At 39.6% G+C, this 250476-nt stretch overlaps 3 protein-coding genes across 5 annotated transcripts; 2 read left to right on the forward strand and 1 right to left on the reverse strand.

Annotated features, from left to right (window-relative positions):
• The first annotated feature begins 26291 nt into the window (after positions 1-26291).
• Positions 26292-196891, forward strand: LOC120718747 (netrin receptor UNC5D-like). 3 transcript variants are annotated; one of them, XM_040007422.1, is made up of 20 exons: positions 26292-27014; positions 109512-109547; positions 121396-121602; positions 143504-143647; positions 143858-143961; positions 162121-162301; positions 163705-163872; positions 165543-165707; positions 166017-166049; positions 168992-169177; positions 173872-173919; positions 174009-174158; positions 175053-175271; positions 176049-176133; positions 182098-182269; positions 185060-185290; positions 189334-189483; positions 190723-190887; positions 191119-191297; positions 193750-196891. In XM_040007422.1, the coding sequence occupies exons 1-20, from the start codon at positions 26930-26932 to the stop codon at positions 193946-193948; spliced, it is 2907 nt and encodes a 968-aa protein (XP_039863356.1). In that variant the 5' UTR covers positions 26292-26929; the 3' UTR covers positions 193949-196891. The 3 variants fall into 3 exon arrangements, with proteins under 3 accessions (XP_039863356.1, XP_039863357.1, XP_039863358.1); XM_040007423.1 differs by lacking the exon at positions 109512-109547 and having other exon boundaries at positions 26296-27014; positions 193750-196890; XM_040007424.1 differs by lacking the exon at positions 173872-173919 and having other exon boundaries at positions 26298-27014; positions 193750-196890.
• A 15234-nt stretch (positions 196892-212125) lies between these two features.
• Positions 212126-234794, forward strand: LOC120718750 (tumor necrosis factor receptor superfamily member 10A-like). Its single transcript, XM_040007427.1, has 10 exons — positions 212126-212431; positions 223154-223337; positions 224817-224948; positions 229838-229949; positions 230077-230207; positions 230312-230410; positions 230499-230545; positions 231416-231691; positions 231786-231822; positions 232449-234794. Exons 1-10 carry the CDS (start codon positions 212399-212401, stop codon positions 232748-232750), a joined length of 1353 nt encoding a protein of 450 aa, XP_039863361.1. The 5' UTR covers positions 212126-212398; the 3' UTR covers positions 232751-234794.
• Positions 234795-235877: 1083 nt separating this feature from the next.
• On the reverse strand, positions 235878-243847 carry LOC120718749. Its single transcript, XM_040007425.1, has 3 exons — positions 243154-243847; positions 239405-241180; positions 235878-238093 (listed from the first exon to the last, which is right to left on the reverse strand). Exons 1-3 carry the CDS (start codon positions 243478-243480, stop codon positions 237749-237751), a joined length of 2448 nt encoding a protein of 815 aa, XP_039863359.1. The 5' UTR covers positions 243481-243847; the 3' UTR covers positions 235878-237748.
• Positions 243848-250476: the final 6629 nt, after the last annotated feature.

Raw genomic sequence — 250476 nt, forward strand, 5'->3', positions numbered from 1 at the left:
TGTATAACCAACTGCAGTCGAAAAAATAAAAGACTTTTGAGACATCTAGAAGACTCAATGAATTAAACATACAGGTGCTCAGCTGGAAGCATGTGGATCAAGCCAAGTGTGTTTATGAGCAGAAATTTATGTTAATTACTCCTTAGACATGTGACAATTTGGCGAGAAAATTAAAGGAGCTTCATTATCACAGTACAGTATGTCAAGTAAAAGATAATAGACGTCTTGGTTTTATTCTCTTTACTCCTTAATTCCTTTTTTTCCTGTTTTTCAACAAGCACACACAGAAGACTACTGTGCTGCTCATCATTACAGAAAGGAAGTGAATCATTATGATTCAGTGTTATTTGCACACAGAGCCACATGTCCCATGGCCATCGAGAGTCAAAGAGATTAACACTGGTTGGGAAAATCTGGAAATGTGCAAACAAACAACTGTGAGCCCTAGATCCACAAGATATGTTGCATCTGGGCCCACTCCCAATGTCCACACGCGTAGCTTCAAGGACTTTGATGAGCATTCCTGCTGAGACACTGTGATGGCTTAATCTTGTCCTTATGTCAAATTGTGAAGTGCACAGCTTGCTGACAGACTTTTTGAGGCACGCTTTGCATGTGCATTTCTGTAGACTTTGCCTGAGGAAATTACCCACATTGGAGAGCAGTGTTAAACAAAGGGTTACAAGCATGCGACCAACAGCATTTACAACTTCTTTTTGTTGTTTTAAACCTACCCAAATAAGCATGGAGGGAGCAACCAGCCCTGAGGTAACAGAAAAAAAGATATTTGCAAGAAATAGAAAAGGCTTTATTAAACACATCTTATCCTTGAACGTATAGACTGAGAGACTCAACTAGCACAAAGCCTGTTTTGATGCCATCAACATTCTTTCCCATTCATAGTCATACCATTTCAGGCCATAGCACAGTAAATGCCCCTTTTAGGTGATGTCTGTTAAGCCTGTGGACGTTTAGTCATTAGGGCTAAAGGTGCCTACAGAGTGACTCATTATAAAAGCAGGAGGACACATCATAAAAACAAGGCCTCTGCTTACACAACTCAGCTAGATATTTCCTTTTTGATGGAATCTCAAACACATTGTTTGGCATGTTTTTACCGCCACCTTTCTTTTGCCCTTATTCACAGAAGCATAATTGTTGCTTAGGTAAGTAAACATTTCACTCTGCATTCAGTTTGTAGATGTATAGTCTGTCAGTAGTCACACCACATTCGGATATGGCTTTAAATTTGACACAGTCAGAAATTTTTCCCTGGGTGTATTTAGCCAACTGCATGCTGCAGTGGCTAGCGCTGACCTCTATGGGACATTGGACCATGATCAAAGGTATCTCCACAGTCACAACCCGCCATGATAACACTGGTCTATTGCCCGCTGTTATACAGTGTATCTGCCTCCAGGGTGGGTACTGGTTTGGGGCCCTCATACTAGTCTAGATATTTTCCTCAATTCTCATTTGCTTTCGAGCAGACCACAGGACTGCATGTGATTCTAATTTTCTGAAAACGAAACTTTTGTTTCATAAACCTATCAGGGAATTGCTGATCATCATCTGAAGAGTAATTTGTACCTTCAACCAAGAAGGTGTGTTTCATATCCATCCAGGTAGTCGCTATGTTGCAATTACAGCTGTGCAAACCTTAATCACATGCATACAGTTGGAGAATACTTATGCGTTTTTGCTCCTAGATAAAACTACTTACACTCAGTTGAAAAAAAACCAACTAAAGTAATTAAAGTGGCAAACCTGTTTCAGCTAATTAAGTGTCTTTGAAATGTAATACATTTAAGAGTGCTAAAGCCTAGCTTTTATTCTGCAATTTGTTTTTGGCCTTTCTTTACCCAGCTATGGATGTTGATCATTTGCATTACTATATTGTTGAAAGAAATACAAATACAATATGAATGATCTCTGTGCAGGCAAAGGTAAGAAAGTCTCTACTGTGGTCTAATACATAAGTGACTCCAAAGGACATGAGCGATTAGATTAAATAGAAAAAATAATAATTTCCAGGCTGTAAAATCAAGACAAAAGACTTAAAGGCAAAACGAGAAATTTGTGCCTTTAAATTTGCACGTGTTATTGGTGATTTTTATTATACAGGTGAAAAAAAAACCCTGTAGGTTATGTGTAATAACCACCAGTCTTATTACCATTGGCTTTATATTCATATTAATAGTAAAAGCTGCTGCATCACTGTGGCTGTGACATGTGGCTTTAAAAGAGTACAGACCACACTTGAACATCACTGCTGTGCTGATATATTCTTGTTCAGTCTTAAATTGCCACCTTCATCTCTGCATTACTGAATACTTCTTTGTAAAACCTATCACCCACTGTCATTGTTGGCCAACATAACCATAACTTCAAATCTCAACTTGTGCTCAAAACAAATGGCCCTCCATTTATCTCTCCAGGGATAGTGCGTCTAACAAGGGCAGAGGCTTTTTGTTACTCTCTGGTATTTTCACCCAGATCAGCTTCTCTTGTCATACACTGACACCTGTGTTTTACCGCAGCATGTTTTCAAGCAGAATTTTGCCCTTCTTTTAAGTGAGAACGGCTGACTGATTGAGTAGGACAGATGACTATTCAAGTTTAGGCTAGAGCCAATCCCAATCCTTCCTCTGGTTTTCCACTCAAGGTCGATGGTGGAACAAGGGTAAAGGGTGTCATTCGGCCTCCCAGAGGTACAATTCACAGTGGCAGACAAGCAAAACACCTGAGCTGTCAAGCACCAATTTAAGACCTTGCAATATACTTGCCTTACTTTTTCACAACTTTTCACAACTCAGGAATGATTGTTACAAACTGCCGGTTGGAAAGCCATTTTTTAAATTATGACTCGTTGACATCAACAAAAAATGGCAAAGACAAGAAGTATGCATACTTCAGTGATTCACTCAGTGATTTTGAAGAGTCAGAGGCTCTTTGTGAATAGCACGTTCTTTGTTGTAAGTGCCGATGGTAGAAATGTTAAGTCAACAAGCTATACAGTCACATGTTCATCTGACTTTAAGGGAGTGAAGCATACCATGATGAATATTTTGTTCTTTGATCATTTACTGCCACCATTTATAGATTTTCCATTTCAAAAACAGAATCTTACATGCTGACACACATATTAAATCATAACCGCACACAATTTATTGTGCTTGTTTTGAAATGAGAGGAAATTTAAAGCTTTGTGGTTAAGAAGGAGAAACAGATAATTGGTCTCAGAGGATGTGATACATAATCTGAACTTTGTTCTGAGTATCATTATGCTGTTTCAACATTTACACTGCCAGTAGCACAGTTGGCAGTTTTCCCAGATTTTTTAAACTACTTTAATAGCACTTCAGCTAACAAAGTTAAACTTAAAACTACCCAAATCTAACAATGTGCATCAAAGTACATCAGTGTTCAAAGTACATCAATGTACAAAGAACATCATAAACATATTAAAAAATAGCAGTTTTAGATGCAAGTTTTGCCATATACATGCACATGTGTACTTCCATTATTACATTATTATCTTAAACAAACTAAAGTCGTTTAAAATAGCCTTTCATTGCTGAGATGTATTTGAACTCAGTGAGCACAGGTATATACAAGTATTTAATTAAGGTCCCAACTTTAATACCACTTGAAAGAAAACACATGTATTGCACAATATTAAATATAAATATAAAGTACTATGTTTCACTTACTGCATTATAGCCTTACATTAACCTGTATTATCACTATCCAGCCACAGGGTGGGACACAAGTGTACTCCTAGCACTATTCCCAAGTCCAGATAAATCGGAAGGGTTTCGCCAGGAAAGACATTCTTCAAAAAGTCTGTGCAAATCACATACGAGGATCATCAAGAATGAGATTTCCATATCAGTTCAGTGGAGCCCCTGGGTTAACAATGACTGGGCCAGTGCTGTTAACCAGCAGGGTGCTGGTGGAAACTATGCTGATGTTGGGTAGAGACAAATGAGTTAACATTCTTGTATGTAGTGAAGGACGACATGCAGTGTGTGGCAAAAGAGGATAGGAACAGTGTGAGATGGAGGCAGATGATTCACTGTAGCGACTCCTCAAAGAAATGGTCAAACAGACCTGCATTAATAACCACACATTTTTTAATATTTGTACTTATATGGATAGACTATATTGATATATTTTGTAAGACTGCTCCTAAGGACAGAAAATCATTGATTATAAGATTTGGACATGATTCACGTTCTGGTTTAAACCTCTTCTATTTACTCTTCTCTTGCTTCCTGTGAACCTTGACAGACACTTGACAGAGAAAAAAAAATCTGGCTCTGGAGCCTACCTATATTTCAAGCATGCTGATTGGCTGTAGCTCTAAACCCTGGGGCAATATTGCACCAATCACCAAAGACAGTTTGTCTTCACCTTTGCATGAATGTCAGAAGCTTCAGGGCAAGATTACTGGAGGGGCTTTGCGGGAATTCAGTTAGTCAATTTGATTTCCATAAAACATAAGAAGCAACATATCTCTGCAGTCTGACTTGAATAGATTTTTTTTCCCAATCACATCCTAGTGTGAGAAGCATTACTCTGTTGAGAGAACGTGGTTTTTCTCTCACAGTGGGCTTGATATACTGTGCACTTTGAATTTTCTGAATGCCGACTTTTAAGGCAAATAGAAATTAAGCTATATTCGTCTTATTTAGAGGTGATCTTACAGTGATACAAACTAAGAGATTATGTACATTTTTCAGGCATCGTAGCTTTTGGAATTTCAACATGTTTGTGGCTGAATTGCGTATTCATGACTAATTTCAATCTTTATTAATTCAGTATTTTTTATAGGATATCTGCGTCAAAATGATAGGGTGCTTTGATCTATAAGGTAATTTGCACGATTAATGAAAAACAGACTTAGCTGTTTTTCATGACTAGTATTCAAATAATTTTTTCAAAAATCACATCTAATTCAATAATATATTAATAATAATACAATATGATATAAAATCAAGATTAAATATCCCCAGTTTATTCTGACAAATTCGTCTACAAAACGGACAAATTACATTTCAGCAGTACTAAATGTGTCAACATCAGGGTTTGGTTCATGTAAACCAGCGCTACCAGGGTCATTACTTTGTTATGAAATTATATGGGAGTGCGGTGGTCTATATATTGATAAATATTAAATATGATATCCAGCATGTACTTGATTACCCTTGTTGCATTTCTTTCTTTTCTTTCTATTAGACCTACATTCATAAAATGCTAAGCCTCATTCCAGAAGCAGTTTATGGCAATATATTAGCATATATACTCTATAATGATGTACTGCTTCACTCGACACTCAAATATAGTTGAAAAGCAAGGAAGAGAAAGACCTTGAAATCGACTATATCACTGTGCCCTTCTGTGTCAAGAATCTCTAAGTATCAACAGTAGAAATTGTTGCTTGAGAGCACGGTGCAATCCCAATCTCCACCCTAAGGTCTAATCGCTGAACCCTCACAGACTTAATGGAAGTCACAGCTGTGTGACTTCACAAAGGCTCAAAATTGTATAACAAAGGGAGGAATGGGACATAATATTGTCATATCACAATACACATTACTTGGAAACGGCGAATTACCATTAGGAAAAGAAAGAAAGAAAAAAAATAGCTATAGAGACACAACACCAGAATGTTTTAGAGTCACTGCCAAAACTATCATGTCAGGAGAGAAATAAACATTTACAAGAATGCTAAGCTAATGGTTAAACTCGCCATAAATAACCACATATTATAAATAACCACGTCAGCAAATAGCCACATACTGTCATGTACAGATACATTTCTCAACAGTTTTATTCCCTAACCTATTCTTGTGCATACATTATACATTATGGGTCAGTATAGAAGGCTGGTAATTTTATTATGAACAAGTCCCTAAGGATGAGAATGTCTGCAGATATGCAGACCTAGAAATTGAGTGAAAAAAAAAGTTTGGAAAGGCCTTTTTATGCCTTTGTGCCATCAGCCCTGACATGTTTAGCTGGAACACGCCCCTCAAAGTCCATGTCTCAGGAGCCTGGGTCTTTTTGTATAGTTGTGCAATTTCTGAGCACAAACACTGAATAAAGACAATTTCTAGATTTTTTTTTTTTTAGTAATGTCTTTCCTGGACATAGCAGGCACTTACAGTTGTGCACGTTCTGTAAGTATTTGACATAGGTTTGTAATTTTGCATTTGTACATCACAACAGTGTATCCTAAATTAAGTATTCAAGAAGTTATTGGAGAGAAGCTTTTCAACTTCAATTCAAGGTTTAACAAAAGGAGTGCATTAAGTGTTTTAGTATTATGGCTATTTTTATACATAGTCCCCCATTTTCAATTGACTGAAAATCAGTTTCATGGTTGAGTGAGACGTGTTTCCTCATTATTCTGTGAAAAATTAAGCAGATAAAAGATCTGGAATTGATTCCAAGTGGCGAATTTGCATTTGGCAGCTTTTCACTACAATATCTTAAAAAAAGAGGGTTAAAGAGATGTTAATGTAACTAAAGGAGGTCACCAAAGACTGAAACACTGAAATAAATCATCACTTTAGATGATTCTTGAAAAGAAACCCTATGCAATGCCCAGATCAACAACACCAGAAAGCCCAGAAAACCGTGGAAGACAGTGAAGTAGATAATTGCTCTTAGGGAGGTGGGGATATCATTGTTAAAATCTACAATCAAATCAATGCCTTTGTGTTTACAACAAGAAGCAAACCTTTATACTAAAAAAACAGGAAGACTAAGACAAACTACTAGAAATGATCTAAAAGAGTCTGCACAATTTCGGAAAAAGTATCTCGAAACTAAGGTCAACTTGTACCAGAATTAAGTGATGACAGCTCATAATATGAACCATAGCATATCAACATATCATCTGTCAGATATGGTGGAGGTAATGTTATGGCATATTCATGTCTTCAGCAGTAAGTATACAGGGCTAAACGCTCTGCTCAGATTCAGCCAAATGCTGCTTTACTGTTTCATACTGCCAAAGGATAGTCACTAAAAGCAAACTGGAAAAGCAACTCAGTAGCTTCTCAAGGCAAAGAAATGGGATATTCTCCAATCTTTAAGTCAGTCGCCTGATCTCAAACCAACAGAGCATGTTTTTTATTTACTGAAGACAAAACCGGCAGAGAAACCCAGAATCACTGAAGGAGACTGCACTAAAGGCCTAGTAGACCATCTCAAGGGAGGAAACATAGTACTTGGTGATGTCCATGGGTTCTAGACTTCAGGCAGCCATTGGCTGCAAAGGATTTTCATCCCGTTATTAGCCATGTACAAAAAAAGCTGGGAAATCTTGCAATACTTTTGTTAACCCCATTATGTCATCATTCAAAAACGTAGGCGCCTAACTGTGTCTGGATTTCATACAGTTGCATGTTGCATTTGATAACGCACTGAATTCACAGAAGTTACTGGCAATAAAAATCCAGTTTTAGTCAGATTCTCACATACACCAATTAATTAATTCAGCCCTGTCCTGGACCTAAGATCCAGCCAAAGGTGAATGATTAGCAGGGGGAGGAAGAGACCTTCAGTCATATCCCTCTTTGTCCTTTTGCACAGAGAATCTCCAAGTATCAACAACAAAAAATTGTTGCCTGAGAGTTTGTCCCAGGGGTCTGATTAGCTCCATGGGCCCCTGGTACTGCCACTGGAATGGCTCTCTAAAGTTTGAGCCCACAGCTTGAGGGCAGTGACTCTTTGTTGTCTCTGGTGTGTCCTGCTTCATTTACCACACACAACCACAAACACAGACACTCATGCACACAGAAGACTCGAGTCTGCTCCTTGTGCACATGAATCCTGCCTCTTAGTAAGTGGCATGTACCTACTTGTTTATGCTTAAAAGGAGAACAAAGGTTTGTACCTCTAAACTCAGTGGAAGAACACAATCTTTATTTTTATTTGACTCGTTTTCTAAACAAGACCTGAATGGCCACATATACTGTCTATCCCATAATACCTACAGGACTGATTCCTAAACTACCATCCTACCATTTACAGGAAATAGGTTCAGGGAGACATCAGCATCAAAAAGAGTGTGAAAGTGAAATAAACATTGTCATAAACTCATAAGCCAAATGCGTTTTTGTTTTTTTTTCCTTCTGATTACTGCACGTCCTCTTGATGTTCAATGCATTGAAGTGAAGGTTTTTTGTCTTGCCAAAAAAAAACCAAACAGGCAGCTGAACTGGTCCACTGTGGAGAGTTTATTTTACATACAAATATTTCCACGTTTGTATATAATATTGTGTATGAAAAGGAAGAGCTACACAGTGATGAGAAATACCGTGCACATATCCATCTTCAGGAAGCTGATTGTCACAGTGTGCTGTTTGCTGTTGAGGAAGAAAAATCCTTGACATCTTAATGACCTTTGTGAAGTTACACTACATCCAATTAAGTATGACACATGCATACTGTATGAAATCCCAATATATCTAAACAGACCACCAGAAGTCTTCATGATTTAAATTAGAGTTTAAAAAGAAATGTGCGCAACTGTAACTGCAGCAATTGTTACTTCACTTCCTCTATTGCCATGGTGATAATTGCTATAGCCATGAAAGGACCGCTGCAACAGTTAACATTAACCAGTCTGGCACATGGCCTGCACAGTGACCTAAATAATAAACCTAAAATAGAGTTATTCTCTTTATCACACCAAGTGCCTTATAGCAAATGGGTTTATAAATATATATTCACTTTTGAAAAAGTAACTTTTGTTATGTATTTTCATAATACTGTTGGTATTTTACAAAGTGCAGACCAGCTGCTTCATATATGTATATTTATAGTATGCCAGCCTCTTCAGTTAACAGTAGCTCTCTGTTTGGCCTTGATAGCTTGCCACATAGCTGGTACACTATGTTGCATCTTATTGTGAAGGGTTTTGACTAGATGTTCTAGCAGTTTAGCATCATCCAGCACTTAGGTCACATTCAGCTATGGGCAGAGGCAAAAAAAGTTTGAGTTTTTGTTCTTCCAATGAACAATGTTTGATTTTTGTCTTTGTCTCAACTGTGATGTAGGGGTAGGCAACACACACACACACACACACACACACACACACACACACACACACTCATTTTCACATGTTAGTGAAGACATTAAATTGACATAATACTTCGTAGCCCCTTACCCTGACTTAAACCATTACCCTGAACCTAACTATAAGCTAATTGTAACCCTAACCTGAAAACCACATTTTGAGCCTCAAAAATGGCTTCAGATTTGTGAGGACTGGGCATTTGGTCCCTACAAGTATAGTGGCATGCCAATTATTTGGTCCTCACAAAGATGTTTAAACAACACACACACAAACACGGTCCCAAGCGTACAACTCGAAGAACAGACCCGAGATACTAGACCCGAGATACTTGACTCCTCCACTTGGGGGCAGGAACTCATCCCCGACCCGGAGTGGGCACTCCACCCTTTTCCGGCTGAGAACCATGGCCTCAGATTTGGAGGTGCTGATCCTCATTCCCGCTGCTTCACACTCGGCTGCGAACCGTTCCAGTGCGAGCTGGAGGCCCTCACCCGATGAAGCCAACAGAACCACATCATCTGCAAAAATCAGAGATGAGATTCTGAGGCCACCAAAGCGAAAGCCCTCCGCCACTTGGCTGCGCCTAGAAATCCTGTCCATAAAAATTATGAACAGAACCGGAGACAAAGGGCAGCCCTGGCGGAGCCCATCACCCACCGGGAACGAGTCCGACTTATTGCCGGCAATGCGAACCAAGCTCTTGCAACGGTTATATAGGGATCGAATGGCCCGTAGCAATGGGCCAGACACCCCATATTCCCGCAACACCTCCCACAGGACACCCCGAGGGACACGGTCGAATGCCTTCTCCAAGTCCACAAAACACATGTAGACTGGTTGGGCAAACTCCCATGCACCCTCAAGTATCCTGGAGAGGATAAAGAGCTGGTCCAGTGTTCCGCGACCAGGACGAAAACCGCATTGTTCCTCCTGTATCCGAGGTTCGACTAACGGACGAACTCTCCTTTCCAGCACCCTGGCATAGACTTTCCCAGGGAGGCTGAGGAGTGTGATCCCCCTGTAGTTGGAACACACCCTCCGGTCCCCTTTCTTAAAGATGGGGACCACCACCCCGGTCTGCCAGTCCACAGGTACTGCCCCTGATCTCCACGCAACATTGCAGAGGCGTGTCAACCAGGACAGCCCTACAACGTCCAGAGCCTTCAGGAACTCGGGGCGGACCTCATCAACACCAGGGGCTCTGCCACCAAGGAGTTGTTTAACTGCCTCAGTGACCTCGCCCCCGGAAATTGGTGGGTCATTCCCCTCATCCCCAGACTCTGCTTCCTCCTCGGAAGACGTGTCAGTGGGATTAAGGAGGTCCTCGAAGTATTCCTTCCACCGCCTGACAATTTTCTCAGTCAATGTCAGCAGCGCTCCGCCAGCACTATACACGGTGCAGGTAGAGCACCGCTTTCCCCTCCTGAGACGTCTGACGGTTTGCCAGAATCTCTTCGAGGCAGTCCGAAAGTCTTTTTCCATGGCCTCTCCGAACTCCTCCCACACCCGAGTTTTTGCTTCAGCCACCTGTCGGCTGCCTCCGGAGTCCCACAGGCTAACCAAGCCTGATAGGACTCCTTCTTCAGCCTGGTGGCTCCCTTCACCTCTGGTGTCCACCATCTGGTTCGGGGATTACCACCACGGCAGGCACCAACCACCTTGCGGCCGCAGCTCAATGCAGCAGCTTCGGCAATGGAGACGCTGAACATGGTCCATTCGGACTCAATGTCCCCAGTCTCCCTCGGAATGCTGTTGAAGCTCTGCCGGAGGTGTGCGTTGAAGATCTCGCGGACTGGGGCCTCTGCTAGACGTTCCCAGCACACCCTCACTACGCGTTTAGGTGCACCAGGTCTGTCCAGCGTCCTCCCCCGCCACCTGATCCAACTCACCACCAGGTGGTGATCAGTTGACAGCTCACCCCCTCTCTTTACCCGAGTGTCCAGAACATATGGTCGCAGGTCTGCTGATACGATTACAAAATCGATCATCGACCTACGGCCTAGAGCGTCCTGGTGCCACGTGCACTTATGGACACTCTTATGTTCGAACAGGGTGTTCGTTATGGCCAAACTGTGATTAGCACAGAAGTCCAATAACAAAGCACCGCTCGGGTTCAGATCAGGGAGGCCGTTCCTCCCAATCACGCCCCTCCAGGTCTCGCTGTCGTTACCCACATGAGCATTGAAGTCTCCCAGCAGGACAACAGAGTCTCCAGGTGGAGCACCCTCCAGCACCCAGCCCCCCCCCCCCCCCCAGGGACTCTAAGAAGGCTGGGTACTCTGAACTGCCACTCGGCGCATAAGCGCAGATGACAGTCAGGACTATATATTCTATATATTGTTTTTGTTATTGTCATTCTCTAAATCCCTGTATAGCTCTGGTTCACCTGTAATGTGTGCTCTCACTTGGTTAACCTAAATATAGATCAGTGCTAATTGCATGACTTGTTTTTGAAAAAAAAAATAGAAAAAAAACGAAGGTTGTTACCTGTGTTAAATCCATTGATTCCATATGGTTGTGGTTTACACATTCGGCTAACATGCAAAAGATCCCTTTTTCAGTTCTGGGTGGAGGCTCAAAGCCCTTGGGGGTTGCATCAGGAAGGGCATCCATGGTAAAATCTGCCAAATCAAACATGTGGACCTGCTGTGAATAAGGTGGCAGCTGAAAAGAGCTTTTTTAACTGTGTTACATCCATCCTGCCTCCTCCTTGCCATTAATTTCAAAGCTTTGCTTTTTGGTTGCCAAGGTGATGAGTTTCAAGTGCTGTTGAAAAAAAAGTTCCTATTGAAATATATTATCTGCAAACTGGTCATAAAATAATGTGAATTCTTCTCCCAGTAGACGTGAACAAACATATTGCTTTTATCACAGCATTTCACATTTCTTTGCAGGCTGTCCTACAGGTGCTGCATATGGACTGGGACAAATTTGTTATCGGTGTTTGTTTGTTTTACTTTTGTCGAGTTGTGCTTAGTTTTGGATAATATATTAAAAAGCCACCTTAGAGAGAAGCGATGCCAGTATCTTGACAGGGATTTGATTCAGCAACCAGCAGCTTACCACACAGCAAAATCTCCAGTGTTAAATTAACACTAGAGAGTGTCTATATGGGTCCACACCTCTGAGTGTTAAATACAACACTGTTGAGTGTTAAATTAACACTTTTGACAGTGTTATATGTTTAAAAGTAACCTAGTCAGTTTTGAAGATTAACAATGGCTAACACTGAGCAGTGCTGATTTTCTAACACTGGAATATTTCTAACATTTTGAGTTATTTTCCAGTGTTAGAAAACCAGCACTGCTCAGTGTTAGCCATTGTTAATCTTCAAAACTGACTAGGTTACTTTTAAACATATAACACTGTCAAAAGTGTTAATTTAACACTCAACAGTGTTGTATTTAACACTCAGAGGTGTGGACCCATATAGACACTCTCTAGTGTTAATTTAATGCAAGGTTAAAACCAGCCTCACCAAGCAACTTTTATTCCATCCAAGCTTTAAATTAGTCTCAAGAATATTGCAAATAGAAAGATAACCACTTTTAATCATCATGTTTCTGTCATTTACATTTATATAGCATGGGTGTAAAGAGCCTTACTATCTAACCCAAAATGGCAATAGTTTCCTCAAACTTGGGGACCCTTTTTTAATAAAATAACAGTTGACATAGCTGATGTAAATATTTGTCACTAATAAAATAACCCAGACATTTCTTTTTTGTCCTGAAGGGTGAGAATAGGGATAGAAATTTGTTTTAATGAGACAGCAAACGCCAAATGCGCAGCAGGTTAATGTGACCGCCGTGTCCTTCGAAACACAACGTGATTATGAAGAAGACACGATAGAAACATTTAACCAATACGTTCTTGCTTCTTTTTGCAGCACTGGCCTTCAGGCAAAAAAAAAACTTGAAAAATAAAACAAACTACACAAAGCCACTGAGTGGGAGGATTAACTTTAAGAAAGTTTTGTTCTCTAAGCTGTAGGTGCAAAGAGTGTCGGCTATGCAACACTAATGCAGACTTTACAAGTTATATTTTTCAAAACTTAATGTGGATAGAACAGAACAGAACTGTTTACCAGACTGATAAAAATAATATAAATAATAATAGTTTTTATTGTTCTCTGCGTTCATATATTCGGACACTCACTGAGCACTTTATTAGCAACATATGTGAAATATAATGTAAAGAACGAAGCTTGTTTTTTTTTATTAATATACAAATAAAATAATGTTGTGATTGCTGTGAAGGGCTACACTTTGGGCTAAACACTTTATGTTGACCACTAAATTTTTATATCTGCCTTTTTGAGACATGTGAGATACTTTAATATTTCTTCATTATGTTAAGAAAAAACAAGCATCAGCTAGATTATTTTATTCGTAGTATACTACTTGTTGTTGTTTTTTTAATTTTTGTGTTTTTTTAACAAATAAACATGCTGGCCATGTTGGTCTTCTACATTTTACATTCTGTGGCACATAGGACAGAAAAAGAAGGCTCATTTTAGCCTTGCTGTGCCACAGGAGATGAAACGGACTGAGTTCTGCAGGAAATTTACATCATAGCTTATGAAGTAACTAAAAACCTTCCACATAGCCGGACATGCACCTCCCGAGAAAATTACATGTCAGGTCAATGCAATGAAAGTTAAAGTGTAGGGATCAAGAGGGGTTATGGTTACGTTAGGACAAACAAGTCTAAATCAAGCTTTAGCAATGATATCTTAGGTGTTAGAAACCTTATTAAGCCTAATCTTTCTCTAGTTTCAAAAAGACTAATTATGACGCCGTAATCCTCTAATGCAAATGGCATCTACACACTTTTGCTGTGTGTGGCTGTGTTGTCAACTCATTAGTCAAGTCAGGAAAAATCAACATGGTATAATAATACAGATGAATGATAACCCTGAATTTCTCTTAGCCTAGCTTCTGAAAAGGCTTCATAGTTTTTAAACTGGCTTCTTGAGCATAATGATGATTTAATTAATCGACACAAACATTAGTCTACAGATTTGGCACTAGGCTGTAATCTATGAGCCTATGAACTGATCCATAGCTTAAAAAGTGGAAAAACCTTAAACTGCAAATTTGTCATAACAAACATAACGTATCAGTTATTTTGAGAACAAAAAAACATACTTCTAGTGAAAGAAATTCACACATCACTGCCACATATCAAGGGTACTTTGATTATGCAAAAATGTCTTCTTGATTCCTTCACTTGCGTCTCTTCCTTTTTTTTTGCATCTCTTCCAATCAATAACATCATGTAGACGTTCAAACTAACAGACGTTTTTTCTATACGCTTATTGTTGGGATTTTTACCATCATTTAACATTTCTTGTGAATGTTCTAATTTATATAAGGATTAATGTTATGTGTCATGATTTTCTGGGCACATAGTAAACCACCACATAGTTCTGAAAAAAATGAGAACTAACACTGACTTGACTTAATAAGCTCCTGCAGAAGGCTCCTCTCTTCTTGCTCCGGGTCTCCTCAAAGTGTAATTAAGGAACTGGAAAATCCTACATAGCACAGAGGGAACAATTTCCGGGTCGCAGGAGGAGAGAAGACGAGAGGAAGCATCAGTTAGACTAATGAAAAGCACCCAGAGTCTTTCAGTTAGTCGAGTGATTAAAGTGGTAGGTTCAATTTTAAATGCCCTAAAAAATGTCAATGCAGCCTCAGTTATATGGCACTCCAACATGTTTGGAGTAGCATACATTTTGGGAATATATTCACATTGAAGAACATGATTTATCCACCATAAGGTCGTCTCAATTCTTTTTTCCATACCATCATGTCCTGTTGAAAATCATACTGTTGTTATGAGGGGAGGCCAGATTTTCTTGGTCATCTTCCTACAACATATATAGCAGTAATGTATACCTTTTTACACAACTTCACTGAGTGTGTTCATCCCTTGCATCTTCTCACAAAATTAATAACAGCTTCTTTACGCTGCCCAAACAGGGCTTTATGAGCATGCACTGAGACTGTATCCGGATATAAGGCGATCTGTTACCTGTCTAATCTTCTGATATTGTACATGTCTGCTTCTCTCTCACGAATGAGGGGAAACCATAAGAAAATCCCTTAAAAAACAAAACTGAGTTGTTTTGGCTTAGACATTAGATTTGCATTATTTAGCATTTATATTTGCAATATGCCACTGATATATATTGTTCAGTATATGGATAAGTAATTCACCTTAACATGCAACTTGCTTTTTCCAATCAAATGAAATATTCAATAATTCTGTCTTTGATTGAGCAAAATGCTGTATAAATATTTAGCACTAAACGAAAAAGGACAAAATGTATTTAGTGTAACCATTCACCATATGAGTGATTTGTTCAATAAATAATGCTATGCTTTTATCTCGGCTTTTCCATTATAGACCGCAGTGACTGATTTATGAATACTAAGCACTTTTCTGTTGAATTGGATAGAAAAACAGACCAAATACTTTGGTTTTCTCCCTTTGCTTTTGTAACATAATTGAACCTTTTAGCCATCCACGTCCTTATAGCCTCTAAACAACAAAAGGCAGTGGTGAATTGAAAAGTCAAGGCTATTATTTCAGTATTGGCTCACACATTGTACAGCGTGGTTCAAGCAGAGCTGTTGAGCTTCAGGAATGTCGGACATGTAGGGTTATGACTGAAGGTTGAAAGCATTTCTCTACAGACACTCCTGCTCAAAGACTGAACAAAGCATCTTCAACCATCTCTTACAGTGGTATACCTCTGGAGAAGTGAGGAAGAAATGCCCCATCAAGAAAACAATGTGATTCTAATATACAGGTCTTCCATGAAAACAAATATTCCACTCAGTGAGCGGATGTGCTTAAAGGCTATAAATGCTCTGACCAGAACACCCAGGCAAAACACAGTGAGGGGTTTCTTAATACAAACTGAATTTAATATGCAGAAGACCTAGTTATGACCTTATGGATGTTTATCTCTTATTGTTTTTGCAGGATGGTGCAACAACCTCTCACATAACCCAAATGGAAAAGAACACTTTCCATTTAAGTTACAGTACATTTTCTCTAAACATTATCTTATTTTTTATAGGTACTTTAAGACTAGTGTCACGATCTGGTTATAGGGACTCAAACGCAGAGCGGTTAGATGTCTCCAAAATGCAGTTTATTTACAGTTCCAGTGCACAATATATATACAGTGAAGGGAATCCAAAACTCCAGGGAATCACAGGGTAGCTCTCTCACACTCCTTGGTGCTCCTCGAGTGTCTTAGAAAAGATCAGGATGTCATCTAAGTACACAAACACACAACGGTTAACAAAATCACGAAGGACATCATTAACCATCGCCTGAAACACTGCGGGGGCGTTGGTCAGCCCAAACGGCATCACGAGATACTCAAAGTGGCCCCGATGCGTATTGAACGCGGTCTTCCACTCATCCCCCTCTCTGATGCGCACCAGGTGGTAAGCGTTGCGCAGATCCAGCTTGGTAAAGATGGTCATGCCCTGAAGCAGTTCAAAGGCCGAGGAAAGCAACGGCAAAGGGTACTTGTTCTTAATAGTGATCTGGTTAAGGCCCCGAAAGTCAATACACGGCCGCAGCGAACCATCCTTCTTATCCACGAAAAAAAACCCCAGCTGCGACAGGGGAAGAGGAGGGGCGAATCAACCCTGCCGCCAGCGACTCCGTGATGTAGCGCTCCATAGCATCCCTCTCAGGCCGGGAGAGGCTGTACAGGCGGCTAGACGGCAGCGGAGGTCCAGGAAGAAGATCGACGGCACAATTGTACGGGCGGTGCGGGGGAAGGGACCACGCACGATCCTTACAAAAACCATCCCGCAGATCATGATAAACCCGCGGAACCATCGAGAGGTCCGGGGCGTCCGACGGCGAGGCCGTGGGCGGGAGCGGAACGGGGGAAGCTGCAGCCCAGAGGCAGTTCATGTGGCAGGCCACACTCCAACCCAGTACGGCACCCTTCTCCCAGTCAATATGCGGGTTGTGGAGAACAAGCCAGGGGTGACCCAGAACCAGCGGAGTGAGAGGAGCCTTAAACGAAAAAAAACAAATCCTTTCTGTGTGATTGCCCAAGAGAGATAATGAAAGGAATTCAGAGACATGAGTGATGTCAGGCAGGTGCTGACCCGATAGTGCGTGAACGCAGAGAGGGCGTGACAGAGGCTCCAAGGCGATGTTCAGTTTGGCGGCGAGTGAGGTGTCAATAAAGTTCTGCTCAGCCCCAGAGTCAATGAGAATGGAGAGAGAGTGAGAAACAGTCCGAACACGCAGTGTAGCCGGCAAAGGAAGTCTGGGGAGAGGGCTTTCACTCGACAGATCGCCCACCAGCACCCTCACGATCACTGGTGAGTGCGCCCTTTTGCCAGTGTTGGGCAGGAGGAGACAGAGTGGCCTTTACGGCTGCAATAAACGCACTCACCGGAGGCAAGGCGGCGCTGGCGCTCCGCGGGCGACAGCCGTGAGCGCCCAAGCTGCATGGGTTCCTCCCCATCCCCGGTGTCGGCGTCACACGGCCCACGGGCTGCAGTAGAGGTCCCACAAAAATCCAGCGGGGCATGCCCCGAACGTGCGCGTGCGCTCCGATGTGCGCGCACCTGGTCGTCCACCCGAATACACAAAGCCAAAAGCGCATCTAGGGAGGAAGGCAGTTCACGAAGTATCAGTTCATTCCTTATTTCCTCATTAACATTAGTGAGTAATGCACTCTTAAGGGCCTCTTCCCCCCATTTCGTCTGTTCGGCCAAGGTAGAAAAATCAATAGAAAAATCAGCCATGCTGCGTTTACCTTGTTTGAGCGCAAGCAAGCGCTGGCCGGCGGTGGCAGTTGTGGCTTTCCTGTCAAACACACCTTTAAACTTAACAAGAAAGTCAGAAAAGGTGATGTCCGGCTCCGCCTGAAGCGCAGCTTGAGCCCAGGTCAGAGCACGATCCTGGAGTAACTGGACGATATAAGCAATTTTCGCACCATCAGTAGAAAAAGCTTGCGGTTGCTGGCGAAACTGAAGGGCACATTGAGTAAGGAAACCAGCACATTTATCAATCTCTCCCGTGAAAGCCCTTGAAGTAGGAAGAAATCTGTCAAAGTGAACAGGTGAGGGAGCAGGTGGCGTGGCACTTACTGCTGGAACTGGCGCCTCCGGCGGAGGAGCGGCGACCGGTGGAGCGGCCCGTAGTGGTGTTAACTGGGCCACGGCCTGTGTGAGGTTTGCGAGCTCTGCTCGAAGGTGAACAAACATTTGCTCATGGCGCGCCAGCATCGCGGACAAAGTGGCGAGGGTGGGAGTCGAGACTGCTGGGTCTGCTGAATCCATTTTCTTGGCTGGATGATTCTGTCACAATCTGGTTATAGGGACTCAAACGCAGAGCGGTTAGATGTCTCCAAAATGCAGTTTATTTACAGTTCCAGTGCACAATATATATACAGTGAAGGGAATCCAAAACTCCAGGGAATCACAGGGTAGCTCTCTCACACTCGCTCATGTCTTCTTGCCCACACTCACACACGTTCACACGGCAGGGAGGTCGCAGGTCCGGGGGGGAAGGTCTGAAGCAGAAGAGAAGGGAAGTCACAAACTAATCACGAAGCACAAGTCCACAGGAGCTGTGAGAACACTAACGTCAGTAGTACAATCATCCAGCGACGAGAGGATCTGTGTTCCAGCCTCAAATAGTGCTCCCGGTGATGACAGGTGATTGTTGTCAGGTGTGTGGGCCAAGGGCGGGAGCCCACAGTGAGCTCCGCCCAGGCAGAGAGGGAGAGAACCGAAACAGCAAACGTAGCCTTGTGGGGCCGGCCGGGCAGGCACGGAGACCATGACAACTAGGCAGTTTGCTTATGAAAGTGTTCACTTTGCATTTTCTTATATAATTTAAGAAGACTTAGAGAGCACAACTCTAAATGGCTACTCTAAAACTTTGATGTTTCATGGTGTCAGCATTGGTAATATTGGCATCCCCAATAATGACATCTGTATTGTTTTCATAGATCATTTGTGCTGATGTCAGCATTGGTAATATGGAAATCTAGTGTAGTATAATAATCTTTTTGTGTCTTTGTGAAGTCATATAATTTTTACTGAAGAAAATAAGGTTAACTCAGACAAAGAAACTGTGTCTCCCCCATGACGAATATATTGGTTTAAAGTTTGTAAATAATCCAATGAAAACAAAAGCCTTTTCCTCATTCTTATAACCTTAACCTTTGACCTATGACCTTTAAGCATTACATACTAAAATGCTGTATTTTTTTGTCTTTACCCAAATGACTGGAGCAGAACTGGCAGAAATCTTTGGTTTCTATAAGTTGTAAAAACTTGAGATTTTAAATATATTCATGCAGTGTGTGATTTTGCTAAATTGTGTGGTATCACTGTGATGCCATAGGGTGTTGCATTGGGGGAAAAAAAGAGTATGTTCTACAGCTCTCTCCATACTCTTTCATTTGATATATTACTCATTATGGTTTCTTAAAAAAATGTTTCAAGTTCAAAATTGACCTTGGACCCACAAGGCCTGACCCAGTATTGTTGTGTAGTTTGAACCAATCCATAAAAAAAAAAAAATTGGGGCAGTATAGTTTTTACTGATTTACACATTTGCCATGGACCTTGACCCTCACCCAATTTTCACCAAAAATAAATCAGCTCGAGCTGTTATTGGTATCAGACAAAATTTTAAAATTATATCTTGAAAACTGTGGATGCTGTGTAACAAACAGACAGACATACTGTCTACCCTCAGGGGGAGGGTAGACAGTACTTGATTTATAGTAAGCTCTTGTAATTCTGTAATAATTACTAATTGTAACAATAATGTTGCATAATTGGGTCATTTTCACATTAACAGAGGCATTTTATATGACTTTACAAGTTAACAATATAAGTAAAGCATATGTCTTATTTTCCTTTTTCTGTCAGAACAAAACTGGAATGTTTTGGTAAAAAATTATGTACTTTATTTTATTTTTGTAACACACTTTGAAGCAGGGTAACAGATTCCTTAATTGCAAAGTGCAAATCAAACAGTGCCAAATTGTAACTAACCCAAGGACAACTGTTTGAATGTGCCCGATTTGTACACTGAATTTTTTTTTTTTTAAGAAAGTTAAAACAGCATCTTTTCATCATGGAAGACAGTTTGATTTATTGAGTTTTTTTAATTACTTTGTTATGAGCTATTAACTGTTTTTGATAGTGGGACACGTATCTGTCACGGCTGCCGAGGCGAGCCGTGTGGTATTGACGGGAGAAAGGACCCAAATCGCAGGCAGTAGATGATAATGCTGGTGATGTTTTAATTACACAGTGGTGAGATGACAAAACAGGCAAGAGGGAAGACAAAACTAAAGACCTAAACTGGGAAAGCTAAATGACAAACCTGAGAGGGTACCAGAATGGGGTGAGAGGCAGAGAGACACGGACAAGGGACAGGACACCGTAGGACACAGACTGACACGGAGTAACACAGACGAACCGGCAACAGGCAGGAGAACACACAGGGCTTAAATACACACACCAGTAATCAGGGGATGAGACACAGGAGGGCAACACAGCTGGGAGAAATCAGAGCTGACGGGACAGGGGAAATGTAAACTGAACACACTCACATCAGACAGAGACCTTCACAATAAAACAGGAAACTCAGACACGGGGAACCAAACAAGACACAGATCTAAACAGACAGCTTCACAAACAGATGGGGTGACACCATAGACAGACAGAGACACAGACTCAAAGGCAGACCGAATATAACACATAGAACTCAAACAATAATAATCATCATCATCATCATCATCATCATCATCATCATCATCATCATCATCATCATAATAAACTAGAAAATGATAATAAACTAAAAGCGCTGGGTCACCGACCCAGGACCATGACAGTACCCCCCCCCCCCCCCAGGGCTGGCACCAGACAGCCCAGCAGAAACACAAAAACCGACCAAAACAAAACAGAAAACGACCTGACCAGGGCGGGCGGAGGGGGCCCAGGACGGAGGGACAGAGTCCAAAAAGGCCCAGATGGTCAAGTTCAGGGGGCCGACCCAGAGGGCGACAGCGCAGGAGGCCAAAACAGTTCAGTTCCGGAGGCCGACCATGCGAATGGCAGCGGCAGCGGGGCAGGTCCGGGGGCCGGCCACGCAGTAGGCAGTGGTGCAGAAACAGTTCTGGGGGCCGACCGTGTGGACGGCAATGGCGGCGGCAATTCAAGTCCGGAGGCCGGCCACGCGGAAGGCAGTGGCGGCGTTCAGGAGGGCGTTCAGGAGGGCGTCCACAGTGGCGAAGATGCCCAACAAGCGGCCTGGCAGATGACCGACGATGTGGAGGTGGTAGTAGGGGACCTGAAGGCTGCGTGGCCCCTGCAGCACCAGGCAAAGCGGAGGTTGGACCAGATGAGGCAGAGGCTGAAGCCGAAGCTGGGCCAGGCGACGCTGAAGCGAATGCGGAGGCCACTGCAGGCGATGCGGGAGCTGGACCAGACGAGGATGAAGACGCGGAGGCCGGGCCAGGCGAGGATGAAGACGCGGAGGCCGGACCAGACGAGGATGAAGACGCGGAGGCCGGACCAGACGAGGATGAAGACGCGGAGGCCGAGCCAGGCGAGGATGAAGACGCGGAGGCCGGGCCAGGCGAGGATGAAGACGCGGAGGCCGGGCCAGGCGAGGATGAAGACGCGGAGGCCGGGCCAGGCGAGGATGAAGACGCGGAGGCCGGGCCAGGCGAGGATGAAGACGCGGAGGCCGGGCCAGGCGAGGATGAAGACGCGGAGGCCGGGCCAGGCGAGGATGAAGACGCGGAGGCCGGGCCAGGCGAGGATGCAGCGGAGGCCGGGCCAGGCGATGGCGTGGGTGGAGACACGGAGGCTGCAGCTGACGAGGATGAAGACACGGAGGCTGCAGCTGGCGGCAGCGTGGAAGCTGGAGACGGAGGCGCTGCAGCAGGCGGCAGCATGGATGAGGCTGCTGGTGGAGCAGCTGGTGGCTGGACGGGCTCCTCGGGCCCCCCAGCTGACGAGGAAGGAGGCTGGACGGGCCCTCGGGCCCCCCAGCTGACGAGGAAGGAGGCTGGTTGGGCTCCTCGGGCCCCCCAGCTGACGAGGAAGGAGGCTGGACGGGCCCCCCGGCCCCCCAGCTGACGAGGAAGGAGGCTGGTTGGGCTCCTCGGGCCCCCCAGCTGACGAGGAAGGAGGCTGGACGGGCCCCCCGGCCCCCCAGCTGACGAGGAAGGAGGCTGGTTGGGCTCCTCGGGCCCCCCAGCTGACGAGGAAGGAGGCTGGACGGGCTCCTCGGGCCCTCCAGCTGACGATGCAAAAGGCTGGACGGGCTCCTCGGCCCTCCAGCTGACGATGCAAAAGGCTGGACAAGCTCCTCGGGCCCTCCAGCGAGAACAGTCTCAGGACCAGTGGGCACAGGGGCCCCTGGAACGCACAGGACAAAACCAGCAGGTGCGGGGACCTCTGGCAGGAACAGATCAGAACCAGCAGGCACACGGGCCTCTGGCAGGTACAGATCAGAACCAGCAGGCACACGGGTCTCTGGCAAACACATAGCAGACTGCAGCTGCGCAGAGCATTGACCCTGCTCAGGCAGCGACAGCCGGGTGCAGTCCTCAGCTGGCTTCTTAACCTCCAGGGATCCAGAGTCTGCTGGGGGCTGAAACCCAGCCTCTGGGGAGGCCCTGGAGTGCATCTCAGTCTCAGAACTGGCCCGCTCTTGAGGAAAGTTTGCAGGATTGTTTGGTTTGTCTCTCTGCCTGGAACAAATGGGTGAACAATAGTTTCTTTCGGATTGAATTGGCCTAGCTGGTTGTACAGGAGGAGTTGGTGAAGATGATGGCTGAACAGGTGGCTGAGCTGAGGGCGACTGAAGTAAAGGTTGAGACAATAATGGTGGGGAAGTTGGAGACTGAACGGAGGATAAGGCTAATGATTCTTCTGCCAACTGGGCTATTGACTGGGCTATGGATTGTAACATGGTTTGTAATAAGTCTGGCTGTGACTGTAATTGAGCTATGGATTGTGAGGCTGAATGTGGTGGAGGTGGCGACTGGGCTTCTGGCCGGGCGGCTAACTGGGCTTCTGGCCGGGCGGCTAACTGGGCTTCTGGCCGGGCGGCTAACTGGGCTTCTGGCCGGGCGGCTAACTGGGCTTGAGGCGATAAACAGTCTTTGTCCTGTGCCGTATAGAACATTACCCCTGAGTAAACAGTCCCACAGTTCAGACCAATAATATTGTCCTGTCCACTCACCACAGCCGGCCGCTCAGAAATCCCCAGGCCCGGGCAGAACATCCTCTGTCGGACCGGGCAGTGAAGCATGAGTTGCAGGGTGGGTGGTAGCAGCCGGGGGGTGAAGACGGAGCTCGTTCAGAATGAAATTCTGTGCGAGTGGGTGAAGTGAGCTGAGCAGCCAGGGGAGACCAGAAACCAAGCGCTGGAGCCGATTAGCCATGGCTTGGCGAAATTCTCTCCCATCGTGCTCCAGCCACACGTTAATTAATTTGTCCACAGAGTAAACAATATCCTCCCGGAGCTCCTTGGGCGGGTTGAATGCTGCTGGGTCCATAGTGGCCGGTTCGTACTGTCACGGCTGCCGAGGCGAGCAGTGTGGTATTGACGGGAGAAAGGACCCAAATCGCAGGCAGTAGATGATAATGCTGGTGATGTTTTAATTACACAGTGGTGAGATGACAAAACAGGCAAGAGGGAAGAAAACTAAAGACCTAAACTGGGAAAGCTAAATGACAAACCTGAGAGGGTACCAGAATGGGGTGAGAGGCAGAGGGACACCACCGTAGGACACCACCGTAGGACACCACCGTAGGACACCACCGTAGGACACCACCGTAGGACACCACCGTAGGACACCACCGTAGGACACCACCGTAGGACACCACCGTAGGACACCACCGTAGGACACCACCGTAGGACACAGACTGACACGGCGTAACACAGACGAACCAGCAACAGGCAGGAGAACACACAGGGCTTAAATACACACACCAGTAATCAGGGGATGAGACACAGGAGGGCAACACAGCTGGGAGAAATCAGAGCTGACGGGACAGGGGAAATGTAAACTGAACACACTCACATCAGACAGAGACCTTCACAATAAAACAGGAAACTCAGACACGGGGAACCAAACAAGACACAGATCTAAACAGACAGCTTCACAAACAGATGGGGTGACACCATAGACAGAGACACAGACGCAGACTCAAAGGCAGACCGAATATAACACATAGAACTCAAACAATAATAATCATTATCATCATCATCATAATAAACTAGAAAATGATAATAAACTAAAAGCGCTGGGTCACCGACCCAGGACCATAACAGTATCTGTACTACACAGAAACTGTCCATATCTATAGCTTCTGGATATCTCTTAGTTCGCAATAGACAAACGCTGTTGTTTTAGTAGTCACAAAATGCCACCCAAAATAATATTACCCACAAAGAGCATTGAGCATTCTTTATTTCCTATGAACACTTTAGGGACAATATAGCACAGTTCAAAGCCTGATAGAGCTGTCAAGGGACATCCAGTTATGTTATTATTTTATTGTCAATCACCAACAAGCTTCTCAGGACATGTAGACATATCAGTTATGAGTGTAGTAAAAGGATCTTAGCACTTCTGTCATCTCTCAGTGAGTAATTACAACAACATATTATATGGAAGCGTTACAGTGCAGCAAGTCAGTGTGTCATTTTACAACAGCTGTTTTCAAAACTGTAAACCAGACATATCCATTCAGTTAGAGCATTTCTATTGTCTATGTTTTCTTTTTTCTGTTTCTTTTTTTTTTCTTGGGCTTTCTGATTACTCAGTACTCTTAAAGCCACATCAAATATTTAATGCACAGTTTACAGCTCTTTATATTATCAAGTAGTTAACCTTGCTTGACTGGCTGACCTCTGGCTATGACTTGGGGAAATTAGCCACTGCATTTAGGTTCAATAGGGTAACAGCCGAGGTCAACCTGTGGTGATTTAAATAAAAACAGATACACAGTTTGAATGAGAGATCCCAGTATTTGCTCCAAACTGAAACTGATATTGCGAAACAGAATATTTTAGACTTTTTTTAAGTGATTAGAAGGCTGCCATCATCTCGTGACATTTCAAATGCAGCTTACAATAGACAGGCTCGTCACCATATTCTCACAGTATTCTCAGTAAACGCCAGCAGTAGTTTACGAATGTGGGTTTTTATATAATCCTGTATTTAGACACAAATTTAAGGCAACTTAATAAATGAATATTAACTTTTGATTACTTTATACTTCTACTTCAGTACTTTTCTTATGGATTTATTGCACTTTAGTATACTCTTATGCCATTAAATTAATCTTACATACAACTTCAAGACATACTTCTCAGTTAAATATTCTTTGAAGATGTATCAAATCATTATGGACTGATATCAGTTAAACTACCCAACTGCATATAATGTAGAGTGATGAAAAGTAGCTATGCATATTAGAGAATTGTAATTGAGAAGTTCTGAGGCACTTTACTGTTTTAATTTCATGCTACTTTATACTTCTGCAGAACCATTTCAATGAGAAATTGCCTACATTGTTCTCCACTACATTTATCTGACAGCTATAATGACTTACTTTACAAATTCAAATTTCAAAAACCTTTAATGAGAATATCTATCCAATAGCAAGAATTATTTTCACCTCGGCCAACTATACCATTAAAATCCTATTTAAATGCTAATGTTTCTGTAATTGTATAACACAAAATAATACAACTCTGACAAAAGCCAATTAGTCGGTACTTCTATATTTATTGTAGAATTTACTGATGATATGCACTTTCACTTAAGTAGTGTTTAATTCAAGATCCACAGTTGGAGTATTTTCTTAGAGAACAGCACTACTTTTGCTTACAAATGGATCAGAGTATTTCCATTACAACCATATCCCAGCTGAATGGCTACTTACAGTATGGATGAAGGCTTCAGTAATAGTGCAATATCAAAAGCAATGCTTTGCAAGTGTTCTCTGAAAATTAGAGCGGGTATATTATTTACATTACTTAAATATTTCGCGCCCCATTCCACATGTCATTTTGAAAAGTGAGAACTATCACTCCAATAGAACTTGGGTGGAATGAGAGTAAAGTGAGAAAACGCCCACTTAATTGACACCAATTGTAAGCCATATGGTCATATGTTAACGGCAGCAATTAGAAAATCATAATTTTCCAGACAATGCCATTGGCAAGAGATGCAACACACCGGTGTCGATTTTAATGACCACACTGTCGTCCAGAACTACAGGTTCGAATGCCTCTGGAAACGTCAGAAACAGGACAGAGGTAATTGGTCATTACATCTGGTCAATACAGGCGCGAGCACAAACAACTGTCTGTGTGCACGTGCACACACGCACACGTTTTGTCAAGCCCTAACAGGTCCACCGGGGTTTCAACAAGACCTCGTACTCACTTTTTTTTTTTTTTATCTCCCTCTCTCTCTCTCTCTCGCCCTCTCTCGCGCTCTGAAACAGCGAAAGCTGTTGGCTCGCGCGCGCTCAGTCTAATTATTCCACTCTCGCGCAGCTGAGTGGCGAGTGCTGAAAGCTCCGCACCGCTTTCCATCTCTTCCTTCCGCACTGCGATTCCGTTAGGAGACGGTCCTCTTTGGCGGACACGTACTAGCCCACCTGGACAGAGGTTTTCATCAGGACACGGAAACGTGTTAAAAGGAGGCTCGTGCAAACGACAAATGCACGCGACCCGAGGCCGGTGCCCCCAGACCCGACGGGGAGGGAGACAAGCAGAGCAGTGATGGGACAGTTCTCGGGAGGATGCTACCTGAGTTTTTTCATCTTTGTGCTTCTTGGTTCGCAGGCGCCGACCACATTAGCGAGAGGTAAGCTCAACACCGAGACACTTTTTGAAGAGCTCAGTGCTTTTGGGGGCGTCTCAGTCCTCCTGAATAAACTCAATAAAAAGGTGTATGCCCCGACAGACTGTGTTTCTGACGCTGACTCTACTTGTTTAGGATTTTTTTAAAGTAATCTTTTTTCATGTCCAGGTAGTGTTAGCAATTTATGTTTGCTTGACAAACAAACAAACAATAAAGCTTCAGACACCTTTATAAATCACATAAATTCAAATTAAATTAGGACAAGTTTTTTCTTCTTTTTTTGTCGTGCGCAACAGACTGGCTAAGATTTGTTTATAAATGCTGCTTTAATAGGTTTAACGTCAGTTTCTTCTAGTGCAACAAAATGCTTATTACTAATCTAAATTTGCTTGCTTAAGGATATTCTCTCCGGAGTACAGTTAAAATGACTGGGTTCTGGTTGACTTTGATTTCACTCAAGAAATGTTTGAGAGTCTCGTCGTGTTTTTTGTTTATTTTATTTATAAGATAACATAACCTTTATTAGTTCCACGCGTGGGAAATTTGTTATATTTTCAATGTTAAACCCATCTCATTTAGACAAAGTCAGTATTGTGATGGACCAGTTATAAGTGGTTTAATAGCAATTAATAACAATGTCTTAATTCAATGGCAGTGACTTTTACCTCAAGAACACCGACTCATATCCTTTAGCACGCCATAGCCCTGTCCTGTCACTCATTTTCTTACTGCTCTCATCTTACTTTTCTTCTTCTGAGGCTTCTCAAAAAAGCTTACCATTCATTCATGCTTTCTGTTGCTCATGATGACACTCACTGTGAATGAAAGCAGACTGTAATAAAACTGCTCACACTTTAAATACTGATTATATCGTCTATAATATACAAACGTGCTGTTTAGTGACTAAATTATGCACAAGGTATGGTATAAATGACACATTATTCACATTTCAAGTGGGCTTTCTAGCAATTATATGCTTTTGAATATATTAACATTGGTGCCCATGTGCATCATTGTTGGTTGCTGGATGATTGTATGGTAATGGAGCAAACTAGTGAAACATGCTTTGAATGTAGTTTTCCACTCCTATGCTTTGTCGTACTGAAATTGAGAGCCAGGACGATGTTTAACATTATTTGTTAAATCATGGCATTTTGTTTAATTATGATTGCTGGTGAGGTGGGGGGGGGGGTGCAAATTGTGATGCTATGTTGATAGCATACTGGTAAAACTAGAGATGCTGATAGCTTGGTGGCCTTCCTCATTTTTCTTGCTTTACTTTAAACAATAAAATACCCCCCCTTCGCCAAATATGCACGCACATGCATATCTTCTGACAGTAGCTGCTTTTTGTTCGAATGTTGACAGGCATGCAAAAAAAAAAAGGCTAAAAGACTCATTATTTGTGCGCATACAATGTAACTGGGAAAAAGTACTGTACTTCAAAAACCCAATTTGGGGCTTGCTCTAGCCATTTTTATGTCCACTCCTCTGCAACTGGATGATCAGAGGGTTGGGGTTTTTTTTTAACCTTATGAGGTTGCAAGTAGACTCCTGCAAAAAGCTGTAAACAACAGATGCAGCTTCAGCTCCTTTGAACATTTTGTCAAATCTAGATTACATGTGTTTTTGGTGTTTCCCCTACATAAGACAGGCCTGTCTTTTATGACATTATATCACATGAAAGTAAACATCTGAATTTATCAGTTATGTGTCACTACCAGATTCAGAATGTCTGATCATCAGTAATCTGGTTACTCATGATGTGACATGTTCTATTTAGCCAGCAGATTTGAATGTTCATTGACTTAATGATAATACAGAAAACTGTTTTACTTAACTGACAACACTAATGAAACCTGTGGTTATGCACATGTTATATGCTGTCTTTTGTCAGAGAATAGATAATCAGAGAATCTTTTTTGCTTCCGCCAAATCCATCCTGACCTATTGACATCCATTTATCTCATATGGTAGCGTAACAAAGGTGCATTTGCAAGTCAATTAGTTAACTAGCCCCGAGGTTTTTATTTTTGCATCCCAAGTTTTGAAATCAGCTTCAACTTGGAAATTTACATAGCATAAATATTATATTAAGCCAAAGTATCTTAAGGGCAACTTTGCATGTAAGGATCAGGGGGTTTTACCGATCTTTTAAAGAAAAGTAGGTTTAAACTAAGGCAGAAATGTGTTTGAGATAACCTTTCAAGACTGACCGTAAATTGTATTTATAGAACCAGCTACCATGGCTACATTTCCATGTGAAGCGTTACATGATTTTTTCAAAGGCTTGACCTAATATGCTTGGATAGAAAAACAATAATAATGTTAGTGCATGAAAGGAAAATGTGCTTGTCTGCCCTACACATTTTTTAAAGGCTGCATGGACGTATTTTGTAATATATCTTTCGGATTTGAAATGGCTTTCACTTGGGCTTTAAAAATATTTATAACATACAATAATATTGATGTCTGCAGTCAGATACTTTATTCAGACATGAAATTAAGTGCTATGGAAAGGCAGTCTCCATACACACACACACACACACACACACACACACACACACACACACACACACACACACACACACACACACAACTGGTTAAATAATGTAAAAGCAAGATTACTTTGCACAAGATAAAATATAAATGACACGTTACTCACACGTGTTGACACTAAATTTCACTTCCATAGCCACATACATGTAGAGAGTCCCCTATAAGTAGATATTATTTATCAGTTAGATGCCAAGTTAAAACACGGTCATCCAAATGCATTCATTGATGGGATAAATCACTTGTGTTCAACAAGCAATTTTATTCTTAACGTGCCGAGAACACCAAGTGACAACAAAAAAAAGACCTTAACCCAAAAGAGGAACCTTGCAGTCAGTGCCTGCAGGGGGATTCAGCGAGGAAATGCTGCTGATAAAATGTTGAGCAGCACCAGTGAACATTACAGACATGTTCAGTGTTTCTCCTAGGTTGACTGCTTTGGGGGACAGGTAGGCTGTGGGAGTGATAACCCCCACAAAGCTTCTTTAACCTTATCAAGTCTAATTGAGGAAAACACTTCTGACAGCTAGTAAGGAAGACAAAGGGTGAGCTGAGCAGGGTCGCACAAAGATACTATCAAAAACAATTCCAGCAGTGCCAAACAACACCACTTGAACAAGAGGTTCAGTGGTCAAGTGCCAAGGAAGACTGGTTCTGTGGCTTGATATCCACCTCCACTGATGATCAGATGGATTTCAGGTGTGGGTGATTCAGGCGCTCAGAGAGGGGCGTAGCAGACAGGCGTGAAATATAATAAGAGAGAGATCTCTTTTAAAAAGAGACCAGAAGAAAGTTAGTGGCCATAACAAGCTTATTCCCCTGTGAATAAGAGCTCTATTGTTGTCTAAGAAGAATTAATATCATATCTGTGCGACATGGCTGCAGTGGGTTGGAGTGGGTTCTTCATTATGATGAACATGGGCACTCTACATATATATTTCTGTACTCTAGATGCATCGAATATATTTGCGGCTGAAAATTGCTCCCCAACAAAAACAGCATCAATTTGTTAAAGAAAAATCATGTAAATATGACAGATTTACAGAGCACAAAGTGGACAACATACAATAGCATATAAATGCATACAAATAGTATAACAATGACACATACTATGGCATATAAAAGCATTAAATAAAGCATAGAAAACCACCTAAACACAGCCAATTAGCAAACCATTGGTATAGCAATTACTTTAGGCTATAGCATAATGCACTTTATGTATAGCTATTAATAATGAAGTAGCCTAGTTTTAAATAACGGGTTCACGATTGTCAAATCTTTATGCATAACATCTGAATTAGTGGTTTTGGATTTTTTTTACTGTCACACCAGTGGGCGAGTCAAAATTTCAAGGTGTATTTATTGCACATGATGTTCCACCAGTTCCTCCATAATAATCCATAATCATGACTTTTAAGTCATAGCATTTATTTTTGTATGTGTTTTTAGCTGTTTTCTTATGCATAGAATAACATCAGCAGGCTAATAAAATATTAAGTTGCACTAGCTAGGCTAATGATTTTAGCTTTTGTATTTAAAACCTGGCTTACAGTACATGGGTGAAAAAGGCCAGTCCTACTTCTGCTTTAGCTTGCTGCCCACTATATTAGCAGTGGTCAACTTCTCCTGACAGGTGATTTACTCAGGTGCAGCTGAAGTCATAAGACAGGTAGCTTTAGCAGCACTGTCTACTGACAGCCTTTCCCCTCCTTTTTTCTGTGGTCAGTCATGTGGTGTGATGGGTATGTATGGTTTGTTATACAAATGAAACTGATCCATTTCCTCCCTTGTTAACCTCTTTGCTGTCAATCAAATTGCTTTAATCTGTAATGCTCTACAAATACACTGGTTTTCTCTGTGACAGAAGTTCTTTAAATTATTATTTTAGGGCACCCATACATACAGTAAAACAGTCTATTCATAGCTTTTTGTGTAGGTGTATAGCTTACAGTTTGCAATAAAAACGTATCCCTGTCTGGACTTGCCTCACAGCCCATCAGTAGGTACACCGTTTGGCAACAACTAATTTCAGTTTTTCAGAAGAAAAGTTTCTGTTAGTCTTAATTTTGAGTCAAAATTCCCATGTTACTGTAAACGTATTATTTAGGCTAACATTCAAATATTAAATCAATAATTGGTAATGGCACCTCTACTTTTTTACTAATACTGCTAGTATTGTGATTTTGGCTTCTCAAAATTAAACGAACATGATTGAAAGATATTGAAAATGCATTTTCTGCCAGTAGAACACAAAGCAATCAAGTGCTCCCTAAAATCACTGCCTAATAACCATGTCTACATGTGCCAATCACAGCTGTTCCCTGCACCACTCAGCGAGAACTTTCCTGAGTGCACTTGACCGCACTGATACACTACAGACCATCAAAACAAAAATCAGCTGTCTGTCACAGGGGAAGGCAAAGAGCTTGTCTCTTGAAGCAGATCATCATCAGTTCTTTAGAGAGACTTCAAATTTAGGGAAGTGATGTTCACCAAGAACAACTCATATGCAAAGAATGCTGTAGAGCTGTGTGCACTGTAAACCATCACAACAAACTTATTCAGCTATCTGAAAATACACCACAACTTGCAATATGATGATTGCATGAAAGCAAAGAAGAACAATACAGTGGTTGCTAACATAAATTGTATAACTGAGAATGAGCCTGTAAAGCAGGTGAGTGTATTCATCCAGCTCACAAAGGCACACTGAAATCACCACAGGAATCACATTCAATTTGGCTAAATATATTTGTTCAAATAACATACTGGACAAAAGATGTGCTATGCTCTCGTGGATATTTTTTTCCACTGTGACAAAACCTGTGCTTTATGCAAAACGCAGGGAAAGTAGAGAGGGATCTCACAGCTGTTGGGACTCTGCAATAAAATGTTGATGTCACCAAAATCAATTATGTATCAGTGACAAATGATTGTGATCTCAGTAATTGTGATAGCCCTTTTGGGCATATTCATGCACCCCTAACCCCTGTGTATTATTTTTAAAATTCAGTCAGTATTTTTATTTCAGGAATATTATTTAGTTTGTCATTTAACATCTGTTTTCAGTGAAGTATTAATTTTATATATTGAGATTGCCGCCAAAAACAGCAACAATAAATAGCAATTACTGCATCTCTGGAAAATAAATATCATTTTATGTAACTTCTACTTAATGTATTTCTTAAAAAAAGACTACATAAACAATTGTTGATAACACTGATGATGATAAGTATTGTATCAAAGCTGTAAAACACCACTATCTTGATGCCACTATTAGTTCAATCAGTTTGTATTTGCATTTAAAGTCTTTCAATTCTCTTAGTCTCTTAACAAAGCAGAAGAACAGAGAGAGATACCAGCCTAGCTGAGCTTGTGAATTCATATGACTGCATACGGTGAGAGAAGACCATCATTTGCATGGCAGTACTGTCCATAGATTTTTGCTGAAGGCCTGTGAAAAGTGGCTACATCTAGTAACAGAGTCGTTTAGTTGGCAACAGTGATGGGATCTGAAGCGTGATGATGGATTCTGTGGGGGAGAGGGATGTTAGGTGTACAAGCTGGCACAGTCTGCATTGAAAAAAAAGATTGAATTCTAAAAGTGAAAAATGAATATCTACCTAACAAATGAAAACTGGAATAGTTGACAATTGTGTTACAAGCCTATTTTGTCTAGGCTAACATGTAGACAAAATTTAAGTAATCAAAGAACCTGATAATTCCAGAAGGTTCACAAACCTTTTCTTGTAACTGTGTGACAAGGTAAGACATTAAAACAAAAACAAACAGCAGAAAGGCAGGTTTCTGTGAAAGGCATGACCTAAGGATATGAATGAATTGGACAAGATTCAGCAGCTTCTTTTAAAACATCTCTCAACATCTCAGGTCCAAATGGGCTATATTAGGTAGGGTCGTAAATGTGCATTGCACTGTAACTTGTCAACCCAAAGCAAGACTAATCAGGTTGGTTGGATAACTACAGTGCTGTTATAACCTTTGTGCAACAAAAAGCTTATGCTATATGTATAATATTAGGACCATGTTTGTTGTCTTTCATAAATTCATTGATCAAGCTTCTGTGAGTTGACCATGCAACTCCTTGTGCTACTAAAAATGCATCTGGGCTTGAGCATGGAGTAAGTGAAAAAACTTAAGAGAGAAACAGAGATACAGAGAGGGAGGGGAATTGAAATGGGGAGGTGGATAAAAGGCAATGGAGTCATCTCTGCCATGTTTAATTTATCACAAAAATGACTGCCAGAATCTTGCTCAAGCTCTGGCTTTCACGTAACTGACATTACACATGATATGAATTCACGAGCCCAGCTGGGCTAGTATCCACTGTTGTTTTTATTCTGCTGGAGATCGCATGGTGGTCATATTCCCAGTTTCACTACTGCATTATTTAAGGGGAACCCATTTCTCTCCCCAACCTATCAACCCCATCTTCTGTCATTTATTCTCCACATTCCGAAGGAGCTGAGCTCATGCAGTCAAAGAGCCAAAAGAAATATTCTCTACAGGGAATATAGAAAGCTGCAAAATCAAATATGTGGAAATATTGACCGTGTTTTGGCTGCTTGGACAAAGCCCTAACTGTAAGATAGCTATTGTTTTTTTATGGGATCCTGGGATTTTGAAAACTTTTAGATGTAATATTTTCTGCAGATCTTTGATTGGAACAGAGTCCTTTTTGTTGGCTAAAAAAGCCAAAAAAATAAAAAATAAAAAAATAAAAAAAACACTATATTATAAACTGGTTGCTGGAACATTATATATCTATTCAATTCAAGCATGGTTGTGTAGAGCTCTTCCTTACTACAGTTACTACAGTAGTGTACAAAGACCACTAATTGTCTCAGCAAAGATTTCAATTTATTGTTTGGGATTTTTTTTTTAAACACACAAAACATGAACAGATTTCCCTGATATTTATTATGTGTAGTTGTGCATTTACTCATTTAGTTTATGCTCTGCCCTATTTCAATCATCTGCTAGTTGTGTTTATGGTGCTCCAAATGCAACAGGAAAGTTGCAGAATGCTCTCTGCTGGACAGACGGGACAGACAGACTGGACAGATTACAAATGCGGCTACAGAGGGATTGCTTTACAGTTAATGTCAGATGATAATATTTGCTTGGCTATATATTGGTTGAGGTCTACTTAAGTGTCTAGCCGGCTTATGTGAGCTTATATATTTTTATAATCATTATTTATTAAACAGTATTGTTACTTATGTTATCCAGTGACCAGAGAGGTTTAGGAATAAAGAACTGTGGACAAAAACACCAATAGCCACAGAGATCCCGAGAAGAACAAATGAATCCCTATTAATTTTAATCTAGAGTGACACCCCAAATTTTTCTGGAATATTTGCCATATTTTTTCTTTATACTGTTTTAACATATTAAGGTTTATAAATTTGACAGCATGAAAAGCATTTTTGTATATTTTTATTTACATTTTGTACATCTCAGTTTTTGTGGTGTAATAGTAAAAAGAGAGGACAGACTAAAAAATAGATTTGTAAAAGTCAGCCAAACCACTATTTATCCATTAAACCAGATAAACCCAGTACTGACAGGTACTGATAGGTGTTGAATCCTCAAGCATAGCTTATACAGCTTGTGTTTTCCCATAAACCCACTGCATTATGCCCATATGTATGTTCTATGTGCTCACAGGTGGGAAGAATAACATGGTGCCAAATATTGCTATTTCACTTCCCTCCTGCAGGTTTGCCCTCAGCCTTGTATCCACAACCTTTTCACTTACTCTTCGATAAAAGCGCGTATTGCTTCCTTGTGTTTTGAAATAATACTGAAAAGGAGGCCTTGGAGATAACTGCCCATCCACAATGCACCATTGAATGTCTCACTGTTTAACTCAAGGACACTGGCACAAATGTTAGATTCATAGCGTACACCATTCACTTCAATGCCAAACACTCTCTCTTAACCTCTCTTTCTCTTTCTCTCCCTTGTAGCTCACAGTTTATACCTATGGGTAGCACTGTTGTTTCCTCTAAAGTGCTTGTGTTTTTGTAAATGCCCAGACCCTTCATCGTTTTCTTGTTGTCCACACCTCCCTTGCAATTCCTTTCGGTGTAATTTAGTTTCAGTTGTTTATAGCTGTGACAAATGTTTTGGTTCTGCTATCATTTCTCAACTCACCTGACTGAAGGAGGAAGGAGCCAGGACTGCAGAGGTAACGTAAGAGAGCAGGGCATGTAAGATGAAAAAAGCAGAGGGAGAGAGAAACACAGACGCGAGGTTTACAGTGCAGAATATCTGAGTATCTCATGTTATCAGTAACTGCCACATCAGTTTGTCAGTAACACCGAGCGCCTATCTCTGCTCTCCATGATAAATTAATTTCAAGCATAATCAGAAGCAAATACATATTTAATGACTCGGTAGTAAAGTACTGGTATAGTGTGTGTTTACAGAATGTCTGCTTGGTATGTGTACATTTTTTTTACATGCAGAAGTCATCATGATTTTAACCATCACATCAGCAGTTTTTGAAAGGCACCCCAGTCTAAAAAGGACCCTCACCATAGTCTATCATATTATGAATGACATAACCGATTGATGTGAAACATACTGGAAACGTATCCAAAAAAAAGGAAATTGTAGGAATTCCATAGAGATAAACCTGCGGATCACAACCAATTAAGGCTCCTTTGTTCCTCACAAAAGATATCTTGCCCCCCATTATATTAAATGGTTGTGCTTTAGACCAGTATGTTTGTCTTTTTTTGTTGGTGGTGGTGTGTGGGGGAGGTTGCGTAATGCACAACTGAACCACAGTTATGCACTTGCGTAGACAAAAATCAAAGTTAGCGAGACGAAAGAGTTCTTAAATGCCATGCTTTTTCCAAACTGATGGCATTTAAGATGAACTATGTTTAAATGTTCTGGATCTTGTTTTTTGTTTTGTCTTTGTCCCTTCTCTTTTATGAACACAGTACTTTTTGAAAAGTTGGTTGACTGTTGCGAGACAGGCTGGTTCATCCACATTTCTTATGTCTAGTATTGCCTTTTTGAATTCATATGCATCCTCAAGGGCCATTTGGTGCTTTTATGAGTGTCACAGAAACAGGATGGGGTTTAAGAGTCCCTCTGAGCATATGAAGCTGACATAATACCTCTCTGAAGTCATGTGTGACTGTATGTTTTAAAACCAACAAAGCTCTGTCATTGATAAAATAAAACGCAAAGCTGGATGACAACTGCCTTTGTGCCTTTATGTTTTTCATTCCTGGAGACAAAAGAGAAGATTATCAAACACTCTTTGACAATTGCTTATCTAAAATGTATGAAACCGAAAATTATAGTGAACTGTGCAAACAGACTGTCTCATCAGCCAAAAAAACCAAACAATGAATAGCAACTACAACTCAAAATCGCAGCTTATTGCTATGATAACCTATAATTGGTAACTTCTGTTCCCAAAATAGTAAGAGCTAATTATTTCTTAAGCAAAGTAAGCTTTTAAACAACTCTAACTCTGTTTCCCAAAGCAATAATAACAACATTAGTGTAGTAGCGAGACTTAAGAAACATGTGTATGCGTGTGTCAGTTGTTTGTAAAATTTAACATCAAATAAACATAAAACAAAATAAATGAAGCTTCTGATTAATTTGATGGCTCTGGATCCTCAAATAGATGCCTGTGTTTTTGATGGAGAACCCAGAGCTCCTGGAGAACATCTCTCTACAGAAAAAAGCCCTTTCTTGGTTCAAACTTGCCCCTAACAGTAGTCACTTGAGACTGTTCCTATACATTTGTTCTTTCCATTTTTTTAATTCATTTTTGAACATATTGTGTTCCATCCATCCATATGTTCAAGACAGATCCACTGCTGCTATCTTGTCTTGAATATCGATTTCAATGTGTTGAAGTGCAGTTGGTCTGCAGTTCATCTTTGGACATGCATTGGGTCAGAAGGTTTTATTGGTTCAGACAGGAGGCACACAAACTGCTGTTCAATTCAATTCAATTTTATTTATATATTGCCAAATCACAACAGCAGTTGCCTCAAGCCACTTTAGATTGTAAGGTAAAGACCCTACAATAATACAGAGAAACCCTAAGCGGAGGATGTAGAGGAGATATTTAAAACCACACTGTGCCTCATTTCATCTGCTTTTTATTTAACTGTTTATCTTGGCTTACTGTTTTGTTTTTATTTATTTATAGCAATGAAAAGCAGGTTTATCCACAGCTTCAGTAATTAGAAGTTCAGAGTTTACCAAACCTTCTGTGAGATTCATGTCTCTCTATCCTCTTAGACTCTTACAACTGTGCTAGCTGTGAGATAAGCAACATAATTGACGTTGGCAGTTATCTAGGGCAGAAAAGTTTGGGTGTATGTTTTTGGATAATATTACAGTAACAGCATTACCGTTTTAAAAAATAACAAAAAAATAAATAAAGACACAAAACCCGTTTCATTCACAAGCATGATTTGAACCATGTAACCGATACATGTGTTGAGGTAATTAGTCAAAAAAAGTGATGAATTACATATTACTTGCTAGTTTTCTTAAAAGTAACACTCTACATTACTTAATTACTCACTGGAAAATGTAATTTTGTTACACAACTGGTTACATTCCTCTTGCATCACTCTAACTCTGTAAAATGACCTGAAATGTAATGCCACATAATTACTTTTTAACAATATAAACCTAATAATTTAAAAGCAAAAATAAAATAATAAAAAAGAACCAGTATAAACCTGAGACGACAGGCCCACACACTGATGTTTCCCTATCCTAAAAAGGACATGCATAAGATCTTGTTCAGGACACATATGAACACAAAACCAACAACACAAAGCAGTTGAAAATCAGTCCATGGAGACTTCAAAGCGATGTAAGAAGAAATAAATACATATGAAGCTAGCAATACCATACCATACCATAGCAATCCTGTCCTTGCAATACAAATAAAGGTAATGTCCATCTCCAGTTCGCACCACCACTTTCCTCTTCCATGCAGACATACTGAAATCAGCATATTGTAGCAAAAAGCTCAAGAAGAAAAATGCATTGTTTATCTTTTTTTATTCTATCTGCCTGACATGCAGATAGCATGTTATTATCTGCACGTCAGGCAGATAATCTGATGTTATTACTTTTGTAATCTTTGTAACACAAGTAATAACATATTGTAACTGTAATATGATTACTGAGTTTAGTACAGTAATGTGTTGCATTACAATACTACAATACAGAGAAATGTAATGCGAATACAGTATACTTGGAATGCATTATGCCCAACAGTGAGCAAACACATCATCAGCACTACTCAAGCAAACTTCAGACCAAGTAAGGGGACTCCTCATAGCCTTTTTCTTATGAAAAAAAAAACTAGCTTTCTTTGCAGTCATTGCAAGATTCATGCTCTGTGCGTTTAAGTTACCACAATGTGCTGTTGAATTGACTGTGACTCTTTATTAAATGTGGCTTAAAAGGGTTACCTTGAAGATCCATGTGACCATCACTAACGTAAAGGTATTGAGGAAATTCATTGATTATTCATAACTGAATAACTAAACATAAAACAGGATAATGCATAACTGCATTTGCTCTTGTGTTTCATAGATATAAAGCAGAGGGCATGCAAACATGAGCTGCTAGGTAAAAATGTAAATCTATATCAACCGGTGAGGAACCCAGTGAAAGGAAAAATGGAAGTAAATGCTAATAGTTTAATCAGAATAGTCACACATGTAAAAGGAGAAGCATGTGTAAGGGGAAGCATCATCCAAACGATATATGACTATATACGGGTCTTGAAATTAGTCCTACTCTTACCATGGACTCTAAAATCATTTAGACTAGCACTGTCTTAGAAGAATAGAATAGAATAGAATAGAATAGAATAGAATAGGCCTTTATTGTCATTGTACATGTACAATGAAATTATGGAATAAACACAAAATAATAGTCAGCTGTTCATGACTTCCATGGCAGACACTGTCCGTTCTTGCTCCTTGTTATCCTCATCTGTTCTGAGGTAAAATGGCACTCTTTATGCTCTTTTTCCACTCCTCTTTCAACCATCAGCATTCAAAGTAGCACTTGTGTTGGTGTTGTTCTGTGAACAAGAGTCTTGCTCTTATTTTCTTGATAATAATTGTTTTCACAACATACCATGGACAAATAGCATTACAGTAACATAGTCTTTGTAGTGAATTCATAGCCACATGACCTCCTGCCGTCATATTGAATATGTTATATTTATAATTAATTTAAATGTGAAGCTTGTGCTGTTTGATTATTATTTAAATGGAAAGTCATTAAGAATTTGAAACAAAATATGAGTTCTTTACATTGGTGAATGATTTGAACCACTTAAATGTTCATTCATACATGAAGGGTGTGTGTTTTCCTCTGCGCCATCAATGTGGTTGCAAGGTTATGCATGTGTAACTTTGATGAGGTTCCCCTTCAGCCAAGGACTCCCCTTTGTCATTAAGACAGATAACGTCTATTCTGTGCATCGATGTGGTTACATTCGTTTAAAAGCTACTTTTGTTTCAGCTCACAGACAGCAGAATCAATAAATCGTGTTACCAGTTTCTGCTTCATTTCACCTTAGCCGGTTTAGACCAACTTAGCCCCAAAGCTGAAGACAAAACAGAACATATAGTATAAAGCCACAGTGCCTTTATATAGCATTTAGCATAAAGCATCTCAGATTAAATTATTATTATTAATTTAAGACCAAGTCACAGCATTTCCCTGAAGACACCAAGAACATCTTATTGTATGCCTTCACCTATAAAACCCCACATTCCTCCCCAAAGTATTAAAAAATAACCTTATTATCCTACAATTCCTTAGAATAATGGATGCTGTTGTTTCCTGATATTTTCCACAGTATAGCTTGGTGATGGACACACATCATCCTGCGGCACTCACTTCCACATTTAAACTGTTTTGCATCATCTGAGAGGGATAAAGGTCAAACAGAGGTTTGCTTAAATACATATTTTTCAATAACCTATTGGAAAACATAAAACAAATATGTCACCACATTTATTGTGTTGTCCACATTAAATGTGGTGATTCAGGTGTTTTGTAAAGTGGCTGCATATTCAATAACGCCTCTTTGTGTTTGCGTATATTACTTTTTGACAACTTTGTTGTCAAAAGTCACATTCGAAATAGATGTGAAACCCTCCGTCTTAGAAGGTGAGATATCTACAGTGTTTCTGCTGAATGACTCTTGGAATTGTCAGCCTGTCATGGTCTTCAGCCTGTGCATACACATGTACTGACAACAGCCATATTCAAAGCACTGAATTGTAGAAGCATTCGAAATTGAAATGTCAGGTTGAAACCGACATGCCGCGAATTAGAATGGGGGAAATGGAAAAGATGAGCTATTGTGCAGTAGCATCTTCTCTTGATATTTTTTCTGTGCATAGTGTTTACTGACTGTAGCCAATACTTAGAGACCACAGTGGATAAAAACTGCATTTTTCAACAGAAAACAGTCGAGCTTGTCTTCTGTGAAGTACTATAATGAGAGTCCAGCAATGGCCACATTCTCCCACTTGTTATCTTGAGATTTGCTAATGTCTAGGTATACTTCTCTTTTCCTGTGTATGCGTGTGTTGTATAGCTGTAATCCAAAACAAGGCCTGATAAAATGAAGAGATAAAACCCAATTACCAAGTAGGCAGTCCTGAGTCATCTCCCATTTGTTCCAACCATTGTCTTCTCTACTACTCTTTATCTCGATTTGTATGGTTTACTCAGAGACCAGACCAGCTGATTGTAATCTTAGGTGAAAAGAAACGAGATAAAAAAGAAATTCTGTAAAAAAAACAGAAGTGCGAATGAGCTAATCGATGCCAAGCAGCTTGCACACAGGGAATCTCTTTTTCTTTAGTGTAATCTTCCAGCGTGATTGTGAAGTTTGTGTGCGCCAAGCTTCTGAGGGGACCAATTAAGGAACGACGGGGCAGGAGTCTGAACTGGTGGCTCTCCTAATAGCCTACAGGCTGGAGTGGTCCTGATCCATAGTCAGTCGATAACACGAGCCTCCCTAGTCTCAACCAATGAATGCCAACAATCAGATTCAATACAGCAAAGAAAAATAAAAGCCAGAATGTGAATGTGACAAAACGTCCTTTTTTTCCCCTTTTGGCACCACAAGATGTAAGATGTTTTGCACAGTAAACCCAGGTCATGGCTGAAAATAAATTGAGCCGAAAAGATATTTGAACCCCCAAGCAAGTGTGAGACAAACCACAGAATGATTTTGACCTTTAGAAAAGATCCTACAATCTAAGATCTTTTTAAGCTTTAAGCTCATCATCTGAGTGCAAGTGTATGTGTATTCTTTTAGGTTGGATTTGGTCTGTTTCTTCACTGCCAGCTGAGTACTGTGTTTGTTGTATCCCGTACATAGTGGAGTGATATGCTCCTGACATTCAGCTCTCTCTGCTGACCTACAAGGTATATGATAACCTACAGGAACAGTGGGTTTGTTTTCAAGGCTAATGGAGAACACTCCCAAGACAGAACAAAAGTGGGTGATGTTATAGCCCATCTCAAAGGGATTTTGTTCACTCTTTGCAATTTCACCTAGATGGTATACAGCCCATAATCTAATGTGACTGCTTTAATCTAATCGATAACCATAGCTATCGTTTACTACATTATAGTAACAAAGTATACTTTGAATTACTGCACTAAGTGGGTTCCTTTGTGTTGAGCTGCATGATATGTGCAGACTTGGGTAACCCAATTGCATTGTGATAAATATAATGCATTTAATAATACATTTAAACTCCTTGGACGATCGGGGCAAGCATTTTGCCTGTATACTGGTATAGAGATATCTGAAAAGTTCTCACTACAAATGAAATCATAACCAATATACTGGTACGTCTGGTATATGGCCCAGCACTCAATATAATGTAATCTAGTATATTATAGACACACACACAGAGATATTACTTGGCTGGGCTGCCCAGGTACAGCCACCCATATATACAGCAACTCATCTGTGCAACCATCTGTGATTGATTTGTTAGTGGACAATCCCTTTGCTTTATTGTTTTTCTTGGAAAGTTGACTTATTGGTAACCAGCTAGCTCCAACCATCTTGGTCTTATGTATTCCCTGTTGGCCGACTCAGTAACTCCGGCCTCTGTTGTGGTTTAATTCAGTTGCTTCTCCAAAAAGATCTTGTTCCAAGGTTGGGCATACTCCAAATCAGCTCTTGGACTGCATAATATAATATAATATAATATAATATAATATAATATAATATAATATACACTTAGAAGTGTAAGTTTCATTATGCTGGTGAAAAACCTGCTTTGGCATCCTGTCATTTCATATTATTTCCACTCTTCTCTTTTCAACCTGACAGATAAAGGCATTTTTGCATGTCCATTGTTCTTTCTATTGTGTTGTTTCATTAATGCCGCCCATTAACTGCTTCTGGGAAATATCTGAAAGTGGGATGGACAGAAATGCATATTTTACAAGACAGCCTTGTTGTTGGCGTTAAAGCTGTGCAAGTACTGTAATGCCCAGGAATCCTTCTCTTTGTGCTTAATATGCTTTATTCTAATTCTTCATTGAAGTGAGATAAATTGCTAAATGCTGTGAGTAATTGAATATATTTTGTACTCATCCTCACATCTGTATTTGCTATAACCTAATACTGCATGTCCATTGCCATATAAAATTAACATGAATGTAAAATGAATATATTTACATAGGAATAAGGTATTGATTGTATTTTGTGGTTCTTCTAGCGAAGGAAGCCAAGAGACGGGTGGAGGTTGCAGGCCTAATGTGGCTATAGGTGCCACTGATTTCAAAAGCATTTGCACCTCATTCCTCCAATTCAAAGGTGAAGTCAGTTTTGCTTGAGAAGATAGCTAAGCAAAATAAGAGTGAAGTGATATTAGTGATATTAAGAGCTGTTCAATTTTTATAACAAATAGTAAGGAAAAGTGTTTCACTGCTTTATTAACTCTTTAAGCATACAGCACACTGGACCATCCTTTATGGCAGATATTTCTGTCCTGCAGTTCATAGTGACACACTATCATACTGTTCATGAAAGCAAATGATGACAAATGAACATAACTGTTAAGTGGTGCAGATAATGTAAATACTAATATTAAGTTCTGAGTTTCATGGGCTAACTTGATATTATGCACTCAGCCTTCAATAATAACCAAGGTAAACCCACAGGTGAACAATGAACATGTCACGGTCCTGGGTCAGTGACCCAGTGCTTTGAGTTTCTTGTGTCTCTGAGTTTTTGTATTATGATCTTAGTTCTCTTTGTTGCCCCAGTTTATTCTATAGTCTAGCGTCTTAGTTTGGCGTTCTTGTATTCTGTTTAGTTTTCTGAGTATTTAGTAGCTGCCCTCTGTGTCTCTTTGTTATTGTTCTGTGTTTCTTAGTTTCTCTGTCTCCCCTAGTCAAGTCTGCGTCTGTGCTACTTCCTGTTTTACTTTGAAGGTCTGTGTCTCATGTGAGTGTATCCTACTTTGCTTCCTTGTCTCGTCACTTCAGTAACCCTACAAACGTCACTGCTGTTTAGTTTTCTGTCTTCATTTATGTTGAAGTGATAGCAGAGCTCTACGTTTAAATTTTGTCAGAAATCTCTCAGTTAGAACATGCTATATCATGCTTAGGTAACTAGTGAAACTAGCGAGCTAACTTCCGCTAACTTCCGCTAACTTCCTGCTAACTCTGTTAAATGTAATAAATTCTGTTTTCATGGATGCCTGGATGTTAAACTTAATTGTCACACCTGGTAAAGCAGCAATGCTGATCGTTTTATTAAAGATGAAAGAATTTAGACAATTTTTAACTCTCAGTGATGCCGCAGTGTTCGTTTGACTTTGGGACCTGAAGAGGAAGGAGTTTTGGACCCAGATTACTCCCATTTTACGAGCACCTTAGTCCAACAAATACGGCAATAGCGACGGCCCGCTTGCATGTTCTACAAAAAAATGTGCTTTGGTGGGTATCTAACAGATAAACACCAAACCAGTTCCACATCACTAAAGTTGCACCATTTTTACAAACCAATTCTGTTTCATCAGTTTCACTCAACGATCCGCTTTCCCCCTTCTCATTCTCCGTTGCCGCCATGCTTTTTTGGCCATGTGCGTATGAAAACAAAGGCACTGCACATGCGTGTTTTACCCCCCGGCAGCCGACCCCACTAGAGGTCAGCCACCCTGGTTCGAGCCAAGATCAGGGTCCCAGGACTTCCGATACCCAAGACCCGACACACACACATTCACCATTCGCTCAATCAATCACACAAACCTAGCCAATCAGTAATGACACACAGAGACACGTAAGTTAGAAAGATCCTTTCTAACTCACCATTACAGTGGTCACTTTGCACTTTCAGGCATAAATTATGAACCAGTTCCATTCAAATTCCCTACATGGGTGTTCACCAAAATATGCTCATTAGAGTTTTCTGACCCACTGCTCCTGTCATACAAGAATGACTAAATTGAAGCAAATAAACATTGTGTTACATATACTTTTTCTACTGGGAGAGCACTGTCATTTTTTTAAAAAGGCCTGTCATATAGAAATAATAGTATTCGAACAAATCACCGGTGCTTCGATTTTTCTAGTTACCACAGTCTTCTTGGAATAATAATGTTGCAGACACAAATTGTCACCCAAGACAAGACATCTTTGTGTTGGGTCCTTTTACAGTCCTTTATTTTCACTGCTTTTTCTTTCTACTTAACATCCTATTGCCAATAATTGAATTTAATTTGTTTGCCTTTTTTTGTTAGAACAGTTTAAAATACATTTCTGCTAAAAATGTAGCATTACTTTAAAGCAGATTAATAAGACACCAGCAATGCTGTGTAGTGAATGCTAGCATAAATAAAATGAACTGAAACGATCATCATTATGTTTTCCAGAAAAAAAACCCCTTTGTCATCATCATCATTTATTCCCTAGACGATAAACTGGCACTTGCGAATTGAAACTTTTACATATAAAGTCAGCATGCCTGCAACTGCCGTCTTTTCCCTGTCTGCCTTCATATCGCTGCAATTCAAGCAGATGTTGCATAACGCAAGGTGTTCAACATCAAATTTGTCATTTTTTTCAGACATAGCTAAGGCTGCTGTATTGGTGGGGTTATCCTCCAGCTTTGAACTACAGTACAGCGTAGCTGGTGATTATCAACCCAGATGGGAAATCAGTCTGTTTCTGAACTAACTGACTCTTTCCTCATTGTACTTCCTTAATTGAGGCCTTATTGTTGAATTATGGGAGAAGCATTGATATTAAGCAACAAAGAACAGCGCCAAGGCAGTCATTAGACATTCTTCTTCATCACTGACCACACATTGCATTGTTTGTTCCTTGACAGTTTTATTACCTATAAAACTTGATGTCCTTTTTCAAAGATAATTAACAAATTTTGCCAGACTTCAGTATTTTAGTGCCCATATCCACTGAGTGCACTAAGGATTAGTCATTAAATATATTTGGAAAACCTTTGACATTGTTAATATCATGGCACTGAAGATGTAAATGTTGCTCAAGCAACCTCTGTATGACCAGTTTCAATCATAAGGTGATTACACAAGTTGATGGTATTCAACCTGTCTCCAAGTAATTGTGGCCCAGCTCAGACTGACAGGAAGCACTCACAGGACAGTTGGCGAATGTTTGGTGTTAAATTTATAAATGCAGTCAAGCTGCGCTGATGAGAGCAACTCGTGTGGAACATGTCTCAAATGGTTGCCAGCTGGTTGTATTATAAATATATTGTTATAAAACCAAGGTTACAACATGCCTTTCTCATTTTACAGTGAAATCTGTGTTCTGAAGAAAGTTTGTCGCTATTTGTGAAGGAATTTCTGAATTTCTTTGAGGTTCTGGCCAAAAGAAATTTAGAAATTCCTATAATATTCCTAATTTAAAATAACTATTTAAGTTAGATAGTTAATGTTAAGAATAGAAAAGCATTTGTATGAATGTGTGAATGGTTGAATGAGGTTTCTGGTAAGAAAACGCCTTGAGTGCTCAAATAGAGTAGAAAAGTGCTATATCAGTACCAGTCCATTTAGCAAAGAGACTCAGCTTGAGGTTTCACGGTGAAACTATTAGCCAGTGGGTTAAATCATTGTAGCTATTTTCTCTTTTATTTACAGTCTGTGGTGGAAAGAAGGGCTCATACTGACACAGAAATGTTTTAATGGTAATTTAAAAGGAAACAACACACTGTTAAAGGTCTGCAGTCAGTGGTCTTGGCAGCCAGCATCCAAAGCTAATAGAAACCTGTTATGGATAAGAGGAACAGGTGTGAAGCAGGTGGCTGAATTTGATTTGACTGTCATGGTGGGAAAACAGAATAGGGGCAGTGAGAGGGCAGACATGAAAGTTGTGATCTCCCTGTTTTATTTTCTTCCCCCTCCCCCTCCTCTACAGGTAGTGGAGTATTAACCTTTAGCCAATGCTTCTAAAATGAGGGCTGGGGCGAAGGGAGTCTGGTACCCTAACAGTACGCTACCAATCTCCAAAATCTCTGCTTTTTACCCCTGTGACCCTTCCTTATTCATGCAAAAATGCGGGCTCAGCAAAGGTGGTAAGCTTTGATCAAGTTAGCCCTCTCTCCATATAGCTTACACAAGACAAAAAAAACCTGTGTGAGCACATCAGAGAATGTGTAACCTGAAAGCTGAGTTAAAGAAACGTGATCAGGGGCATCAAATGAAGTCCAGCTGTTTTTATACAGTGTTCTCTGACTGTTTGACTTCTCAAAGTTTAATTTCTTTTAAAATTATGAATTGCTAAGTAAAATAAATGCTTACAGTCTTGTGATAATTTTTTTCCCTTTGCATTCCAGATGGTTTAATTAAGCAAGACAAACTGTGTTTTCTGAACAGTTTTTTCTGAATCTCAGCTGTAGACTTCTAACTACTGTAGCTTGGGATAGGGAAAGTGTCATGCCTTTATGATTTTAACCCTGAGGCATCCTTTGTCGTTGTTGAAACTGATATATGTAATAGGCTGTTTTATCTAGCTATGCTTTACAGTTCCATCTCCTTCTATGATTTTACGCCTAAAGGATGCGCTGATCCAGCCTTTTTTTTCTCTAGACACCAATTCCAGCTAATCTCAATAAAAACTTGGGAGGCTTTAAATAGAAACATAACTTATAGTATTAACTATACGTGGAGTTTTCTACACATTTTAATTTCATTGGAAACTGAGGTTCTGAAAGCAGTAAAATGCATTCCAGTTGCTAAAACCATTTTTCTTCTGATTTAAAGTCATTTACACTTTATCTTTTTGTTCTGTTGGAGATGTGGAACTGGTGCTGTAGAAAAAAGAAAGGTAATTTTGTGTAAATGTATGTTTTTGTCTATTAGGCTTTTAGGCAGTTGTTATTTCAAGTTGTGGAATCACTTCATCTGTGTATCATTAACATTAGGGCTGGACCATATCATACCGTTTATTCATTGTATGTATAATGTTGGGCAACGATAAGAAAATGATATATTGCGATAGAATATGGGTAAAAGGCGCATGCGCAGTGCCTTTGTTTTCATACGCACATGGCGGAAAAAGCATGGCGGCGATGGAGAATGAGAAGGGCGAAAGCGGATCGTTAAAAGAAACGGATGAACCAGAATTGGTTTGTAAAAATGTGAAAACTTCAGTGGTGTGGAACTGGTTTGGCTTTCGTCCGTCAGATACACAACAAAGCATGCTAGCGGGCCGTCGTTATTACCGTATTGTTTGGAAAATACGGCACACTTAAAATCAATCCTTTGATTTTTCTGAAAATCGACAGTGCCCCTTATAATCCCGTGTGCCTTATGTAGGAATTCTGGTTGTGTTTACTGACCTCGAAACAATTTTATGTCGTACACGGCGCTCGAAAATCTGTCAAATGTTTCATTACGACTTTGATAAGCTACGAACCCGCACCACTTGATGGATTGTCAGAGCATTACGGCTATTGTAGGCAGGTGCCTCGCGGAGTGATACGCACTGCGCTTCAACATAATATTACCGTATTGTGTGTGTATAACTTCTTTTTAAGTTTTGTGGATATTATACATGGTTATGCTGAGGATATGTCGGCCAATTTCAAATGGAAATGCCTTTTGGTTAAACTGTCAGAAAGGATTTGCATTTGCACTGTTACATTTTTATATGTACTGTGATACTGGAGTTCAGTTGTATGGTATTTTACTTGCCAAAAGACGCCATATGCTATTTAATGACAGGTAGCTCTGTTCAGTTTTAGGACTGGTGTCCCATTGCGAGGTAATTGTCACTGTAACCCAGATGAACCACCACAGTATTAAATGTCGCAAAAGTCTGGTTTGGAATAGAAGTGAAAAAACTGGGATTGCAGCTATATCATGGGTAGATGATGATAAGTCAATATTTTTTCTGACATACAAAGAGTGTAATGAAATTATTGCTTAAGCTCATGACCCAACTGCATTTTTTGATACATTTTCTTTCTTTGTGGGCCTATTTATGACACAAATTGAAATCTGATGGCCAGTGAGTATGACAGCTCAGTCTAACCTTTGGAGAAAGGCTAAGAATAAACACTTCAATAAACTGTTTTTGATGGCTGGTAGCTGTTGTTACCTGGACATTCAGACACTGTACTGTTTTGGAAAGGTCACCTGTCCCAAACATATGGATAATTGGGCCTAAAATACCACCTGGCATGTTTTCTTCTCACAAGGCGTCCTGTATTCTTTCAACCTTTACAGACATCCTATTATACCTTGTACCATATGGAAAGGCATTCATGTTCTGTCAATCCACATAAGACATAGTTCAATTCATGTATGTCAAGTTTAGCGGATCATTTCCTAGAAATTCTCAGGGTAAAGTATTTGATGCTAGATTAAAGCCATTTCCGTCATGTCTTTTTATGGACTATAATTGTTGGTGATGAGCAAGATGTGGTTTTGATCCAAGTTTCAGTTAATAACGTGCTTCTTCAGAAGCCAGCAACACTTCATGCCTCCAGCCCACATTTTTTTTTATCAGTGATTAACATAAAAAAATATCAGATATTTAATTTAAGTAAAAGGTCTTTTTTATATATATATATTCTCTATGAAAATCATATTAATTCACATTCATTTAATAATAATGGATTGCATTTATATAGCGCTTTTCGGGGACCTCAAAGCGCTGTACAATTCCACTATTCATTCAGACACTGGTGGAGGCAAGCTACAGCTGTAGCCACAGCTGCCCTGGGGCAGACTGACAGAAGCGAGGCTGCCATATCGCACCATCGGCCCCTCTGGCCAACACCAGTAGGCGGTAGGTGAAGTGTCTTGCCCAAGGACACAACGACCGAGACTATCCGAGCTGGGGCTCAAACCGGCAACCTTCCAGTTACAAGACGAACTGCCAACTCTTTGAGCCACGATCGCCCCTATTTCACTCTCAACCCACAGTAACTCTGTGTCCCATGACTTGAATGTATTGAATGTATGTAGGTTTGAATGTTTTATTGTAGGGCCTACCTTACAATCTAAAGTGCACTTACTTTATATATTTTATATCACTGTTGTTGTGATTTGGCAGTCTATAAATAAAATTGAATTGAATTGCTGCACTATAATTTTACAAAGGCTGTGTTACATGGTTAAGTTACTTTATTGGGTTATGATGTTACACTTTTACTTAAAAGTTAAAGAAAAAACTACCCAGACTACATTTGTTCTTACATCTAAGTTGTTATGCCATGTCACTGTGATTGCACTGTAATGCTGCTGTTGCTGGCAGCATGTGGAAATAGATTCACACTTTGAATTAGGTAGTCTGTCATCAATGACAGTAGCTCAGTGTTTGAATTGCTTTCTGCAAGCTGCAGTCATCAATAAAACATTCAGTATTGTCTTTTCTATCATGATCTCAAATTTCTTTGAAATATTAAGATAAAATTTTGAGGCAATATTTTCCACACCTACTTCAGATTGCTGCTTAGTTTCAGACAGTTTAACAAAAAATCTTAGCCCTGTATGATGACTGTGAGAGCAGATATTTCTATTACGATAATCACATTGCTTTAGTTGTGAGCACAACCCCATCCACTCCATTGAATATTAGGTGTAATTTAATTTTAATGCAGACTATAGAGGTGGCTTGGAAACTGTAAGATGAATAAATTGATCCACCGCAAATTTTTGTGAAACTTTTTTTTTTTCAAAACTCACAAGGGTTTAATTTCAGATGACACAGGATACAAAAGAATGTCATCGAGTAGAAAAGAACTTTAAGTTGTAATAGAATAATTATACAATGACTGAATGTGTCTGACAGATGGCATCACATGCTGTGTTTTGGGGGGTTTTCTGAGTCAGTTCTGAGAAAACTTCCTTTTACTTCAAAGTCAGGACATTAGTGGGGGGTTCTTCTGTTTGTAAAGTGAATGATTTCCTGTTGTCAAATGAGAAGGCCATCGTATTTGAGTCATAGTGGTCTCTAAACATAGCAACAGATGTGGCCTTGGAATCAGAGATTGAACAGAAGGTTATATTTGTTAAGTTAGTTATGTTTGAACGTTATATACTTCTTCCCTATGTTCAGTGTGTGTGTGTGTGTGTGTGTATTTGATTAATAGTTGATTACAAACTTATGATGTCTTTGATATTTTGTACCAAGCCACAATACAGGACTGTTTGTTACTTGCTCAAAAACAAATTTTTGTAGCCTTGTTCAACCACAAGCACACAACTGTACACTGCAGTGACAGTATTGTCCACCTGACATGGGCAAATACATGTGTGTGACATGATAGCGTCGTGAAGTTAGAAATTAGGAAAATATGTGATGTGTGTTTGTCTCATTTTCTCTCAGAAGGTAAATTCACAAATTGCAGTTCATTTACTTCTTTGTTGTTGTTGTTTTTTTCCTTTTTTTTATTATTATTATTGTCTGCTCATCCACATTTACAACAAAGCTTTTGAGTTCTACCACTTTTGATGTTATTCACTTGTGTGGAGGTGGGAAATTGCTATTCACTCAGAAATGCCATCACCAAGGGGAGTTGTCAAGCTCTGATCTGCAGCAAGGGCATACATCGATCTGACCTGTGCATGATGGTCCCCCTGGACTAACCACATGCAACCCCGCTTCCCACTGCTAGCTGATGGGTGTGGGAGACCACGAGGTGCCCTCTTCCGCTCATCTTGCCGTTCTTCGGTTTTCCAACTCGTGTGCTTTTTGTCTTAGTGTTGCAAGGATGAGTAAGGGCTCTGTCCTGGAGGCATCTTACTCCCAGCCCTCTCTGCTTCTCTGCTTGTTCTTCCTGCCTGCTTCTCTGGAGCTGTTCTTTTTTTAAAAACACAAGAGTCAAAGTTCTCATCTTTCCTCTATAGGCAGGTTTGCACTTTGTCTTAATTTGGGCAGTGTTGTTTTCATCCTACCCTTTTAGGAAGTGCAGAAAGCAAAGAGCAGCTTTGTAGATTTCTGTGCCCCACACCTACACTACAGAACTACTAATTCTTGTTGTTTGAAGTCTGGTCTGTTGGTTATAGCAGTTAGATGATCTTGTGGATAAAGACTGAGGATGAAGTTTGTACGTAGTTTTCTATCAGCAGACTGGAATTAAAGCGATTAAAGTAGTTGGTCACTGTTCTTAGATAGTAGATGCTCACATTTCATTAATATCCTGGCACTGTCAGTGGTTCTGTGGCATTTAAAACATGCTGATTGAGAGTTTAATTATGTTCTCATCATAAAGTTGGCATAGGAAAAGGCCTGTAAAACAAAGTCTCTGTGAACTTAAGCAATAGAGGACTGTAGTGAGAGAAATCATGGTGAGTAACTGCACTATAGCATCTTGAAATATAGGGAAATAAAAGTCATGCGGTGTAAGAGTCAGAAAATGCTTTGTGGTTTTGCTGCAGCACTGGATTGCTTTCTGTTCAAGGAGATGTTGTTACAGGTGATTTCTGTTTTGTGTGTGCTATGTGTATGTTATCTGTATTCGTGTGCAGGGGATGTAGGGCTGTCAAGGACTGGTATTGAATAGTTGATAAGTACCGCACAGCTGGCTGAAACTGTCAAAATCCCTACTGTGCTGTTGTCCACACTAAAAGTTGAGTCCTGTCATCCTTCTGGTCCCTTCTGACTACAAATATGAAGGGGTTTACCCACTCACAATTTAACCATTTAACTTAAATTCTTTTCTAAATCCACTTGTAACATTTTATCTTCGATTCTACCTTTCTTAAGTATATGTTTTAATTATAAGTTTTCTGTCAGTATAAAATAAAGCCACAATTTTTCCTCCTACTTTTGAAGACCTTTACTACTGCTACCTAACCTTTTACAAAGACGATCTTATAATAAACACATCTGTTCTGAGTTTGCTATTTAACCTGTGTGTGAGACCCAAGTTACACAAGCCTAGAGACCAGCTGGTGACCTCTTGGCAATTACCAGTCGCTAGAGAAAAATTAGCTGGTTGTGACTAGTTTCTATAGCAAAGGCAACTTTGCAATTGATTGCTAAACCCCAGTCAAACACTCACTAACTAACCAGTGAGCTCCAGTGAAACTTGGCAAAAGTGGGATGCAAAACCTAGTGACAAGAGGAATAACAAGGAGGTTTTTGGTTCGGCATCTTTTTTGCAACTGATTTCACCCAGCAACAGCCAGCAGCCTCCGGCAGTTTTTTTTGCCTAATGGCCAGAGGTTGACTCTACTGAAACCATAAATATTGCTTGATATTAACATAAAAAAACCACCGCAAACAATTTTAAGAATCTGCCAAATTTCCATATATATAGATTACCTTTAAATGGAGAATTGGAAGGAGTCAAATCAAAGACATTCATTTAATGAGTACAAAGAAATCAAATATCATTAATTATTAATTATGATAATTAAGGGATTAATCGATACCAAAGCTGTGGTATATTTAGCCTTAAATGGTACAATTCCGATCCTTATCTCTTAGTGTTGCCACTGTTCTTTGTTGCTTTTACGGTAGATGAATGAGAATATCTTGTAATTACAGTTAATCAGAATAGGGGAAATGCCAAGTCTTAAAATGGAATGAAAATTCAATAACCCCTTTGTGTAACCATTAGTTCTGCTCCAGAAAATCTCTAAGAGTTCATTTAAGTGATTAATTATGACAACAAGAAAATGTTCAGCCTTGGAAAACACTGGCTTGCAGTAATTATTTTGCACAAGCTCAAGAAAAACTCAGTCGGTCAAAAACTCATTTGGTTAAATCTGCTTATCTTTACTAGTTACACAGTTGATGATTGGTTAAAACCTTTTCTTACGTGGCTTCTTATTAAGCCTACATAGAACTTCTTTCATGTTTAAACTCTCACAAAATGCTGATTACAGCAGACACACTTTATGAGCAGGAAATGTTGCTTTCGTTTCATTTTTCACTAATCTTGTTCATGAGTCTTGAGTGCTCCCAATAAAATGCATGCCAAGGTGAAAGAATTTCTCCAGAAATGCTTTGCAAAATGCAAGCAAGAGCATGCCAAGTCCTCTGATCTTCAGCTCATTGAATTTAATATCATTTAACATGTCACAGTATTTTAGGGTATGCTCTATGTTTTCTTATTGGAATGTGCTTGTATTAAACAGTTTTTTCATGCTTTTAATTACTTTATTCTCAGATGTGTTCCTCTGTGTGTTTTTGTGCATTATACAAAAAATATTCTCTCCACAGTATTTACAACCACAGCTGTCAGAACCATGAAAACTTAACAGTTTATAGTTTAACAGTGCTGCAAGTATTAAAATTTGGCCTTCACTATCAAGGAAATTATCCTCTGTTGTTGCATATCACATTAACCTTCCTTGGCCTTTACCCTTGTTGTTCAACCACCCCTTAAACAGAGAAAACATCATAAAATAGATGGGATAAACTCCATTCCTAATGCTTTTTTGTTCTTGCTGTGCCTAAGGGGTTGTCGTGGCCTTTCATCTGCATCACCACAAACTCCACCACCTATGAGTTGGACTCTCATATTTGTCAACTTGAAATGCATATTTTTTAATAAATTCATTCGCCCACATTGGTCATACCTTTGAACCAGTGGAGATCTTATGCTGATACCAGCTGCATTTATGCATGCTGGAAAGTTTTAGAAATTGATTTTTTATTTTTTTAACTTTAAGTCAAAGTGAGTTTAGGTCAAGGACTACTGAAACCTCCTATACTTAGTAACTTTCTTGGATCTGGTGCTAGGCATGCTAGCAGCTGGTAGCGGGTTTAATTAGGCTTTTAAGTAACCTTAGCACGCTAATTTAAAACTAACTTATTGGATAGATTAAACTTTTGAATGTGTGCTGGTGCTAGAACTAAAATCTATAGTAGAGTACAGAGGGGGAAGATGAATGTCTGTCAAAGATGTTGCAATCCTTTCCATAGTTGTTGGAATATTCCAGTTGAGCTGTTTGGCGAATGAGCAAATGAAATGGCCTGCATGTGTATAGCACTTTTCTAGTCATTAAGGACCCCAAAGCACTTTACATTACATTCAGTCATTCACCCATTCACACACAGGCGATAGCAAGCTACATTGTAGCCACAGCTGCCCTGGGGCGCACTGACAGAGGCGAGGCTGCCGGGCCCTCTGACCACCACCAGTAGGAAAACATGGGGTTAGCATCTTGCCCAAGGATATTTGACATGCAGCCAGGAGGCAGCATGGGATCGAACCACCGACCTTCTGATTAGTGGCTGACCTGCTCTGCCATCTGAGCTACAGCCATTGTTAAAGAAACCGCCATTCCTAGTGTGCCAGTGAGGTAGTTATGTGTATTTAAAAGAAAAATAAATAACTAAACTAACTAAAAACTAATGCATGAGGATGAAATTCAGAATACCAACTAAATTGTGTAAAAAAGGTGGGACCAAAGGAAGTGATCCAATCAGAAGTAATCTTCTTGTGGCATAAGGTTGATCTGCCCCCGACAAACAGGATGAGAAAGGGGAGCTCCCATGTTCCCTGTTTCTCATGAAAACCTGTCAGTGCTTTAGAGGAAGAGAAGAATAGACAAATGGACACATTTCACATTTGATATCAAGGAAAGTAAGAGGCTTTGTAAACTTTTACAGTGAATCAGCTTTAGATTTAGTCTAAAGTATTTAGCCTCAAATCTAAAATTTAGATCCTAACTCACATTAATTTTAAACGGACTCTCTCAAATGCTTTGTTTTTACATTCATTAAATATTATCCTTAAAAAGTCTGCAAACAAAAAGCAAAGAAATCACTGCAATTAAACAGCAATAAATATTATCATATCTTAAATTTGATTTAAAAAAAAACTTGAAAAGCTTGAAGGCAGCAGATCTATGGCAATGAGAGTAATAGCTTTGGTGTTTGGGGGTACTGTAAATTCTAATCTCGTAAGTTTAAAATGTGATATTAAGCAATTCTTAGCAATGTGAACCTTGTTGTTGTGTTATTAAAGATGAAACACAGTTCATAATTAACTCAGAACTAACATAGAACTAACAGGCTCAATAAGCAGCCCATTCAACCTGAACCATGAACTGCCCACAATTGCCCAGCACAAAAAAAGTTTAAATCTTTGCTATAAAGCATTGGAGATATATTTCACCACAGTTTTTAGAGAAATATAAATTAAAAAAAAAAAAGACAGAAAGATAAATATTTCTGCAGACAACAAACATGTCTTTAGTACTTTGTGAGTGGATATTTCTTTTTGGCTTCATATCTAGTGCTAAAGTGCAGCAGATGTGCCACTTTTGTGAAGCTAAAGTGGAATGAAGTTATTGCATTAATGGAGTTTCAGTTATATTTTAAGTTGAAGAAAAATGTTAGATATCAAAGTGTTTGGAGGTAAAATCAGTTCCCTAGGAATAAGTGCTCAGGTGTTTGAGATTTTTTATACAAACTTCCTTGATAATTGGCGTGTCAGTACAGAAAGAAAAAAACATGAAACACACATTTGAGTCTGTTTCTCTACCATCCATCAGTGAGAAGAGGGAGGCAAAGCTTCAAAAGGTAATTACATTTTGATATCAAAGAACAGAAAGCACTTAAAGCTTAAAGCCCCAAAACATCTAGTCTGACCTATTCCTCCTTTTTTTTCAGAGGACGGGGGTGTAATGGTTCTTTTTCATTTCTTGTGCATGCTTGTCTCTCTGTACGTATTCATGTGTTCACTGCGGGTCAGGAAACAGCACTGTTTATTTGTGTTTGCATATTGTTTGTTGACAGGAGTCTTTACGCTTCACAGAACAAAGGCAATGTTTTCAATTATAGCGAATTTCATTTGGGTGATGCATTGTCATGGCTACCGACTTAGACAGGTGCTGTTAGTTATAAAGCGTATGCGTCTCTTTTTGGGTCTGAGATTGCAGCAGTAGGGAGGAAGCGGGGCTTCTTAGAGGGTTTCAATGGCCTCGGGGACAACTGTAGCACTCAGTGTATTTTATTCATTACACATTAGAAAAACCATCAGTAGTGTGTCCTCCAGAGAGTGTTTTGTTCAGGGCTGCTATGGCCTTCACTGTATGTCTAGCACTTCCATCTGAATAGTAAAGTAGTGAGAGTAAATAATCATTGTTAGAGTAATTGTGATTTACCAATTCACAGAAGAAAAAATAATCTAAAATGAAAACTAACATTCAGGGCTTGAGATAATGCTAATGATGTTGGGAATGTAGACTGTGCAGTATTGATGATTGACTGTAATGATAATGATTAAAGGCATTGATGACACCGATGCTAATGGTGATGTTCCACGGGCTATGATGGGGCTGATGGGACAGGTGCTTGAGGTCAGAGGGGCTCATTCACATTTCCAGCCTGACCATATATGTATATAATTATTTACATGCCCATCATTTCAGAGGTAAGACAAAGACTTCAAAATTAGATCATAATTGTGTCCTATATTTGACCACAGGGCCCCAGTGCCCTTCGCTGGTAGGAGCGCAGTTTGAGTGGTGTCAGGGGTAATCAAGCATTCTATTTTCCCACTCTCATCACTTACTGAAAGTGGGACGCCATCTCCCTAACTGGACCTAGCAGACACACTGCAGCCTGTACAATTATCGAGCCATTGCATGAGGTCACTTACGCGATCAGCGGCAGTTGAAGACAGTTCTTATGTAAGGGTCTACATGCAGAATGTAGCAACTGACAAGAGGTTAACGTGAAGCTGTTGCTGCAGCCTGGCATGTTAATGTGCATGTCGTGTGCTTAACTAATTATTCATTTTTTAGCATGTTATCGAATCAATAAAGCATGAGAGACAATTTCGATGGTTGCTTTAACTTCTGAACAAAATCAGTAGCTTTGTATGGAATATGAAATGACACATACGGGGTAAAATGGGGTTTCATTCAGTGTTGCGTGTTCAGTACCTTACAGACACAGTGTCTGGGTTTGGATAAGGACTCAGAGCTGAATAAGACAGTGAAATCGGTTTATTACAGCACCAGAAGAGCAGAGTCAAGAATTCTCTAGACGTGTCATTTTAGCTTCAGCTGCCCTCTCTCTTTCATCGGGTTCTGTTCTCTTGCTTTCTTTTATTGTCCTCAACAAAGCTTAAAACTGCTCCATAAATTCCTCGAGGTTCTGCATGCCTTTCTTGTTAAAAGGAACAGGTTCAATAATTAAATAAATAAAAGCAGGCTTAATGTTTTATGAATGTAGATGTGCATACGGATTCTTGCTGTAAGGCCTTGTTAAAATGTGAGCATGCTTGCTTACTTATCAGGTGAGCTGATTAGTGTAGCTGTATAATATGCAGTTGTGTGTTGCTTTTTGCATTACTTTTCTTTGCTACATCTTGTGTTGTCCGTGAGCTTGTGCTGTGCGTCAGTCCAAGTTTCCAGGCTTTGTGCTGCATGTTTTCTCTTCATGACACTGTTTTTTTCCCCCCTATGTTCCCTGCCTTGTGATATTATGTTTTCATCCAGCTGCTATACCCTTACAGTATATTGAGTCATCCACAATTCTCCAGAAGCGCAGAAGTGTGTTGTGTGCCAACTGTGCATCGTGACCTTGCTAAGGTGCAAAGAATCTCAACTCAATCAATGCTATTAATTAATCACACATCCTTGTAGTCTGTGATAGAAATTCTGGAGAAAGGTAGTGGGTAAATACAAGCACCCTTGTATACTACTGTACCTGATGGGTAGGCAATAGGCTGAGGTTTTAAGGTGGAAATATATTAATATATTCTTTGGCCCCTCAACCAACCTAGTGCTTAATGTCTGTCGCTGCGCTTTAATCCCATTTTTGTTGGTCTGCCATTTTTTTCTGATGAGGAAATATTGAGTGGAGAACCACAAACCCCAGGGTTGTTTCTCAGCAGCTTGCCGATGTGCTTGAACTGTGAAAAGGAGAGAGGGGGAGGAAGGAGAACAGAAGCAGGGGGTGATGATGGTGTTGTGGTAAAGGTGGGAGAGGGGGCATAGAGTTCTCTTGCAGGTGGAATTGTTTTCTATCTGCTGAACTGGAAAACATTTCAGAGAAAATATGTGGGAGGTTTTGTAGAGGAGTGCCAAACTGCTGTGGTGAATAGTAAAGCTTGAAAATACAGCTCTTAAATGAAACATACTTTACCTTTTTACTTTTACCGTTTATTGTGATCGCAATGAGGAAAGTGAACGTACAGTACAGTAGTGACGCTGTTTTCATGACATATTCACATAGTACAGATTTTTTTTCTCTACTTGCAAAAACATTTGAATGAAAAGTAAAAAAGGGTGATTTTGTTGATCTAAGTCTTAAGAAAATCTGTTGCCATGTTTAACTGTGATCATCTAAATGTCCTCCCTTAGGGAAAAACCCTGCGAACTACATACCTCCTAGGAATTTTTCTTTTCTTTCCATTTACATTGCCAATGTTAGCATTTCTTAACATCAGCTCCAACACTTTAGAGATCACCTTGATTTGATCATGACAAAGAGGTGGAAAGGCAGGGTAACAGACAGAAAACCTTATTAAGCCATACATAAATGAATGTGGAAAAGGGATTTGCTATGTTTTGTTTAGTGCCGTCCATTGAGTGTAACACTGTCATACTATTTTGCTGTTACACCAGACAACTTTTCACATATGGTCATGTGATTCTGTATCACATTGTGTTTTCTCCATTACATAAACACAGCTAATGTTCACACAGATATTTTTTAACATGCTGGATTGCCTGACTGCAGTAATATATTCCTGTATTTAGATCCATCTCTTTATACGTAGAAGACTGAAATCTTTTTCTTTTCTTTTTTTTAAAATATTTTTTATTGAGCGTCAAGAATGTAGTACAAAGATAAACATGTAACGAAGTCACAATGCTCCTTTTTATATGTATACCCCACCCCAAGAACATATTGGACACCAATCCAGAGAGAAAGAAAAAGAAAAAATAAATTAATTAATTAATTTAAATGAGGTACATCAAAATTCACCATATTTAAAGATATGCACTTAAAAGGCAATAGTTTGCACAAAATTAATCGCCATCACAACAGTAAGGGTATACAGTAGCTGCCAAGCGAGTATCAGATGGGTATGGTTTTAATTTTCTCTAAATGTTTTAGCAATGTATCCCAAACGGCAAAGAATCTCTCCTTCGACCCCTTGACAATATACTTTATTTTGCCACTTTGGGTGGCTTTTTTGACTTCCAGTGCAATAATATCCTTCTGCGCGCAAGCAGTGTAGTGAAAGCGATTATGTTTTTGTAGCTTTTCCTTAATGTTCTATGTCCTCTGTCTGTAGCACCAAATATATCCATAACTACATTGGGTTGAAGCTCAACATTCAATGCTTCAGACAGTGTTTTGAAAATTGTTGACCGGTAGGCTTTAAAGTTGGACATGACCAAAATTCCCTGCAGAAGAATTTTCTACAATCTCCCACAGCTGCCTCTATGTTGGAAATATTTTGGCCAGTCTCGTCTTAGAGTAATGAATGCGGTGAAGAATCTTGAACTGTATGATGTTTAATTTGGCACAAGAAGTGCTGTTGTTTACTATTAAAAGAGCGCTCTCCCAGGTCTCCTCCTCTAAGTCCAAGGCTGACCAAGGCTCTAAGGGAGGTGGAAATGCAAGATGCCACTTCAATTTGGCACCAATCTTCATCTGGGGTGTGGAGCCAATAAATGATTTTTTGAACATTTGAGGCCCAGTAGTAATGGCCGAAATTTGGAAGGGCTAAGCCACGGAGGTTTTTAGGCCTCTGTAACAAATCCAGCCGTATTCTAGGATTTTTCCCATCCCATATAAATGAGACCAAAGCTTTATCAATAGATTTAAAAAAATGATTTTGGAAGGTAAAGTGGGATACACTGAAATAGATAAAGAAACTTGGGGAGTACATTCATTTTTATACAATTTACCTTCCTTGCCAACGATAGATGAAGTGGCTTCCATTTCTTTAAGTCCGATTTGACCTTTTCAAGTAGCGGGCAGAAATTTTCTTCATAGAGATTGTGCAAATCTCTTGTTATATTTATGCCTAAATACTTAAAGCCGTTTTTGGCTGTTTTGAAAGGTATAGCACTGCTCTGTATTTGAAGAGCCAGGTCATTAACAGGATAGCATTCGCTTTTACTGAAGTTCAGTTTATACCCAGAGAAGGAGCCAAAGCTGCTTAGGGTGTGGATGATATGGGGGACACATGAGACGGGATCAGATACATACATTAACAGATCATCTGCATAGAGAGACACTCTATGCTCTTTATCCACCCTATGAATACCTGCAATTGATGGCAAGGTTTTGAGTGTAATAGAGAGGGGCTCTATGGCCAGGGCAAATAACAATGGGCTGATTGGACAGCCCTGACGGGTACCTCTTGTCAACTTAAAATATCATGAACGTTTACCATTAATGATTATAGAAGCTTTGGGTTATGAATATAAAAGTCTTATCCATGAGATAAAATTAGGGCCATAGCCAAATTTCTTTAAACAAGCAAATAGATAACCCCATTCCACCCTATCAAATGCTTTCTCTGCATCCAGCGTGATAACCACCTCAGGCACCACGCCGGATGCAGGAGAGTGGATAGCACTTAGGAGCCGACGAACATTCGTAAATGAGTGACGTCCTGGAATAAAACTGGTTTGGTCAGCAGATATTACGTCGTGGATTGTAGTTTCTAGATGTAGGGCAAGAGCCTTAGCCAAGATTTTTACATCACAGTTTAGGAGTGAGATGGGACGGTATGAACCAGGCTCTGTGCTGTCTTTACCTGATTTCAGCAGGAGGAAAATAGATGCTTCAGTCATTGTCTGTGGAAGTGACCCACAAGACAAAGAATCATTAAACACATTAAGTAAGATTGTCGTTAGTTGGTCAGAGAATTTTTTAACGAACTCAATAGGATCAGGGCCCGGTGCCTTGCCATTTTGCATCGCCCTTAGTGCAGTAGTCACTTCTGCATGATTGAGTGGAAGTTCAGCTTCATTCCTATGGGCCGCTGTTACAAGAGGAACCTGAAGATCGCCAAAGAAATGCTCCATATCAGAGCAGTCATTTGTAATCTCAGATGTATAAAGATTTGAATAAAACACAGTGAAAGTTTCTTTAATTTCTTCGGAGTCAATTGTTAACTCACCATCATCTTTTCGCATTTGTGGGATTTGTTGTGCGGCTGAGCGGCTAATGTGCTAATAAACGTCCGGCTTTGTCTCCATGCTCATATACATAACCTCATGACTTTAACAGACGTTCAGTTTTTTCGGTTGATAGCAAATTATATTGTATTTGGAGGTCTAGCTTCCTTTTATAAAGCTCAGGAGAGGGAGAGACAGAGCATCTACCATAGAAATGGTTTTAATTAGTTCCTCTTGCCTAATTCGATTAATTTTGTTTTTTCTAAACGAATATGAGATGATTTCTCCCCTGATTACAGCCTTTAGTGTCTCCCATAAGAGAGAAGGTGAAACATTATCTTTCTGGTTAAAAATTAGAAAGTCATCTATTTTGTTTATATCATTTCACAGAAACCCTCCTCTGCCAGGAGAGTCCTGTCTAATTTCCAGGGCGGGTGTTCTGATTGGTAGAGAGGAAAGGCGAGGTCTAAAAGTACAGGACATGATCTGACTCTACAATGGTTAAATATTCACTATTCTTGACTAAGGGGAGAAGATTCTGATCAATGAAGAAATAGTCTATTCTACTATATGAATGATGTACATTAGAGAAAAAAGAAAATGACTTACTTTCTGGAAATAAAAACCGCCAGGGGTCAACACATCCTATTTGGGCCATAAAATGAAATCTTTTTCTTGTGTCATTGAGTACTTACCTTTGAGCTAAAGAAAAAGGAGGTTTCTGAAACTTCAAGGGTCTCTCATTTCTGTAGTGCAAATATAAAAAGAAGGAAGTTCTGCCTCTGAGAATCCGAGAAGAACTTTGGTTCCTGCAATTCACAGTCCATCAGTGTAGAACATGATAGCTAAGTAGCTGGAATTGTGATAGCATCAGTAGATATTATGATTAGTCAGATGGTTTCAAGAGAGAAGAAAATGAGACTGATTAAAATAATGTAAACGCCACAAGAATTAAGAAAAGAAAACCTCCAACATTTGATGCCCCAAAAATGAAAACTGAACACTGAAGTTCCAAGTGGCTGTTTGGCACTTCAGTGTTCTCAGGTGAGCTATATAGCACTTCTATTCAAAACCCCACAGTCGCTCTTACACTGAAGAGCAGCTTTGATAATGCAGATAAAATAAAGCTTATAGTAACGTGTGTAAAGTCTTTGGTTTGTTTACTTGTCCTTTTTCTTTTTGTTCTGTCACCATGGCTTTCACCTCACAGTTTTAAATGCTGTCTCTCCTCACCCTGCCCTTCTCTGTTTGTTTTATGTTTTTTTCTCATGTTGGAAGTATTTCTCTTTTATGCTCTGTTTGTCTCTTCAAATGTTTTAATGCGACATATTTGTGGTAATTATAGCACTGTTTGAACAGCAAGAAATAAGGTGCCTTTATTCAAGGAAAGGATGAGATGAAGTTGTGACATTGGGCTGCTGAAACTGTAGATTCTCTTAGCACATAACGGAGTATTTTTTGCTTTGTTTCTGATGTTTTGTAATGAATATAAGTGATATGTTAAAGACTGAAATGTTGACATTCCAGAAGTAATTAGCCTCCATCACTGATAGCTCTGACGTGTGACATAATGCAAAGAGAGTATCAAAGAGTAAAGGTCAATAAGTGTTTAACTGACTTGTAATTTTCTCACTCGCCTTGTACTACCCTGATAAATTGTTTAGGTGGCACCTTAAAAGTCCTGTAATTCTGCCGGGTTTATGTGTAAACAATTACTGCATTCAATTATTGAGTCGGTGTATGTAATAACCTCTGTCGTCAGCCCGCTTGTACCAGCTTGTAATTCTTCAAGCTTTATGTGGTTAATAGAAGAGTATCCACAGTACCGAATGTAAACGGCCTACCAGAAGGCTGCCACGGTAAACTTGTGTTGCTGCCCTTGGACAGAGTCACCTCCAGCAATGCGACTGGTGTGCTGTGCTTCCCTACGTTATTTGTATAAACAGCTATTGATCCTATAGGAGGGACTGGCACAAGTCAGCAACTTCATCAGGAGCTAAAAAGAAATGAAATTACATTTTTGATGGATGCTCCTGTCATAGAGAAAGAAAAACAAATGCCTGCAGTATCATAGGTCCTGCTATCCTTTCCAAGCAAGGACTGTGCAGGTAAACCAAACTATACTGTAAGTTAATGTAAAAGCCCTTAGATCTGTCACAGTTATTATTATTCATGTCTATGACTAGCGTGTCTCTGACACTCTTAGAGGTTGCTAATTTGTTTCTTTTTGGTGGTTGCACCTTCGCATTCCTTTAATGTTGCCTTGTTAACTCTCGACTCAGTGATCGAAATGTAATTCCCCAGAGCAGCGCTGGCTTGAGCAGTAGCTCTTAGAATGAGAGTGCTAATGAGAGCCCAGCAAGCTCTTTCATAATGAAACATCTTTGAGGCCAATTGTCCATCACTAATAATCATATGGTAATAACCACCGCAATAACCTGCACTGGGGAGTTACAGTCGTTTACTCTTTAAAGTGCACTCTCCTCTTCAGTAAGAAAAAAAAGAGCGAGAAAGGCGGTGATAAAAGTTAAAACGGCAGAAAAAGACAGTAATGAAGAATGCAGGAGTTTTATAAGAAGGAAAATATGTAGGTGGAATGCAATTAGTCAAGAGCTGGGAAGGAAAGTGCAAGAAAGAAAAAAGCAACAGAGCAAGAGGTGACTGTTTCTAACATATGACATACGAAGCATGAATAACTGATCAGTTGCCATCTTATGGACAGCGTTTAGGTGTTAACAAATGCGCCGTTCATCACAATTTTCTTCCTCTGATGCAGGTTATGAGGACTGCATTAGCGCCACCACAGGGACTGGCAAACTGGAGAACATAGTGTAATCTAAATTTATTCCATCCAAAATCACAAGTATGCAAGCAGTAATTTGAGAATCAGAAACGGGCACAGAGCCATTTTGAATGCCACTTTAGGTTTGTCCATGCTTTGTTCAAGTTTCTTTCTCTTTTTTTCATCTTTTTAAGTGTTAGAGATTTGTAGTGCAGGTTTATTAGTATGTTTTCTTGCCTGTCTTTAAACACTCAAGAGCAAATTATGTCTTCAAATACTAATCAAAGCCACAGAGACATTGCATTACTACAGCCACTCTAAAAGAATGAATATACAGCCACGGAGTGAATATCATTAATTTTTGGAAAATTAAAAATATCAAGGGCAAGGACATCCGAGGCGTTTTATAACTCCATCTCCATGGTTACAAGGACAAGCTGTGTGACTGGTTTTGAACAGAATACACATCACTCTGATATCTGCTATGACATATTTTCCCATTACTTTTCAGCAGGGTGAAATTACACAGGGGAATAAATGGGGAAATTATATAAGCTTTTTATTTTCCACAGTAACTTTTCTGCTGGTCAAAACACAATACAGCTGAAACAGTATAAATGAATACCTTAGAGAAAAGTGGTGGAAGTTGGCACATTAATGGTATAATTGCAGCTCAGTGGAGAAGCCTAACGCTGTGGGTTTCCAGAAAAGCTATTATTTGTGTGATGCCATGGAGTGAGGGAAGGTCTGCAGTGATGGGTCAATAAGAGAAAGAAGAGATGAGCCAAGATAAACAATAATGCCACAGCTCTGTCTGTGCCGGCATCGGTCACACTGGCCTTACATGTGCAGCCCAACACAAATATACACACATACTTGCAGACAAATAAACATACGAATGCTAACCCAGTGGACCGTGAGAGACTGCTGCTGAGGCTAAGCACAGTAAATAGAAATGGCTCAATGCCCAGTGAACCCAAGCCTTACAACGAAACGCAAAATGTTACACAACAGGGGCATGCAGGGTTTTTTTCTAAGGAAAGTCGTTCATTTTATTTAGGTTCTGTTAATCTATGGTTAATTACCAATTATGTTTGGGCTTCCGTGCTCCCTGTTTCTCATTAAAAGACGAGAAAATGTCAGCACTTAGGAGAAAGAGACATATTGACACATGTCACATTTGATATCAAGGAATATAAGACACTTTGTAAACAGTGTTAAGCAACTCTCATCAGGAAAAACACAGCAAACTGATATTTAGTCGATCAAAACCACATGAAAACTAACATAATTTAACATGGATGTTGAACAACTGAATGACATTTTAGTCAAAAGACTGACTAAATGCTTCATGATGCATTTGGAAGTACTACAGGTAAAAAGGCATATTTACAGTAGAATGAAAAAGGGACCTTTAATGACCAGTATGATATTACAATACATTTCTAACTCATGGAGAAACAATTATCTCTAGGAGATATTTTAAACCTACTGCAGACCAACCCTCAATTAGCAGCTTGTCAAGTTAAATCAAATTCTGATGAACCAAAAGAGTGCTATTTAACTTTTAACCTTGAGTTAAAAATAATGAACGCATTATGTAGGTCCAAACTGAGAAAGATAGTGGAAGTGATTTGTACTTCTGCAGGTTACATTACATACTATCTTACTTCTAAATGTTCCTGCCTCTCAGGAATTACTTCCTAATGTAAATGTTCTTGACCAGAATTATCTAGAAACGATGCTGAAAAGCTACTTTTTACCTGTATTTGTTGTGCCAGCTTTTCTGACCATAGCTGCACTGATCTGCTAAGCGTGTCCATAAAGCTCCATTTTCAACCATTTTCTTTTTTGCTTGTTTTTTATGCCAAACAGAGCTAAAGTCAGATTCTTTTTCTTCTGCCATATATTGAGCCCAGACATATTTTTCCTGGATTGATGGATTCAGTTACTTCTGAAAAAAAGTGAACAATAAGACTTTTGATTGTAGGACATTTTGCTTTGGCCATAAATAACAGGGGAAGTGGTTATAAGAACAAAATACAAAAGCGAAAATAAATGTATTGAAGTGAATGAATTGGATTGATAGAGTGTATTAAGAAAATTGAGGACTATGTCAACACATAATTGGATCCCCTTTTTGTGTGAACACACATTCCCTGAATGCAGACAGAATTGTGGGGTGCATAAATAATGTTGACAAGGTGTATAGCTTGAGTCATTAGCATTCTCATATATCAAAGCTGGATTTTAATAAAATCCTTAATGGAAAACTAAGTGAATCATTTGTTCAGATGTGTTTGTGGCTTTGCTTTTATTTCTAAAGCTGTAACTCTACATCCTCTATTAAAACTGAATTTTGAATAACTGGTAGCAGCCACTACCAAATCGCGTTTTGAAAATGGTCCCACAAACTAACAGTGAATCTTGACCAGCAAAACATTAACCACTGGGTCAGTGAAACTCTTAAACTAGTCATTAAGCGAGGAGTAAACATCACTGTAGCACCTGGAAACAACGCTGCCTGACCTTGAAATATGAGTGTTTTCAGCTCATCATCTCTGGGCAGAGGCATCCACCACATCATTAAAATCCAGTGCTTAGACAAAATCTGATTCAATAGTCACCACTGGTGAGGAGCGAGGGGCCCTGAGGGTCATTTTCCTCATTTTCCTCTTACTTTCTCACCTGTTGTCCCGAGTATGTGACCCTTTTAACACATACACTCTGGATAAGCCGTTCAGTTTTCCAATAAATTTCATTCACAGTATGTCTGAAAATGATGTAAATTCAAATGGTTTGTTATGTGAAGGATGCCGGCGTAGTGCCAAATTGGTAGAGAAAAAACGCCTCATGCTACACAGCTTTTTATGTCTTATGCTCATTGTTCTGGATTTACAGCTGGCACATTTACTACAGTTCACTCATTCTCATCAACTCAAATGTTTTTAGAGGAAAACCCTCTGATAAACCCGCTCCATGCCTGACACAAACCATGGATAAGGAAGTTAAAAATGCTTTTTTCCAAGAATTGTTGGACAGACAGATAAACAAAAACAACAAAGATACCACCAGCTAAAAGCGTGAGTGTTGAACAGAAATCCCAATCTCAATTCATTCGAATGTACACTGGTTTGTGTTAAAAATCTAAGGAAATCATTTATTTTGTCAGCATCAGGCAGTTTCACCTTGAAACATGATAATATTTGTTGTAGTCAGTTTGTTTGCTGGCAGCTTTTAGTCTTGAGTTGATGGGATTTTAAAAATGAGAAATTTGTCCGTCCTTGGGGAGTTTACCTGTGTGTGCGTGTTGGCTCAATTTCAGCGCATCTGGGCCGATGAGCTTAAGCCATGGCAAGGCCTCTTTCCTCCATCTATATGTCCGTCCACAGTTCACAAGAATCCCTACTGCTCCTAGAGCATTGGTCAGATTTTATTGAAACGTGCGCGCAATGATCACCTTATAGGTCTTTACCCAGACGGTCACAACTGACAAGGTCAGGGTCACATTTGTTGTTTTACTGGCAATAACTTGTGAATTGTGATGGATTGTGAGCAAGATGAGCTACTACATCACTGGTGTCATTTTTTATGATTGTAAAGGTAAATGCATTTTCAGTTTTACTAAAAAGTAGTGAGGAAAAAGAAAAGGAAACAGTCTTGTCTCTTTTTATAATCAGACCACATTCTTTTAGGCAAAACAACAGAAAAGTCTAGTGATGTAGTTAGCATGTTTTCCGTACCAGTGCAGTATAATTTGTAACCTCTGACATATATATTGTAAACACATTTAAGGATAACATTTTGGACAACACAAACAAGAATATTGGCAGCCTCTATACACGTTTGGGATTTAACCCTCTCGAGGCAGGCGTTGCCAATTTGCAACAGTTAAGAACTAATAACCTGATTTTTACTCAGAAGTACCACTGCAGGACTTGGTTGTGCATTAGCAACAAAAAGTTTAACTTTAGCCTAAGAGGGTTAACCACTTCATTCATTCGTTTACCTATAAGTTAGAAACTTATTCACTTATTCACACGTTACCAGCTTTTTCATTGACTTCAATGACTTTGAAGGTTGGAATTTGCTTATCTGTATTTTGTTTAACATTCCATAATTTGCATAGATCCCTATCACACTTGTGCATCTCATTGAAGGATGTTTATTTTGTCCCTTGAATATCATTAAAGTTCCCTGTGCAGTTCTCTAAGACCAGTAAGTCATTTCCATATTAAAGAACATGATGCAGTGAGTATATTTCAAGGTAAAAAATAGACAAGGTTAAAAACACAAGGCAACAAAATGGCCAAATTAACTCCAAGTACATGTACATGGATATTGATGATTTTCCTCTATACATTCAATTATTTTGATTAACTAATGTTTGTTTGGCTAGATTAACAGAATCCAAGATGATAACACAACAAAGAACGATTTGTACTCCTTAAAAATGGTTTAGGGTGAAGCTTACTGCAGTGCATCTAACACTGCAGGCAGAACAGCCAATAATAAGCATTAGTAGTGAATAAACTGCTTTTAACTGTTATTCATGGTAAGGCCATCTTAATTACAAACACTAGCTAAATTGGTGAATTAGAGGAATTAGATCCCCTGGGATATGCAGTGTAGTGGCAAATAGCACCAGTTATCAATGCAGGGTTATTTAAAGGCCCTCTGGCATGCTTTTATCACAGATGTCTTTGTGGAAAATCTTCATCTGCAACCGTCTCTGGAAACGTACACTCCCACTTCTGCTACGTTACGTATTTCTGCATGCAAATAAACACACTTCACAATGCAGCAGTTTATTACTTCACTCCTATCTGCAGCCTGGTTTTGTATAACTGAGTTTCTAAGTGTGAAAAACCGCACATACAGCACACACAAACACACGTATACACATCCTTAGTACAAAGGGGTCATAGCCACGTTGGCTGCGCACCCTAAATGAATGTAACAAGCATCTTTAGTTGACCAGCTCATTATGACGTGATAATTGGCTCCGGACCATCAGACTGTGAGATGATGGGCTCCAATCTTGTTAGTTTGGTGCATGTGTGCAAGTGTAATATAGAGTGAATTGTAGTGTGCTTCTGTTTACAACAAAGCCTCTGCCTGTTCCCCTGGGTAAACTAACCAGCCTCACAGAACATAACAATAATGATTCAATTATGTCTTGTAAGTTGTTGTGGTAATATATTTAATGGACATTAAAGGCTTCCCAAAGACTTTCAAATCTTGGTTTCACATCATGATGTCCATCTGATTTCAACTTTGAAAGAAGTCCTTGTTTTTTTAACTTACAGGATGTTATTGTACTTGACCGGAAAATTGCATGCATATTCAACATGCGTATTCAGCTGGTCTTCTCTATCCTACTAGATTTCTAGAGCACTTTACCAGCAGTTATTGATGCCTTCCTCTCGACAATTATGAGCTAATATCAGTTGTGCCTTGATGAGGAAAACCAGTCTAAGCAAAATGCTTGAGACATATTAAAATATTGATGACACCAATATGGTTGTGATAAAGTTTGTTTGATTATCGCATTAATTTTGAGTGGTGCATTCTTAACCTGAACTGATTACACACAAGTGTGCATCAGTCTTTCCTGTAATTATCCCTCTCAGCAATAAATGATGCATTAAATTAATCTTTTTTTTTAACAAAAGTGTCAGTTATCAAAACTTTGTGCAAAATTTTAAAAATAATTTCTTCATTAACACTCAATTAAAGTGCAAATAAACATTTCCATTCACAATGATTTTAGAATAACAAACTACATCTGAGTATAATTATCGGCAGAACATGCCATCTATTTTAAGTCTGCCCCCCATAGCTAATTACACATTTATTTAATTCTGTCTAGCAAAATATCTGAAGGAAAAGCATCTTTATGGTCTTCCAGCTGGTGTCGTTTTCTTATTAAACTCTGTTTGTTGAGTTGGACTATATATTACTGATGGAATGATATTAGTAATTTTACGGGACAAAGGAGAAAAAGATGAACTAAGAATTAAAGTCAGAACAAGATGGAAAAGGAGAGGCACGAGGTTAAAGAGTAGGGGGAAGGAGGTAGTTTCAGAGAAATGAATCAGGGGTCTTGACGGTGACAGGGGCCCTAAGGCTGCGTGACACCTGGCATCTTTCATCTCCAGCCATGTCACGTCTCCCTGCCACAGTCCTCAAGCTAAGGATGCTGCAGCTACGCAATGGTATAGAAATGACAATGTGCAGCAAAGAAAGAAATTAAACAAAACCTCAGCATGGGCTGCATGTGGGGAGAAACTAGAAAGCAGACGTTTTGCCTCAGATCTATCCATATCACTGATGCAAAGACGACCCCCAAATCCATTACAAGCCAATTATATGTGCTGGGCCAGGGCTGGGGCTGGGCACTCACTCGTGAACTGCAGTGCTTAATCCACAAAGAGGAACTAATAGGAAATTTGAAAATAGAATCCACACTTGAGTAACTTTGGAGGGATTTGGTTGGATTAATGAACTGTCAGACTCACTGTCAACATGCTGGGGAGTGCAATCCTTTACCAGCCTTTGCTAGTCCGTTTCTAGTCTCAGTCTTTCTAGTTTCTCTCTGCTCTCTCTAACACAGCAAGTGTTTAAACTGACATGTTCTCTTCCTCATGAGCAGGATGCCAGAAGAAATAAAAATGGCTCTTGTACCACCTGTGCTTAATCTGTCTGTGCTAATGTCTCTGTGCTTTTAACTGTAGATCTCATCTGTTATATCCACACACACACACACACAAATAGGGCAGAATACTGTTCCCTCATGAGTGAAGAGCCTAAATGAGTTTCCCCTCCTGGAGCAAAGGCAGCATCTGCTTTAGTCCGAGGGGACACATACTACAATCACCAGAGCTACCAGTCACCACTTAAAGATAGCACAAGAGGAGAGGAAACGAGGGCTGAAACCAAGAGGAAGAGAGGTTAAAGCGACAAAGAGTGGCTCACAAACAGAAGGGAAAAACACTTAAAGGAAAAGAGTGAAGGAGAGCTATACAATTGAGCCTGTATGAGATCAATGGTAAGGATCCTCAGCGAAAAGCCTGAGACAGGGATACATATTCAAAGAAATCCAATCCATGTTGTGGCTGTCCCATTGTTTTCAAGACACTTTCTTGAAAACAAAGATAGATACACCATTTGTGGTATCTAGCAGTTCATGTCATTGTAGAAAATTAAAGGATAGATCCATCAGTGCATGATCTGGCCACAAACACAAGCACAATAACAAAGAAAATTGCTTTTTGATGAGCCTGTTTATAACAGATCAAACAGGAAGCACAGCAGCACAGTGAGTCATTTGGTTACCCCGAGGCATGAATGTCTGAACATGTTGTAGACCTTTGCCTGTGGGACTATTTGTTGAAGCAGACATTTTTAGATACACAAAAAAAGAGTCGTGCCACTAAACTGGACACATAGACCAAAATGGTGAGCGGGAAAGTCCAGAGCATGTCATGTTCAAAGGCACTAATGAAATCCTTGTCTATTTTAATTCTGCTTGATTCAGCTACTGCTTTTGACACCACTATGTCCCCCCCCCTGATAATTGAAGTTGGTTGATGTTTTCCGGACTGATACTAGATGGTTTTTGTCATACTCTAAAGGGGATGACTTGGAATTTTTGAGCAGCAATTGCAATCTATTTGTAGCTGATTATTTTCATGTTTTTAATTTGAGTGAATTTAAGTGTCAGAAATCATACTAATGTTACATTTATGTGAGAGCTGGGCTTGTCTGGCAGGTGAACTATATGGCTCCTTGTATTGAGATTGGTTTCAGCACAGAAAGCTGGGACAATAAGTAGCATAGCTGCAAGTGGTTGCAACAAAACAACAGCAGTAGATGAATGTTGCGTGGTTTGTTTTAGTATTGGAGCTGTCCAGCTGACTGAGAAGAACAGAGTGGAACTCGTAGAGAAAACACCTCTTAAAGAAACAGAAAATACATTAGCCGTGATGGTAGTCCTTGCCCTTGGGAGTAAACCACAGTAATTCTGCAAACAAAAGCCCATTCACTTTATAGCTTTCTTGCCAACACTATTCACTGTGATACGTCACATACACCAGATAAAATGAAAGGAACAGCCAATGACAACCACAACAAGCGCAGCATCACTTTACTGCTTGGTATGGTAGTGCTGTTTCGTAATACATTTTTAATATTAGCAGAAAAAATATATTTTTCAGTCAAGCTGTCATTACCACTACCATTTCAGGGTTTTCACTTCATGGCTATTTTTTCTTTAGTCTTAAATGAAAGTAAAACTCTGCCAAATCAAACATGCAGAGCAAACTGCTGTGGTGACCCCTTGTGGCAAGAGAACAGCTAAAAAGTTTCTTCTTCTCCTGGCATCTGTCACTCCTCTCATTTACAGTTTCTCTCTTCTCCAACATTGAAACTCCCACTCAGACTCCGTAGTAACTTTTCCGTCCTACTCCTGTTCTTCATCTTCTACCACTTCTGTTTTTCTTCAGGTCAGTTTGGTGCGTGAGTGGGTGTGGAGATAGCACTTTTGCTCTCTACTCAGTGTTGTACTTGATTATCTTGCATCATCTGTCTGTACTATAGGGAATAGGCTTCTATCCAGTTTGACTGGCAGTTTATCTGTAAGTAGAGAAAAGGGCCACGGCAGAAACAATGAGTTTTGGTGTGTGTGTGTGTGTTTTGTGTATTTTACACATGTTGGATCACTGCTCTATTAAAGCAATAAGATATTTGTAGTGATAATCTGCCAAGAGAGACAAGACACAAAGCCCACTACTTGCACACTTGGTCCTACATCCTTGTCTTTAATATTGATTTTTCGTAGACATGATACATGTTTTTCCATTTACTTGTCAAATTTTATGTTCACAGACCCAATACTGATCTAATAAAAGACAGTCTGAGATCCATTCTTGCTATTCGCCAGCAGCGAACAGAAATGTATTGGCCTATTCCTGTTGGAACTATAGAGCAGTACGGCAGTCTAAAACACAGCAGCCTTGGGCATTTTGTTTGCATTTGTATGTGCGGGTAGGAGAGATGTTATGGCACTGGAGGTGATGTGTGTGTTTTGTGTGGGTGAGAGCTTGTGACAGCACTGAGTGACTCCTTTTTCACCTGTTAACAAAGACAAGTTGCTAAAGTTTCACATCAAAATAAAGTTAAATATGAAAGAGCACCACCTTTCAAATGCAGCAGACAAATGAAACTGTACTTAAGTCAATAACATAGCCTTTAAAAGCCTGCCTCTGTGCCCCGGGGAACTTTGTATGTGTTGGCACTTACAACCTAAATGTACTCTGCCGGGATCACATGAGGAGGAAATGAGGCCGGTGTCGACAATGAGTTGACATTGGAAAAGCTAACAAGCCATTTGTTGTTGGTATTAGTCCAATACACAGTAAAGTCATGGACTGCAAATAAAAGATGGACATGGCTGTCCACTGTGACGTGAATCATTGATTGCAAGAGAATTCCAACCAAATATGTCCCAGAATGCTTTTTCCTTCCACTTACAGGTTTACAATAATCAAGTCAAAGCAACACTCAAGAAAAAAACATTATAATCCAGAAACCCAGCGCTTACAAGTCAAGAGTATTTGTCATCACATTCTCAGCATGAACTTCACATGCAGGCCTGTAAACAGTTCCTGGTAGATTTAGAACTTTGACTGCATTATTGGAACTCTTTTGGGTTTATCTTGATGCACATGTTGTCTTTTTGCAAACTGTGAAATAAATAAGCATTTTATTTTTTACTTCTGGTACAGTTTATAAAAAGGATTGTATATAGTTATGACGTTTATATCTAGATAAATATGTGTAAAAATATAGACACTAATATTATCACATTTTATAGTAGTTTATTTCATTACTGTGGACTTACTGTGTTAAGTTGGATTTTTAAACATGACAGTCTTTGAGTTTTACCTGCTTGTGCAACCAGCCTGAAGTGGCCTCTCAAGGAACTGCATTTTTGACGCTAACAATTATATTTCAGCCCGGGAGATTGCCGCTTGGATGAAACGTGTTTGATAAAGTCGTTTCTGTTCTCGTGCAGAAGCCTGGCATTTGAACATATTTAAACTCAATATATAAATACAGTTTAACAAGAAAAAGAAATGATGAATTAATAGCTGTCACGAGTGGAATGCGACCAATGTGACTGAATTTTTAACAAAACATTCATTTTCTGTCTGTAAATATGAAAAAATAATAAAATTCATAATAACAATAATTTAAATGAGTAACTAAGAAGCAGTTTGAGAAGTATTCGTCACTTGGATTCAGTCGTATTCAAAGGAGGATGCAGTGTCCCACTCTCACTGAAGATTCCTGACGTTGCTCCAAAAAGAGATAAATATGAAATATGAGAGCTTTCAGTACTGCTTATGCCTGCAAAATAAGTCAATTAGTCACGGCAGGCAGCAGTCAAATGGAGATTCTGCATGATGGTCTTAACGAGGGCCGCATAGGACAAGCGTCCGACAGCTCGTTAAATTAATCCTTTGGGTCTGCTGCAAGTGGAATGAGGCATGTGTCTGTGTGACCTGCTTATGTCCTCCACATTACATTACACAAAAACGTACACACACAGGCACACACTCACACAACAGAGTCTGAGCTCCAAATGGACTGGAGAAAATATTTCTGATCAAAGTTTCTTTCTGGCCCCATGGTTGCTCAGATTACATGAAAAACCCTGCCAGCGGGGAACTCGGGAGTCTCTCGCTCGCTCGCTTACTCACTCTGTCGCTTTTCCTCAGTCAGTTTTTTTCTGTGTTGTTCTATTTTTCCTTTTCTCTGACTCATTACATCTTATAAACATAGCCCCCTGCAACACAAGCGGTCTCAGTATGTGGGATCTAATGACTATGTTATGTGACAGCTTGATTCAGGAAGTCTGTGTTTTCCTGTGTGGTTTATGTATGATTCACAAACTAGACTAGCAAAGTTTGAGTTTTTGTACCATGTTTAAGTAAATATGTATGCGTGTGCCTTATACATGTATATGACAGAAACAGATAAACTTGGAGTATTTTCCTTTGTTCATTCCCTCTATGGCCTCTTTATTCCCAGAATTCGCTCTTAGCAAAATATTTTCCAGCTCCACACCGCACCTCCATCATATATGAAAGATCTCACCCGATTCCCTTCCCATTCCACTTCATGAATAGCAAATCCACTGATACACTCTGTATTGCAGAATGGACATTCAGCTACCCTGGTCAGCAAATGGCTTTGTCCTATCCATCTCAATCTATTCAGCATTGCAGCCTTTGGTCACCCAACTGAAACATAACCAAAACAGACTCTGGCTTATGTTTGTCATTCTGTGTATGAGCAGAATGTGAGACTCTTTCTTATCCTTGGGTGCATCAGCTAGCAATTTACTCCCCACTTCTTATTTCCCAACCTCAACAGAGTCCAATAAATTGCCCTGGGGAACTATTCTTGACCCCTTGTGTTTTCTGCTTTTCAAGGTACGTCTGCCTAAATCACTGTCTCACCCTCTCTGACACCTGTGTCTATGTGGCACAATTTAGATACGCCTCATAAAGTTATCACAAAACAGCTTTGATAACCCCCATACAAGCCCACACACACAGACACACAAATATCCACACAATATATACTTCACCATGCAGAAAGTAATGGTATAGACATTACTGGAGTGATTTAAAGTCAGGAATTGCACTAAAATATGTTATTAGAGAATGTTATTGGCAAATTGTGAAAGGATGCTATAATGCAGCGTAGAGTGAGAGCGAGAATAGCTTCACAGTAAATGTAGAGGATGAAGATGTGAGACAGGCTATTGAGGCTAGCTCGCAACCATCATTTGTTTTTCCCGGGTCCAAAGATTATCTGGTTGAGTGATAGAGGTGGCCTTGATCAGCTCTCTCCCCACGCACGGCCATATATCAGATGTCACACTGCTGCAAAACCATCAACCCTTTACTGGCCTGGGATGCACATATTTACCATGGTAAATGGCACGCCTTCTCAGTAAACACTCCTCTTTTTCACCAACCATCAGCATGCAGGAATTGATGGTGCATCGCTCGCTGTACATTCTCTGTAATTGCTCACTTCCACATATGCAGGGCGAAAAATGATCTGGACTAGTTTCTTGAGTGAAACTTTCTAAAGGCAAAGAAGGCTCTTGGTGCTTCCTCCCCCTTTTCTTTGTGCTTTTGATTATAGCACACACTCATTAGGCTGCCAGCATTTGAATTGTACGAATCTATCAAGTCGATCAGAATTAGCTGCAGGTCCTTTTTGTAAAAAGAAGTACAGGCTTGTCATGATAGAGAGGATGAATGAGTTCACTGAGCAGAGAATGGACCTAGAAAGCTGATTGCAAGGACTGAACGGAGAGGGGGAAATATGTTCACCCATTAATTAATCTAATAGTTTTCATGGGACAAAGACAGCATATCTCTGCTGACTGCATAACGAGAGTCTGGAACAAAGTCATTCACTGCATCTCATTTAAAATTATGTGAGTGTGGGCTAAAGACCAGGAGACGAGGCAGCTCATGAAAAAGAAAGCCTTTACCATACATATTTCTCTTGCTGTTTATTTAATAGAATATTCATTAAATCCTTTACTGCGAAATCCAAAAGAATATATATATATATATATATATATATATATATATATATATACACACACACGTATATGCTCTTTTGGCTGTAGAAATGAAAGATGTTCTTTTCTCTGAGAAAGATTTTATTCTGCAGGGTTCAAAACATTAATCAGTTATGAGCGTGTCACATTGGAAATCAACAAATTAATTTTTAGCTGTTTTGATTGGTTGATGTAGCAGTGTGAAAGTGGTACCGGGATTTGATTGGAGAATTGAGGTGATATCACAGCTCAGTGGTGCAAAACATTCTGGGAAACAGCCTAGATCTTATTGAATTTTAATTCAATGGATCTATGGTCCGTATGATACAAGGGGAATGGGAGCAGGAGGCCTTCTGGGCATCGTAATTTACCTTACCCATTTTTTCCAGAGATTTCATATGATATCAATTTAATCTTCAACATTTTATTTCACACATAGTGTACACAGCCACAGGCACACATAGGCGAAGGATTTTATTTAAGGTGTTGTTTTGCTTGTCTATAGACCATTTCTATAACCGTTGTATGAAGTTGAATTGTATGCATTTAACACTAAAATGGAAAGGACGGCACTTCAAATAATGCTCGACAGGCTAAAGGTCTTGAGGGATTTTTGATCATTATAACTTATTCAGCTTTTCTGCACAAGGTAATTATCTCACCCACAGATCATGTGGTATTTTATAAGTGGGCAGAATATTTATTTACCAACATTGGTGGTGAGAAGTATTTAATTAATTAAGGAATTAAAAATGTTGACTTTTGCCATCAGAAGTCAGAATTTGTGTTTCAGAATGTATGGTGAAGGCCATTAGTGGTACTGCACTGTATAAGGCATGTGGATCGGTTAAAAAAAAGTTCATTATACTAACAAGTACTAACAAGAAGGTCACTGAGATTGCAGTCCTCCACCAAGGCTAATGCCCTATCTCGTAGTTTATTTAATGGAACGAGATCCAGATCTGCACTAAATTTACTGGGAACAGCAAACCAGCAAGTGGTGCTGAATACACACCTCTGTCAAATATAATTTATTAATCTAAAAAAGGGGAAGGCATTCTAAAATGGGAACAGATTAAAATATGACATGACAAAAATAAGAGAGAAAATTTAACAAACAAAACGAAAAAACACATGAACAAAATAATGACAGCTTTCTGACCTGAATATGGGACCTAGGAGAGAAAACTTGCTGTCTCTCAGTCATTATGTTCCCTGAGCTGCAGCATCGCTTTCATGAACCAGCACACACCTTATCATCCCATGAGAAGACATGAAAGATGTCGTTTAGGGATTAGAGGTAGAGTCATTTTGTCTACTAATAAAATCAGAATCTAGAGTCATTACTTTCATTTTCTGAGCATTTAACTATAAGAAATAATAATAATTTTGAAGTTTGTTTTTAAAGTAAGCAAGTCAGCATTCTGCCATTTACATCAACCACAAGAAATTATTGTTAGCTAAATACAATACATTATATTTACATCACGGTGACCAATGTCAGAACTGAAAATACTCCACAGGAGCAGTACACAAGTGGAAAAGTAAAGTCTATTATAAGATTCTTTCACTACAATATTGGACAAACCCATGAGAGAAAATGAAGCTGCTAACAGGTAAATTATTACTTCTGCAAAAAGCAATTATAAATGTAAGTAGTTGTCTTAAACGTGTTAGCCGAATGCAGTTATTGACACTTTGAAATTTAGGAAATGGGTAAAAGAACACATACAAAAAAGGAGTTTCAGTGTTTGTCTTGGCAAATATTTGCAAATAATCACTAACTTATAAATGCAGACATGTTGACAGAATGTAGCAATCAACCAAAGTCTGCAATGCTGGTTGCCAACTGGTTTTATTCTGATTATATTCATGGTTTGTTCGTAAACATTCATCATGTATTTGAATGTCATGGTAATTTGGGCTTTTTTATTTTTTTACTTGAACTGCTCTTTGGGTGGCATGATTCCACAACATATATCTTCAATGACTAAAACAAGAATTTGAATTTATTTTATATTTCTTATATTTCAAGTATACATACAGACTCGCATATATCTTATAATCTTATAAAGTGCTGAAGGTTCTACAATATCTTTTAACTCGACGAGGCTGAGGGTTGTTAATTTTTTATTTATTTTATTTATCAACTACAACTGTTAAAATTTTCCAGCATAAAAAGGATTTTTTGACAGAACTAATTAGAATTAGAATTATGCTAAAAGCTTGTTGATGGGTACCAAAAGCCCTTGGATGAGGTGCAACTTGCTAAGGGACTTATTGGAGGGGTTCTGTGTGAGTATTGGATAAAATAGTAAATATATAGTGGGTTTTTTTCCACTTGAGCACTCAAGTGCTCTATACAACATCACCCATTCAAGTCCATTCATAGAAAGCACTTTTTTCTACACCCAAGTGATTTCTATCTAACATTCACACACATTCAAACACATTGGAGAGCAGCTTAGGATACTGCTTTCCAATGCATTAGGATACTGTGGGATGCAGACTGGATCAACCAGTGTTTGACCGACAACATTCTGACTTTTGAACCCAATTCTTGTTTTGGAAAGTCATTAAAGATGTGTGATATGCAATTATTCCACAATGTGAAAAGAAACGTGCAAATAATTCATTAAAAGTCCAAGATTCTGTCCAATATTAACTCTGTAACTATTTATGGAAGAATTTCTGAATTCCTGTGAGGTTCTAGCTGGATTGTGAATGGAAATAGTAAATGGGAATTTCTGTGTATGTAGATGGAAGCAGATCTGCAATAAACAGCAACATTTTCATAGATTTATTACAGTTAATCACAATATTATCACAAACTGAACAATTGCCAACTTGACTCCATTCAATTGCAAACTGATAGCAGACTGACTCCATCTTATTGCTGTTTTATCTGGACATATCAAAGTCACTTTGAAGTGAACTGGCTGTGAGTGGTTGCAGACCTTTTTCCTGTGTTTGAAGCAACCATTGTAACAGCTAGTTTATTGCACATGGGAGAAATAATTTAGGTTGTACTGCAGTCTCCAGCCAATGTTTTCCCTTGTGTAACTGACTGCAACATGAAAGTTTGTTGTTTTGGTGCAGTTAGGTTTATGGCTTTGAGATTTGCCCCCCTTTTCTTTTTATCAAGAAAAAAAATATTTTCCAGGGCTCAGAGAAAATGTGAAAATGCCCTCAGTTATGTTTCTGCTTACAGGTTGTCTCTTGACCAGATTACCCGAATTACACTAAGTATTCTATGAAATGCACTTAAAACTTGAAAGTATATTGAAAAGATTAATAATAGCAATATTATTACAAAAATTGTTAAATTATGTTCGATTTCATTTCTGTGGTTGCTTTAATCTAGATTTTCTAAGAAAGTGCCAACAGGGGCAGGTGGCAAACTCTCATTAGTGGTGTGGTTTAAACTTTTGATTTGCATTAAATTCCTTTTAATGTGCTTTGCTTGTAATTATTTTTGCCAAGACATGGCATTCTGACTGAAAACTTAATCACACTGAAACAGATTTGCAGCTTTATAACGCTGATGAGCTTGGTTTCCCACAAGTTTGGGAAACGATCACATTGTACTCTATAGTATGTGCTCAAGAGCAATCAGTCTTTAATGAAAAAGAGAAAACAGCGTGATTTGAAATAATCAGCGAGTGAGTTGCTGGAACTCTGGAGGGCCATTACTCGCAGTGTTTATATTATTTTATTTTTATTTAATTAATAAGAAATGAGTTACAAACTTCATTGAAATTAGATAAAAAGACAGGCAACAGCACACACTGCAGGGCATTTCATAAAAAATGAAGATATTTCCATAGTACACAAAATGCTACCTTTTCCCAAACAAATTATTATATCAAATGAGCTTATCCCATTCTTTCAGCTTGTGATGGTTGAAAAGCTGCTTCAGCCAACCAAACTGTTCTTGCCCACCAAGAAGCCATAAGGAAATCCTGTAGCCCAGGTGAAAACGGTGAAACTAGACAGTTACATTTATCTCGACTCCGATTGTGCCTCTGTCTGTTTAGTGGTAGCTTTATATGGACACCTGACACGGGCGCTCTTACTGCTCTGGACAGTGCTCAGAGGGACTTGGGCCCCAAAGCTTTTCTGAAGAGGAATGACAAACCTAAGGTGGCGAGTTGAAAGTCGATCCATCAGTCTGAATGAATCTCTAGTAGCACAGCTGTGGACAGGGAAGATAAAATAGAAAAAAACATTATTGTAACATTGGATTGAGGGCAGTTCAGGGAGAGCTCCACTTCCAAGCATTTAACTTCGACTAAGCAAGGTTCCTTGGCAACAGGGATTAGTCACAATGCTCTGTTTAGGTGAAGATATGAAATGATGTTTTATGGATAAATTGTCATTTGCAAAGGAGAAGATTACAAAACCTTTAACATAAGAAAAAAAAATCTTCTGTAAAATCCATTAATACCCATGTAATTACTGTTTTTAGTGAGTTACTTTGTAGGTTGTGGAATCAGTTTGTGAGAAGTTAACTCTGGGGGACAGAGCCATGGATTCACACCTGTGACAAGTTGTCTTGACAGCAATGACCTTTGAGGAAATGTATTACGGAAGCTGATACCTTATGGACAGGGTTGATTATTAGTCTTTATGTAGATTTTATAATTGTAAGATGTTTCTGAACCCTTAAAGAGTCATAAACCCTCCACTATAGCATGTCTGGCTAAAAAACAAAACCCCCAAAATCTGAGACTGAGCTTCTCATGTTGCCTCTGCAATATTTGCCTTTCTTTGTATTCATTGTTGCAGTCTTTGGTCAACTGTTGAGTGGTGTGCTCTGCCCCATAATGCTCCACTTTGTTCACTACAGCTAAAAGCAACACACTGGAGAGGGAGAGAGGCAACACTGAGCAAAAACGATTCACTACAAAGCTTTATAAAGACGGATGTGTGGGGCTGCATAATTTAACTGATAATTCTTTTTTAAGTTCATCAACATAAGCACAGTGTAATATTCTTTTATAACATAATTTTATGCATCATTGGTATAAAATATTTATTATTGATGGCTTTAATTTCAGAAGCAAGTAAATGCCATGAAATTAAGAGGAGCTGTGTTGTTGTCTGTGCACTTTTCTCCTATGACCTTGCCATGACTCTTGTGAAAAAAGAAACAACTAAAGGCCACAATAGTTCAACATTTTGTGTGTGTGTCTTGAGGAATATCTTAGCTGTGAGGTGAGATTTACTGTTTAAGTTGTATTTTGTTTGCTCATCCATCGACTTTCTATTCATACTTATCCTTTTAAGGCTGTGCGGAGTTCGGGTTGGAAACTAAAACCGCATCCACCAGTCAATAGTCAGGAAATACCCTGAACCCTGAGAACAGAGCTGCACTCTGTGCCTTAGAGAGAAAAGTAAAGTCTTTTGTTCACCTATCAGCTGAATCAGTGATCACTAAAAAATGTTTTCCCTTATCTTCTGAAACGAATTGTAATGAAATGTCTTCAAATCTGAACCTGTTTGAGGTAATATTAATAGTATATGTAATTACATTTTGTTCTCCATCTGTGTATTCCAGTTATTTATTTTTGCCATTGCGGCATTGAGACCCCTGTGAATATTCTAACACAGCAATCACTTGATAATCTAGACAGGTGTGGGCTGATCCTTTAGTAAACCAGGAGGTAATTACACTATTTGCCGTATCGACAGACTAACCAACAGTGATTTTACTCACACGGTCTTGGAAAAAGAAACAGAGAAAGCCACATTATATCCCAGTATAACCATGGGAGTCTCCAAGGAGGGGGGTGGATTTCAGCAGAGAAGGAAAGAGTGAACACAGTATAAAGGGAGCTGCTGAAAAGACCAAGAAAGGAAGTTGGAGTGTTGCATAGTGAGCCAGTGGAAAATGGAAGCGTGTGGGAGAAAGAGAGGGAGTGAGTGAGAGGTAATGAATAGCAAATCAGCTCCTTTATAAAACTCCTGCTTTCACTGTTCAATCAGAGTAGCCCGGATTGGCAATTTTCCTCCGGCACAATAGAGCAGGCCCAAGAGGGCCCTGGCCTCAGTTCAGAGAGGGGGAGCGCGAGAGAGGAGAGACAGAAGTAAGACCTTGCCAGTACCCGGCCCTACCAGCCAGACTTCTGTCAAGTTTAGCAAAAACAGCACAGACAACAGGAGGTACTCAGTAGCGACTTGCCCTTTGACTTGTCTTTTCTCATATACATTTCTTCTGTTCACTGATGTATGAGGGTCGTGAAAGTGAACCTGTGAAGGTGCGGCAGCTCCTCTTCCTCGCTACAGTTCATTTGCATAGAGGAACTCCCCGTTTCCTCCTGTGATGCAAAATAGCCTCGGGGGTAGAGAGAAAAGGGGGAAAGATGCGAAGTGACTGACAGTAGTTCACATTGTGCACGCTGCTGGGTCAATGCTCCTTTTGCATTTTTTCCACTGCTTGGAGCTTTCTGTGTATGTGCACACACTTTTCCCGTCCTTAATCATTCTGTTGGATGAGACGTGCTTTAGTTCAGGAGCAGCAGCTCACCTTTCATATGAACATTCTGAATGCAGGATTATAAGTTAGTATGTGTTTCATTAGTTTTTCACACCCAAGCAGTAATTTAGTTAAAAGACAGTTCGTCCCCAAACTAGAGTTAGGCATCTTTTTTCTCTGGCCTGCAGTGCTATTCATCCATCTAGATTGTTTGGGGTGAATTGTCTGGTTTTGGAGATATTGGCTCTTGTCTCTTTAAATAAAGTGGAACCAGATGGCAATCATTTTATATTGCTCAAATTGCTACAAAAATTACATTTGGAAAAGTAAGCATTAGTGTCTGTTACCAGAAACGATGGCCCAGTTATTGGGCAGTTTCATTTTACTATTTGCCTTCCCCAGCCAAAAGAAGTGGGCAGCTAGCTAACATTACAGCTGAGCTAATGGGGGGGATGCTATTAGTGTTTACATCCAGTCACAATGTTACTAGTGTGACTGTTGTGATGGATGGAGATAGGTATGAATACATCCATGGTTCTGCAGAATGATATGGTTGGAAGGTGTAGTTTGGCAAAAAGAAAATAGTTCCTTCCTGAAATTGCTCACAACAAGTTTGGTGGATATTTTTTTATTTTATTTAATTTTTTGAGTAACTTGGTTACAATTTCTGGAAGCAGACATTTCTACTGAAATATCTTTTTTGGGGGGGGGGGCATTAGACTGCAACTAAGGAGTAGCCATTTAGTTCCATTATATTCAAGAGAAGGCAGACGTCTCTACAGTGGTTATCCAAATAATAATTGAGACAGATAAATAATGCTGAAGGCCAGAGGAAATTTTCTGAAGTTCTGATGATCCTGAGACATTGTAGTATATTTCTACACTGAGCAATTTATGGAGTGAAGCAGCTGTCTTAGTTTAAGACAATTGTTATTGTATGACATGCCAACTGAAATTAGAAAAGAACTGCTCATTAAAAGTGAACTGAGCTTGAAAGAAAAAAAGCCACACACAACTAATTTAGTCCAGCATAATAAGACACTTGATCATACCGTTTGAGCATTTACTCTATTAATTTAGCTTTGACTCCTTTAAACTGTGGCGGTTACATAAAAGAGCAGAAAACAAAAACATCCTAATTGCCTCCATAAAGTAATATGAAGTGCTCCACAGCAGGCTAAGCAGTTGAATGGTTTTGCTAAGTCAGCACAAACTGAAATCAACGACAAACGCGTACATTTATACGCGCGCAAGCGCTGACTAGCTGACATTATGTACATTCTCTCACCTGCATAAAAATATGGTCGCGCACACTTCATGGCTTACAGCATGCTTTGTATGACAAGCTGGGTGGACGGCATTAGTTGCTACTCGCAGGAGGAATAATTACTCTGGACAGTGGTAGGAGTGAATCCAGATTTACTTGGCAGAGGCATGTGGAAATCTGCTGCCAGTGTACACAACTCATACCTGCTCTGTGTCACGCTAGGCCACCAGGCCCCTGAAACAGCAACATCTCCTCCCCCTGCATTAAGTCCCTTACAGCTGGCAAGCAATGTAGACACAAGGCTTAGCACAGAAATCTAATACTGGCATAGGCACAGCATCGGAAAGGCAGAATTACTAGAAGAGCAAGTTGGAATAAATAAAGGAGTTCAATATTCTGAAGTTTGCAGACAAGACTGTCATTGACAGTCTCTTCTAAGCATTCTCTTCATCGCCTTATGGTAGACCACCACAAAGTGCAACACAGTTTTTCAACACCAAGAAGTTTTATGTCTGTTTTGTTGAATCTATTCTTACATTATCTTTTGTCAGCTGGTATGGGTCACTGAAAAAAAAATAGTATAGTCACAGTGTGCAGCAAAATGATAGGTGTTACACTGAATGACGTTTCTCACGTTTAAGGTCAGGACTAAAAATCTCCGACTGTTCTGGCTGATCCTCGCCACCCTTTGTCAAAGGATTTGAAGTTGCTTCTGTCTGGATGCAGGTACTGTATGCACGAGAAATAGACTCAAAAACTCATTTGTTCCAGATCTCATTGGTCTTTTGAATAACTTACTATAATTTTAATGTTGCTTTTTTAAAATTGATTGGCTATTTATTAAATTTTCCTTAATGGGTGTGTGATTTGTGCTGACTATACAACAGATCGCCTCTTGGGGATAATAAAGATATGCTTGATCTTCAATCCTTGATCAGCAGGGGTAACAAAACATAGTAGATACTGTTGTGGTTTAACTGTGAGGTCAATATTTATCAGTTTCTTCATTTTTACGCCTCAGCACCGACGTAACCGGAAAAGTTGTATTTCGTGTTTATTAAATATAGCCAGGTGATTCAAGAATTTTATCTGCTTTAACTTGTTTCAAGGTTTTCTCTTACAAAAAAATTGGCCTGGCTCTGCATGTCGTATTTTATGTTGTACACCATCTAAGGCAAGGCTTTTATTCTATTACTGAACACTCAGAGAAGGAGTGCTTCTGACATCTGTTTTTCCTTGTTGGTTATTTAGCTATGGTTATTTTTTCGGCTCTGAGGTACTGACCTAGGGCCTGGGGAAGCGCTTGTTTTCTAATACAGCTGATACAGACAGGAAAAGATTATTAAAGACAGGTTAGAGAAATTGTTTGCCATCATCACTGCATTAGTCTCATTTCCCTGAAGTGTTCACATTTTTTTTATTGACTCCAGCATCATGATTTCTGCAGTTGTTTGTCACATAGGGGAATTTCAGAAAGCAAGTGAGGCAGCTGTATTTTTATATCTACCTGTTGCTCCTGACTTTTATATTCTAAATATACCTACCTGTATGTAATGTAGGATTTTGTTGGGCTCATATTTGTAGCAAGTAGCAAAAATCCTATATTAAGTCTTTAACTAAATAACTGGTACAAAAAACATCCAGTTGAATTTTTTTAAGAATATTTTTAAAACAAAATACAGGTTTTTTAAAAAAAGAAAAAAAGCCCTTTTCCTCTGGAGTACCTATGAGTACCTATGAGTACCTACTTGGATAAACTCACCATGGTTCAACAACGTTTAAAAACAAATGTGACATTGTAAGACTGCATGCCATTGATTGGCTGGTTGGTGGCATTGTGCGATGAGTCATGAGAGCATCTCGTTCACAAAAATCAAAACGACCATTTTGGAAACCTGGCAACAAAAGACATGGCTACAAAAACAACGCAGTGGTCCCTGAGTCTGACAAAAAGCTACAGACTGAGCACCGGGTATATTCTTGCCATCCACCTTTGTTGTAGCATTCATGTCGCATATTAGTTATGTCATGGGATGCTTGGCCACGTTGCTATGACAACGGCCACGTAAATTAGATGGTGGTCAATTGTAATGAAAAAACAGTCGATCTGAGTCGAGTTGTGGTGAGCCATGGCGAGTGCGAGTAGATACTAATGAAAAGGGCTATACAGTTAAGGCAACAGGGACCATCCATTGTGATGATGTTTAATTTTTGTTTAGTCACTTCCTGCTTAGAAAGCAAAGGTTACTGTTTCAGTTCTAGCCAGAGGCACAAATCCACTTTGAGGGTTGCATCAGGCAGGGCATCAAGTTGCTTTGTTCTTGTCATATTTTTAAATTGCTCTCTTTGGTTTTATTGTTTCAGTTCTTGGTCCTTTATTTTCCTTCTTTTATTTATGCTTTCTGGCCATTTTCTGTTTCCCATGTCCTGATATCTAAGCCAGTATATATACAGCCGTGCTTCTTCTTGCTTCCTGTCAGCTTGTCTTGTACTCTCAATTAATCAAGCATCCCAGCATTCGTAGTGTGTCATGTGTTTTATTTTTATTTTTTTCCTTATGTTGACTTTTGAGCTTCTTGTGTATAATCGTATGGAGTGTGTTTGGATTTTGCTTTTGATTCCTGCCTGCTTTTACATTTATAACTGCCGAATGATTTTGGATTAAATATTTGGATTATTGAACTTTCATTCGGTTCTGCATGTCTCCTGTGTTTGGGTCCTCCACCTGTGGAACCCTCACATCAATTATATGATTGCAAAATTAATTGCAAATAGTAATAATGATATTAAAATGTGGAACTAGGCTTGCACCTTGAGATGACTTGTTGTAATTTGGCACTATGTAAATAAAATTAAATTGAGTTTAATTGAAATGAATTGATGCTGCTTACAGGGAAAATAGTAGTTGGATCCAGTGGTGATCTCAAGCCACTTGTCAGGAATGTTAAAAGCCCACCAGAGTCAGCCAACTGATAACTGCTGTTCAGTTTAATCATTATAGGGATCCCAAATAAATGGTGCATATGATGGAAATTATGCTCCCATGAGAGGATGCTGATGGGGAATTTTCAGAGGGTCTATTGTTTATATGCAAACATAACAATTACAGTTGATCAGTTTTTGTGACTGGTATTCTGGATATTGTGTATGTATACTGTCTTAAAACCCCTTATTTAGGTAGACGTGTCGACCAAAAAGCAAAAGGTAAGACAAGAAGTTGTAGATTTCTATTGAGGTGAGATGTTTGGAGTAAATCTTTGTATCTGAGGTGACGCTGAGAGGTCAAACACAACTTCCATTGTGTTTTGTGTGCTTTTGCAGCATTTTTCTTTTTGCTAGTGTTTTCTTAAATTGCAGTGTGTTTGACATCTCAGGACCACCGTATATATCCTTAATAGAAATACATTGTCAGGCTTTATATAATAATTGTTAAGTTAATTGGTAGGGATCTGCATTTTAAACTAAGCACAAATTTATATACTTATATGAGTTGTTTTTTTGTATTGTTTTTTAAATATTGATTAATCATTAGGTTTGATGTCTGTGTTTTCTTGTAATACCAACAGTTAAAAATGCACAGAGTATTTTTGTTACGCCAAGAACAAGTCTAACACTTGAGAACTTAAATTTGCATGATAATCACCTTAAATGATTAAGCTATATCTTTTTTTTTATTTCACTCATCTGACAAATCTGCAGCAATAGTTTATATTCGTTTATATGTTATTATATTCGTTTTTACTTGTTTTATGTTTGTAACAATTATACCCGTTCTAAACATCCTGTAGCATTATTATGTCCTCTATCTTGTCTTCATCTGTTCATGTTGCATACTTCTTAATTCGAAGTGGTGGGACTTTATTCATTGGTTTCTTTTATGTGCAGAGCATCCTCATTGATTTATTGACCACATGTTTGGCCACATGTAGTTGTCCTCTTTCTGCTATCAGCGGGTCCCATATGGATCCCTGCAGGATGGACACACAGATGGACACAGTGGGGCTCCAGAGCCAGCCTGGCTGACACACCAGCCTCCTGTTTCCTAATGTCCCTCACAGAATGGCAGCACATCACAGAGTCACATCAGGAAGACTTTTGATTTATCCGTTAGCAATGAAATTATTAAAATGCAAATTTTCCTTAGCCTCATATATTTGCTCTGGTTGTGTATTTTTCAGATTAATTAATGCCCAGTGCTAGTTTATTCAGCTAGCATTCATCCATAGAAAGTAGTGCTTTCTATATGATGATGTTACACAACAGCCATTTGAAAAGATACACATTACAGTTCAGTATGATTATCATCCACATACATGCACAGCTGTATAAGACACAACACTATAAGAAACTTTCCTCGTAGTTTCAGTTATTTAACATACATGTATTCAATAAAATAAGTCCACAACAAGATTTTTTGCCCTCCAGTGAGGTTGGTAAAGGGAATTATCAAGCCCTCGTGATTTTGTATTGCATGGTGGCACGGAAAAATTAAAAAGATAAAAGATTAGAAAAGTAGAAAATATATTAAACTTTCAGCTCTTGTGTGGTGATAATAACCAAGGGGATCCAATTCCATCTCAGACAGACTGTTTGAAGATCAAAGCATTGACTTTATCTCCCAAATAGTTGAAAGGGACCAGAAAGAGGGCAGGGAAGGCCAGTGCTCTCCCTACATTCTTTTCCAGGCCTTATGTACCACATGCTGTTATGCTGGACAGTAATTATATGATTGATTCAGATGTGAATGTATAGAATATCATTCTCCAGTACAAATTTTAGATTTTGAAGAAAAAAAAAAACTCTTAAAGAAACAATTTAGCTCAGCCTGGATCTTCTTTGCCTACATAAATGATCTACAGTAGATAATATTCTTTCATTAGTTTAAGAGAAATGTAGCTTTCAAGTAGTTCCAGCTTATATTACAATTAAATCAATTTTTACATGTAATCACAAATCATGTTGTAAGTCATGTCTTCAGGACATGCTCGTGAGCAGCAGTAAATTATAAAAGATCCCAAACCTATGAAGTTCTGAATATTAAATTAATTTCTACCTAATCTCCAGAACTCAAATGGTACTTTGGGCTGCTCTATAGTCATCGTTCTAATTCTGGGCTGGTATGATTGAAAGCATGAGTATGTTATATGTAGATAGAGTATGTAGATATTAATAAACACTATAGCTCAGAATAACAGCTTTAATTACAGTGGCAATATTTGCCGTGAAAACAACAGTTACACACCTTTCTATTTTTAAAGTGTAATGTATTATCAAAATTTTATGTCAGTGCCATATTGAATATAGTAGACTGGTTTGACTGTATGTATGTTCACATTTGTTCATTATGCAGCACACCTTTCCTGTGCTTCAGTAGGAGTCAAATTTATTGTTTGTTTGAGGTGCAAAAGCACCGGAGATTAATTTTGCAAAGGGTCGCGCAACCTTAATCATTTATTTATTTTCATTGCCTGAGGCTCATAATATTCATCAGCATTTTGATGTATAGGTGCATTCATTTACTTCCATTTTAACTGTGGGGAGGCCAGACATTTATGAATATTTTCTGTGCAATTAACATGCCTTACAGTGTCGATGAAACATTTCACTAAATTACAGGGGTGAGATCATGTTTTAATTATCTCCCAGTGTATTCGAACAATGCTGTGAAAAAGTGTGTTCAGAGTTATGGCCATATTCAGTTCATTATTCAAAACATTAAAGTAAACGAGCCCAGAATATTGTATTTGTCCTCCTCTCACTCTGTAAACATCTGGGCTCTGAGGACGACTATCAAATTCACTTTCCAAATCAACAGCTATCTTGATCGCCGGTCTTACTGGTGTGAAGAAGCAATAACTCGATCTAAAAAATTATGACCTCTAGTTAGAGACATTGTCCCTGGTGAATACTATAACAAGGCCAACATTTGGCACTGGAACCGAGCATTTACCCAGTGGGAAGGCGAGCGGGATCAGACCTCTGGATGTCAGGATAATTGGCAAAGGCACCTGGATCATACAGCAGGAATGACAGACTGACATTCATTACCTTTAATAGTATTTCCTCCTTCACTCTATCACATCTCCCTTTCTCCTTTTCTCACCATCACACACATTCACTCTTTTTTTTCCACTCTGTTTGTGTCTTTGCCCTCATCAGCCCTCCCACCGTCATCCCGTGGGTCACCATGCAATGCCTCTTTGCCATTGTTATCCTTGGCACCTGAGAGATAAAGTCACTCCTGATGACTGATGACCACAGGTCCATGCAGAAATGAGCAGCAGTTTGTAATGATACAGATACCCTCAAGGCTGTATCTGTACAGCCATGTCAGGTCACAGGCTGGATCAGCAGCAGCGTTATGGAGTACATCGTAAAAGTCCTTGTAAATAAAGCAAGTGTTCTTTCAAGCAGCACTCACAGAGCAGAAGTTGAAAGAGACAAGTTCTTAATATGAATAAATGGGAGTTTCATCAACCTTTAACCTGAACACAGCAGAGGACTATACCTAACTGATATTTGAGGGGCTTTTTTATGATTCTGCAGTGACTGGAGCAGATAATGACCAGCTGTGGGCATCACTCTCTCAGCTACTAAGGGACCTCATTGGCACACTAAACAACCTCATTATGACACTTTACAGATGCCATCTTGGCCACTTGTGAGGCTTTTATGTTGGCCTCTCACAATCCCCTGGTCCTGACAGTGCGGCCACGGTCCGGCTTTAGTTGGGGACCTCCGGGCTTCTGGGCCGGGGAGACATGAGGTCGACAGCCAAGCTTAGACAGTAAGCAAGCTGCAGCTCATTGTGCATTAATTATTCCACATCTCTCTTTTAACTTTCCACTCCCTCAGGTTGTTTACAGAGTAAAGTGAGATGTGAAATCCTGCCATAAATTGACTTGAAAATAACAGATTATCCAAATAATTATGTATATAAAGTACACCCTCACACTTGTAAAAGAATTGCAAAATCAGTTCCCCTGTCTTGTGAACAAGATGCAGAGTAAACAGTGGTTCTTAGCCAAAGGCACTGCTGTGATCATTTGTACAGCAAGATGTTTAAAGCATTGGTGTACAGTAGGATATTGATTTGACCATTCAAACCATCTTTCTGCAGGGTTTAAGATGTACTGTGTCTAGAGTTTAGTCAAATGTAAGTGCAACTACATATGTCAAACCACACAGCTCAACTTCTAACACCACTCAGAGGAAGGAAAATCACCCAAAGGGCAAGTTATGCAGTACAACACATTTCATAACAAGTGAACTCATCTCTGCTTTGCATGGAACTATATACAGTAGACGTACAGGAAGCATCTAAGGATTTAAAAGTATAACAAAAGACTGGGAAAAACACATTCCTGAATGCAGAAGCAAATCAAAGATGAACAGCACTAACAAATGTATTTTAAAAGAAAGATATATACTGGACTTTTGGGAATGACCGAAAAACTCAATTTAGGGAGTAAAACAATTCTATTATCGACTTATTAGCCTGTATTGTTTACAAAAGTACATACATATATAAAATGCCGAAATTGTACTGAAAAGGAAAGTGATGTAGCCATTGTTTCTTAATATTGCAGTAATGTTTTTCATAAACTACTTTGCATGAAAACACTGGCAGACGCTCTAATGCAGTTTTGCCAGATACTGCCTGCATTGTACCATTACTCACAAGGTATCCTTTGGCGGTGGTCCTTGACACACTGGCCACAGCATTGTTGGCCACTGAGAGATAATAGTCCCATTAGAGACCTGCAAACTCTGCGTTAGGAGGTTGTGGTGATTTGTGCAGGTTCATTCTCTGTTCTATTTCACTTTAACTCACTTTTTACCTTGCAAAATAATTAGTAGTTAGGATTAGGGACTAAAACTACTTTAATAGGTTTGGGAAAAGATCATGGAACCCTGCAAATTGAAGACATTACATGCTGGGAGTAACAGGCCCTTGTGTGTCACAAACCACCATCAAGGGACATTTTTGTGCATTAGTGTGGCACCCAGCTTTGACAAAATAGCATTATCTGACACCCTGGAGTTGTAGCTGCACTGATGGACAAACTATGCTAGGACACCATATTGTAATAACCTCTGGCATCTTTATATTCCCTAAAAGTACCAGTGCATATTGGATAGCACTAATATTGACTACTTTATTTGAAGGTACGGATTTCGCTATCAGGTTTTCTTCAATTTTAAGTCTAATTAGCTGGAGATAAAAGAAAAGTCTTAAGGGAACCTATAGCATCTGCTGTGAAGAGCTATACTAGACATGTAAAGATCTTATCTTTTAATGCTCTTATATTATAAGCTGAACGTATCTTTTCGGTGCTGACATCAAAAAGGTAATTTAAGGCATGAGTCGACCTTTGTTACATGATAGACAGATAGAAAGTTAATGAATGTTAAAGAAACCTGGCATGTGCAGGACTGGATTGTAATAATAATTATTATTAGCTGAACATAAACTGATTTCAGTTGAATTTTCAGACTGGTAATTGCCAAGTGGAGGTGACATTGCTTCTATAGCTCCAGTATTACCACTTAACTGCATCAGCATTCATTGCTTATATGCATTTAGTACTTTCCAGATTCTTAGTTAGATCCTATGTGTTGCAAATTGCTAAAGATAACATATACATGCCCTCCTCCTAATTTGTAGTATTCACAGGGAACACCCTAAAATATTTCCATGGAGATCGGCTTGTAGCACACAGCCTGAGTTTTAGCTCACAGCAGAAATTCCTTTTTCTGTAGATTAGCAAATGATGTTTCTGCTGCTAGTCTTTTTTCTTCCAGTAACAGCCTTAGACTTTTTGCAAATGATAGCTTGTTGACGTGACAAAGAAGTTTTTAAGGCACAAGCAGCAAAATGTTCAATATTCAAAACATAAACACCAGCATTAAGCGAGGTCAAAGCAAAACTATAATTACTGCCACTTGACAAATAACTAGAACGCACTGCTTCTGTTCTGTGTGTGATTGCTTCTTCTTTACTTTGGGCTATTCAGTTTCAACCTTGGTATTAACGTGATATTGGAAAGCTCCTCTACAATGTAAAGTATTTTCCTGCAACTTCATTAGTCACAGCAGACAGATGCATTAATCCTGGCAGTTAATGAACTGCCTCGTTCTGTTACTCAGACTTGATTACATATAAAAAATGTGCTAGGTTTCAATAGCGCCAATGCTTGCAGATGTTATTCATTTCAGATTTGTTAATTGGTCAGAACACAAAATTCTGATTCAATTTAAAGAGTATAATTTTTCTTTATAATTTTTCCAATAATAAGATCCTTGCTATGTCTGCATTATGCACTGTACCACTAAGATCAGATCAGCATCACACTGCAAAGTAATTATGCAATCACAGTGAAAATACTTGAAGGTTCAGGTTGTAACCTTGCGATCTGCAGAGATATTTTTAGGAGCTGGGACACACACAAAACAATTTTCTCTGACATTTTCAAGCAATCAAACTGTTACTCATCTTCTTGACAAACCATATCGACACATCAGGAATTCACTTTGGTGATACAATTAGAAATTATGCATACATTTGCATAAATGTTTCCATAAAATCCTTTTGTTTTGTGCTTTCCCTCCAGTGAATGATGGCCTATATTCCTCTACTGATTGCAATCTAAACCTACTGCAACAGCAAGAATATTAATGGATAAGCTGTAATTCAGTTAGGTCGTGATTTGTAAGTACTCAATGTGGTTGAACTCTAATAGCGGCGTTAACTGACAAAGTTATTGACAGCATTATTCAAATGTCAATATGTTTTGAAAACTGTATCAGTGTGGCCATTAACCACCTTTCTGTTTCTTCCTAATGCTGTCAGACAGTGTTAGGAAGAGAAATCTTTCTGCTATTATCCTTCTTGAATTCACAGTTTGTGTGTGTTAATCTGAGTTTTATGCATTCGTAGTTTCATCTCAGTAGGTATGCAGTGATGTTGATGTTGTACCTTGCTGTTTTTCTGCAACATGCAACCTGTGATGATCAAAAGCTTCATCAAAACAGCTCGCTGTTGCAGATCAGCTGCATCACGCTCAGAATGTGCATTACAGAGTGTACATTGTGAAACTCTAAACCGTTCAGATAATTGGATTCCTCACAGTTTATCTCTAAATACACTATACTGTTCAAAGAAACACTCTTCAGGCAGAACCATTAAACTAAAATTACAGCAATTCTTATGGAGTCAGAAACATACAAGTGGAGCATGACAGCTGTCTTTGATTAGCTTTGACTCTACTGTTACTCGGTGACCATCCTTATCTATAATAATAATAATAATAATAATGGATTGGATTTATATAGCGCTTTTCAAGGCACCCAAAGTGCTTTACAATACCACTATTCATTCACTCTCACATTCATACACTGGTGGAGGTAAGCTACAGTTGTAGCCACAGCTGCCCTGGGGCAGACTGACAGAAGCGAGGCTGCCATATCGCGCCATCGGCCCCTCTGGCCAACACCAGTAGGCGAGTAGGGTAAAGTGTCTTGCCCAAGGACACAACGACCAGGACAGAGAGCCCGGGGATCGAACCGGCGACCTTCCGGTTACAGATGTGATTTCCAACCCCCTGAGCCACGGTCGCCCCTACTGTGAAACATATTTGCAACTCTCAAAGTCTTCGTGTTTCGGCTGCTGCGATATCTGTCTCCATCTCAGCCTATTCAAGCATCTTCTTCTGCCACACCAATCCTCTGGATGTCCTCCTCCATCACCTCTCCCTGTGGTCTTACACTTTTGTCTTGTCTGTCAGCTCCATATTTACCATCTGTTGTCCAGTATCTCCACTATCCCTCCTCTGCACATGTTCTAACCATCACAGCCTTAGCTTTGTCTCGAACACCCTCAACGTGAGCTGTCCCTCTGATGTACTCATTTCTAATTCTGTCTGTGCTGGTCACTACTTCTCATGCACACATGTGTTCTGTCTTACTTCCAATGACTTTCATTCCTCTTCTCTCCAGTGCATACCTCTACCTCTCTAGGTTCTCTTCTACCTGCTCCTTACTCACACTACAGATCGCAGTGTCTTTTGCAAAAATCATACCACATGCATACTCCTACACAACGTCATCTCTCAACCTGTCCATCAAAAGTACAAACAAGAAGGGGATCAGAGCAGCCCCCTGATTTAATCACACCCCCACCTTAAATCCTTCTCTGCCACTACTTCGTCATGAAGTACCACAGTCCCTCTCTTGGCATCCTATCCCATGCTTTTTTTGAAACTCTCAAAATACTTGAATACATTTTTAGACAGCTTTGATGGCACAATACAATCAAGCTGTGCCACAAACTGCAGTTTTGAAATATCCACTTGGTCCAATAAAATCCTCACGGGGCCCCGTGTTAAATTGGCAAACTATACAGCAGAATTAAGGTTTGTGACTCTATAGCTAATTTCCAACTGCATCAAAATTGCACGGTGTGGGGGTGGGGGTTTAATAACTTAACCATTTAATTTTTACTGAGGCTTAAAGTTATGCAAGATTAAGGATTTGGCTGCTTTGAATGAAAACTGGCTACAGACACAGGCAGTTACAGCTGCTAGCTAACTGCTGGACATCACGCCCATTAATTCCAGTCACTGAACTGTAGCAGACAACTCTGCTCGTGCTATTGTTGGTACTTTTTGAATGTATATTATTATTATTTGTATTGTTGTCATCTGGCAAATACTATTGATTGATTGATTGATAATACTTAATTCATTCCGAGGGAAAATGGGTTAAGGCTGCCGGCCGTGCCAGCGCCATCTTACCCTTCCGACCATACATACATTACACAAACATCACATGTGGAAGACAGGTCAGAGAGGTATAACAATGGAAAATGCACAACATGAGGAAAGACGAGGAGAAAAAAGAACTCCCCCCAGACTGAGCTCCAACAGGGAGATCAGTCTATGCTATGTCTATACTTTGCTCTGTGTATAATTTCACTAACATATCATCCAGAAAGTCTGTGCTCTAGTTTTGTTGTGTGAATTGTTATGTGAATAAGGTTAAGGTGGCAACAACTATCATTAATATACAATCTGCAGTTACAAAAGTTGTTATTCTTTCAACGTTAATGTAACTCTCTATGTTTTTTTATTATGTTTATTTGTGAAACGTGAATTATATGACACCAAGAGTCACACTTCAACACCAAGGCTGCCTTGCAGTTTTCCCTTCAAACGTATGGATTTAGGTAAATATTGTTAGCTTTGTCCATAAAGAGAGATTGCACAATAACAGCAGGGAAGATGCAAAAGAAATGGAGCATGCTTTTTGCTGAATGAATTGTAACATTAACTTTCATATGGAAAATTGTCAACATTAAAGACACAGCTAGGAATTTTAGCATCTGTTGGCATCAGCTTGACAAAAGCCACACTGCTAATTTAATATGTACTGCAGCAAGTCTGGCTCTTAGCGTCACTTACCTGCATGCCAGATACCAATTTGTAAGGTTTTTAATTGGATATGTGGAAAACGAGTACATTTATAATGTAAATACTTGAGATTTACATTATAAATGTAAATCTCAAGTATTTACACATATATTGCACATATTGCTACCTGTAAGGTCAAGATGTTCTTACAGTGTAATAACATGCATGACCTATATAAGATTTAGCGCTGCTTACTGATCACGTCACCCTAGTTAATAGTCAGGAATGGAGGAGGGGGTGGAGCTTTTGTGACAACATTGTCTCAATTAAGCCAGCCAGCCAGCTAAAACATGCTTTGTATATTAAAGATGTGCCATTATGAATAGAGTTTGATGGACAAAGCACTGGCACCGTCATTAGAGAAGTCCAGTGACACGCGTGACCTGGGGTGTGGAAAAACAACGAGGCTCCCAGAGGAGAACATCAGGCCAGGGTAACAGTGTCAGAGGAGAATTATGATGAAGGGATACTGATGCACTTGAAGTGTTTTTGTTCTAGAGGCTTGTAATTACAGCCAAGAGAGCCAGGGAATAATTATGTAAGCTCTATCAGTGAATGAGGGGTAGGTGGAGAAAATGAAAATCAGAGATATCATCAACCTCTCAAAGAGGAGGGACGAAAGAAAAGTGGAACATTACTACATTTTCTTCCTGTGTTCAAAATAAAAAAGAAAGAGAGCAAAGACTATTCTTTCTTCTCTCTCTCTCTTCTTGAGCTGTTCTGATATTTTCCTCTCCTTTTGTCTCCCTCTCTGGCATTTTTTTTCTCCTCGACTCTTTGACTTTTCTATCATTTGCACTCTCCACACTGGTCTGTCCGCCTTTCCCTCCCTCCTTCCTCTCTGAGAGTGTTCCAGACTACTCAGGGCAATTACAATTTAAAATGACAAAATGGAGATCATCATCATGTCACAAGATCAAGTGAAATGAAATGGCCCATGGAAAAAGCCGACGTATGCTAGTGTGCAGCCCTGTGTGTGTGCGCGCGCTCAAATGTGTGTATGACGCAGTGTACTGTGCTTATTTGCTCTGCTGTACTTCTAACAGTGTATGACATCTGCCCAGTACAGTGCATTTGTATCAGAGTTTCTGAGTGAATCGCCCTCAGATGCAGTCAGAGCTAATGTAGTGGAACAGAAGGAGGGTCGTCCTGGTCTGCTCATTTTCCCATCACCATTACTCCCAACTATTCACTTGCACTCTTGATTGGAGCTGCATTCCTCTCGCGGTGAAGTCAGCATTTTTTGTAAGCCAGTAAAATACATATAAATCCTGCATGCACTGCTCCTTGATAGTCGTGATCCCTAAGCGGGATTTTATTCTGCGTCTCACCACACTTTGACTCTCTTCACAGGCTTTTGAGGAGGGAATAGAATTGGAGCTAGTCATAAAAACACACACTCCAGTGGGTTCTGTGTATTCTGTGGGCTGCTGAATTAGTTTTTCCTTTCTCTGCTTCCTGTAACAGATGGTCTTATAAACTTTAACACGACTTATGGAGAGAAAAAGATACACTAGAAGGACTTTAAATTCAGTTCTGCTGTTATTCAAAAACACACTTTTACATCCTAATGCTCTTCCAATATTGGATGTGTGTTTTAAAACATGTTTCCCCCGCTTGGCACTAAATGTGGCATTAAAACCTGAGGCTTGTGCATTGAGCACTCAAACCTCCAGGTTGACCATACTGAGCTATAGCATTTCCTCACACATATTTCTCCAAGCGGGGTAACCTGTATTCAGTGCTACATATCTTTTTCCTCAGCTTTAATTACACTATAGTCAGACAAGTCATAGCAGCAGCCTCCCCCTCCAGTTGCTGTGCTGATCAATAAGTGGACTGAATCCAAAGCCATTGCTTCGTGTAAGGTATACTAGCAGGAAAGTGGTAAAAAAAAAAAAAAAAAGCAGAGAAAAAAGCAGAAATATGAGAAAATTATCTCATTGCCTTGCTGCTGTGCACACATGCAAACTATTCAACTGATCATCTTTTCATAAGTGATTTAATTTTATCGTTTCAAAAGCTAATTTGATTCTTTACGCTCATTTTAAACTTCTGGTTAAAGAGGTACATTTTTTTGCTTTTTGTTTGCAGCAAATCAGCACAAAAAGAGTGTTTCCCCCTTGTTTTCCTCTTGAGCAGTCACAGGGCGTATTGTTTGGTAAATGTACATGCTGTTTGTCTAAATGCAAAGCTCAGGCAGACAGGCTGAATACAGCCTTGCTCATCTTTAAAAGTGCCTCTTTTTTCCTTTTCCTTTTTTTTTTTGTATATCTTTTCAAAAGAAATGTATTTCTGATATTCAGATATAAACAGAGCCACTCTGGGGATGATGCTGAAATGAACACGGTGGCAGAGTGCACCATTACTGTACCAAGTGCTAAGATAGAAAAAGAGGGAGAGAAGCAGGGGGTAAAGTGGGAGAGGGAGGGATATGAAGTGAGGGACACAGTGCTTGGATGGGTAGAGTGGAAGATTTGTGTAGACAGAGAGCAATATGGAAGAAGATGATTGAGAAAGATGGACAGGGAAAGATGAGAGAGAGAATAAGAGGGTGGATGATTTAGAGACAGCAGGAGAGCGCAAGAAAGAAATAGGGCCAAAAAGCAGTGAAAGGAATGGAGACAAGCTAAGGAGCCGGTGACAGGAATAGTATAGAGGAGGTGTCATCGTCAAGGGTGTCCAAGTAAGATGCCATAAAACACTCCCTTATTCTGCGTACTGTCACAGCATACCGGCTGAAACCCACAAATAGAGGTGTGAGACACGCACACCAAGACTCAGACACTAAAGGCGCACTAATGCATTAACATCTCGCTTGGGTTTATTTGCCAACATTTTTTCTTTGGGTTTGTCGCGTATTACAGGGACACTGGTTCCCCTTCATATTTTCTTTTGGAGCAGGAGCGGCAGAAACAGAATAACCATTGAAGAAATTTATGTGAACAGGTGTTTTTTTTCGTGGGTAATTTTTCAGCCAATAAGAAGTGAGCATATGAAAAAATGTATCTGACTGAAAAGTGTATTCCCCATCAGTTGCAACTTGTTGCCGGCAGTCACTGTCAAATCAGTTGAAGTCCCTTTTATGCTAGCTTAGCAAATCTCTGTGATTTCCTAGTAAATACTGGTTGCTGGGGGGAAATGTGCATCCACAACTGGTTGGCGAGTGTTTGCTTGCAGATGCTAGCATTACATTTTTCACACAGTCAAACTTCTCCCTGTGATTGTTCTGGTCACTAGCAAACATTTGCAAACTACTCAGAAAGTGTTAGTGCAACTGTGAGAGGTGTGATGTGAAACAGAGAACGTTAGCATTTGGTGTTAAAGTCGTGCCTTTTGAAATGTGTATTGCAGCAACAAAGCTGCTTTTACTCTTTGCGGTTGGTGTCACACTTTCTCAAGTTTCACTGCAGCCTGAGAGTTAATGGTAAGTCTTTGCAAAAAAGTCAGCATCTTCCATGCAAACTATGGCCAAACGTGGCAACAGCTTTGGTGGACTGCACTCTTTGCAAACAGTTTCAGCTGGCAACAGCCAGTAACTAAACCCCATGCGGTCGGGGAATTCACATTTTTGCCTAGACGTGACGGTTTGTGTGCAATTTTATGCACAGTGCAAGTGGTACACAGCAACAATTAAAACAGTACACAGTTATTAAAGAATGTTATTAAAGGTTTAAAAAAACAACTAAATATACTTAAAACACTTTAAACCTGTCTGTTATTGTGCACAGGTCTGACTGTTGTGTGAGTGTTTTCTTAGTTTTAGAATAGGCAGTTAGTCTCCTGTTTAATCAAACAGGAACATCCCTATTAAATTGTCTCTAGGTACATCTTAGCTTTTCTTTGCTGCTACCTACATAATATAGTAGTCATTTATGCTAAGTGAAGTCATTTAAATCCTCTAATGACATATTTCAAATTTGTGGCAGATGCTGCTTGTGCTCTGTTGCTTTTCCAATATTTTCTCGTAAATTAGGGCCACTAATTGGATAATTATGCTGTATTTTCTTTACCGACAATCAAGACTAATATTTTTCACTATCATCTTTTTCAACACTAACTCTTCTTTGAAACCACAGAAGACAATAAGTAAACATAAAAGAATGAGTGAAGTACCCCCAAACACTTTAATGTAATATGCATAATACATACAGAATGGCAGATGCCTGTACTTTCTTATTAGTGAGTCAGTTTCACACTAACTCCTGCCTTTTGGGCAGAAGTTATAATCAAATATACATAACTTCTTTCTTTGTTCAGACTTTTTTCCCTACATAACTAGGTACTGTCTGATCCCTGGAAGACTTAGTGCCTGCCTCCTGTCTTTCTGGCCACTGAAAGATAGGAGGAAGGCAGATACACTGTGGTTCAGGAGCTGTTACAATTAAAGCTAAACAGTGCTGACTAGATCATGCCTATGTGTCTACAAAACCAGAAATGCTTTAGACAACTCATGCCATGCAAATCGACCTCTTGCAGATTAATTATATCTAAACTGCCACTGCATGTAACAGATGACACCATCTGCACATCAGTACAGTGCAGGCTCAGACACACCTACCATCATTGGTAAGGTTACACTAATGAAGCTATTGCAGAGGAGTGTGAGCAGGTGGTGAACGGGAGCCAAAGAAGGGTAGGTAAGGCAGCTGAAGTGACACTCAGCTCAGAGTTTCTAATTGCTGTGTTGGGGGAAACATGGGGATATGACATGTTCCTACTTTGTTTGTTGCAGTATGGTGTGTGTGTGTGTGTGTGTGTGTGTGTGTGTGTGTGTGTGTGTGTGTGTGTGTGTGTGTGTGTGTGTGTGTGTTGTGCTGCTGTCATTGCCAGATGTTGTTATTTGTTAATAAGAACTGTAGAAAATCTGTTTTGCGGGTAGCATTCACTGAATGTGCTGATGGATATTTTCTTATTATTGTACAGTGACCCACACATAACACTCTTGTGATAAATGACACCTTAGTGCCTCAGTATAAACCGAGATTGGCTGTCATTATAGTGTAATTGGTTGTGAGGGTAATGTCCACACAAGGGGTGAGAGAAATATTTATGCTGATGCTGTCGTACTTGGCATGCAGGAGGCAGCACACACTGCACCCAATTTTTGTGTGTATTTCTGTGTATGCACCTAAATATTAGTTCGTGTGCCACTGCAATGTGACATCAGACAGATGTTGAACTAGGGAGTTAAAGAGTTAAAGACCGGATAATGTCCAATTTTGGTCTTACATGCTTCTCTAAAGGGTAAATTGTAAACGTTCAGGGCTGTTGTGCATCTGTGAAAACACAAATAGTTTCCTGAAGTGTCTCCAACATGTGTTTACCGATACTACTGTTAATTTGAAAAGCTGCTATAGGTCTCTAAGACTTTTTCAAATCATTTCAGTACTCTTTTAAACAGTCAGCATTCCTCACTTGCTGATATCAGGATTTCAGGAACAACCCATTAAGCAGCTGTTCAATTGATTCCCATTAGAAAGAAATGGCCAACAGCAAAAACAAGAGCAATTTTCACCAACATTGAAACCTCAGCTTTGGCAATTACTCTGCTACTGCAACAGGGGTGCTGTGTTCACTGACAAGGAAGGTACATGACTCTTAGATCTTTTCAAAGAAGCTGCGATTCATCTTTTGGACATTAATAAACTGAGAATCCTTGTTAGGAGGATGAGACTTGCTGACACTTGTAGGCTTTCAACAGCAGACATACCAGAGAGAATATAAAAGTACATGTAGGTGAGCTAAGAAACCAATCAGCCATCAAGAGTTCTCTTTTAAACAGTATGGTTAATATTCCCCCAGAAGTGCATGCATCTTTCTCTGCTACATGCTAAAATTTCATGCAAAGTACAAGAGCAGAAAATTAAGCAGGATAGCTGCTTAATTTTAAAAGAACACACACCATGCATGAAAACTCTCTGTTATTGCTACAGAAGTCTCATTCATGTCCCATCAGTAGCTAAACTAATATAATGTTCTCAGCCATAAAACACATCCAACTTTCACAACAATGTGAACAAAAGTTTAAGTGACCGCAGCCTGTGGTCAATCTTTGTTCCAATTTTTGCCCGTTGATGGCCCGTGATGTTTTCTACATCATAAACCAACACAAAGAAAACAGCTTTTAATCACAATGCATCACCTCAGGGACATTTTGCATGCTATGTTAATACATTTTAAGTTGTTTTGTTTTTGTTAATCTCATTTCTTGTCACGCGTTTTACATTGAAAAAATCAAGGTAAATCAGTTACAGTTATACTGTGTCTGCATACATACATGCACACACAGACACACACTAGTGTGACACTTGCAACATGACACCTGCTCTCTCCCTAACAAGGTTTCGATCAAACTACTTTAGGAGATATTAAAATTTTCACCAAAAAAAAAAAAAGAGCCAAACCAGTTTCGTGTAGTGAAACTAATTTTCATCATCTCACCCCATCTCGTTGGGGTCTTCCTTTCACTGCTGCACATTTTGAACTTCTGAAGATCTGCCATGTGTCCTGTCTGTTTCAACTCCAGAACAATTTAGTCACTAAACTGGCAGTCCAGCAAGCAGAAGGTGGAGTTGGTAAGTGGATTGCTGGAGCCCTAAAGCTGATTTTGCTGATAGATGTTTGGACCTGACCTGAAGGCCTGACCTCTGGGGCAAACTGTAAATTAGATTTTTTTTTTTTTTTTCATCCAGCACAGACTGTGGTGCTGTGTCGCTTGTTTGTCATCTCTCTACCACCATCAGCAAAGGAATCATTCGATATACAGATATTATGAACTCTATGACAGTGAGTGTGCCGCATCTCCTGGGACCAGTTGAAGTTGTGGATGGCGTGACAGCATTAAGGCAGAGAGGCGGAGAGGAGAATGGAGACAAAAGAGGAGGCCTGTTTGGGATGTGAGTGATAGATGGCATGGCCAGGGAAATGGTCTGGAAGAGAATGCTGCGTCAAGCAGTCAACTGGCCAGGCATCGATTTAATCTTGTGCACTCTCCTGATTTGACCGCGTTACAGAGAGATTGAAAAGCCTAAGTGGATGTGGGCCGCTGTTCACTCACCTGAGCACACAGCACTGATAAGAGCACAATGAAGCTAGAAGCAGGCTGAAACACTGGCCGAAAAACAATGGGGGTAGAACATCACAAGACACAGGGTAAGACAGTTGTTTCAGGCCTGCTAACAAGCAGCTAAATCCACTAGAGGGGCCGCTCTATCGATTTATACCAGGGTTGGAGAAGTCACAAAGCTTATGCAATTGGATCTTGCGTATCCAATGGATTTTGACTCAGATATCTACAGAGATCCCTCTGGCTCAAAGACTATTGATTGGGCTTAAAAGAGGTTATCTAATGAATATTCTAAATGGTGTGCTAACCGTGAAGCATGTGTGTTTTGAATAAGTTTGATGGATTCTAATAAAGCATGAGGACTATCCTGTGGTCTGTTTATGTATAGCAGAGGGAAATTGATATTGATCCCACAACCATCCATGGTTTCTGTGCTACATGGCACTGCTTCTTTGATCTTTGCTGACCCTCTGCAGCCTCCAGTATAGGCGTTCAAATGTCACAAAGTAATCTTTAATTTAAAGAGAAGTTGTTCACGAATAGCATTAAATGTAAATGATCACATTTTGACATTTAGTCTGCTCACATTGCATTGTGGGATCGGTCGATGTTCAGGATTAGTTGTAATCCTGGGTATTTGGTGAACACATTCATTAATGGAGAAATGTGTCAACTGTGGACACTTTTGCTGACTTATGTAGTTTTGGAAAATACATGAACATGCGCACATGCGTTCTGCCCCAGTCACTCCGCTCAATAAACCAGGCATCGGTTCTTCTTCACCTCTCCTCTCTGCCTGCACATTATGCACTGGTGCACATGCAAGTAGGCGTGCAGACACACACTTGACAAGCTGCATAAGCAAGAACCTCACAGGTCGACACACCGTGGACCTCTCGCATGTTTTTAAGATTAAGTGGCAGCCTCACCTTGACCCCCCGTGACCTCACTGTTGTTATGAATGCCATCGCTGCACTCTGGGATCCCATTAAATGAATTGTCTGGGACAATCAAAACAATATTAATTTTAGTGCTATGGTCATAACAGGCTTCTATTTTCATGTAGATAATGACTGCCACATTTAATCATGATTGCTTATTGATCTGCTCAGTATCCTCAGAGCATTTCTCATCAAACTTATAAGCAAACAAAACCATTCCTCAGTAGTCAGATAGTGTAGAGTTATATAACTGCGACATTAGATGCATGACCAAAACCAGCATTTCCTGGCATCTATAAGAAATCCCTGTTTGCAAGTTATTTGTTTCTCAATTCTAAATTGGGTGTTGTCTGCGATCAGCAAAGATTTGCATGCTTATATGGCATTATTTAAGCATTGCTTACACATGATTTATAAGGGGAACGGTACACAGTTGCACCTTCAGCAAAACTGCTTGTATTCATATAGCTACAAACACATGAGGGAGCTGACCAGTAGATTCAACCCCAGTTTTTTTTCCTGCTGTCCACTGACCAGAATACCAGAGCAACTGGGAGCCTTTTGCCTTTTGTTTTGCCCAAAGGCAACACAGCTGACAGCACAGTATCAAGCCGAAGTGTGTAACACACATGTCTCCAAGTTTCCTCCAAGAAATCAAAGAGAAATCCAAAGTGGTTTTTCTAGGAGTGCTTTTTTCTGACACTGGTTTTGAGTCAGGTGAAAAATGATCAACAGACAACAGAAAACTGCTTTGTCACCAGTTTTAGGCAAACAATGACCAAAACTCCAAACTTTAGCCTGTAGCTGCATCCACAATGAGCTGTTCTAAATTGCCAGTAGTTCATACAGGGTGCTCAGAGCTCCGTAGACATTACTGTCATCATCGTCTCAGTTTGAACATGCACAGTAAAAACACTGCAATTAATGAAAGAAAAGATAAAAATAGAATCGATGCATCTTTTTTTCATTTTGTTTTTTTGTTTGGTTATCTCGCCAACATTTGTAAATAGAGACAGTACCCTTTAAAAGTAATGGGTTAATAACCATTCAATAGTTATTTCGCTACTGCATGCTTTGGCGAGATACTAGGTTGTAACAGATTCCTTAATGATGCTTTTATGTGTGTGTGATAAAGAAACCAAGATGCAGTGATTTTGACTGAAGGCTAAAAGCTACTAGTTATCAATGTATCAGAACTGAGTCCTTACTGCCTCTGACGGTTGGTTGTTGCAGTGGGTTTATAGTTGCCATAACCTGTTAATTAAAGTCTAAATAAGAGATAGCCTTCTGCCTAAGGTAGTGGTAGATGTTATTTTCACAATATTCATCTGGACAGCTGATGGCGCAGCAACCTCCTTATGGCCGCTTTAGAATTTCAGCTGGCTTTACTCAGCATTCCCTTTTGTGAATCTCACACATTGTTATGCTGAGATAGCAAGCCCAGTGTATAGTTCGTGCTCAGCGAGGTAGCCTGCAATACCTGAGACACTGAGCAATGAATGTGCGTTCTTATTTTTTGTTTGTCATGCGTATTTGTATGGTGTGCACAGATAATCAGGTTACATAAGGTGGAATCTGGGACACTATGTGCAGAGGATATGCCACAAGGTGCTGAGCGTGCCCTGCTCCCTTGCTCACTTGCTCATTTGGTTGGTTATTCGAAGTGAAGCATCATTTGTGTGAAAACAGCAAAGAGATTATGTTGACATACTTTTGCCATGTCCAGCTAAGCTTGACAAATTTGGGTATTCAGCCTTAAAAGATTTCAGTTCTTGTTGGGGTTTTTTCAACTTTTTCTCTGTTTCTTTAAAAATTCATTAGGAGTCTTTGGCATATTACACTGAGGTCCTTAAGTTACTTGGAAGCAAAGCAGGAAATAGTTCATTTGGCATGTGTTACACAATGAAGCAGGCCTTTTCAGCTGCTTTGGTTTTCAAAAATTAAATAAATCCTGGTTTATGATATTTTTTGTGCATCTGAATGTGACTTATCGTATTAAAAAAATCAGTAGATAACATGCCTGGCAGCTGTCTGTATACTATATGATTTGAAAACATCCCTTGTTGAATTTCCCTTGTTTATTATTCATGTTACCTTGATCACATGAATGCCATTTACTGAAGAGCTTTTTGGCTGAATCACATATTTGCCATCCACACAGACTGCATTACTGGGGCAGTTAAAAGTAATGTTTGAAGGCCTCCACTGGGACATAAAATGCAGGCCAGAATGGACTCCAATGCAGTGCTTTGAACCACTGGTCTATGCTCACAAAAGAAAATCAGAGAGAAGGTGAGAGAACAACGCTTGGTAAGAGAAGGGTTGCAGGATAACATTACTTCCTTTCTTAAATTTTTAAGGGGCCATCGGAGATCTTTCCTTTTGATATATGCAAGGACTCTGGCTGACATGGAAAAGCACTGTACAGATGTTTGATTGTTATAAATTTTAAATATGAAGAAATCAGTGACTACTTTGGGTTTCTTGGGTCAGCTCTCTACTGTTGTCATAGATTCTTTTACCTTTTATTTGTCAATATTGCCATATATTTGGGATTAACACCAAAAGTAAGCAGTTATGGGCTGTGGGTATGACTCAATTCTCCAGCAGGAAAAGTAAAGAGAAGTAAATTTCACTGAATGATTCAGGCTGATAATCAATATGACAGGAAGACTGTTTTTCCTGAGATACATCTTGAAGTAACATATTACAGTACTAAAGGATCCAGTTTTGGTATTGTTTTGACTTAAAAAATTCTACTGTAAGTCTTTTAGTTGCAAACCAGGCACCAGTACCAGTATTTCACTGACAGACTGTAGCTTCAAATGATAAAATCTAACAATAAAATGAAAAAAATACTATTACCAATCCAATAGAAGTGTTTTAATTTAAGATATTGATTATGTGTAATGATTTGTAAGTCCTGTCACATAGTGGAGAGCAATATGGTGCAGTTTGGTGCAGTTTTTCATGTTTCTGTCAGGATGAACTGTAATGATTTATTACTTAATTAATGCTAAATGAAGTTAGAATTTTATGCCCCAAATCTTTAAAACTAATTTAGAGTCCAAAACATTAATTTTTGTTAAGTAGCAACTGACAAATGTAAGCAGGCCGACAAAGTAAATAAATGTTAGGTTATAATCGTCATTACTTTAATACAATGACATTTGAAATGAGCCTATTTAGAACCACACAGAAAGAAGAAGAAAAGCTTTTAAAAAGCTGTGGTCCATTAACCACCTTGTACTTTATGACAGGCTAATCAATGATAATAAGAAATAAGTGCAGCAAATAACTTTTAAAAAAATCTGAGTGTAATTTTTCCAGTCTCAAACATTTAAAATGGAAGAAAACAATTCTTAGCCTTGGCTCACATGTGGCCACATGGCAATAATTTATTGATAAATTTGTTCAATATTGAAGTACCACCACTCTCATTTGTGGTCAGCATTAAAGCTCTCAGGAAGACATGAACAAAAAAATGTGTGAAAAAGAGCACGAGCGGGTCAGTAGCTGGGGTTTGACTTATTTATCTTCTTCCTCTTACGAAGTACACTCACAATAGAGTGAGCTGTCAGGTTGCTGGTATGAATGCAGACGAGATTGTATATGCCACACAATGCCTTTAATTATGTCGCCGTCTCTTCCCTGTCAGAAAACACAAAATGGATCAGAGGCCATAAGGGAAAAAGTAAGTAAGCAATTATCTTCTTTTGTCTGCTATTGCTGTCAGTCAGTGGAGGCTTGGATTCTAAACGACACCAATGCAAAAGCGGAACCTGAGCTCTGATAGATGATGTAATAATAGTGCTGCACACAACATTTTAATAAAGACACTCCATATCTCCATTTGTCATTTCTCAAAAGTGACTTGATTTGTCTTGTGAAACTAAGACATCCAAGTCATCTAGTAATCTGGAGGCCTTCATATATTTCCTCCAGAGGTGCAGTTAATTAAATCAGGTGTGCGGCTGTAGAAGAATAGGCATTACAAAAGCTCATGCTATGAGCAAAGGCTTGCTGATCTCGCACACAGTGCAAGTAATTTTCCACACAACAGAGAACAGTTGGTCATCTTGGCTTTGCAGCTTGTTGATTGCAACTTTTCATGTAACACCTCACTTTAGTTTCTCTCCCTTCCTCCTACTGTAGGTAGAAAACGGGATTACTGCATGAGAATTTATTTGCTGAATAAAAATGTATTAGTAGCTTGCTACTGCTGAGCAAGAATTGTATCAAAGCAATTACTCGTTCATTGCAACTCTTACTTCGAATAATCTATTCCATACAATGGAAATAAATGGGATGTATAATTTACCTCTTGTGCTCATTTCCATGTGTATGATTCATAATTTTTAAAAAATTAAATAAAATAAAGATCCATTTTTACCTGATGCTGGCTTTTAAGCTCAGCCCATCAGTTCATCCTCCATCCAGAAAAGGAAAAAGAAACTTCCTGTATCTGGAAGGATCCCCATGTTAAAAGACTTCTGATTGGCTGCCTCTCATCTGGTTCCCAAGAGAACAGTGTCCATATGTGTGCGTAATATTAGTTGGACATGATGCCAGTGATTATGTCACAGTTTCTAGGACAGAGGTTTGTTTGTTGTTTGGTGAGCAAATTTAAAGTGAAATACTTGAGGCCAACAAAATATTAAATTAAAATGCTCACATATCAAGACACCATAATGAGTAAATTGGAACTGTCCATCACTGAGGCCCAGTCATTAGAAGTTTTAAAAAGTCAAGTCACAACTCTGACTCGATTTTCTAGGATTATCCCTGCACTCTGTGCAGATACAAGTCTGGAGCTTATTTGTTATATTTTTAGTTTACACTTCTCATTTCTTTGGTGGAATAAAAAGCCTTCTAGTGGGATCCTTGATGAAAGGCATATGAGAATGTGTGTGGCATTTATTTGGATAGGTTTGTCCCCCCCTTCCTATATTAATCTGTATATAAGCAAAATCTTATAGAGAAATTGTTGATGGGATGGAGATTGGAGACTTTTTTTGTCAGTTTGACATCCAGGTAACCCACTTTTGCTTCAGCCTGTTTACTCTTTGATTATCGGGAGAGCTGAGGGAAGCACTATCTCCCACCTGCCAAAATCAGCCTGGCAAGCTGTCACAATAGCAATGAAGACACATATACCACCTGGGTGTTTGTAGGTGACACACATTCAGGCAAAACTGCAACTGTACGCACACATGCACTGCTTTGTTATGTTGAAGTGCACATAGTTTTGTTTTGACAACAAACTATTCCTGTGATGCTTTAGAAAAACATTATATGTCTGAAGGTATTAAGAAATCATAACAGCAAAAAGCAGGCCACAGTTTCTACACAAACGTACCAAATTTCCTGAAGCTGCTTTGAAATGCCTCCCATCTAGATATTAATATTCTGGCAAACTTTATTAACTTTCATAAATTTAAAAACAATAATTGTGTGCACGGGTGTGAATTTATTTTAGATTTTCTCTAAACCAAACAGACTCAAAAGTGTCATGGGTGTGCAGGAGGAGGACCCAAATGCAGACTCTTAAGGCAGGAGAATAAACTGAAAATGCATCTTTATTTAAGCTGGTAGAAAAGTCCAAACTCCAAATAACAAGGTCCTTGCAGGGATCTTATAGTTCAGGCAAGGAAGACACAAGCAGCAAAAACAGGGTGCTGTGAGAACGACTGGGGGGAATACACAACTATATATACACAAGAGGGGAATTAGGGGAAGTGAAGACAGCTACAGGACATGAACAGAATCTAGGTAACGAGTCAAGCAGGAAATAAAACTAAATACAAAGCACAAGAGGCGAAAGAGTACCAAAATAAAGTGAGAACATAGACGGGGGAAATAGACATAGACACCATCTAGCTGTTGATTTGAGGTGAATACAAAGAATTTGGAAGTAGTCCTCCATCCTCATAATTCAGTCCACTTTGTGCAGTGTGCTAGGACCACTGGCAGCAAAACAGGTCAAGAGCATGATGCCACCAACACCATGCTTGACACCTTGTACAGTGTTCTGTGTTCGTTAATACTCCTAACATACACTGTAAAAAAAATGTAATATAAAAGTATTTTACTGTGTATTTTACAGTTTTGTACTGTTCTTCTAGAATATCATTAAATTCACATAAATAGACTGATTTTACATTTCGAATGTAAATTAACATAAAATCACTGTAAATGTAATAAAACATAATTTTCTTGTTTGTTAAATGTATCTGTCTGTACATATGCATATTTAGATTGTTAAAATACATTCACAAATGTATCATAATTTCACAAATATCTGTCTGTTATTTGAAATATTGAACTGTTAAATTCAAATGTAATGCTATGGAAAAGTATATAAAATGATTCTTATAAACTTTTACATCAAATAATAATTATTATTATTGTTATTTAGGGCGATCCTGGCTCAAGAGTTGGGAGTTCGCCTTGTAATCAGAAGGTTGCCGTTTCGAGCCCCGGCTCGGACAGTCTCGGTCGTTGTGTCCTTGGGCAAGGGCACTTCACCTACCACCGACTACCACCGACTGGTGATGTCCAGAGGGGAATTATAAAGTGGATTATTATTATTATTCCTATTACCGCAGTCATTGACCTTGTTTATAGGTAATTTCATTGTTTAATCACATTAAAATGTTCCTAATTTAATGTTTAAAAGCACTTGAAAAAGGCACAATCCCATGTAAAATTAGGGCAATAAACTGTATTGTCATTACTGAAAATAACCGTATTTTCATGAGAAAGTTATTTTCTGTTATTTTATGGTATTATTTTGGCGCCCCGGCTGCCAGAATATTACTGTTTTTTTAGGATTTTTACGGTGTACCTCTTATCACTGGGACCAATTAGCCTAGTTTTTGTCTCGTCTGACCATAAAACCTTTCTCTAGTAAGCATTTAGCTTTTTGATGTGGGCAGCTGCAAGTTTCAGTCAACTTTGAAGGTGTTGATTTTGGAGCAAGGACTTCTTTATTGCCCAATAAGATTTGACGTGTCAAGTTAAAAAACACTGTAGCACCTTCAGCACTATCATATTTGAGCCTGTCAGGATAGAAAGTAAATTCTAACTTGTGAGCTTGTTGTTTAAAGTCATTAAACTCAAGTGCACCAGTGCTAACACCTGACCAGTCACTCGATAACATATGTGGGAAAAATCTTCATTGGGATGAGTAGTGCTTTCCCCCTCCTTTATTTTTCACCATCCAGGCGTCCAACCCCCTACTGCTACAGTTGGGCTGTTGTCCAAAAGATAAGAGTTTGGTCATACTGAGCAGCTCCCATGTGAAGCAGGGTATTGCTGATAAAGAGGAACAAGCACATTTTCTCTTGCTTTGTTCATGTAAATGTGAATTGAATGAGCTCAGGAATACGAGCACCTAAAAGAAGTAAAAAGAAGTGGTCTTCAGAGGCTAAAGTAGTCAATAACAGTAAAGAGTCAACATTTGTCTGTTGTTGTTTTGATTGGACAACATCTGGCATGCGTGTCTTTGTCAGTGCTTCAGTTGCACAGAGCACATTATCTGAGTGCATGTATGTGTGAGAGCGTTGTGTCCTAAGATGACAGATGAGAGGTTTGCATCAATATTTGAACAAAGCGCTCTGGCATCTCTTTCGGCTGAGGCCATGCTGGTTTTAAGACTCTGAGAGGCAGAGCAGAAACATATTGCTTGTGTGACTCACAGTGCAAAGAAATTACAAGTTGGAGAGTAGATTTAGAGCTCCGGGCATTACTGCAGTCTGACTGAAGTCACTGTGAGACTTGCCTGGGGATAGGGAGGAGAAAAACTGTAGGGAGGAAACAGAAGTGTGACTTAAAATAATGGTATAAAATCCATCTATTATCTGTGGACCAGCGTTGTTAATCAAACTTTAGTTTGGCAAGTTATTGCCAAAGCTATCAATGGGTTGTGCATAGTGGAGTCTGTTTTGGGGCATAGCATTTGTGTGCATCCTGCTGGCGCGCATAACACATTGAGTTTAACAGTTCATTACCTGTCATCTTGTCAGCGGGACACCTCTTGCTAGAGGCTGATGGGTTTTGATGTGGTTGAATCACAGGTACTAAACATAATCAAAATTTTACATGTTTTGCGCCTCATTTGCCATTGTACCAGGAGATCAAGAAATCCTATCGTTCCATATCTATCTTTCTCCTGTGGCATACTTGTCATTCAAAAATCTTGAGTGGGAGTGGGGGGGGGGGGGTAGTCAATAACAGTAAAGAGTCATAACTGCAAAGGTTGCAATTATGCAGTCAGCTATAGTTGGCTGAGGAGCATAAAACTAGTGCATTTTAGTTCAGACTCATGGCTTATGTGCATTTCCTGAAAATGCTAAACATATTTTTTTTTTGTCTTCCTCCTGTACACTCGGTGATCTCAGCAGATGCTCCCCCAGTGCTTCTCACTATCTTCAACACCCACCTATCATCTGCTTCACCAATCTCCTTCCACCCCCATCTCCTCTGCTAGCTTCACCTCTGATCCTCAAACTAGACCATCCATCTGCTGCACCGATTTGCGTCAATAGTGCCTATGAAGACACCTCACACTGGGCATATATAATTAATGCAGCGTTGACCATTGCCAAGCTGTATTTATTCATGTATTTACAAAGACACATTAGCCTGAAAGTCAGTGTTTACACAAAGGCAAATAGCAGCAAATCCACAAATGTGTCTCTGGTTCACCAAGAAACTTTGCACCTTCTTTTTTCAAACTGTGACTGAAATGGCAGCACGGTGAAATAATTAACAAATAATTATGCCACTGACCCTTAATCAACAAATTTAGAATTAATTAGTATGTTTTTTTGTTAACCCGTGTACATGCAGCTGCTTCTACTTATTTTTATCCTGAAACCTCTCGTGCGAGTTAATACCATTTCCTGTGTTTCTCTCCAGTTTGTTGTGTCATTTATTTGGTTTCCCAGGCTAATTAAAAGAGAACTGGAGATGCAAGATATGTTTTAGTTGTAATTATGTTACCAATGCTCCATCTACAGAACATTAAATGAGGTCCAGTTACTCATATGTAAGAATAATACAAAACATGAGACGTGCTGTAAAATGTTTCAGGCTTCGAATATTGGACAACACATTAAGGGAATGTTGCATTTTATTAAAGCCATACATTCTCCTCCTTTCTTTGTTTTTCTCCCTTTGTTTCCTGCAAACGCCCACACAGTCAAACACATTTTTCTCGTCTTTGCACTGTTGTCGTGCTTATAATCTCTGTACTGAATGGTATACGCTGGAGAATTGTTTTTGGTGCCTTACACCTGTTGGAAGTTTGAAATCGGAGGTCACACATGTGCCTCTGTGACAGAAAGCAATCTAATTCAATTCGCTTCAGTGAACATTATGCATGAGACAAGAGACCCAGGAGCCACAAAAGGGACACAAGTGAGTAAATGTGCATTTAAAAAAAAGCTTCAAAGTGTAGAGAGTGGTGATGTGGTGACAGAAACCGCAAATGTAAGTTCTTTTTCATCCATTATGACTCTTTCAAACTGAAGTAAGCATGCTTTGTGTGAATGAAGGAACACAAATTATCAAACCCGTCTATGTGGCACTTCATGCCTTGCTGTATATTCAGTTCCTCTCACTACAGCAGGAATAAAAAGTGCTTGTTGCAGCAAGCAGCTTTTCAGGGTGACCAAAATTAACGGGCTATATTAGCTATTGGTATCAGTATTTACAACAGCCAATAAAAAAAAAAGTAAAGTAAAGAAGAGGTATGGAAAACTTCCCTCAACCACGTTATGAGTGCTGATGCTGCACTTTGCAATTTCCCTGTTGGCAACATGCATGTTTGTTACGCCACAGACTTAACAACCAGCTGATCCAAGCAGACACGAGTATAAACAAGTAACTAAACAAGTAGACATTAATGTTTTGCGTGTCTGAAAAACAAAACAATAATTAAATGACCAACATATAAGAATGTCAGATTTTTAAAATCATCACAATTGTTGATATCAGTCTTTAAATTCTTATATCAGCGGTGCCCAAAACCATACTGCAAAGACAGCAATGATCAGTTAACCCAGAAGAAAATATTTACTGCAGATTGTCGTAAAAGTTTCAAGTTTGAATGTTTGATCATTTACAATAAAATTAAGAATCTCTAACTTTTATTGTAGTTTTATTTTGATGCAGAGAGAAAAAACAAAAAATGCATTACATAAAAATTATAAGCCCATCTGACTTAACAAATAACACTCAAACTTTTTCTTTTTTGAAAAAAACTGAGCAATCAGACACAGCACATCCTGGAAAACAGTACATTATAAAGCCACCTATACAGCAAGAAGCTTCAGCTCAATAATGAGGAGAAATTTTGTGCCATTCCTCCTAATTGTGTCATAGACTTGCGTTAAGATCAAGACTTTTAAAAAAAAACAAATTTTTTGTGTTGGGTCTGTGTGTTCATAAAGTGTTACAACCACTTCCTGTTAAGAGCAGGGCTTTAGGTTCTGAAGGCAATTGGCTCCTTAACAAAGAGGATCCTTCTGCAATCAGTTCTGCCAGGAAATGGAATATACTTGCCATTTGTGAGCCATTCACAGGCTTTGTGTGGAATGTGGGCTGTGTGATTTTGTGTGACATTGCCTTTTTAGATATTTTCCCCAATGTGGATCATGGTAAGCCTTTTTGCACTAGATGCTGGGTGAGAAGAGGTCTTGTTGTTAACTTTTCGTTTCCATATTGATAGCTCGCTATGAAGGCTGTGACCAAAAACAGTATAGTTTCTCCTCTTTCGTGATATTTTGATATAGAAACATGGGTTATTGCATCAGTGAATCCCCGGGAGCCAAAACTGAAGACTAAGTAAGTAAAGGTCAAAAAGGCTCTGCTTAAATCGGCCAATGTCAGTAGCATGCAGGTAGAAGCAGACAACGCAGACAAAGACCAGACAAACAAATATCAGATTCAGGCAAAGGTCACAATAAAGCGGGCACAAACTAGCCTAGCTCAGTGGGATGCTATAAGCCTACTGAAGACTATCTGGGAAAAAAACTGATATATTTAAACTGATGATAAAGGAATGAGCACCAGATGTGAAGGGAGGCTGGAAGGTCAAGTGATGCAGATGGTGGGGATATCAAGGTAACTGTAGGGCGAGGAGAAGTTTAAAGGTTTGGCATAGAGACACAAGAGGCTACTGGCATGCAAAACAGCAGAAGAAGTGCACACGTAACATCTGGGTCATGATCTGTAGTCTGAACTCTAAGGTTGGGGTGGAAGTCCATATAATTTCTGAATTTGATAAATTTCCATCCATCCATTTTCATCAGTTTATCGAAGTCAGGTCACCGTGGCAGCAGGCTATGGAAGGTATTTCAGATGTCCTTTTTCCCAGCAACATGTTACAGCTCCTCCTGTGGGATCCCAAGGCATTGACAGGCCAGACAAGATACAAAAGCTCTCCAGTGAGCTCTGGGGTCTTTCCCAGTTTGGCTCACCCAGAAAACCTTTCAAAGGGAGCTGTCCTAGAGGCATCTTGATCAGGTGCCAAGAATTTGATAAGCATAAAACAAGAAACAGCAGGAAGAGGACATGTTGTTGGAGCCCTGTGTTTGTGCTGGCACAGTCAGAGTACCTACATGATCTTCAGCAGTTTGTGTGTCAAGATGTCAGTTTTCCATAGCTTCAGCTGGTGTTTGACATGGATACAGGAGAGCGATGGGACATTTGAGTGTGCTGAATGTAGAGGAGAATTTGGCAAACACCAGCTTGTCTTTCTGAATCACAGCTGTCATCTTTCTCTTTGGGAAACAGTCTACCACCCAAAAGATTTACCGAATTAGTCCAGTCAGCGAGCGGCTTCTCCCCCTCATTTTCTTTAGATAGCAAAAGCGAGGAATATATTGAACTGACAAAAGAGACCACACATTGCTTGTAATGTTGCATATGAGGAGATGGCGTGTTAAATTGAAACATTAACAGGTGTCCTTTAAAGATGCCTTAGAGCTAATGTTATATTAGCAGACTGTTTGTGTTTATGGTACAAAAGTTTGTTTGCTTGTGATGCTGATAGAGAGGCAGGGAGAGGAAAAGAAAAAGAGGGTGTTTAATAGAGCCATCACTCAGCCCTTTGGCAGTGATATCTTGTTTTCCTCTCAGAGTGGGCTAGATGTATCGGTGCCCCTTATGTGTTATTGCCAGGCAAAGGCATTGGTTGTAGATCACTGTGAAAACTGTGAAAGCACAAGGTGCAACGGTTCCCTGAATGACAGCGACGAGAAATATTGATAGGAGAAGATTCAGCCTGTCCTGTGAACATGCAGATGAACCAGTATAAAATCTGGCCACAAACTGAAAGAGTGCATGTTGCTAGAATGTTAAAAAGTATAACGTAATTTGAGCCAAATTGCAGAATACTTGCAGGAAGTAATGTGTGCATACCTCAAGCCAAGCCTGATTTTATGTATGTGTGTGTGGACTGGACTAAAGGTTACTTCACCTTGCTTTGATTTTACAACCACTACCAGTTCAGTACTGAATGATGTAAGGTGTGTAGTAGGCTTGTGTTGCTCAGACCTATCAAAAATATATTTAGGGCCAGCTCCATGTAAAGAAATGCTACAAAACTTTAAATCCTATAGCTTACTGGCAGTGAGTGTAAAGATTTAGGAGCAGGGGTGATGTAGGTTTTTCTAAAACTTAGTTTTCAAGTTTCTTTGGCTGTGTTTATAAGATGAAACAATGCTGATTTTATTATCACTTTTGCACGACAGTAAGGTTTAAGGTGAGATAAGACACCCAGGATTTTAAAAATCTTTAGAAATTTTGAGAGATTTATTGTTAATGTGGTCATTGCATTTGGATGACACATTATAAACATAAGGGAACCAAGGACTGCTCCTTGAGGAACACCTACATTTTAAAGACTGTACCAGGATCTAGAAGCACTTCAATCCATCTTCTCTAAAACAGTGTTAACAAGCAAAGAAGCATCCTACAGTATAGGCTTTGCTTGTTGTTTGTGATATATGATCAGTAGTTTCAAGAGCAAATAACATAATCTTGCTGCCTAAACACTTAAGTCCTTATGTTTCCAGTTATACACCGAAATTACCCAGCATTTTAAATCAGAGCAGGTTCTTTTCCTGTATCTGTCTTATTATGTTCCAAACGGCTGAATAAAAACTGAAAACCTGAACAGACTACTTAGTGAAATAAACCTGTAATACTTTACTAATGCAGATGTTGATGGTACAGGTATTAATAGCAGAGGCATTAAACTGCCATGTTGGTAAGCATTAGTATAATACCTGATCTATTACCAGAAGAGTCATTACTCTGAGTGCTGTTGCTTTATTTGACAGCGATTTGTTTGTGTATTCTTGCTCCCATCTATCATTTTCTGGATGCGCTCTCACGTCTATGTTTTGCATCTATCCAAACACAAACATGCCATGTCAATGTGCCGTTCGCAAAACAAATTGGAGCACTCTGTACAAGAAAAGCTTGCCTGCGGCTAGTCATTTTGAAATTAAAAGCATGTCTCTTTGTTCAGCTTCAATTCCAGGAATGAGGGAGAGAATGTGAATGTGAATGTGTCGCACGGTGGGGAGAACACCAGGCAAGTGCTGTGATTTTCACAGCCAAGGAATCACACAGACACTTTTTATCTATTTCCCTCGATCAGGAGACATCCGGCAGGAAAGGTAGGAGGATTAGATTAGCTAGAGAGAGGAAGAGAAAAGGGGAGAGTGGGTTCTCTAATCCTGATGGGATTTTTCAGAGGTACACACATCACTATGGAGTGCAGTGTGCAGTGGGGAGTTGGTATCAGGAGGGGAGGTGTGCGGGACGGTTTGCCTCACTAAACCCTTCACACTTGCATGAAAGAGGTTCCAGCAAACTAGGGGATTAGTCAGAGTGTAATTACACTTGTGGGCCTCAGAAGAAGCAAAACGTGTGCCGACTGGAACACATCTCAGACGGGCAAAGGAAGAAGGGAGTAATGCCTGTTAATGTGTTGCCAGTGTCTGTTCAGTGAATTCTTAAACTGAATTAGCTGTCTTTAGTGAACACCAACAACTGACTCCAAAGCTGCTTTTATAGGACTATCATTGATCTTCCTGATCAACATTAGGATGTCTGTATCTTGATCAATTTCAGTGAGATATTTATTGGAGTAATTACACTTAAACTTTTTTATAATAGCTATTTTTACTTTGTGGGAGTGCTGTCCATAAATTCAGTTTGTTCATTGAAAATAGTGTCTCATCACTCAAATTCTAGCTGGTTGTGAAGTAGTGTTTATATTTCATGTTTAGCACTCTAGCAGGTTTACCTCATATCTCAGTTATCCCGAGAAATTCCCGTAAAATTGGCATTCTTCACTTTCTAGCAAAGCTGTTTCGCTGCTGTTTTTTGTTACCATTTTTTTTTTTTTAAAAACTTAAGAAAATAATATATATGTTGAGTCAACTATTGATGCTAGCTGAAGCTCATTTACTAGGTGTTGACACTCTCTTGTTGTTTTTGCACCAACTTAATGTGACTGAGGTAGTAAAGACCACAAGTTGGGCTGGTTGCAGAAATCCAGAGGAAGAGGATGAAATGAGGGAATGCAGAGAGACGGCTAAGTTAGCTTTATATGATATATGGATTTATATAGCACCTTTCTGCTCAATTTTGAGCACTCAGAGCACTTTGTACTACATTCACCCAAACACAATCACTTTTTCTACATCCAAGCACTATTATCTAAAATTCACATTGTAGATCCTGGGGTTCAGTGTCTGGCCCAACGATACTTCAAACACTGACTATTGAAACTGGGAATCAAGACCCTGACCTTATGATCATTATTATTATTATTATTATTATTATTATACAACACACTCTACCACCTGAGTAATAGCCAATATTATGGAAATACTGCATACTCTAATTAATAATGATAGATTATTGTTTAGTAGGTGATGTGGCCAAGCAAGTAGCCAAAGTAGAGTTTTCCCTGGACATTTTAAGGAAAAGTAACATAACTGATTAGCATTTTACTTTAACAATAACTCAAGTAAATTAGTTCAGACTACAAGTAAACCTTGTGCCTGCACAACATTATTGCGTAGTTAACAGAAAAATGTTTTCTAACTGGGATATTGCATTTAGGGTCAAGTAATTTGTTTACATTTGGGTGGCACATCACCAGCTGCTAGTATCTCCAGGTTTGCAGACGGGTTGTAGTCGACGGTGTGTCTTTGCCTGTGGTGAAGCAAGTTTGTTTTGACCTTTAGTGAGAAAAGTTTTATTGTGTTTTTTGCACAGCACTGTGCTTTGTTAAAATTATTGAAGTAGCTCTTTTTATATGTACTACAATGTCACTGGATGCTCACACTTGTGTGTCAGCTCTTGCTGCAAAATCTGCCTGAATTAGTCTTGTTATACGTGCACTAGGTAGCGCAGGAGCTCGGGGGTTGCTATGACAATGATAAGGTATGATCACACATGATCTTGCATTATTGTTTCATCAGTCTGAATTTCGTTCTCATTTAATCCTTTAGGTCAACGAGGTGAAGCCCTCCAGCATGGACAATCTGGGACCCTGCCTCACTTCCTGGAGGAGCCTGTCGATGCCTACATTGTCAAAAGTAATCCCATCAAGCTCCGGTGTCAAGCTCGGCCTGCGCTCCAGATCTTCTTCAAGTGCAATGGTGAATGGGTCCACCAGAGCCAGCACATGTCTCAAGAGCACACTGACCTCACAACAGGTACAGAAACTTTTTTTTTTTTTAACATACATAACTTCCTTGATACAATCATGCAGATGAATGTGTAGGATGTGTGTATAGCAAACATTGATTAATTAAAAGAGTTGTATACACACATGATGTGTAAATGTACACATAAAACTCAATTCCATCCCCCCTGTCAAACCGTATCTGGCATTTTACATTATGTGAATATCACTCATATTGCAGACAGCACTGAAAGTCTGAAGCAGGAACTTTGCTAATGGGGCTTTGTGACAATGCCTACGGCTACATCCAACCCTGTAAATGTATTTGCCTCACTTCTACAGACTACACTCTGTGTCACATTTGATCTGAGCAGAAATGACAACTGTTAGAGCATGAAACGCATCAACTTGTTCAATTTTGGGATTAGACTTTGAACTCTGAATGGTGTCTTTTACTGATGCAACTTACTGAAATCCAGTTGTTGTTTTAACTTCAAAATAAATCCATTCAGACCACAGAGGCATTTTTCCCTCTTTTCTAATACTCTTGTCAGTTTTTGTTGCATCACCTCACGATGGGTATAAATATCTCATGATTGCACTTGTGTTTATACAGCGAATTTAGCTGTAAAACAAAAACTAAATTATACTTCCCTTTTTCCTCATAATGTGCTTGTATTGTAATTAACTTTTTACAAGCGTATCTTGCAAGCAGCTCCTGTTTTTATTTCAAAAAACGTTAGTTTTATTTGTGGTCTTGTATCCATTTGTTCACAATACACATAATCACCCGTACTCAAAAATTAAAACTGTGAAAAAAAATGTATTAGTTGAATGATGGTTGGTGCTTCACTTAACACACAGTAGCATGCATTAACTCCTCTCACTGCTAACAACGGACCTCTAAATTTTTACTGCCTCTAGTCTGGATTCATAGCTCTGCTCCCATCTGGCTTTTTATCACCACTCATATCCGTCTCCAGTAGGACGGTCAAAAGGAAAGGGATGTACAGAAGGCAAAGGGTTTCCAGAGACAGAATAGTATCTCCTCAAGTAAAATAGTTTTTTCTGACCTGGACTGTGTCAGGATGTTCTAAACGCTGGCTGCTGGAAGATGTATCGTAATAGTTTATTCTGAACTTTTGAGGAACTTTTGCAAAACAGAGGCAGAACACAGAAAAACTCAAGTTTTCCATGTACATCTGTATTTAGATGAATTGTTAAACTCACTCAGATTTTTAATGCTATTCTGAGGACTGTTTTCTGTCCTCCAACTGTTGTTATAGCACCAAAGATGTGGTGACAGTAAAGATAAGAAGCTCTTGCAAAGTAATTTAATAAAATATTTGATCAAACATATACACATATGTACCTATATATAGAGAAACTGGTAGAAACCACCCCCATAAAGTGACAGCTTGATCCTCCTACAAGTAGGATTTATATTTTGTTTATTACAGTTATACTGCAGACTCTTTGGAACAGTTCTGTTAAGCATAATGCATTTTTTACTTGAACTTAATAAATTAAGTTTAAGTTTATTAAAGCAGTAGGATCAGATGAATGTTATTAAAGGAGCCAAAACCCTATGCCACTCTGCTGTCTTTCTCAGCTCGGATGAGGTTTATTTTATTATTATTATACTGCACACAGCATGATCAAGAAACTGACCTGACAGCCCATTGTTGATCAGCGGTGCTAGTTTCAGTCATTGTTCAAAAGTACTGTTTATAAGGTTGGGGAAATCTGCAGTCAGCTGAGACTGAAGAAGTCACTTGGATGAGTGACGAAAACATTTCTCCCACTGAAAACTGTCTTAAACTTTTGAGCTTAAGTTTCTGTCTCCGTGTTTGAGTGAACATTTGGGTCCTCCATTCCTGCCTACACACAGCCGGACCATGCATCAAGACATACTACACACTGGCTTTTGAGTCTGGTCTTATTGTTACACTACTACTCTACACTGCTATTTTGAAGCCAGCTTTTGTTTGTTTGTTTATGTTTTGCTTTTTTCCTAAAAACCAAATTATATTTCCCTTTTCCTGATAAAGTGCTTAAACTATGTTGCAACAAGAGTTTCGAAATGGGTTAATTATACTTGAAAAGCACAGTAGGTGGAAAATATGGATCTAGCCACAGTGATGTCATCGACTGCTGTGTGAAGTCTGTTTTATTTTCATTGTCACCATCTTGGTAAAAGGGGTAGCCATTGTTGTTAGCCAACTACTGCAGTGTTTGCAGTAATGTAATAGGTGTAGTGGTCTGTTAGGATGAAGAGAGAACTGAACGTGAAAGTGAAGTCAACATCCTCACCCGCCACTAGCTATGGGTAGTGTCCAAAGAATGAAACTGTGGATTCACGCAGGACAAATGATCTCCCTCTGAAGAGTGGGAGTGGGAGGGTGAGGTGCTCAGTATTTGGTGAGAGGCTCGTGTCAAATGGACCCAGTTTTTGTGGCTCAGGCATCAACCATAGGCAGAAAATGGATAGATGGCATTAAATAGCCTTAATGATTCAGTGGGGTATTTCCATATTTTATACAGTCTGTGTTTGGAAGCCAGATTCAAGTGGGCATTTCTGGAAGTGCTGTTTTTGGTACTTCTGTGTGACATATTTTTAGACCCAGAGCTTGCTGGTTGACCTGAACACTGAAGGACATAAGGGCAAAGTCAGTGACAAGCTGATGAGCGTAGAGGAGTTTATAGTGACTAGAAGACCTCAGAGTCACTAAACACACGCATGTGGCAAATATTCAGGAAGACAAAACAGTCACTAAAAAATATTTGCTCGCTTCTTGAGGTTAAGAAAAACACAGCGAGTCTGTACTGCTAGTTACTGATATTCCCTCCTCTTATGTGTGTAAGCAAACACACGTGTGCAAACAAACACACGTGTGCAAACAAACACATGTTACAGATCCCGACTGATAGATAGACATCTGTCCTCTGCTGCATATTTCAACATCTAACCCATGCCAGAGTTATTTCATTACTCGTGTATTGTATATGTCACGGTTCTGGGTCGGTTCGACCCAGCATTTTGAGTTCCTTATGTTTTGGTTTATTCTGCATCTCGGAGTGCTTTGGGGTTGTCTGGTGTTTCTTGATTATTTGTGATTTGTTAGTTACTATTTGAATTCTATGTTCTGTTTATTCAGGTTTAAGGAATTGTTGCCTATTGTTTGAGTTGCGTATTATTAGAGCTCCATGTTTCTGTTTACTTGTGGTTTAGGATTTGCGTTCTCATGTTTTGTGTGGGTTTAGTTCCATGTGTCATTTTCTGTCTGTCTCTCAGTGTCGAGTCTGCGTCTTTGTGTAGTGAGGTCTTGTTTCCTGTTTTATTGTGAAGGTCTGCGTCTCTTGTGAATGTGTTCAGTTTTACCTCTTGTCTCGTCTCGTTAATTGCTCCCAGCTGTGTCCACCACCTGTGTGTAATCTCCCTGTGTTTCTCTGTGTGTATTTAAGTCGTGTCTTCTGTTATTGTAGTTGCTGGTCCGTCTGTGTATCCACCATGTTCTGTTCGTGTGTTCTCCCTGCTGTCACGGTCATATCTTCCGTCTTCCTTCATGTTCAGGTTCGTGTTCTTGTTCAGGCTCAGTAGTTTAGTTGTCCCAGTATAGTTTAGTTCTCCGTTACCGTTTGTCCATCTATATTTTTGTGTTTAATAAACCACCCTCACACCTTTACAAGTGCCTGCGTTTGGATCCTTCTTTATTTCTTCCACACAGCTCATCTCACTCGCCGTGACAGAATATAAGCCTATGCATGTTCAGAAACAATAAATACTAGCCTATTAAGTTCTTCATTCAGGCACGTTAGTCCATGCTGAAGTAGTATTAAACTCTGAGGTAGATACACCAGTGAAAACAGTAAAAGTAATTAGAGAGCAGAAATTATTTGAGTTTAATGTATTCATTATAAGTGTCTGTTATTGATACTTTCTTTGGTCAGTGCACCCTAATGGTAAATTGTACATTTTCATGATTATAAAATAATCTGCTTACCTTACTGTAATGATTGTAGTGTATATATGTCTGTATGTGTTATATCTCAGCAACACTTTGCACAAACATTATCAGATATACAGCGATTATTAATACTATATGGTTTGAAAAAACATTTATTATAAATTCTTTTGATTGAGAAAATGCAATGCTACATTCTACATTTGCATGTTTCACATTCAACATATGTCATTCGTGCCCAACCTATTATATATTCATAACATAGTGCAGTGTGTTTTATCATGGACAATTGCAGTGGTTCATGTAAAATGTATGGTAAATTAAAAAGTTTGCATGAGGGTAAATGGATTGTTTTATGTAAGTAATCTTAAAGTTTTTAAAAAAGTTTATATTTTCTATAAAGAAGTTCTTGCTTTTTGAAACAAGGGATCAGCATTTCTGTGTTGAAAAATAGCTCACTGTAAAATGATCTGCCATAGCCACCAGATTGATTGAGTTTAAAATAATTCAGCTCTGCACTTCATGTTTAAATCCAATTATTCAATGTGTGGCCCTTAATTTATCTTAGCCAGTGTGGCCCTCTGGGGGAAAAAGAAAAGTTTCCCGCTCGCACACTAGCAACTGAATACTGGATTTACTGGATGGGCAGAAACACAACACTAAATATATCCTACTTGTCAGAATGTCTCAAAAGGATTTTGTATTCGTTAAGAGGACATTTGTCTCATTATTGACCATCTCAGTGCACAACCATGTTACCCGACACTGCAGAGAGAAACTGAAAAGAAATGGAGCAGTTTGGTGTGGAGCTGGGGAGAACGAGCATGAAGCTGTGACCCTCTGGCGTTACGTTAAGTGTCTACAAACTCATAAAGCTACTTGATTGGATGATGGCTGAAATAGTACAGAACAAAATGTTTCAACATTAATGCCAGTATCATTAGATTTTAAAAAACACTGGACCTGGACATTTCTGACAGCCCACACTTGGATGTGACTGCATACTCTGACAGTCTCCCTTTGAAGGCAGTAAATCGCTTCAAATCTTGAAATTATCATTTCTTAACACATCATTTGTGCAGTGTGGAGTTGTTCTTTCGAGCGCAGCATAATTTTTTCCCCTATACCATTTTTTTCAGATATCACCCCATTCCATATTTATTTGTTTTGTTCAGTTAAATTGTAATGAGCTTTTGCAACTAAAATGGAAAAAATAATAGCCAGCAGCATTATTACCCATCACTTTGTGGCTCTCTAACACCCTACAGTACTTTTAAGTGAATTTCTCTTCTTTTTTTGTATTGAGGAAAAAGAATATGCCTTTTCCACTTGCATTCTTTGATCTTTTTTATATAAAAGCACAATTTGCAAGCAAAATAGAAAAACTATTCATTATTGCTACGGGGTGAGAGAAAATAAGACTGCATCTTAAACATTTAGTTTAGCAACTCAATACCAGGTTTACTTTTCAGAAGTAACCCTTTCTTTCAATGACAAAGAAAGGATAAAAAACATTACATTTTGTGTCTGAGTTTATGTCTAAAATTTTGTATTGTATTCATGTATTATGATTTTCTGTCATTCTGATGATGATGATTATGTACGTATTATGTATGACTCATTAAAAGCAGAAACCAGTATCTCAAATTATTAGCTCATTTCCTAAACTCAATCAAAGAATGATTCACAATAAACGCTTAAAAAAATGAACTGTGGTCAAAATGCTGACTTAAATCATTGAATACATGTAAATTCTATGTAAGTACCATGTGAAATTTACTGTTAGTGCCAAGCACATTTTTCTTTAATGATTAATTATTTGGATTAATAAACCTGTAATTTTAAATACCTCAGCTGAATTTTACTCAGAATCATGTTTATAACGATGAAAAGCATGTTTTTGAATCCAGAAATGCCCAACTTTTTTATACATTACATACTTGCTTCAGGCTCCTTTGTCACAAATTACTGCCTGAGAGTGGACTGGCATGGAGATGATCAGCTTGCGGCACTGCTGAGGTGTTATTGAAGCCCAGCTTGCTTTGATGGAGGACTTTGGTTCTTCTCTATTTTTGGGTCGGGTGTTTTTCATTTTTCTTCCTATATATTGAACATTACCTGTCAATTACTGACCCGTTCTCTTTGTTTATATGAGAATCTACCTTAAAGCTATTGCTCACAGAGCCCTTAGCATGGCTAAAACACTCAGGCTGCACATCACACTGACTCTCAGGGGGGTGAAATGACAGCTTCTCTTTCACAGACACTTTTTCACTCACATATGCTGCATGCTTGGAAAGTAATGTGTGTTTTCTTCTTCTCGGGTCTCAGCAGATGGTCACTCTTACTGAGCCTGGTTCTGTCTGAGGTTTCTTCCTATTTAAAATTGTGTTTTTCCTTCCCACTGCGAAACAGTTGTGTACTATAAGGTCTTGGCCTTACTATGTATGTCATCATTGCTGTGTAAATACAATAGAATTGATCTGATTTATATTTTTTCCCTTTCTCTCACGTTAATGTATTTTGATGACTTCTGCTCTTTTTCTCACTTTTTTGTCTTACTTAGTTACTAAACCTAAGCTCTAATGCATGCATGTAATAAGACAGTATGACCTGTTGAAACCCCAAGCTGTTTGGTTACCATAGTGATATGTGGCTTTGCTTGGCCATGCTTTAGTACTGAGACTTCATAAACACAGAGGATTTCTTTCAACCTGACCAAAGATTTCGTGGGCCTTTTCGAACAGTATCCGTTACCAGCCATATCTATGTTACACACAGACAGAGCTGAGCCAACGAAGCCCATGTTGAGAAAATGAGCATCTTGCCTTAGACACTGGCTCCCCATCAAGCTTCATCTGTAGGAGGCAGTTGAACAGCTATATCTCTGGACAACCTATTATAGTCTGACTCAGGTGGTAGAATGGCCACTGGGTTCAGGAGAGAGCAGGGTGCTGTAGCTATTAAAGCAGTAAGCTGTGAATTAAATGCAGACAGACTCAGCAACACATGCCATAACACTGTCTGCCCAGGGGGTTTAAGGCACAGGATGGACTGCATCTTTCCAGAGGCAGGTAACTCAGCAAGGCAGATATACATTTACCATTGTGTTGTTCTGTTTTCCTCAGATTTAGCCTTATATATGTCCCTCCCAGGAGGCAACGCTGTAAAAAAGGAAAAGAAATGTAGATGTGTAAAGTGGTGGCTCAGGAACTAGAGGAGCTTGAGTAGAGATAAGATACTGAACCTCAAATTGCGGTATGTGAGTGAGTGATAGATAAAACCACCGTATGCCTATGGGTGTGTAAATTTGACTTACAGTGTGAAAGTACCTTGAATGGACAGTAAGATTAGAAGAGCGCTGTACAAATGTGAGTCCATCAACAGATTAAGTGCAATAAGCAGAGCATTGATGAATCATGAGTTTCACAACTTTTAAGATGTGTAGCACAGTTAAATATTTTTAACAGCATGTAATGGCTAAATATGTGTTTTATACCTCTAATTCATGTCCTCTGGGAGCGAATTGTGAATCAGCTTAAACTTTAACACCAAAACTACTGAGGTTTTTTTTTTTATTTTTGTGCAGATCATATCTGTTTATTCCAGGATGCTGCTGTGTATGTAACTGAACTCTTACCACTTCTCTGAGACAGCACCGAGCAACAGGGTCACTGTCTTTCTTCACTTGAGGTTATGTATTTTCTTCTTGACAAAGTGTGTCTACAGAAAGATAGAAGTGCCTTTTCGTTGGCATTTAGTTACTAAGTGGTAAACAGCCAAAGTGTTGAAAGAGTTAAAGGTATAATTTCTTGTTTTCTGAAGAATCAAACCATGTCACTGAGATATATAGTGTAGGTTGTAGAACCTCTAATGAATGTCTATTTGTTATCATTATCCATGAATAATAACGTTGTTGTGCTATTCAAACCATTAAGTGGGCAATGGTGCGCTGTCACCCTGAAATATATTTCCTCTATCAATACAGAAATGTTTGCTGAGATAAATGATGACACTGAATGCTGAGTATCCAAGCATTGTGGAAACCATTTGAGTTTTATAGGTTTTCTTGCATTTGAGTGAGGTGTTTTTTGATTGTATAGATTAAACTTTGGGAATGAGTGCTTTGCAACTGACCACGTTTTATTCACTTTACTGTGCAAACGTCTCGAGCCACCAGTAGTTTATTTCTGAAAGTTTTTAGAGTTTTTCTTTGGACATTCTTTGCTTTTTCACTCAGACTTTGTATATTACTTGCTTCAAAGTAACTTTTACTTATTTGGTAAGCTCCTTAACATTGACCTAGGAATCATTCAAGCACACTGAATCCTCTCAATTTGAAAAAATGGACAACTCGTGGACAAAATATAAAGGGTCAGGCCTGAAAAACTATCTACAGCAGATCAAAAGTTTCTGAAATAATGCTCTTAAGAAAATAATCCAGCAAAGACCAAACACAGGACCTTCAGTTTATCTATCTACTGTTCACCGAAGTTTCATCAGAAATGGTGGCTGCCATTCTTAACAAAAAGAAAATAGGGGGAAAAGGCAGAAGTCTGCCAATTACACAGGAACTGAATTGAAGTGTCATCGGGTCTTATGGAGTGATGAATCCAAATCTGAGATTTCTGGTTCAAATATGTGTCAATATGTAGAGAGGAGGTCAGGTGAGAGGTATAAACAGTGAGTGCCAACAAGCATCTGTAAAACTTGGTGAAGGCTTTATCATGGTTGCATTTCAGACACTGGTGTTGGGGATTCTTTAAAAGTGTCATCAGTATTTTGACCCACTATGTAATACCATCTGGAATGCACCTAACTGGAAATTGCTACATTTTTTTTAGCATAGCAACAATTCCAAACACACTGCCAATGTAGTAGAAGCCTGGATAGATACCTGGATAGAAAAATACACACAATGAAGACTATCGGTCATGAACTGGTTTTCCTCAACACTATTGAAGCAGTGTGGGATCACCTTGACAGAGAACAGAGCAAAAGGCAGCCAACATCCAAAGAAGTCCTTCAAGAAGCCCGGAGAACTAAGATGTTTGCAAATATAAAACAAAATGAGGCAGCTATATATATGGGGGGGGGCGGTATATATATATAGCTGCTGTGCACCTGCAGTTTAGAGGTGCTGGAAGATGGCCTTTTGTTACAGAGTCAGGCTAGCTGTTCATCCCATGAGACATGAGATCAGCATCAGTCTTATTTTTTTGCTCTCATCACAAAGGTGAATTACTCCTAACCCCCAAATTTCAAGCTCTCCCATTTAGATACAGTTTTTTGAGCTGTTACAAAAAGCAAAGTTTCTTGCGTGACGCCAGGCATTGTTGGATGAAGGGGAGACGCTTTGGATGGGCTAATCAAAATCATGAATCAGTGAGGGAAGAGCTAAAGCAGACAACAAGATGGAGGGCTGTGGGGACAAACATTAAACTTCTCCGACAGTCTCATTACTGCTCTCATACCTTTTGAACAGATCTGGCAATCAGAGTGGCGTTTTGAAAACAACTCACTGAAAAAAGAGTTTCTCCAAGCAAGAAAATAATGTTGTCTGAATAATGCAGAGTTTGACGTGGATGTAATAAGGCAAAACAATCCGCAGCTGAAAACAGATGCTGTGGCATTCAATAACAAATAGTGGAGATGTGTGATATAGCCCAGTTAGATTTTCTAGTGATCTGCTGTACTTAAACTAATGTTTGGGCTGTACATTAACTATAGAAATCAAAAAACACAATAGGAATAATTTATTAATGCCATTACTACATTTGGCATTTTTGTATTTTTATCACATAAAAGCTAAAATGCTTTTCAAAAATTGAAAGTAAAACACCACTTTGCCAGACAAAAAAGGAGGCCATGACACACGGGAATATTGCCTGCTGGTAATCTGGTGTTTTCAGATAGGAGGGGGGGTGAGAAGAGAACTAATGGTCATGAGAGCAGTGTGAACTTTTAATCATGTCTGATTTCTTTTTTTCTTTTTTAACCCTAAACTGCTTGTGTCCGTTGCAGCCACGGGATGTCACATACACTGGCACAACAACAAAGATCTAATTGAGCAGTCTGATGTGCGCAGAAGTCTGTGTGGTTATTCTGCAGCAGCCTACTTCTATTTGCACATGATTTAATCAATGTAAACACAGTGAATCACTGCAAACAATGGCTCTGCCCAGTGCTCTACTTTTCAAATTAGAGGCTGCAGATTTATCACCAAGCTGTCCTGCTTCCTTTAGACAGGCATGTTTAATTAAAGTAACTAAAGGAAAAGGTTGTCGTATTTCTTTTAGTATAAAGCACCTGTGTGTGCTTAGTATCACCTATTAATTTCCAACTCGTTGAATTATCTTTTCTGAACTTTCGTCTCCTCATTTGTAAATGCTAACTCAAATGTATTATTTAAATTTTTAGCATTATTCCTGGAGTTGTGGCTCAGTGAGAACTGACAGAACCTGGTTCTTTTCTGCGTGTATTCCCAGCATGCCTATGATCCAGCTTTCACCAAAATACCAACACTTTGCTTTTGTGCAACCTCATTTGAATGAAACTACAACTACTCTCTGTGCCTCTTCTCACACATTTGTGCCAAACACACTATGCAAGAAATGAAAATACCAAAGAGAAAAACACCAACATTTAAAAGTGCTACTTGTGGCCTGTCATAAAAAGTAAGCTGTTGGTGAGGTATCCAAAGGGAGGATGCTTTACTTTATAACAAACACAAAGCAGAAAATGACCACTCGGTTGACTCATAATTGGCAAGACAGTAAAAATAATGTGTCACTTACTTGGCATCTGCATCCAGTCAAAGGCATGAGAGTGAAATATGTAATTGCAGTCACAGAGTCCAAGTCAGCAGCCCACAAGGAATAAGAGACGACCAAAATCTCCTTCTTGAGGCTAAACTGCAATATTATTTTTTCTCTCCCTATCAGAGAAAAGAATTTTCTAGATTTTTATTTGCCTTCTAGGCGGGTTCTTGTTCAGTTATTGTAAAAATTACATTAATGATATCACAAGTGGTTAAAAAAGCGCATAATTTTTACTTGACTGACTTATTCCTAGAGGGCAAAACGTTCCAACATACTGAACAGCCAGAGCTACAGCCCAGACGTGTTCATTTTCTGTCTTCGGCCACAAATGTTTAGATCGCCTCTCAGAAGTGGCAAGTGTTGGGCAACGCATGCAATCCATTCTGCTGCTGCTGTTTCTGTATTTCAATGAGTAAAAAGAGTCCCTGACATTCATATATATTTCATCTGGATGAGCCAGAAATTCTGTCTGGGAACAAGATACTCTGAATATTCAAGATTAGGGATGGGTACCGGTGTCCGGTGCCATGATGGCACCGGTTCTGACATAAACGGTAGTAACCAGACCAAAAAGCAGCGCACATTTCGGTGCTTTTTTTTCCTGAGCTGTGATACACTTCTAGCCAATCATTTTACGTTTCCGAGGATAGTAGGCGGGTCCAGGTACGTACGTTCTTTTAGAGCAGAGCTACAGATTAAAAATGCCCAAGGCGAAGCGGTCAAAAGTCTGGCTGTACTTCACAGCAAAATATGCAAACTCAGCAGCCTGCAACAAGTGCTTTAAGCTGATACTGTGATACTGTCAAAGGAGGTAACACCTCGAATCCGATGAAACACCTGGCGACGCATAGCGGGTTTTTTTTAAAAGCCAAGAAATGCGCTGTATTTGATAGCTTGCTGCGAGACCTCACACCAAGCGCATCTACTGTGGGTGTGGTGCCTGTTGTCAGACCCAGAGTTAGCAACATCCCCAAAAACACGAAGAGGAGAGTCCTGGCCCCTAGCCCTGCCAGTGTAGCAGAAATGATGACAGATGATGATGGCAGCAGCAGCCGTTCTTCTCTGCGTGAGTAGCTTAATGTTGTTAGTGTGTAATTTACGTTGAGTAGGCTAACCACGTTATTACATTAATGCAGGTAAGGTGAACTAGCAAACATCATCATAGCTACATGCGGCTGTCTTCTTGTTTGATGGCAGATACTCCCTTCATCCTGGCCAAAAAGGCTAAAATGACCAAAGAAAAAGAGGGAAACGGCTAAACATGAGAGGTTTTTGGATAAAGTTTGTGTTTTTTCCATTGTTTAAGCACTGCTTCCAGCCAAGAGTGATACCATATATGCCCCATAGCTGCAGAAAAGGCTAACATTGTTATCTTTTTACAAAAACCAGCTGAACATGAGAGGTTTTTGGACCAATTTTGTGTTCTCCATTCTTTAAGCACCGGTTTGAGCACCGGCACCGTTTCAAAAGTACCGATTTGGCACCGGTATCGGATAAAACCTAAACGATACCCATCCCTATTCAAGATATTCTGTTGTCAATTAAAAGGTTGGAGCTAATTAATTAATGCTAATAAGCTACCTAAGATCAATTATGAGTGAGTAGTTTAATCTTTTAGGCATTTTGGAGGGCTTAAGAAACAAAACACATTGGTCAGAGGTACAGAAGTAATTGGACAAAGTAACATCACCAGATGCTTTTTGCTCCCTTGAGATGAGAATTTACAGTTGACACTTTCAGTTGCTGCTTGTTTGTGGTTCTCTCTGCCTTTATTTTTGTCTTCTGTTCCTGAAAGGCATGTTCTTTATAGGTGAGATCAGGTGACTTACTTTGCAGTATGGTGTGAATCTTTATCCATTTGGGATCCTGTCAGTTTTGCAGCATTTGGTTGAATATGAGCAGAGCCTGTTTGTTTTTGATTCACAGGACAAACTCATACTTCGGTCACAGTTTTATCAATAAACATTTGTGTCCCAGTTCCATTGGTAACCATACATCCACCATGTTTTACATATATGGAAGGCACAGTTGTAGATCCAGGCAATGATACATTGGCAATGATACACAAACAAAAGTGTTTTTGACTTGTCTGCATTTTGTGAAGTTTCTTTTCTGAACCATGAAAATAGTTCATTCATGTGCTTCAGTTGTTTTCTGTGGTCTTTCAGGCCTTTTTGTTTTGCAGAGTTGGTCCAGATTGGTGACTCGGCAACTCCTGAAGTTTTTACTGTCTTTCCTATAGGTTCATTTTGGTTTTTCAGCTGAAAGACCACCTCCATCATTTGCACTAAAATGTCTTTTTAGCTTTCACATTTAAAATGATATTATTAGAAAGTTAGAAAGCATAGATGTAACACTAATAATAAACTTCAGATATTAAGTCTACTTCATTTGTCCTGAAATAAGAAGGGAACGGACCCCACCTGTCCATGTAACTTCTTGTCAGTCAGTTATCCAGTTAATTTTGAGCCTTTGAGAATGGGGGACCCTCTATTCTTTCTTTCTTTCTTTCGTTTTTTTGTGCAAAATCCCTTGAATTAAAGCTGAAAGTGTCCACTTCAAACATTGGCTGTTTGATTTAAACTCAACACTATGGTGGTGTAGAGAGGCAAAACTTCAAAAACTGTGCCTTTGTCCAACAAATTATGAACCTAACAGTATCTGGCAGACTGCAGAGGGAAACCTTGTTTCACCATCCAGGTTGGAGAGCTATGAATGGGCAAATTGATATCGAAACTACTAATATAAGAGAACATGACCCTGTCAGATTAATACTTGTAATCATTTCATTTATTTAAAATCCTAGAAAATACATTGAGGGTGAACCCTCATATTCAATAGCACTGGAGTGAATAATAATACATAAATGTAGCAATGAAAGTGCTCTTTATAGTGTGTGCACTCTGTGCTTTAGATCTTCACAATTAGCCAATTTTTATGTGCCACAAAGGGTCTGTGATCAAACCATATTTTATTCTGGGATCAATATGGTGTCCCTGTATTTTAGGGAAAGGCAAAATTTCACTTTTTTAGAAAACAAAATGTAAGTTATTATTGCTGTGTGTCAGTTATAATGATTATGCTCCCTCCTCATTGCAAAGAGCTCGGAGAATAATTTAACAAAAACAAAAATTAGACATCAGTGCCATAATGGCACCAGATACCGGTACCCATCCCTAGTCATTACGCAGGTTTTAGAAGTGAGGGGTGTGTCTGTACGCAGGTTTTAGAAGTGAGGGGTGTGTCTGTACGCAGGTTTTAGAAGTGAGGGGTGTGTCTGTACGCAGGTTGTAGAAGTGAGGGCACTTCTAATGGCACCGGATACCGGCACCCATACCTAGTAATCACCAAGCATGCATGTCTTGCATCCTTATAATAAGTAAGACTTAAAGGGCAGAAATTCTTATCCTCACAATCAACAAAACACATTAAAAACCAGCAAATGTTTGAAAAAATAGACAGGGGTATTGGCAGGCTGTTTATTAACAATTAAAGATGAAATTTTCAAACGAATTATTAATTATTTGTAATTTCTTTCACTTTAACCATTAAAGTGCAGTAAAAACAACTATTTAATAATTTAATAACTAAAAAACAATTTTGAAAAACCAACACTCACACACACACAGATTTACATAGTTTGTTTCAACAAATGCTTCATCAGTCCATCCAAGCACTCAAATGCTACTCTTTAGTGTCTTGATAGACTGGAAACAATGAGTTTGGTAGAGGTTTAGTTTATATTTTCAATTGATGTTGGAAGAGAGAGTGAGTTAGATCACTTGATATATTGTTGCTAAGCACACACTCTGTGCTTTGTTTAAAAACTACATTGAATTGTATCCCTTTCTTCCAATAACCCTAACACAACCTGCCCAACATGACAGAGCAGCAAATAATTTCCTTAGCTGCTTATCTGACTATGGTAACACCTTTGCATATAGTTTGTGCTGTATCACACCATGGTATATATGATGTCACACATGATTCTTTTTTTTTGACACATTTAATATGAGATGATAAACATAACACCCTTAGATGATGTGTTTTGACAAGACTGCAAATGACTAAAGTTCAGTTCATTCACCACCCAGTGAAAGGGTTTATCATTAGAGTTCTTAGAGTTATCAATGAAATAGTTAACTTTTAGTGTAGTACAGGTTTTCAGTAGTTTGGTCAGCACACTGTTAATTAATGCAGGAAAGCAATAACAGAAGTCAAAAAGCAAGGATAGAAGGAACCATAATGTAAGTCTTGGCGAGGAAGAGGTAGCGTAGCCTGACTGAATTTACAGCATCTTACCAAAATCTAAATGCATGTTGTATTTGTATATTTATATTTATGCAATAAGTCAATTTCCCTGTGGGTATCTATGACTGTTTGAGAAGTGTAACTGCATACTGTGTTTGACGCATCAAAAATGGGTGGTTGGTATTAACCAAATAGACCGACTTTGCTAAATGGGCCATTAATGTATGCATGCCTTAGCTTTAGCACTAAAGGCAACTTTGAAACATGAGAATGATCAGCACTGACAGTAATGGGAGTCTGACATAAACACAAACAGAGAGCTTTCTGTAGGGACCATATTCATATCCATATTCATACATTGTTATGCAGTTCCTGAAACTCTGAGGGGTTGTCTTGTCTAATGGATGAAACATTAGACAAGATACGGAGAAAGAGAAATTTACTGTGGGAGAAAAGAAAAGAAGAGACAAACTAAATTATGGCATAGAAAGTTTAGCACCCCGAAGCCTTAAATGATTTTTAAATTGCTGGAAATTTGATCGGAAGGCATCTTCATATTCACTCTGAGTACAAACCTATAGTTTGGATTTTGTAAGAAAAACAAAGGCACCACTGACCGGCATATAGGACAGCACAATTACTGCTGAACGGTACAACAACGTAATCTATTTACTTATCCCTTTGTGATTGCTCATTTTTCTAAACCTGAGGCAGACAGAGCTATGCTGGATATTCCATGTAATCATCACTACCCACATTCTAGCCTCCCTTCAGGAAAACAACACACACAGATAAACTATGTTTTTAGGGAGTAGCATCAAATCTGTGTGCACGTTAAATCTATGAGTTTCTGCTTTTTGGTTGGAAATGGGCTTGGCTTAAGATTCTAAAGACAAGACAGCGCACCACATGCTCTGACCCGAGTACGATGACTTTATTTCTGTCTCTTCTGAAGTGCTGTAAGAGAGCTTGAGAGATGGAAATGAGTGATAGAACTCAAAAGATAATTGAAGGACAGAGTGAAAGAAGAGGAGATAGGAAGGTGGAACAGAGGGGATATCTGTGCCAATAGACTTCAGCTGAAAGCATGATACTCTGATTGAGAGATAAGAGAAAGAGGGGATAATAGGAGAAAGAGGACATTGGAAATAGAGAGGATGATTGTGGAGCGAATGAGAGGCTGAAAATGGATACTACATTGGTTGTCTCGAGAAGGAGAGGATAGCAGCTCATGCAGATCTAGTGATGAACTGATTAAAGGAGAGTGTGTGAGTGCCCACTGCACACAGGAAGTATGGATATCCATTCCTGTTGATGTCCTGTCAGCAGACTGACCCCACTGCTGTGCATTGTGATCCTAGAAGTCGGCGTGATACCATCAGCCATTCATAAAGTCACAACAAAGAAAGGAAGGTGCGGACTGGTGAGAGGAAAGCGAGGTGCCTTCGAGTCTCTAAGTGTCGCAAACTATTAGTTAAAGAAATGTAAGTGAAACAAATGAAGTGGCCCACAGAGTGAAAACTACTTATGTATGCAGAAGTGGTTCCTAATAAGCATCCATGCGGTTTTTGGATAAACATAAACAAGGCAACTGGGGGAATGACACAAATAAGGACTTGCAGCATTTTAATGGCTGAATTATCATGATTTTTTTATGCATGAAGTAATGCGTCCCTTTGGTTCCAGGATTAAGTATGACACACACAGCTGGGACCAGACTGAAGATGTTGCTGGGAGCATGTTCCGCTTGTCTAGCAGGGTTCGTCTGTGTCTGGCCTTCAGCCAACCCTCATAGCCCCCACATGCTGAGATGCATGCCGCAATGTCACATCACACAAACATTTCCCCAAAGCTGGGTTCACATCAGACAGACGCTTTCCTAAAGCTATATCCATCCACCTCAACCCTCAGCCCACGCCGTGTCACCCACTAACTATGTACACAGCTGCCTCAGAAGGATCCCTCCGACAAACAGAATGCTGAAAATCCCCTTTTGCTGTGGCGTTAAGTACGACAGAGACATCCTGTGGACTGAGCTGAGCCGGACTAGTCAGGCCCTGTCGGATCAAGCCACTTGTAGTTGGCGCTGCCTGGCTCTCCTAGGGCCTCTTCATCAACTCAGCCAAGGCGAAACAATAGACTACAGCTAGTAGGAAGACACCACAGGCCTCGTGCCAAATGCACTAAAAGAGAGACAGTGAAGGAAAGAGAGAATGAGAGCAACCCAGAACGGTACGTGAGCATCAGGATTGGTATGTCTCTTGTGAAGGCTAGATTAGAGATATATTAGTGTACATGATTAAAGAGGCAAGAGAAGCTTACTCTTCATTGAGGTCTGTTGTCAGGGCTTTGTGGTGCACTGTCAAAAGCTATTGGCATGAGCCTGAAGGGAAAGCAGAATGAGCACAGGAGGGAAAAAGTGGTAAAACAGAAATAAACGGGCACCTAGGGACAGGCGCGTGCAAGGAAGTGAATGGATGTTAGTATTCCTGAATGCACCATCAGGACCAGCATGACTGAGCAGTTATTGGATAATTTCTCTAACATGGTGTCACTTAGTGGCATTTCAGGACACTTGAAAAAAGGGGATAGACCCTTTGATCTCTGCCTAATGTGGTGGAAGCTTGTACTCGGAATAACTTTCAAAAGAACAGCCAGAGAGACAATACCCACCCTTCCAATTTGGGCTTTTATTACCAGTTTCTCAAGGATTTGTACACATTTGTGAGGGAAAGACATATAAGCATGCTGAGATTATTTTTTGTAAGTTTGCTTTTGCATAATTATAAACAGCTTGACAGGGAAGACATCACTTTTATTTTCTTCCTTTTAATTTTTGTTTAATGGTGACTGTGTGCCAGAGAAAGGTGTTTTTGCACTAAGTCTGCAGAGCTGTAGCTCCCTTCACCTCAGAATAAATTTCGCCTGCTTTCAGCTTAAAATTTGGCATCAGGGACAGCAAACTGTTGGGTTTTTTGTTATTTTTTTTCTGCTTCCCTCATCATTAATAATGATGAGAAGCTCTGCATTTGGAGCTCACATCCTCCACCGAGACAAGTGACCTATTATAATCCCGATCTGCCCCAAAATTTAATGAGTTCTTTCTTTCCCCATGTTCCACCTTCCCATCAAGTTTCATTAAATTCACCGTTGTGATTTGGTTATCCAACAGATAAAGAAACTGATCATCATCATGTTGCCTCAATAAAGAGGCAATATGACCACCCCATTAACTAGTCTCCTTACCTTTAAATTATTTTCATACTCATAAGCCCAGTGGATCAACTGGACCAGTTTTCTATTGTCCATGCACTGTAGTGTACTTAAAAAACTACTACTATTTTAGTAGCTCGTATTTTCTCTGTATTGACAATTGCATAGCTTACCCTTAGGTTCAGGGTGTACAGTCATTTGGTGAGGCGTATGTTTTATGGCGCCGCAGACCTGGCAACCAGCCTGATAAAAAAAAAAGTCCATGTAAACATCAGCTGTGTAAACAACATTTAGCTCTAAAAATAGACGAATATGCTGAGAAGTGGACCGCTGGTGAAGTCCAGGCTTTATTAATGCTGTATGCGAATGAGAAAATACTGACTTGCCTGACTCTTAACCTGCTACTGGGACGTTTACACAGGAACGTAATGCTGAGAGAAAAGGATGAAACTGGATTATAAAGAAGTAAAAAACAACACTGACTGCATGTGTGACGAGCTCTGCTGTGCCATCTGTGCCACATGCAGCATTTTAGTGTTTTTGTGCTACAGTGTTATAGCACTAAATATTAAATTGAACCCATCTCCCCTTTCAGCCTGGTTGCAGCCGCTGGGATCAACAACTTTTTCTGTCTGTCTTTTCAACTTTGTTATAATCATGAACCCACAAAACACAGAGCTGAGATGACATCCTTCATCTTGTTTTTGGAGTTGTTGCTGCTCTGCCAACTGCCAACATCACATTACTGTTACATCTGGCTGCTGTAAATGCTAATAGAGAATAAAACCCTTAAAGGTATGTGGTGAGCAGTCCTTCTCAGAGATTCCCCAGAACGAATGCATTTAATAATTCGTTTTTCTTCATCTCTGGCTCTCTTCCACAGTGTGCCTTTTGCCCTGCCTCCCTCAACTTAACCCCAACCCATCAAAGCAGATGGCTGCTGGAAGTTTCTTCCTGTTAAAATTGAGTTTTTCCTTCCTACTGTCGCCAAGTGCTTCCTTGAGGAAGGTTTTCTGATTGTTGAGGTTTTTTCTGTATTATTGAAGGATCTTTACCTCACAGTATAAAGAGCCTTCAGGCAGGTGTTGTTGTGATTTCGCGCTATATAAATAACAGTGAAAAATCTAACAGAACTGTGTGGTGTTAAAGTGCCTGCTGTAAAGGCCGTGTAAAAGTAATAGTAGTAGTGTATGAATGGTGTATGTGTGTTTCCTGAGTTCTGAGTGTCAAAAGAAAATGAGAGGGTCAAAGGGAAACAAATCCACCTGTCCATATTAAAATAGCTGAATTTCAGTGGCACACCAACCCTGCAAATTTCTCATGATTTGATTTGACAAAATTGTCCCTCTCAAGGGTGCAATCATGTGTTTTTTTATTTTCCTGCAGTTAAATGTTCCTCACTCTCACTTAATCAGGACTCTTGATTACGTCTCTAATTTGTTACAGTGGAAGGGAGGAGTGCACTGAGTGTGGGGGCTTATTGTACATAATATCAGCCAGTCATTGCAGAGGATTACAGTGTCTTCAGAGAACATTTCTGTTTAACATTACTTCATTAGGCTCCCTTTGATAACCTTTCATTTCCCATTATTAGTTTTCATTTAATCCCAGCCCATGTCTAAGCTGCCGTCTATGTACGGAATGATGGCAAACGCCTGTGGAGAGACGACTCCTCTACAAGTGTAGGTCTGTGTAATTAAGCAATAAGCCACATGAGGCCAAGCTTTATGGTGATTTTTGAACAGCTGTTATGAGATATGCTGTTAAGTAAGATTTGTTAGCTGTCCCATAAATCAAAGACGATCTGGCTTTAGGACGTTTTTAAAAAAGTTTTACTTATATGGAAATCAAACCATTGTTGATTGAGTGTAGACATCAGTAATTACGTTTCTATAGAGAAAATATTCTTGTATGTGGGGAAGTCACCCATCCCCATGCTGGATTCTGCATGCCTACAGATAAGTAATTGAAAACAATGCATCCATACATCCCAGTGTTATTGCTGTCAGTGTAATGTCATTGATAACAGCCTCACAGTTTGCAATTATCTCTCCGAGAGTCATATCAGAGTTGTATTAAAATACTACTAAATGGAGACCCAATTATTTTTCTAGCAAAACACCAGAAGCCAGAGGAAACAGAGTATTAATGCGGCACTGAGCATCCAACTTTTGGCAATTTTTACAGCTGTCTTTTGCCGTTTTTATCATTCTAAGACATAATAGACCGAGAAGAACCAGCTCCAGATGGAGGTTTGTCAGCGAAAAAACTGCCTATGGTGGAAAAAGTCCAATTAGTCCATTGTTAGTTTGTTGGCTTCATTTGACAACAGAATTCACTCCTTTGGTGTACTTCTATCCAAGCAGCCTATCCAAGCAGCCACTGGGCAAGAGACAGTGCAGTTGTGTCAGGTTGCCGTTCATCACAAGGCTACCACAGAGAGACAGACAACCAGCCATGCTGGTATTCATACTACCAGATGTAGAGCACCCAGAAACAAACAAACAGAAAGGTCTCAGCTGACCAGAAAATTTTAAGCCTGTGCTCCAGCACATTGTTCATTTTAACACTACTATTAGAAAAAGTCAAACTCAAGAAATGATGACATGAGTGCATATAGTTACTGCACTTCATTTACGTTTCTGTTGTAGGTCATTGCTGCTCCAGAATCTACTGTAAGGCTCTAATACTAGTTTCTTTCCAGGGGTGGGTCTTTGTTATTATCTTATTCCACACTGTTCAGGTTTAATTGCATGCTGCTGGGAATGACAACTTTGGTCACTAGAAACTGAACATTAGCTGCCCGTTACTCTGCGTACACATATTAATAAGTCTGTTCAAGCTGGATGGCTGAAATTGAGCTTTCTGCAAGGCTAGACAGACATCACACGTGTTGGGTGAAAGCTACAATTTCCTTGATACCGAATGAAGCTACCCTATTATACATTAATGGTCCAAGCTTGTCATCTTGCGTGCATGGTCTGGCATACTTGATATACAGCACTTTTATATTCTCATCTGTAGTCTCAGAAACTTATCTCATTATGGGTGCATCACAGACAATACACATCCATAAAGAATGACCAGAAATGGACCTTTAAATGTTTTTAAAGAAAAAAAAAACATTATCATGCTGTTCTTCACAACAATAAGAAGCTCATGTGTTCCCCCTCTCTCAGTTAATGCTTCCGCTGGAAAGCATTTAGTGTCACTTCATTATAAATGGATTATGGCTTGCAGGCTGTGTGAGAGAGGATATGAAGGCTCAAAACCAAATATATCTACCAAAACAAGAACTTTGCACTGCTGCCCATCTGTTTGCCGGGCTAAAACTTGAACAAGGCTTTGTTAAAGTGCTGCTGGTGGCATATATATATTTATGTCAATAATGAAATGATCTGCTCTGTGACTTAGCCAGATGAAAGCATAACATCCGGCTACACTTTCATCCGGACAACATTTTAAATTGTTGTCTAAACAAAAATCCCTGAAATTGATTTGATTTGACAAGCAGACTGTCCTCCATCTCCTCCTGGCAAATGGCAGATCTGTTTACTGCTGATAATCTTATCAGATTCAAATTTCACTCATCATCTTGTCCCTGCAAATCTTCATCTCTTTGATTGATCATTCCTGCAATATAATGAAAGCTAATCTAAACAATCATGCGTTTCGCCTGCAGGGTTGAAGATCCGTGAAGTGATGATCAACGTGTCGCGTCAGCAGGTGGAGGACTTTCATGGCCCAGAGGACTACTGGTGTTTGTGTGTCGCCTGGAGTCACTTGGGAACTTCCAAGAGCCGCAAGGCAACAGTCCGGATTGCCTGTAAGCGAAACCATGTCACTTTGATACCAGCCTGACCTTACTGTGTCTGCGAAGGTTATTTGACTTTAAACCAGTGAGGGGATTATATAGAAAGCATTCATTGTACATACATAAACAGAGAAGGTCACACATGAAACAATTGTGCATATATGTTTGTTTGCTCCGTCGTGCTATGTTTCTATAAAGCAGGCTGTTTATTCTCTTGCCTAGACCTGCGGAAGAACTTTGAGCAGGACCCCCAAGGCACCGAGGTGCCTCTGAATGGCATGATTGTGTTGCACTGTCGTCCCCCAGAGGGAGTGCCTGTGGCTGAGGTGAGGGCTTTCTTGCACTTCAAACAAGTAATGTTTTCTCCTGTGTTGCTTGGAGAGAAGCCGTCATCCATCTGCTTTACTCACAGTATAGCTCTGTTTACGTGACATGTTGTTTTGTTTCTCTCCAGCCACAGCAAATCCAGGACACATCTGTAATTTTTTTCTCTTCATTTCAGTGTAAACAAGACTAATACTTGATGAGCTGACACAATCAATGTATTCCTTTCACTTTTGCTATCTTTGTCTGTTTTCTGAGGGTGGGTATTTGTGTATGAGCATGTCTGATAGAGAGTACCCGTCACTGCTATTTTAATTTTTACTATGAATATAAAATGAGGCTCTCATGGACAGTCCTGCTGAGTGGTGCTTCTGTGCTGTGATGCTGCGCGCCTTCGTGTGGAAACTCAGTAGGGTGATGTGTCGATATCAAAGCCTGCGTAACCAAGCATCTGAAGCTTTGCATTTACTTAAAGGGGCAGTCTGTGATCTATGTAAACAAGATGACAGCAAATTTCTAAGCACAGGACTCGAACCCTACCATTACTCCCGAACTGATTGACGTGCCTTTGCATAAACCGACCGATACGTTTTCTGATGCTAATGGGTAAAGCTTTGTGGAGGTCAGTAATGTTTGCAAACACACTGACTTGTTTTTTAATCATAACTTCTGTTTGCATGTCTTCCAGCTCTTTTATATGAAACAACAGAACAGTTAAGAGTTGACATTTTATTTACAGTATGCATCTATACTGGCAGGGTCACTGGCATGTATATTCCCAGGATTATATAGTATATATAACTGTTTGTTTAGTTTTTGTCTTTTCTGAGCCACAGCTGTCTAATTCTCAGTTTTAGTATAGTGTAGTGTAAATAGCACTGAGATTTTGGACATACTAAAAAGAAAAGAAAATATTACATTATGTGTGATTTTGGACACAAAATTCCTCATCCCAGCAAAAAAAAACAAAACAGAAAATAGAGCAAATACAATTCCTGTCAAAATATCCAGACTTGGCTGTTTGAACAGAGCTGTTCTTAATCTGTTTGTCCTTCTCACTCATTGTTAGTCTTGTTAAACTTAGGAGTTATCTGTCTCCATTACAGGGAGCAGCACCTTTCAGAAACAGATCCACTTAATATTAATTATTCACTAAATTATTCACTCATTCCTGTTTACAGGATTTAACTTGAGAAAATATGCTACATAGCAGGATAACATTAACTTTTATATCAGATAGTATTTGTTTGATGCATAGTTATATATGTTCTCATTAAGTAATATTTAATTGTAGAGCTTATTCATTGCTTCTGGTAGCTCTGTAAAATATATAACATTAACATGGTAAATGGCCTGTATTTATATAGCGCTTTACTAGTTCCTAAGGACCCCAAAGCGCTTTACATATCCAGTCATCCACCCATTCACACACGCATTCGCACACTGGTGATGGCAAGCTACATTGTAGCCACAGCCACCCTGGGGCGCACTGACAGAGGCGAGGCTGCCGGACACTGGCACCACCACCAGTAGGCAATGGGTGAAGTGTCTTGCCCAAGGACACAACGACCGAGACTGTCCAAGCCGGGGCTCGAACCGGCAACCTTCCGATTACAAGGCGAACTCCCAACTCTTGAGCCACAATCGCCCTTTACATTACAACCAAATCACCTGTTATATTTCCACTCATAGTAATGAGTCATTAATTAATTGCTTAGAAGAACTGGTAAAAGTTCACATCAATGACAGGCCCATAACATCTGCAGTTACCACAGACCATGGGGTGTCCATTAAATGTGGAAAGGCAAAGTGAGCCCCTCTCCAATGTATTCTTTTTCCACTTTGAGGGACCCAATTAAAATGAATATCAATGGAAGTGAGGGACACTGCTGATAGGGGTTAATAAATACCAGTAGGGTCCAACCATCAGCTACAGTACTATTTAATAAGGAAAGGGTCTCACTGGGATTAGAAAAATCATTTTTTACAAGTGTCCTAAGTCCAAAAAAGTAATAAGTAAAGATGACACCATGTTTTCTGATGTCTGCAGGCTGTGGCAGTGTTTTGGTTTATAGTAAAGCAAAATGTCATCACTGATGTTATATCAGTGATTTCTGGAATGCCAAAGCAGCAAGATAGTATACGATGATGTAACGGGGGTATTTTCAATTTTTATATTTTAAATCTTTCAAAGTTATTATTTATTAATATATTTTGTATTTATTTCTTAATCAACAGACTTTTTATTCATATTATTTTTATTTCGTCAGTTTTATCAAAGCAACTGACCACATGTATGAATTAATAAAGTTCAGTGAAATGAAATGAAAAGAACAGGGGTTAAGCACTGTCTGCCGTACTGAATATTGTTTACGGATATTTGAGAATTTGTATTGCTCAAACATTTTCTTTGGTGTGCTTCATTGTTATGTCTGTCATGTTGTGATCTGTCATATTAACAAACTGTTCTAAAGCCATTTGTTTTTTCAGAATCCAAATCGATGCTTTAGAATTCCTTAAAGGTGAAAATGGACTCCAGTTCAAATTGTGTGTGTGTGCCCATGTGTGTGTGTGTGTGATGAATGATTCAGCTCACACAAATGGAGCATCGGTGTACCACGAGTCTCCCCAATGCATTGTGGTCATCAAACTCCTCATGCATTCATTAATGTGACTCCAGCTAACAAAGAGAATGGTTATAGTAAATAATGCAGTGACAAATCCAGCTCCCTCTAGTATGACTTGCACTGAGGGAAGAAAAAAAACTACTGACATCCAGAGTTGGAGATGTGGCAGTAATTTTTTTTTCTTTTTATGACTTTAGACATTGCTGAGAGCCTTTTTTGTATCCAGCACTGTGAAGGAGAGAAGCTCAAGCTCAGCTAAAGTTTGAGTTTTAAGGAATTGAGGTCATGCAGCATGATCTGTTAAACCCTGTTTGTATTCTGAGGGATATTTATTTTGGCCATGACATTTATCTGAACGTCCATACTCCCACATTCAGCTGGAAATTAATACTTGTGATGTTGAACAAATGTGAACAGTTAATTTTTTTGGAGCTGATATTAAATGCACAGTTGACGAAATGCGGATTTAATACGCTCCAACTTTCTAGGCTGTTTTAATACATTAATGCTTTACATCTGACTGTAAAGCTTGAAATCCCTTTATGTCACTGCTCTGTTCATGATCTCAGAGGCAATGCCATCAGTGAGGGAGAGGGAACTTTATCTGCATCTTGCTGTAACTAAGCCACCCGGGAGTTTACTGGGCTGCTGTGTAGGATGTTAATGAAAACCAGAGAACGCCATATTATCTGTCCCAGCAGTGACAGAGGCAATAATCTGTGCACAATGCAAGTCAGACCACAGAGAATGGATCATAGTAAAACAGCTTAAGTCTGCTTCAGTTTATTGGTGACAAGAGTTTTAACTGGCTCTGCTTTTTAGAGACAGAACAGTTACCAGCACATATTATACTCAACTGTGTTATGTTCTAGTCGTTACATTTTGCCATTGACGGAAGAAACAAAAATATTAAAAATTTCAAATTCAAATTATGTTATAAATATTATGTCCTTACATAATATTTTTGTAATTAAATGTCACTGTTTCTGAATAAAAACAATCTTGTTTTGAATTAGTAGTTATTTAGTTAAACTATTAATAGCACTTTACAGCTCACTGATAACATGGTAAATGTGGGGTGATCTCAGAGAAAAGTCAACACTTAAGTGACAATGCAATAGTTTATTTTGATAGCAGTATGGTAACCTGCTTACAAGACAGCTGGTATTTTTCAGTGTAATATTTGGATTTAAGAAATTATCTGTCAGAGGCATTTGGAGTTTTTTTCATTTTGAGTCTTTTATTGTCCTTTCTGTTGTTTAGCTTGTGTTACAGTTTCTGCGTCTGGCCTTGTTTCCAGCTTTATTTTGAAAGTCTTATGTTGCTATGTTCAATGCGTTTAGTTTTGCTCTTCCTCTTTGACATCGTTATGTTGATTTGTGTCAGCTGTTTCCCCATGTGTATCCACTTCCCCTGATAACCTCCAGTGTGTATTTAGTCTGGGTGTTTTCTTTCAGTCTTTGTGAGGTTGTCTGTGTCACAGTCATAGAGTGAGATGGAGGACCCAATTGCAGACACGGAAGGAGACAGGACTAAGGTTAAACAAAAAGCGAGCCATTTATTATGGCTGGTAAACATGAATACAAAAATCAAGCAAAGGCGAACAGGAGCGACACTAAACTGAAACCTAAACTTGGAAAACTAAACTGTGGTAACTATGAAAACAGACATGAACACTGTTCTGCCAAGGAACATCTGAGCAACTGTGATGAGGAAAAACAAGAACAAGAAACATAAACACTGTCAGGGCTCTGTGTGCAGGCAGGCGGAGATGAGGATCCAAATGCAGGACTCGGAAAACGGAATGCAACTCAAAACCTCAGCTTTATCGCTGGCAAGAAAACAAAACATGAAGTGAGGACTGAGACCAAAAAACAGGCATAATCTGATGGTACGATGCGACACTGGGTTGAGGACAACACAGGGCTAATATACACAGGGTGGTAATCAGGGAATGGGTAACAGAAGGGAGACACAGCTGGGGGAGATCCGGGCTAACGAGACGGGGGAGCTAAGCTGCACACACTAACATAAGACAAAGACTTTCACAATAAGACAGGAAACAAGAACCACTAAACAAAGATGCAGACACGACACTGAGAGACAGACTAGACACTGAACAGAAACTGTAATACACATGAGAACCCAAAACCTAAGAACTGATCCCTCACCAAGAATAACAGAAACAGATCTATAATGATAATAATAATAAACAAAGCACCAGAACATCAGAAAACAATCCATAATGCAAAAATAAACCAAAATATAAGAAACTCAAAATGCTGGGTCAACACTGACCCAAAACCGTAACAAACACGACCTGAGCAGAATCATGGAATACATGGGACAGATGACAAAGACTGAAAGAAAACACACAGAATAAACACACACTGGAGGTGATCAGAGGAAGTGGAAACACGTGACATACAGGAGAAGAGCAAAACTAAGCACACTGAACATAGCAAACAAGACTTTCAAAATAAAACGGGAAACAAGGAGAGATGTAGACATGACAACTAATAATAGCAACAGAAGAACTTAACATATCTCCAAATGCAATATAAGAAATCAAAAATACAAAAATAAACTCAAAATGCTGGGTCATAGACATTATCCTAAAGGAATAACACATTAAACTTCTCTAGTAAGGTTATACTATATAACAAGTATAAAAATATTGTGACTTCTCAGATATACTTGTCCTTTTCATCTCTGTTTAAAACTATGAACTTAACCATGTCTTTAAAATATAAACCTCCCTTTTTCTGTTTCATTTCATGATAACATTGCCTAAAATTGGAAATACAAAGCTAAATAGTCACTTTCAGTGTAATATTCATGAGTTAAGCATGAATATTGTGGCAGTTTTAAAGTACAGTGGCACCACTGGGATCTGGGATTTTAATAAAATTAAGGATGCCACATATTAAAGTAAACATCTAATACATATAATCTAATATATATGTGATGCCTGAAGGTTGTTTACATTTATTGATGAGTAAATATATGATGCCGTTGCTGCTGGGAACACACTGCGAACACAACTGAAGAGCTTTGCAGGGGAACAAAAATTAAAGACTAACATCTTTAAACAACCTGACCACATGGCAAAATAACCACTTGTTCAGCAAAGCATTAACTTACTTAATTTGTGCACTGTTCACATTATAAACTTTAGATATTGGAAAAACACATAGACTGAACTGCCTTTATAACTTAGCCATCTGTTCAGCTTTACAGAAGTCAGCTAGATCTAAAACATGTTGTCATTTAAAATACAGCAAATCTATAAAAAGTGTCACACAAATCCCAACCAGCTTTGTTCCCATGTAAGTTAGACTTTCAATTGTCCCATTTTTCTGCATTTTTCACAATGTTGTCAATCCCTGAAGGTTCAACTCAGTGTTTTACAGAGGGATTGTTCGTATCACTCATAGACAACACTTTTTCTAGCTGTTAAAAGAGTGACAACAAAGATTTCCAAAATCTTCTCTGTGAAATCTTTAAACTCTTAAAATGTCAAGAAAATATACAAAAATTTTCAACATTGCTATACCCAATGTTCAGATTTATAGATTTATGAAATAGTTTCCAATTTCAGAAAAAAAGGGCAAGTGAGTAATTATGTAATCAGTGCCTATACTGTACATGTTTGACATGCAGAGAATGAACAGCAAAAATCATGCTGGAGAGATTAAAAGGTTAGCAGCTAACTAAAGGAATAAATGCTTTCAATTATTACCCACCCAAGTATTCCCAAGCATTCCAATCATCAAGCCACTCATCCCGAGACATTTAGATTGCTTGAAATATAATTATTAAGTGATAAGCATAACGTTTCCAGAGATGGTGAAGAGATAATCCAAGAACGCCCTGAAAGTTTAGCCACTCCTGCCTCCAGAACAGGCGTCCGTCAGATTTAGTGGATTAATTTGTTTAATGTGATTTCATGAAAGCTGTTGTTGCACTGAGAAAAGGCCAAACATGACTGAGGGGAGGCTGAGAGAGTGCAGGCATGAGTGAAGGGAAGGAGGGGAGGGGGCGGTTAATGAAGCGCAATCTTAATTGAATCAGATGGTACAAAACTTACTGCAATGCTTTGTAATTGTCTTCATGTCGCTTTCACTTCCCATTTAAATGATTGTAAATGTAGGTCATTACAGCTGCTTTCAGAATAATCAAGTGTTTAGGCCAGATGCTGAGGGGAATTGAAATGACTTCTCTGTTAAGTTTAAGATGATACCTTTCTGCAAATAAACACGGCTCTCCAGACTTGCCGGCTCTCTCACCTCAACAGCTTTACACAGCTTGAATTTATCAGAAAATGAAGCCCTGCTGCATGCTTCATAGACACTCTGCTGATGATGTGATGCTGCTTTCCTGGCTTTATTTTATTTGCTTTCTCAACCAAGAGTGAAAAAGAGCAAAATATACTGGTACGTATGAGTGACATGTAGAGGTCAGTACGGTGACCTTGACACCATGCCAATAGACTGCCGGCGCTGCTAGGTCAGGTGTTCTGTAGTGCAACACTAGTTGCTGCTATCTAAGTGGGACACATTTGCCAATTAAGCAAATATGTTTCCTGTCGTCCCCGGGCGCTGGCTTATCAGGCTCATTTGAGCGTTCCTGCCATCTCATCAGCATGTGCATCTCTCCATAGTTTTTGACTCTAGGACCAACAGAGAGTGTCTCGCACTCCAGGATTATACTCTTCCCTGGAAGTGAGGGAGGGTCAGAATGACACAGATTAATCAAAGCAAAATCACAAGAGGAAAAACCAACCAGAGAACAAAGAGATTATTTTAATTTACTTCACTGTAAGAATTTCCTGAGATAAAGGTCCCAAAAAATGAAAAGTCACCACCAAAGAGGATTTGTCTGATCACAGAGAGGATAAAGAGATAATTATTGGTCATTTTTATTGAATAGTACAACAGCTGCTGTTTAATGGTTTAATTAAGTTTCATCTTTCTCTTCTTATTATGTACTTTCACAAATCCTTTTTTTAAATCTCAGATGCACTTTACCACGATGTGAATGAGAGTTAAACACCATCACAGTTTAGAAATTAGGATAATGTTAGCATGAAAAAAAATCAGTACATTAATCTCTCAGTCTGCTTCTTTTCTGTTTTGGTTGCCTGTTAAATTCTATCCACAAACACCCACACTACTTCTAAAAGTGTACATGTGCATCTTTTTTAAATCACATATAACTTTAAAAATCTTAAGTGTAAGAAACTAACATATATAATACAACTGGAACACACTGATTCAAAATGAAAGCACATGCCTTACAGCGAAACAGTACGAAACTTGGAATCATTTTCTGAGACAAACAGCGACCTAACTAATTCAACGGCATTGCAGAAAGGATGAGAGAGATCTATACACCAGCAATCCATACTTTACCACTCAAACTTGGCTTACTTTCTATCAATACCACCTAAAAAGAGTTGATTAGAAACGTTCTTGTAAGAGTGGTTGTAAGAATGAGCTCGGAAACCTAGATGTCCACATCACAGCCATCCTCCTTCATCTCGGTTTTATAAATAATATAACATGTTGATCTGTGAAATGGCAGTCAGTAAATCTTTTTATTTTATATTAATTATGTTGAATAATAATTTTGTAATGCACTTGTGAACACTGGATGTTTATGTACATATACCAGCAACCTTCATAAGTAAGAAGATAACAAAAGGGAACTAATGAAGAAATAAAATTCAAACATACCTACATGTGAGACCAAAAATTTAAAAGATACTGCAGTGTTTACTGTAAAATTCATGTAATAACAGCCTTAGTTCAGTGAACATAAAATGAGCCGTCTAATGAATCTCCACATACTTGACAACTTCTGTCTTCAGGAGTCAGTGCTTATTGTTAGTATAACACATTCTGGAGTGTACAACTGAAATGTTTAATCTCTAGTTACTGTGGAGTGGCACAATGGGTTTGCATGTGTGCCAGTTTCTCTGACGTTTGCTGTCTTAGTTGGCAAGCAGTGCCTTCTCAGTTTCAACTGGTGATGTAAATTTAACAGTTTTAAAATTGTCCTTCTTTGTGTTTTTAGAGAAGTAAAGCTAGACCAGAAAAGCATCAAATGCAACTCTGTTTTTAACATGTACTGGTACCATTGCATGACTAATGCGTAATAAATAGTAAATAAATAGTTTCTTTGCCAGTGTCATTATGAGAATACATTTTGGCTTCTTTTTTCAGCTACTGAATATTTGGTTCCTCTGCATTTCCTGGTTTTAAATTGATCTCTAAAGGACTGATTAGCTAGGATTTGTCTTAGGACAGGATATTTTCACGACCAATTTCAACACACCAAGTTTGGGAAAGCCTAAATGCTAACCTCAAAGCTTTATAGCAGATGAACTGTTAATGTCACAGTGACTTTTACCTACAGTCTATGTCACAGAATACCTCAACCAGATAACTAGCCATCTATATCTACAAATACATACCTACAGTGTGTCCTGGAAACCCTAATGTAATTAAGTTTTCATTGTCAAGTTGAACAAATTAGGTTAAATGAAACGCTGCTGAGTAAAAAGCCCCAAGAGTGGATTTGAAATGTTCTCCAGGACGACTCTGGCATCAAAGTGCTTCTTTACTGGCAAGGGGCTAATCCCATCGGACCTACATTTTCAATAATTCCCGATTTCCCAGTGGTTAGAGTAGAAGAAATAAAAAGTCATGAATGTTTGATAGCTCACTCTACTTAGGAAAGATAGCATAATTTCAATTACCCTGATCTTAAACAGCAAATCTTCTGGCATTTCATGGATATCTTTCATAGATTCTTTTTTTGTTTGTTTTAACTGTAATATATAATTTATCATCTGCATAGGTAGAGAGCTACAATAAACACAGGGAAAGGTGGGGAAGGGTAACATATAGTATCATATAATACAGTGTCATTCCCGTGCCAAAAAATGCCAATTTTGGAGCTTTTAATGTTGAGTTGCGTTTTTATTTCAGATTTTGGATCTTACATTTGAGTTGAACGCAAGAGAAATGTGGTTCTGTTTTAAATGTATCATGTTGTCATATAGTCCTGTCATTTAGTCCAGTTACAGCACCGCAGTGATTTACCTTTGTATTGTTTTTTTTTACTTAAATGTGGTGTAAATGGGAAAAATGCTTTCCTCCATTGTTTTGATATCTAATTTATGAAAAATTTCTACCTGCATGTGGAAGAAATTAGGTTTGTCATTGTGTTATGTAAAAGATGCAGATGTCACTCCTAAAATGGCGGCGCGTTAGCTAGACGCACACTTCCCTCCTCCGTGAATCTTTGCCAAGACACCTAACATAATATCAACTTTTGAAGTTAAACTCTAACGGTATCCACGCTTAGGACTCTTTTATGTCGTCTGCACCAGGTAAATCGGGCAGGGGTCGTGGTAAACCCTCACAACCTAAAATTGATTTCGGACCAACTAAACAAAGTGGAAAAGCTAAAGCTAGCGCCATGTCGGAAGAGTCAATTAGCGCTGAAGAGGAAGGACCAAGTCACGCTCCGATTCTTGAAGCTATCAAAGACTTGAAAACCGACTTCTCCAACAGGTTTGACGGAATAATGGCTGCAATTGAGGGAGTGAGAAACGAGGTCGGAGAGTGTAAGGAGCGTATTGTAAATGTCGAGACACGCATTTCCGACACTGAGGACACGGTCGATAGCCTTCAGAGAAAAGTCCAGAGTCTCGAAAAGAAAACCAGAGATATGGAGGACAAAGTAATGGACTTGGAAACAAGGGCCAGGAGGGCTAACCTGAGACTGGTGAATTTACCGGAGAAGGTGGAGGGAACGGATGCTTGCGCATTTCTGGAAACCTGGATCCCGGAGACGCTGGACATCCCTCTGCTGAAATCAAAGCCATTCCTGGAAAGGGCGCATCGAATCGGCCCGAGAAACGACCCAAACGCCCCCCCAAGAACACTGATCATGAAATTCCTGAGCGATAGGGATAAGGCAATGGTGCTGAAAGCGACCAAAATCAAAAAGCAAATACTCTACGAGGACAAACCGGTACGTTTCTACCCGGACATGGCAGCCGGCATACATAAGATGCAGAAAGAGTTCGACTCCGTGAGACGACAGCTCCGCAGCATGGGGATAAGACACGGGATGCTTCTCCCCGCCAGGCTCCTGGTGACCTACAAGGATAAAATACTGACTTTTGGCAAACCGGAGGACGCAGAGACTTTTGTTACGCGGATCCAAGCAGAGCGGGATGAATAGCGATACGGATAGAGTTGGTAAAATAATTGAACGTTTTGCTTGGCAGCTAATTCCTGGGGCTACTGTGAACTGATCATTGAAATATATTCACACTGAACATCTGTACATGCCTCCGTTATATCTGTACGGGGGTTAAAGACGCTGGTGATTACCTGCATTGTGAGTATACCCCCCCCCCCCCCCTTCTTTTTTTTGGGGGGGGATCGATTACTTTTTGTTTTCCAGGAGGACTCTCTGAGTTATAGTTACATTTAAATAGAGTTAAAGCACAGTAGACCCCTAACATTTAATTTATTTACATGAGTATATTTGGGATAGCAATAAATTCATGGCAAAGCAATTATTATTTGTATGTAAAAGCTAACAATGGAGGGAGTGTTTAAGTTTAGGATAAGTCAATATCAATAATGTTGGATCATTCCTCAATAACTGTGGACTGGTCATTAGCATTACCGGAGTGTGTAGTAAGGAGAAGGGGAAACTGGCCCTTAGGTCAGAGGGGTTGTGTTCAATGGTTGATGCAGTTAGAAGCATCTGTGTTGTCTGCATTGTTTTGGTTGTTTAAAGGTACACTTCTATATACTAGCATGAGAAGATCATCTGAAAATTGCAGCTATGTCCAATGTTTTAGAAATTAAGATGACATCGTGGAACTGTAGAGGGCTGCAAAAACTTAAAAAAGTTAAACAAGTGATGAGAAGGTTAAAAGATATGCATTCCAAAATAATTTTTCTCCAAGAGACTCATCTTACTGGAAAAGAGGACTTAAAGATTAAGCGGAGATGGCAGGGAGAGGTATTTTCAGCACCATTTAACTCCCAAGCGAGAGGGGTTTTGACTCTAATACACAAGTCCGTCCCCTTTAATGTTTGTAAGGTGATTGCAGATAGGATGGGAAGGTATTTGATTGTTCAGGGTACTCTCTATACAGAACCTCTGATTTTAGTTAATATTTATGCCCCAAATAAGGATGAACCATCTTTTTTTAATAACCTGTTCTGCACGCTGTCAGCACTTAGTGGTCAATATATTTTAGCGGGAGACTTCAATTGCACTCTGAACCCAAGTATAGATAAATCATCACATTTAGACAAATCTCATAGCCAGAGTAGGGAAACCATTCTTCAGTTTGCTAAGGAATTAAATCTTATGGATATATGGAGAGACAGGAATCCTGGTGTATCGACATATTCATGTTATTCAAGCACACATAAATCATACTCACGAATAGACTACTTTTTAATCTCAGCAAGTCTGTCCTATAAAGTGAACGGTTGTGATTATGGCAGTGTCCTTATCTCAGACCATGCCCCAGCCAGTCTGGTCTATTTGGATTCAGGGCTAGTACGAGATCCCCCAAAATGGAAATTTCAGCAAAAATGGATAAAGGACAAAGACCTACTGGCGTACCTTGACAAACAAATTACTGATTACTTTGAGCTCAATACTTCTGAAACATCTCCGTGTATTAGATGGGAAGCATTCAAAGCCTTCATTAGAGGCCAAATAATTAGCTTCACAAGCTCAAAATCTAAGAAGGCCAGACAAAAGCTGAAATTATTGGAATCGAAAATTAAAGCTACTGAGGATATGTACTTTAAGAACCCCTGTCCCAAGCTGCACCAAAGTTTGCTGTTATTAAGAACCCAATATAATGAAATCTCAGCTTCAAAAGCTACAGCTAACTTATTAAAACTTAAGCAGTCCGTTTTTGATCAAGGGGAGAAATCAGGTAAAATTCTGGCTTGGCGTATAAAACAATTCCAATTGGAAAGATCAATCACTGCACTTAAAAATGATAAAGGGGAAACGATCTCTGACCCTGCTGCAATAAGTGACTCTTTCAAGGCCTATTATGAAAGGTTATACAGTTCTGACTTAAACCCAGGTGAACCAGACCCCAATTTTTTCTCTTTTCTTGACAATATGAATATCCCCAGAATAGAAGAAGAGGAATCCTTGAGACTGGGGGCTAAATTGACTCTGGACGAAATCTCAGAGGCAATAATGAGTATGAATTCTGGAAAGGCTGCAGGGCCAGACGGTCTGCCAATTGATATCTATAAAAAGTTTGTATCCAAATTAAAGGCACCCCTTTTGGAAATGTTTTCTGAATCTGCTCAAAAGGGGATACTCCCACCCACTCTGAGAGGGGCCTTAATTACACTTCTTCCCAAACCTGGAAAATCGAATGATAAATGTGAAAACCTGCGGCCAATTAGCCTCTTAAACTCAGATTTAAAGATACTCTGTAAAATTCTAGCAAAGAGACTGGAGGGCCTTTTGCCAGACATCATCAAGGAGGATCAAAATGGGTTCATGGTTGGGCGTCAGGGATTCCACAATGTTCGACGAGTGTTAAATATTTTACACGAGCAAGGGGGGTCTTCAGATACAGCTTTCTTGGCACTAGATGCCGAGAAGGCTTTCGATAGGGTGGAATGGCCCTATTTGCTTGAGGTTCTTGGTCGCTTTGGTTTGGGAGTGGGATTCTGTAACTGGGTCAGGCTTCTATATAATAACCCATATGCAGAAATAATTACCAATAATGTTATCTCAAAACCAGTTGAGATTGGAAGAGGTTGTAGACAAGGTTGCCCCCTATCCCCCCTTTTATTTGTAATTGCAATTGAACCACTTGCTATTGCTGTAAGAGAACACTGTGTGATCACGGGTATAGAGATCGGAGGGCTCGACCATCGAATAGCTCTTTATGCTGACGATGTGATCCTCTTTCTTAAAAATCTGGGAAAATCTATTCCAGCCATTTTAGACCTAATTGGAAAATTTGGACATATTTCTGGTTATAAAATCAATAAATCAAAATCTTCTATAATGCTTTTGAACTCAGAAGAAAGGATGAATCCACCTAAATACACCTGCCATTTTAGAAATGTGAATCAGTTTACTTATCTAGGTATTCAGATTGTCCCGAAATTGGAAGAGGTGGTGAACCATAATTATAGTCCAATTATGACTGACGTATACAAATCAGTGGAGAGATGGTCGAGTCTCCAAATTTCACTGATTGGTAGAATAAATATACTAAAGATGAACGTGCTCCCTAAGCTTCTGTATCTGTTTCAGAATATCCCCTTGCCACCCCCCTCAGACTTTTTCCTTAAAATAAGAAAACTGTTTAATCAGTTTTTATGGAATAACAAACGTCCCAGACTTCGCTTATCACTTTTGTACCTGCCCTTTGATGCAGGAGGGCTGCAGTGTCCTAACATGGTTTGGTATTACTGGGCAGCCCAGTTAAGAACTATAATGTTCTATTATGCTGCAGAAAAGCCCCCCGCATGGAGAACTATTGAGTCTCTCTCTCTTAGGCTTCCACTTCCTACATATGTATACTCTGATAAATATAATAAACTCAAAGACATTACGCTTAATCCTATAGTTAAAAACATGATATATATCTTACATGTCACTCAAAGATATTTAAACGCAAAATCTCCCCTCTCCGTTTTTAGCCCGATTTGGGGCAACAATTATTTTGCCCCGGGTAGGGCGGACGGTGGTTTTAAAATGTGGGCAGACTCGGGGCTGGGACTGGTGAAGGATGCTTTCGGGGGTGATGGAAGACTTTTAAGTTTTGAACAACTAATCTCTAAATTTAATATTCCCCGAAAGCACTTTTTCAAATACCTACAGTTTAGGAGTTTTATCAGGTCTTATCATAATGATTTTACACATATTCCCCCGCTGTCCACATTAGAGAAAATCCTAACCAAAAACCCCACTGGTAGAGGGATGATATCTGAATTATATAACTTGATGATGACATCCTCTCCTGATTCATCTGCTGCTAAGCTTGAAGCTTGGAGGTATGACTTACAGGAGGACTTGACAGTGGAACAATGGAGTAGAGCATGTAAGCTAGCCCAAACACAGACAGGGAACAAACGTCTAAAATTGCTACAATTTAATTGGTTGATGAGAGTGTACATAACACCAGAAAAACTTAACAAATTTAATATGCTGATTCCTGATATCTGTAATAGATGTGAAGAAGATAAGGGCACATTGCTCCACTGTTTATGGTCATGTCCAAAAATAAAGGAGTTTTGGGAAGAGGTTGGAGCAATGATAAAGGAGATTTTGTCAATTAAACTTGCGATGGATCCCAAACTTTTCCTACTGGGATTATATCCTGTAGGGTGTAACATAGATCATTTTGAAAAAATCTTCATAAACATGGGAATACTACAAGCAAAGAGAGTGATAGCTCTAACGTGGAGGAGTCTTGGCAAACCAAGTATTTCACATTGGTTCAAAGAATTGTCTTTATGTTTACCATTAGAGAAAATTACATATACTCTAAAAGATAAGAAATTTTCCAGAAAATTTGGGGGCGCTACATCCAGTATATTGGGAATAAAGATCTATCTGGTTTACTGTGTGAGACAGGGACAGCCTAGCTATTCCCTGTACAGGACCACAACCATATGCTGCAATGTGAAAATTATTCTTTAAAATCTGTCAGAGGTCTCATGGACTCAAGTGCTTTCATTGAATGTACCTTGTGTTTCGTTTATTGTGTAAATTTGTTTGTGTATGTACTTTATATATGTAAAACTTTAATAAACATAATGTTGAAAAAAAAAAAGATGCAGATGTGAGTTCTTATTTTAAACAATGCAATTTGTTTTGCTCAGTGTTTCCTGTGGTGACATATTATCCACTTAATATTGAAATATATTTAATTTACACAGTGTAATAGTTACATCTTGGTACCTGTCAAACTCAGTTTCAACACTTTGCTCTAAATATTCATCCCATCTGAATATGAGAACAAAGCACTGGAGGTTAAGCTTCAATATAGTCATATATTCCACACTATATGACTATAATATACATTAAGTGAGTAATATAATGTAGACCGTTTTCAGTTCAGCTATTTTCTGAAATAAGGGGTGAGATAAGTGCATATCTTATAAACCTAATGTCTCATGGTGACATACAGTATTGGTCTTTGAGATGGGATCTCATTACAGTTTAACAAGCAACAAGTCATTTAGTTAGTTAGGCATCAACACTACAAACATGGTCGAGTCTTCCATTTCAGTTTGAATTAGCTGATGTGAAGCTTAGCAGCTATCTAAGTACCTGTCTTTCATTTACTGTAGGCTTGCAGACTAAATGAAAGATGGGTGCAAGCCAGTGTCAAGTGACCATTTGAAGAACTGCCGTTTTTGCAACTCCACGGTGGCTTTGTTTTTTAACCCCAGCAAAAACAACAAAGCTCACCAATCAATCACTTCAACTCATTTATTACTATTTGAGAAGTAAGGGTCACTATTTGCTGTCAATCCTTGCATAAAGCAGACTACAAGAAAATACTGTGATTACATGAATAAGCTTGTAAAATGGGCTCATTTTGTATGAAATTATTCAGTTATATTTGCTCCATTTTGTAGAATGTCAAAACTGACTGCTTTCATAACTGACAAGACTGACCAGCCATGACAAACACTGGGGTTGATTAGACACTGGCTGTGAAAGAGTGAATTATAAAGAAAGAACTGATGAAGGCGCAATGTTGCACACTAGTATGAGCACTTGGTACTGTATGTCTTGAAAGCAGCGGAGCCAATTCATGAAAAAAAAGCTACATGATGAAAGACTTCTTGGGCCATCAAAAGGAGCAAAAAACGCTTGTGACAACATGACTCCAGATTTATTGATTTCCTAGCTCATTTTTTTTTCATCTAGAGTGCTTTGAAAGAGCAAAGCAATCTCTGAGTTTGTTGGCTGTAGTTACATTCCCTTGGCAAATGGACACTATCCACAAACACACATGCTACTCACACACTGGAGTACAACCCCATGCACAAACACATGCCTCTCCCAGTGGGGCGGAGTTTTTAATCCTCAAATACACTGCCATAAATCAAAACGCAATCCTCGTGCCCTAGCTCGTCTCTCTGAATGAAAAGCTCAAGCTACTGGCACATTAATAGCAATTTACAGGGCCAGTCATGCGAGGAGAGGAGCATCAACTGAGCGTCTTTTATTTTGTAATTCCTTATTGGTTTCACTCACTACATGGCCACTGAATTGGTAACGCTGGAGGATGTGACCTACCTACTACATCACTTTACTCTGAGCTGTTGTCAGATGTGTTGTGCTTCCCAACCCCCTAATCTTGCAATCAAAATGTGTCCCCTTACATATCTTCATAAATGTAGTGAGGGACGTGTTTCAATTTTTGTCCTCTCCTTTTTTGCCAAGAAGAGAGAACAGAGACTTCTTTACATGATGAAATGCAAAATGCACGCTTCAATCAGCACGACTGTGAAGCATTTGTTAGCAAATACTGAACTGTATGCAATCCTCAAAGGAACAATTGTAGCAAAATCTTTCTACTGTTATACTACAGTGACCTGCACATAACTAACTGGATTTTGAACCAGTTACCAGGCATGTTGAAACTGTGAGTGTGGGGAAACATATTCAGTTTTAATTAAATTACTAAAAGGGAATAATATAACTTTTAAAGGTAATGAATTGTTGTCTTAAATTTTCTCCCTCAAATATTAGGGACTCTTAAAAATGTTCTTGTGATGTTTAATTAAACAGGTAGATAGAAAAACGCTTCATGTATCACATCATTTACTATTGATGGTGCCTTCAAAGGCTCTCTTACTAATGCCATATGCCATTTGTGCATATCACAAATACTGGCTTTTTATAGTACAGTCGTTAACAAACCCCACGATCTCTCTTTTGCCCACGGGACAAAGTGTCCATGATTTCTAAAGACTAATTTTCATTGGTGAGCAACAAGACCGTTTCATGGCTGAAGCATTTGGGGTTTTTTTTTGTTTGCATGGTCAAGATTTAACTTACATTTGCAGATTTAATGACAAATTGTGTTGACTGACAGCACTTAGAAATAAAATAATTTTAATGCACTTCCACCTGACGGCCTCAAGAATACGGCCATTACTAGTTTTTACCCTGCCTCTCCTGCACTGAGTACATTCTCTTTAACGCTTTGTGTACCATAGATGATGAAAGAGAGCCTTTGCCGTTATATTCAGTTCAAATTGTTGAAGTTTTCTCATGTAACTTTGGGTGAAGTTCACTTTATCTCTGAAAGCCTTTTGTGATACTCTATCAAACTACTGACCTTTTTTAAATTAGTCTGATATGTTTTGAAACATCCCACCAGATGTTGTTAAGTGTATTTGCTTTTTTATCACTCACATCTGTCCGGTTGTCAGATGTTTGTCTGCCTGAATGAAATTGACATACTTTTGTTTTCAGGTGGATTGGCTGAAAAATGAGGAAAACCTGAGCTTTGATGATGGTAATATCATGGAGAAAAAAGGTGACCACAACCTCATCATCTCAGAGGCCCGGCTGTCTGACTCTGGAAACTACACCTGTGTTGCCAGCAACATTGTGGCCAAGCGACGCAGTGCCACTGCTACTGTTATAGTCTATGGTAAGATTACAGTTCTTTTAATTTTGCAATTTTATCTCTGACAAAAAATCATGAGAGTAGATTTGCCTGGTAACTTATTACAGTAGTGTTGAAGAATAGTCTTGCCTACATCAGAATATCAGTTTTCACTAGTATGGTATTCAGTTAGCAGCTAACTAAGCTTTACTCCCACCGAGGTTGATTATCTTGTCAATAGTGTTAGATCCTCAGTGCATAAGACCCTGGAAATTGTGGCTCAATAGATAGTAAAATCTGCCTTAAAGCAGATAACATGCAAGTCGGAAAGGAAATAGTGCTGCACTCATCAAGAAGATATTCCTTTGGGCTGGAAAAATGGTTTGTTAATTCATTTTTTAAGTCCTCCTTAAAGCTAGGACACCTCACTGTTTGTCACTGATTGAGAAAAATGGGAACAACCACACACTTCTTTTCAGCGCTGTAGCCAAGCTGACAAATAGTCAGAGCTCATTCTTTTAACCTTAACTAGAAATGACTTTCTTCAGAGACAAGATTTTAAAAATTAGAGAGAGAAAAAATAGATTCACAGCTGTCCCACAGTTATGCCACAGCAACTTAACACTTAACTGCTAATATTTACCTCTTATTTATTTCTCCCCAATAAACCTTGTTGAGTTAAGGTCACAGTAATTTATCCTTCTGAACCATCAATGTGCCTTTTAGACCCTATTCCTTCAAAACTGCTCAAAAAAAGTCTAAGTATAGTTTAATTAGGTTTCTTCCTGTTAAAAGGGAGTTTTTCTTCCCTACTGTCACCAAGTGCTTGCTCATAGGAGGTCATGTGATTGTTGTTGTTTCTTGGTAGTGTTGTAGGGTCCTTACTTTACAATATAAAGTGCCTTGAGGTGACTTTTGTTGTGAATTGCACTAAATATCAGGGCTGTAGAGAGTGAAATAGTGTCATACTAGTAAAAACTCCTTATACACTGAAGGGCAGCCTTAAATGAAGTGTCTCATTGTTCATTTTGCTGACCTTTCATCCTGTTATTTTTATTCTTTTAAAGAAGGCATTTAACTGCTGCAGGAATACATCTCATTCTTTCTGACATCCCATTGCTCCGGTCCATCAATCATTAATTTCCATAATGCTAATGAAGTCCCTGACAAGCTTACTATTCCCGATAGCCTCCAACAGATGTACAATAATGGAACAGTAGTATTTCTTCCTTTCCTATGACAGCAAATGAGCTCATTAGTCAATCATCCTACATTACTTTAGGAGACATATCCGAGGAATAAGTGTACATTGACAGAAGGGAAGACACTATTGATCTTTTTTTTCTGATGTTCATTACCGCCTTTGAGTGAATCCTCTGACTGCGATGCAGGCCAGAATTCCTTTAGTGTTTCTTCATACCTTTTCCCTCCTCTTCTGACACGTGCAGTGAATGGCGGCTGGTCATCCTGGACGGACTGGTCTCCCTGTAACGTGCGCTGCGGTCGAGGTGTGCAAAAACGCTCTCGCACTTGCACAAATCCGGCGCCTCTCAATGGTGGAGCCTTCTGTGAGGGCATGTCAGTACAGAAGAGTACTTGCAACACAGTGTGTCCAGGTAAGAGCAATAGCATGTTCTTTTCACTCTTAGTGATAAAGAGCATGTTTTAGTGTTACTAATTTTGACCTTTTGAAGCTTCCCTTGCATCTTACAGCTATGGGTTAAATAAAAGATTTACAGTTGTCAGATAAGATGTGCAAATTTTAGATTTATGACTGTTGAAAGTCTGTATTGTTCAAGTAGTTTTTTCTGCAGAAATCACTTCTTATTGTGAAAATGCACTTATTTGCATTAGATCAATACAATACAGCACCTGTGTCTTTGCAACAAAATCTAGATTTCTGTAGATGGTTAGCTTTACTTTACGTTGCACAAAGAATAGAAACTGGAATAATTGCTGGACTGACAGCTAACAAAACAAGAAGCTAACAAAACTCTTCATCTGTCATTGTACAAAATGTATTTATATTTACGTACTATTTGTATAACATCCTTGTGAATATAATATACCTAAGTAATATGTAAATATCATTAGCACAAATACACAAGATTGCATATAATAGCATAAATAGTTTAGTAATACTGTCTTTATTTAACTTCTTTTTCATTATTTGGTCTAAATGTAAAAAATAGTTGGCTTACTTTTTCAGTCTCTGTTTGGAGAAAACTGAAACTTTGTGTTTTGTAATAAACAAATAAAAATTATAACCAAAAACTCAGTGATGAACCATAAACATTGTTTAATTGGTCCAGAAAGCTCAGTCTAAATACTATTATTTGTGTTTTTGCAGGAGCTACACAGTTGAATAATTTTTGTGCAGCACAAGACCCACTATTTAACCACAAATTGTTGCTCCTATCCTTCAATCTTTTTACAGAAATTAGATATAACATATGCCATGACACTTGTCTTAAAAGCTTTGGGTAGGTTTTATAGTTAGCACTAGTCTTCTTTCAACCTCAGAGATTTTACTGTGAAAGCATCTGCAATGCACTGGTGACAGTGGGTTGCTATCTGAAATCAAATGCAGTGCACCTGTGAAACAACTAATGAAGGGAAAATGTCTGGCAAGAGGAGAAAGATGCACAAATGGAGAGGGGTGAAGATAACATGAGAGAGAAGCTAAGAGTAGAATCTCAGGTTGTAAGAGGAAGTAGGAGTTATCAAAATTGTGCCTCTACCCGTGTGTTTTTTTTTTTCTTTTATAGACAAGCCCAAATTTTTGATTTCAACCACAGTGGAGTATAAAGAAAAACGCTCATCAGGTTTAAGTTTAAAAAAAAATTATCAGTCGAGTACAGTGCACTCCTCCAAACATTATCTCCTCTTTGCCAAATGTCTCCTTCTGACGGATTCTTTCTCTGCATCTGGGTTTGAGCATAAACAGGATGCCTTTGCTTTTAGATTAGCAGGAAGAGGGGATCTTTTAGACCATATGGAGGGGGAAAGGCGAATTGATGGAGTCTCTTTATGCTCCAGATCAGAAACACCAGCTTTGTACATGTTTTTGACACTTTAAGTGGGACATTATTTTTAGTTGTGCAACTGTTACCTTGAAAGTGTTTTGCTGTAAAGTTCCACAGAGCTATTAAAAAATACACTTAAACCTGGAGTATGAGTAGCATGCATTTTTTAGTTCCTGTTGTGTTTCACTTGCATTTCTTTATACAGTAACATGTGCATGTATTCACATTCAATGGCTCTATCTTTGTGTTTGCCCCTGCAGTGGATGGCGGCTGGGGAGAGTGGAGTGAGTGGTCAGCGTGTAGTTCGGACTGCGAGAGGCAGCGCAGCAGAGAGTGTACGGCTCCGGAGCCCAAGCATGGGGGGCGACTGTGTGACGGGGTGGCAGTGGCTACAGAAAACTGCACAGGCGGCCTCTGTACACAGAGTGGGTAACATCAGCTCCACACTTCACTGGTTAAAAAGAAGAAAAAGATATAGTGGTTTAGCACCATTACTGTCAGTCCCATTGTGTTCATTGACTGTGTCATCATAGACTTACTGTTCATAATTTTTGGCAGTGTGGGCTAGATCATGATCGTCATGATAATCATGCTCATTAGCAACGCCCTCATCCGTCTTCATTATTCAAACACTTTGTTTCACATACATCACACACAGTGTGCACCAGCGTGGATTTGCACGCAGGCAGTGATTGAATCAGCTAACGCTTAAATGATGTTGTGTGTTTCTGCAGATCGGAAGTTGCTGCATGATGCCAAGCCACAAGGTGAGCTTCTGTTTAGTTTCATTTCTTGCTGATGTTTTATTTAAAAGATATCACTCTCTCCAGCCGTGACCTGGAAGATTGCAAGATTAGGGATTGGGATTAGAAAAAGGTGTGACCAAAAGTTTTTTTCACCCCTTTTTGCAACTCTGAACTTTTGTAAACAAAACCCAACAGAGGAGTATATAACAGCTCAAACTAGGCATTTTTAAACACCCTTTAACCTGAACCTCCCTGACACAAAGTCCACATATACTACAAGAATAAGAAGTGCTGAATTTACATTAGCAAGTCCAACATCCTAATTATCTGTCTGCTCTACCCAGACAGCAGCCTCACTTTAACCAAAAAGTTTTGAAGCTGTGTAAAATGTAAATGAGCACACAATACAATGGTTTTCAAATTTTATATGCACATATCAAATGTTTAAATTGAGGCTAACAAAAGGCTAGAAAAGTGAGCTGAACAACAAAGAGACAAATTTTCAACTAATTAGGTTAATTGGCAAAATGTAAATATGATTGGGTATTACAGAGGAAAACTGAAAGCAAGAGCTTGAAGGATAGATGGGTAGAGCTTCACGAGGTAGCAAAAAAATCTACACTCCCAATTATTTTGTTTTAAATAAAAGTGGAAGTTTAGAAAAAATGGAAAGATTTATTTAAAAAAAGAAAAATAACCACATCTTTATTTTACACCAACACATATATGATTACCAGTAAGCAAAGTGGTTGTTTGTTTATATATTGGTTAAGAGTTTGTTTCTAAAAACATTTTCCGACTATAATATGCAGTGTACCTTTAAATATCATTTGAATGTCTATTATAAGGTTAAAACTGATGTTTCACTCAGTTTTCAGTTTTGTTTTAACTGTTTGTTTAGGTTATAGCACCAATACTAATGTGTTAGGTAGAAGGCAAATTATAGTTTAGATTAAAATACAGTGAGTTATGGGTAAGACCTGCCACATTATTATGTGCCATTCATGCAGGAAACATTTTGAGAACCTCTGAGACGCCAATTGTTCATACTTAAACCAATAGCATGGATGAATATCAATTATAACACTGCTGATTATGGAACATTATTAATATCGTTTCCTTTGCATTGCTATTACAGTAAGTATTCAATATGTTTACTCAGTTTTACATGTAATTTTAATGTACTGATGTACTGATTACATGTACTGATGGTATTACGAAGCCCAATATGTTTTCTAAAACTAAAGTATAATTTAGGCTTTTTTTTGTTAAATGCAGGTATAATAAGTTATTTTCAGAGGGTAGTTCCATTCACACCTAATTGAGTTTTGTCTTGTAAACACCCTCTGGGCTGATAGCAGCAAACTGGTGCGATGTCATTAATGGCATTTATAGGAAGAGACTGGCTCTGGCTGCATAATCCCACTGTTGGAGCGACAGAAATTCTCTAGCTGACAAGGATAGTTACAAGAAAACAGCACGCTCATCAGCAGCCATTTGGTTCTGGCACTGGTTAAGCTTAACAAATTACTAATGTTGCCCTCAGAGAGGGAATTGCCCTGAAATAGGAACAATAAGCTGCCAAGTAGTAAATCACAGGTGTGGCCATAGAGAATAACGCTGTATGACTCACTGTGAATTAGTTTATTTAAATACATATGTTTTGACAAACAGACAGACAGCACATCAATTGACACGTGAATGAATAATGATGATTAATATTAACAAATGGCAAATTAAATTCATTTCTAAAGGTTGTTTGGCTTAGCCGTTTGTTTCCCCGACCAAACATTTGTCATTGATGCTTCTTATCTCATTTCCTGAAATATTTAAATAAAGTGCATTGTGACTTTTGCTGTTTTCTTTACACTCTGCATCCGTTTCCACATGCTGTATGTTGTTTGACTTGGATTGTTACCAAGTCTCTGTAAAAATAACACAAGCTGTATCAAACGCCCAGCTTTTATTGCCATTATTATCTCAGTTTCACTCCTACATTAATGATGCTGTACACTTCTACTTATTTTTGATTATATCGGGCATTGTGTTTCAGTTTGAGCTCTTTGCGGTTAACCACTGTAAATCCACTGCTTTATGCATTATTGCTGTGTAGGGAAATGCTACTGCGTAGCTTGCACAGAGAAAAATCAATTTGCCCATGTTTTCCTGACTTGTCCTTTCACATAGTTATGTCTTCTTGTTTGTCAGGAATGGGAAAAAGAATGCGACCAGGCTGCCAAAAACTTCCCAAGCCCTCAATTAACCTGCTACTGTAGCTGTTAATACCGCTTTGCATATTTTGTCAATTTCTCCTGATTTGAGCTTCAGGCTACTTAGAGGATTTCTCAGCATGTCCTGTTTTAGTGCAGATCTCATTATCTTTCAAGAACAAGCTAGCAGCTCCTTTATTTCCCCACTCATTCGTTTGCTTTGTGGAGTTGGACGCCGCAATACTGGTGGGACCAGATAGAGCATAATCGCTGCCGATGAGCTAATTTAATGAATTGGTTTTGTCACATTATCCCAGTGGAACACAGAGCGCCTCCAACACCAGAGCCAAGCAGTGTTTGAAATGACAGTCAGGTGCTGGGTTGATTATAATCGCCTTCCTTCCAAGGTTCCTCATTAGTAACTTTAACACTGAGGAATGGAACAATGAAGCTGTGCATCATGGAAAGAACAGAAAATAAAAAATGCACTAAAGTAGCATGAAACCAAGGTAGACTTCCCTGGTTTAAGAGACTTCCATAAAAGCGCTACTAAGCAACAAAGATTTCCAGTTTATTTTGGGAGAGAATGTCTCCAAGCATCCTAATTAACCACAGAGACTCCGAAAGCAAATATAAGAAGTCTTGATGCATGCTCAATCATCCAGATAAGGAAATCCCAAAAAGTTGATTGTGTTCATATGGACATTCAAAATCATGTTTGTTTGTTTTTTTCACTCATTCTGACATTTCAAGGTGTGGAGAACAGCAGTGACGTTGCCCTGTATTCAGGCCTGGCTGCAGGGGTGGTGACAGTTGTACTGCTCATCGTCGCTGTCACTCTTTACCGAAGGAGCCAGAGTGAGTACGGTGTGGATGTCATTGACTCCTCCGCCCTCACCGGAGGCTTTCAGTCCTTCAGCTTCAAGACCTCTCGTCAAGGTGAGTCATTAACTGTGGCTCTCAAATATCAGAGACAATTTGCCCTCGAAATTGTGTCATAAAACACTGAATCCAAATGAGAACTTTGTACAAAAATCTAAACGTGAAATTTTCAAAAGCAGCAAAGAATGAATGGATTTGGTGGTTTTCCTGCAAAAGGCAACTGAATTTGGTTTTAAATCCAAGTATGCATCCTTTATAAAGCTCCTTGTAAAAATTGAGGATTCATGTTGTGTTGGAAATCTTTTTTGGCACTTTGACATTTCACTGTATGCACATTATGTGAACTAGCTTAACAGTGTGCAGAAGTTAATTTGTTGAAGTCTATTGCAGCTATGATTATTTAAAGAAGAATTTAAAGATTACACAAGATATGCACAGTCTTTAACTTGTCATTTAAAAGCACAGACAAATTGTACACAATGCAATTGGAAACTCAGAGAAACTCCAATATGTAAACACTGTTTATTTGCTCTTGAAGAGCCTTATCTCCATGTAAAGATATTTTTAAAAAATTGTTTGTTGGACTTTGCAGTAAGATCTTAAAAAGGCAGTTTATAACAACTGACAAAATCTCTGTGACACCTCTACACCCACCCTGCCACAGATGGAGCTAACATGCACAACAGTTAAATATGATGTGCAATTAAAAGTGCATCACATTATAAACCAGAGCGTCAAAATAGCTTGTTTTTATGTTTTTATTTTGCATGTGCTTTTATTGCTTTTAACTTTTATTTTTTATTTCAGTTTGGCTGTTTAAAAGACCACAAAGAAAGCCCTAAAAATTAAAGCTGCAATTGTTGCCTGCTAGTGCAGAGAGCTAGCATTGTCTTTGGCATTAATAGCCATTCTAACACACACATAAAAGCAAAACACAGAAAAAGAATATGACATAGACATACAATCATGTAAAAAGGAAAGTACATCCTCTTTCATTTCTAACATTTTACATATTAGGACATAATACAGAGTCCTCTGTTCCTCACCAGGTTATAAATTTGTGTTGATAAAGCCTCTGATGAACAACACATGACATGTTACACCATGTCATTAATTTTAGTTGTTGGAGGTACTTGTATATACACAGCTTTCTCAAGGTCCTGTTGCAGCATTTCAGTTGGTATGAGGTCTGGACCTTGACTGGGCCAGCCAGAATACTTTAGTTTGCAGAGGGCTTCAAAGTTGACTCAAAAACTGCAAAGTTCCATGTGGCTGCAAAACAAGCCCAAATCATCCACCCTCCAGCATCGTGCTTGACAGTTGGTGTGAGGTATTTGTGCTATTTTGCGGTGTTTGGTTTTATCAAATATAGCACTGTATATTCTGGTCAAATATCTCCAGTTAGAGAAGAAGATTTCTCCTCGCAACATTTCTAAACAAGCCAATCACAATGTCACGTATTTTAACATTTGATATGTTAACTGAGCCCCGTGGAGTCTTAGACATAGCTCCTGGGTTTTGTGTAGCTTCTATGAGCATTGCATGCTCTGGTCGTTGGGTGGTCTGTTTTCCACTTTTTTCACTGTTTATCTTTCTCCCAGATTCATGGGCAGCATTTAGATGTATTAACACCTAAAAGCTGCAGAGCAGAAAAATTCCAAAACTGCTGCTTTTATGGAGATCACCCTTCCTGATTGTCAGTCAATGAAATGCGTTTCATTAGTAGCACTGGGTGGTTCCTTACCTTCGTAATTCCTATAGGAGCAGAAAAGGTGTTTAATTTTTGTTAATAATGTTCAAATAATGACACTGTGTAATATGTCATGAGTTGTTGCTTATCTCAGGTTGTATTTACCTCATCTTTAGAGCTGCTTAGGACACAACTATTGATGATGACCCTTGATTTCCTTTTTTACTCTGCTGCTAACGTTTTAGCTGGCTATTATAACTGAACACACACACCCAAAAGTTCAATGGTGATGAACTGGAATAGGAATTATTTTATTATTTAATTATAAATAATAATGTAATAAATAAAAAATAATGTAAAATGTTGTTTCTAGTACACCTTGTAAGAGAAATACTGCAAAGTGCTTTATGACAAAATTCTAACAACAGAAAAGCAAAAAATTACTCTAAAGCAAGTAGAATAGTTACATAATGAGGTTCTATGTAAATAAAACCAAAGATCTATGCAAGCCATACAGTTTTCTATGTATATGTATTTATTCATCTTTATGAAATATGAATACATTTATTTGTACGATATATATGCATTAATTATTAACACGCTTTAGGGGCCAGAACTGAGTTTATCTGTTTGTTTGCTTTAGCCATCTCAAGCTTTTTTTCTGTCTGTGCTGTAGTGCAATAAATGTCCAGTAACTTACAGCTTAACCTATAAAACATGCATTGCATTTATTACTTTATTGCAAACATCCATATTCAGCAAGCAATAAACTTATGGTAACAAGCAGTTTGTGCACTCTAAACAAATGTGTAATTTCACTCTTATCTATTATTACTCAGGCCTCCTCTTAAGTACCATAACTTGAAAAGTTAGTTGAAAGGAAGTTGAAAAGTTATCAGATAATGTCTCAGTTTTTGGTATTGTATTTTATTACAAAACCACAATTAATAATTCACGTCTGCAAAATTAAAAATGTAATTTATTACCGCTATCTCTTTTTTTCGCTGAGCACCACAATGGAGCGTTTGCGGCCCCGTGTTACTAGACGAAGAAACATCAGAGCGCCGTAGCGTGCTGTTTTACTCGGCAGATTGAGGCATATTTTTGCAAGGCTGGCATTATGGGTCGCCACAGCGGCAGCCCTCAGCAGGGCATAATAAAGTTCATTTTGATAACACAGCAGGAGGCAGGGAAAGCTTTAATCTTGGTCCCTGTTCACTGTGTTAGAGGCGCTAAAACAGCCAAGCCTCCATAACATTCTGCATGTCCTCCCCTCCTTGCACGTTGCGCCCCGCTGTATGCTGCTGCAGTTATCATTTCATCACAATCATTTCATTTCAATACTTTTTCGCAGTCACGTTTTTCATTATGAGTAACTGTAATAACAGCTCACCCATTAAAATTATTGGCCAATTTACAGTACTTTGCTCATCAGGAGATACGCACACTGTGTACTCAGTGTCTTCAGGTCTTATTTAATGCTTGCTGGAAGCAGCTGTCAATGGGTGCTGTTCATTATGGCATTGTCTCTGCACGCCTTTCTTTACTTTCATCTCTTCTCCTCTTAGTTCCTCCCAGCGAGGATCTGAGAGAGATGCGAAGAGAAGATGTGAGAATGAAGGAGCCATAGCTGTCATATGAGAAATCCGTACTTTTAGAGTCAGTTTTAAGCAGCGTTAGTTACATCAGCAACATGCTGCACAGCTGGATCACTTGTCACACTGACTGATTCAAATGTCCACAGAAATTCTTCTCACACAGGCCTTTATTTAAACTCATTAACACAGCCGATAAATCGTATTATTGTTGTTGCTCATGTATTGATCATATGCTGCTTTGTTTGATGCAGCAGTTATTGCTATTAAAGTATCTAATATATTCTAATGTCTTATATAGACATAAGAAGAATAACACATACTTCCTTTATCCCAAATATTGGGACATACAGGTATATTACACAGTACCATATAACTGTGATGTGTGTTAAATCAGTCGGTTTATATACAGCACTGAAAAGTAACCAGTGTGAGAACATCTCTGTTATTTATTCTTTTTTTCAGTTAGATTGTAGAGTCAGATCAGTGTTGTCAGTTTAGTTTTAGCTTAGATTCCATCGGTTTCAGTGTCAGTTTTAGTCTAACTATTAGAATACGGTGGGTGTTTTTTAGGGGCAGATTTAAGAATTTCTGAATAAGTTATTTACTTGCTGCTTGTTTGTGGTCTCTCTGACTTCAGTTTTGTCTTCAGTAGCTTTAAAGCATGTGTATACGTGCCCATTTCATAATTGCATCCAGCTCTTGCTTTCCTTTTCCAAACTTTACTAATCCCATCATTCTTGTGCAAGTTAATTTTGGCTTTATTTTGGCCTTCCTGTTCTTGAGTGAACCAGTGGTTTTAACTGGTTTAACTGGACAATGATGCCTGGTTCCTCTATAATATTCTTGATAATATTCTTGATTTGGTTCAATGTTTTTCTTAAACATAGAAAGAATTCTACGATCCGCATTAAATGTTTTCTGTGTTTTTTGAGGCCTTTTTCTGTTTCATAATATTCCACAAAAAAAATGTTATCCTTCTCTTTTATTATTTTGTTTTCAACCTAATGACAACCTTAAATAACATCAAAGTCTTTTAGGGGCCTCATCTGGAAAGTTCCAAACATAATTTCAGCATTTGAAATCATCTTCTGCATAATTAAGATGATTATCTGCATAATCTGTCTTGGAAAAACTGAGGGGACATGTCTTACTTGACCTGGTTTGTCAGTCAGTTATCTAATTACTTTGGTCTAATTACTTTAGCCTTTCAAAATGGAGTATATGTATTAAAAAATCATTGTAATTACTTAACTAAACAGTTGATGCTTCAATTAAAGCTCACAGTCTGCACTTCAGTCACATCTTAATTGTTTGATTCAAAATTCACTGAGGTGTTGTCCACAAACCTATGGAGCTAGCTGTAAATTGGGTTATCAGTAGAAAATGAATAGAAAAAATCAATAACAGTGTCACTTCTAAGTGAGTCACACTAAGATATATGTCTTTTTTTCATTATATTACAGCAACAGCCACGGACAGAGAAAACATATTTGTGATGACATACTCTTCAGGTTGTTTTGTTTTTGTTTTTTTATTGATGATGTGGGCTCTCATGTGTAATTGCTGACATTCATTTGCTTTTTCTCTGTGTGTGTTTCAGCAAATCCTCTGCTTATTAATTCATCCATGCAACCTGATCTGACAGTGTCACGTACCTACACCAGCCCCATGTGTTTTCAGGACTCCATTGACAAGGAGCTAATGGCTGAGCGCTCACTCCTTGACCCGTTGCCTGATCTTAAGGTTAAAGGTTAGAAAACAGAACTCTTATGAAAGTCCATGTCTGTGGTACTCAGTTACTTTTGAAAGGGCAAGTCTCACAGAGAAGTGAACGGCTCTGTGGATGCACTAGGGCAGATAATCTTACTTTGGATCTGTTTTTTCCTAAGGCAGTCTCTAGGAAAGTCAATTTTCAGTGCATCACGAACTAGACATTCAACACTTCATGTTGTTGTTTGTTAGTGCTGGTTGCTGCCTTTTATTCCCTTGGTGGCATGATTAGCATTCAAAATTAAGGTGATCTTTGAAATAATTGGTCCTTAACTTAGACAGAAGTGTATAAAAAAGTAGATGCTTAGTCCAATACAGTCATTCTCAGAAATGTAGAAAAACAAGAGCCTTTTTATTGTACTTAGTGTGATTTTATAAAGAAAAATATTCTTATTAAAGTCATATCTCCATTTGGCTGCCTACATACTATCAGAATTTGCTAATGATGATCAGAAGACTGTGCCAGCTTACATTACAGCAGATAGACACACAATTTAAACCCCATTGCTCTTGTCTTTATGGGTTTGTTCCGGATAAATGAAAGACTCCACCCCCCGAACTCATTTAAGTGCAGAGTGTTGCAATTACTACAGCCCCAGGCATACACTTTTTACCTTGAGGCAAAAAGCTTGACAGTGACAGGGTTCTTGAGACTTGTTAGTTGGGTTTTCACTAAGCTTTGGCTGGACAGTTACTGTTTAGAGCAGGGGTTTAGTAAACAGTTTCAGAGTGATTGGTTTTGCAGTCAAGAGCAAGCTTTTAAAAAGCTTTAAAGGGCTGTTTTCCTACTGTTGGATGTTTGACTGTTGGACCTGAAAAAATGTGTTAAAGCTACACAAATTCTAATGTCACAGAGCTTTCACTGTATCCTCAGGGGTGACGGAAAGGGCAGAGTACCACGTCATGTCCCACCCTCAGACATTTCCAAGGGGACTGGCTCCAGACTATAGAGGGGTTGCAGTGGGGACAACACTGGGCAGAAGAGGCAAAAACCTTTTCAGTCCACACGTCTCTCTGACTCCCCGCCTGCCTCTGCACAGAGCAACTGCAGTGTTTGGCCATGCTGGAGGCAGGCTCGTGGTACCCAACACAGGTGAGTGTACGATGAGGCAATTATCATTCAATATCTTCCTGCTGAAGAGCATGTGTCGACTTCAGTTCCTCCAAATTCAGCTAGCATTCACAGAGGATAGAAACTATAAAAACAAGTTGTTCTCATTTGCACTTTTTAAGTTGTTTAACCTTGTCAGAGTTGATCGGTAGCAAAAAATGTGGAAAAAAGTCACATACTGAGTAGGCAACATGATTATGGAAATATTATTTACAAAATGATGAAGTTAAAAAGCACTAGCATTTTTAGCCAATCGGTCCCTACCTGCAAAGTATGGAAAATGTTTTAATACTAAACTTTTTCCTCAAATAAATTACTTTTTTTTAAGCATTTTAGGAACATTTTAAAGCACCTAATGCGTGCCGAAAAAATATAAACAAGTGTATTTAATATGCTGCTCAGTCTATTGCATTATGCAGGCAGCTCTTTCTCGTGGCCTACATTCATCATTGTGTCCCCTGAGGGGCTTTATGTACTGCTAGATTGGCAGTAATTGTTTATGATACAGTAGAATGTTATGCATATGTCTTTGTGTTTAAGAGGAAAGGATGTCTGTGATGCCTGCTTCTGTGCATGCTTGTGAATAAGAGATCGCTGCCAGCATCGAATCACAAGGGGACTTGCTCTGGCGACCTTTTTCTGGGGCCCGTCACCCCTCTGGCTGTCACCTTCACTAAACAGACCTGACAGCTGAGCAGGTGTGTGTCATAAGTGTGCATGTCTGCTTGTTTGTTGATCAGCATGCCTCCTTCTCTGCAGGTATCAGCCTGCTGGTGCCTCACGGGGGGATTGCAGAAGACACTACCTGGGAGATGTACATGAGCATCAACCAGGAGGACAGCAGGTGAGGGACTCTCACTGAGGTGGTGCTGTATGCTTCCTAGTCTGCTCTCTTTTAATCCTTCAACAACACATTCCTCATCCCTCATCCTGCCACCTCGTCTCCTCCTCCTCCCTTTGCCGAATGAGCGCCACAAACACAAAACCTTTCTTATGAAGGCTACGCTGTGACATGTAGTGTACACATGCACATGCACATATTCCCACACAGCATGCGGTCCTTGCTTATCTCACAGACACTACAGGGGAGGACATGGTGTGTCACAAAATACATTGGCAGCTGTAGACAGATTGCATTACTGCCTTAAGCAACTGTCATAGCAGAAGAAGATACGCTCCGTGACTCTAGTAGACCGTTTTGTGTTTGCAGACGTAACTGTGACAATATCTCTCTCCATTTTGACTGGTTAGAGTGATGAACTTAGTGAAGTCATGAGGATGGGTTATATTGATTAGGCAGACAGAGATAGAGTCATGGGCATGTGTCAGAATTTGGGTGACTATTACCTGCAAGAAATCTATTTCTGTAACTTTCTTATTTCTCGCAAAGCTATCACTTGAGGAAAAAAAGGGCTTCATAGATAATAACTCGGTGCAAAAGGGCTGTAATACCTTTGGATTCCATGCAGCAGAGCTTTGGATGCTATCTGACAACCAGATGTCAGTGTTTGGACATGTTCTTGATTCACAGCAGACAGTATCAACATGTCAGTATGACTGCGTGAAGCCCTGCTAGCTAGCTGTCACCCCAACCACACCGCTAACCACCAGTGATTCTCGATGAAATTGGATTTCTACGTCCAAGGGGGAATCATAAGTGACATCTAAATATCAGCTGTCTTTTCACCTTACTTCCACCCACCCATTTAGTGCCTGGGGTCACGTGGGAGAGGGAGCATATCAAAGGTCACATATAGGTTGTGGCACAGAGCTCAGTTAGCAGACTGGTTGCACACTCCCCCGCCTTAAGTCTCCCCAATTCAGCCAGACTGTTGCCCTCCAAGCTCCTGCTTTGCTCTGATAAGCCCGATGCTGTTTACTTCTCTGGCTGCCGCTTAAGAAGCTGCAGGAGCCGTGCACCACTGAGCTGTCACTCAAAGCCTATCTTCTGACAGCCACAGAGTCCAGGGGAGAAATTGGATGCTTTCTCCCCATTCAAACCTTAGCCATCTACATAAGACGATGCTTTCCTCTGCAAAGAATAGGAATCGATCAGCTGGGGCTCAGTTTCATGTGTTCGCGAGAGCTGCCATCCATCCTCTGGGCTTCACGAGGTTGTTTTGTGTGTGATCTTCTTCAGCTCAGCAGGGGACAGTGAGTTGTCCAAGGACAAAATGCACCTGATACTCTGCATCTTGCAAAAGTTTCAAGCATATTTACGAGGCAGGCAGTTATTGCTCTGTGGTGTCAGTTATATCAGACTACGCAAACTTTAAAATTTGATTGGCACTTGTTTTTGGTTGAGTCGATCTACCAGTGCGTATCTAACCTGCCCGACCTACAAAACTCACCCTCAGACCTCCCTAATGATCCTTCCCTCTTCTTTCTTTCCTAAAATCCACATTTCCATCATGCATTAGTATTTTTAATGCATGATGGAAATGTGGATTTTAGGATTTTAACCTTTTTATTTTTCACACTGACTCTGACAATGAGTAATTATGGTAAAGCTGATGAAAACCGTTCTAATGAGAGTGGGAGTCAGAAAAATAAGTAATTTTTTAAGTTTTTACATTTTCTGCCATTAATACACTTACATTGCACAAAATATTAAAGGAGATTCACATTACCTTAAATCTTGAAGTCTTTGTCATGGCTTCCGTTGTTACCTTAATTTTACATCCTGATGAACTTGATGCCTTGGCAAGATGTCATTGTCCAAGTCTGGCTAACTTTCAAACCATGGTCACCTACAGGGTTTTTATCGAAGGCCTAAGATTCTGTGGAGGTCTGAGTCATATTTTGTCACGGTTCTGGGTCATTTTGACCCAGCATTTTCTGTTTCTTATATTGTGGTGTTTTTCTAGATTATGATTTATGTTCTGATTCTTGAGATGTGCTGTTTTGCTTCTTCTTATTCTAGGTTTCAGTTGGGTTCTGGTCATGAGTTCAGTTTGATGTTAATTCTTCTTTAAGTCTCTGTCGTCTCTGGGTTCCATGTGTTGTATTCTTTCAGTCTGCCTCTCAGTGTCAAGTCTGCGTCTTTGTGATTTGTTTCGTGTTTCCTGTTTGATTTTGATAGTCCCAATCTGATGTCAGTGTGTTCAGTTTTACTTCTCCCCTGTCTCGTTAGTCTAATTTCTCCCAGCTGTGTCTCCCTCCTGTTTCCCATTCCCTGATTACGCCCCAGTGTATATAAGCCCTGTGTTTTCCTTTGCTCTCTGTTGTGTCGTTAACGTCTGCTCACCCTCAGTTTGCGGTGTGTTCTGTTACCTGGTTTGCCTGCCTGTTAGTTTATTTTTTCCCCATTATAGTTAGTCTTCTGTTCGGTCAGCAACCTGCAATAAAGCTGTTTATTTTTATTTTACTTTTCCACCATTCCTGCCTACCTTCACACAGACATGACATATTTGTCATTTTTTTAGTGCAGTAACCTATGAACTGCGATGGATGATGAGCTGGATGAGCTTCTACACACCGACATTCTGGTTGACTTTTCTCTGGTTTCTGAGTTTTTTCCTTTCTTTCTCTGCTTCATCTTGTTTGTTAGCCTAAATTACATCCTTGTATTTAATTTTCATTTAATTTTTCATCATTAGGTTTATTATTTTCACATCCTCCCTTAGATCTCTTTAAGCCCTCATTAGTGCCTACTTGAGTTCACCTGTGCTTTGTTACCACTTTTCTCATGTTGTGCATTTTGTCTGTGTGTTTTTGTCACATCACTGTGTTACTTACCTTTGTTCCTGCTTCTTCTAATCTTCAACGTGGAGTTTCCTGCTTCCTTCCAGCAGTGCCTTTTGTTATATATTCTTCTATAAAACTTTAAGATCCTTTTCCTTATCCTGTGACTTGTCACTTGGTTTCCTACCTTTAACATCTGATGGTTTTTTAGTGAGGAATATTATAGTAGATGTGGGAAAAAAACATAAAAACCATTTTGTAAAACTGCACTAGCACTGCACACTAGGTATACATGCAGCCATTGCATAGCTTTAATTTTAGATTTTTACCACAAATACTTTTTCTGACTATAACAAAAATAATCTGCATGATCCCATAACAACTTGCTTGTATTTTCCACAGAGTGCCTCCTTTAGCTAAAATTCCAGCTAATGAGGACACTTCTGTTTCTGCAATTCCGTCAAACGGCATGCGGCTGTGACAGCTTGAAAGAAAGACTGTCAAACACTAACAAGGAATTGTGAAAATATGATTTGCAAGTGTGACCTGAGAAAAAAAAAAGATGCATTACACTGGATGTTGTTTTGTTTAAACCAAAAAAAAAAAAAACAGGAAAAGAAGAGTGAGTATGAGACAAGGCTCCACTGTTAAAATACACACAACCATCATCATGGAATGATATTTCTTTGTTCGCATATAAACAATCAGAGTTGCTAAATAACCATCTTTAATCTTTGCTCGCAGGCAATCCAGATAATTAGTCTCAGCAGTAGGTAACCTTGGTTTCCTCATAGCTAAGGGCTGATTAGCACGAAAGTGCAGCTGCAGGCCAAGGTGCTACTGCGATGTGTGATTTTATTTTTAGACCCCAGATCATAACCTCTTTAATTTTTTAGTGTTGATTGGTAACAGCATAACGGAGAGGGTTGAAAAAAGCTTCACACATCACACTGCACCAGAAACTGTTAATATAACAGGAGGTGAACAGTCTCAACCACACATCATACCCTGTCTGCATGCAGGCACATACACACACCGTCTTACACCATGCGTCACCTAAAAAGGTTGATCTTACAGGTAATTTGCTGGACGGGCTGGAAAACTAAAAAAGAAACAAAAACTCAGGTGCTGTTTTTTTTAATTAAATCTGTGAAAACTAAATTTACTTGTTGTTTCTGTGGCTTAAATTATGCTCATAACTTTACTTGCTAACAGTGCATACGCTTAACACTTAAAAATGAGAAGTCAGCTTCAACTTTGCAATGCCGCTGTCAGTTAAATGTTCCAAAAAAAAAAGTAATAGATGTTTTCTGAAGTGCCATTACATCATCATCTTCTGTGTCAGGCAATAGCTACAATCAACAGCACCCTTTGAAAATTAAAAGTGCATTTTGTGTTGAGAAAATCTGGTTACTGGGAAACAAGACTGACTGTATGATATCTAGTGAGGGTTTTTTTTTCTACGCTGCACTGACATTTACTGTGATTGTGTGAGCAAAACTATGAGCTGCATCCTAAAAGTCAGAGACACTGTGTGAGGGGGCCATGACGCTCAGAGGATCCTGAATTAATGTAGCAGATTTATACAACAGCAGAGATAGTAGTGGGAGTGGAAACAAAAATTTATTAAGCCTCAGATATGATTCATGATCATTTACATGCTGTCTGGGGGGACAACTTATATTAGTGTAGTCGTTGACAAATTTGCCTCACAAGCAAAAAGTCACAGGTTTGATCCCAGGAGGAGATCCCTTGGGGTTGTGTCAGGAAGGCATCTGGTGTAAAAAAAAAAAAAAGCAAACATGCATGAAAGTAGATTTACACTTCAAATTTAGATAATAATAAATACCTCAAGAAGCCTGCCAAGTGCCAAGACCTGCTTCTAAAAAGGACTTTGTAAAAATATTTGCTCACAATCAGAATATAATTTGGGCGTAGCTTTTTGCTTAGTTAGACACGAGTCGGTTGCTGCTAAGATCGAAAACTACATTACACACAATACACAAAACACAATAACAACAAAAGAATTGACAAAATTCAACAGCATTCAAAAACGAAATAATTTTTTACTCTTTGGCCAAAAATTGTAAGTATTGTCGCCGGGCAGGCTGGTGGGCTGTGTGGACACCCAAGTGTGAGAATATCTCAAGAACAAGGCGACAAAAGACTTTCAAATTCATTCCATAGATGCAGCTACTAAAAAGCCCAGATGACCTCAAGGTGAAGGTCAGAGGTTAGCTTTTCTGAGAATCACAAAGGAGTTTCAGCTGTATACCATACATGCATCTACTAAAAGACTGAGGGGTATACACTGACAGGCACCCATATCTTGTCACATGTATCTTGTGTTTTCTGTTCCATTGTTGTGTTTTTTGTTTTGTTTTTTTGACATAGTGTTTTGCACTCGAGGGCCATTGTAGCTCATGTGTTTACATGAGAGGCGCCGTCCATAGAAATTGTACTTTCAGTGTGTGTTGGTGTTTTCCATATTTGTACAGATGTGTGGTGCCCCATTCACGCCTTACACATTAGTAATGCATCTGTGTTGGCTTGTCATGGTCATTCCCCGCTGCAGCTGTATTAATGACCCTGAGAAATATCCACGCTGTGCCTGTGACAACAGCACCAATATCGTGTCCTGTGTATGTGAGGTGTCCACCCAGGGCAGCTGCATGACTGATGGTGGTCCCATTGATTACTCTCAGTCTTCGGGGCTTCCAGCCAAGATTGGGCTCCTGGCCAAGAGCAGCTTGGCCTGGCTCATCTGTCACCGGACTGGCCTGAGCAGGCTTCATAAGCTCCATCGACCCACAAAGCTTACACGCACTGTGCTAAAGCCTGTCCTCCCCAGCCTCACTGTCCATTAGTCTTGGTGCTTTAATCTCCCTCTATCTGTGTGTCTGTGTGTCATCTAGTCAGCAATTGATTCATTATGAGTGTCCAAGGATTTGAGTTTACTTTGTTCATAGGCAAGGGTCACACTCTGAAAGCTTGTTGAAGCAGTGATTCATGTTTTTGTTAAAAAACTTGTAACGAACCCATCCAGCTTCATTAACACGATCACAGATCAAACATGAAGTTTACCATAAATGTTTTCTAATCATATGTTTCTCTACCTCTACAGTACTGTGTCCGACGATGGGTCAGAGATCTTTTTGAGCCCTGCAGTGACATACGGCCCACCAGGCCTTGACCTCTCCTATCCAATAGCCATGACCATAGCCCATTGTGCAGAAGTTGCTGCTGATAATTGGACCATCCGCCTAAAGAGACACATCCAAGACAACAAGTGGGAGGTGAGCAAATTCTGTTACCCTTCACCTGTAGTTAACATGTTTGAATTTCCTCCTGTGGCACAAGTGCAGAACGCTAACAAGTACAAGCACACATCTCCCGCTAGTGCCCAGAATATCAATAGGATCAGATAAACTGCTTCGACCTACTTTGATGAAAATTTTCTTCCTGAACTGTAGTCATGCAGGCAAGGAGCTGATTTCAGGGTTGCCAGCTTAGATTTGTCATTCTGCATAAAATTTAGCCTTTCAAGCTCTACCTCATGCGTCATTTGCATTTGGTCTGACATTTCTTTTGGATGTAAGACAGATACCTCAACATGAGGTCAAAACCAGATAAAAACCAGCAAAGGTGCTTTTTAAAAGATTTAAGACGTTGCTGCTCTAAATGTGTTATTCTTGTGATTGCTACTTTTTAGATTTTTTTCCCATTTATTTAGGTCTTTCAGTGTAATAACCCCTCTGAAAAGCCCTTCCACTCCACCCTATAGAGCTACTTCACAGACCCACAGAAGAACACTCAGACATCCACCTCCACTCCAAACACCCTCTATTCATTTTCTTGTGTTTTCTTGGCAGAGTACACACATCTGAGATCTTTTCTAAGATCTTTTTAATGTTTAACTAACCTCATCAAAAACCTCTAAGAACCTCATTGAGGCAGAGCGACCCCGGAGCCACCGAGTTTGCTTGACCTTGGGGGTCTGTCACTCTCTACCAGCCGGGTCCTTTCACTCTGCGTGACATTTACACAGATGTAATTTGTCAGCACACGCATTTCTCAAAAGGAAGCTATCAAAAGACCCATCACTGGTGGGAGCTATATGCCAGCAGAGAGGAGAGAAAACAAGAGTAAGGACTCAACAGACAGAAAGGGGGAGGTAGACTCTGGCAGAACGGCGGAGAGATTCTTTGAATGTAAAGCTGTGGACCATCTCTGTCACTGAGAAATAATGAGGCCTTTATCTCAGACAGGATGCTTACTCAAAACCTAATCTCTGGAATTAGTGATATAATGGGAGATGGAGGTTCCTCTTCCACTCTTTCTTTCTCTCTTTCCTTCTTCCACCTCCACTTCTATTTCACTGTGTCTGCCTCTCAGTGCCATTCCCATTAAAGTCTGCACTTTGGTACACTAGATTTTGACTCTATCATTTTTCCCTGGCTGCCTGGCGGGGATGAGCTATGTCATGGAGATCCTTCATGTCTGCTCCAGCGCTAATGGGGCAGGTTTAGGAAGCTATGGGACACTAAATTACCCTACATTGCTTTATATGCCTCAGCCAGGCCATATGCAGAGGGGACCTGTGGGTCACAGTTATGTTCCAAAGGTGATTTAGGGAGAATTGAGCACAAGATGAGTAGCAATTGGCCGTTGGATACAACTGTGCCCCACTAATCCGTTTTGTCAGTGTTACTGTATCCCCATCTGTTTAGTGAGATGTGTCATTATTCATTTGGCCGTCATTCAGCTTTGCACAGCTCCTGGTCCTGTTTAAGTCTATGTACGAGGGATAGATTCCAAGTTACTGTCTGCAAAGTGTCTTAATAAAATGCCTAACAGCAATGCAAAAACGCTGATCAGTGGCTCCCGTGAATTGTTGGTTAACTGCATGACCATTCATAGTCTTTATTTGTCTTTATTTTCTACAGGGAATGGTGGCCAATGAGATAATGTCCAAGCAGTCAGCTTACAAACTATTGCCTTAATCATGCCAATACAGGCTGGATGTGGTTAAGCTTTTAGTTTGTAAACTTAAAGCAGGTTTTTAATGCAGTTATGTGCATTACAGTCAGCACTACTAAAGAACATATAGCATGCATGATTGCAGCACAGCTGAGCACAGTGATGCAGAGTCAAGTGGTGTCTTCATATTAACAAGTGAAATGCATTACTGAAAAGCTGAGAGTAATTTAAGAGCACTATGCCCTGGAGCCACTAAGACCTTTGCTTGACCTTGGGGGTCTGTGACGCGCTACCAGCCGGGTCCTTTCAGGCCTTGTGACATTTATATAGATTTAATTTGTCAGCAGACACATTGTTCAAAATGAAGCTATCGAAAGATGCGTCGCTGAAGGCAGGTGCCTGCCAACAGAGAGAAAAAATAAAAAGGAGACTGTACTGGACAGACACATTAGAATTTTTTCAACCTCCTGAAACCCGTTTTCAACAACAGTATCACTCAGGATGCATCAAAAATCACGAGTATGACAGAATTCCAATATTACAGTGTTCTTATGTTTAACTACTAAGCCACTGAAGTCGTTATACCTAACACCTCCATATTTTTATCCTTGGACTCTACTAGAGTTCCTGTGCATGACTGACAGCTTAAAATAAACTTATTTAACTTATACTGTGCCTCGTTGCAGCCCCTCAGTTAATCCTCTGTCTGAAACAAGCTGTTTTAGCTCCCTCCACTTTTCCTTTAAGCAAGCTTTTTTCCGACTGACTGCCCCTTGCAAACAGAGGGTTTGAGCAGCAGGTGGGTGAGGCTTCTACTCACAGCCAGAGCTATCTGCTCTCATTGACATCATACGGAGCCAAGAGTCAAAAAAACCTGTCTGACTTGGAGTGTTCAAACATTCTGTAGCCAGAGCATTTGGCTCACAGGGCTTACTTGAAGATATGCAAATATCAGTGTTTGAAACTCTGGCCGTGTTTAATATGAGTATTCACCAATGCAGCAGATCATGTGTGCATATATGCATAATATAACCAAAGTAAGAAAAAGCATATTACATTTAATCCTGGACCTAAATTAGTCTCCTTTTATGTCCCTACCACCAAAGGAAGTGATGTCTGTAGACGAGGAGAGCACCTCCTGTTACTGTCTGCTGGAGGCCCAGAAGTGCCATGTGCTGTTGGAGCATCCAGGTCGCTACGCTCTGGTGGGGGAGCCGCTGAATCAGGAGGCAGGCAAGCGTCTGAGGCTGGCTGTGTTTGGTAGTCCGGATGCCAGCAACTCTCTGGGCTTCACCCTCAGGGTTTACTGTGTGGACGACACACCCCATGCATTTCAGGTAAGAGGGAAGAGAGAAATGACGAAGATCAGGAATATACCTGGTCATTATATGAATGTAGGTGTTTCCTACATTAATAATTTTATCAATAAACCTCAACTCATACTAGCATACTCACATACTTACATTTGCCACTTGATTACTCAGTTGATTTTATCAGTGGAGCACCACTAACTATTGGCTGAGAGTGCCATTGGATGCTCCACAAAGACACACAGTATGCTCCATTTTTGTCTTCTTTGTCTATTTAAAGACTGTGAAAGTGACAGAAACAATCTAATAAGTCTGATGTAAACAGCCTGCTGCTGAGTTATTAAGCTCCTGTGCAGGTGCAGGCTAGTTTTGTTCTGAACTGAAAGTGACAGTTCCACCTAGTAAAGGGCTGAATGTGTTACTGATCTGAAGGCAGCCTAAACCACATCAAAAATGAACAGTGATTGCTAAAAAAAAAAAAAAAAGCGAAAGTGCCTTTGAAGGTTGACTCATTTTCCTCCTGTTGTACGTAATGAAGTCGCTTTGACCTGTGACGTATTCACTTATTCATTGACATACTCATTGAACTGCATTCAAATGGTAAAAAGACTGCTTAACTTCACAAAAACAAAATAGATTCATGATTTTCCCTTCATGCAACATCAAGAGAAGCACACAAAAAAAAGAAAACACAAAGGAAGGACGAACTCTGTTTTGTTTGAAATGGCCAAACTTGTCTCAGTGGTACACATGAAGTCATATAAAGGCTGCTGAACATCAATGCGGCTGTGATTTAGCTTAAGGCTGATGTCATCATTCCAATATGCTAATATTTAGCTAAACAGAGCGTTGGAGAATCAAAAATTTTGACCAGATTAATGGTGACCTGCAGAGTTATAACTAAAGTAACAAATTCAAAGTATTTCCCTTGTAAAGTTAGTGGTAGTACTACGGGAAAAGTTCAAGAGCAGAGAATTCACCTCTACACCTACATTCACAGAGTTATGCTGCTAGCCTGGTGACCAATATTATTTCCTTAGAATTATGATGTATAATGAAGTCTGAATAGATTATGTAAGATGTAAAATATGCTGCAAAGCTAATACAGTAGCCCGGGTTCCACTTTGACCTGTTAGCCCTCGGTGGCTCCCTCTCTCTTTATTGCTTCCTCTTCAATGTACTATGTAATAACAGAAAAAGCCCAAAAGATGATTTTTAAAAAACCTCTAACTCTCACTGCCTTTTAAACAAATAAAATGCCTGAATTTTTATAGCATAATCACACATGACAGCATAGTACCCTTCATAAAAAAAAAGAGTTAACGAGCCTAGCCTTCTGGTGTCCCACTAATAAAAATCTTCCCCCTTTGATGAAATTCAAATCTTCTAATGGTGCAGGATCAGGTCTGGAGATTAAATGTATTTTAATTGTAAGTTAAAAGACGGTGCCATTTTTAAAGTTGGAAAGTTGCTGGTGGTTTTGTCTAGAAGATTTGCTGTCTGGAAGAGTTTTTTTTGTGCTCCACTGAAGATATGTTCTGTAACATAGCCGCTGGGAGATGCCTGAAGTGACAAAGAGGGACTTTTAATTACAAAGACAACAGATGCTTCAAGGTTGCGTCTCTGCCCTTTCTTTAAGTAATTTAATTTGCTCTCTGTTAACTAAATGTGTTTCAGTATTGCATTCCATGTGACGAGTCTTAGAATCAGACACAGTCTGAGATGGTGCACAAGTTCACTGGTGTGCTCTTGAGTGATGAAAAGTTTGCCTTTCTCCTCGCAGCGAAAGCCAGACTCAAAAGTACAAATGTACCTCTTTGTTAAAAGATGCTGCAGTTTAAAACACGACTTTTTCAATGATTGTTTCTTTGCTGTTTTAATTAAATTATTCTGAAGTTGTGCTGAGAGCTGTCCCTTAGCCGCTCAGCCTGCTTGAATTTTTTGGCTCCACCCCAGAGGCAGAATTCCAAGTGAACAAAGAGAAATTGGATGTAGGTGCCAAGAGCCAATTTACTCCACCTCTCCATCAGTCAGACTTGGTTATTTGTTCATTTGTTCTTTTTTTTTGCCTTTGTTTGTGCTCCATACGACAAATAATTTCCCCTGTGAGCTTGAAGCAGGAATCGATCAGGTTCAAGGCAGCCTGTGTCGTTTGCATTGTGCTCTTTTTCCCACCCTTCCCTGCAAATCCAAGATACAGAAGATGTAAACACAAACATTCAAGTCGAGCACACGCCAGCACATGCACGCATACAGAGCCCTTCAACAACAGAGTGAAATTTGATGCTTTTGCTGCTTTAGGCGAATACATTTCCAGAGACTGGCTCTGAAAGCTCCTGAATATTTTAGTAATTTTATACAATTAGCCATTCTAATGTCACTCTGTTCATATGTGCAAAAGTCAGCTGTGAGTCGCTGCCCCGGATGTTTCCAACTACATGCATCGTTAACACGTAAAAGGTGGCAGCAGCTGTGTACCCTTCATTTTACTCTGTCTTTTTATCTGTTAAGAATGCTGGGAGGCATGCATCAATGTGAGCACCCAGAAAATGCTCCATGACTTTTAAAAAAAATACACTATAACAAGAGAAAACAAAAAAAATGTTGAGGAGTACAGCAGATGCAATAGATCAATTGTGGAAAGGTCTTAAGACAAAAACGGAAAGGAAAGCTGTGGTGGACTTAATAAACAGGTTGCCCACAAAAACAGCGATTGCGGACGAAAACCTCGACACAGTCGTCAGTGGCACAATCATCATCATCACAATCTGCTCAGAGGAGACTGTGAAAGCAGCATCAAGGAGACTCTTGCAAAAATAAATAAATAAATCAATAATTAACTGTTTCTAAAGTGATGGAAAGCCAAAGTATGGAGAAAGACAAACTATTTCACCGCATCAATATAACACGGATCATGTCAGAGCATGGCTGCCTCTGGAAGCGGCTCATTTGCCTTTATCGATGATGCAGCAGATGACGGCAGCAGCAGGAGGAAATCTGAAGATAAATTTTGTTTGGCTGCGTACAAAAGAGCTCTCCCAGTCTCACAAGACTGTGGCCACCAAACACACTGGCTGTGAAACCAAAGCTTTTATCAGTGACAACTCAGACCTCACCAGATTGAAACCCTTTTGGGCATTTTACCTGGAGAAAGAAGATTGAAGAGAGAGCAGCTGTAACAAACATCAGCTAAAGGCAGTTGCTTTGAAAGCTTAGAAAAGCATTTGTTATGTCAGCGGCTGTCATTGCGTCTCAGGGCTATGCACTAGACATTCCCACTGTTATTTCCCTCGACATTCATTTGTTAACTTACCTATCCACACCTAAATAAATGGGGAACCTGCGCAGTCTTTCTCTCTTTTTTTGTGGAGCACAGTAAGTTCCTGTCACTCTGCATATTAATATTGTTATTGTGAATTTTCTCTCTGCTTTGAGGGAGCTTTTAGTATTTTTAGTACCCACTCAGTCTGGGCACATTTTGAAAGCATAAAAATGATGTTTTTACATTCATGGTCACAGTTGCTCTAAAAGAGTGCAAGCCCGTCTGGCGGGGGGGGGGGGAACAGAGTTTTTCTTCCATTTTTTTTTCCATTTGAAAAATAAATATAATGTTTGGTCACATTTTTCAGACTGGTTTTAGGGAAATAGCTTAAAAGTTCTAGTTCAAATCTGACTGTTAATGCTGGGGATTACTTTCATCAGACCATTGCTGTTTGGTCAATAATTGTCAGAAAATATTCACAAATTTCTTTAAATTGTTCATTTTCTCCAACCAACAGTTCAAAATCCACAGTGACTTAATTCAATGTTAAAGACAAAGACTAAGGCTGATGTAGCTGATGATTAATTTGAATCAACTAATTGTTTGAGCTGTTCTCAGTTTCTTTCATTCTTCCCTTTTTCAACTTGAACTTTTGGCTCTGATTCATTGGTGCATGTTTTCAAATCTGTGCTCTTTTGTCTTTATGTCTTTTTCCTGACACACTGACACTTAACAACCTTTTTTCCTGTACTTTGCTAACCCGTACCCCACCACTGGAAAAAAAACATGTCACACCTTTCCTTATCAGGAGGTGGCAGTGGGCGAGCGCAGCAGGGGCGGGCGGCTGCTGGAGGAGCCTAAAATGATGCTGTTTAAGGCGAACACTTTCAGCCTCCAGATATCCATCCAGGATGTCCCACAGTTGCTCTGGAGCATCAAGCCTTTCACCACCTGCCAGGTAGGCACTTCCTGTTTTCTATCGTTTCGAGTCAAAAGCAGGACATGTGTTAACTGCGTGTGCATGTTCAGTGTTTGTCACGGTCATGCACAATGAAGGAAGCTGTGCACCTTCATCAGCTTCCCTGTTTTTTATTTGGTCACATCAAAGCCAGAGGACAGCAGCAAGGGCACAGCAGGGGATCACTACGGCTGGCTATCTCGCCCACACACACACCCTTACGAACTTAATTATGACTTCCAGGCAAGGCATATACACACACACACCCTCTCTCATATCATGCTTATCTTCCTTGGGGTCTCCATGCAGCATGTTCTGCTCTCCCCCGTGATGTTTATCCCACCAGTGACATCCTATTAGCAGAATTAGCCTGCTATTATGCCCCAAGTATACTAACTAGGATTTCTCAGGGAAGAGCCGCTGTGAGAGGGTGCTGCAGGGAAGACGACGACAGGCTTTCATTCAGACACTACTCTCGTCTAAAGGAGGCTTTTATAAGAGTCTGTCCCGCTGTCTGATGGATCTGAAGAGAGGATGATTCATCTGTAGAACAGTGTTTTTGACCTGTTCTTACTGCACCACTGTCTGGGTTACACAGTAGTTAGTAATTGAAGGTGAAATGGACCTTTTAGATTGCATAGCTCTGTTACTTTTAGTTTTTTCAGTTATTTGGAGGAAATGTAGTGCGAGCTGCCCTAATACCATCAGCACAGCACAGCTCCTGATCCAACAGGTTGCAGTTACATGTATGGGTTTTGTATTAGGAGTATTAAAATGTGGAAAATTAAAAATAAGTTAATGAAGTGTTTGATGGCAGTCGTGTCGTTATGTTGACCATCTCTGGACTTTCAGGTAAGTTTGGTATTTAGTTGCTTTATTAAGAATGCTCGTGCATTTGTGACTTAAGCATTTTTTCCTCAAGCAGTAATTAAGTTTTTGCACTAATGATTGTAGCCTTTACACGTGGTTAGCAGCATGTATTTACATCCTGAGGGCTCTAACACCCACCGGTGCTCCTTCTGATGGGTAGACTTCTTGATTAGGCAACATCATCGATTGGCTAAAGAGGCCGCTCGTTCAGTCTTAATTAATCATGTAAACAGCAAAGCGGGTGGCAAAGCAGGATTCAAATAACAAATGTCTTTAGTGGGGATTTAATGAGTGTGTTGTCTCCACCAGCCTAATCCTTTCATCATTATGTTCGTCCTGTCCGCCCTCCCGTCTCTCCTTGCTCCGCAGGAGTTCTCCTTTTCTCAGGTGTGGGCCAGTAACCAGCATCCCCTGCAGTGTGCCTTCACTTTGGAGCGATACAGCCACTCCTCGTCTCAGCTCTCCTGCAAGATCAGCATCCGACAGGTCACGGGCAAGGAGCAGATACTACAGGTCTACACGTCTGTAGTGGAGGTGAGTAGCACTCAGAGAAGGCGTGGTGCGTGGGCAGTCATGCGGCCTGTTAATAGGTTCTTTTACTGCGCTGAATAACTCTTGATTTGATTTAAGAGCTTGCTTAATGAGCCTCTCAGGGAGCTTTTCATCTATAGATTGCAAAGTCCTTGTCCTTGTCTTCACGTTGAGGAGGGGGAACTTTTTGCATCAAATCACCCTGACATCTCTTACTTTTTGTCTCGCTACTAGAATGAAAAGGGAGTGGTTCCCTTTTTCACGCAGTCGGACTGTACCATCACCTCCCAGACAGGGTCAAGGGCCTTTAAAATCCCCCTGTCCATCCGTCAGCGGATCAGCACCACCTTTGACACCGCAAATGCCAACGGGAAGGACTGGCAGCTCCTGGCTCAAAAGCTCCACATAGACAGGTCTGAGTTTTAACACTCTGAATGCTGCATTTCATTCTCGTGCCTCAGCTGCCATTTACATACTGCTGAGTCAAATAAAAGAGCAGGTATGTTTTCTTTAGGTCCGAGGAAGAAAATGGAAAATGTTCCATAATGTAAACACTGTTCCCACTGTGAAGACTTTTGTTTGAATCTGAAATTTAGACACCACGTCAGAAATTATCTTCTCCAGCCTTCAATAACATGCCACACCACCAGTTTCATTATAGATCGTAAAACACATGCAGAGAAAGGGAGAAATGTTAGGCACAGCCAGAATACTGTAGAGAAGAGATGCAGTGTTTTGTAGAAATCTGAAGAAAGGTCTCTGACTGCTGACAGGCCAGCCTCTGGCAAGAAAATGTGTTCATGTTAGCACTTCTCATTAGCAGCATCTCTGCATGTGCTCCGTCCTCCAGCCTCTCGAGAGGTTGTGCCAGGTCAGTTATTTGCGTAGGCTGTGCAGGATTTCAGTTGTTTGGTGATGGGGTGATCTCTATTTGTGCTTCAAAGGAGAAGTCAATAATCAAGTGCTTATAGCCACGAAGACTTTAGATCTGTGCACCCAGCTCCATCAAGTACTTGAGGAAGAGAGTACTGACAGTGAGTACACTCTCCATCTTGCCAGTTGGAGAAACATGAGAGGGAAAAAGTTCACTAAGAAGCTATGACGGGAAACTGTGTGATTATGGAATTTCGCTTCAGCTGAGTCTGAAAACAAACACCTGTGACTGAGAAATGGGGAAAAGGATTTCTGAGCTTTTTCTACTCAGCCAAACACACCAGAAAGCATCTAATGGGAATGTCTCTACCTAGTTAAGCTGATTTTTGTAATTATTTCTCTGAGTGTGTGGGAACATCAGCATACAGAGGTGGGAAGTAGATTGGCAAAGACAGGGAGAAGGCAACAAATGAAATCCCATTGTAATGAAACAGTGCACTCTCTTGGAGAGGTGCTGTAACAACATCAGAGGAAGAAAATAGGTGGAGATTGAATTTAAAACCTGTTTTCTCATAAACCACACAACAAAGTGTGGCTTAATTTTATTGTTCTACTGGTGTGTTGTATTATTTTTTTATTGTTTGTTACCATTGTTTAAAAAAATAAGAGTTATATTTATCCAAGGATGGTAAATATGGAGCTGCCAGGCTGGACTTGAAGAGGAAGATTCATGGAGTTGTTGAAGGAGACACGCAGAGGGTTTGTGTGGCAAAAGAGGATGCTAGAAATATGATGAGATGGAGGCAGATGATCTGCTGTAGCGACCCCTAAAGCATAGGTGTCAAACTCTGGCCCGCGGGCCAAATTTGGCCCGCAGCCTAATTACATTTGGCCCGCGAAGCCATACCAAATTATTATTAGAGCTGGCCTACTGGTATTATACAGCTAATATATAAATTGTTTAGTATTAAGCTTTGCTTGTTCCATGTTCAGTTTTTCAGCAAAACTTGTTTGAGTCCATAAGAAGACATTCATTCTTAAATCTGGAGGAAGATTATTTTTTTCAATAAATATTAATGTTAGCCCGCGACCTTGTTTCAGTTTTGAATTTTGGCCCACTGTGTATTTGAGTTTGACACCCCTGCCCTAAAGGATCGTACAAACCCATGTGAATCAAAACAGAATGCAATGATTCTCTTAAGCCCGTGTTATTAAAAGTGGAACATAGAAAACATATGAAATGTGCCATTTTAAGACAAATATTGGCTCATTTTGACTCACTTTGACAAAAAAGTGTGGACAGGGCCATGTTTACCACTTTGTAGCATCCCCTCTTCTTTTAACAGTCTGTAAATATCTATCTAAATATCTATTCTTGTCTGATAGAGGATTTATAATAGTTATCAAATCCAAATATTTTCAGTTGGTGAAAGGTCTGAAATGCAAGCAGGCTACAAAGTTGTGATGTATAGATGCAGTATGCACGACCTTTTCTGAAAAGGTTGTAACCTAGACGGGAGCATATTTTCCTCTAAAACCTGTACATACCTTTTAGCACTGATGGTGCCTTTTCAGATGTGCCAGCCCCTGAATTGGATGGATGGATCAATGGATGGTAAAATGCCTCAGTTTGAACACTTGATATGTTTGATATGTTCAATTGTAAATAACACAAGCTTAAAGGAATTTGCCATTTCGAAGGCAAGAAGGGTCTATTGAAAGATTAGACTGAATATTCCCAAATCCCTGTACCAATTTCAGGCACAAAGCTCAGGATATCCCAGCTCCTGCAGCTTTAACTCCTCTTTTTAGTCTCATCTTTTGTTCATCGTGCCTTTTTAAAAAAATATGTACTTAGAACAAGCAAAATTACCTCAGTGATTTGCATTGGCATCTTTGGCATAATAACTGCAAAGCGATCGCCTCATTACTACTTCACTTGGTTGTTATCCATCGTCAATATTATAATGTTCGATTTTTCCTGTTCTGCAGGAACTTGTGCTACTTTGCATGTCAGGAGAGCCCGTCATCAGTGATTCTGACTCTATGGGAAGCCCAGCACCCGGATTCTGGGGACCTGGACTCTCTGGCCAGTGCCCTGGAAGAAATCAGCAAGGTTCATTCCCCTAAGGCGGTCTCTCTCAGCTGCAGCAAAGAGGAACGGGACTCTGAATTCACAAAACTGGCGTAGAGTGGCTGTACATCAGATGAAAATGATGAACCTTTACTGCATGAACATTTATGTTCAGGTGTAGTAACTAACCTACAGTGAGGTGGAGGAGATGCACAGAGGCCAGCAGGGCAACTTAATTATTGACTGTTACTAAAGGAACACCTCTGTTAAACCAAATGAACCATAGAGGCAGAAGGAAATCAGGAAATGACCAAGAGATGTGTTATTAGGAGGCACCAACAAACTTTGGAAAGGCATCTCAAATTGACACACACACACACACACATTCATCTTTCATTGAGAAATGTCAACTTCTGATACTTCTGAAGACCAATTTGATACCCTGTGTTGAAGGATTACAGAAGCCTGTGAAAAGAAGACAAAGTGTGTTTTAAGGAAGCTGCCAATCAGGTTGGTGCCGTGACCTCCCAGGATTGGATGTGCCGGTACTTGCCCTCAAACAGTCATCTGGGCTGTCAAAGTGTTTAGTGTAATGCCATATTTTCTTTATGTCACTGACACCTCATGCTTTTTTTTTTCTTTTCTGCACATATTTCTGCTGAAGCTTTTTAAAAACACAAAGAAAAAATGAATATTGGCTCTTTATTTTGTCAGAACATCTTATTCCACAGTGATCAGTATATAAAAGGACCTGGAGTCCACATGCTAAGGAGATGGAGATTTATGAGAAATTACTTTTTAAATGCCTTTGAGAGTCATTTTACACACTTTTTTCAGCTCAACAGACAGAGTCCACTGTCAAAGCACCGACAGCAGAGGAGGGTAACTCACCCACCACTGATCTGTGCCTCATATAGCAATGCAGCCAGAGGTCCATCCCTGAGTGTCTCTCTTCTTAATTTGGAGGAAAATTACGTTTTACTGTGAGTGACCTCATAGCAGGCAGACAGTGGGGACAGAAGTGTGTAAAACAAAAACAAAAAAGATTTCTGGAGCATGGAGATGATCAAATACCAGGAAATGGTTATTCAGAGACACTTTGCCATCTCTTACTCCCTCTACTCCTGTCTGATCTTCCCAAGCAGAGGCAGCATCCACTTGAAAAAGAAGATAAAAAAAAGATATCCTGATCAGGAAGCTCCCACATAACCGAATGCCCCCTCAACTTAATAAAGTGACTTTGTGTTGAACTCTGCGTTGGCACTCTCTTTTCATGTGCTTAATGAATTGAATTCTGAAAGGCCAGACAACCCACATGCTGCACAGTGGTAGAAATCAGTCCATGTTCAAAAACTCAGATAAGAGATTAAGCAGAGTTTCAGAAAGATGTAAAATATATACATATGCACTATTTGAGTTTGGACAGCAGATCATTGCCATGTTGGTGTTGCATCATGCAGCTATTTGAACTCCATCTGAAGAGAAATATCTGACAGTCTCTTGGTTCTAACCCATCAAATTTGCCTAAATTAGTAACCCCCCTTGAAAGGCTCAAATATTTTTAAATGCCTAAAACTCTTGATGGATTTAAATTCTTAATGAAGACTTTCAGCAGAGTTCGTCTGCTCAGTAAGACCCTGTGCTCCACGGCACTCCACAAAGTTTGACATGGTTTAAACATTTTAAAAAGCAGCATGTTGAAAGAGCACTGCTTTCTTTCTTACTTTGATGCATACTTTGGCATTTTGAGAAATTCAGCCATCGCACATAGTTTGCCAAGAATGTTGAAAATTTGACACTACAGCCGGTAGTTGCTTAGCTTAGCATTACAGCTGAAAAGGGAGAGAAATAGCAAGGCTTGCATAGGAGTAACAGCATGTGCCCAAAGGTACCTCTAAATCTCAAGTACCTACCTGTAAAATTTGATTATAAAAACATTAGATTACATGCAGGACTATATGCCATCGCTTCACCATGTATCTTTAAGCTAAAGGCTAAGTTTATTGCTAGCTGTAGCCAGCATCAACATTAGGTTCTGGGAGTCCAGGCTTACCTAGTAAAGTCGCTGTGTCCCCTCAGCTGAATTCCACAATTATACTTCAACTGCTCAACTAATTCATCCAATTTGGTAATGAAAAACACATTTGTGGTAACCAGGATGACTAAGGAGGACACTGAACCCACAGGCCTATGGAGGTCAGGTCAGGTCAGGTCCTGAAACTAAATTGAGATCATTTCAGCTTGTGCAGCTAGTTTTAGCTAGCATGCGCCTAGTCAAATATTGCAAAAACACACGAAAACGTGTTGAGAATACTGTATGCTCACAGTCAGCTTTCCTACTGTGTGGTGATTTTACTTATCCACTTCGGCACCAAGAGAAAATGCCTACTACTATGCATATATCCTTCCAAATATGTATAGGGTGTTTGGGAAGTGATTTGAGCTGAAAGCCCCCTGCTGGGAGGGGGCAAAGTTGACAACCATCCAGTTGTCATGGTCTGCTATTGATCCACGTTGGCTGTATCCTTCCACAGACAAACTAGTGTGCAATCTAGTGAATTTCACAACATGTGGAACAGTTCTTCTATTTAGCCTCCCAACTTTGTGGTCAAGCTGGCAGAAAAAGATGCAGATTGAAGTGCTCATGCTGGCTTCATACTAAAAAATGTATTTCTTATTGATTCGTGCCATCGTGGAAATAGCACAAAGACATGCAGTTCATTCAATAACTGCTGGGAATCTGGTTTCAGTTACCCACAACTGCTCAGTGAAAATAATGCAAACCTGTACACGGTTAGCAAACATATCCAAACCTGGTTTTTCTATCTGTCTGCATCAAAGAACAGCACAGAATAAGTTGGACTGATTCTCCACTATTAGCTAAAAAGTTGCTGACCAAAGTTTGGAATGCAGTCATGAATGCAGGAAATTTATTGACAGACGCCCTCTTAGTAGTCGCATGCTGAGTCAGACCTCTTAAGTTTAGTCAGGATCTAAACTTAGCATTTAAAAACACAGCTCACAGTACAGTAAAGATATATATTTATTAGGGGTGCAACGATACACAAAATTCACGGTTCGGTTCGGTTCGATACTTTGGTGTCACGGTTCGATATTTTTTCGATACAAAAAAAATGTTCATGCCTTTTTAATTTGTCATTTATTAAAATTATAAATATATATTTTAACTCAAAAGTACAGTTTTTAAATTTAACCCTAACCCTTGTGCATGTTTTTTATTTTGACAGCGAATGCGCACCTGCGGACCACTTATGTGCAGCCCTGGTTATTTAGCTCGTCATATTGCAGCCACAGAAATTCTTTTGTCCATGAAACCATAAAGCTGCACTTTCTTTTTGCCTTATAGTCTGATTTGTCATAACTTTTCCGTTTTGTGGTAAGCTTTTCTTTGGCTGTCACTTCTTCACCCTGACCTGTCTTATTTGGCTCAGCAGAACTAAAATATATATCTGTCTGTGAAGGTTCTCAGTCATCCAGGTCATCGTAGTCAAATATAAATCCTGCTGCTTTTACACACGCACTCACATAAGCTCAGCGATTCTCTGCGCGATCAACCTCTCACATGTTTAAGCTTGCTGCAGGAGATTTCACTTGTCATGTTTGCATAGTAAGCTAACGATTAATAAGACGATGTCAGAGGAATTGGTGCACAAATTATCATCACTCACAGATCAGTGCTGTCGCTCTCTATACACAGTTCGCACGATTGCAAAGTGAAAGCAAAAAAACAAGCGCAAATTCAAACGCGATTTCAATATATCACATATTGACAGTGGCTCACCGATGCCAATGACATAATTACCCAGCTACATTTCTGAAAGAATGCAAAAGCATTGACATATATTTTTCCTTCCTACAATAGCCCGACAGGCAGGGTAGCCCGTCTGAAAAAAATCGCTAGCCCCAGGACGTCGGGCTAGCGATTTTGCGAGCCCTGTATCTGATTGAGGAATCACTCATCTTTGGAAAAGAGAGTTTATTACAGAGAAATGCCTCTTTCCAAAATAAAAGCTATACTATCCGCTTCTTCTGGGCTATATTCTCAGCAGCATAAGGAGAATCATGTGCTAACAGCTGTCTAAATGACTCGGCTAAAGTTAGTAGCATGCTTGTTGTTTTTGTCTTTGCACTAAGATGATGTAAATGTGCAGTCATATTCGTTGTGTTCCCACTAGTGCTTTCAGGTTAATCTCGTTGAAATGACCTTAACGCCACAACACGGCAAATCTCCGTTAACGAGCTACCGCCGATCGCCCCGTGCATGGGGCTAAACGGCCAACACGTTAACGAGCTAACTGCGCTAACACACTAGTTCCCACCCATGTAATTGAGCATTGCATGGCACATCCAACATACTGTTTTACTTTAGTCCATGACTCGCTTACCTTCAGGGTCATACGTCACATGAAAACCAAAATAATTCCAAACGCCAGATCTGAATGAAAGTGGGGAACGTCCATGTTGCAAGGAGAGCTTAACTTCTGTCTTGCTAGCTTGCCCTGCGCTCTTCCTTCTGACTATGCTGTCTGTGTTGAGCGCTCAGTGAATCTGCGTTCGACTGCTCTGCCTAGGGTCGACAGTGCAGCCTAGGCGGAGTAGTCTAACGCAGATTCACTGAGCGCTCAACACAGACAGCATCGTCAGAAGGAAAGTTGATAAAATAAATTACAAATGTTGTATTGTTCGATACATATGCGTACCGAACCGAAAGCACTGTATCGAACGGTTCAATATCGATACGAATATCGTTGCACCCCTAATATTTATATATCTATATTTTACTCTCGGATGTATCTTCTGAAGCGTGTAAAGTGTCCGTTCCTGTCTGTTCAGTTTTCCCATTCAGATTCCCCCATTCCCAGTTTATAAAAAGTGTGAAAAGCAAAATAACATTACGATCTGCCTTTAGTCAGCATGGTGCTGACTAAAGGCAGATCGTAATGTATTTTTCATGTCTTTGTAATGCTGTTGACATCTATTACCTGCATATCTGCTGAATGAGGACTAACAGCAGTGGAGTTCTTGATTCATCAGCTACAGCTCAACAGCTGAACTCCATTCACTCCAAAACAGGTTTTCTCAATTGTGAGAAAACTACATGGAGCAGATTTTTGTCAAACTTCAGACGGAATATAAAGAGTTTCAAAATTAGAATCAGGTCCCAGTAGTGAACAAGTAAAGTAATAGAAACTGATGTATGAACAGGAAATGAAATTGCTCCGTGCAGTGCTGTTTTTCTACAGCAGCTGCATTATTCCCATACTTGCTTCTTCTGTTTGCCATCAGGAGATACTTTCCATTGCCACACGAACGGGGCCAACTTTTAGCATGCTCACATATGGGAGTGCAGGAATCATCTGGAAGAACAATCTTACCTATTCAAAGTTTGGTGCAGGGGATCTCCAGCAGAGCTGCACCGTTGGCCTGCGTTGCTAAACATTTTTCTGCAGTTGCTCACCAAAGAGGAAAAAAAATAATCTAACACATACCCCACTGATACATCATCATTCCCTGAGCTGACTCCTTGAAAATGACTTCTGATGAAAGGCTGGATCTGCCCTGCATCCTCTGCAAGCTGCTGTGTGGCAAATCATTTCTATTAGCTTTCAATTTTTATGATTTTTTTTTTTTTTACCGTATTTACAGATGTATCTTAGCTCGGGTCTTTTTAGATCTCAAGAAATACACACCATTCCAGCCATCTACAGCCTTCTATAGGGCAAGTACTGGGAGAAAAACATCACATTGAGAAGAATGCATAAAGGGAAGGAGGGCATGCAAAAATATGTGTGCTTGAATTGATGAGAAATACAGCCAGAGATGAGCCTTTTTATAAAGAAAACAGTCAGTCGCTCTGGTACTGCTGCTCCACCCTACACATTATTATTATGGAAATATCAGAAAGTCTAGCAGTAATACAAACAGCCTGAAAAAGGCCATTTCTCCAAGCTGAGCATCTTGAGAATGCTGCAGTGGATGGGTGAAAGCTGATGGTCTACTGAGCAACCAAATTGTATTCAAAGAAAAGGACTGTGAGTCTTGATTGAAAGGTTGACCCACAAAGACGGGATATAGCCAGTATTTTCTGGCAGCACAGAAAACCACCGAGCACCTGCCAATGGGCAGTATCCATTTTTCTACATCAGAGTGGAAGATACTTTATTAAGTCATTTTGTCTCCATGTGGAATCAGCATTACTCTGCTCTCCCTAGTTTTCAGTGAGCTTTCTAGTCAGGGAAGGAACCACACGATGCTATGCAGCTCTCTAACAAACAGTGACAACTCTCTGATTTATGCCACCTCGCAAAGATTTTGTGGACACTGCTTGAATTAAAAATGACTTTGGGCATTTGGATTTTGTTTCTGGAAATTTACAGAATTTCTTTTTTTTTTTTTTTTGGCAGAAGGAGGAAACTTGTCAGACTTTTTTTGGCTCAAGATTTGGACAAGAAGGTGTTGCTTTGCCAAATGTTCCCCTTTTCCCAGATTGTCCACTCAGTGTCTCACATACCTTGAACTTTGGAGATTTTTCTTTAGTGAAAATGTTCAAATGCCAAATTTTTCCATCTTCTTTTACTACTTCAAGCCAGCTTCCCTCTCGCCCTACATATGCACACGTATACACATGCATACAGGAGTCACAACAAAACTGAGAAGCTTTACAGTTACCCGTGTTGTGCATCACAAAAATGAGTTTTCTAACTAATTGTGCCTCTTTGTGTGGGTTTGGTGTCATAGGAAAAATCTGTCCAGAATGTTTTATTATTGTTATTATTATTATTATTATTGTTATTATTATTATTATTATTATTATTATTATTATTATTATTATTATACATCATATCAAAGGAACTAATTTGTTAGTTGCAATTTGTTATATGCAAGCTGTATTGTTTGATGCCATGCACATCCATCTTATATACACTGCAGAGGTGTTTCCAGAGAATACTGAAGCATTCAAACCTGCTAGCTCCGATGCTAAGACGTGCAGTGGCGATAAGCTAGCTAGAGATTGAGGATGCGCTTTGTGCCCATCAGTGTCCTTTCCATAAACTCAATGACTCAGAGTGTACATGTGCGACAGTGTGAAAGAGAGTTATGTGTATACTTTAAAAAGCTGTATAACGTGTCCTTGGAGAATCCAGCCTATAGTAGTGCTACTATCTCAGCTTGTTCAGAGTGTGATGTAAAGTGTTTGGGTTTTTTTTTTTACTGCCTACTATCTTAAGATCGACACTTTGGGAGAAAAACAACAGATGCTAACTTAAGTAAAATGATCTGAGTTCATGAAACGTGGTGACAGTTTCAATCAAAACTTTCTCATTTTACTGTTTTTTCTTTCGGTTGTTTTTTTACTTCTGCTGCTGCCTTTAAAAATTCGAGTATCCTACAAATCTATTTATTGTATCGAACAGCTGGGCATGTTCAGTATCTATTCAGAAGGTTCTGTATATAATTTATTGCATTTTCTGTATGTTTAGTTGGAAACATTTCAATGCATTTTCTGTGCTAAACATTTGAGTTAAGTGCTATATGAATGTTAATGTTGAGAACAGTCACTGGTGATGTTCCTATGGGCCAATTCTTTGTCCTTTTTCCCATTTTTTTTCAAAGTTTTGCAAAAATTTTCAAACTGTATATACTGTATTGTGTTGAAATAAATATGCAGTGAAACGGTATTATTTGTTGTTGCTCTAGTATACAATCAGTTTCCTTTCAGATTAGCTAAACTGCCCTAAATCTGGGCAATTTATTAGGTACCTAATCAGCCAATCACGTAGCAGCAACTCTACTTCTGCTACTACTCCTCTGGGTATTTCAGAAGACGCTGATCTACTTCCACATAAACCTCTCTACAGTTTACAGAATGCTCTGAAAAAGAGGAAATATGCAGCGAGCGGCAGTTCACTGGGTAAAAGATCCCCTGGTGATGCCACAGACTGACCAGGCAGATTTGTGATTTGGGTTAAATAGAAATTCAAATCACCACTTGTTACAACCGATTTATGCAGAAGAGCATCTCTAAATACATAGCACATCAAATCTTGAAGCAGATTGGCTGCAGAAGCAGAAAACCACACCGGGCACCACCAGGAAGCTGAGGCTACAGTTCACACATGCTCACCAACATTGGACAACAGATGATTGGAGACTTTGCCTGGTCAGAATTTGGCATCTATAATATGAAAGCATGGATCCAGTCCGCCTTGTAACAGCAGTCTTTGGCTCTTTAGCACCAACTATGTACCGGTATCACAGCCTAGCCGAGTATTTCTGTTGGCCAAGGCCATCCCTTTATGACCAGTATAACCATCTCCTGATGGCTGCTTGCAGCACAATTATTTGTCATGTCACAGAACTCCAGGCATGTCAGACTGGTTTCTGAGTTCACTGTACTCGAATAAGCAAAACTGAAACTCATCACCAGAATAATCACACATTAAAAACAGAAATGAAAGCTTCAAAGATGTCACTGGAAATAAAGCTTGCGATCACCTGAAAAAAAAAGAAATCCAAAAAGGAACCAAGAAATCCAACAAAATCAAAACTTCAGGCATAACAATAAAGCAATTCGCAAAGAATTCAAAACCGCCAAAACAACAAAAAACCTGAGGACGATGACAGGAAGAGCTTACAGAGAAGGAGAAATTCACTTTTCTTTCACAATTAAACTTGTTTTGAAGGATTTTATAGTCAACATAGAAAAAAAGTATGAGGCATTTGTAAACAAGCTTATTGATAGACACAGCAATGCTGCATGCTACATCCTAACGTCTGGATCCTCACATGCACAACAACAAGAGCAGCAAGAAAAAACTTTGCTGCAGTACTACTTAACAAATAGCCGCTAACTTTGATTAGCTTCATAGCTTGGTAGCATTTGCTAATCACTATGAAATAAATGAACAGATGGATAAACCTTGACCGTATAATAGCACAAGATGGAAATTCAGGGGTAATTCCAGTAAATCATTTTCACTCAGTACTGCACTGTAACCGTTACATAAATATAAAGTGTTGAAATTGAGAGCTTCAGCAGACAACCATGAGTAACACTTGAGTATACTGAGTTGAGAATACTGATGCTAGTTTATAGCTCTAATACTGAAAGCGGTAAATGAATGAGAACTCATGCTCCCATAACACTGAAATTAAAGTCTGAATTCATTTAAAACCTATATACCTCTGCTGTGAACATTAATATTAAACATTAAACACTGCTGTTTAATATAGAAGCCTAGTTATGTAAAGGATTTACTGTGTTTTATGAAAAGCATCTTGGTGCTAATGATTTTCCCCTTACTCTAAAACACAGGTTTGTTCTAATAACTACTTGGTTCAAATAATGGTTGTTTGATGATTGAATACCCTGTTATAAGCCCACTAACTTTCACTTTATAAAAAAGTAGTTAGTGGCAAATTAATTTGCAGCAATGCACAGCTCACTGCGCTGCAGGAAGCTCTAACGCCTCCGCCAAGCACCAGGTAGGGAACACAGGAAAGCTGAGAGCTGAGCTCAGTGTGATGCATTACTTTTAGTTCTGCATCTACATAATTGCAATAAGCAATAACATAAATAAATAAAGGAACGCTGGACTAGAACTAAAATTTGTCTACTGCCATTGATGAATGAACTCTCTTCCTTTCAGGAAGTCTGTTCTTATTAAAAAGAAGTTCTTCCTCCCCATTATTGCCAACAGCTGGATTATCAGATAATTGACATTCTCTGATATTTTAGGTTCTTTATAATATTACATATCACTGTTAAATTAAAAAACCAAAAAATGATCCATCTATATGAATTAAATCAATGCCAACAATGGCAACAATCAAACCTCAGTCCAATCAGCAGATGGCACTGTATGCTGTCTTCCTATTAAAGGTTATCTTGTCTAGACATGCCTCAACATTCTCTGTGTGCGCATGTGCACACAGAGACAACTGTAGCTTGTTTCCATGACATGAGGCAGCCTCACTTGTATGTGCCCCTTCACAGTGTAGGTAAGGTCTGCTCAGGCCTGGCAGTCAGCAGGCAGCTACACCCTGTCTGCCAACACCAGCAGTGGAACATTCACCCAAGAGGCTGCAGTAACTGCAAGGCTCTGTGAAGCACAAGTGTCACTTTGTCCTTGCAAATCCTGCTTGATCTGCATTACTTTATACTTTCCCACAGCAGAGCTCGAATTCTAAGTTAATTTTTATCTATTCTAGTTGAGTATCGTCACTCAGCCATGCAAGAGATCTCCCGGCCGGATGTCATCTGTCCCAGGAAGGCAAACAGGCAGGCTGCAGGCCTTCCCAGCAGGCCTCTCTTCCCCTCCAGACACTACACACACACATACACACACATACACACACACGCACACAAATCCCTGGCACAGCCATAGCCCTCTCACCCCTTCTATACCATGCTCCACCCACTCTGTGTCTCTGGACAACTGCTCTGACTCAAAGTCATTAAAGATGACTCTCTTCTCGCACTTTCTTTTTTTTTTTTTTCAGCCCCTCTCTCCACTTCTCTTTTCTTTCCATGCTGGATGAAAGGCCTCCCAGACACCCACTCCATGCACATACCATTCAGGCCAGGACACACAGGAAGTCTATGTGCTGCGCTGAGAAGGGGCTAGGGAAGGGGGGGGGGCGGGGGGGGGGGGGGTGACAGAGGAAAGGGGATGGGAGGAGGGGGGTGAGCGTTCAGCACAGAGGGAGAAAGAAGGGAATGAAGAGAGGAGCGGGGGGGGGGCTAAATGCAAGTCATGTGAAGCTCATGAGAACTAACCTACAAAAGTTGGAATCTTATTTTCCTTTTACCAACTCTTTTCACCCTCCGCAGGCTCTTAATCTCACATGTGTTTATTTGCTGCTAATATGCCAACTCCATCTATACTTTAAAGAACATTTTTTTGAACTTTGAGCTTCAACTTGGTAGTAGCTGTAGTGCACAGTGATTATCATATATTAAGTTTATTGAACTGTCCTAAACTTTGGTTGATAGGAAGCCAAGCACAACTGACACCAGTGAGCTGAATTCCTCGCAGTTGTTTGGAAGATCTGGGTTTTTCTTCTCTTTTTTTTTTGCAAAAGGCGCCATGCCTTTTAGTTATGAGATTAGCTTCAGCCAAAATTTGCTATGGAACTGTGAATAATTGCATCACGTGGAATGGAGCACTCAGTGCATTTGTTACTTTTACAGGGTGTACTGCTTCAGTGTGTGTGTGTGTGTGTGCATGAGTGGGTGGGTGACTGCAGCTCCAGCTAGCAGGGAACGGCGTCACGTCGCATGCTTTGAATTACTGTACATTTGCGGCTGGTAGACAGGCTGCTGCCAACTGTCTCTGAGTGGATCAGACAGCTAACATCAGCACTGTGGGCTCTGCCACGAGTCCCACTTTAATTCCCTCTCACTTTTTCCAGCGTGCTCTCCTTTTCTGTCTGGTGGAGTTCTCTCGACGCTCTGTCTCATTTTTGCGTGCTCTTCTCCATGCCTCTATTTTTAATCAACTTCACACTCTCTGCCATTTTTTTTCCCGTTTTTCTCTCAAATCGCAAAGTATATACAACAGACACACAGACCCTGACACCCACACACATTCCTATAACGCGGCTCAGGCAAACACCCACATTTGTCGGAGGGTTTACACGGTTCACCACTCAGCTAATCTTCGTGGCCTTGCACACAGTGAAGTCTGCCTTCTGTCGAAATGCGATTATAAAAATGTAAAAACAAAAGCAGACTCAGGTGACTACTTGGGGCGCATTACAACAGCGTGATTGCTTTTGCTTTAAACTGGCCTCCTCCTGTGGATCCTGCCACAGGTGGTGCCAGGGAAAGTACTGATGACATCATGGGCAAAGGTTTCAACAAAGACGAGCATTCCTCACTCAGTCATAATCCGCGGCCTTCATATACGGCTCGTCTTTAACCAGACAAAACCGGTCCGGACGCTTTTCTCTCACACCTCCTTTTTGCTCTGTGACAGCTCCTTTATTTCGTCCCCTCCCTCTCCCTCATCGGCACCACTATTAACCCTTTTTTTCTCTAACTCAAGCAAAGTGTTAATTGGTTTGACACAAAGGCACTTGACACTGTATTTCCAGTGTATCTTGCCAGGAACTCCCACACGACGTGTCTTCTGTTTTTGTCAAATGACTTTAGGAATTTGGCATGAGTTGATTTTTTTTTTTTCCGGCACTACTAAGAGGACATTGATTCAGAAAGGCAATTTTCACAAGACCCGTGTCCTTACTTATCCTCACTATTGCAGTCTAATCTTATATCAAATATTACTAGCAATAGAATAAATTGTCCTTTTTTATGTAAATCTACTTCATGGGACATACATTACATCCAGGAAGTGGTGATCCCTTCAGCGTGATCCCTTATTTCACAAATGGCGCTGGGCAGTATGCATCTGAGGCAATGAGACTGAAAACACCCAAATTCAAAAATTAAAAGTGTGGCCCAGTACTTTTCGTCCATATGTTGTGTGATGTGCTATATTTCCTGCAAAGCTCACATTGTCAGTGTGAGTGTTGGAGTCAAGGGCTACACACATTTTGTCTGTAGTTTCTCAAGGTGAAACTTTTTCCTTACCCCTACTTTTTGAACAACAGCAAAAAACCTCACATTCAAGAATGCTTGTGCTGGACATTGAAATATGCCTAAATATCCATTGCCCAGCATTTATGCGTGGGGGAAAAACCTTGAGTCTTTTTAAAGCACACTGCTTTCATCTAAATTAAATTTGCGACAACTGATTTTTTTGGATGACTTGGGAACAGCACTAATAAATCAGCTGATTTCTTGATACATAAACTGTTTATTTCTACCAGTTTTATCACCAGCCGAGCTTCTGCCTTAATCATGCAATCAGTAGGTTTTCTTAACCTGGTTTCCAGTCTGTGACTAGGGTTAGGTGAAAACTAGCAGGTCGATTGCCATTAAACTTGGTAGGTAGGCATCTAATTTACACCCCGATCTAGCTCTATTACTCCTAACTCGTCCGGTGTGACTCGAGCAAGGCTGAAGTGGCAAATAATTTAGCCATCTTATCGCAAAATAATTGACTAACGGTAAGTCAAGTTCATTTGTTGAGTGTCTGAATTCACGAGGATGCCCAAACTAGATGTCGTGGTTTTGATGAGCTATGATCAATGAGCTACGATCCAGAACTGCAGTCAGATTGGTACTACGAAGCCACGCTGTTTAAAAAACGTGCATAATGTGTCCCTAAAATGCAATTAGACAGCACCATATGCTGCTTCAACACACTTTTAGTCGACTGTTCTTCCCCCACAACAACCCTTTTATATAAAAAGTAATCCTGGTATGTTTTCTTATGTGTAACATAGATTATAGCTGCTATACAGCAGGTTCATTTCTTAAAGTGTTTTGAATACATAACACCATTCGTGTGAATGCATTTCTTCTCCACTGCTGTGTCTGTAATGAGAAGGAGGACTGTAACAGATGAAGTTCATTTTCCAATCCTCCACACAGATGATGGGAACATAAACACAACATTCACAGTACAAACTTTCAGCTTTGATTGAACACAGTAACCACCCTCTGGCTGTTGCTGTTCATGCTGAAAGCTCTTAAAGAACACCACCATATGTTTAGAGTGCAGTCCTTAATAATGCTAGCCTCTCTTACAAATATTAACGCTTTATTTGTCTTAATTCAATCTATATAACAGGCGTCAGGGGTTAAAGTCCAGCATTAAATGATTAAACTAAGTTTGATGTTCTAATGTGCAGTATAACAAATAAGAAGTGATGCAAGGCCGCATGTCTCTGCTCTCCAAAGAATGTGGATCACATTTTTAGACAATTCTGTATCCAGAAGTCGCTGCTATGCATTTTTTTCTTTTAAGTTTATAACAAAATCAAATCAGAAACAATTACAGGACACGGCAACAGTCATGCTGCAGTGACATAACAGCTCTTCTGTTGCTTTTCAAATAATCTGATCTCAGTCATCTTCACAAGGCTTACATCCTCTATTTCAGCTCCTTGTCACTTTTTTTTTTTTTGCTCATCCCTCATAAACAACAATTGAAACAATGCACAGCCGGCGTCACAAGATAAGTCACTGACGCTCAGGAAGGTTTCCCTTCCCTTTATCTATTTTTTTCGTTTTTTTCACCCGTAGGTCACTTCTCTTAAAAAGAAAAAAACAAACCTCATCTGTTGCATACGTACACCTACAGATATGCAATACAGTGCACAGGGCATTGCTCACTTCTTTATATTTTGCTTCTAAAAAGTTAGATTTTCTTTAATTTCTCATTTTAAAGCGATCCCTAGCTTTGAAGGTCTTACAAAGTTTTATTTTGGACACTGACTCACCGAGTCTTTGTACATGACCATTTTCAGAGCTGTTTTTTTTTTTTTTTTTTTTTTGTTAAGCCACTTAACACTGACCTATGAGTCATTCAAGCATTTAAAAAGACACGTAACTCAAGGGATGAATCAGTGTTGTATGTACACACAACAGACAACTTAGCAAAGAAACAACTGTAATTGTATTTTTAGGCACTTTGTTACAAAAGCACGTCACTTGCCTTGGCGTGATATGCAGTGCGTCCTCAAAAAATTTGAGGATGCACTTCACCTGATCCATCTACCAAAGCCTTATCAGAAAGGGTCTCAATGGAAAGGATGGCAGCCAAGAAGGTATTTTTAAGGAAGGGAAACAGGAAGAAAAATGTTGAAATTTTTGGTTGAAATCAATATCAATATGTACAGAGGAGATCAGGAGAGAGCAACAACAGTGGGTGTCTGCAGCCATCTGTTACACGGTGGCTGCAGACACCGTGTAACACCGTGTCATGGTTTGGACTGCTTTTCAGGATTTTGTTGAAATTGATGCAATTATGAACGCTGAAAATATTGTCAAATTTTAATCTACCATGTAATATCATCTGGAAAGCATCTGATTGGCTCCAACACACCTATTTCTGAAGACCAATTAAAGGCTGTGTTGAAAAATAAAGGTGGTCATACCAAATACTGACTTTTAAGCTCATTAGACTTGTACAAATGGTGTTTTTGCTTTATATCCTGTATGTTTATTTGTGTTTGCAGATGTTTTATCTGCTCCACCCATTTCCAATTTTCCTATAGCAAAATATAAAGAAATGAAGGGTAGCTCAAGACTTTTATGCGGTACTGTAAAAACAGAAGTGCTATATCACACTACTCCCACACAGGCTATGCAAATGATCCCTCAGCTGCACGTCTTTTTATCCAGCAAAGATCCCTTTCTGAAGAGGTCAGAGATTCTCCCTTAAATTCAAGATGACAAATTGGAAAAGCTGTAAAGAAAAGAAAAGTTGTTTTTCCACAAGTTTGCTATGTGAACTAATCAACCCAGTAGCCATTAATACAGACTCGCTCAGGATAAGCTTGCAAATAACTCAATCACACACTTCCTGTTTTTCAGCACGTAGCCTGTGACCTCAGAAGGAGGAGCACAGGATGTGCTCCAAGTGGAAGATACAGATAGAGATTTCCTAGACAGTTTTAATTGAAACACATGTTGAACGTTGGGGGAGCAGATAAGTTGCATCTGTTGGACAACTGGATGAGTGTTATGCTGTTTGTTCCTGTTACGGTGATTGAGTTTCAAGTCCGATGAACTTCTAGAGAAAACTACACGGTTTATTTGATAGTTCGTGTTTATTTAATGTTTCTGTCTATACACAGTGAAATATGCTTCCATTTGGAGCTTTAAGTCTCACCACTTTTCAGCAGCTTCCTGTGAATAAACAACACAGCTGGGAGAGGACTGTGAATTCTGTATTTTTTTCTCAGATGGTCTGCCAGGCGTGAGAACTCATCTGTGACCAGATCACTCAGTTTTTAATCAGCAGTTAATTTACCCAAGCGTTTTTTGTTTTTGTTTTTAAACCAAAAATCTCCTTTCGGCTCCCTACTTTCCTGTAAAATTCACGAGTGCGCCGTTGGTCACAAGACATTTAATTAGTCACTGTAATGTTTCAAAACACAGCAATCGGTCTGTCCGCTGGTGAATGAGAAGTGAGACACACGCCACACAGCATTTACTCTAAATGTCTCTAGAACTTGCCCAATCTTTCTTTCGTCACATGCCTGTCTGAGTGAGTGGAGGGCATGTGATTTATTTATACTAGTTGTTCGGCTCTGTTTCTTTATTTGTATGTGTTGCAAATTAACCCGGCAAGGTCTAATGTAGGTACGCCTCGATATCTTCTGCTCCCCCCCCCCTCCCGCTCCCTAGACATCAGGCTTTAGACCACAGCCCCATTCCAGATAAGATGTTGTCAGCAGGAACCACATTTGAGAGGATGTTTATTGTTGTGATGTAGTCTAAATGGTGGAAAAATGTTATGTTGTCATTAAAAAGTAGCTGACTTTCTCCATAAACTGCAGAACTGTTTGGGTTTCTTTTCTCCTCATTGTATTACATCCCTGTTTCCATAATATATTACTCCATATCCCCGTATGGATTTGGATGCCAGTTGAACACTTCAAAGTCACACATGTTGATAGCTCACATTTTATTTCCATCAAACTTTCTTTTAACAGCTCTCTGGGAGCATGTAGGAACTCAGGACCTATTGAAATAGTTCTGAAAAAAGAGTATTTTGTGTACTTCATTTATTCTATGATTGTGCTGCTGTTTTTCAGACCGCTAAGATCATCTTTATTTTACGTGCCAAATGTTCTCAGGAGGGCAGCAGGGTTCTTTGAGTCCCGTCCATCATGCAGAACATGCTTTGGCCATCTTTGAGAAAGATGATGGATAATAGCATATGCTGCTACAAAACCTGTATGTATCATTTCGTATTAACTCCGTATTAATGTTTCCTTTACCTTATCTTTGCCTATATTTCCTTACTGCCTCACAAATGCTTGCTTTTAAACTGCAAGCTGATAAAAAAAACAAACTGATTGTCCATAGGAAGCAGTGTCCATGATATCTAAAAGCTATTTCAAATTTTCACAGTCCACAGGACAGTTTTCTACATCAGCCTACTTAAAATAAGATGCTTAGAGAAGGCTCCAGCTCTTCTTGAGCTAACTTAATGTGTTTTATTTCTCTTCTTATATTGCAGAGTTCTAATTTGCATTCTCAGACGCAGCATTTGTTCATTTCCACCACTGTTCCTGAGCCCATGCAGACTGCAGTCACCCAGAGCTATGCAGGTCTGCTTTTCAGCCTTTTCCCTCGCATACAAGGATTTCTTTTCATTCTCTAAATCTTATGGTCGACTTTACATGACAAAAATTGCCACAAAACTATTTCAGTTTGATTTTATTTATATAGCAGACAACAGTCACCTCAAGGTGCTTTATATTGTAAGGTATAAAGCAACAATCAGATGACCCCCGTAAGCAAGCAGTTGGCAACAGTGGGAAGGAAAAGCTCCCTTTTAACAGGAAGAACCAAGCTGGTGGGGGGCTGCGTGTGCAGGATTGAAGATACACTATGAAAGACATCAAGAGTTTAATAATAACTAACAATTAAATGCAAAGTGGTGTATGCACACATGGCAAAAAGAGGTGAGTAAGAATAAACTATTTGCTGGCCAAGTCTTTTGGTTAACCCCTCCCCAGCTTTACTTCTCAAAGATTCATCCTCTGTGGTATGCTCTTTTATCCCCAGTCATTTTACTAATTAGTTGGGGGGGGGGGGAATTCCACCAGATGTTTTCTTCAGCGTTCCATAACTTTTCCAAGCGTTGAGTCCTTATCCTATTATGATGTGCAAATAAATAATTACTAGTAAAATTTCCATGTGACAGTGCATCTGATCTTTTTGTAAACAACCGTTAAACTGTAGGTTTAATAGACCTTCTGATTAATCATCAGAAATAAGAGCGAGTCCACTTCAGTGCTCTGCACGCATGGAGGGTGTCACACTTTGGGATCACTCATTTCTTCACTTGAGTTCCAACTTGTTGCACATTAGCCGGTTGTTACTAGTGAGTTACACATTACATACCCAGGTTAATGTAGCTGGAGTGTGATGCCACTACACGCTGATCAAAGTCTCGTGGCGTGATGATTTGCAGACTTCTGAGAAACTCCCTCTGCTTGCTTGGAACAGTGTTACACACTTCACCCAGTAACAACACACGGTCTTCAGCGAGCAACGCGGTGAAATGCGTTAAAATGTTGCTGTTTTACTTTGCTTTGCAAAGCGTCGCAATTTCCTCCTTCATTATTATTCTAGGGGACGGGTTGTGATTGGCTCGCAGTCTGACGTCACGCGAAGTGCTCGAAGCATGAAAAAAAGAAAAAGCTCCTCGCTGGTGCTCAGACCGTGTCTGTTTCTCCTCTCTCAGGAAAAATCCGTAAAGTTTAAACACTAAAAGAAAAAAGAAGAGTTAAACTCATGAAAGAAACCGGGCGAAGGAGCGAGCGTAGGTCGAACTCGTGTCACTGTTTTCTTTTTCGCTGTATGTGTGGGGTTTTTTAAAGACTTCAGAGTAGTTTGGGTTTTGTAAAGCGACTTTCCAGCTCTCTGGGATTGTCTCTCAACGCGAAGCTCCCGAGATGAACTTCGATCCGGTGGTCGGGAAACTTCATGTAAGTAAACACGACACTTGCTTTCTAAATACGCTCTTTGTTGAATGCGTACCACTCTATTTGCGTGTGTCCAGTGGGTTGTTGATTCATTGACGCTCCTAATTTGATAGTTTCTATAAAAATCATTTACCAAAGTGGCCTCTTAATTCAAGCTGCCGCTCGGATAATCTAAACGTTTATAATCTAAAAGTATATATTTTTTAAGAAAAGGCTTCTGTCTCATTAAGTTAAAGCGAAGAGCCGACACAGATAAGAGTGTCGTTGAAGCTGAAATCACGTCCAGGCCTGTGAACTTGAAGATGAAACAAGTCCGTGCATTGTCCCAGACACAGGAAGCAACACTGTGTTTATTGTTGTTAATTATTAAAGTGTTTATTTCTGGAGAAAATGCAGAAATACTTTGGTTTTTGTGTCTTTGCTCTCTTCAGTGCATGTGCTGGATCATTCACTCGCTCGCCCCCCTCTCTCTTCCAACACTACAGCCACCATCTGTGTTGGACATCATGCGGTCACACTCCTCAGACATTCAGCATATGACGGCTCTCGGTCTGTCGCAGCGGATGTAGCTGGCCCTCTAGCCGCTATTAATGAGAGCTGTGCGGCCGTGGGCCTGCTGCCTCAAACGAGCTTTAAATCAAATTGTGTAGAATGTGAGAAGCATGACTGAATGTGTAATCAGAAAGCTAAGAATTCACCTTATCAGTTAGTCCATAACAACTCTCAGCTATTTCTCTCTTAGAGTTTATTCCACTCAGACCTTCACAGAGACGTCTTTTCATTCCTCCCCTGTTGTTTTTTCCAACTGTGCCGCCTATACTACCAGCGCTGTGAGCAGACTGGACGCCTTTGTCCTGCATTAAAAGTACTTTGATTAATGCAAAATACGCATTTGAATTAGAGGAGATCTACTTCCTTTCTCACAGTTTACTGGATTACACCAGGATAACGCTACATGAGATAAGATGTGGAAAATGATATGAGTTCCTAATGACGGAACAAATCAAGCGTTGGCATTTTGTTTGGCTGATGAGGGTAGTGGCGTTTGTCGGTGGCATTTCATCACACATGCCCACTGTGGCTCTGCTCACTGTACATGGAGCTGTTTAAAAGTAAACGTAATATCTTCTGATGGGCCTGGAGCTCCAGTGTTTGTTTTCCCAGTTGTCTGATCTGCGTTTTAAGTCATGCAGTGTTCCATTACTGAAATCCGATTTACTTCTCCGGGTGGCAAAGTCAATGTTTATGTCTTTTGTAAACCACAGTACATTCTGGAGGCCTCGCCAGCAGGCCTTGTTGCTAAGGGACTATGAGGAAACTTCAGCCCCTCCTCATCTCCTCCTCCCCACCTCTCTAATCCCCCCCTACACACACACACACACACACACACGCACCCCTCCAAATTGCCCGAGTGTACGTGCCTGGCCGTCCAGTAAACTTCCTGTCTTGAGTATACAGATTTGCTGATATTAGTGGCATCAATTTACTTCTTAGAATTGTCATGCCCATGCAAATGTACACTAGATTTTTATCTGTGATTGTTTACTGTGTGTCTGGGTGTTGGTTCACACAGGAAATAGTCCTCTCCGTCTCTGTGGACTACACAGACAAGGGCAGGACAGGCATCTGGGACAAGCGGAGGCCAAACTATGACACTGGGGACAAGCAGTGGTCGGCAACGCTAGTGTTCCTAATACTGTAGACACTGCTTGTTGCCGCTCTTGCTCGGTGACCATGTGAACAGTTATAACCATGCCTGTGGCTTAGAGAAGCTGTAGAGAGGCCGAATGATGCAATGCAGCGCAACTCAGTGTCTGATACCAGGTGGCGTCTGTGCCTTTTAATGTGGGCTCTTCAGAGAGCCCAGGATGTTTTATTGTTAGTCAATTGATTATCCTGTGTGGACCTGCAGTTGCTAAGGTGAATCACCCTAGTCTTATCAAAGGACTCGCTGACTCATGGAGGGAGTGCCACCTGTTCAGGTGCTGCCTACCCACGTAATGCATACCAACAGAGGCGAGTCACCGCTCACATCTGAATGGTCCCGAATTGAAGTAAGTGGAGATAATTGACTCCGTGTCAAACATCCCCACTATCAAGATAAACAGAATGACCTCATCTAGTTTCAGTTTGATATGTTAGCTACTAATTACATCTTTCATACATGGAAAACATTCCTTTGGCTAACCCTGTGTCACATTGTGAGTGCTAAAAGGTAATCTTTACTGGAAGTCACTTTTTTTCATGTCAGAAAGTGCTACGAAGGATTGTTGTGGACATAGAAGCCTGTTTCTAGACTTTACCTGATATAGGTGCCCATTAAAACAGTTCATTTTTATTTATATATTAAGAAATCACAACCACAGATCCCTACAATAGACCCTAAGATAATACAGAGAAAAACCCAGCAATCAGACGAGCGTGCACTTGGTGACGGTGGGAAAGACAAACTATTTTTTTAACAGGACGAAACCTCCAGCAGAACCAGGCTCAGAGACAGGCCGCTATTTGCCACCATATCCATGTGATGTTTAGTTATGCCTGTTTGAGAATAGCACATGTAATGGTCCAATGAATGCACAGAGACAAAGTTTTATTATGGATAACCTGTGTCATCTACGGAGGCAGTCAAAACAGAACGCAGTGTTTCATTAGTAAGGATAACCCTGGAAAAGGCTATGTCAGGGGTCCCCAATCCCAGTCCACGAGGGCCGGTGTCCCTGCAGGTTTTAGATGCGTCCTTGATCCATCACAGCTGATTTAAATGGATAAATTACCTTCTCAACATCTCTTGAAGTTCTCCAGAGACCTGGTAATGAGCTAATCATGTGATTCAGGTGTGTTGAGCCAGGGTGAGATCTAAAACCTGCAGGACACCGGCCCTCATGAACTGGGATTGGGGACCCCTGGGCTATGTCCTTCTGCATATTAGAAAAGGCAGTGTCCTCATCTGATTCTAATAACTGTCTGGAGTTCAAGTGAGAACATGGCTTAAAATAGCTAAAAGAGTAGAGTGTGTTGTATGAGCACATGGCACATAAGTAGCTGTTCATATATACAAGAACATCATGAAGTGAAAGCAGCACTGTGATGTGTCTCTCTCCAAATGTTGCTAACACAAATTTGGAATTTTCCTTATGGATAACTCAGTCATGCAGTTACTCCTCCACTGTTTTATTGCTCTTTTCAGTCACTTTTTAAACACAGCTCCACATGGTCCCTGATCCTATCTTCTGTGGCGTGACGGACAGTTTGGTATTACTGATTAGTGATTCCTTTTGGCTTTGTACTGGTTTAAATAAAGCTCGAAAGTTGCTATACTTCTATTTTCAATTTTCGGCTTCCACCGAGTATAAAGAATCATTGTGCACTATTCTGTTTTTTAATAGTGCCACTGTTGGTCTCGTGTTAACATATTTTACACTGTAATTATTTTTTGAATTTCAGAGAAATCCCCGAGTAAAATTATTTATTAATTTTTTTTAAAGAAAATCCCGACTGATCGAACTCATATTTTTATTTCTGTTTGTTTACTATGTTTCTGTTGCTATTTCTTTACTTCAAAATTTGCTGTGTATTTAATGTCGCTCATCTTTTAACTTCAACGCCTTTGAGCGTTTAGCCAGGGCGAAGTGTTGTCACACAACAGATCGATGATGACATCGCTGATTTTGATCTTGTTTGCCGATAAGCCAATATCAAGGTTGATATCAGCTGACAGCATTCCTTTTGATTATTGAATTATTCCATGATTTCCTTTCCTTAATAGTCAATAATAATCGATTAACGTAGTCAAAAGTACAGTCCTGGCCTAAAGGCACCTTTCAAACCTGACATACCATGAAGCCAGATCAGGAAAAGGTTTTGCAGCGGTGCTGTATCTTCTGATTTCCTGCTCTCCTGGAATGAATGAGCAGATTATAATAAAAGTGTTGAGTCTCGGAACAAGCTAAACCTTTGTCTAGAAAATGGAAGTCTGTTTACAAAGACATAAATCTGGTGCAAATTCCAACCATTGATGGTCACTTAAGTCCTTCTTGACTTGCTACACCAGTCACATATTCTACATTTTTTGCAGCGGTGTGTTTATAGAGAACTCAATAAACCGCCAGCACTTCAAACTGCCCCCCTCCCTTTTACACAAAGATGAGCTTTAGTGAAGCTAATGTGATTGTCTTTAAAGCGAGGTGATGGATTCCTGCTCATTCTTAAATCTGTTAGTCATCCTTTCTTTGCTCTTTTTTTTTTTAATTCCCTCCCTGCAGGAGTTGTCTTGTGATTCACCGCTTAGCTTTCCTGTGACAGGCCTAATCACGATTTGAAAAGGCCAAGTTAATCGCCCGGCAGCACACAAATGTGATTTGTGGATTGACATTCAAATTGGATGTCCGTAACGTTCTGTATGAGTTACAATGACGTGGAGTACACGTACGAGCAGTCAACCTTTACAGACCACCGAGACCACATCGACCTGGCAACAAAATAATTCGAACGAAAAACTAAAAAAGCGTCACGTTGCACCTGCTTACAACTGCGTGGAACCTTTTGAACTTTCAGCAACCCACTTTGTTTCACTCATCAAAACAATGCAGCCATTCTTTTGCGGTAAACATCAACGTCAGGGTATCAGTAATTTTGACAACTTGTGGTCAAGAGTCTCTCAGGAAATTCAATACAGCCGTCGTCATCGCGGATCATCGTTCTTTTTCTTTTTTTTTTTTTTCTTTTTCCCCCTGGTAAATGTCACCAAACCTGCTTGTGACACACTGTCACCCTCATTTAATCAGTGGAGTGCACCTCCTGAGGAAACTCAAGAATTTGTGCTATGGAGCAGCAGCTTCCCTGAGTTATAAATATCCAGCCTAGCGGATATGCTGTGGGTCTAATCGGGTGCTGGGCCTGCTCTAAGGCAGGCTGCTGTGCAGGGAACAGTTTGGAGCTGAACCCTGCATGAAGCCTCTGTATTGTCTCGAGCTTCCTGTGCTCCCTGAGAGGAGGGGGCAGCCGCTTTTCACACGCTCCCCACACATGCACTCTGTGTGCTTGTGTGCTATATTATGTGTGTGTGTGTGTGTGTGTGCGTGCGTGCGTGCACTGCGTATGCGGCCTAACAATGTGGTTTTGAAACTGTTAGCGCCTTCTTGTTCTTAACTGTACTGCACTGACACGGGAGCCATTCTCTTTATTTTCTATCATTCAGCTTTATAATGATGAATGTGTGCGAGCTTGGCTGAACTTTGAATTTATTTACAGCCATGCAGCGAGTGTCAGACTTATTTCTCCTGACAGAAGCTGGGCTGTACTTGTCTTCATAATCTAACTCAAAATGTCAGCGTAATTTATCACTCAAGGAAAGTTGTGCATGATCAACCCCCTTTCTCCAGGCAATGCCAGGATTTATCTGTAAAGCACAGAGCGTTCACTGTCATGTCAAGGTCAGTCGTGGGGGATTTGAACTGTACAATACAAAACCGTTTCATTAAGACCCAGAACCCCTTATTGTAACATGTAAAACATATTAAATAAAGTTTAATTTAGGACAGAGTATACGTGAAGATTCATCTTAAATTAGGAAATGAAATCACATTAAACATATTTTGAGTGATAATTATCAATTATATACTCATGACATTACAAAAGAAATCAGTATTTCACTTCTTAAATGACTACGTGATGACAGAGTAACACCAGACATCATGAATTACACAATCTCTTGATCTGGTAGATCACATGTTTTTGAGTTCATCGCCATTAACTAAATAAAAGCACTTTTCAAGTTCTTCTGCATGAGCTAAACAAAAGTGCAACTCGTCATACAGTAAGGACAGCGCTCTAGATGCAGCAGAGGTGCATCGCAGGGCAACTGACGGACAAAGCTACAAGCAACGAGCTACATGCAGAGACCTCCGCTTCCAGTCAGAATATTCAGACAGGAATCGGAGCCAAAAATAAGCCTGAAGCTAAAGCAGAAGTAGGTCTCTGGCACACATTTGACTCCTTCCAAAGTTAATTGAGCAGATGGAAAAAGCCTTAAGAGGTCAACACTCCAGCAACAGTCGCACCATATAGAACAACAAGGCGAAACATGCGCCATGTTGTGCTCCGAGTCTAGCTGGAGCTTTGTCCTCTTAAGCCTTGAGCCAAAGTGACAAGCTTTTTAGTAAGGCAACCCTATGCACAGCTAATCATGTGATCTCATGAGTTCAGCTAAATCTGTGGGGAAAATTGTGATTCTATCCCCCCAAAAATTGTCATATGATCTTTTGGCCGGTTTGGTCACCACTGTAATACATTATTCCTTCAGAAATATGTTTAAAACATACGAGACAGTGAATCGGTTACCTTGAACTCTTAACCCCATTTTATTGTTTTGGGGTTTTTTTCTAGTTGTTTGTTTTTTTCTTTTGCAGTCATATTGAAACCAACTACAGAGCTAGGAAAATTAATCACTTAATTTGAATAAATTGGGGAAAAAACAACCAGAAGTAGTTGAATCATCATAAATCTGACTGCTGACTGATATTCTTTGTGGTAAATGGAGTAGTTAAGTTTTTTAAATATGATATATGTTTGACTTTTTTTAAAAGGCATGTTTATTAATTGATTAAATTTCAAAAATGCACATGCAATTCTGTAAGTAACATGTATCTGAATGCTACAATAACACAATGAACAAGAGATCAGTTATTGTGGCTTGTTAAGTAGTGGATGATTGTAAAGGGCAGAAGAAGCCACGTGTTGAAATATGAAATTAAATTAATGTTTGAGTCAATTTTGATGTGCTGCAGAGCCTCGGCTGTCGCGTGCTGAGGTTCTCAAACGTTGTCAGGGTGAAATGAGTAAATTCCTGCATTCAACATGGAAATAAAGGAGTGGTGGTTGATAATCAGTGTTGGTTTACTTAGTTGCTCAGAGCCTCCAGCTGCTGAGCATCTATAATCCAATCAGATGATTAGGCCGCTATCAGATCGAATAGAATAACCTGTTATTGTCATTGTACATGAACAACGAAATTGTGGGTGCTTCACACCAACTGTGCAGAAATAAAGTAGAAATAGAAGGACAGTAGAAATAAATGGCAAACAGGAGAACAAGTAGAGAACACAATAGAGAACAAGTTGCAAAGTGCTTGGAAGAAGTACGATAGACTCGATCTGAGAATTACTCAGACCATCAGGCAGCCATGGGGTGTGTGTGTGTGGGGGGGTGGTTAACTGTCAAAGTCCAAGGAGAAAATTTCGATTGAAGTGATATAAAGTGACAAGTACAACTGGTTTCCTTTAGACTACACCAAAGAAAAGTGTAGGCGGCTGAGTTAAAGGTGTGTGTTTTATGAGTAACAACATAACTGTGCTTTTTAATCTCAACTCTTTTCTTTGTCAGCCGTATTTTGTGCATGTAGTGTGACGTCGGCTGCGCGGTGTCCAAGCTGTCCCTTAATTGATGAAAGAAATTTATTTTCTAATAAGAAAAGCATGATATGGGAAATCAGGTCCTGCTCTGGATGCAGGACTATAATGAGGTGCATGATGTCTTTGCTTATCAGTTGGCTATGATTGAAATCATCTGTCCGATATGAAATGAAGACGCTATCTTAGTTTGTTTGTACGTATTGTGCATGTCTGCGTGAGAGACGGGGCGAGAGAGAGACCCTCGCATTTTCTGTTTCTGCCCATCTTTATTTCTTTAATAAAGGGGCTTACTGTAATTTCCTCAGGAATACAGGGTGATCACAGCCGTCTAAATGGCCCATTGATAACCTGGGTCAAAACTGAAAGGATGTCCTGTCATTTAGTCACAAACGCATTCTCAGTGTACATGGCATGTGCAGAGTTTGTGCCAAGGCAATTTGGAGGAACCCGGGTGCCTAGAGGAAGTGGAGTGTTGCTCCTGTTGTTGATGCACAGAAAGTCCCTTATTATTGTATTGCAACTTATTAGTTTAACTTGCATCCACCCATGTAGAGTATTAACTTATCATACATGCAGACTGTATAACAATAGGACACTGTTTTAGCAAATTATCTGTAGCCAAGCTCTCTCATTTGGCAGGGGAGAGAGAAGGACTGGGCCACTTCTGCTGAAGTTGGAGTGTTTCCAGGAATTGGAGGGTTTGGAGGGCTTGCTACGCTGAGGTTACGGTCACTCCACTATTCCTCCTCACTTGGTTTGTGGAGGTTAAACCAAGCCACATTGTGGCTGCCCATAGTGTTTGTATATGCTCTACTTTTGTGCCAGCGTAGTTCAGAAGCCTTAAGATATTAGTGTGGACGTGTGGCCTTGTTTCTTTTCCTTGTGTGCAAGCAAGGCTGTGTTCAAGAAATACCACAAGACTCATGGTGCTGTGTTTGTAGTCCTGTAGGTGCAACGCTCTGTAGGCCCATGTTTGCACGTTGGAGCTTTCTGCTGTCACTTGGGTTGCTATGAAAGTTATGCGTTTGTGTTGTTGCCGGTCCTTTAGCTTGCAGCAGAGAAGATAGCAGTCATAATAGACAAAGAACATCTTTGTAGTGTGGACTAAAAAAAGTGTTAAACACTAAAAACTGCTTTTCTTTGGTATTTGATGTTCCTTTATGCATTTCTTCCTCCTCATGGTGAACTCCACTGTGGTTTCCTTTCCTGGTAAAGCTAACTTTTAAACCAGTCAATATTTGACTGACGCACTGCACCATCACTGTTGGGACTGCGCATGTACTGTAAGTGCATGTTAGCAGCTTCTGTATTATCTGAAACCCCACAATTGCACCAGTGCATGGCCATAGATCCAACTTTAGAGAAAAGATTATATTTTTGATTCCGTCATTTAAACCCTTTATGGTTTGCTGAGCAACAATCAGTGAATAAATGTATTTGTTAGAGCTACTTCAGTGTAAGAGTTAGCTATTTTCTCGGTTTTACGCAACTGCGATCAGACCAGTAAGACAAAGAAGCAAGGTAAAGAAGCAAGACATTTGTTTGGACTGTGAAATTAAATGAAGTGGCAGAGTCAACAGTTTAAAAAAAGAAATGTTGCATCTTTTCTTGTCGTAACCTTGCCGATCATAACAGGTTAGCTACTGAGAACGGCTGCACCTGGGAGTGTTTGGAATCGCAGGCCTTGAAACGAACAAAGCCTGGAAATGATGTAATATCAGCACTGTCCGTTCATGTTTACTGTCAGAGAGGCACCCTTTGATGGGCTGTGCTCTGTAAAGACACTCTATTAAAGATATTTCTGAATACCGAGCACAGCTTCACAGTCTGTGCCTGCGTTGTGGGGTATAAGATTACCTTTAGCGCAGCTCCTTCATTTCTTTAGTTTCCTGTTTTCTTTCCACTGTTTTTGTCTGTAGCGTGCGCTTGTGCACAGATTTCTCCGTCTCTCCACATCCCCACCCACCCCACAGTCTTACACACAGTATATTCAAGTCTAAAGACTCACCCTGTGTCATGCAAGCTGTTAGTTTCCCCCCCCCTCTCACTTTCTCTCCCTCTCTCTTCTGCCTCCCCCGTTCCCCAGAATGTTTGGATAGATGTAAATGGTGTGATTGTGACTGCTCTGCCGGCCGTCTGTAACTCCACGTCTGCTTCTCAGCGTCTTTGGAAAGTCTGACGTGAGCAGAGGGAGAGGAAGAAGGGAAAAGGCAGAGGGAAAGAGAGAGGGAGGAAAGTTCCTTTGAACAACAAGGCATGGCGGCCCTCCAGAGAGTCAAGTCTAGCGTCAGGAGTCGGTCTCTTCCCCAGCCCGTTCCTCTTTCTCTACCTCTGCCTATGTGCTCTCAGCTTTTATTCCCCTCATTCTCCCACACTGTCCTTTTTAGAGTGCCTATTCCCTGTAGAACATCCCATCTTCAACCTGCTGTCTACAGTTTCTGCCCCCCCCCTTCACTACTCAGCCCTTTCCACCCAGCCTGTCCCATATTCTCTCTCCTGCTTTAACAGAGGTCGGGGTGGGGTGGTTGTGGGGGGTGTGCACACGGGAGAAGACAAAACCTCCAAATCTAGGACTTTCATTTACCCACGAGGTGTCGTGTTGCATTCGAGGCGCTTCATGTCGGTGTCGTATGTCCCGGCATTCAAAGAGTCTGGCTTTAAGAATGTGGGTCATTTGAAGTAGAGGCACTAAAGTGCGTTGTTTGCCAGTGAATGGGGCCTTCTCACGTTGACATGGTGAAAAGCTTGTGAATAAACACCATCGCCCGGGGGCCGCACTAAAGTGTTTCAGCTGTATTCTTCTCAGTACCCCACCTATACAAGCCTGTTATTATCCAGCCCATGAATGGATTTCTGAACCCGCATTTGATATGGGCATCATGCTGCTGTTAGTTAAGATACCTTATCAAACTCTGTCTTTTACATCCACAGCAGAGGAAGCAGATTCTCTGCCTTTTTTTTCCTCCCTTTTTTTTGAACTAGAGGAAAACCAGATCAAGGCCTAATTAAGTTTGGCTGCCTGTTGCGCTGCGTGTAGTTAGCGTGTAGCTCTGCATCCTGCACACACGAGTTTGTGTTGCCTCTAGTTCTGACCGGCTGCACAGCTCCCTTAATTGCTTCCCACGGCAGATGTTCAGATCAGATGGTTCAAATTAAGATGTAGATTGCTCACACAAGGTTTCCTATGAAGATAGATTCTCCTCTTTGCTTTCCTTTATCTTATGAGTTTGATTGCGGGTTAGTCGGCCTACTGTGGATGCACAAAAATAACCCGAATCTTATCTTTTCTTCTTCCTCCCTGTTTGTCTCCCAGACCTTGACGATGCAGGTGAAGGTGGCAGCACTCTTCATCTGGGTTGTGTGTCATGCAGCAGAACCTCCAGCAGCTCAGTGGTCCAATGAAGCATACGTAAACCGAACACTTCGACTACACAAATCCTGCGTGGAGAATGAACAGTACTTGCACCAGGGACTCTGCTGCCTCAATTGCAATGCTGGTAAGGCGGATAAGAGGAGTTACACTCCCGTGTCACTATATCTACAAAAATGATACAAACATAAGACAAACTGACACGAGGGCAGTTTGTAGCCAACGTTTAGATTGGCATGGTGTCTTCTTTGTTTTTGTTTCTAACTCAAGGTAAATGTCAAAGCCATAAGCTGAATTTGATCCCAAACTAGTTTTTAAAATATTCCCCCAGCCTGATCTGGAAAGAATGTGTGATGGCCAGGAGCAGAAAGCAAACCGCTCCGTCTCAGCAGATGAGAGTGAAGCAAAACGTGAAGTGAAATGTGCGGGGTGTGACGCAGAGGTTATTTTTAAAGCTGTAGTCCTTAAAAGCACTAATCCTTTTAATTTATTATGAAAAAAATTCAATAAAGCTGTTTTTTTTTTTTTTGTTGTTGTTGTTTTTTTGTTTCTTTTTAAGTCTGAGCGTTTAGCTGAGACACAAGCACTGCATGGTTCTGCTAACTGATTGAATTATTTTATTTGCCACAGTGGATTCTAAAAAATGCCTTTTTTTAAAATATTCGATCAACTCCAGTTTTTGTTTTTTTACTTGTGAAAAAGCTGCAAATGTAATCATCACTGCCTGCCACTTTGAAGTAAGAGTTAATAGATTATCAGTTCACAGTTAATTAATATAGTAATAAGAGGTCGTCATTGTTTGACACTGTTCGGCTTGCTTGTGTTTGGTTCAATAATGTGTGATGTTCCTTCCTCATGCGTTATTGTGTTTTCTCCTCTTTATCCCAGTTGCTCAGCTGTTACCACATGTTTTAAAGCCACAGTAACCATTTAATGGTGTGGAATGATAGCTTTCTGCTTCTTCTTGTCAGTATAAACTTTTATTTACAAGCAAATAAATTTTTTTTTAAACCAAAAATTAGTTTTGGATCCAGTTAAGTATGGGTGAAACGGACTGCACTGTCTCTAAACCTAAGCACAATACAACGGCTTTATTTACTGGATGCTTAGAAAGTCTAACCACAGATGTTTTTTACTTTTTTTTTAATTGATTTTTTTTCCTCCTGCTGTGTTTTTGCCATTCATGCATCAAACAAATCCTGAAGACACATGAGAATCAAGTGGTCATACTCACAGCGTGCATGAATCGAGTCTAAAACTGCAAAGCGTGACAGTGTGCGAGTAAAGGAGATCGACTTGATTCGCGGCAGTTCAGCAAATCTGTTCTCCTCCGAATTCCAGGAAAAAATGATGCAGAAATGTAAAATAATGATAATCAGTCTCTGGGGCTTGGGTCAAGCTCTTTTTGTTTTTTTCTAAGACGATGCCTCCTTTGGTTTGCAGCTTTATGAACCTAACGCGTTGCTTTGCTCTGCTCTGACGTCGGCAGGAAACGCAGCGCGCCACTAAAAGTTGGCATTCACATATTAAATATGCTCTTTATATGGGCGTGCAAAGCGTTTATGTATTTGGCTAGTTATGTGATGGTTTTCTCCTTTATTTGCAGGAACATATGTGCATCAGCCCTGTGAAAGAGACCTAGAACTCGGGATCTGTCTTCCATGTGAACATGGACAGACCCACACAGAGCACAACAACGGGATGTTCCGCTGCTTGCCGTGTACTCACTGCCGCTCAGGTAATGATACTCTCCTCCCCTGATAAATCAATAGTGAGGTCATTACTTGTATATAGACTATAAGTATACTTTGTATATAGATTGGGTTTTTTTTGGTCTACACTGTTTTCCCACATAGATGTTTTACATATTGTAAAAATTTCATAATATTAATTGCAGTATTATAATACTGAATGCTTAGACAATGTTATTGGTCAACTACAATATTGATCCTGGGCCAACATTATTATGATGGTATAGGAACAACACCAACACAGGCATATATATGTCTGTATGTACCTGTAAATATCACAAAATACTCAACTATTATTGACTGAGACATTTTACTAATTATTTGCTTGACCATTTATCCGCTTATCTAAGACATGTTTATCGCAGCTGCACACAGCCATGACGTCAGGTCGGGTACCAGGAAATGGAATAGTCAAATCTGAGTACTGACAATAAATCTGAGGTTATAAATAAATACAGAAGGCTTTTTTTTTTTTTTTACCTTAAAACAAACATAAAAGTCGAGTGTTCTGTAATCCAGTTGGTCGGATATATCATTTTAGGAAATTTAATACCTTTTTGTCTGCGCCCCCGCCTTTCAGAGCCACTCATGACAATGTGATCTTATGATGTTACACCAAGTGGCAGGGCGTGTCTTTGTTGTTTTTGTTTTCGTGGGCTGAATGTGAGTGTGTTCCACGTCTCAGGAGATTTGCCTGTGTGTCTGTCTTACCTGACTGAGCTGGGTGTGGCTGCATCTCATTGTCTCCCACACTGCTGTCTTTGTGTCCAATGAAAGGCAGGAGCTGCAGAAAAGAGACTTCTGTTACATAGGATGTGCTTTGTGCTCATTCATTGCGGTTTTAGGAGAGTTTTTTTAATATGTGTGGGTGTGGATGGGTTTGTTTTGCTCTAGTTTTAACTTATTTATGACCATGTAACAATTAAAAGGAGCACGCCAAAGGAAATGTAATGAAATTTTTAAAAGATGCCTATTGTTGGACTACTTTTACTTAAAATGAACTGCGGTGTTATCTGGAACGCTTTAGAACTTGCCTGGAAAATATTTCATATTGACAAGGCTGCTGTTGGTTCAGTGAATCATTTATGGAGTAAGATGGAACTTAAGTTGCTTGGAGCGGAGGCCACAGTTTGGTTTTTTTGTCTGTAAAAGTTATCTCACAAGTAAAAGATGTTATGCAATCGTTTAAATCAGGGGTTATCAAACTTTTTTATAAGGCCAAGCATCCTCTACAGGCAAAAAATGGGTTAAATGGCCACATTTTTGCACCGTTTTATAATTTATAGTAAATGACCACGTGTCCTTGACCCTTCCCTTTGTAGGGTAAGCTTTTAATAGTCAGTTTGGACCCATGTCTCTATCTGACTTTGTGGCGCAGACTCACACAAATGTTTACCAGTTTAATGAATTAACCAAAATCGAGAAATCACCAGCCTCTTGGTCTATTTTAGGCTTGGAATATCTCCTCGTATCTCCTTTGTATGTGATGATCTGTCACTATGCCGAGGTACTACAAAACCATTGTTGTATGTAAAAATTAGCCACAGCAACAGCGAATGCTATGTAAGGCTGCCACAAACGATTATTTTGATAGTCGACTAGTCACCGATTATTTTTGCGATTAGTCAACTAATCGTATCATGCATCCATTGGACGTAAAACGTACAGCTTATTGCACCAGCAGCATCTGCTCTTATATAACTATCATTAGCTTACAGCTTTAAGTGTTTAAGGTCTGTGCTAACTAAAAATAAAGACAAGATGATAGTTTATTAAATTTTAATGAAGTTTGCAGATTGTTTCGGTGGAGTTTAATAAACTCAGCCGTCTGCTCCTTGCTATCTAAAATATAACAGGACACCGGAGTATATTCTCGAGCATCTCACACTTCTGATGATCAGCTGTCTGCTTGAGGTTTATTCAGCTGTGTAAAAACTATAACTTTAATCTCAGCCAAACGGATTTACTCAGGAACAAATAAAATACTAAAAAAAGCCAAACAATAACATTTTTAAGTTATCTAAGTGACTTATATATCATGTTTAACCTGAGTGGCGAAAGACAGCGGTGGGTTTGAAAACGATTTGCCGGGAGTCCGGTGCTCTCATGGGCTCTAGTGAGCCTTGAACCCGGCTAGCTAACGAGCTAGTGGATAACAGACGTCTCTGAAAACGTCGGAGCGCTTTTGAAAATATGTGGTGTCTTGATAAACTGAGCAGATATTTGAGGTTTACACAGCTACATTCTCGCCTGAAAATATGTTAAACTTTATTTTGTGACCCAAAAAGAATAATAAGAGTAATATTAAAACTAACTAGCTGCCGCCATCGTTGGCAACTGCGCTGGGCCGCGCTATGAATTCTGGGACACAGCTTCTTCTTCTTCGGGGTGTAACGGCAGCTGGCATCCTTGTACATGCAGTGCTGCCATCTTCTGTTTCAGTCCCTTATTACACTCTTAAATCCTACTACTTATTCCTGCGTCTTTTGGGATCTTACAAAGCTTCAAACGACGCGTCGACTATTAAATTAGTCGTCGACGATTTTAATAGTCGACGTAATCGTGACTAGTCGACTAATCGTGGCAGCCCTAATGCTATGTTGTCAGCCACATATAAAGTGTCATATCAGTCATAATTAGAAAACGGAGCAGATTAAATCCCCATCACCAACTTGTTTAAAGTGCAACAAAGTCAATTTTGGTAAAGTGGCAATAGATGGGCTTTTTAATACCTTGTTTTGGTTGTGCAGTTGGGCCTTCACAGCCAAGCCCAATGCTGATAGTCGTGTCATTCTTTGTGCAATTATGACACTTCACTCCGACAAGAAACGCAGATAAATTTTCACCATTTTAAGCTGCTTTTGTATTTCAACTCATTTTAAAACTTCTCTTCTTTAACAGGAAAAGGTTAAGACCATAAAAATCTTTGATAGTTCTTTTTATTCTACATAATTTCATAGTTAATCCCTTTTAAATATTTGTGTGCTCTGCCAGAATCAAAGCTTCTAGTGTGCCGTGGGGTTTAGTGTTTAACAAGCGTGCAGCAAATGATATCCTACCAGTGTCTTTTTCGTGCCCTGCCTTTAGAATGGAATGAAACAGAACCCGTGTCGCTCTGTATTGGAAAATTGTAATTTAATTTTGATTGTTACATGTCATTAATATAATAACAGTGAAGCCTGTTGTCCCACATACTTGGAATAAGTAAGAGTAGATGTACTAAACTAAAATAGCAGCCTGTTTGTGTTCAGACTCTAATCAGAGAAATGCTTAAAAAACAAAAAAGCTGTTTGTTGGTTTGGAAATCCAAACCTTGACTGAGAGCTTTACTTTTCCAATTTGTCTTGCATAAAGGGAAAAAAAAAATACGTGAAGCAAACAGGCTACAATCCAAGTTGTTGCATTGAGCCATCGACTCAACGACGACAGCAACTTGGTGCATTTAGGCATGTAGACACGGTCAATAAGACCTGTTGAAGGTCAAAGTGAGCATCTAAATGGGGAAAAAAATGAAATCTGTCTGACTTTAAACATGACATGGTTGTTACTGCCAGACAAAGCTGATTGGAGTATTTCAGAAACTGCTGATCTGCTGTGATTTTCCCGCTCAACCATCTCTAGTACGGGCCCCCCCCCAAAAAAAATCCCAATGCAAACCTGCATTGTCAGATTACATCGAGTTGATAGGAAAGCAAGGGTAGCTCAAACAAGGACTCATACAATCATTAAACAGGGGTTTCTGCAGTAACTGTGTGATGCGGTCATGTCAACATGGACCAAAATCTCAGAGAAATCTTTCCAGCGCCTTCTTAAATCGATGCCATGAAGAATTAAGTCAGTTCTGAAAGCAACAGAGGGTCCAAACTAGTAATTCAATGAAATTCAGTTTTATTTATATAGCGCCAAATCACGACAGCAGTCGCCTCAAGGCGCTTAATATTGTACAGTAGATCGTACAATAATAGTACTACTAAGTTATTACTAATGAAATGGGAAATGAGTGCAGTCTTGCATCAGGGTAAGGTAATTTTTTTTCTTGCCTAACCCCATTGAGATCATTATGATCTTTACACTGATCATCATTAACACTTACGGCAGAACGCACATTTGCCTCTGTGGGCAGTGTTGAAGCAAACCGAAAATAATTGTGCCATTTCAACTCCAGCTTAGATTAGTCAAGATTGTTTAATATTCTGTGATTTAAATAACTGCAACTAAATACACCAGCAGAAACATCATCAGTGACCTGATGAAGGTGGCAGTTCTCACCTGTGGGAAAGTCGCCTTTATTTGGATCACATTAAAATATGCAGTGAATACGAAAAAAATCCTCCTTACTTAGTTCTATAAAACTCTTTAAAATATCCATAGCTTGCTATAGAATGAGCTTAATCGCCTGTATAAAACGATAGGAAGGTTAGTGTGAAAGACGGTGTGCACACATTTTGCAAACCAACCTAACAAAGCCATTTTTCTTTAATTGACAAGCATGAACATGAGATTTTATATGAAAGGGCGTCCTGTGGAGTTGGACCGCTGGCTTGTTATTAATTTTGATCGTATCCTAAAGGCCAGGGCTACCATCTATTTAGGTCTCATTTTAAGAAATGAACCGTGGCAGATTCTCCGTTCCGTATTATCCCGTTAAAGTGAAGCAAAATATTTCTCAGAGGGAGATAAAATTAGTAACCTAATTATCTAACATATCTTTTTTTTTCTTTGCAAAAGATTGCCACACAATTGCCGGTGTCCAACAAATTAGTTGAAGGTCTTCTATTTGCATGCTCCCATCGTGTCCTGTTAGGCACTTTTTGACTTTGTTCTGAAAGGTGCTACAGAAGCCTCTTTGTCTCACAACTTTCCTAACTGTCCACAGATCAGGAGGAAATTGCTTCCTGCACCACAACTGCAGACACCAAGTGCCAGTGCAAACCGAATACCTTCTGTGTTCCGGACCAGGCCTGCGAAGTCTGCAAGCGCTGTGTCAAGTGAGTGTCACTTACCTGTTTCCTGAAATTATTCTGGATTGTTTTTGCGTCTGCGTTTACCCTACAGTCAAAATTTGGGACTCTGTTTTACTGTTACTTAAAATGTTTCTGTGCTTCAAAACTGCAGGTGTAAACCTCATGAGGAGGAGGTAAAAAAGTGCACACCGTTTTCTAACACAGTGTGCCGAAAACGCCCTCTGTCCCCCACACGAATCACTCCGTCCCTTTCGCCCACGTTGGATCCTCCGGCGAGCATCGGTAAGTTTCACTATCAGTTTCAGATTCTGCTGCCGAAAGTTTTTTAGCTATCGTTGCTTAAATTACATTTTTTGTGTTCGTGCCATTTGTTTGTTTGTTTTCAGTTGTTCCTCTGTGCATTTTCCTGGCCATCGTTATCATCATCATTATCGCACTGGCTCTGTGGTGGTTCATTTTCAAGCAGCGTTCATGTGAAATACCATGTGAGTTGATATCAAGTAATGTGCGTCTGCAGTTAATGTTTTGCTCATCAGATGTGTTCCTAATGCTATTTTCCTGCTTCCGAAATAGGCTTGAAGCTCCACTGCGAGTCCAGTGAAATTGTCAAGATTCCCATTGTAAGTTGTTTGTCGTTATTTTACATGTTTAATTCAAGCCATTTCAAATGGACATTGAACAAAGTGCTGTGCTGCTGAAGGAAGAAAAAGCAGATGGATCTGCTCAGTGTACCTCAGTGATCTCGCATGAATAGAGCAGGTTACAAGATCAGGGAGTTAAAGTGGTGCCACTCCACTCAGTGACTTAAAAACAGACAAAAAAAATATTGAAATCAATTCTAAAACTGAATGGGAGCCAACAAGGAAAAGCTAACGTAGTTGATCTCTCTTATAAGTGCCTGTTAAGAGCGCGAGGGGGTGTTTTGGACCATTTCCAGTCAAGAACGTAAAGACAGGCTGACACCTGAATAATAACAACAATAAAGTAATCAAATAGACATAAAATAAAAGCATGAATTGTGTCTTAAAGTCAGTGAAGAAAAAAGAGAGAAATGGTTTAACACTTTTTTTATATGTTTTCATAACAAGATTCACAAGTGTTTCACATCAGCAGATTTTTACTTCACAATACTTATCAAAGATTGGGGGGGGGCTTAATTCTGCCAGTGAAATCTATCTACAGAACACACTCATGGAAAAGTAAAATGAGTCATTATTATTAGTATTATGGCATGATAAAGCCTGGGCCAAGCATGGGCCCCTGAGGCACGCCTCATGTAAGGAGATTTGATAATACGATAGTACACCCTGTGTCTGTCAGTGAAATGAGATTTAAAGCATTTATTGGAGTTAAATACCAGAGGAGCTTTTCATCCGCTAATCAAAACTTTGATGCGTCAATCTTCAACTCTGTCCATTTATTACACCGTTTGGACAACATATACCATTGTTGTGTTCACGTTTTCTATACACTTCCTTTTTTCTGCTCAGGATGAGAGTGGAGCCACAGCAGAGGAGCGACAGAATGATCAAAACGCGGGTCTGGAGGGCGAGGAGTCCCGCCCAGACTCAAGGCCGCTCCTGCAGGAGACCCAGGCTGGGATGACCAAGGCCTCCCCGCCCCTCGAAGATGAAGACCGAGGATTAGGGGACAGCTTGCCCAACACCACTAGTTCCTCTCAAACTAGCCTGTCAGCCCTTCCCACAGCGGTTTCCAACACCCCACACCAGAGCCCCGCTACCTTCAGACAGCTGCCTGCAGATCTGGTGAGGAGTAGAGTCAGAATGAGCTCAAATGGGTCACACTGTATTTTAAAATTTTCATCACACCTTAAACTTTCTATTTTGTCTCGTGTTGCAGGATGATCCTCTGCGATGTCGACTGGTGCCACTACAAGGTAAGATTCACACAGAGTAGTCCTTAATGATATTGCCAGCTCTGCTGAGGTACCGAGAGTTTGCAATGGCCTCCAGACTGGGGTGATCTTCTGGGCTGTGTTGATGACCCTCTGCAGTACTTTTTTTTTCCCACTTGATTTACCCTAAGAGCCAGACAGCTTTACATAAAAACAGTACAGTTTAATGCTGTTCATGGCAATCCAAAGGGAAGTCACAAAATCTCCTCCAGATCTCATCTTTGCTGCTTGATAGATTAATAATCTCATGATAGTCAGGCCATATCTGAGCCTCTAGGGCTTCGGAACATGCGGCCTTTTTTACTGTTGTTTCGTTCTCATGGTGAATTAAAGAGGACACGGCTTAACTGATTTGTTTGATCCTCTGTTAATAGTATTATACATGCCTCCCCTGACAGAAAATGTACTGAAACTTGCTGCTTGTTCCTTTTGTTGGAACAATGCCTATACTGTTATGATTTGCACGCTAGTGTTCACAGTCTGTTAGGAACAGTCTGTAAAATAACAAGATGCACATGCATTTTACACGTTGTGGCTTTCTGTTTTCACAGTCGAAATTCTTCCCTGTCTTCATCTGTGTGTTTTGTTTGTTTTTTTTCCCCCAAAAGGTTCTGAAAAATCCCTGAGGAAGAGCTTCGATTTGTTCGACGAGTACTTGGACGTGCGGATCCACAACAAGTTCTTCAGAATGATTGGAGTCAGTGACAACCACATTCGGCTTGCGGAGAGCGGCACTTCCAGCGATAAAGTGTATGAACTGCTGAAGAACTGGATGCAGAGGCAGGGACTCCGAGCCGACATCAACGACCTGCTAAACACTTTGCTGACTATGGACCAGCGACGTTCAGCCGAGAGCATCGCCTCCGAAGCCCTCCGAAGGGGCTACTACAAACACGCAGACACGCCCTGAAAAGCAGCGGGGACTTCAAATGAAGTAAACACAAAGTGCTTAATACAAAAAGACAGCACACAGACACTGCCAGTGGACGTTGTGTCTCATGAACAGGCTTACCTCTTTTGTGGCTGATCGGCCACGTATTCAAAAGCCAGTAGTTTAAAAAAAAAAAAAAAAACAAGACAAAAAAGATAAAAGCAAAAAAGGGGAAAGTCAAGCTGTTTTGATGAACGGTCTGAGGATGCTAACCTCTTGCCAAATGCTGAAGCGTAACCATGGAAACAAAAAGCCTGGTGTAACAATTTTAATTTTTTTTTTTTTTTTTAAAAAGAGCACAAGAACATGAAGTTGTCATCTTCCGCAGGCGCTGCGGCTGCATGGTTTAAGCTGTAGAGAAGCGTAGCCAAGTACTGAAAGCTAAGACGTTTCTGGCTTTGTGTGTCATCCGCCCGGATGCTAACACACTAGCGCGAGACAAGGATATATACACTGGTTTGTAGGAGTGGTATTAGCTATGTCACAAATACTGTGCCGCATCGATGCACTGACCTCAGGCACATGTAGGATTTAAAGCAAAAAAAGTCACGCTCTGTCAGCTGTGCTGATTTCAACTTCTGTATATTAGTCCATGAACACTTTTCCGACTAATAATTGGAAGATAGCCTCCGTTTGTTATAACAAAGGTTAACTTGCATCCTTACTAATCACAAGCTTGACCTTTGCTGCGCTGTTTGAATACCTACATTTACTTAGGTGTCTTTTTGTTATTGTTTTCTACGACCTGGTCACATCACAAATGGCCTTCCTCGTCATTCAGTCCTGTTCAGTGTTACTACTCACACACAACGCTGAAGAAGGACTTTCACCAGCTCTTTCTGCTGGGACGACGACGAGTAGCTTAGTAAAAAAAAAGTGTGTCCTTGTAACTTGGAGAATTTCAAAAGGTCATTTTATTTATTGATATATTTATTGTAATAAATAAATAATTATCTCTTGTTGTTTAATACCATTGCCAAAGTGACCCCTGGAATACACACGCAGTATTAGTGCTGTCGGGGTTTGTAGCACCAGGGCAAAATGACTGAAAACAAATGTTTCAGGTTGTAGTTTCAGCTTGTAGTGTTTTCTTAGAATCCGTTCTGCTGCGGGCGTGTCAGTGATTCGGTGCCATTTCTTCCACCGAGGCCGCGTTGGGCACGTTGTCGAAGCGTCCGTGATGCCCAACGCTGAATGCGTCTTTTCAAATTGGACTTTGAGTGAGCCGACTGACCAAATAGTCCCTTCATATCAGCAGTGACACAGGGTGCAGGTACGGATTGTTTTGTCTCACTTAGATTCAGACAAGATGAAGGAAACCTTTTCTGGTTTCAAAAAGAAGACTCCCCCCCCCCCCAATTTTCTCGCATGTATATGTGTAGAGAGCATAGAAGTCTCACAAACTATATATATGTATATATGCAACTATATTAACAGACTAAAATGAATATAGTGACGTATGAAGTTATTGAGGATAAAAAAAAAAACTATTTTTAACTAGATTTTGTTTCGCCCATTTTTCTGCAGTTCCTCATGTATAAAGAAAAGAGTTACAGAGTTATATATTGTTGCTAAAGAATGATGCTACAGTGCTGGCACTGCCATCTACTGAAAGACAATGAAAATACAGCCTGCATCAATTTCTAGGGACCCTGTACGCCCTTTTCATGCTCCATTTGGATCCAGTTTTTTCACCTGATACCATTTTAGTTCTTTTTTTTAATCCCCCTCAGCCTTTCCTGGTGTTGTATAGCAGTGAATAGGCTTCAGTGGATGTTTTGTTTACTCAGACAAAACATGTTTTTGTAATATTTCTGTGGTTTTACATATTTCATTGCAATTCCTAAGCTGTTCACATAACTTCCTTTTACTTGTATAAAAAACCATTCTGTTCATGATTTCCATTAAGCCATGTCTCCTTAGTTATTGTTTGCTCGTCGTGGATTTCAGATATGAATGATGCAAATACATCAAAGCTGTTTTTATGTCTATTTCAAATAAATGTTTTGTACAGACATTGAAATGATGTTTTCATTGTTTTTTTTTTACAGCAATGGCTCAGTGTGGCTTTCAGGGATCTGCATGTTTTTTTTTGTTTGTTTGTTTGTTTGTTTGTTTTTTATTATCAGTCATTTATTGATTGTGTAAATTCTGTCTTCATCATTTTTACTTTTTCTGATCTGACGATACGTTACTTTAAAGAGCTCTAGTCTCACGGGTCATTCACTAAAGTTGTGCTGTTTCCTAAACACCCAGTGCAAGCCGTTTCATCAACAAGCTCAAGAAGTAAGGCATGAATTTGTTGGCGTTAAAGATCGGTGTAACTGGCAGCGAACTGTGTGTAACAAACAGTAAATACATTTTTGCACTTGATTTAAACATTATCTTCCCGATACTGCGCCATACTTTGTGCCTTGACAAAGGAAATACGTATGCACCGGGGTCAGTGGCAAAAAGTTCCCACCTCTTACTGCACTCTTTTTGTAAATACCCTCAGTACTTTTTATTTAACCCAAAATTCACCCTATGTTGGTGAATCAGGCTCATAATGTCACAACTTAAAATTTTTATGTTACATTTTTCAAGTCATAATACAGCATTTACATATAAATCCTGGCTTCAGACTATGGTCACCCAGAACACTGTGGCAAACAAGTACCAGTATTTCAGCTTACAAGCATCGTGTGCTTCCCCCTCATCATGCTTCCAGAGGACAGCCAATCAGAAGAAAGTGGGCTTTTGGCCCTCTGGAGTCTATACGTCTGTAATTTAGGATGACCTAGCAGCAAGACGCAGCTGCTCTGAGTGTCAAAAGTGTTGATTTCAAACTATGTTAGAATTAAAATCTAGTACAATCTAGTTATGTGGATTTTATCAATAGTGTGATGCATGTAAGTCCTAAACACTTTTATTTTAAAATAAAGCGCTAGACATGACCCTGGAGGTAGCCCTCTTTAAATACTACATTGACTGAATATGATCAGCCTGAATTTATGCATTATCATTAACTCATTAATCCAAAATAGAAATGTCTGTAGTCATCATGCAGCAATGAGACGATATAATAGTTATTTTTTATGGACAGTTTGACTAGGAGATACACAACACCATTAAAGACGCCCAACCATTAAGGTGTTTCATTTCGCCAACCAGGTGAGAGTGAAATGGAAATACAGTACTTAAAAGACATTAAGGTTTTCTTAGTCATGTACAGATGTTAAGGCCGATATTAAATCTTTTTCTTGTTGTAATCACGCCTCCTGTTCATAGATCTTCTTTAACACACTTTCAGTAAAAAACATGAAGGACACTCAACATTACAAATACATTTGTGAATCCTAAGACAGCGTTTACGAGCTGAGTGAGCAGTTAAAGGGGGGGGCAAATTATTATTAGAAAGGCTGTAGTTTTTAATTACTTCATTGTAGTCAAATTGCTGACACTCATGGCTTTAAATGAACTTGTTTCTTGCATTTTGTAATAGCCAATATGAAAAGAAGGAATCCTCATAGTGAGGGAAACCTGTTTCACTGTGTGCAAACAGTTAGATCCAGACGTTTTCAGGCAATTACACAATTTTTGTCTCTGTACACCACCTTTAACCTCCTAGGACCTGGCGTCCACATATGTGGACATCACATATTGGGTTATTTAGACTAAAATACTCAATTTAGCTCTACATGGGCCTGATATGCACTTACGAGGACATTAAAAATGCATGCCGTGGAAGAGTTTGGGTCTTAGGAGGTTAAAATAAAACTATCAAACAATTAAGATGTGACTAAAGTGCAGTTTTTCATGTAGATTTTGACTGAAGAGGTTTAACAGATGAGGCCTTTTCTCTTGTCAGTCTATGACAGAGTAAGCAAATAAAAGACATGGCACTAATTCCAGTTGAACTTGAATTAGCTTGAATTAGCTCATTGAAACTCTCAATATGAGGCCCAAAGAGATGTTGATGACAGCAAAGGAGATCCCCAAAAGGCTGAAAAACTCAAATAAATGTGTCACAAAGATAGCAAAAACTTTGAGAGTGGCCAAATCAAAGGCCTGGCTGCAGTAAAGGCCTGGCAGAGCATCTTAAGGGAGGAAAGAGCAATTTGTTATGCCCATGGATTCTAACTTCGGTGCTTCACTGACTCCAAAAGCATTTTCTTCCAAGAATTAAAAAAATAAATAAATAAACAAACTAAGCCCACTACAACACATTTTGAGTGTTTCAATAGAAATCCACTGTGGTGGTGTACAGAGGCAAAACTGTCTAAAAACATATGGACCTAACTGTACATGTTTCACAAACTCGCAGTTCACAGAAAAATCTCCAAATTCAGCCGACAAATACTAGAAATATCCAGTCTAGACAATTTATACACAGTAATTGTTTTATTTTGTGTTCCCACTTACCCAGTACATTCAATCACTACAGGTAAAATATCAAAACCACAAGTCATGTACAAAGGCTGTGGTGAAAATAAATGCTCTGTTTAGTTCTGCTAAACAGAAAGGCTGATTAATTATATTATATGAATTAGAATTACTCTGTGAAGTCTTTTATAATACATAGTGCAAACTTCAGGCCCTCTTGGCTTGTGCACAATTAAGTGCATCAAGTCAAAATGTGAACACGTTTAGGCAAATCTCTCTACATTCTTATAAGTTATATTCAGAGGTAGGAAATACATTTTTTTAACCAGTAAAATTCAGGTTCACAGTATCTTCACTGTGAACTTCACTTTCTGTCCTGTTAGTTCCTCAGACTGTCAGTATTTAACTGGATATAAAGAGAAGTTAGAAGTTTTGAATGATCCAGCATACTTCAAACAGGACATTGCTTTCCACTTGCTGTCCTGTGGATAAAGCTCTTGTTATTGCATACTTTTTCGTTCAGGTCCTTTGGTCACCTTGTGGATTTCACTTATTTTCAGACAATACTGATTATGTCTCTAGAAATCATCTTCAGCAACTAATCTTTTGAAGTCACTGACCCCTATTCCTTAACGTAAGTCGCAGAATATAACTGAGAAGATTTTCACGAGTGTCTCTTTTTTGTCTCTCTGCGGGAACGCCACTCTTGTAGTGGGGGTAAAAATTGTTTTGAACTCTTTTGAGAACTCCATCAAAATAATAGAAGTGTTCGTTTTCTTCATCATTACGTCGGCTGTTGTCATCATCTCTGATAGGGTCTGTCTGCAGCTCACCTGGAACCATAGGATGCCTTGAAGCAAACATCTTTGTTCCTCCGATTCTCTCTTTGCAGTGTTTCCAGCCAGCTTTCGTGCGATGTATTAAACCTGTGCAGAGCGGCACAGTGTCCCCTGAAATCTGTTGAGAAGATCTTTCATCAGCACCGTCATTGTTGTTCATCGTGTTATACTCAAAACAAAATGAATGCCCAAAATAGTGAGTTTAAGACATTTGAGTACATGTAAATTTTCCATGCAAAGTTATTACATGCAAAGTTATTACAAAATCTTAATATAATTTAATCCAGTCAAATTAAATTCACTTGACTTATATACATTCAGTTTATACAAACCACATTTTCCTCAATGATTAATTATTTAAATAAATAAATCTTTCAGTTGCATTTTACTCAAAACTATTACTTACAACTTTATCAGGGCTAATAATCATTTTTGGCCAAGTATTTTCCAACACCATTTTTTTCTTTCAAAGGTAAACATTTACTTGGAAAATACTATATAATGCAATAAGCTATCTATTTGATGGCCTTCCTGTCCTGAAGGCCCACCTATCACTTCATTGCACTGCAAACCAAAATAAATTTGCAGGTCTTAAAAAATTTATGCAACTGAATGCCTTATTTTTCTTAAGTTGTAGAACTTAAAAGTTGAAATACTGTTGGATTAGTATGTTTAAGTACTGTAATCGCAAATTTTTTTAGTTAAGGTTACTTAGTATTCGTTCACCTCTCAAATTGGACTAACTCTAACTTTTCATTTCTGCAAATATCTGTGAATAAAATCATCATTAACCCATCAACCCACTGCACCCCTGGTGTCACTGCTTCCTCTGGCATGGAAGTAAATAAAACAAATTCTCAGCCTCTAAAAAAAAATAAATCATTGAGCAACTCAGTACGAGATGTCGGGGGGACGACAGTAAAAGCCAACATTAATAGTTAATGGTTAAAAATAGTTAACCCTTGAACTCAAATGATTTGTTGAGTTATTAAGACATTGTTTTCTCCTGAAAAACCTGATGTTTACAATCAAACTCATGAGGCCCTACTGTGAGCAATAAATTGCACAAAAATATCAGACGTAGCAAAAACAATACAAATTAAAACGTATTTGCAATTTTAGAAATTTTTCTTTGTTTAATTACTTCATGGTTCAGGCATTACAGTGTTAATCAAAAATCAAAAGGGCGAATATCTCACAGGAACTCAAAATATTTCAATTGGTTGGATTTGAAAAGAAAAGGAAATTTCAACCCCAAAATTGGGTTTAAAATGATTGTTTTCAACATTTCTGTTTTAATATAGTATTTCATTACTCATGAAATGTAACTAATTTAAATGATAGTTATATGAATCTAACAGTCAAACGGGACATATACTTCCCCAAACATTCAACTATTTATTTAATTGAATCTTGAAGAAATACTTACTTTTGCATGCTTGTGTGTGGGCTCCACTCGTGGATGATTTTGATCTTCCTTTCTTTCCGTTTCTGTCCTGCTTTTTAAAGCTTCTTCTTCACTCTGTGCGTCTTTCAGAAATTTGGTTAGATTTTCTAGGACGTCTTCTCTCATCTGGAGGCTCGAGAATGGCTTCACAGTCGTTGCTTGCGTAGTTTCTGTTTCATTCTTCAAAAATCCTGGCTCAGTGTGTGCCTCGGGCTCTGGACTCGCTCCAGTTGTTGGTCTCCTCTCTGCGCTCGGCTGTCCATCATCTTTGTGTGTGCTGCTTTGAGTGATGACTTCCATACTCATTGTTGTGTCTTTAATCTTCGTGTTTGCTGTAGTTGTGTCTGTTATGTGTTCTGTTGTTATCATTTTGAGCGGGCGAGGTGAGGGTACGACTGTCTCCTCTGGTTTCAGATTTCCTTCGTGTTCAGTGTGGTTTATTCTTGTTGTTTCATTGTATATATTAGTTGTTTGTGAGTCCTCTGGTTTTTCTGTGGTTTCCTTGACTTGTTCCTTTATAGTTTTTCCACGTTTCACTGCTTTCCTATCTAAGCTCTCTATTACGAAGATTTCTAATAAACATATTCTTCCTTTCAAACATTTACATTTTGAGTCGTATTGTTTAATAGCGATGTCCTTTAAAGCTTTAGTGATGGGTGGCAGGTCACCCAGCTCAGGAATATTCACTTTCCATCTAAAGTCTGTGTTGGAAATAAGCTTTCTTTCAGATCTTGGATCCGTTTGTATCTCCATCGCTGCTTCTGGCAGGAAAAACATGATTAAGGCTTCTTCTCCCACATCAGACAGCATTTGTTTTTCATTGAAATCATGAATATCTGTTTTATGCGTGGAGCGTGTTCGTAGGACGTATGCAAATCTCTTTTGGTTTCCATTTTCCATAGGATTCCTATTTTGTTCTGCTTTACTATCTCCTACTGGGTGTCTGAGCTCTGGTTGTTTTGTGATCATTTTCCAGCTAAATAATTCATTATTATCGTCCTGAGTGGGCCTCGTCTTATTCAGTGGTCTATTTCTGAATCCTTTCTTCTCCTTCGATACCAAGAGGGGTTGCCTCGTAACATCAAATCCACCATCACCCACACCAGATGCTGCTTTTAAAGAAAGTTGTTTCTGAAAACTTCTTTGGCGAGTGGAGTCTTCATTCAAGTTCAAAAGTTGCTTTTGCTTCACAAGAATGTTTTCATGTCCTTGTGTCTTTAACTGTGACATGTCTGACGTTTTCCTTGAAGAGGTGCCAGAGTGCAGAGTAGCTGCATGGAAAATGTCACGTTGACCGACTGAAGCTCTCAGAGATCCTCTTTGATTGTGCTGCATGAGAATTTTAATGTCCTTTGGTGCATTTAGTTTTGTCTGTAGTGGTTCAGACTCTTCCTTTGAGGTCCTCCTGATGTTCATTTCTGCAATTTCACTAAGTTTTGGACAGCAGGAAACAATCATAATTGTAGTCACACAGATTTGCTCCATCAGCATTTTCTGCAAATGAGCAGTGACGGTGGCTGCCCAGCCCTCGGGTTTCTCCAATAAGAGAGCCTGAAGATTTTGTCCTGAGACAATGGAGCGGTGGAGCACTAACAATGAAGGTCTAGAATCAGGGCTATCTTTAATTATATCCATGGCAATGTGACTGGTTTGACTAACAGTCTTAGTTCTTGGAGCATTGCTAATAGGAAACAGGGCTGTGTTTGACTTCATTGGGAAAGCTGGAACAAGTTTTCTTTCACCACAATGAAGAATGGCCTAAAGTGACAAGAGAGGAAGACTGAATTAGTTATAAAAATGTTTCCAGATAAATGCGTGAGCCATAAAAACAACTTCCATCACCATGACTACAGTCCAGATGGAAATATCCATCTTGGAGACTTGGACACTTTGGGCACTTGTTCTTCTGAATGAGACTTGGTTAGTGAGGGGCAACTCTGACAGACCGCAAACACTGCACACGCATAGAACAATTACCATGTCGGATCAAATAAGACTTGAAAATGTAAGCTGCTCAAAAAGTAACACTTTTTGATCAGAGTATAGCATTAAGACAGTACATACGTAGCAGAGGGGGTTGTTGTTTCAGCTGCTTTTGGAGCTTTTGGCAACAATGAGACAACCCCAACACAGGAATGATTTTACAGACGGAAGCCACTGACATTTTTTTTCCTTTTCATCTTTTCCAACAGTTTTTTCTCTAGTTTTGCATTTGGCCAGGGTCAGTGTCACTACTGGTAGCATGACACGATACCTGGACCCTACAGGGGTTGCACAGGTAGTCCTAATCCTCCAGGATGGCTCATGAGTATGTGCCACTGCCAGAAAGTTTGCTGTCTTTTTTACTTTGATTTCTGAGGTGTCTTTGAAGTCAACCCTCCCTAGTTTGATTATTTTCTTTTCCATCAAACTGGCATGGGCTTGTTGTGTGGCAGTCAGTGAGAGGACCAAAAATAAAGGACCTGGCAAACAGGCTTAACTTAAGGCAAATGGCTGATTGAACAATATAAGAAGCAAAGCTGAACTGGAGTAAACTAACTGAAACCACAAACCTTGAGTAACAGACATGACAAGGAACAGATGAAAACTAAGGACCTAATTACACAGGATCACGAGAGGATCGGCAACAGGTGGAAAACACAGCTGAAACAAAATCTGACTGACCAAACAGAGGAAGCAAAGTTAAACGTAACGCACATGAGACTAGGGACTGTCAAAATAAAACAGGAAGTAACAAGCACTCAGAGTCACGTGACATGTCAAAACATGTAAACTTGACACTTGGACAGGGGATAATAGATATGGAAACAGATGACAGACCGGGGAGAGAAAACAGACTGGACCAAGTCCATAACAGCATAGAAATCTACCATGATTTTTTTCCTCACTGAGATCTGCTTTCTTTACCATAAAGTGCATTTGTGTTTTTTGCAGCACTGCAAACACACAAATATGCTCCAAGCACACGCCCGACTGTGCAGCACATCCATTGTTAACTGAGCAAGTAGAGGGAGAACAACTGTTCGAACTGTTCTTCCATCAAATCTATTTTTAATATGCCTGTTTAACCCAGTTGGTCACAAATTGTGGGGTAGGCCCCACTGGTGAGTTAGATGGGGCGCACATAAGGAGGCAAAAAATATTAAATAAAATTAATTAAATTTGAAGGGGAAATAAACCAACAAGCATTTATTTATGTAAACCTCAGTTTGAAACGTTTTTATTGTAAATGGTCGAGTGGCGTTACGAGTAAAATTTTGACATCTGAAGTGGGGCGCACGTCTTCTATTTGATAAATGTGCAGATTATCTGGAGTAAATATTAAAATCACATGCTAAGAGACTGTCACGGTGTCACGCTTAGCTAAAAGCATTACCCGAAAAGGGTTTTTCTCTCTAATAAATATTGTAATCTGGCACAAAAACATGCTGCATGTCAGATATTGTTATTATCAGCAGCATGAAATGGGTGTAAAAATAAAGCAGCTTGTGACTGAGTCATCAGCTTCGTGCTTTTTAGGTAGTGTAATGTGGGAGACTCTTGGCTGCTTTGCAAAATGTGACATTCCCACCTGGTATGCTGATAATTCATGCACAGAGGAGCAGCATAAGAGGGAACATGTATAAATTAAAAACAAATAAAGATGATGGTGGGAGTAGTTTTCCTAATGAAGAACAAGACATAAAAAGGAAACCTTTTTTTAACAGCATTACTGAATAAAATAAGCATACCAATACAGGAATCTGATCCCTTTGCATTATTCTTCTCAAGTCTTTGAAAGACAGAGTGTGTCCATGGTCACTGTGGACTGTGAACGGCCAGCAGAAGGAGTAGCTCCTCTGTTTGTGTAGCAAAACAGCATACATGTAGTTTCTTTTGAAGCATGTAGACTCAGTTTGGCTCCGAAGTATCTTCAGCCCTTTGGGAGCCATCTGTCCACCGAGGATCAGTTTTCTGCACAAAGTCCAGCTGAAGTAATCCATAACCCAGTTCCCGTCTCCTGGGGGAGTCAGGTCAGAGACGAGCAGAGACAGCAGCAGCAGCAGCCAGGGCCTCATTGTGCTGAAAATAAGTGCTGGAAGGCAGCCTGAAGCCAGCAGTTATGCTTTTATCTTTTCCTGCATTTCTCTACTTTGTGTATGCAAAACACAGAGCAAATAAAAGATTCTGTTCTGTCTCTAACAATAGGCTGTAATTACACAAAGGCAAGTTTTCATCGTCTCACACTTGTAGAAGTGTCAGGTTATTAAACCTTAGTGGAAACTGTAAGCAGTTCTGTAGTTTCACAAATAAAGTGGTGCTGGCTATTTTTGCATATATGCACTCAGATAGATGTAATACTCTTTGTTATATGTATCGTTATATCTACCACATTGCAGCAATAGAGGCCTGAGGATAAGTCTGTTATTCTAGATTTCTTCCAGTGTTCAAAGCCCACTGTGAAGTAAACCTACTGTTTATTTCTCTGCATCCAAGACCTGACAGAACTAATTCCTGTGCAGTGCCAGCCTACATTGCTCTCCTACTTTCATTATTTCATCATTCTACTTTTGGACAAGACTAAAATGTTAAGTGGAACTTGTGATTGCTATTGCATAATTGTCGTTTAGTTTACATTTTTCACATAAAAAAAAAAGCTGAAAAAGCTTTTTTTTTGTATGTGCCACTTTAGTCTTGGATTATGAAAACATTACACCCGGTGCTTCTAATCTTTAAAAGCATACAGTACGTTACCTCATGTTCATGTCTTTTCATCTTTTTGCATATTATCAGACTTTCTCCGTAAGACACGCACAGCTCAGGTGAGCAGCTACAGTAACAGCTCATTATTGTCACCTGTCCTTCACTGAATCAGCAGGTAAGAACTCAGTCTATATTTGATTTGTTTAAGAAACTGCAGAGGATAGCTTATTTTGGTACCTAAATTGAAAGCACTTGAGCATTTTTAAATGTATGAAGTTAAAACAGTTAAAGCATTCCTGGCTGTCATATCAGAGATAGTGAAATAAGTGTAAGTGAAGAGACATATCATAGAGACTCAGAGTGCAATAAAGAACTACAGTTAGAATAATTGTCAAACTGTTATGTTTAAACAGTTATTGTGAAAGGAAAAAAATATTATTATATCCATCTTAATAAGGTCACATAGATGTGCAAATTTTGATAGACTTAGGGTTAGGTTTATTTTTTTTTCTTGTAAGCTAGTAAGGGAGAACAGTCTTTATTGTGTTTATATTGGTAAAATAAAAAGAGGAGAGCATCAGTCATGGATGTCACAATGAATAAAGATGTAAAAATGTCAAGATTAATCCACTCCATAATACCAACAATACTAAAATGTCATTACCTAGTGCTTCAGTTACTTAGAGCATAATATTTTATTAGGTTCCTGTAAGAACTTGACCTATTTCTGGTGTGTCTATCTTTAATTATGTGTAGGCAAATATAATTACATTCTAATTTCGAATAAAATACATTTAAATTCTGTTTAATTACAGGGGAATTGTGGTCTTGGTCATGGGACATATTGTGAAGTGTTAAAGTATTATGAAGTTTTTGATCACAAGCTTAATTTGTTTTTAAAAAAAAACATATTTAGGAACAAAAATGAAATATAAAGAATGAAATATGGATCAATACTCCCCACACATGGGTTTTTAGATAATGAGATGCTCAGAATTTAAGCAATATGTCTGTCTCAGCTTCCACTCAGCCTCCTGACTAATCACACCTTTGGAAAAATGGGCAACATCAGCACTGCGTGTCAATTGAGCAACAACAGCAAGAGGAACGTTCGAGTGTTCATCACAGAGAAGGCTGTGGAGATTGATGCCTTCATCGTTTCCCAGTCTGATGAAGATGCCGATAAGGAGACGACCCCCTCCGTGGTGAAGTTCACCTTCAAGAAAGACATCGACTGTGTCCGTGTGCTGGCATCCGAGACCAAAGAGGTGCCCTGGAGCCCTCAGCACTTTCTGTCTGTCCTCGTGGAGGATGAAGACGATGAAAAGATTTGTTCTAAACAAATCATTCTAAGCAAGGCGTTGAGCGCTCCGGTCGCCGTGCTGCTTTATGACGTGTAGACTTCTATTCATTACCGTCTGCACGCATACAGATAATGACTTAAATGCAGAATTGTCATGTTGTTGTCACAAGAAAGTCAAATTGAATAAAGAAAATATCAAATTCTGCTGTTAACACGTCTCTTGTGATGCCTTCAATAAAAATGCCACTCAGCTTCATACTCTTCTGGCCTTTTGTCATTGCAAAGGAAGATGAGCTCATTTTGTGTCAGTCTGCTTGCATGACTGGTCCTCTGTGATCATCTGCTTCAGTCCAAGCCGCAGGATCGTTTCTACACTGCAAAGGCTTTATTCATTTTGGAATCCCATGCTAATTAAAATGGCATGTCACACACTCTGTCACAGTCATATTGGTTTTTTAAATTTGTTTCAGTCAACAAGTTACAAGTTTTGTCCTCTTTTCCTAGTTTCTCTATTTATTTATTTATTTATTTAGGACAGTGCATGTTAATGAACATAAATGTAAAAAAAAAAAAATTACATGAATGTAAACATACCAGATTATAGCCAAGGGCTAATTTCCATCTGTTGTCCTTAAGCATAAAAATAGACATAATAATTCATAAAAATTCATCATTCATTCATAATAAAAATTCCATCACCAAACTTACACATACACACCATTCTGTTCCCAAATAAAACATTAAAACTATACAACTTATACATGATCACACACTTGAATTGTCCATAACCAATTTTTAACCTTTGCCTTAAACAAATTGAATGTCGAGCATTCTCTAATGGGTTGAGGAAGACTGTTCCACAGATGGCCACCCTGGACAGAAAGGACGTTCTGCCCAAATGCTGTCCGTCTGTGGGGTATAAACAAGTCTCCTCGGATTGTAGCTCGAGTGGTCCTGTCTGAGCTTTCTTTATGCCTAATGAACTGCTTTAGTGGTGGTGGAGCAAGGGAGTGTAAGACTTTATATATTAAACTCACTCTTTTAAGTTTCACTAAGTTATTGAAGTTCAGTAATTTATGTTTTTTTAACACATGACAGTGGTGGTGGGAAGTCGGTTTTTTGTCAAGTAGTTTTAAACTTCTTTTATAAATGTTTTCAATAGTTTTAAGTGTTGTTGGACAAGCAAGTGACCAGGACGTCAAACAATAGTCCATATGACAGATGATCATTGAGTAAAAATAAGTTTTTGCAACATTCATATTTAAATTATTGCGTATATGATTAAAATTTCGATTATTAAATTTAAGTACCTGGGACACTTTATTTATGTGACTCTTGAAGGATAATGTTGGGTCTAGAATGACCCCAAGATATTTAAATTCTGGAGCTAATTCAAGCTCTACTCCATCCAGGAATATGTTTGACTGCTTCAAGTTTAAGGGGCGTTTTGAAAAATACATACCGACAGTTTTTGAGGTGTTCAACATTAGGCATGACTCCTCCAGCCAGCTATGCATTAATGCTAAAGCAGCTGTAAGATCTTTTGCCACCTGCTGGGCACTATTTGCTTACGTATATATAACTGCATCATCTGCATACATTTGAGTAAATATATTTGGACAGACTTCAGGTAAGTTATTGATAAAAAGAGAGAACAATAAGGGCCCAAGAACAGATCCTTGAGGAACCCCTGTATCACAGTCTAGATATGGAGATTTAACCCCATCCAACACCACACACTGTTTCCTGTGTGAGAGATATGAGGCAAACCACTGAAGAGCCTGACTGGAGATATTAAACCGAGTCAATCTGGATAACAATATCTGATGGTTTACAGAGTCGAAAGCCTTCCTCAGATCTAAAAATACAGCTCCAACACAGGGACTCTTGTCCAGCAAGCTCTTCAAGTTCTCCACTAACATACACAGGGCAGTATCTGTGGAGTGATGTGCCCGAAAGCCAAACTGCAATGGATGTAATGAGGGTTGGGTGTTTTCTAGGTGAGCAGTGAGGAGTTTAACCACCCACTTCTCAGCTATTTTAGATACGACCGGGAGTATGCTTATGGGGCGATAATTAGCCATGTCAGTCTTCACACCTGCTTTGAAAATTGGTGTAACTGCAGCAATTTTCCAATCTGTTGGAACAATGGAGTGTTTGAAAGACATATTCAAAACATGAGTTGTTGGACGTACAAGAAAATCCATATGTTCCTTTAGGAAGTTTGTGTTAATACCATATACATCAAGTGCTTTTGATTGTTTTAAACCTGTAATTAGTTTAGCAACTTCAGTGTCTGAAATATGAGTGATGGTGAACAAATTGGTGTGTGTGGCAGTCAGGGTGCCATTGTCTACCCTGTAGAGGTCTGTGTGTCCCTCCATGGATATGCCTCTCCAGACAATCACTGATCCCATCACCAAACCAGTCATGCTGAATAATGTTATTGGCAGCATAACGTTCTCCACGGCTTCAACAGAGTCATTCAAGTCTGTCACATGTTCAGGGTGAACCTGCTCTCATCTGTGAAAAGCACAGGGCACCAGTGGTAGACCTGCCAATTCTGGTATTCTGTGGTTAGTCAGACTTCACAGTGACCGGCAGTGAGCACGGGGCCCAGCAGAGGAAGGGGGCTCTCAGGCCACCCTCATGAAGTCTGTTTGTGACTGTTTGTCAGAGAGATTCATACCACTGTCCTGCTCATCAGATCATTTCGTAGCTCGGGCAGAGCTCATTCTGTTCCTTCTTGCGCAAAGGAGCAGATAGCACTCCTGCTGGTGGGTTAAGGACCTTCTATCCAGCAGAGTCCTAGAGTAACTGCCTGTCTCCTGGAATCTCGCCCATGCTTTTGAGACTGTTAAGAGACATATCAAAACTTCTGGCTATTCTATATTGATCTGGCATCCAGAAGGAGTTGGACTACCTGTGCAGGTATCTCCTCATTCTATGAGTATTAACATTAATCCTAGCCAAAAAAAAACCAGTCAGAAAATATGATGAGGGAAAAATGTCAGTGACCTCCACCTGTAAACCCATTCCTGTTTTGGGGGGTGTCTCATTTTGGCCCCTCTAGTTCTGCTACTGTTACTGTATTTAACACCAAAGCGGCTGAAACATATTAACAACCGCCTCTCTTACTTAACTGATCACATCAGTATCCCACAAGTTCAACTGACTCGATGCTGTACTCTGATTAAAAAGTTCCCTTCATTTTTTTTATCACTATACTTTCCTGTTCCAGGTCTCACTCACTGTGGGGTCTCCTTTACCAAAGAGTCCTCAGTCTGGCCCCTGTAAATAATCCTACTCTTGCTTACCAACTCCAAATTCTTGTTGAAGTTCTCATGTTCCTAATAAAGACTATTAAACTTGTGACTGTGTCCGGGTCTTGATGTTCTGGTCTTTATGACTATGGATAATTTGAAAAGTGGCGGTTCATACAAAATCTTGTATTTGTTTGCAAAAACTAAAGTTCTTTGTCAGTGAACAGTTTATTGAGCTCAAAAGGAAAACTTAATTTGAAATTATGTGAAGCAGATCAAACTGGTATGGTCTTTGGTCAGAATAACAGCTGATTTGAAGTGTGTCCTCATCTTTAATTTCCTTGCCTGACGTGATTTCACTGACACTGAACGGCCACTGTATCAAAGTCTGTTCTGTATCAACGCGAACATGACTCAGCTGCTTATGTCAATAGCACAAGGTCTTGCAAAACACTTGCTTTTGCATGAATTGTGATGGTGGAGAGCATTTTTGGTCACACAACTAAAGTAAAAGAAAAATTACTGCAGAGAAGAAAACATGTAAACACCAAATAGCGCATAGTGTGCAAAATGAGCCTAATAACAAAACAGTGCTGAGAATTGTTCGATATCCTTTCACTTCTGTGCCTTATTTTGTTTTCTGTTGACACCACAAGTGTTTCCATGAACACAACTGTTCTTTGTCACGCTAAGGCTCTTTAAATATGTTTTGCAATAGTCATAACTAATAGCAGTACACTTGGCAAGTTTGATAACAATGGGGAGTATTACTGTGCATGTGAAGATTTACACAGTGAAAGGATGCTGGCATGTTTTGATCTATTCTAAATAAGTGGAGGCAATATACAAGGAAACTTTATTCAAATTGTTCACCCTTGCGCTTAGTCATTCATGTTATCTTGTGTCCATGGGAACTCCACAGGACATAAACTCTATATATACACCGATCAGGGATAACATTATGACCACAGGCCTAATATTGTGTTGGCCCCCTTTATGCTATCTGGCACCAAGATGTTAGCAGCACATCCTTTAAGAGGTGGGGCTTCCAGGGATCAGACTTGTTTGCCCAGAGCATCCCACAGATGCTCAAGTGGACTGAGATCTGAGGAATTTGGAGGCCCAATCAACACCTCAAACTCATTGTTGTGCTCCTCAAATCATTCATTTTTGCTTCGTGGCAAGGTACTGTATGCTGCTGACAGAGGGCACAGCCATCAGGGAATACCGTAATTAATGAAAGGGTGTACATGGTCTTCAGCAAGGCTTAGGTAGGTGGAACTTGTCAAAGTAACATTCACATGGATGGCAGGACCCAAGGTTTCCCAGCAGAACATTCTCCAAAGCATTCCTCTAACACAGGGATGATGGTGCCAGTATTCACCTTGTCAAATCCTTATGCTTGCTCATTTTTCCTGCTTCTATCTCATCAACTGTGAGAACAAAATATCCACTTGTTCCACAATATATCCCACAAACTAACAGGTGCCATGATCAAGAGATCATCAGTGTCATTCACTTCTATCTGTGGTCACAATGTTATGCCTGATCGATGTATATATGCTACATAACCATTATCAGTGAGAAACTGCGCAGTAAATGCTCATGCATTCACTTGATGACAGCACAGTGCCTTCTTTTTTTAAGAGGAAAACTGACTAAATCTCATATCATCTTATTTGACACTGGAATTGTTGCTCTATAAATCAGAATGCTGACAAATTTGTAGCTTTTCTGTAGCTCAGCTTCTCCGTTTGCTGCATGCAGATGAAAACACTGGTGCTGCTTACAAGCCGTGCCCGTGG

Source organism: Simochromis diagramma, unplaced genomic scaffold (genome assembly GCF_900408965.1).
Source record: "Simochromis diagramma unplaced genomic scaffold, fSimDia1.1 OVJJ01000682.1, whole genome shotgun sequence".
Taxonomy (NCBI): Eukaryota; Metazoa; Chordata; class Actinopteri; order Cichliformes; family Cichlidae; genus Simochromis; species Simochromis diagramma.

What these genes read in the sequence shown, in the direction of transcription:
- LOC120718747 (XM_040007422.1), top strand. Translation starts at nt 26,930, where the DNA reads ATGGGACAGTTCTCGGGAGGATGCTACCTGAGTTTTTTCATCTTTGTG. An exon ending in ATCAACCAGGAGGACAGCAG is followed by an intron (nt 176,134 to 182,097) that starts GTGAGGGACTCT and finishes CTACCTCTACAG; the next exon opens with TACTGTGTCCGACGATGGGT. An exon ending in AGCCTTTCACCACCTGCCAG is followed by an intron (nt 189,484 to 190,722) that starts GTAGGCACTTCC and finishes CTTGCTCCGCAG; the next exon opens with GAGTTCTCCTTTTCTCAGGT.
- LOC120718750 (XM_040007427.1), top strand. Translation starts at nt 212,399, where the DNA reads ATGAACTTCGATCCGGTGGTCGGGAAACTTCAT. An exon ending in GCGTTCATGTGAAATACCAT is followed by an intron (nt 230,411 to 230,498) that starts GTGAGTTGATAT and finishes CTTCCGAAATAG; the next exon opens with GCTTGAAGCTCCACTGCGAG. An exon ending in TCGACTGGTGCCACTACAAG is followed by an intron (nt 231,823 to 232,448) that starts GTAAGATTCACA and finishes TTCCCCCAAAAG; the next exon opens with GTTCTGAAAAATCCCTGAGG.
- LOC120718749 (XM_040007425.1), bottom strand. Translation starts at nt 243,480, where the DNA reads ATGAGGCCCTGGCTGCTGCTGCTGCTGTCTCTGCTCGTCTCTGACCTG. An exon ending in GGGATCAGATTCCTGTATTG is followed by an intron (nt 241,181 to 243,153) that starts GTATGCTTATTT and finishes TTGTCACTTTAG; the next exon opens with GCCATTCTTCATTGTGGTGA. An exon ending in CCACACACAAGCATGCAAAA is followed by an intron (nt 238,094 to 239,404) that starts GTAAGTATTTCT and finishes TCTTCTCAACAG; the next exon opens with ATTTCAGGGGACACTGTGCC.